This window comes from Melospiza georgiana, chromosome 4, assembly GCF_028018845.1.
Source record: "Melospiza georgiana isolate bMelGeo1 chromosome 4, bMelGeo1.pri, whole genome shotgun sequence".
Taxonomy (NCBI): Eukaryota; Metazoa; Chordata; class Aves; order Passeriformes; family Passerellidae; genus Melospiza; species Melospiza georgiana.
In genome coordinates, this window is record NC_080433.1 from 28,124,527 (window position 1) to 28,381,935 (window position 257,409).

Here is a 257,409-nt window from a genome sequence, read left to right on the forward strand (position 1 = left end):
CCAACTGCACACCGATAATTGATGGTTACAGATATTTATAGGGGTACTCATCAGTTTCTATCAGTTTCTATTTCAGCAGTTTCTATTTCCAATCTTTTACTCATCAGCAATTTTTATTCCAAATTATTACATCACAATTCTATACACTATTGTGATTTTAATTTCTCAGGATGTATCTCAAAGGAGTATCCCCAGATAATGACGGTCCAGTTTCCGAAAGAAGAAAGACGAATCCCATCTGGTGGGGTCCAGCTCCCCAGATGTGTGTCCACCTTTTAATTGCAGAGACTATAAATCTCATAACAGTGACGTCCAGCTTCCCTTTGGTCAAAACCATAAACCCTTGAGGTGATGTTCATCTTCCTTTCTCAAGCTGTTTTTCTCTGCTTCAATAAGGCATGAGATAAGCATATTTACTTTATATATATTCCAAAGCTATAGTTTCAAGGATGCAAGTAATATTCTAAAATTTTACTTCAAAAGGTTGTTATTGCAGAGCTTTTTATGGATTAAATGCAAGCAAAAAGCAATATCTTTAACACCTTAATTCCAATGCTCCTAAATCAACCAGGGTTAATTGCAAACAAAAGATAAGTTCAAAGGCCTTTTTTCACACTTTATTTTCCTCAGTTATTATTAGAATTCACAGCTCTCCCATTGTCAGTGTCCACACATTTCTCATTCACAACTACACTTGGCCTGTTTGTACCTGACACGAAACACAGCTTTGCATCTCACAGTGGCTTCTGTGAGAAGCTATTCCAAGCTTCCCCCTGTGCCTGACAGAGGCCTTGCACGGATTAAACATGGATTGCCACGTATTAAACAAATTCTCCGTTGACTGTGGGCGTTAGGCAGGAAACCAAATGGAGGAGTCTGAAATGTTACTCCTCTTTAGGGTAGCAACCTTAGTGTCGAGGATGGGTGGAGCCCAGACCCAACCTCGTGAATGTTACTCATGTGGAACCTGTGCCAGAGCAGACGTCTGCATGTGCTGTTTTGACACTCTTTTAGAACTTACTTACCAATTATTATATTTACATATATATATATCTCAAAATTTCACTGCTATAGGAAGCTACAGAGATCACTAGTGCTTCTCGTTTAATCTTGAACTGGGGCAGATGAGTAGCTCCCTATCTGCCAACGATTTTGGTGTCTGTACCGCTGACCTTTGTAAAGGAGAACAAGTACATTTCTAGGTGATTCAGCTACAGCATTCAATAATAACAACAGTAATAATAATAACGCTAAAAGCTGGTTCCCCGCGTTGCTTTAAATACTAAAAACTGCAGGAAACCCGTTTGAAGCTCAACTGCTCCGTGTCCCTGCCGCCTCCCGACCCCCGGCTGCGCCGGCGGGGGGCGGTGACCGGCTCGGGGATTCAGGGGGGACCCTGGGTGCTGCCAGCTCCCCAGTACCTCGGCAGGGCGGGCCGCAGGGCAGAGGCAAGGGCGGCAGCCGGGGCCTGGTTGCGCTCGGCGGCGCCCGGGCTGCGCGGCGCCGGAACCTTCGGGCGCCGCGCTGGAGCGCGGGGGGAAGCGCTGTGCCGCAGCGCCGCAGTACGCTGGTGGCCATGGAGGCGCTGGGGCTCGGCGCGCTCACCCCGGAGCAGGCGGCGGCCCCGGTCAACACGGTGGAGGTCAGAGGGACAAGGGGCAAGCGGCCGGGCGTGCCTCGGGCTCTCCCGGAGCGTGGCCGGGCTGAGCTGAGCTGGGGTGGGGTGGAAGGAGTCTTCTGCAGGCTCACACGTGGAGTACCCCCTGCCCGTGCTGCGCCGCTCGGTGTGTGTTTGTGAGTGTGTGTGTGTGGGGGGGTGTCTGGTCCGAGCTGCCCCTGGGCAGCCCCTCATGAAGCCGGGCTCGGCCTCCTGAGGTGCCGTCCCGTCCCCAGCGTCTGCCCCGCCTGTGTCCCCCGCGCAGAGCGATCCGGGCTGGAAGGGACCTCACAGCTCGTGTCCTTCCGTCCCCCGCCATGGCACGGCCGCCTCCCGCTGCACCAGGCTGCCCCGTGCCCCTTCCAGCCTGCCCTTGCAGTATTTACTTCAGATTAAAAGCATCAGTCTCATCCATAGGTCATCAGTTTAATTGCATGACTATTTAACAGATGAAACCCCTTTTTTAAATACGTAACATTTACATCATGAAAACCTGAAATCGACCGCGCTTCAGCTTTGCAGACTGCAAACGCTACTGCACATGAACCACGAAGGACCAATATTAAAAGCCGCACCATACTGCGTGTTTCTTTTTACTTCATTAGCTTTGCCATTATTAGATGTTAAATTGGGATCACAAGCAAGATTAGTAGATTAACAAACAGCAGCAGTGGAGGCTGAAAGCCAAGAGCACCATTAGTATTTCTGTGGATAGAAGAAGGCTAACAACTTTCTACAGTTTTTTTTTTTATCATTTAATTTTGTAGTATTTTTAAATGGTAGTAGAAAGAGAAGCATATGAGGGCTGGAATCACTTCTCTTGAATAAAAGGATTTTGTCTCCAACCAAAGATATTTGCAAGTTTTTGCACTGCCGTGGTGGGAGAAAGTGGGGCTGACATAAGGAGATGTTCCCTGTGCTTATCGGAGATTAGAAATCCGGGAAAGCGTAGGAATCTTGATATACTTAGCACTTGTCAGTATTTTTGCTAAATCTTTGTAGGATTTAGAGTCCTGGTAAGTGCTACAGAGAACAAGTGCTGCTCCCAGCTTCTTGCATGTATTTTTTAAAGACAAAGTTGTAGGAAATCTTCCCTTTCTAGGAATATAATTTACAGTGTTAACAGAACAAAGCCAAAAAAATGTTAGTTGATCTTAAATGAGGACATGGTGTTAAAGAATTTTCTCAGAAAAATATATTTTCACATAAGCTGCTCTTAGGAAAGAGGCAGTGCCATTGCATCCTGAGAAAATGCTGCACATGTGGTTTACTGAGATGATCCAGGTAGTTTTTATCCATTCTCTATGGGCTTTAGACAGTTGGGTTTTTTTTTTTCTAAATGGATCTGATTTAAAATAATGTTACTGTTCAAAAAACAACAATAACAAGAAAACATGCAGAGAAAAAGGCTCCGCATGTTAGACATTTGGCTACTCCTTGGAAAGATGTTTCAAACTGTTTTATGTTTTCAGGAAAAATGGAGACTTCTTCCAGCATTTCTAAAGGTTAGTGCTACACACTCATTTCATGGTGTGAATATTTCATCTCCTTTCTAACTTTACATTACCTTCTTCTGGCTTTGACTGTTTCCCAGGATACTTGTCCTCACTTTCCTGTGGATTTTGCCTTTTGTTTTAGTTCCTTGCAGTTATCAATAGTCTTGTTCCATAGATTGTTTTCTTGATTAATTTACAGATTATTTTGTGGAGACATCCTCGTAGAGGTTTGCATATTGGTGTGGTTATTCTCAATCCATACTGTATATATGTAATGTTTCCAGATTATTTTCCTGTTTTACTGGCTCTCAGAGACCCTATCCATGCTCTTTATATGACAGCTGCAGTGTAAGCTTTGAAATGTAGTGTAGAACCAGAGTGAGCAACCAGCCCCTTCCCAGAAGTTTGTCAGCTGAAAGAATTTAGCAGAGTTATCTAATATCTGAAACCAGTTATAAATGCTTGTATCTTAATTTCTGGCTTCTGTGATTAACGTTCCTGAAGCTGATTTTATGTGCTGCTTGCATAATTTTTCAGGTGAAAGGACTGGTGAAGCAGCACATAGACTCATTCAACTATTTCATCAATGTCGAGGTAGGCTTTCCTGGGATGGGGGCAGAGTGGCTCGTAGTACTCAGAAAAGGCCATGGTTCCATTTCTTTTTCTCCTCCAGATAAAGAAAATCATGAAGGCCAATGAAAAAGTGACAAGTGATGCTGACCCAATGTGGTACCTGAAGTAAGCATGAAATGATTTCCGTATCAGTAGCAGCATGAGTACTATCTCATGGGTTTGTTATCAGCTATAAAGAGTTTATAAGCACTTGTGTTGGTATAAATCAAGAGGATCTTTTCCATGACTTGCCTCTTACTTTATGCAGTGAAAGATGGGAAGATTTAAAGGTTTATTGCACATGCAGGCTAAATTTTTATTATTTGACCACAGCTCAAATACAATGAGTTACTTTGGGAAGAACCGTTACTTTGGGAAGAACCATTGCTCATTATTAATCAATTTGTGTTCATCAAGTAATTTAATTTTTCAGTGTATGTAAAATTTTGCTTCCTTTAGGTTGCCTGAAAAATGTTTGACTCGTTGCTTATTTTGAAACTGTATTACAGATACCTCAATATCTATGTGGGTACTCCAGATGTGGAAGAAAGCTTCAATGTGACACGACCTGTATCACCTCATGAGGTATTAATGTTTGCATCTATCTTGTTGAGTTTTTTTATCTTGGGAATGTCTGGGATAATAGCTGCATGTAATTTTGAGTATGTGCGTGTTACATTTGGTAGTGCATTGCATTCCACCATCACTATAAAAAGAAGCTCCAGAGACTTAAACATCATTGGATAAAGCTTTTTAATTTTATTTTAAATTGTTGAGGTTTTTTTGCTGTATTCAGTGTTTTGTGTTAGCTGAATTTGAGCGGCTTTCCATGAAAGTAGTGAAAAGTAGTTCTCTTGCTTCAACTTGTGGCTCTCCTCATGACAGAGCTGAAGTCCTCATGCCATAATGTAGGGTTGTTTGATATTCTTATTTACATCTTTTTAATATTAGCCTTGCTACTGTCTGCACCATAGGTCACTTCAGTCTCTGTTTCCCTTCCAGTCTTTGGGAACTTGTATCTGATTTATTTTTAAAGTCTGATTCAGAAAGCAAATGTAGACCTTTTAAGCAGAAACAGATGGAAATTGTTGAAATTACAAGAAGCTGCAGAAGAACATTATCCTTCTGGGGAGTATATTTAATTTCGTTGCTGTAGGCATGTAGGTTAACAAATGGATTGTGTACTTCTGGAATAAAGATGTGTGTTGGAGGACATGCTGCTGTGACTGAAATCAGAACACTCTTGGTTTTGACCAGCAGGATATAAGATAGCTTCTGAAAAAGCCATAAGCTAACATAAGCTTTGAACTTCTTAGGATTGTTTTCTTGTATCTAGAGCCATCCTGTTCCCTTCAAAGTGCTCAGGAACACACTATTTCTCTCCTGTTACTGTGCTTTGAGATTTATACCACTGCCGCAGAGGTAGTGACCACTTCTTTTTGGCCTCTGGAGGGGGAACTGAGCTTGGAACTTGCACTTATTTACCTGCATGCAGCCTATTGTCAACCTCATAACTGAGTTCATGTATCAGATGCTTTTTTCCTTGCTGTATCCACTTAATACTTGAAATGTCTTTTTTGTCATCCAATCTAGACTATAATGAAATACATTCTGTGCTTAGGAGAAATTCTGTAAGAATCAGCTGTGCCCCTTAGGCATAGCCCCTTTCTGTTTCCAGTGACCTGACTCAAATCTCATTTGGTTTGATGGAAAGCTTTGGAATAAGGCCAATAACTCAGCCAGGTGTAATACATGATAGCTGATGTATCTCACAAATGTGTAGCTAATGTTCAGTCAGTAGATGTGAACATGTGAGAAATGCAATAGGGAAACCTTTCTTCCATATGAATGAAATTGCATGCAAAAAACTGTTTGTGGCAAACAACTCATATTCAAGAATTCAGGTTTTAATAATGCTTGCTTACTGTATAGCTAAAGTGACTGTACATACACATGAAGGCAAAATAAATGCTTATAGAGCATACTGATGTTGAGTTCAGAACAAGATACTCTTGTATCTCATGTGTTCTGATTGATGCTTAATGCTAGTGCATAATTTCTCTTTATTTTCAGTGTGCTGTACACAAACGGAGGCCACAGTTTCTTTCTTAAATAGGGTGCTTCTCAGGTCAGCCCTGGGTGCCTAAAAAAAATATTAGACAGTCAGGAGTTTGCTGTTGCATTTCTCTGTTGAAAGCTCATAAAATTCCTTCCCCAAACCACCTAAAATCATTAGATTTTCATGAGGGTCTGAGTGTATATCAAGTCACGCTTGTCTTTTACTTTCAGGTGTCTGGAGTAAGACATTACTTTAAGGAAGGTGATACAAAAATACACATGCTGGAATATTACACTGTGATTTGTATTTTATATGTGTCCTGTGTTAAAAAAGCACACATAGAGAATCCCAAGGCATTTTTCCCCCAAGCAGTACTAAAGAGGCTGTCTAACTTTCTTTTTCCCCCAGTCCTTATGGGAGTTTCATGAACTATTCATATAGACAAATTTAAAGTAATTAGAATATGGAAATATTCTCAGTTACTTTTTAATTGGATGTAGTTGCTGGGAGCAGAATGACACCTAGTTTCCTGCAAGGCATGGCTTGAAAGCTGCTGGGATATATTACTATTTTATTACTGGAGAAGAGGTTTACTGTGTAGTGCAGAGAGGAGAAGCATCCAGTTTGTGATGATTTTTGAGGCGTATTTTTCCATTGAGCTGCATTTTCAATAAACAGCATGATCTTAATTGCCTTTTATTAGTACATAATCAATACACTGAAAGACTGCAGAAGTATAAATGTGCAAGTCTGCTAAACCTGTAATCCTGGAGCTGAAAGGTAAAGCGTACTCAATGAGGTCACAAATGTCCTGCTGTGAGTTGCTCTGTTGTGTTCAGCAGATGCAGTAAGGCGTGTCTTGCATGAAGAGACACAATGCCTTAAGGTCTGGCAACATCTTAGAGTGAGGCTGGGGAGAGCAGACCAGAAAGGTTGAATTAGAGATGATTGAGCCTTGAGGTATCTAATGCCCTAGATATGTTTCTTCTGCTTCTCTTGGTCTCCAGGGAATTTGCAGATTCCCGCAAATTCTGGGAATCTTTGCAGGAAGTGATTCTGTAGTGAACCTTCTGTAAGTCATCATTAGAAAGGGTACCATATGGTGAGGTTTGCTCATTCTGGTAGTAAGGTAATGGTGTCTCTCTCAATCTTGTGCCTTTCCATTTTGTCAGACTTTAATATGGCAGCACAAGTCTTCAGCTGTTGGAGTCTGCATGCAGAAATATCCCTGAGCTGAGCACTGCTCAGACACACTGTGATCTTTGTGCCAGCTCTGCTGATTAGATCTGTTTGTTTAATTAGACCTGTTGGTTTAATTAGAGAGTTTAGAAGTTAAGCTGTGCAGTGCTGTTTTTTGAAGGCACAGAGCTGCTTTTGAAAATCAGAGCAATTGTATTTGGATTTTCTTGGGTTTTGTTTTAAACAAAAACAAAACGAAGAGTTTGTCAAGTATTCTTCAGGTATGATGAAGATCTTGCTGAAGCTTTGTTTTGCTTGATTTCTTTGTGAGGATTTTCAGGACAGAGCAAATACAGGCTGTTTTAAGAGATTCTTGAGCTTGAAGTCAGCACCTGAGCTGTTGCTTGGCTTTTGTCCTTTCAGTGCCGCCTGAGGGACATGACCTATTCCGCACCAATTACCGTGGATATTGAATACACCCGAGGCAGCCAGAGGATCATCCGCAATGCCTTACCCATTGGCAGGTGAGACACCATGTACTGAGCTGCTGCTATTTGCTGCCATGCTGGGAAGTGTTTTTACTGCAAAACAGATGTAGGCCACCCTTGCTTCCTTGTTAAAAGAAACAGTGAGCAGGCAAATCTCCATAAACAGCTGTACAGGATTTTTTGGGTCTAAGATAATGTTTTGCAAAAGCTTCTGATAATGTCTCCTTCCAGAGAAGGATGGATACAAGCATGAATGTTGTCTCTAATTCTGTTGATATAAAACCACAGAGGAAAATGCATGCCTGGAGCTGCAAGCTGCATTATTGTAAAATGAAATGAAACATGTTTGCTTTGTAGCCGAATTACTCAGTCTTTCATACATAGTATGTAGACTAGCATCTGTGGAAGGTGGATGATAAAACCAGTAAAGCAAGCGTTAGTTCTGCTGCACAAGTTAAGCTTTCATTTAAAATTGCTTAAGTTACATTACTAGACTGGCTTTAAGGGCATACATGCAAAGAAGTTTTTTGCTGTTAAAAACTGTTTATATCTAGTCATTATTTCCATGGGAGATAATTTTACTCATCTGTCCCTAGGATTATGCTTGTTTCCTCTGGCCAATGCTCTTGTTTGACATGCAGTTTGGACTGGGACAGATGTTTCACTGGAGTTTTCAGTAATGGCATTTAAGTATTCCATTTTACCTTATGCCAACTGCTTCCTGTTTCTGATATAAACAGCCAATGCATTAAGCTTTAATTGTGTGTGGTAGATTTTGCTTGTCATATGAAGCTTCTTATCTCTAGGAAGCACTTTCTCAGTGAAATATAGTGACAAGATTGCCTTTTCTTCCTCTGCAGAAGTACAGAATTTGAGTTCATCAGTTTACTTTTAAGTTTTAAGAATATGAAAACAGCAAAGATTTAAAATAATTTATGAGATTTGAATACAAGAAGCATAGCCGAATCTTGCTTTTCATTGAAGTAAATTTGAATGAAAAATTTCAGAGGTTGAAAATATTTGTGTGGTAGAACTCACAACTAATTTTTGTCATTACTTCATCCTGTCAGATCCTGAAGACCTCCATGAATGCAGACTGCCCAACTTCCCTGTGCAGCTTTTGCACTGTTTGGCTGCCCTCATGGTGAAGAGGTTTTGCCTTATATGCAGTCTGTGAATCTTTAGTTTCTCTTTTATTTACTTCCCTAAGCATTGAATTTCTTAAAATTTCTTGGAATCTCTCTTCACCACATGTTGCTTCATAAAATGCTTACTTGCAGGCTTCACTGCCAGGACACCAGGGAAATCAGAGTTACTACTGGGGAAACTTCATGCTTATGAATTAGAGGCACTATCTCTCTGCAGCCAGAAGGTGTCATTCCTGTGTGGGAAATTAGATATGAACTAACTTTCTTATAAAAACTGGTAACAGTGGATCTGCAGTGGTGTGTTCTCTGCAGACTGTTTTGGGAACCAGGAGTCTTTCCACTAATTTTCATTGGCTTTGGTGACCCTGCTTGTCACAATGCCTGAGTAGCTGCAGAACAATTAAATAGGAAGTCTGTGTTTTCTGCTTGCAGATACCCAGTTTCAGGTTTCCTATCAATTACATGTTCAATGAAATAAGGTGGGCTTAAATGAAAACCTGTTGGTTACAGCATGGATGAGTTCTGATCACCTTAAATGTGTATCTCCAGTTTGTTCAGCCTGGTTTTTGTTTTGAATTTGACTATTCATATTTTTCTGTCTGAGTCTGAAGTAAAATTGTAACTGGTTTTCTTGCAGAATGCCTATAATGCTGCGTAGCTCCAATTGTGTACTTACTGGGAAAACTCCAGCAGAATTTGCCAAACTAAATGAGTGTCCGTTAGATCCAGGTACATTTTCACTCATGTTCTTTTTTTCCCCCATCTATGCTTGGAGTTTTAAATCTTTTTCAGCAAAGAAATACCCCTTTGGTATGTTTCCTGCCATCATGAAGTCTTTGGGGAAACTTCTCAAGTGTCTGCTTGCGACTAAAAGAAATTGTTGGAGTTTTGGTTGAGAACATGAATAGTTGATATTTGCAGACAAAGTTTTCAACCCCAAAAAGCAACACACCAAAATGTTGAGTATTTTATTTTGAATTTTGTGTATAGTGTTCTGCAGTGTTGTGCTATGGGAGGAAAAAGATGGAATTCATTCATTGAAATGAAACAGATTAGGAAAGAGAGGAGTATGATGTCCTCCAGAGTGGAAATTCACCTTTGTCATTGCCTTTTTTTAAAGCAAGAATAAAGTGTTACATAGTATTATTTGATATCTAGAGTCTGGGTTTGGTTAAAAACCAAACAACTTCTTTGGTTTTTATTTATCAAGTTTGTTCATTACTCATTCTTTTAAGGGAGAATTTACTCTCCCATTGTGTACTTATGGTTTACTTTCTAATAATTTATGTTTAAAAGCATATTGCAGGAGGCAAGTAAGGTGCAAGGGTACTGACATGCAAAATATTTTTTCTGTTAACTAGGTGGCTATTTCATTGTTAAAGGTGTAGAGAAAGTCATTCTTATTCAAGAGCAGTTATCTAAAAACAGAATCATTGTTGAAGCTGATAGAAAAGGCACAGTTGGCGCTTCTGTTACCAGGTATGGTAAATTCCTACCATTACATAAAGGAGATTAACCCAAAGATTTGGAACTTCATTGTTGAAATAGCTGTGGAGGTTTCTTCCTATTATAGTTGAACCAGAAAAAAGCTGTAGATATTCATTGCTCCTGTCTTGCTACTGTCATTTTGTATGCTACAACTTTAGCCCCTAAACAGTACAGTATTCCTACAAAAATCAATGGGAGTTGTTCATGTTTTTCAGGATTCATCTCAGATTAGGAAAAGCAAGTTCTAATTTTTACTGTAACAAAACGCACTTTATAATTGATGGTGTTTGGTCTCAGTTTGCAGCAAGTAACATGAAGTTACTGCAGTGGAAATTGGATGTAACCTTTTGTCTGCCTCTCTACATAAAATTGGCATAAAAACTTCTAAGGCGAGGGCAGCTGAGGAGGAAACAAATGTTTTTGTACAACACAAATTACTGAAAATGGCAAAGCAATCTAAATTTGGCCTTTCCTCCTTGATCAAGTTTTGTTTCTATTTTATTCAGCCTTTGGTTCATTGTTTTTTCTTTCTTAAGCTGCATTCTGGTCTATTCTATTGTGCTTGTCACTAATCAGTTGTGAGAGCTGTTTTTTCTACTCCAGAGGCGTCCCACCTCTCCCAGATACTCTGTTGTCTCTCAGTAAGTCTGGTTGAGGTTAATGGAGCACCAAGTGCTGTTACATCATGACCACTGTTGCTGCAATACTTGTTCAGTTTGACCTTGCTGGTTACATCAAAACTGATTAGCAAAGCATGTAAAGATCATTTTGAAAAGTACAGACTTCTACTTGCTTAAGTCAAACATTCCAAATTGCCCCCAGCACAGGTGATAATACCCTTGTAGTTACAGGCTGATTCCTGACTGGTTTGATTGAATTTTTAAAAGAGGAAAAAGTGGGATTAATTCAGCTGAAAGATTGTTCAAGCTTGCTAAGTTTTATACAAAAGATTTTAGGAGTCAGTGCAAGCACTCTGTTAGACATAGTATTATTTTTATTTTAACTTCAGTTCCACTCATGAGAAGAAGAGCAGAACAAATATGGTTGTGAAACAAGGAAGATTTTACCTGAGGCACAACACTTTGTCAGAAGATATTCCCATTGCTATCATATTTAAGGTAACACAGTTGTTTGTTTGGAAAAAAAAAAAAAAAGAAAAGGGGAAAGATGCTATGCTGTAGCTCAAGAATGAAGATTGACAGCAGCTCTCAGGTTAATATGTACAGAAGGACTTGGCAGAGCTTAGAAACTGCATGTTTTTTTCCCCTGGGAAGTAATCTTTATTGTACAGCAAAAAGGAGAATAAGTGCTGTATTTTTTGCAAGGAGAACATTGCTGAGCCAAGACAAATACCTGCCAGCCCCTTACTCTGCCTTGTGAGGTGCCTCTGTTGCTACAGGTAAGAAGCATTCTGGTTTGTTATGAGCTGTGTTGCAAGTTGTGCTAAGGGTCGTTGTTTCTGGTTTTTGTCTGTGGAATCCAATGCATGGACTAGGGCCAGGAGAAGTGGTGGGTGGACACAGTGTGTCCAGCTGCTGGAGAAGGCAGTAGGGCATGGGCAGGCCTTAGGCTGAGAGCTGTCCTGCCAACAGCTGGAGCTCCTTCCTGTCCTGTCCTACTTTGCTGCTGCCTGTGGGCTTACAGCCTGGTGCGTTGCGTGTGCAGGAGGAAATTGGGCTGCGTCCTTGAAAGCACAAAAAAGTCTGTGGCTGGAGGGATCTAGGCAAAACTCTCTTTTTGTGTTCTCTGTAGTGGGTTACAGCCCAGAAGGTTCGGAGAGGTGGTCACAGGAAATGATGTGCCAGGAGGGGGCAGCATGAGGTTGCAGCATCCGAGCTGGTCGTGCCTGCAGTGCAGTTATTATTTACGGGTTTTTCTGAGTTACCACAGCGCTTGGTGTGCCTTGGTAGTAGCAAATAGTTTAATCGTTGGATTTAGACTTGAGAAGTAAATGGCTGTTGCCTCTGCTTAAGCAAATCTCTTCAAATAAGAGAGGAGATCATCTGTTTTTAGTGACGTGGATTAAAGGAGTTTGAGAAAGTATTTATGGACAGAAATGTACATAAAAGTACCAGAATTAAGTTCACAATTCTTGTGTTGAAGGAAAGTGTTAATGTGGCTCTTAATCCCTCTACTCCAATACAAAACTGCTGATTCCACCTTACCTTATAGACTTCTATTACATTTTGTCACCCTGTGCTGGTACAGATAAATACCTGCTCACATAGAGTAACTGCTCTGGGTTGTTGTCTGAGGAGATTGTTGTTGGCTTGTTTATCTAAACAGAATTGTACTGACTATTTTATTGCCTTCTGACAATGCTTGCTGTAGTTATCCCCCTCTTCATAAGTATCTTTTATATTTTAGATAATATACCCTTATTTTTAATTTATTAATTGAATAAGGGGTTACAGTTGTTATAAGCTCTTGGCTGTACTGCTTTTCAGTTATTTATATTGATTTAATACAGTATCCAATTAGCTAAACCCACTTTAACTATTCTGAATGTTCCATTCCAGCAGTTCTCATGAGTGGTCATCTTTTTTACCCTTCCTTTAATGACATGAAATTCAGGGATCTTCTGTCTACTTCTGGTGAGTCTCCAGCTGGAAATGAAAGCGGTCACCAGTCTCCAGTTCTCCTTTCTTGGGCATTGCTGTAATGTGCTATTGCTTCATTCTATTTAACTATTGTAAGCAAGATTACAAACGCAATAGCCCTCAGCCTAGAGAATCCCAAACCTAGAGATGCCCGTCTAACTTCTGCTCTCTCACATGGCAGTATTATACACTGGATATTTGTTGGAAAAGCAAGGAGAATAATTCCTTTATGCCAACACCCAAACCTTGGGCATGAAGCATGTGTCTTCCTTGTTACTGGTAGCTGTTCTGCTTGTGATGTAGAGATCCACAACTGCAAGGGACAAAATAAAGCTATATAGACAATATAAGATCTGAAGTTATGACTGCCTTTGGATCCTTAACTTGTACTGAAACAGCTACATGTTTAATTTCTAATTAAAAACTGAAATGAGATAGCAGTGGCAAAAATCTATTGCTCTGCATTTCCTCCCAAACCAGCTAAATTCCACAGACCTCTGTGTTTTGACTAAGAAAACAAATAGTAATTGGTTGCCATGCAGTGCATTGGCCAGCTAGAGGGGACAGTTTGTCAGGGACTATCTGAGAGACAGTGAGCAATTTTTGATTGTGTTTCTAGTCCCTATAGCTTTAATTGACATTCTGTATGTGACTTTAGAAGTAGATCAGGTGCAGAAAATCAGAAGAGAAAGCAAGTATTCTGGATCTATAATCCAATGTGTATTTAAAGCTACTGCAAGGTGGAGGTGTACTAGTATATCCTCTAGACATCTTTGTCAAAAGCAAGGACTGGGAAATAGAAAACATTACAAACACTACCAGCTGACAGAACTGAGGCCTAAAATTCTTAGAGCTCCCTAGACTAGAATCTAAGGTCATCCCTGTGTTTCAGGTATAAAGTCATGGACAGAGCTTCATGCCAGGGGAAGACCTGAACGCAGTGTTCTCAACCTTGCTTTTAGTGAGGAATGAGGGGCTTTTAGTGAGGAATGAGGCACTTGGGCTGTGGGGAGCCATGGAAATGGAGTAGATGTAAAGGTCTGTTGATCTGGACAGATAGGGACTGGATTGTGTGGGGTCACCCTAAAGGAGGCATCTGCATTCAATTCATCCTCCTCCATAACTGCAAGCCAGAATGACCTTGTCCTCTTGCTTTTTTTTTCCTTGCCATCCAGACCTGTAGGGATCTTGGGGATGGGTGTGTTCAGACGTTTTACAGCCAGTTGTGCCAAGCACATGTAAGTTGTGATTTTGTGAAATTTAGCACATTGACCACAACTAACTGAAATTTCATAGGCTGCAGAAGGCATGTGCCTGGCACTATTCTAGGACAGACTTGGGGTATCTGCTCTTTAGATGTGTGGGAGTTAGAGCTTTGTAGCTGTGCTAGCTTAAACAGTTCTCCCTAACCTTTCTTCTTATTGGTGACAGAAGCATTTGTGCAGTCCCTGTATGTGGAAAGGCAACTTTACTTTTGAAGTAGTGGCATAAAGCAGACAATTTTGCCCTTTAAGTATGTGTCTGTTGCAGTTTTTAAAGTTCTGTTAGCTGCCTTGTAATGGGAAATAAACACAGCTAATTTGCTTCCTGCTTACTTTGTGACACTTCTTCATTAGTTAATATACATATGTGACCACAGGGGTATTTGGGGTATTTCGAGCTACTTTGCAACCCCAAGAGACCTTTGTTTTGCCTTTGTCAGTTGTCCACATCTCCTAGGGCTGTGTGAACTGTGCACAGTGCTCTTTTGAATATGTCGGGCTAGGAGGTACACATGCTTTACCTGGGGAGCTTGGACAGTTTCACATAGCCGTGAGCATTGGAGGAGATGTGGAATATTTGTGTAGTATGTAAGGGTGTTTCTATCCTGAAAATCATTCGAGTTGAAGGTAAGATGGTGCTGCTGCTTTTGCAGGAAGCTCCCTACACTGAAAGGAGTTAGAGCTGCTCAAAGGTAAGGGCTATTTTTCTTTTGAGTTTGTGATTTTGATTTGGTAGGTTTGAGTGAACCCTGGCAGCTGAAGTAAGTGAAGGTTGCATGCTGTATCCAAACTGGTTAGGGAAGGAAGAGGATTATAAATAACCTACAGGGACTTAAAACTTGAATTTTATGACCTGAATCACTAGATGAAGTATCTTTTGTTTATGTGGGAGCTGTAAGAAACCGCTCTAGGACCTGTGGCAAAAGATTTGAACAGCAAGTTGAGTTTCATTTTTTCAAACCTGCTTTAGCCTTGGAGCTGTTATAAGGTGCAGCTGTAGAGGAACAACTGGGTGGTGGTCTGACTGAATCTGCAAGATTATGGGTTCCCATGGCTGTTGTTTCATAGCTCGTATCTTTTGAATTATGAAAGCTCCAGACCAATTCTGTCTGTGATGTCAACCTTGAACTTCCCTGACATCTTTTTAATCCAGTCATCTGCCTGTCTCTGTGCTGTAATTTAGCCTGATGGAGTGCAGAACTCCATTCTAGGGAAGTGCCATGGAAACGCCTAGACATCGTCATTAAGACATGAGCTGGGGGAGGAAGAGCTTGGCTCACACTCTCATATGTACCTGTGTGTGTGCACACACTGAGGTGGACACACACATTTGGGCAGAGGGAAGGTCGCCAGTCCTAGGAGGGAGTTGAGCCCACTTGGATCACTTTCTCGCACTTGAATTCAGAATGATCTGAATATTCTGAATGCTTGCTTTGCCTTGTCTGTTTTATGTACTTTGACTGCTAGCCTTCAGCTGTGGTCGTCAGCAGCTGCTCCTGTCTCCTTCCTCATCCTTTCAAAGCCACTGTTAAATTATGGTTTTACAACGTCTCCATCCCTCCTCCCCTGTAAAATTATCCCTTTGTGACATTGCCTTCCAATCAAAAAGAAACAAGACATCTTGCCTACTGCTTTGCTTCTATGTTAATTCCCTTTCCCTCAGCTTTGTCCCAGGACTGCGAGTGTTTTAAGCATAGGGCCTATTCTTATATTGCATGTCCTCTGTGTTTCTGTAACACAAGCAACAACCAAGGAGTATTTCCTTACTGACCTCATGATGTTACAGGCTAATTCTGGAGTACTTCTCTTGTATTGGGAAAACCAAAGTGTTAAGATTACAAATCTGTCTGATGGCAGCATGGGCCTGCTGCTTGTCCTTTCAGTGTTGCATGTAGGTGGTTTTGTGTATACAACTACGCTGAGGATGGTTGAAAGTATAAAGGAGAATAAACAGGTTTATTTTTAGGCTGTTGTATTAGCATATCTTTTTCAGTCATTTGCCTGAGTTTTATTCATTACTCATAAATTTGTTTCGTTCAATTTGCGCATATTTAACAACGCGACATATGTTGTTTGCTGACAGATCCTAGCCTTTCCCCTCAGAAATTTAGAATTCTCAGATAATTTTGCTGCTACAAACTCCAGCTAGAAAGTCTATGCAGGCATGAAGATCTGTCTTACTCTCATCGTTTTGCTGTAACACTTGATCAGAGAATTCATCAAGCAGAAGAAATTATCAACCCTCTTTAATTTACTGTGGCTCTCAGTTTTTAATGGTTGAAAAAACGTAATAACAATTCTGATTGACTTTTTCCCCCCGCAGATTTTATATGACACTTAAGATTTTGTTGCTGTCCAAAAATTAACCTGATGGACAGAAATAAGGTGATACCAGCTTGCAGTTGGTGTGCTTTAGATAAGTGTATTTGTATTATATGTCCCTAGAATGGCACAAAAATTTTGTTCTTCTAAAAACTTCTAGATTGAGTGCAATAATTGTATTAATCTAGTTGTTGTCCCTGAACTAGTTCACTGCTTACCTGTTAAATTCTAGACACATGGAACCTTACTGTTGTGAAGCTTTCATGCTTTTGTAGACTTGTCTTTTGAGTCTGGTGAGAAGGGAATTTTGTTAACTTCTCTGCTGAGATTTTTTAACTACTGTGTGACCTTATTTAAAAGGGTGAGAAAGTGTAATAATATTTGAAAAACAGAGATCTCAACCACAATAATATCACACAGCCAACTTCTGGTTCTGAAAAGAGCCTTGAGATCAGAGGGGTAACTATTTAATGGGATCAAACTAAGATGAAACACTGATACCTGGTGAAGTAACTGTATCTTGAGTTGGCATTCAAGTCTGTCTGAGATCCTGGAATTGTGATCTGGGCTTTGCATTAAAAGAGGAGAGTCCTCACACTGTTCTGGGTGTGTGATACTTCTGCAGCACTTTTAATTTCTAATAAACCACAAGGCGAAAAGACAATGTTTGAATTTAAAGGAACTTCGACCACTTCTTTGTTCAAAAAGAAGGAAATTAAAGAAAAAAATGCTGAATACTTCACAATTAGTGCAACAGTTTTGCAAGGGAACAGTTTTAGCTAGGTGTTAAGCAAAGTGACTCTCCAGGAAGGCAATAAGAAGGAAAGGTATTTCTGCATTTTTGAGGAAAATGTGAGGTTTTGGGGTACTGCCAGTTTTTAATGAGAACCAGAATACTAGAGTCTACATAGGCCGTTATTTACAATGGTCTTTGTGGCAGGCACTTTGGAGAATAATGTGAATGCAAACGTAACTTCCTCACAGAGTTCTGAGAAACATATTATAACTCAGCCAGAAGAGGTTTAGTGAGATTATTCCATTTCTTGATATGGCTGAGCTCCAGGCAAATGTGTGAAGAGGGGGGAGCTTTAGCACCATCTGGAATCCACAAAATCCTTCACTGCTGGCTGCCACCTTGAAACACTTACTAATAGAGAGATTTTTCTAAACCTGTTAAGCGCTTTCTTAGTTTATTAAGTTTTTTCTGCGGTATAAAGTCTAACAAGGTGTCCATGAACCAGTGAAATAATAGAACGTCTTTCAAGTGGAATTGTGTAGTGAAGTCATCTTCTAAATCCAAAGAGCTGCAAAGGGGGTAAAGTGTAACCATTTCTCAAATGTGATGAGCTACATCACAGCGGAGTTTGCAAAATTGCTTGTGGTAAGAGACTGTGAGTACTCCTTTAAGAAATTTTGCCTTCCTTTCTTTATTGTAGATTCTGACTTGGCTTTCATTGTTAAACACTTTGGTTTGTTTTTGCTCAGTATTTTTTTTCCTTAAGAAAAAAGCAACAGAATTTAACTCCTGTCAGTGAAGAAAAGAAAGAAAACCCCATATAGGCTCTCCAAAAAGTGTGTGTGTTCCTGCTGCTTATCAAGATTTCCATTTAACGTTCTTCCATAGCTGGAATATGTGCTGCCAGTGCCAGATGGCACAGATTCTTAGAGAAGAACTAGCTCTTGCTTAGTAGTAATACAGACAAACAATACCAAATTAGCATAAGCAAATGTCAGTGAGTTAACATAAAGCCTGTGTTATTTCTGCCTTTTCTTCTTTTCCTAGGCCATGGGTGTTGAGAGTGACCAGGAGATTGTACAGATGATTGGCACAGAGGAACATGTGATGGCTGCATTTGCTCCTAGTTTGGAAGAATGCCAAAAAGCTCAGATTTTTACACAGATGCAGGTGTGCCTTTTCACAGAGACCATAAAAATCAAGACAGTGGATATTGACCACGTTGCTGTGTCAGCAATGGACATAGACTTTCTGTTTTAAAATTTGTTTTGGGGGTTTCTTTCAAGCTGAGGCTTTTTAAAGGGTCAGGACTTGCCAAACGTGAGACTTGACTCTCATGACCTAACTGGAGAAGAAAAAAATTGAAGTCAAGCAGTGCTTTGTTTTCAGAAGCCCAAGGTTGTGTTTTAATAGCATAACCCTGTATATAAAAAAATAGCAATGTCCATAAAATTAGGGGGGTTTGTTGAAGATATTTTTAAAAGAGAATTACAAGCCCCATTTTGCTGAAGCCCTGTTGATGTGGCTGTGACCATTTAATCATGAGTAGATGGTCTTCTGTTTTAGTCTCCTAAAGTATGAAGCCTGTGTAGCAGCTACCCTCTGTCCTGCTAAAGACTCAGCAGAATTCTCTTAGCTCATGCACCTTTTTTAGTTAGCCAGAACATGGGCCATTTTCCTGGGAGCAAATGGGTATATATATTAATCTGCTAGAAGAAGCTTTTGAAGATTAATCTTATTTCTGCTATTTCATTGTAAATTTGTCAAACCATTCCATGTGTGATGTTTAATGTTTTAAAGTGAACATCTTTCCGGTTTTCATATTTGGGGGCTTTTGAGGGTTCCAGTTAGCTTGAAGAGCTCCTAATTCAGAGTCAGATGAGTAAGTGAGCTGGAGCAACACAGAGGAATGTGAAGTATTCAGAAAGTTAGAAAAGCAGACAGAAATACAGAAGTTATTCTGTGCAAGAAATGTCAAATGAAGTTAATAGAGAGATGGCTCTTTGTGGAAGAGTGTAACAGATGGAAAAAATAATCTGTCATTTAGTGGAGAGGGTGCCTCTTTCACATAGCTTCATGACTTCCAGGCAGAAACTTCCTGTGTGGGCTTGGATAGCTTCTTGACTCATCTAACTAGGAATTCTGCAGATTGATTGACAGCTGGTAGGAGAGATAGAATTCACTGCAAGGCACTCCTGGAGACAGACACAGATGCAATACAGTAGCTTTTGGGGATATTAAAGAGAGAGGTTTAATGGTTTAATATCTGGATGAAATTTAGCAAGTAAACAAAAGAACTGAAGGTGAAAAGTCTAATTAAATAAACTGGATATTTTTGGAACTTATAGAATCTTTTTTTCTACATCTCTGCCATATCCTTTCTTTTAGTATCATAGTAATCATGAATTTCCACTTTCCATTCCAAATGTTAACCAACCTGTGACAAACACATTGCATGCATAGTCAATTGTGTCAATTTTCAGGAATTTTTTTGTTAGTTAAGTTTTGGTTGTAAATTAGTATCACTTACATCTTCGTTATTTTGCAGTTTGTTTGATGTTGAGGTTTGTATCATCCATTGGTGGTGAGATTGCACTGGTTGAGGAATGCACACTTAACTTGACGTGTGTTTGTGTTTATATAGGTTGCAGTTCTGATATTGACTCAGGTTAATTCCTCACTTCACAGGCCTTGAAGTACATTGGAAACAAAGTACGAAGGCAAAGGATGTGGGGAGGCCCAAAGAAAACAAAGATGGAAGAAGCCCGAGAGCTGCTGGCATCAACCATTCTGACCCATGTGCTCGTATGTAACATTCTGGGAGTTTTTTAAACAGGAGTAAGCTTGTATGGTTATTTATGGTGCGAGCTTTGTTGGCAGGGAAAAATGTCTTTGATGGCTTTGTAGCTGAGATAAAGTAAATCATGCTCAAAATAAAGGGGAAGACTTGGATTGAGTCAAAAGAAATCTTTGTGAAATGCTGTACCATTGAACTAATCAAACTATGCAATTTTTCTACATAGCCAGACAGTATCAGGTGTGAATTCAGGACTTTCATCTTTCATAACCTATATGTTTATTCTGATTTACTTTCATTTGCTATCTGTTTCAAAATCACTAGCATTTATTTTTTGCATTTTAAAAGAAAGTAAAGCACTGAATCCCTTTTGTAACTCAGTCAGCCCAGATTACCAGTGATTTAAATGGATGTATTTGTCTGAATAAGAACTAAGGAGCTGATCCTGAAGCGTTGATGTGTGTTTGTTTTGTTTAGTTTTTTAAATTTTTTTTTCAGGTGAAGGAATTCAATTTTCGTGCCAAGTGCATATATACAGCAGTGATGGTACGGAGAGTAATTTTGGCTCAAGGAGAAAATAAAGTAGATGACAGAGACTATTATGGAAATAAACGTTTGGAGCTGGCAGGGCAGGTGAGTTTTTACTTCAGAGCCAAGTGTTTCAGGGTTTTGTTACTGTCTCCTCTTAAAAGATGCAGAATAAGGAATAAAGAGTGTCCCTGTCTTCTCAACTGAAGCATTTCCCCTCTCATTTTATTTTTGTTGGCTTTTCTGTGTTGACTCATAGATCTGCTTTCATGATTGAGACTAATACATTGTATCTTCACTTTTGTATTGCCTGTTTATACCAGATGAAAGGACAGAGCAGTGCAAATAGAGCATCAGTCCTAGTTTTGGCATAGCCCTGCTAGTGTTGAGAAGGCAGCAGTAAGAGCCATTCCCCAGTCCTCCCGTCTAAGCAGCTGGGTAAGGGAATAAACTGGACAAAGGAGGTGCCTGCATGTCATGTCCAGGCTGTCCCATTGTGGAGAACCCAGCTTGTGTACCAGCTCAGAGAACAGCCACTCAAGCCTCCTGTAATTTGGTGCCCATAAGATTGCTCATTTGTTGTCAGCTGCCTCTCTGGCCTGTAGCGTGGCATGAGTTAACAAAATATTCAGAGTTAACTTGTGCAGCTCATGGAAGTGGATTTGTGGAGTTCTCTGCTTGAAGAATTTTGGCACTGGAGGCAGAAGCAGTATCCAAGGGCTGTAAAGGAGGGAATGGTTTGAGGTGTCTGGCATCATCTTTTTGCAGAGAGGGTGGCAGTTCACCACTCAAACTGCATTTTCCTAATGCTGGAGGAATTTGTCTGTCAGGAAAAGGTACTGCTTAGCTAATGTGTCATGTATTTTTCCTTGCCATGTGTGCTTATTTGGTTAAACAGTTTATATTAGGATTAGACTTCTTTGCTGTGCTAAGTACTAATGCAAGTTGGCATTTTAGTAGTTGGTATCACCTGTGGTTATTGATCATGCATCAGAAATTCAGATAAGTACACAAAATGCACTTATTTCTGGATTGCAGAAACTGCATCTCTGCTGCTCATGACGTTTGTATTGGGATTTCTCTTTCTGCACACATAACAATATTTTTTCATTTTTGTTCCTATCCAGTGGAAATTCTCATTTTATTACGCTTTTTACGATTTATGCTTGCATATTGTCTCCTACTCCTCCTTTCCACCCTGCCCTGCCGTCTGTGCCCATATGCAAGCACACACCGTGCAGTTATTTTAGAGTAAAAACCACATGCTTTGCTTCCTAGTTTTTGGAAGAAACTAAGATGGCACTCTTGAACACATTCAAAGCACAAATGCAATGAAAAAATGCAACTTCTTAGGATAAGAAAATTCTTTCTTGAAATTAATGTCTTTACTGTTCATCAAATTTTTGCACCAGTGCTGAGGCAGAAAATGTTTCTAAAGTGTAAGGAGTAGTTAATTACCATTAGTGCACCATTTCAGTGGAATAAATATTTTAAGCTGTGATGTGTTTCTTGGGTTTCTGCTGTAACCACTGTAGTTCAATATGATTGTAATCAGTAAATTAGTTGTTGCTTTGGCATCAGATTGTTCTTATTTAACTGGATCAAAGGAGTAGTTTGTTTTTTCCTAATACTTTTAGAAGCAGAAAGTAGAGCAGGTAAAGAATTTTCTACAAGCTGTAAGAAAAAGCCCTCTGCTCACTCAGATGTTAACAACCAAAGTTGTTTTAAATTATGTGGGAAAAGGTTTTAAATGTAGAGGATCATCACAACAAAGCCAATGCATATTTTTCTCTATATCAAGAAGACCTATTGGGGAGTGGGGAGGGTATTAACACTTGATTAAGGATAGTTCTTTCTCTCTTGTGGTAAATGCTCATTTCAAGCTGAGTGGTTTAATTTCCCTCTGCTGTTTTTTTGGTGAAATACTAATTTTGTTAGATTGCAGACTAAATAGCATCAAGTTTTGACAGTTTCTAGATGTTTGTGTTTCGCTAAAGTTTGTGTGGATAAAATGGCTGTTGGTGGTTTGTTTTGGTTTTGTTTTTTTTTTTTTTTTTATGCCAGCATGTTCCTGGAATAAAAATCCTGTTGATTTAAAATCTGAATAAATTATAAAAAAAGAAAAGATTCCCATGCGAGGAGAGAAACACAGCGGTCTAAACAGTGTAAAGACATAAATGGCATTGTGTTTATAAAAATGTGTGAAAACAATAGCTGCTAATTTCACACCCCATGGGACAAGAGAGTACGAAATGTGCTTTAGCTTTAGATAACAGAGTTGTATCCACTAGCCAAGCTGGTTTACAGAGCTTTCTCTTAGTCTGTCTGCCACTAGAGGCTCGGTAGGCCAGGTGCCAGCTGAGGTGTTAGCAAAGCCTACCGATTTCAGGCTTAATCTTTTCACCTACCTTTTCTCTTCCCTTAATGTGTTCATTATTTGCTAAGCATTACTCTGTTCTTTGTCCTCTTTTTTTTTTTTTTTTGTTTCTAATGCAGCTTGCTTTGTATGTGTGAGATATGGAACAGCACCAAAATCCGGCACCCTGGAAAGCAAGGGATTTCTACCCTGTGACAAAAGAATCCTGCCTTGACTTCAGAGATTGCCTAATCCCAGCTGTTCTGATAATATAATTAAGGCTGCCTAATGTCTTTAATTTTGCAACCAGTTTGTGTGAAAGGGAGAATTTGGCACTCCAAAGGCTTAAACGCTAAATAGCAATCTCAAGACGCCTAATTAGAATTCTCTGACATTAAGCTAATTGCTGAAACTGTATTTCAGCAGCTTAACTTCTTTATTAATTTTTCTTAGGATTTTCAATGAAAATCAATTGGTGAGCTGTCGGTATTTTTTTTCCTTACATATAATTTGCTCTTTAGTGCTCCTCTCTGAAGAAAGCTGAAAGGCCCTGGACTAACTATGAAATCCATTGAATATTATCAGTGGCATTCCATCCTTCTTCTTTAATCTCTTGCTCTTGACCTAAATAATGTGGTTATTGTGAAATTCTTCTTTGCCAGATAGTCAGAGCTCTTAGAGAGTGTGTGAGTGAAATTAGCAAAGTATGAGGCTTTCCAGACTGGCAAGTAGTAAGAATTTGGTGTACTTGGGGTGTAACTGACTTTATTAGTTATAGGAGAGGAAGGGTGATGTGGCTTTGTAATCCCCATGACATACGGAATGACAAGATTCTTGCAGTTTTTTGATCAAGAAATCAAATATGAAAACATATTCTGAGTAATTTTTTCAAGTGTTTAGTTAAATGTTTCAGTCCTGCTGGAACCTGTTTAGATCAAATGTTTACTGTAGTTAATTTCAAGAGTTTAGTTCTTATTTAACAAGAGTATCAGCCATCTTAAAATGACACCTTTCCTCCTCTTACTTTTTCTCTACTTCTGAAGCTCTTCCCTCATAATCTTATTTTTGGTAACTCCAGTGTATTATCCTTCCTAATACAATGCTTCATAAAAGCTTTTATTTCCGGTAGAAATCTAATTTAAATTAACTGTTACATCACAGGTGAGTTGCAGGTGACTGGATTTCTTGTGACAGGGGTGAGAGAGTAACATTTTGCAACTGTTAATGGTATTACAAACTTCAGGAAGGAAAAGAGGCTCTACAGCACCTTCCTCTCATTCCAAGGTCAGATCTAAACAACCTGTCTGTCCAGAGTGGCAATAGGATTCCCTTTTTTCACGGGGTTAAACACGCTGTGTGTGTTGTCACCAGCTTTACAGTGTCATTGGCCAAATGCTTTGGTCAGCCTAGCTGGAGCATGTAGGTAGAGGAAAGGAAATAAAAACTAGTGGCCCATCCTAGGGAGAGAAGAGTGAGCGTGGTTTACTTTCTTGTTTCCGGAAAGTAAGGAGAGGTGGGGACTATGTCTCATGGAGACAGGTAAAATACAGTTTCATTCTGCATACACAATAATTACTCCAGAATGTCCTAGCTTGTGATGGATGAACACAGCTTGTTCTAACTGGGTGCTTTGTACACTGCGAGCTACCATTCCTGGCACTGAGAGCAGTTGCATTTTTGGTTCTTCTGACACTTGGAGCTGTTGTGGACTCAGGTCCCAGGACAGGAATGCCATGCTTTTGAGTTTACACTGCTTGCTTGCAAAGCTAATTGTTGTGAGTACTCAAAATGTATCATGAGGTGCAGATTTAAGTGTTTTGGAAAACTGCTGCTGTTGCAAGGAGAGGCTGAGCAAACTGCAGAAGCAAAGCAGATTGGAGAGCAAAAAATGTCAGATCACAACTTTGGCAGCCTTTTCCTTTTATGGCTAGTTTAAGAAGTAATTAATATACAGGAAATAATTGTGTTAAAATGCCACACTTTTGAAAGATTCTGTTGCTGGGTTCATTTTAGGTTGATTGTTTAGGTTTTTTTTCCTATTCATCTGAGATATGTAGCTTTACTGCCTAAACTGTAGACTTTTTGGGTTGTTGATTTGTCTTTTTTAAGAGGGACATATGAAGAGTATTGCACTTTCCAGATAGTAGCAGTTCTATAAAACAGTGACAGATGTTGAACATCCACAGGTGAACTCTCTGTGGGGTGTAATTAGTTTTCCACAGATTGTGATTGGCAGAAGGTAGCAGGATAAAAGTCTGTATGAGTAAGGAAGCTGCCTGTGAAACCTGAGATATGTATTAGAGTAAAAACCAGTCTTGCCTCCAAATTTTGTGTGTAATTCAGGGTATTAAATCCTTAAAAGTGTTTCTAACTTTAGGGAGGAAGTAAATTAGCTGGATTGTATTTGTCCTGGTTCAGGGCAAATTTTGGAGACACTCCCCCAAAGGGGCTTCTCTAGGTAAGCAGATTCAATCGGCCCCTCCTCCCAACCAGTCCGGGAGAAAATACCTCCTTAGAGAAAAGTGGAGAAAAATCTGTTTATTAAACAATAAAACCTAAACAATGTTAAACAAAAAAACACCTTGCTGCTCCAAAAGAGATGACAAACTCAGAAAGTCCCTCCCCGGGTTGAAGCTCAGCTCACTTAGGAGGCTCTTATCGGTCCCTCCAGTGCTGGAAATAGCACAGGCCAGGCCCAACCCAGTGGGCCACAGGTGTGAGCTGCCGTGCTCTTCTGGGTGTTCAGTCCAAAGCAGGTTTAAACAGGTCCAAAGAAAAGGGAAAAAGGGAAAAACCACAGTCCAGGGAACGTCTTTGCCTCAGCTACCTAAACTAACTAAAAGCAAAGGAGAGCTCTGTCCTGCTGTCTGTCCATCCACAGACAACACAGTCCAGGAGCACGAATGTGAAGGAGTGAGTGCAGTGTCTGAAAACAGACTGCACACTTCTTCTCTCCCCCTTCACTCTCTGGAACAAGTCCTAAAGTGCAATACTTATTATTCAGCATAAACAGAACAAGACAATTGGGGATAAAAGCATCATATAGTCAACCTAGGACAGTAATGTAGCAGGATAGCGTAGAGAAGTATGGCTGTGCTAAAATATTGTGAAGGAAAGATTAAAGCAAAGCAAAAGGGGATAAGTGCATGAACTTAGACCATTCTAGTTAATTTCTATTAAAAGTTCTCTAATACTGTAAAAAGGCAAAAACTTGTGGTAAAACTATCATTTGTGAAACAGAAAAGTTACATTTTAACTGACAAGTAGTCTCTTTCCTCATTTCCTAGACTTGAAGAAGTATAATTTTTCCCTTAACCATTTTGTATTTCCAGCTTCTTTCTCTTCTGTTTGAAGATTTGTTCAAAAAATTTAATTCTGAGCTGAAAAAGATTGCTGACCAGGTGATCCCCAAGCAGCGTGCTGCTCAGTTTGATGTCGTGAAGCACATGCGGCAGGACCAGATCTCCAATGGCATGGTTAATGCCATATCCACAGTAAGTACTTCTGTTCTGATTCTAGGATGCAGAGCTTTTCCACCGTAATTAATGATGGAAATGTGTACATTTATTTTTGATGAATCTGAAAAGCAGATTTATTTAATGATTTTTATAGGTTAAAATTGGAAAACTCTGTCAGGGGAAGGGCATTTGGAATTCACTGAAGAATCAGTAATCATCAAGCATTTTTTATTGCAAATGGATGTTTTACTTTTTGAGAAGGAATAGTAGAAGCAGGCAAATCTATAATAGTGATCATGGTTGTATTTATCCAGCTGTCTTCTAGATTCTACTTTACTATGTAGTTTTTTATTATCTGGATTTAGCTGGGGTCAGGTTACATCATTTGTACAAAAGATTTTTGAAAAACAGCAGGAAAACATCATGAGCATGAGGAAAAAAAATCCCCTCAACCTCAATTTTGAGGTCTTTGAGGGCAGTGCCTTTTTATTTTGAAGTTGATGAAATGAACAAATTTGCAGCATAGAAGTTTGTACTTCTCTGCTAGTGGTACTGATCTATTTAACAGGGAAATCTGCTGCATGCCATAATATTAAAAAACCCTGATAATTACCCTTTAAATATTTGCCTTGGATTTTAGCCTGTTTCTGTCTTCTGCTGGAACAGATCCTTTCCTTCATGCCAGTGGACAAGAACAATAATAGCTACTAACTTTGTCTTTCACCTCAGATATCTACAAGAGCAATTTGTGAAATTGCTCCTGAAATCCAGCTAGTAGCTTGTAAAAGACTTTGAAATGCATGATTTTTAAAAGAAATTAGATTAGACTTAAGTATTTTAGGAGCTGGTAAAAATTGTGGAACCTGATTTTTATTCTTTGGTACTCTTGAGAGGGCTTTTCTGCCTAGTATGAAACTGAGGTTTTTCTTTGGTTCCTGTAGACAAATTAATTCCACATATTACATTCAAAACCACCAACAGTCTGTAACTTACAAATCCAAGTGTTAAAGCTTATCACTGTTTAATTTTATGAGTGCCCCAAATGTAGTTAAATCTCCACAGTGCACATAACCAAAACAATTGTCAGATTTGTTTTTCTAAATGCTAGTGTTTTCTTCTAGCTTGTGCCAGTTTTTCCATTTGGACTGACAGAGATAAATCTGCAAGTATTCAGTCCATATTCAGTAAAGTCTTGTTCTTCCTGTGTCTTTGGACTTTTTTTTACTGCCACATAAGCAGTTAAACACCATCTGCTCTTAAGCATTGAAAAATAATTTCTCAGGAACAATGCCCAGTGCACACCATTCAAGAGATTAAGCAAATACCATAAAAATGATTCTTGGAAATTACAATCTCCAATCTCACCAGAATGCTTCAATAATAGTCTCAAAGAGCATGAAATAACGGAGCAGATTCAAAATTACACCAGTAGCATGCAAAAGAATTCATAGCCCTACTGCATCAGCTGTACAGTGGTGCTCAGTGATGTTTGCTACAGGTCCTCTCCTTACCCTGAAAAACCCCAGAAGAGAAGGTAGGGCAGGCAGTAGTGCCACAAGCCTGATGGGCAGTTCAGCATCTGAAGAATCACCTGATGCCACTGAGGGGGCAACTTCCCATTCATAAGAGTTCTCAACAGGATGTTCTCAATGGGAGTGGTCTCACAACTGCCCTGGCCTCTTTTGATTTTCTTTTTTGTGGACAACTTTTGAAGGATCCACTCTGTCCCTTCTAAAGCCCAAAGAATATTTTAGATAATGTCTTCAGGCAGCATTTTTACTTCCCTTTTTCCCAGTCTTTCTGATTTTAGACTCTTCTGGGTAGCAAAGGAGAAACCTCATATTCATTTAGCCTACAGATGCAATACTTTCTAGTGTGAAGAAAAACTACTGGCTTATTGTATTCTTCCACTTACACTTCCATAACTCTCAGTCTTTACAGAACGAAATGGTCAGTGAGTCAACCATTCCCAAAAATGCTGAACAAATGAACAGGTTTCATTTGACTGACTTGCCATTGGGCATGATGTCTTCCCACTTGCTTTTACAAATTTGAGACTATTTGATAGTCTCTGGTAGAAGACTGGAGACTATCAAAATAACAAAACCATTCTTATGAATGGTGTTTTCTTCTGTTGATCACTGAAGGGGATTGTGCTGTTAAAAGTGGAAATAAAAAACCCAAGCAAATCACCCTATAAAAGGGTTTTGGTGTAGTACAGCAAGGAAGCTTCAAGTTATTTGTTAATATTGGTGAGCTGAGTTTGCCAAAAAGGGTTCAAGAATTAGCAGAAGGCAGTCCTTGGGAAAATGTTGTCTTTGGACTGAACAGTAACATGGTGCCTGTGGTAAATAGTATTTCAGACAGAAACTTGCTGTATCTACTGACTCTGGTGCTGAGAACTGGATATGGAGTAAATGTCACAAAGGCAAAACTTTTAACACCAAATCTCAAGATTGCAGTAGAGTTTATTACATCTTGCATGGAAGCATATTTGTGTCTTAGAACATGCTCTGAACTCCTTTGTTGTGATTAAAACCACAAGTGAGAGTGCCTGTGACAGTACTGAAACACAAAACCTCTGAGATGTTCATGTACCTTAAATTTCATATGTGGTGTAATCCAAACAGAAGTTGGGAGGACCTGCTCCACACACACTCACACACTTTCTCTGGGAAGACATATGAATGAGTCTTTTTCCTCTGGATTCCAAAAACAAAAGGCTTCAAAGAAGTACAGAGGGCTTTGATGTCGGACTTCTCCAGCATAAATGTCTGTGTTTCCTACAAAACAAATCATGAAAAAGACAAAACTGAAAGCTTGTGGGATCTATTGTAAAAGTGTTATATCACTCCAAAGACCTTTTTTCCTTTCTTAAATAGTAAAAAGAACAAATCTATAAATCAAAACCAAAATAATTTAATTTAGCTAAATTTGAGTATTAATTTACCTGTGATGGACAGGTGAAAAAGACTTCATGTGATGGAATAAGTAATAGCAAAAGTACCCTCGCATCTGAAAGAGCAGTCCTTTTGTTTCAACTTCTCTTTAATGCCTAATACAGATATGCTATAACTAGGAGGTTATAGACAGATAGGTAGTTAGAAATTTGATTAATATAAACGGGCAACATTTGTTTTACAAAGCTCCTCAGATGTCATTCTGTTTAGACTCTGGAAAAAGTCAAGGACAAACTGCACAATTATTTTTAACATTAATTTTATTCTACAGGGAAATTGGTCTCTAAAGAGATTCAAGATGGACCGCCAAGGCGTGACACAGGTCTTGTCCCGCTTGTCTTACATATCTGCTCTGGGAATGATGACCAGGATCTCTTCTCAGTTTGAAAAGACAAGGAAAGTGAGTGGTCCTCGATCGCTACAGCCATCTCAGTGGGGGATGCTCTGCCCTTCTGACACTCCTGAAGGAGAGGTGAGGAATTTCTATTTTGCTTTCTGGGTTTCTTGTCCTGACAAATGGAGACACTGTTTAATTTGAAGTAGGTAGTCCTCCATCAGAGGAATAATTCTGATGAAGTATCTGCAGAGATAAATTATCCTCAGCCGGATAACACAACTTGTGTGACATCTTACATCCTACCTGTTGACATCCTGGTCCTCCTTACTATATTGTCTTTTATTCTCCTGCATAGACTGTCTGGAAACAGTTCTGAAATCATTTGGCTACATGAGAATGACATGAACAAGTCCCATTTTTGCAGTGGAACTACTTGTTCTCTTTTGGTGAGAGCAGAAAGAGAAGAGTCCTAAACCCCTCTCCCTTTGTTCTGTAATAAACATTCTGTTTTCAAGTTGCAGCATCAACCTGCAGTGTTTCTGGAAACATGTACCAGTATTTCTTTAGCGGTCAGCTTGAGGAAAAAAACCATCTTTGTACATATTTCAGTCAAGGAATTGATTCTGACAGTCTTGTTTTATTTGGCTTTCCATTTCTTTCTTTTTTTATTTTTCTGAATAGAAGATACTCTGAGGGGAGGAACTCTGAACTTTCTGAATAAGTCAATATAAGCTAGTCTTACTAGGCAGCTGAAATAAAGTTACACTGTATAAGATACTTTTTCATTTGAAGATGCTAAAGTTTGTGCTAGAACATACAGGATACATGAAAAATTGATCAATGGACTGATCTTGTATTTCCATTATGCTGCTGAGTAGCTGAGGAGTGAAACATAGGGTGGTTAACTTAAAATCTGTTTCAGTGCCTGTATTTTTTACTGGCTTGCAAATGCTAAAGCATTACATTTCAGTGTGATACAGAAAATTCTACTTATTTTTTCCTCCATAACTTCAGAGTAATTAATTTAATTTCTTTCACTTTGTCATCTTTCTGTTTTTGTCAAGCATAAGTACAGTTTGGAGAGAAAAATGCAAGTATGGTATTAACACAGAGAAAGAGAAGAGATAAAATTAGTGGGTTTTGATTTTGTTTTTTCCTAGGCCTGTGGTTTGGTCAAAAACCTTGCCCTCATGACTCACATTACTACGGATATGGAAGATGGCCCAATTATTAAATTAGCCAGTAATCTTGGAGTAGAAGATGTCAACTTGCTCTGTGGTGAAGAACTTTCATACCCAAATGTGTTCCTGGTTTTCCTTAATGGTATGTTACTTTTCACCAGTCTTGACTTTGATTTGTTACTGATGGAGAGTTAGGCTTCAGAAACCCTCCAGTAGTTCTTGGATCACAGTCAACAGCAGATGCTGCTTTCCACGTGCAAATAATTTCCTCTGTAAATATTTTGATAGTGTTGGGCAAAGTAGATGGGCCAGATGATGGCACTTAGTTTTGTCAAGTTGTGTCATCAGAACTCTACAGATGTGTGTAGCTGGGAAATAGAAGCTTTCTCAAATTTCAGCCCTGTTTTTAAGCCCACTTGAATAAATAGGCACAAAAATATGTACATTTAATCTAGGGGTTTGTTTATTTGTTTTTTAGATATTGGCCAAAGGAGGTTCCATTCATAAAGTACTTTTAGAATTAGTTCACAAATTCAGATCTTCCTTTACAGAAAGCATTTTGTTTTCTGTAATCTTTATATGTTTTATATATATTCGTGCATTTTAAAGAGCCTTTAAAAACAGAAAGGAAACATCTGAATATTATTTTTGAAGTTTAGCAATGCTGTTCTCTTTAAAAATACTTTTGAAGGGGCATCTTGCTTTGTGTGTGATGAGAAAAACTAGACCATGGAAAACAGGCCTGTCTTGTTAAAGAGATGTTTTGGTACATGTGCTTTGCATCTGCACATTCATATTTCTTTTAGAACTGATCTTCTAGCATTTCTAAACCAACAGGTACTATGGTATCAGATTTCAAAATACTTACATTTAAAAACTGTAGCTGAGATTTCAAATTAGCCTTTTGTCAGTAGCATCCACTTCCAGGGACAAGTGTGTAATGTTTGTCACCATGAGTAAGTTCTCCATTTACCCTTGAATTAAACAGTGGTTGTTCTTCAACCCTGCCTTTTCCTGGTAACATAAAAGCAATACTTGACCAAACTATGTTCTTTTGCTCTGCTTTTCTCTAGCAGTGTGTTAAAGATAAGGTTCAGTGAAACCACATGCACTCTCTTCTGTCTTGTGGTCCAAAGGGGAGTGCAGAGTCAAAATATTAGACTCTTCCTTGACAAGCACAGTTTGGAGTACAGAACAAGATAGTCTGTTCCCAGATGTAGATAAACTAGTACTAAGTGGGACAAGCCAAGTTACTGTTCAATCCACTGATTTGGGGTTCCATAAAAAATTCAAACTTGTGGATAGCTGACTTGATCCTGATTTAAACTTATGACTTAAGAAGGTAGATACTGTGTTAAGTACAAATTCTTAAAGCTGTAAAGACCCTTCTGTTGTGTTATAAACTCCCTAAACTGTCATCCTTTGTCTTCTCCTTTAAAGTTTTTAAAATGTAAGCATAGATGTTTATTTTATATGATAAGATTGCTTTGGTCAGGTGACTCTTTAAATGAATTTTACTCTTTTGTTTGCTCCTCATGCATCAGAATATTTAAGTATGAGCCCTGCTAAGATAGCTGAGTTGAGCTAAGTACCTAAAAGAGAAATTCTAGTGCTGTTGTGAGTGATCAAATACATCAGAATATCAGGACTTCAAAATTTCTGACAAGGCAGCAGGGCTGTTCCTTAGTCTGTTTTTGGAAACCGTGAATCCATTTCAGTATAGGTAAAGTTGCAGGCTTGAGAATTGTTATGTTGTGTACCAACTGCTTAATGGGCACCTGAGCAAAAACATACTAGAAGAAAGCTGGAAGAACCACACCATTTGGTTTCTTGGGCTGTTTGGAAGCATACAGGTAGATGACTTGTGAAATTCTGACAATTTTGAATTGAGAGGTAAAAAGAGCTGGTTCCTATTCATGTTAGAGAAGGCGTATTTTACAACAACTTATTATTGACAAGAAGCAGAAGTAATTCTGTGCATGCCGCACATGATCAGAATTTGTAAATATTTTTGGATGTGCAAAGGATGCATCAGGTATTTATTCTCTCTCTGACCAGGTAACATCCTAGGTGTCATCCGTGATCACCAGAAATTAGTCAACACCTTTCGGATCTTGCGTCGAGCAGGTTATATCAATGAATTTGTTTCCATCTCCACAAATCTGTCTGACAGATGTGTCTACATTTCCTCTGATGGAGGGAGATTGTGCAGGTAAACTTCTCATCAGAATCACCTCACTACTGAACTGGCTATAAATTTTTATGGACTGGGCTAAGACTTTCACAGGAACAGTTTTAAGCAAATTCAGTAAGACTTGAGGATCTCTTTTCTCCTTAAATAAGCCCTCATTCAAAATAGGCAGAGGTTGGAAGAGACAGAATGGGTTAATGAATATATACATATTTTAGCATTGACTGGCTGTGTGCATATTCTGTGCTCACTTCAGCAAAGCAGCAGTCACAACTACTGGTGGCATTCTACTTGGTTCACTAATTGCATCTCAGAGCATGTTGAATGCAGTTTGAGGCTTGTCAGAGGCTCCAAAATAGTAAATGCACAAACCGTCAATTAATCATACCTGGTCAAGAGGTCCTGAGTGGGGCCATATTCAGTGGCAGAGAAATCAGTTTTCCAGTCAGGGCTAATATGTGTCATTTGGGAAATGGCAGTAAAGCTGACCATTTTTAAAATAAAAGCAAGGGATGTGCATGTGGATTTGCAGGGCTTTACCAAGTTTGCTTTGTGGCACCCCTCACCCTGTAATTGTTCAGATATCCCTATTAACCATTTAAAAGTGCTTATTAGTCTTCTAACAGTTATTTAGACTTCAGAGGTGACTCCACAAGTATCTTGTAGCTATTTGCTGCTCTTTATAAAAGCACTTGTCCACATAGCAACAGCCCTCGACATTGCCTTCTTGCATGCCATCCTTTGTGTCAGTGTTTTTGTGTGGTAGGGAAGCCTTCAGAGATCCATGTGCTACTGAAATTTATGGATTCATCAGAGATTACCCACAGTAAATGCCTGTACTTTACAGCGTGTAGGCAATTGCAAAATGCAGCATTACATGTGGACACTTGAGCACAAACTGTGAACTTAGTGTTCCGTAAAACCCACAGTACTAAATGCTGTTCTTAGCTTTGTAGTTTGGGAAATCTCAAATCTTTTAAAGCCATCATCAAAATCTGTAGGTAAAACTTACAAAATTTTAGTTGAATGATTTAAAGGGGAAAAAAATGGCTTTCACCTCAAAATTTAAGTCTTGATTTCTCTATTACACATTTTAAGTTATATCAAACTAATGTCTGAATAGTTATGGATTTTATTTATGTGGTTTTATCAGTTAAAGGCCGATAAATTTAAAGAACAGTTTATAGAATAGGTTGTGCATAGGCAGGATTCTTACTGTTAGAATAAATTAAGTTACCTGCCTAAGTATTTGCTATAACCATCTTCTTTCTTTTTATTTTTTTTTTTTAATTTCAGGCCTTACATAATTGTCAAGAAGCAAAAACCTGCAGTTACAAACAAGCATATGGAAGAACTGGCTCAGGGCTACAGGTACACAATTCAAGTAGGCCATATTGATCTTCACCAAGTAAATACTGTGTGGAGATACTTCAGTCAGTCGGTATTTCACAGTCTTAGGGTTAGCTAATTAGAGAAGTCTGCTCTCCTGTATAAATTCATAATCTTTGTGCTGGAGGTTTTCTGTTTAAAGTCAAATTAGGGCTGGTGTTCTTACTTTGTTACTGCTGTGAGATTTGGTGAGTATACAGAATAAATACATCTTAGCCTCATCTTTCTGCAAGTGGAAGGTTTGAGGCAGTCAAACCTTTCCATCATCCTCCTGATTGAAAAATCACACACCTCACAGGAGTATCCAACATAACCACCCTAAACTGGGCACATTCAGAGTTTTTGAAAGTCCTTGCAAATTCTTACTTAATGTATTTTTTTTTTTTAAACACTAATACAAAGGCACTTAAATTTAGGTCTAATTAAATTCCACAAATCACAAAAATGTACGTGATTATCCTTATATTTGCCTGGATATACAGTGATGATGAGTACATACAGGACGATTCTATGTAGTTGTTCAAGTAAGTAACATTCATCTGTCAGACTGTGATGCAGTGAATAGGCAACAGGATTAATTAAAAAAACCACATTTTTCTTCAATGTGTAATACGCACAGAACTCTACATGTAGAAGTATTTATCTCGTTTAGCTTTACATATTACATTCCTTTAATATATGTACTAAATATTTTAAATTTATAGAAATATAAGATCAGTACTTCCAGTGTAATTTTTAATTTATCTGTAGGAATTTTGAAGACTTCTTGCATGAAGGCCTCGTCGAATATTTGGATGTGAATGAAGAAAATGACTGTAACATTGCCCTGTATGAAAATACAATCAATAAGTATGTATCCATTCAGTAACTGGTACGGGAAAAACTTTTATAGGGTAACTCTCTGAAATGCAGATATATAAATAATGTTGCTGTTTTCACATGTACACACTGCTCCCTTGATAATGGTTGAAACTACTCCAGGTGAAAGGTAAAGAGAGAAATCTGTCTGCACGCATCCTAAATTATCCATTGGAAGTTACAAAAAGTGGTTCAGATTTTGAGAGAGCTGTTTCTGCTACTAATTCTCAAAAATATTAAATACTTGAAGGTATATCCTTTCTTTCTCTGGATGTGGCTCTTTGTTCTGCTCATTGGGCTGCTCATCATAAATAATCTTATCCAATAGGTATCCAGAAGGCAAATGGTTCCACATGTTATTTGATTATCTTAGCATATCATGATTGTTTGGAAATTTCTTTTCTGGCCGTAAAGGGACCCTAGACACCCACCTTACATTAAGTGAAATGCTGGAATGAGACCTTCCCTTTGACTTTTGGATGTACAATAGGCCCCAATAAAAATGTCAGCATCATTCTGTGTATTCTTTACCACACATCTTAAAACCAGTTTTGATATGTGATTTTAATTCAGAGAGATTTCCAGATCTGTTATGTTTTCCACATATTTGAAGCACCTCCTGCAATTTTTTTTACTGTTGTCTTCTGGCTGTGATTTAAGAGCCCACATTAAAGGAAGGATTCTTTTAAATTTTTAAGTCCTCCTATCTTTTTAATGGTTTTAACAGGTTTTTAATGTTTCTCTGACAATATCCTGTAAACTGAAGCCTGAATATGAAATGCTAGACGTTATCTCTGTGAATGTTTGATGAGTAGATTTATGCAGAAAATTCTTTTTCTAAATGATCTGTCCTGGTCAAGTACTCCTGCAAGCTAATAGAAATACATCATTGATTTCAGTGGAGCTGGGTGAGCTCTTCAATTATCTTTAACCTTTGCTAAATGTAATGCATTAACTCTGCTAATTTACTTGCCTTGCTCCTACCCAGGCTTTTGAAGACTTTATCACTTTAAGAGATTACTCTTGCATGTTCTTGACTGAGTTCTATATACATGAGCAAAGAAGACTGCACACAGTTGCTGTCATTTGTGCTGAAATTAAATAACTTCCACAAAGCACCAGAGCTGAAAATTTAAGTTACAGGACAACTGACTCAGAAAGGTTAATGGGAATGTATCACATGAAATCGTTGTTTAGTCTAAAAGTGGAGGAGAAAGTGGACTTCCAGTGGACCAGTGTGAGGAAAGGACTCCTCAGCAACTCCCAGGAAGCTCAGAAGATTCTTGTATTGTCCATCAATTGTTTTGAGTTTGACTTCAATGCTAACAGTGGCTAACTGTGCCATAAGTATCTGAGCTTGCATCGTATGAGCACTTTGCTCCTTGTGTTAGGTGATGATACTCCCTACATCCTGAATAGCTGAATTGAGTACCCCCTTTCCCCAGATGACCATCCTGCATTTTAAATGGTGTGACCATGTTGGTACGGTTTGTTCTGGTAATGCCATTGATACAACCCACTATCTGAAGTATCCTAGTAGCATTCCTGCTTTTGTAACATAGGCTTCTTTTAGCTACAGTATCCTCTCTTTATCTTTCCAATCCAATTAGAGGGGTTTTCGTTGGAGTATTTGACTCTAATGCATTCCATTTCTTCCTTACACATTTGTAACTCTGCTTTTTGAACTCATGAGGTTGCCTTTCCTTTCTTGGGCCTGATTCTGGCAGTGGCATTTTTGACCTGCAGAAATTGGACTGCCCTGTAAAGTCTGAATGTCTCCCTTAGCTCTCTGGAATACTTCATCAAGTAGTAGGATCATCTTTGGTTGAAATAGGATTGACCTCACTGGAAGAAGACATCTGTTGAATACCCTATATGCAAATGTGTATCTATTTCCATGCACTTGTATCCTGTGGAGAAATTTGCAAACTTCACTATCAATAAGTGTCAAGCTTCTGGTTTTATTGTTTGAAAAGCGTTTGAAAAAGTTCTGTGAAGTTCTGCAGAATGGGGAAACAGTCTCTGCTTCCAGTTTGCTTCTGGCTCTTGAAACCATTTCGCAATTACTTGACTGCAGTTGGAATTCTCCCATTAGTATTTTCTTATGATAGGCTTTAGATAACATAGCTACTTTTTATCAAGTGGAGAAAAAACAGTGGCTGTTCTCTGGCCAGCAGGTGATTTTTAGGTTATTCAGTTGTATTTGTGATTTATAAAGATTTCTAGGACTGATAAGTAGTTTCATTGGCTTAATCCTCAGGATTTCCAGGTCTATTTTTTTCAGCTTTCAGATTTCATTATTCTTCCAGTAGTACATATATTGTTTATCTATAAAGTTACTGCTGCACTTGTCTTCAGTTTCTATGTGCTTGTGCGTAATTCCTTAGCCTTTTTTAGCTTACAATGCTTGGCTGTCTTTTGAGTGTTGCTATAATAGACTTCTCTGTCACTTCCTTGGCAAGATCCTGAAGTCAAGTAATCAAATTAATTTATTTAAATAATTACAAAGTCTTCCAAAAGACTTCCAAGAGAAGTCAAACATTAAAGATGAGATTTTGAGAATGCATTGGGTTTAGATGTCTGGGAGAAGCAATGTGTGCATAAACCCAAGGCCTATAATAGATCCAGGACATGAAAGATAGGCTTTGACTAGGTTTAGTTATAATCATCTGTATTTTGTAATTCCTCACATCCTAATTACATATCTTGATTTAAATTCATGTCTGCTCCAGCCAAGCTTTATTGTACACTTCATTCTTAGTTATTAGTCTCTCCACTTGCATCCCAATGCATGCTATGATTTGTCTTTGCTGAGCATAGACTTTCTCTTCTGAAGCTCATGCCAGATAAAAGAAATTGTCTCTCTGTCTTTACTCCTTTTCTCTATCTTTTTACTTCTCATCAGTACTGCCTTTTTACAACATAATCATTTCCAAAATATTTGCAGATCTTTTCAAATAGTGTTGTATTATATCATGTACCTATGGCAGTGAATCTGGTTTGGAGACAGATGTTTTCTCCTTAACTGATATAGCTGACCTTGGAAAACTAAAACAGTTTTTTTAATACCTGAATCTGTTGTGCTCTTCCTTCTTCCATCTCCCCAGTGGATTTCTGGATCTCTGAGATTAGTAATTTGATGCGAAGGGCTCACTCTCATTATATGAGAAGACATTCCTTAAGGCATTTTGGGTCTTACTGTATAAACTGATGGTTTATTGTTTTACTGAGCTCCCTCAGGTTGTCATTATCTGGAGGCTTTTCCTCCGTTATGGAATTTCATAAACCCTGATTTATTTCTCCTTCATTTCTTTTCATGTGGAAACACTTATAACCAAAAGAAAGTTGTTGGGTTTTTGTAATAAAAATAAAAATAAAAATCCTGTAGTGAATCTGTGTTTTGAGGTTTACATTTGGCTTACATTCTCCTGAACAGAATTGAATATGAAGTGTTATGAGATAATGCTAAATTAAATGAATTCCACTGAAGTTGTTTGTTCACAAGCCTGCCATAATTGGTACTCTTTCTTTTAAGAGATACAACCCATTTGGAGATTGAGCCTTTCACGCTTCTGGGTGTCTGTGCTGGGCTGATTCCATATCCTCACCACAACCAGTCCCCAAGAAACACTTACCAGTGCGCCATGGGGAAACAAGCAATGGGTAAGACTTCACTTTTTATTCGTCTTTGAAGTGTTACGTATTTTTGAAGTTATGTAGCAAAAGTGACAAACAAAAATTCTTTTTTTCCTGATTCACATAAAGGCTTTGCTGGGAAAAGTAAAAGAGCACCTCTTTAGCTTTGAGGACAAAAAAGAGTTTACCTCTGAAACTTGGAAAGATTAATGTGAGAAAAGTATCAGTTTGTTTTACTTAATGAAGACTATATTTGCAATTCTTAACACTTAAAAGAAAATTTTAATGAACTGGGACACTTCTGTGTTTTCTATTGTGTTTTATTGGAAATTATCATGACCTTCAAGTTTTCAGCATATCTGCAGGATTGGCAGAGTGGGGTTTTCTTCTCTTTATGCTGCAATGTGCTGTGGGTTTCCAGACAAAAAAGAGTTAAAAATTGTTCTCACAAAGAGAGACAGAGCACAGATTGAGGAGCATTTCTTTGACTGGTTGAGTAAATGGCCGAAAAATAAATATATCAATAGTTAACATTGACATCAGAGAATAAGAAGACTCAAGTGTGAAAGAGTTCTTAATAATTTGAACACTTTTCCACAGCCATAGTTTAGATATTTTTGCTGTTTTGGATGAAGAGGGTGAGCACTGAAACAAAATTAATTTTCTGATTATTTATTATTTAATTTGACAGTGTCATATCTGGTCATTAAAACCCAAATGTTTTGTAAATTTGCTGGTGGAGGTAATTAACAGCAGTTAAGTTCTCATCCTTTCTTTAATACTCAGTGAAATCAGCATTACAGTGTCCAAGTCTATGGCCTGTGATCAAGGCAGAGGAGCCTGAGCAGTCATGCATCAATTCAGGCAGCTGCATTCAGACTGGTGCTCTACAGGCTGGTTTCGTGGCTTGTATTGATGGCTTGATTGCAAGCTGGGAGCTACAGTAGCACAGCACTGTTTCATGAAGGAACTGCCACTTCAGTTAGGTTTACTAAACCATGTATTTTGTGCTGTGTGTTCAAAGCTTAAACACTACGTCTTTTGTGAGACTTCTCCAGCAGAATTAATAGCAAAGTAACTGCCTTATGCTGAAACATTATGTCGAGCACATGAAAACTGAAAATAGCAAGATGCATGTTCTCTATTTAAATTTAAAAAAAAGAAGGTGGGTGGGTGGAAAGAGGAGCAATGCAATCTTTTTTCCTTACAGTTCTCCCCCATCCCATTATCTTTTCCCCACCCCTGAGTCTCTATTTTATGACTATTAGTCTCAGAAGGTTTGGTAAGTTACCACACACAGTTAAGCAGGATCAGTGTGTACAGAAAGCCAATTCAGTATCTGTGGAGTTCTTTTGTAGTTTTCTGTGTGAAGGTTTTTTTCCCCGTTTTGTTTTGAGTGTCATTTGCAATTCATTGTCTGTGTTTTCTGAGGTTGGTGTATTCAGCTGCTTTGACCCTAGGTCTTGCACATTTAGCTCCTTGGATACAATCCTCTGACGTTCCTGCTGACGCTAGGAACACAAAAGCCATTGAATATCTTGAGCAATAAAAAAAGCCTTTGTTTCAGTTTATTATGACAAAACACCTGACTCAAAGAATAAGCAGCTAGATAAAAGTAAATTTTACAAGTTGGCAGATTACTTGAGCTTTATTTTGCTCTGTCTGAAGTACCTGCAAACAGCAGAAGCTTTTTGTAATAACTGCTTTAAAAAGCCACCATAAGTGACAAGATGTAGGGGCAGAGATGATTTTTCTCTACCCTTACTGATCAGATGAGACCTAGAGGGTATTCCTGAAACATTGCACATACTTTTTTCTGTTTATTTTTGTGAAGAGATGTGATGTAGTGTAGCTCCAAATTCCAACCTTTAAGTTACCATCCACCTTTATTGCTTTCTTTCTCCATAATGAAATTGCAGAGCAGCTCCTCATCCAACACTGCTATGGGGAAAGTCTCATGTCCAAGTCCTCCGTGTCACTCCTTGACTGTCAAAACCTGGAGCAGTGAAGGGAGCCCAGGGTTCAGACTGGGAAGGGAGAGCCTTGTACTTGTCAACACTGATCCACCCCCTCTGATCACATCACAGGGCTGTGCCAGCAGCTTTGGACAGTCTTTTCTTTTTGAAGTCTCTTTTTTAAGCAACATCAAGCTAAGGAAAGGTGTGAAAGCACAAGTAAGTGGAGAGTGGACATCAGATATTGGAATGAGGTCTGTAATAGAGAGTCCCTGACAAGTATTAGGTCCTGAAATAGTAATGTTTATTCTGGAGAGCATTACATGTCCTGAAATCTCCCTTTCACGGGTAGATGAGTTATCTTGGTAGAGGACTGCACTTAGTGACCAAACTGGATTTCAGTAAAATTAAATTGAAACAAAACCCCTCACTTTTGGTATAGATTATTTACCATATGTTGCAGGTTAAACTGTAAGACTGAGAGAAAGTTAGGTAGTAAATACAACAGCAGCTGCAAAGACCTCAGTTGAATGTTGACATTTCGGTGCAAGGTTAACGGTTGTAGCTTCAAATCTCAGAAGTACTTAAGATGAAAATACAAGAGTCTGTACTGTTTGCATTTAATCTGTGGGTAAAATAATACTTCAGAGGATCAAAGGCTTCTACAGTTAAGAAATAGTTCTAAACTGGACTTTTTAATTCCATTAAGACATGAAAACCTAATCAGTTTTACACATTGTACATCTGTGACTGTCTAAAAGCCTAATTTGAAGCATGAAAAAATACAGTTTTCCTGCCAGTAATCCTAAGTGATGGTGTGGGTACACAAAGCAAGCTGTACACTCACAGCACAACTGCGCCCTGCAGCTTCAACCCATATGACATAACAAGTCTTGACTAAGGAGAGGAGGATTTGGGTGTTGGTTATTACTGTGACCTCTGAAAGAAAAGGAAGTATTTGAGGGACAGACATAGGTGGGTGAGAGCTTTGTTGTAGAAGCTTATAATGAAGAAAAAACTTTAATATTGCAAAAAAAGCCTGCTACTGTATCATGGACTTTCTGCTTTGCTTCTGTGAAGTAGCAAAGCCCTTTATATACTGTTCTGCCTTGTACTGTAGCCAGCTGAATGTGTTAAAATTGAGTTGAGAAGATAAATATGCTTCAAGGAACTCAGTGCTGGGGAGTTTTGACAGTTATGAAAGTTCTTTGGTGGACTGAGAGCCAGAGTCCTCCCAAATTTTGTACAGCTAGCATAGGAGCACAGAATCTAAACAAACCTCAAAGCAAAACCAGCTGTTACTGGTCATCACAGCTGGATCTAGGAGCACTGTGGCCGCAGTTCTGTTCTGACACTGCTCTTTGAGGATTGTTTGTGCTCTATGACACGACCTCATTTTGACACCTCTCCTCTCCTTCGTAGTAGGCACAGAAGTGCTGATGCAGAAATGAGCTCCCCCCAACACATATTTTACCCATAATCTTTTTAACCCACTCCTTAATCTTTCTACTGTGAAAAGAGTATTTCTAACACTTAACATCCAGATCACCTAATGCATGTACTGTGACAATCTGTCTGAGCAGAGTCGGAGTCCCCTCCGCAAGGTTTATTGCAGCATTTAAAAACTTCCTCTCTTGCTTTGTGCTCATATAAAAGGACAGAAACATAGAAAATCCGTGGTGAAAACAGGGGAAATACAGAATTACAGCAGTTCTTTTCTTGACATGGGCAATAATAACCCTTTTGGCTCAAGTGGATTGATTTCTGTATCCTTGTTAATTTTGATTGTACAGTTTAATGTTGTTGGAAGTGATACACCAGAGAATTGGATTAATGCTTATTTTAGCTGGCTGTTTGTTCTGGTGAGTTCTCAAAACTTTCAGCATCAGAATAGCAATGCCTCATTTATGCTAAATATCAGTAGAAAGTGTTTTTGTAGTTATTATTTCACACTAAAGGATACGCAAATGACACTTAAAAAGAAAAAAAAAACTATCAGGAAATTGAAAAAAGAAGGGAAGAATGCACACGTGCATTCACAATATATCAAGTACTGAGAAAAGCAAGAAAATAATCTTTGTCATCTCCAGGTCAACCTTGTGTATTTTGCTTTAACCAGGGCTAATTACCAATGAAAAAAATTGGTTCTTGCTGGTGAGATAATTATAAATGTGAGTCATTGTGAGCAAGGTTTGTTATGGTGAACCTTAATTATACTTCACTTTTGCTTGGTTGTTTGGCTGGAGCAAACAAGGGCTCTGTTCTTTCAGAGGGAGAGCAGAAATAAAGCTAGTGACTTCCTTCATTTCAGCACCCACACAGAGGGCTCATCCCAGCACCCCAGTCTCTGAAGAGAGATGCTGCTTTATTTTAAATAAGCAGATTGTGGTTTCAGGCTGTGGTTTGTTAGCCCAGTTTAGAGAAAGGATTATTTGTATAACCATTAAATCCCAGGAATTAGGAATAATATTGCTGATACATGCCGTGGTTTTTGGCTAATTTATTTCATTTGTACTCTGGAGTAATTACTCTAACCAGTTTCTTTCCTGCTAGGATATCTGTCATTGACATGTATGTATATGTTTTCGATTTGATACAGCATTCATCTCCTGAAGAGTAGCCTGAATATAGTTTATTATTGAGGCTCAGAATCTCAGTAATATCAGTTGCTTCTGGCTCCCAGACAGTAGCAGTTCTGTTATCTGAACCGCTGATAAAAATGCCAGTTTTGAAATACATGAAACACCTGAAGAGAAATAATTTGTGCTACCTGAAATATGTTAAAGTGTCATCTGAAATCTTTGATATATAGGGACTTCCACAGATTGTTACTGGGATGTAAAGGACACCCTTAAGTGTAAAAGATAGGATGAAGTCTGAACCACCAGTTTTATCTTAGCGCCTTTAACCAGTGAACCAGTAGCGTGTAAGCATATCAGAGGAGAAAAAAAATGCAAGCAGTTTGAAAGATAAGTTTGGCATGACTTTCTCTTGGAAAGATTTCTCTCAGCATCAGGAAAATGTCCCTATCTGTGCAACATTTAAGCTGAGCTTCCCTACAACCTACCTTGAAAGCATACAAATTCTAGATGCAGAGGGGAATAATGGTCTAAACCTCTTATTTGGAAGTATATTTTCTGATCTGTATACTGGGAAAATCAGGGGAGTTGAGTCAAAAGTACAATGGGAACAAAGTCCAAGTGAAATCTCAGGGTATTTCAGTAATACTGGGGCCTTGCAGGGTGGGACTGCAAAGGTCTTCAGTCTTGAGGAATCCAGGCTTTACCAGCTTATGTCTTACTGGAGACAAAAAATACTGTTCGAAGATGATTTGTTGCGTTATACAAGAAAAGACAGAAAAACAACTGCTTTAAAGCAAGAGACAAGCCTGTCAACTCTGCCAGATTTTTCTTGTAATTTGAAAATTCTGTGCCTGTGTCATTGAATCTGCTTTCTAGAACCTGAGGAAGTCCAGGCCAGCTGTAACAGTTAATTTTCAGATGGTAGCTGTTGAGTTGTCTCTCTCTTCTTGTCCTTGAGAAGAGTAGACCTCTTGGGGTTTAGGAAGGTAAGTCTAGTGCCAAGCACAGGATAGGTCTTTGGAAATGCCTCGTTTTAGAGTTTGGTTTTCTAGACACTTCATGTAAATGGGAGTTGCAAGTAGATGCATGTAAAATGTGATGCTGACCTCCCCAGTGAGCAGGTTTGTGTTCACATGTGCTTCTTGGCCATGTGAAATCTTCCTTGTACACGGACTGCTTTGACCTTTCCAAGAATGCAGCTGGGCTCTGAAACTGCAGGACAAAATGGAAAGCTTTTGAAAGACTTACATCCTAAGGACAAAGTAGTGCAGAGTGTTTAGCACTTAAAACTTTAAAATTTTAACTTTTCAGACTGTAATTTCTTAATTGCTTAGAGACATAGCATAGTCCTGGTACAGCAAACTCCAATAATATATGATTGCCTTAACTTTTGTTCTGCTACACAACGGTTTATGTTTCCCTGCTGGGTCTTAATTATTTTTTCCTCAGATTTCAGAAGACACTTTGGCATTCTGATGGGACAGGGCCAAAAATTTCAGTCTCAAGCTGGGAGGTCTTTACAAAGGGTTAAATTCTGAACTGTAAATTTAAAATTAATTTCATGTAGAAAGACAAATACAGAAGTGGACTTCTACTGTAGTCTATCTATCAGTGGTGCTTCTAATTCTAGAAAGTAAATCACTTTTGGCTGCTGCTAGTGGTATGCTTTGTTTATACTTTGTCCCATTCTAACACAGGCTGCTGTTGAACTAATTATTGCCCAAAAAAGGAAGGAAATATGTTGTTGAAGATGAAGAGCTTGATCCACAGTTTCTCTTGAACTCACTGATAGTCTTTCTGTTGGTTTTCATGAAATTTTGGATCAGGTCTCTGAAACACCAGTTGAACTCCACAAAAAAACCCAAACCCAGTGGCTATAAGAAAAATAAAAGCAAACACTTCATACTTGCATGATTCAGTGTCATAATTAGAAAAAATTATCTTATCTGTATTTATTCAAGTGGCTTTTATTTCTTTTGTTGTTTTTCTATTGATGCTTAGGTTTTTTCTGCTCAAGAGAAAATAAATCTTTCTGGGAGCTTAAATTAAGAAACTACTTATATATTAATGATATTAAATTCTTTTGGTTTGAGTAATTATTTTTCCCCTTCTTTTCTTGAAGAATTTCTGTGTGATTTTAGTTAATTGGCATTTTGGTAACTTTTTATCCAAAACATTCCTGGAAAACTCACTAATGTTCACTGCTTTGTTTTTTCTTTTACATGCAGGTACTATTGGATACAATCAAAGAAACAGGATAGATACTCTGATGTATCTCCTCGCCTATCCACAAAAGCCAATGGTAAAAACAAAAACAATAGAACTGATAGATTTTGAGAAGCTCCCTGCTGGACAGAATGCCACAGTTGCTGTGATGAGCTACAGTGGCTATGATATTGAAGATGCTCTTGTCTTAAATAAAGCCTCTTTGGACAGAGGTAAGATCCATCAACTCTTTCCCACTTCTCCAGTGTGTGTTCCAATATATATTCTAATAAACTTGTTTTCTCGTAGTGTTATCCTGTAGTAAATTTTATTGCAGTTATGAGCATTAGATCTTCAGTTAAGAAACTGAATTCCCAAACTGCTTTGAATGCTTTTGTTGGTTTTCTGTATGATTAGTGATCGTAACTCCATGCATACAATAGTGTGGTGAAGATGCCAGCATGCATATAAAATTCTGAGTTTGGATATTATAAGAAAAAATGGCTAACTTCTGATCTCAAATGAAAAAGGTGTAAACACTTAACTTAGAGAAAACATAAGACATGAGTTAATCTGTTCTGTTGGGCTTGCTTTTTAGATGTTTACCTGACCATTTGTTTGTTACTAACAAAGAGATCTCATTGTTTCCACCAGTAACAAAAGCAGTAGATTCAATTAGATTTATGAATGTATTTAGGAAAGGAATAGAACTCGAGGCAGTTTGTGTCTTTGTGAGCTTGGTGTTTTGAGGGAGCAGTAGCAGTATTGCCTACTTTCTGAGAGAAAATAATAGTGTTGTCTAAAGCAAAATAATTTAGTGTTTATCCAGAGCTAAATTAATTACCTGCTTCCTTAAAAAATATATCAGCTCTGTGGTGCAGTGTATTTTAAGTAAAAGTACATAAGTACCAAAGGGAAGGTGAACTAACAGAGACCCATGTTTGTGTAGATCTAGCTTGTCTCACTCTCTCCACATTTCTTCAGCACTTCTTGTCAATGCTGCTGAGTGCTGGAAGGGAGTTGCCTGAAAACTTAGCCTCTCTTCTCTCACTTTTCTCCATAAATTCCTTGAAGAGTAGGCATAATGCAGTGTTCAAGCTGGTTTTAGTTTTGGGTGGCCAAAGTCAGATTCTTCCATCACTTTATTCCCCCCCCGCCCCCAAACACCCTTCCTCCTAGTTGCTAGGCAGCACTAATAGTATTCCTAGGCATGTATCTTTGGCATTAATGTCTGCTGCATTTAATTTATGCCTCCTTTTCTAAAACAGCAACAGGCATGATTTAAAAGTGAATGTTTTCTTTTCTGGTAGACTGGTAACATTTACAGGGAGAGCTGTGGTGCATGTCAGGAATTACTTGACATAATCTGAAGATATAGATGTACTGTATGTGGCCACAACCATCTTTCAAATGAGCTAAAACAACCCAGGATTATTAGCAAGCCTTGTTCTTGGCTCTCTGTAATTCTAAATGTGATTAGAGTCTTTAGTGTCATGGTTAGTTGCTGTACTTAGAGAGAAATTCCACAGGTGCTACTTTTCTCATCTAAAACCCACTAATTTTATAACAGTACATGTAATTTGAGGTGAGGAAAAAAAGAATAATGGGCTGATTATACTAATCACTCAGTACTTTCCTGGGAGACCAACTTATGCCAGCCACAAACATGAGTAGAAGTTCAGGTTTCTTAGAAATCATGAAAGGAAGAAGTGCTCCTCTCACGTTATTACAGTCCTATGTTACATCTTCTTGGAGACCACCAAAATTATTCAAGAGATTTAGTGATTCCAAGAGAAATGATGTGTGCAGAGATACAGAAGCAGATTAGCACAGTTCAGAATTGGACTGTAGTCCAGCATCTAAAAAAAAGTGTACATGATACGATGTTCAAGTTGTGCACCACTAGGTATATGTGTACAACATTATGCATATTCAAGCCATTCAAGCCAATGAATAATCTAACTAATAAAGAATATTTTATATTCCATAGCTCAGATTTTATCCTGGTCATGTGTTATAAAGGATCTTTGAATCCCTAGGCAGATGAGTTTGCATTCCATTGTAGGCTTTGGAAGGTGCCTTGTGTACAAGAATGCCAAGTGCACGCTGAAGCGATACACAAATCAGACGTTTGATAAAGTGATGGGGCCGATGCTGGATGCAGCTACCCGTAAACCCATCTGGCGCCATGAGATTTTAGATGCTGATGGTATCTGCTCTCCAGGTAGGTCAAATTGCATGTTCACTCAGGGCATGTTCATAGTCAAAGTGGAAATTAATATTCTGTCAGTATTTCTTGTGCACCTTGTGTTATACTTAGCCTCTTGGGAGTATTTTTGTCTTGAAGACAACAGTATTGTGATGGAAAATTTAAAAAAAATTATTTCCTGAAAGCAGCATGTTACCAATCATTGGGGGGACTTTTGTACATGAAAAAAGTAGCTTTATATTTAAGTAGAAGAGTAAGATTTTAATAATGTGAATCTACTGAAGATTAGAATTTGTATTCTTATGTTCCCAAGCTGGCAAGCTTTTAATACTGAGGTTTTTCTCTGTTTCTCTGTCATATGCTGTTGTTTTCTTAAGGATAGAGATAGGCCCCTTATTATTTTGATTGCATGTGTCAAAATCTCCTAACAAGATGTCAGTTAGTGCAGTTATTTGAGGAAGTAAAACCTTATGGTTTTAACACTTTAGAAATATGTTTGAAGAGAGATAAGAAAAATAAATAGGAATGTAAAGAGAGGTGTATAACTTTCCAATGATAATAGATTTGAGGAAGAATCCTCCCATACTGTCATCCTTTAGTTAGAAAATGACTTAATAGACCTACCAAGATCTAGTAAGAAAGGTGTTTTAAAGGGCATTAAACTTAATTCCATTATAGTACACAATTGGGTCAATTTTGCTCCTTAACACATTACAATGGAGCTTTCAAAGTTAATTAAGGAAAAAAAGGCAAGAATCTTCTGAAGTATTAGGATAGATAGGACTGGGCTGGACTCCAGACTGAGACTGTTCTCAGCATGTAGGTAAAAACCTATTTGAGATAGTTCATGTGGACAGAAGAGACACAGGATGAAGATCAGTGTAATTTAGTGGAGGAAGTGGGAGGTAGATACTTGGTGTGCAGTTGTATCATTGGACATCCTCCTGATCTGGTTTTCAATGGAAAGAGGAGGATAAGGGAATGGACCAGGGAGAAGCTATATATGACATCAGTATCAATAGAAATACGAGAATACAAGGAGACTGACAGTAGTTTTGCACAGCTCATTGTGAAATGATGGGCTGCCCCAAATTCAGGTGTGAATTTCTAAAATTTGTCAGTTCAGTCATGGCAAAGTATTCCCTGTTAATTTTTTCCATACTTAGAGCATATGACTTCAGATGCTTTTGTGCAGACTTTTGACCCAGGGTATGTTGAATAACTGTTCTCATAGTGCACCCAGCATGCAAGCAGTTCTGCTTTGTTTTACCAAAGAAAACTGGTTTAGTAATTCCCTTACCATTCAATATTTAGTAAAACAGCAGAGCATACTTGTTGGGCATGTTCCTTCCAGTTTGTCTTCCACCTTTTTTTTAAAGCTTAAAATGTATTTCTGACACAGTCAGATACATTTTCATAGTGCTTTTTTTTCTTGTTCTCTGTAGGTGAAAAAGTAGAAAATAAGCAAGTTCTTGTGAACAAATCTATGCCCACTGTGACCCAGACCCCTCTGGAAGGAAGCAGTGTGCCTCAGCAGCCACAGTACAAAGATGTGCCAGTAACGTATGTTGCAATATAATTTCAGAGCTGGGAAAATTACGTGAAGGAAAGTTGTCTGAAAAAATATACTCGGTTCTAGAAAACTCTCTTCTTCAAATATAACTATATTTGGCTGTTGTTTCTTTAATTGAAGATCAACGGATTGGTAATATGTGAGGAAACTTTTGCTGTCAAGAAGAGCCCATGTGAATAAAACCCCATACCTTGTCCTTTACAAGTTCAGGTTAATTCTCTATTAGTTTCTATTGCAAATCTTAAAACACTTCTTTTCCAGAAACATGCTGTATTCTGGAACTTGTATGTAAATATATATGTATATAAGTATAAAATCCTTTCTCCTCATATGTAAGTTCCATAAAGATTACAGTTTGGTCAGGAGCTTGCCATGACACAGATAGTTGTCTGTAACTTGTGTTTTGTTCATAGAAGTAAAACCAATGTTTTGGCTTCTTTTACTAGGTACAAAGGCGCCACTGATTCTTACATTGAAAAAGTAATGATTTCATCAAATGCAGAGGATGCTTTCTTGATCAAAATGTTGCTGAGGCAAACCAGACGTCCAGAAATTGGAGATAAATTTAGCAGTCGTCATGGGCAGAAAGGTAAAGGACCCATTTAATAAAAATAAATTATTGTTGTATATGCCTACTATACATACATAATGTATGTTTCCATTGATTGGTTCAGATCTTTTATGAATACAGTGGTAGAAGGCCATATGCCTTTTTTTTTGTTAAGTCCAACTAATTTAGCAGTTATGTTTCTGAAACAAAAACATGTTAGCAAAAACTACTCTTTGTTGATCTATGAATCTGAAAAATACAGTAGTTTCCCTCAATTCAAACAAGTACAGGGCTTTTGAGGTTTGGTTGGGTTTTTTGTTTAAGTCACAATTTGTATTTAGGTGATAGATTTGTCAGTGGGTTGTCATAAACTGGGAAGGTTCTGAACAGACAGAAAAGAAGAGAGATGAAATGGGAAATTTGCAGGTCTGTGCAGGCATTCTGCTCTGAAGAAAAGACTGCAGGTAGATAACTCAGAGCCATGGTGTAAAAGGGAAGCAAATCAGGAACACAACTAGGGGTGCACCAGCCAAGAGCAGAAAGAAAGGAAATGTTTTTAAAAATACACCCGGGACATGATCTGGGGCAGCTCTGGATCTTCAGACCAAAACTTGAAAATGAGTGCCCACTTGGAACCTGCTTGGTGTCATGTAGTTCTCAAGTTTTAATGTTACTTGGAAAATGAAAATCAGGGACCTACTTTTATATCTGCTGAAAAGCAGCAGTGAACTCCCTTGACCTGAATATAAAAAAATATGAATATCAGATCATCCTCCGAATCTCAAAGAGCTGGAAGGTATGCAAAGGGTGTTAAGAAAGAAGTAACTGAAAACAGCCTGACTGCAACCAACTTAAAAGCATGCTTTGTTCCCATTGGTGTCAGTATGGGACAGGTTTTGATATGTTCTCATCATTCTGTACACTTGGAAAATCAAGATTTGTAGTATTTGAAGCATGACCTTCTGTGTTAGTGTATGTGCAGTGCAATTACCTGAGTTTTGTAATCTTGTTACATTTTTAGGTCTTATTTTGGCTTGAGAACATCTCTTGTCAGATGTGATGGAAAGGTAAAGATGTTGATGTTACCAAATCCTTTCCATTGCAGCCCATACACCCCTTACAGTCCTGTCCTAATAACTCCAGGCCAGTTATAACTGAAGTGAAATACTGCATCCCTGTCGTGAGATGCAGAGCTAACCACTGTAATCCACATTTCTGTGGAGTCCAGGTTAGGGGATCAGGATATCTACCTACAGCAGACCTGTCAATCAGAAGAGGTAAAATGGGTGCACAAGGCAGTAGTTGATCACAGTGACAGCTATTACCAGATACTGCCTCAAGTTTGTGTTATCGATAAGAATAGTCAGCCAGCCTTTCTCAGTACATCCAGCTCTCTGAAAGATCCCCTGTAATTCCACTGTCTTTCCACACACCCACAAAACTGTTTTTTAATTTTATTTATTATTTATTTATTTATTATTATTATAATTACTCTGTATTCTCAGGAAATACTTCCATTGTTTCTGTTGTTATTAAGGAAGAGAAACTCTTCTGCTAAGCGTTGAAATGTTTTTCCTGATTGTATTTTCAAGATGGTTTTTGATCTAAAAATAGAAAGCTATCCCCACTGAGTTCCCAAGTGATTTGGAAATCAATACTGTTGAAGGTTTCAAAAAAGTAAAGAAGCAGCATTACATACTTGACTTTCCTTATAAAACTGAGTCTATTTCTTGCACTGCAGCCTTATAGGAGAGTTAAGATAAGTGAGGGGAGGAAGAGCTTCAGAGGCAACCAGGAGGAGTTGAGCAATTGGAATGTTCAACTGCACCATTCTTCCTTTTCTGAGGGAAGATCCTCCTTCAGAAAGATTTTGTGTAGGTTCTCTTTCTAATGCTTTTTCAATTTTATACACAATGTAGTTGTACAGTCCTTAAAAACTTAGGAGCACTGTTGAAGCAATGGCTATTTCTTGATACAGTTTCAGCTTTGTCTAATTAAACCCTTCTCCTAAGTGGTATGCAGTATTTTAGCAGCAAGTTATTTTATAATAATGCAATCAGTACTGTGCAGGACAAATTTTCTTATTAGAATTTTTTTTAAAAGCCTCCAAATTATATTAAAGAAGCTGCTTGATTAATCATGATAAATATTTATGGGGATTTACTTCAAAAAATTAAGTAGGTTAGTTTTTTCTCCTAGTTTGGGCTATTAATGTGCACCAATTGGAATAGTTGAATAGAATGTAAATGAACTTCTTTTCATATCTCTCAAAAAAATAATAAAAAGAGTGCTCCACAAATGTAGAACCATGGGTGCAAAAGGAAGAATGACAGAAGGAAACAGAATTCTGTCAGGCAGGCTGCAGTATGGCTTCAGGGTGCTGAAGACCTTCCATATGACAAAATGCACGTAGGACATCTCACAATACAGAGCAAGCAACTACCTGTGCAAATCCCATGGTAATGAAAAGCATTATCCTTAAATGCTGTAGTAAACTTTTAGGGCACCCATAATTACGCCTGGCACTGCATCAGGTTAACAATGGCTGATCACCCTCTATCTGTGCTTGGGACTATAATAATAATAATACTAATAAAAATCCAAACCCATCAATTATTTAGAATGTCACTTTCAGCTTGGTTTTGGAGATATGAGTGTGGGAACATTGTAACAGTTGTGTTACAGAGTTTGTAGGCATGTGTCTGTAGCTGTCCCATACATCAATCTCTACTAATAATCCCTTGTGATCAAGGGGGTGATCATATTCCAAATTACTGCATTTTAGTAAGACTCGTAGCCTTCCTGGCAGTAAACCTCTCAGTTCACTGCCCTGTAGTGCATTATAGAAAAAGATGTTACAGTAAACAGGAGAAAGGAGGAATATGGAGAGGATACATTTGATAGATACTAAGAAAAATAACTGACAAGAACAGTACAGTTCACTGTTTTGCAGTTTAACAGTACAATGAAGAAACCAATACTGACAATAGCAGAACTGGAGAAAAGGCATGAAAAGGAAAGGGAAAACCTCCTTTGATAGCTTCTTAACATAACTTCTAGTATCATCCTCTGATATCAAACTGGGGAAGGATCAGTCTTATCAGAAAAATATAGACAATCATGAAACAGAAATCATAATACTAACAGTTCAACTTTTTCTATTGAGACAGAATTTTTAATTCTCTCATCTTGGTCTGAATATACGCAATTACAACTTCAAGTGTAATTTGTGACTGCTAGCTTTAAGCCTGCCATAGAGCCATTCAAACAGATAATGATCTTAAACGAGCAAGTACCTTGGTTCAGTAAGAAGAAAAAACATGTATCTGTCTGTATTGTCAGTCTTTTTTTGTGGAATATATTTATTTTCTAGAAGGCATGGATGGAGATGACATCTGATTTCATGGAATCGTAGTAGTAGTGGGTTTTAAATAATTAAATATGTGCAAAATAAGAGATTGCACAAGCCATGTCTCAAACTTTTTGATGGTCTTTTTCCTATATTCCAAATTGATTTGTATTTCAAAGCTCTGCTTTGTCACTGGAACAGAAGGAAGCAGAGTAAAGGAATTAGAAAGGGTCTGGGATGCAACAGATTAAATCTCACAAACCAGCTTTAGCCTTTTGTTACAGAAAAGCCTTCCATTAAATATGCAGGTAGATTTTGTAGGCCTCTATAATAACACAGATCTATGTCACTGCCTCTGTATTTGCTGCCTTGTTTGTGTCCTCTCACATGTCAACATGGTGTTGGCAAAGGTCACCGCTTCTGGCCGGTCCACCACACGCTCTTTTCACGTGAGTCTGTGTTTTAAGTACACTCCTTCCAAGCTGCCTGTAAAAGGTTGCCTGTCCTTCAAGGCTTCTCAGAAAGGAGTATATAGGGAGAAGGAAAAAAAACCCAAACAAATGAGGCCGCCAAGTTGTGTTCTGAAAGGCAAATATTTTGCTTTTTTTTCATATTCATCTTCAAACTGGATGTTGCAGTAAAATCTTTGGGACTGGAACTGTCTCTATAGTCTGTAAAGTTATTAAGCTTCTAGTGTCTCACAAATAAATCCTCTCTGGTAGTTCTATGTTTATCCTGAACTGCAGGACTTCGTTCTCACTATGTTGCATCATATATTTTCCAGAAGGATAAAAAAAACTTCTTTTGGTTAATTATTTTGTTGTTTTAATCTTGTATTCTTCAAGAAAAGTCACTTTTCAAAGCACAGAAGGCAAAAGGATTGTTAAGCTAAAGAAGCTTCATCTGAGTTCCATACAAAGTAAATTATTATATTTCCAGATTTCCTCTTGCTTTGCTACAAGTCACAATGAGGAAAAAGTTGGGCTCCTTTGATGTGAAAAAAAGCAATATAACACTTCTCTGAAAGAACATTTCTCAGTCTCTCATGTGAAAAAGGATTAACACCTCTAACAAAGGTCCTGTAGATCACAGAACTAAGCAGCAATACTGAACAGTATTCCTGAGGAGTGGAAAAACTGTATTTAAGCAAGAGATTGTTTGAACTTGCAAACAGAAGCTTTTTAATAGCTGAAGATCTAAGATAAAGGATTAAACCTTTCTGAAGTATCTGCACTTAAACAACTCTAAAGACAAGGAAGCAAGTTTAAATTCATGAAAGATGGTCTTTGTTTTCCTAAATGAACTATGTTCTTTAGTGTCACAACAAAATCCATTCACTGCATTATAAACTACATAAACTTCATGACAATCCCTCTCATCTAGCTTGCTTACTTTTTGAAATTTTTAATAGTTTGAACATCTGCTTTCTTAACTTCATAGTGGAGATCAACCTATCTTTTTCCTTTTAATAGGTACTTGTACAGTACAGATAAGCAGAACATTTAAAATAAAATGTTAGTTTTAAATGGCTACTTGTGTAATTTCCCCCCATGTTATAAGTCAGAATGAGTACTTTATCTCTAATAGAATGTCAGTGGGTTTATAGTAATTAAATGGTTCAAGTGGCATTAAAAAGAATTTGCTCTTAATCGACTGCAGGAATGTGGGATGATTAGTAGTTATTAGGCATCAGGGAAGGTAGGGATTTCTTACCGTGTTTTTATCTTCAGGGGTTGTATTTGAGAAAATGTCAGAAGGCCATTAAAACTTCCCAGACTGTTTTTTTTCTGTGTATTTTTAACAAAACCACTGTTTAGCTTGCAATCTTAAGAAGAAAATTAGAGCATTTTTTATCTCAAGCAGCAAACAGGTAACCTTCTGACCTTTTCAGTAAATCCTCAACTGACCTTCTGAAAGTAGCGTGATTTAGCATTTTATGGCACAGAGTAAAAATCTCTAATTCTGTTTCCAAATAGTGTATCCTGAACACACATTTTATTAAGCTCTTGACTCATTCAGCCATGTGTATTTTGTAAAGTTCCTATGGTTATTGTTTTACAATAGCTGCTTCCAGAAACATTGTAAGGGTTTCAATTAATCAGCTCTTTGTGTGCTTCAGACTATGCAAATTTATCACATCAGACCATTCAGCAGCTCATGGGAAAGCAGTGTACAAACTGTATTGTCTTCTAGCACCTCCTCTCATTTAGAGTGATGTTTTTAATAAGAAAACTAATCAAGTTTACTTATGCATTATTTATCTGTTAATTTTAATTCTGTTCTTTACCTCTTATGTCAAATGGGATGTAGCAAGTGATATGATAGATCAGTGAATGATTCAGTATTGAACAAAGGTTATGTGATACAGCACTTTTTTCTTCTAGACTTCTTTTATGCTTAGTTAGCCAATGCAGTATGTAATTAGAGAGTTTTGAAGCAGCCGTGAATTCGTTGTTCAGCCTTACTAATTTTTTCAAATCTGTCACTTGTCCGTAACGTACAGCGCTGTGTTACTGCTGCAACTTTGCTTAATTATGTGATGTTGTCTTATTTCTCAAGAGTATTTCCAAATTCTGGCAAATCTGGCAAAGCTAAAATAGACGCCTTTCAAGTCAGTTTTAGCACTTTTACCGCCGTATCATTAGAGCGAGTAAACAAGCACATTTAGTAACACTCTTCTTTTTATCTTGCTGATAGAAACTGGTATTGCTGCTGCTTCTATTCACGTCATCTTCTTTGCTCTCTAATGTCCCTCCTGCTGGTAGTAATTAGTTTTCTATATTAGGTTGTTTTGACTTATTTGATGATTTTTTTTCATTTGGCATGTGTGTGTATAGAAGGCACCTTATCGTAGCCTGGTGAAAAACTTTCCCATAGTGTTGCATTCTGTCCCTGTGCCCTCCCAGCGGCCCCCCTTCCCCCTCTGCGCCGAACCGCGCTCTTAGTCTGGCTGGGCTCGTGTTTGTCAGCAAACTGGAAAAGCAGCCACACGAAAGGTGCCAGCTCTGGAAACCTGAGTTTCTCCTGATTAGGAAAAGAAACTCAGACAAAAGTACAGGGATGAGGGGCTCTTTATGCTGTCAGTGCCTTGTGGAGGTACATGGGTTTGAGATGCTGTCAGCATCGATGCTGATAGCGTGTGTGGGGCTGGGGGCCATTGTGCATAGTCAGGGGACTGACATTTATTGGCTGCCATACAATAGCATTGAAAAACACTGCCCATGGCTGTTTTATACTTGCATATAAACCACTGTTAAACCACTGTAGATGTCTGATTTAAGGTTACTGTAATTTAAACTGTTACCCTTGCATTAAGCTGCCATGCTTATTAATCCAGGTTTTTTTTTTTTTCCTTTTTGATATTGTAAAAGAATTTCTTAGCATTTTCACTGATTTTCTTTCTAAGGTGACATTCTAAAATAGATACACAGAAGTTTCTTTTCTAGAATTTAATTTGTTTTTCAAATGAAAAGAAATTAGATGTAGCAAGTTGCTAGGTGCTTTCTTGTTCAAGCACGTAACCGTCTTGTTAATCCACATTAAATAACGGATTTTGGTTTTTGTTTTGTCTGCAGCTTTTTCTGGCTGTTAGTACTTGATTCTGGTCCCAGATGAGACACCAGAATGTATAGGTGAGAGCTATTCAGTCCCACTGCAATATAGAATTTAGTCTCAAGTTGTATTACTCAATTCCAGATGCAGCATATAAAAATTGTGAGAGAAAGGGAAGTGAATGAAACCAAATTATTCCATGTGTCCTCTATGAATGCTGCGGATCAATTTTCATGTGATGTCTAAATCAGTGACAGTTAAGAAATACTCACCCCTAGTAAGAGCCACAGAGCAAAACAGCCTCCTAGTTTGAGTGTGCCTTATTTATGAATATTGTATGGGGTGTAGTTGAGCAGCTCATTTGAGAAATGCAGTTCATACTTGAACAGAATTTGGAACTTGAGGCTGTTTTAAATTCCTCTCCTTTACTGTTTTATTGGCCAGTTGCACATGGTAGTTCCACTTACATGGATTAATTCACTTGGTCACTTTTTTGCAGCTGTTTGCTTGTCTGCTACTGCTCTGCTGCAAAAAAAAAAAAAAAAAAGAGAGAGAGTAGTAAATTGAGGAGCTTAAAGTGCAGACCTGCGAGCATTATTCTCCTAAAGAGCTTCTGAAAGCAAGCAATTGCAGAATAAAATCAAGTTTACATTTTGAATTAATTGCAGTTACTTACTTTTAGAAGTAGGATTGTATATAGGAAAGGTATCTTTCAGCTTTTTCAACAGTTGAATGAACTTTCTTAAAACACAGGGTAGGAAGAAGCTTCTCTGTCCTCTAAATACACACAGACATGCTATAGATCTGCTACAGGCTCAGCAACTTATTAAAATACAGAAGCTTAGAACTAAGGCTTTATAGCTTTCCCTTTTTTCTTTTTTCCCTTTTTTTTTCCCTCTGTAACATAGAAACTTTATAAATGGCCTAGTAAGCTTCACATTTCTGGATTCTGTCTAAATATTTTGTTTTTAACTTCTAAGCTCATTATGCTGTCTTTGTGTTAACTTGTATTAAAATCTGTCAGCTATGACTGGTCTCATAACCACAGTCAGCGGACCAGAATAAGTTAATTATTTACTTGTGTCACTAGTGCTCTTCATCTAATGAAATGCACAGCTGTGTTAGATCTGCAGTTGGGTGTGTAGGTCCTATTGTTACACAAGTCAGCGGAGGGTAGAAGCCGCTATGATGGAGAGCCCTCAGTTCTTTCTGCTGTTCTGCCTTTCTGTGTCGATTTCATGGATCTTTTATCATTCACTTTCACACAAAACAAACAACACAGTGGCTGTCTGCTATGGGAACCAGCTTGGCATATAAAAGGTTTTCAGAGCCTAAAGTAATTTTAAGTTAGCTGAGATTTAATTCTTGGCTTACAGGTGCCGTGAAGTCCAGATGCAACCTAATGCTTTCTTAGATGTTAATGCAAATAAGGCAGAATATATGCACGATAATACACATATAACAGAGTATTTATGTGTAAAATTTAAGGCAAAAAAAAAAGAAGAGATAGTGCAAGGAAGAGATAGTGGGTTGGTTTGAGGGTTTGTTTTGTTTTGTTGTTGATTTTTTTTTATTTTCAGCAAAAGATTGCTCCTTGGCAGAGAAGAGCTGGAAGGATGTTATTGATTTATCACAGTAGAACAATGAAAATTAGTTTCAATAGGTTTAAAAACGAAATACAGCAGCACACACACCCTTGCCGCAGATGGTTTTTTTCTCCTCCCTTCCCCCATACTTACCATTCTCATTCTATTAACTACTGTCCCATACACCTATCCCTGTCTTGCTTGGACAGTGGAAGAGGAGCTCCCTCCTGAGCAGACGCCGATATCCCCCTGTGAGCTGGCTGGTCGGGGGATGCCTTTTTAGGGATGTAACCAGTACTCTCGGTCTTCCAGGAGCCCCCTCCACTCCAGGACTCTTCCCAAAGCCTGCTCTGCCACAGTTGCAGCAGGCTGGTCTCAAATAGCTTGCAGACTTTTTCAGCTCTAAGGGCTTCTGGAAGAAATTGTCCAGCTGAAACAGTAGCTTTGGTTCAAAGGAGTATGGGCTTAAGCAGCTGCATTTTAACACCTGAATTTGAATGTTAGAGCTCTTAATGGTTTATAGCTGCAGTATGTTGAACTGCAAAATTCACTATAGAAAGTTATAAGGCTTGGAAGGAAAATGTTGAGATGCATGATGCATATTTAAAATGGATTTTCATGTTTCTGCTAATTCTTTCTGCAATATTTTTAGAGTTTGGAGGGTTTTCTTTGTTTTATATCCAATACTGATAGAGACTGAAAAAATCTTCCAAAGCTTTTCAAGGGACAGGTTGTGTTCATGGACTGACAAAATAAAAGCAGCCTGTGGAGTGGATTGCACTTTGTAATTCATTGATAGCAGTCTTTACTCTGCAAACAGATGTTACCTGAAAAAAATCTTTGTTATTTTTTATTTATTTTCCCCTACTTATCCCTGTCAAAGTCCCAATTGATGTGTTTTTATTGACAGTATTTTGCAAAGATACATATGATAAATAAAATTAAAATCAATAATAATTCTGTATGTCCAAAGGCATAACCTAAGAGGCCAAATTACTGATTTTTTTGTCTTTCATGAAATTATAGCATCAGCTTTAAAAACTGTGTCTCTCTTGGGATATTCCAGTCTGATTGGACAGAAGCTTTTAGTTGCTTCTGAAAATAGGATCCAAAGCTTTCTTCCCAAATTTGCTAACTCACAATTGACTGTGAGCATTATATAAAGGTATGCTAATTTTTCCAGTCCTGTCACTAGGGCTCTCTTCTACTCTGCAGGTTGGGAGTACTGGTCATGGTAATGAGTCTGGGAGAAAAGTGATCCATAAGAAAGAGAGGAGGAGGAAAACACTAAAGAAAATCTGGTGATGAGCATCAGCCCTGCTGGTGGTTTGCTGTTTTGTGAATTGAAATGTTTTCTCTTCTGCAGGGGTGTGTGGACTGATTGTTCCTCAGGAAGACATGCCATTTTGTGATACAGGGATCTGCCCAGATATCATAATGAACCCACATGGCTTCCCATCGCGTATGACGGTGAGTGGGGCTGCTCCATTCACACGACGCTGTCCCCCAAGAGGGAAAGAGAAGGGAATCAGCCACTAAAGACAAAAAAGCTTTAAGTGTGATTTCACTGAGAATATTCTCCAGTCATCATGCCAGTACTTGCTCTGCTCTTAGTAGTCAGCCCTCTGTTTCACTGTTTTGAAACATCCTACTGTAAAAGGAGCAGGGTTGCAGGCTCTTTGTGCATCATACCCATTTTGTTCTGTGTCGAGCTAAGAGGGATGCTACTGAATACTTCACTTGCGCCTTTTGTGTTTGAAAATTTCTTGTTCTTCCTTCCGTATTGCCTGTGCCTACTAATCTGGCTGGGGCAGACTGTGAGGTGAAGGTTGGAGAGGAGCTTCAATTAGAGATCCAGACCTGTAACACTTCTTAAATTATACACACCTCCCTGGAACTTAAGCGAGTCTTGCACCTGTGCTGCAGAGTCACTGCCTGCTAAACACCTCACTGCCTGGCCTTTTTGTGGGACCTCAGTGCTTCCTTCATACAGCCTCTGATCTTCCTTCCTTTGTTAGCATCTTCCCTTCTATTCCCCCTGCTGCACTGCAGCAAATCAAGTCTCCATGGCTGTTTCCTACAGCAGAAGGCCACACAGATCTTGCCCATTTTTCAGATAACTGGAAGAAGTGACTGCCTGACTTGGTACCTTAAGGGTGTTCCCAGACCCTCTGATGAGTCCAGTTTTCCCCTTCACACAGGAGTTCTCCTGGCTCTTGGGCTGCTTCCACTCTTCCTGTTGCATGCAGTAGCCCAGGCTGCCATCTGGGACACTTTTGCTGACTAACTTGTGCTGTGAGCAATCCAGCAATTTGCTTGTCCCAGTGACCAGGCTGCTAACTCTGCTTTTCTTTGACAGGTAGGAAAGTTGATTGAACTCCTGGCTGGAAAGGCTGGGGTGCTCGATGGCAGATTTCACTATGGAACGGCTTTTGGCGGCAGTAAAGTTAAGGATGTGTGTGAAGATCTTATTCGCCATGGTTATAACTACCTAGGGAAGGACTATGTAACATCTGGGATCACTGGGTAAGAATCTGCTCTTTAGATTTAGGTGTTTCAGGAGAGTGGAGAAATCCTGTTGAGGCACATCTGAAAAATCTTCTCATGTCTCAGAGCTCAGGAACTTTCTCTTGTTTGAAAACTGCTCTGTGAGGTTGAGAAAAGAGGCTGAAAAGTAGTGTGCATTTTGGGTTTTTTTTCTTAGAAACATTTTGTGGTTCCACATTTTAAAAATTGCAAGTGTATGTGTGGCTGTAATGGGAATGGCCCTCGTGGTACATATGCAAATTTCGCAAGTTTTACTGCCTGGCAAAAAAAAAAAGCTAAAAACAAGGCTTTCTTTTTTAGAGATAGAAAAAATTTCAGATTTCTGTCAACAGAAAGTCTTGCATATGCTTGGAATCAGATAAGCATTTTCATGTTGACTTTAATAGTACTGCAAATATGGATTTGGAGGCAAGCATCTGTTCTTGGGAATATTTTGTGTATGCTCCTTTCTTCCTTTTTCCTTTTTTTTTTTTCTTTCGATTACACAATGTTTCGGTCTGGCATAATACTCTAATCTGCAAACTTCCTGCTGTGTTGATCAGACTGGCTTCTGAGACACAGAGTTCAAAGAACATAAGATAGTTTAGGAACAGGAAAAGGCCATATGGCTTCACATGTCTGCCCTTCCAAAATGTATCTTAATCCTACCTTCCTGCTATTTTTATTATCCTTCCAGTCCCCTTCTTCTCAAGAAGCAAGTTTAGGTCTCTCTTGCAAGTTTTTTTAATATACTTTTTATTTTAATTGCCTTTCCTCCCAATTTATTCCATATGTTGCTTCTCTTTTTGTTTCAGAGATACAATTTTATTTTCCTTATTCACTCCATATTCCATAAATTGTAGATCAAGTATCCTGGTGCTTGAAACACTTCCTCTTTGTATATCATGGTAGCTTGTAAAAAAAAATCTGACTAATCATGTTTCCTAGGGAGAATAAAATCATCTAGCTGTAAAAATCCCCTGTCCCCAAACTTCAGCTTTGAAGGGCCCTTTTTAGAGACTTTATTTAAGGATACTAATACTTTTTTCCAAGCAAATTACGGAGGCTTAATCTGTTTGTTATGAAACGTGAAGGCAGATTTCATAAGAATGTGAAAGTTTGCGGATTTCAAATGTCTAATGAAGTTTTATTATTTTCTTCAATAGCAACTTTTGGAATAACACTGCATAATATCAGTAATGACTCTGAAAGGGTATAATACTGTTGTCTCCTGCTTGTTTTTACATTGCATTTTACCTTTTTTTTTCTTTTCCCTCAAACAAATTGTGGCCATGTTGAGTCTGTCAGTGTTAACTCTGGTCATTCTTAGTGCTGTAGGTGGTAGCTGGGTGAAGGTGGTAGGTGGGAAATAACTGAGTGCTTTTCACTGGTTGCTTTCTGATCCTTAGGTGCTTACATTCCTCTTACAGTTAGGGGTGTTTTAAACACAAAAATCTTTAGCCATACTCCAGCTCACAGAATGGAGTAACACCCTCTGTACTGCTCGCAGACGTTCTCAAGCTGATGAAAGTGCCTAAATACAGTTCTCAAGAGCCCTTCACCCAGCTCATCTGAGCCCCAGGGCCAGCCAGGGCAGCAGTCTTTGTCCCTTGGATGCAGCTGCTGGGCAGTGCTGCCAGGGCAGCTGTGCTGATGCACAGCCAGGAGGGCTTTCACCCATCTGGGCCTTGGGTTGTGCCTCAGGGTGTTGTGCAGGGAGAATTAGGGGATGAGGACACTGTCAGGCTCACAGTGTGCCAGTGCTAAGCGATTCATGCAAATGCAAATTCTTAAAATGCTCCTACAAAAAGGATACTTTGAGCATTTATTATTGGAAAAAATGCTCACAACAATTTATGCTGGATATATTTGCTTACATATATGCTTACCTTTATGAAGGAATGTAAACAGAAATACCCTAAGTCACTCTTCAGAATCTGAGACATTTACCATCCTTCCTGGCTATTGATGACACTGTTGAAACACTCCTGTACAGATACAGAGGAGGGGCTTACCGTGTTACAGCTGACACAGGTACCTGCAGCTGTAGCAGCGTGTCTGCACAACATATGACCAGAGTTCAGGAGCTTGTTTCTTGCTGCACTGGGGACAGCAGCATGTGGTGTTGGCAGTGTACTGCCTCTGTGTTCAGAAGATTTCCCTGAAAGAGGTTTCAGACTGATTGCCCAGAAAGCCCAAACACATTTTTCTAGGATTCATTATCACATTTCTCCTGTACATGGCACCCTTGCCTCTCTTAAGGTAGATGTGTGCTATCTGAGGTTGTCAGTTTTGCTTTGCTTTTTATTCTTTCAGGGAGCCTTTGGAAGCATATATCTATTTTGGTCCCGTGTATTACCAGAAACTGAAGCACATGGTGTTGGATAAAATGCATGCAAGAGCTCGAGGACCCAGAGCAGTGCTCACCAGGTATTATTACAAGCTGAGTACAAAATTCTTATGTATGTGCAGAAGTATGCCCAGCTGACTGATTGCTATAAAACTGAGCCTTTTTACCTTGTGGTACTTTGCATGAAATGCTCTGAACTGTTGCAGACTATATTGTTGCAGACTAAAAACTCTTGACAGTGGACTGTGGCAAGAGGTTGTTCTGAAGGGTCAGGTGTGCTCTATGTGGTTGAAAACTTGAGTTTGCTTCTCAAACTACTGCTAGCTGCTGGTAAAAACATCATCTCTGATTGACCATACACACTGTGGGCCCCTTCCTGTCGAATTGCTCATGTCATAGGTATTTTAAGAGGTTTGTTAGGTATTTTAGCTCGTATTGTAAGTATTTTTCTTTAACAAAATCAGTTATGAGTAGAAGGAAGACATTTTAAAGTATGATCTAATATTTCAACATACTTTGAGAAAACCTTTGGGGAAATTGAAGCCTCCTGGTTTTACTGGTGCTACTTACTTTTTCTCCTTAAAGCCAAGGTCTGTGTCTCCTTGCACTCATGTTCAAAGTTTCTGATATTCTTTGCTCACGAAAAAGAGTTTAGTGGCACAAGCTTTGCTTTGGGTATGTTTCTAAGGTATCATTTAGTTCACCTCTCTCCATCACAACAGGGTTATTTACTGAAACTTGCCAGAAAATTAAATTCCAGCTAATCTTAGAAGATTATTCCAAATGTCTTTTGCCAGTCTCTCTAGGCTATTAAGTAGACCCTTATACCTCACCTCCTGCATGGTGGCACCTTTTTTTTGACCTGTCAAAACTTCTGATTCTTACTGTAGCAATCTTTGTACTGTTTGTAAGATGTAAGCACAGACGTGTTTATCCCTTACTCTTCCCTATAACAAGTATGATTTGTATTCTTTAATTCTTCATTTATTTTTATGCCTCTGATCATGTGAGGATCCACCACTCTTGCTTTGCCTGGCTGCACAACAGCTCTTAGTAAAGTGCAGCGTCTACCTATTGATGTGCTGTTAGAGAAAGGAGGGGCAGGTCTCTGCTGTACTGGATACAGAGGTCTCTTCCTCTTTGGCTTTTCATTGCTTATTTTCTCTGCCTTTTTGCTTTCCAACCTCACGCTGTCTATAGGACAAACTTGTGCTTTCTGTGAAAATAAATGCCAGTGGTTGAACTGGGAAAGAAATCGTGAAAAGATTTTGTAACTCTTTTCTGAACTTTTTCATCAACCACATTGAGAAAAGGAGGTGTTGCACAACCACAGCTGCTTCCCTATATGAACATCAATGATATTCCCAAATAATAGGCTGTCTGTCCTACTTTCTGTTCTTCAGTGTGTTAAGCATTATATTGGTCTTTCACATGAAAGTGAAAACTCTATCTTAGCTAACAGTACACAGGATTTACTGAAACTCCTGGCTTACCCAAATCCCTTCATCTGCCTTTGTATTGCCTCCCCAACTTCTCAGCTGTTCAGAGACACTGAATTTAAATGAAACCTTAGTACCAAGTCAATGTAATGTTTATATGTAAAGATGAAGTTTGTGTGATTTCCCCCATCATTTCCTTTCTGCAAATTTGTTGTTCAGTCAGTAGCATCATACTATTTAACTAGGGCTCCTTATTTGACTTTCAGGAAAGCTAGTGGATGTTCAATTTATGCTGCCTCTTGACTAGTCTTTCAGGAATTTTCTTTTTTCTCCTGAAATAATAAAACATTTGTTACTGCCATTGTCTCTGCTGAGAGAGTTGGCATTGCCAGCTTTCATATTCGCTATTGTTTTATCATCCATTGCACTTCCTGGAGAGTAGATTGCATCTAACATTCTTTTTTGATTTTAAAAGTAATCCTGTAACAGCTTCCAACGTGGAGTTTGGCTGTCATTGTCTTAAGTGCATTTTATTATATATCAAATGTACCTTAAGTGACGGAGCAAAGCTGTATTTCCATCTGGAATAAGGCAGAATACTTTAGCTTCTTGATCATCACTGATTCTAGCTATTGTTCTGATTAAAACAAGACTGCAAAATTGCTAAGCAGCACTCTTTGTCAACCATGGTCAAACCCACCAGGATGTTGCCCTCTGGACTAGTACTGGAAGTGAAATGCAATCCTTAATTTCAATGCCATGGGTAGTTGACAATGTATAAAACAGTTCTATATGTGGTGTTGCTCAGATACCCAGTCCTGCTCAATCTTTTTAATAGAAAACCTGCTTTTAATTTTTCTTACAAGAGAGCAATGTAAGCTTTCTGCATGCAGAGTTGTTTTGATGGACATGGTCAGAGCTGCCACCTCTGTGTCTTTGGACATGTCAGATGTGCCAGGTCCTGTTGTGCTGCAGGGGAGCAATGGGACCAACAGCGCTCAGGGCTCCCCTCTGTGCTCTGGGGCTCTGCAAGCATGGGATGCCCTCCTCCTTCACGCAGGGTTTTTAGGTAATGTTCCACTTCTTGGAGATCAGTGTTTCAGCAAACAACTCCATTCAAACTAGTCACTTGTTCTCCCTAGCAGACACAAAGGAGATCTGCTGAGACCATGGAGGCAGACTTATTTCCCCCACTGGCCAGTGAAACAAAGTACAAGACCGTTCAGCTGAACCCACTGTTCTTGCAGAAAATGCAGAATTAATGTCAATAAATTCTTAATGTGCTTAAAAACACTGAAGTTAATTGTTTTATGCTTTTTTGTTCTAAAAGCAACAGTTGTATTGAATGAAGATCACTTCTTTTTTTTTTATTTGAAGTATCACTGCATTTTATTTAGCATTTGAGGATTTTAGGAACTTACATATTTCCTTAATACTAAAAATATCTCTTCTTCTTGATTTTCCAAATCTTGTTTTCAAGAGTCTGATTTGTTTTCTGATGTTATATTTAGAATAAAGAAGTTTTCGCCCAGAAGTTAGTCGCCCAGGGCAACAGCTGCAGTGTACATGTGTATAGTGGGAAAGGGGAAGCACAGATGCTTTATAAGTACTGTTTTAACATTTTAAACAACTTTTTATATGAAGAATTTTATAACTTGTGTGAACTGGAAGAATAATCTGATAATCTTAGGAAGCAGAAGATAGACTCATTTCAAGGTTTAATATTCAATCTCAATATTGAAATTTTTGGTACTTTAGAGAAGACTACTTTTTAGGTAGGTGGAATTTTGTTTTCTTTCAATGAGGTCAGAGCCAGTGGGAGTGAAATTTGACAGCTAAAGGTTCAGGTTGGACTTTTTTTATTTGGGGAACTTTTTGTAATTTTTTAAATGGAATTTCATCTGCCTTGAAAATGTTCACCCTGGATCTGTTGGAAGACCTATGGCATATCTAGGCATGCTGTTGAGGCCCCATACTACTTCCAGAGGTTTTATCTTGCCATAATTGGGATGAAACTTTATTTGGGCTTACATTTGTAAAACTATTTTATCCTGAACAGCAGCACCAGGTGAAACCTCTGAAAGCAGACTAGTGTATTAAATAATATTATAGAAATCAGTTCATAAAAACAGCTTGGGCCCTTCTAGCACCATAGCAAATACATGATTCCTTGGAGGTCCAAACTGCTTTTAAAATCTGCCTCTTGGCACTTCACAAGAGAAACTGCATTCACCACAGGGTTAGCCTTTAAAACTGCATCTGAACAGTGATGGTGCTGTCATCTGGGGAGGGGGCCCTGGGGAGTTTAATCAGGATGTAAACAACTTCTATCCATTCTCCCAACAGTGGGAAAAACAGAAGGTTATATGAATGAAAAGGACAATTTGAATTACAAGGAGATTTGTTTTAAGGTTCCACTGTGGTCAGAGTAAGAGAAACTACTTGCCCCTAAAAACAAATACAACTTGTATCTTTACAAGGTGTTTTGATCTGGTAATTTGGCTTAGTTTTTACGTGTTACAAAAGATTATTAGATGTTGAAGGCTTTTATAAATTCTTTCCTGTGATTTGCAGCAAGTTGGCAAAATCTTATTTTTATTGTCTTTAGTAAGCTTAAAAAATTCAGTTGTTAGAAATAATAGAAACAAAATAAACTCCAAAAGTAATGGGCCAGATCTGTCATTGAATATTTTAGGTGGATTACACTGCTACAAGTGTCAGAAACAGCACATAAACATAAGGTTTCAGGGAGCAGTGAAGCTCAGTAACTTCTTTTAAATTCCTTCTCTTTGCTGTCATGTTTCAGGGAATATACTAAGATGGAAATATTCATTAAAATACATGCAGTATATTAGTGCTGTAGGAATTCAGGATTGTTTTTGTTTCATAGTTTGCTCTGATATTTGCATCCTACGTACTACATCATGGTACTGGTATATGAGAGTAGAACTGATACTATGAACTTGCAGAATGACAAACAAGAGGTTAAAAGTTTTGATTGTGTCCAACAAAAAGATTGTCTTATGCAGTCCTAATGTTAGATTATATATAGTACCTTATTTTTTTACTTCAAAATCTTTAATGTATACTTGATTGCTTTATTAAAATTTTCCTCTAGCACCATAAGGACAGGAAGTCTCTTCAGACAATAAATAAAAGTTTGACTTGTGTAAAGCAACCTATAGAACACAAAAATCGGTCTATTAACCATCATACATTAAAAAAATAAACTGGATAAATGTTACTTTAAAAAATAGCGTTTCAATAATGAGTTAGCAATATATATACTACTCATTTGCTGACTTATTTGGGTGTTCCCTCACAGATCAGATCCATCTTTATTTTAGAAATTAGTCTTAGCTGTAGTTCAGCTGAAGCATTAGGTTGATGATTGATTCATTAACTGCTGAATATCATTTCATTTTGTTAGCTACAAACAATAATGTCTCATCAAGAAAAATGCCAAATCTGTGTCCAGATTGTCTTGGATACTCTTAGACATCTTTTTGTTTTCACTTATTCAGCTGCATTCTGAGAGGTAAAGAGCTGTGGCCTGGTGCTGCAGTTGCCACTTACAGAACTGCATCATATTGCAGGTACAGGAGCAACACATTTGTGGGATCAGCAGCTCTGGTTTGTAATGTCCATCAACCCTGTGTTGTTCCTACAGTTTGAAGATAGCCTGGAGTCATAGAATGCATGTTTTGGGGTACTTACTGCATTTCTCAAATATTTATTTCAAAGGCAACCCACTGAAGGTCGATCCCGTGATGGTGGTTTACGTCTTGGAGAGATGGAACGGGATTGTTTGATAGGTTATGGAGCCAGCATGCTTTTGTTGGAGAGGCTGATGATTTCAAGTGATGCCTTCGAAGTGGATGTTTGTGGCCAGTGTGGCTTGCTAGGCTACTCTGGATGGTAAGTTGTCAAGTGCCTCTGTGTAACAGAACCTTGCCCTTGGTTGCAGTGCTTCTCAGTTTTCAAGAGCTCACAGGCACCAATTAACAATCTCATGCACTTTAATCAAAAAGTTCAAAATTGGCTGAATTGAGTGTGTGGTCAGTGGGCCAGGGATCTCTCCTGTTGTGGGGGCACAGGTGTTGTCTTCCACAGCTTGGCTGTTCCCTTCAGTCTGTCTGCTGACCTTCCATTCCAGTGCTGACCTTCTATCCCACGCTTGCAATGGACTGCTGAGCACCCAATCCCATATATCATCTGTATTTTGAAATGGGGAGAACAGCAGTGTCCGTGTACTGGATGGTTCTGCCAGCAGAAATGAGGATACTGGCTGGGCTACTCACACATCTTCCTGCCACTATGCCATGTTGAACCTCACAAGGCTGAAGAGTGAGAGTGGGCACAGAAGAATAGGAGAAGAAAGCAGTATCTACTGCTTTCTTGTTCTCTAGCTACAGTGTTCATAATCCCATGCATTTGGGTTTCTTTGGCTGTTCCCCTCCTAAATGCCTTTTGCTTTGTAATCTTGTGAAACAAGGAGTTCCTTCTCAAAGCATCAGGCAAGTGCACTGATCCCATGTTGGAGCTTGAGAGACAACCAGCTGCCTTGTGGAAAGCCTGTTTGGAAATCCAGTTGGCTTCTGCCTGAATGCCTTGTCTCTAGGAAACTTCTCTCTAGACTGGCTGGTTTACTCTGAGGCCAGTACTAACACAGTACTGAGCTGGTCTCCTGAAAACAAACTGGTTTTTAATGTAGGGGAAGCATAAAACTAAATGAAAAACTGTGTGTAACTCACCACCTGTAGCTGGGTTTTGCTTAACTGTCTCTTCTCTCCAGCAATTTTGAGATGTTAGATTTAAAATTGTCCTGTAGCATGCTGAAAATACCCACTCTTATTGGAAGATAAACAAACTTCTCTTTATAGTCTTAGAGGTCTCTGAGCGAGACCTGGTTTTGTTTTAGGCAAGCAGAAAACAGACTTGCGAAACCAATAGGAGTTAGAGATACAATGTTCTTGCAAGCTTTGCAAAAACAGGTGACCTGAAATCCCATGACTAAGGGAAGAAAAAATACATGGTGCACATTCAAGATAAAAGGTACTCTAATATTTATGTTGGGAAAAGATAGAGAATTAAAAGGAGGAGGAGAAAGATTCATTTCTAAACCTCAAAAAGCCATAGTTGGAAACTTAAGACATCTTGGATATCAGCATTAATTTAATGGGAGGGACAGGAAATTGGACTTTATTCACTTCACTGTCTCAAGTGTGATTTTTCTATGATGTAATGAAGTAGGAAAGTAAGGTGTATTCTCAGTTTGTAGATGTGTAAAGGTGACAGCTACTGTTTCTGCCCTTGGTCAGACCTTTTTTCTGAAGCATGTGGTTTCTGGCCAGAAACCAAGCACCGCCTTTGTCTGCTCACAGCAGCAGCAGCTCTGCTCCTGGGGAAGCAGATGTTCGGACAGAGGTGGGTAAACGCATGTAATCCAGAGGAGAGATGAGCCCTTCTCTGGGCATCCTGAAATTGGTGATTTTCAGCTAGGCATGGTCCTGCTGGCTCTTGTGCCATAACCCTTTTTGAAAGTCCTGTTTTTCTTGAGGGTGTGTTCAATGTACGTAAGAGGGGAGGCTTTTTTCTGACCCAGCTCTCTCAAAACTACTGCAGTGCAAATAACAATTGTACGAAGTAATGTGAAAGGAAGAACATGCCATAAATCAAAAAAACAACCACTTCTAACTGTGTAAAGCATTGTCCTTAAAAAATCTCACATGCAAATGTAGCTCAATTATTTTTTCAATAAGACCTTGACTTTCAGAGCAGTCCTTGAAGATTTTCAGAGTCCACAGAAAGTGAAAGTACCTTGAAGAAAATCAGGCATTTGAACTTTATTTTCAAGGTGTTGCTAATACAATTAATTTTTTGAAGTTCATAGCAAAGTTAACTAACTCCTTAAATAATTGTGAAAGAAGCTACTGTCTCAGACAGAGCCAGACATTCTTGCAATCTGATTCTGTGAAAAGCTGTCTGATGTGTGAGAGTAATCAATAAGAGAGCTTCTGCTGAATTTTATACTGTGTCTACCAATATCTGAGGTAAGTGGCCCTATAATGAGCATCACAGTAGAGACGAAGTCATTAAGAGAAACTTCCAAATGGGCCTTTTCAGTGACTCAGGCATTAATAAGACATTGCTGCAAGAAACCTTTTAGAAACATTGTTTGTATAGCTGACATTAAGGGCACTTGTCTTATGGGAGATGAGCCCTTCCTCTCAGATAAGGACTAGCCCCTGGGTATGTTTTTCTGCAAGACAGTAACAGCAGATCAGTGTTGGGGCCTGAACTGGTATTTTCACAGGGGAGGGGGACTCTTGTGGCAGTGATAGAATTTGTCCCTGTTAAAAATGTGGTTGAAACTTACTATGATTTACATGGGTTTATGCAGATTTTCCAGCTGAGCTGTTGGAAAGGTGTTTAGGAGCAGAACTGCACTGAATGCCTTGAGCAAGATTTGGTCCTTTTTTGATGATAATTTATTCTGATCTCTCAAGTATTTGTATTTTAAACTATACATGAAGAAAAATTTTATTTCTGGTCCAGATCCAGCCTTGAATGGTACAGTTGCCTTTTTCTGACCAGTTTAGTGTCAATTCTAATACTAAATGGTCTTAATGTACTTGTTTCTGTGATCTCTGTTTGACGGAGTTTTGTGCTTACTGCACCTTTCTGGGTGGTCCCCATCAAGTACAAAGCAGGCCCAGAATGGTGTAGTTTTGAGCCTGGGTGCAGTTAGTTATCTCTGCTCCTCAGTCCCTAGGAGGTGTAATCAGATGCCAGACGTGTGCTTATAGCAGAGAAGTTGTGTCTCATCAGGCTTCCAGAGCCTGCAAGGAATTCTGTCTCTCCTATAGAAAGCAATTGCTTGCTTGCCATTGCTGGAGAACGGCTCCCACTGAGGTCACTTCCTCCCACCAAAGAATGTACCTGTCCCTATAAATAGGGACTAGGGGAGTAGTTATAAACCTGCATTGACTGTGAGCCTTATTCTGTACCATAGAAGCTTGCAGGAGTTTTGCTAATTCCTCCTTAATTGGATCTTTAGACTGTTATGACTTTATGGCAGAAATACAAATTTGAAACACAGGAACCAAAAAAAGGAGCTTTGTTAGACCATTAGGAAGTGCTTAGTCACTCTTTGTTCCCAAAGGAGTGGCTTTCTCAACTGTCCAAAACCAGAAAATTTAATATATAGGAGAATGAAGAAATAGGATGGTTGGAAATGGGTTTTTATAAGAAATATTTTCTACCACCACTGAATTTGAGTCCAAATACTGTAAAGATGGCTGACTAGCCTATTTATTCCTTATATAGTCACGGTTATATCTGTTTGGCTTAAAAACCCTTTCTCTCTGAATTTTAAGATCATTAGAGCAAAGAGCACCAAGATATTGTGTTAAAGCAATTTTACTGAGTTTCTGTCCTGACTAAAGTTTGAAGATCTAAGATGAGAAGGGCCTCTTTTCTGGAAAATGTAATGATTTGAGACATTATAGGGTGAAATTGCATATTAGAAACCTTCTTTCTTCCTGACTCTTCTTTTTGTGACATACATGTAGCATGGAAATTGGACTATTAACCATTTTTTCAGAAGCACTTGGCTTTGTTCACCTCCTTTCTGTCACTGTGCAGTGCTGAATTTGTTGACATTTATGCGAGTGCTAAAGAAGCAGAAGTCACTCCTGTTAGGTCTGGAGCACTGAGTAATTGCCTCCCTAGAAAAGTGCAGGTTTAGCATTAAGCTCCTATTGATTATTTAAGGTCTTTAAAGCTATGACTTAAGCACTAAAATGTGTCTCAAGCATTTGGTGTTTCTAGGACTGTGGTGAGTGTTTAAATGTAGATGGATAAAACAACAGTGGCTAGTGGCTATAAATTGGGTTTTTTCAGCAGAAGTTATTGACCAACTCTTAACTTTTTGTTTGTTTCCCTAGGTGCCACTACTGCAAATCTTCATGTCATGTGTCTTCACTGCGCATACCTTATGCCTGTAAACTCTTATTCCAAGAGCTGCAGTCCATGAACATCATACCTAGGCTAAAACTTGCTAAGTACAATGAATGAACAAGATGAAAAATACCCCAAAAAAGTACCTTAAGGAATTATATGAAAATCCAGCATATCTCACTGGGAGTTTTTTTGGTGAACAGGAATAAACTCTAAAATCTGAATGAAGGGAGGTGCAAGACAGTAGGAAATCTTTCTTACATATCCTCCTTGTGTTTAAGCTGACATGGATGAGTCTGTCAGTGAAATACACCAGGAGCAGTTCAGAAGCCTTGATTAGTCATGAACAGGACATATGGGAATTGAGGAATAAGGCCATGGTCCAGCAAAGCACTTGGATCACTTCAAAAAATCCCATGCTTGTGTTTGAAAAGGTCTTTGCTGGGCTAGTCATAAGCAGAGCTAAATACACATCTTATTCATAGAGGGTTAAAAATGTTTTCCAAACCATTGTAATAAATGTTTTAAATAATACTGGCTGAATATGTTAACAGTTGTGTAAGGATGGTAAGGTGTTAAAATGTCTAAACCATTTTCTGTTCCTAAAGCATGTTCATTAAAGTGTTAAAATTTTCTAAAATAGTGTCAGTGTTAGAGAAATGGAACTACTTTCTCAAGGGCTTGAGATCAGACATTTTGAGTGAGATTTCAGCATGCAGGTGCATTTGTGTGCCAGCAGTGGTGTGCTTGTACTGGTAGTGTGTTGCCAACTAAATGTAGGCAGTTTCCGTGAAGTTCAGGGGAGGAGGTAACTGCATATGTAGCAAGTGCATGATACAGCACACAGATACCCATTCCATTCCTACTGATGGTAGCAGATCTGATAATACACTGGCTCAAAGTCCTGAAAAGACAGGCTGCAAACACCAGGTAATGATCATTACCTAGTGTGCTGTCGTAGGACTCTAGAACTTTTTTAAAAATATGAACATAGCTAAAACATTTTAAGAACAAAACAAAACCAAACCTAGGAAGAACAACAAATCCTTCTCTGACATTGAAGCAGGTTTGAATGACCTGAAAGGATTTAGAAGGGGAACAGCTGGATTGTTTTCATGAGGTCTAAGCCTAGAACTAAAGCAGTGGATGAACTAAGAATCATTTAGTACTCTAAACTGATGAGCCCTTACTCAGTTAACTTTTTAAGCAAAGGACATCAACATGCAGACTTCCTTCAGTGAAAAGCAGCACTCTGGGTCAGCGAGGATACTGAACACTGCCTATGATGTACAAGTCCTGAGATGCTCTTTGGCTCCTCATGTGTCTGAACTTTGTGTGCTGATCTTTACGATCCTGCTGATCCTGACACTGCTCATGCAATAATGTTGCTTCTGTTCTCTTAGCTCTGAGCTTAGATGAGTATTTGCCTGAGCAGATTTCTCTTTAGCCTTCCACTAAATGCCTAAATTTGAACTTTTGTGTTTGGGCTTAAACACCAAGCCTGAAGAAATACAATCTATTTTCCTTCTCTCCCCCCTGCCCCCATTTTTCTTGCAATTGGACTGGTGACAACACAGATGTCAACACAGCACAAACTGGATTGGAAGAGCACTTGAAGCACCTCTTCCAGCATCCAAACAGCTCAGGGTTATTTACAAAAGAGTTTTAAGAGAATGAGAGAGTGACATCCTCCACACTGGAGGAAGAGGTTAACCAAAAGCCTCAACTGAATGAGCAACTTCTGCTTTGGTGCCTGAGATGCCCAGCTGCGGCTCGGGAGCACCAGCAGAGGGAGTGAGCCTCTAAGGCTACGGCTGCTGGGGACACCACAGAAACACGCTGAGGATAAGGGTCCTTGCTCCCTAGTCCTCTCCCTAGGTTGGGTGGTCAGAGCTGCAGGACATGAAAGACTAAGCAATGTGTACATTGCATGTGTGGAAATCGAAGCAGTTACAGCAGAGATGGAGGAGGAACAAAAAATGTGCTCATGAGTAACCTCATTGAGAGAAAAGGTCTGTGTGCAGCCCTGAGGAGGAGCCTTGCAGCTCATTCACCTCAAGCTGATGGAAGCCTGGGGATGAAGGATATCCTGTAATATCTGGGGTTTAGGAAGAAAGGACCAGCCATAAGAATGATTGATAGATCCAGTAAAGTATAGAAACTGGACATGTCAGGCAGTAAGTAAGGGTAACCGACTGTCAGCTACTCTGGTGATACCTACATCAGCTGTGTTCATACATCACTGCTGCCTGACCTAAGCCTGTGCCCACGCTGGAGGCTTATTTGAGTGCAGATCTGGGTTGAAACTGATGTTTACTTCTTATGTCTCTCTAGGAGGCACCCTATGTTCCATCATAATTGACACCTACAAGTAATCTCTTGGCAATGGAATAAGCATTACAAAACCAGCAGCAGAAACAGAACAAATGGCTATGGATTCCTGAAATATGGTTGGTCAAAGTGGCAATTCATGGAAGGAATCCTACTATAGTCAGGAAAAAATTATAATGCATGGACTGATGAGGTAAAATACAGAACCCCAGAGCTGTCACATTACTTTCATCTGGTGAGCCTCATCCTTGCAGCGGTTTGAATTATCTTCCCAGACACCCTCCCCTCCCCCCCCCTTTTTATACTGTGGATGCCTTCAGCGAGTAGGTCTTATGTCAGCTCATAGCTGCATTGCTCGAGCTGGTATTACCCAGATCAACCCTGCCATCACTGTCTAACTACAGGATTAGATACCGTATTCTGAACAGCACCTGACAAAATCTGAAGGCTTTAGCTCTAAGAGCTGTGGCTAGAAAAGTACCACAAGGTTTCCATTCCATTGCAACTTCTTTATTCCCTGTATATAGTGCCCAGGTCTTGAGCATCAGTCCCAGCATCAGTCCCATACCAGATGCAATCCATTTTCTGATGTGAGCTAGAGCTGTGTGCTGCTGTTGGAAAAGATACCTAGCTCCATGTAGTATAAGTTACCACTTGCTTTGAAGATAAAGGGTTAGATGCTATGTATCCTAATGAATACTGTACATGTCCAGCCCTATTGTTTGGTTGTGAGAAACAGAATGAAGCCAGGGCTGAGCTGAGCTACAGAATGCTGTGGGGTAGAGAGCAAAGCACAGGGCTTCTGACCAGTTCTGGAGCTGAGAGCAACACAGGGCACTAGTTCAGAGTTGGGAGAAACAGCTTCACTTCAGATCATTTATGTAACTCTTACAGGTATTTAATGTTTATTTTTTTCTTAAGATAAATGTATCCAAACATTGAAATAAGAAAAACAAACTGTAAAGGAAAATAAAACCAGACTGACCAATTTTCAAACCATTCAAAGAGGATATATTATGAAATAAAGGCATACTGAGATGTAATAATTTTAAGATGAAAGTAAAGGAAGGGCTCCCACTATGCACAATTGGTTTTGTTTGTAATGCCCATATCTCGTTAAGAGTTTTTCTTACAAAGAAGCTTCAATGTGCAGCAAAGTGAGCTTTTTAATTCTTTGGACTCCTTATTTCTTGCCTAAACAGGGAGGAAAACCAATGAAAAACATAGACTCATGATGATGAGAAATTACTATGTCTCTTCTCATGCTTTCTAATGGTAAATAAAGAAAATATCTGTGGTTTATAGCGAAATGGGAGTACATAATAATTAAAATCCTATAAAGACTGAAGAATATTTCACTGGTTTGTGGTAACAAATGGCAAACTAATGAAAAGTGCTGTGCACCTGACAATGAATTTGCAAGCCCTGCTCAGACCACCTGTAAGGCCTGACAGTAACTGGTGTCACACAGCTGCAAAACAAAACTAGAAGGGCTAAAAATACTACTGTACTTTGCCCCAAGGCTGTTGAGGATGAGGATGGCCCTAGTGAGTGGAAGCATAGGCCTTGAAACAAGGTCACTGGCTTGCAGCCCTCCCACAGGAGCCCTCCTCAGCCGTGTCTCAGCACAAGCACCTCTGGAGCTGTGGCAGGGAGTGCCTCCGGCCGGCCTCTCCTCCCATTGGGGCTGAGGATTGTTTTACAGCCCTTTGCCATTTCAGCAGGGCCATGGGGCACTTGATGAATCCCCTCCTCTGAAGAGGACGTGACTTGCCCAGGGCCACAGAAAAACTGTGCCAGAACTGGGATCAGGGCTCCACAGTCCCCAGGTGCCAGACACGTGCTTGCCTTAAAACTGAGCACTTCATCAAACCGTAAAATCCAGCCAGATGGTGACTCGTTACTATTATCTGAACCAGTGCTGGGAGGCTTAACGTGTGCAAGGCACGATGAGGATCTGGATTCCAGTTTCTGTGTCTAAGGCTCAGAAGCCCAGAAATGGACCCATGTTTTGGACCTGAATGCTGCTAGGAACTTGAATGTGTTTGAACCGAATTCTGACTTCAGTCCATCTTTCTCATGAAATTTTTCTATCTCAGCATGGGCTCACCAATTTCAGTGGAGGAAAGGGGTTCCTTTCTTTGGGAAGGGGTAGAAAGGTGCAAGAGTAAGAACATCTACTTTTGTCAATCTTACTCTGCCCTGGATATGTGGCCCCAGTCAGACTCTGTGCTTTCAGGTAGTGAAGACTGCATGACTCAGTTTTGCCTCTCTGCAATCATTTAAGAACTCACCATATGAACGTGGGAGGCAAATGCAGCCCCTCTGCCTTCCTTACGTATGAACATACATACATCCCAAAACACCAGAACTCTCAGTTAAACTCTCCAAACCTAGGTCAGAGCTAATAAAGAGAAATTTTGAAGTTGTTTTTATTTAAAAAAAAAACAGTCTATATGGCTTTATTCTTTCTGTCTCAAAATCAACAGCAAAATTTTTGTTGTCTACCCAGCAAATGGACTTATGCCTTTGTTTCACCTTCCAAAAAATTCTTCCAAGCTCATGAGCTGCCCATTGCTCCTTTCATCTCACTGCTGGGGAAAAAAAACTGCTGTCTGTTCTCCTACCTGCAGTTACCTGTTTATTTTTGTGTTTCCTGAGGCAGGTAACTCTGAGGTGGTTCCGGTGACCACATATTTTTTCCAATAACTTTGTTGTGCATGTCCTTATCCCCACCTCCCAGTCAGTATAAAAACAGCATGTTAGATCAAAATCAAAAGTAATTCCCTGCTGCTAACTGCAGCAGAGCCTTTGTCTTTCACTAGCCTGAGTTTTGGGGAGCTCCTTGACCTGTGCATATGCTTTACCATTGCAGATGGTGCCCCGTTGTCATTGTCTACTTGACAATAAAACTTTATAAACTAAGAAATATCTCAAGAACTAAGAAAGAAATGGGCATGCTTAACAGCAAATAGCTCAAGAACTAAGAAAGAAATTGGCATGCTTAGCAGCAAAGTTCTAATTTCTTGCTAAAATTATGTTCTAATAATGGAAACAGTTTTCCCCTGAACTCCTGGTGAATTGGAAACTTAAACTCTTCAAGCCTCCCCCTGCAAGTCAGAGGCAGGCACTGAAGGTAATTCTCTGTGCTCCGGGCAGATCAAAAGAAGCTCATTATCAGTCGATCATCTAAAAGGATATGACAGCTTCACATCCAGTTGTTCGGCAGCTGAGATGCAGTCTGGAATGGATCTTTTCTGTGTCTGTTGTCTGTAATAGCTTTTAGGGCTGGCTCTTCTTCCAACACACAGTACAAATCCTCTGGTAACTAGTACCAGCCACACACAACAAAAGCCAGCTAAATCTGGTGTAAGCTCGGAAATCGATGACTGCTTGCACTTTTCTCAAACTCAAGTCATCAAGTGTGTCCCAGGCTGAGCATTCTGGTCAGCAGTCCTGGGAGCAGTGGTTCTTCTCAACTACACATGCTGATACTACCCAGGAGAGTGAATTCCCTTTCTCCCTGCAGACTGACCAGTGACCAGTGTGAACCAGTGGTCTCTTCTGGCAACACTGTCACTGCACTACTTTATAAACAAGAAAAGAGCTTGGGCTGAGCAAAATTCCTTTCACAGACCTTAATAAGAGAAGATCATCTAAGGCCGACTGTGCTCATCTTCAACAAAACTTGGCTTCAGAAACATCTACAGTTACAGCATACCAGCTGCAATTCATGTTACTGTTCTTTCCAACTAAAAGGAAGGTGCCCCCTGCCCTGTGCATGTGCAATCCATCATTTGCATACCTCTGCTCTTCTGATAGTTTTCTCCCAGATACCTGCATATGTGTCTGCCCTAGCCACTTTCTCGTGGTGCTTGTGTCAGTTAAAGGCTTTTGAAGGAATTGGTGCACTTGTTTACCTAGGCAGCCTTTTGATGTTCCACTCCCGGTTCCTGCATCTGTCAGCATCATGTTCCCCAAGCACAGACACAGAGTTGATTCCAGAAGTCATCTGTCAGCTTACTCCATATCCTGTCCTTCACCTATACATATAGCTTCCTCAGGGGTGTTAATATATGTAAAATAAAGTTAACATTTCCTGTTCTGGTAATAAAGATGAGGAAGTGGGAAAGAGAAGCCAGTACAGAAACAAGATCCTTCTCTGTTTCTTCCATGGGATTTGCCCAGAAGATGAAGATAGCAGAAACAGGAACGGAGCTGGAAAGGAAGGTTGACAGAAGCATGGGTTCATACTGAGAGGAGGAGGCTGCTGGCTCAGGCAGGGAAATATGGAACCACTCACTGCAGGCCACTGATAAAATAATGAAGTGTCACTGTGTGTTTGGCTGTTGCCAGCAACCTTACAGTCTTCACAGAGATACTTCAGATCCAGAAGGATCCCCTGAGTCACTGAACTCAGATCCCTGGTATTGCAAAGAGCCATCTTATGTAACTCCTTTTACGAGCAATTCCCATCCATTCCTAAAACTAATGCAGGCTGCCTGGGAATCTATGGGAAAACTTCAGTACAACTTCAGCCTTAAGTTGCATTTAGTAGAATTAGCTAAATTAATATATAACAGTTTGGGGGTTTTTTTGTTTTGTTTTGTTTTTTGTTCCTGTGCCAGTAGTTTTGCTGAAAATGCTTTTCTTGGGGTTTTTCCCCAAAATATTTGTTAAGAGTTCAGTACAGATGCTCAGAGTTTAGTACCAGCATAAGGAGCTTTTTATGTCAAAAAAAGTGTGGTCACAGCCTACTGGCACAGACAGCTGTAGAGTAAAAGACAGTCCTATAAATGTGTTTTTCTGCAAGATCTCAAAATACCTGGATGGTAAGTTGATACAAACTGTCATACTTCCATTCTGCCTCTGTTTAGCTGAACCATCAAAAGAAACTCATTATCTGTTGGTCACCTAAATTGGTATGTCAGCTTTGCATGCAGCTGTTCAGCAGCCTGGAATGTGTCTTCTCCTCTCTTGATGATCTCGCTCTCCCTTCCTGCACCAACAAAAGTTTGTATTCTTGAATAAAGATGATATTCTTTTCACAATAGCAGCTGAATCCCGATCCACTCAAAATGCATAATCTGATGCAGCGTAGGGTTAATCTCCATATATTTTATGGCTTGTGGATGATCTGCATAGGCAAGAACTTGGAATGAAAATTCCCATTTGTATACTTTTTCCATCCTTGCTGAGGCCTGCCCATTGTATTAAATAAAAAACTGTAGCTAGTGACTTGTAGTGCTTCCATCTGAAAACTGCCAGCCTGCAGCACAGGAGATGCTCTGTGCTTTCAGAAGAATAAAGCACTTTAATGTGTCCTATGTGATATCCAGAAGCATGAGATTCTATTTAAATAGATAAGCAAAACCCAAACAAGAAATATTAATGGAGCTATGAAGTAGACTGGGATGACCTGAGACACTGGAGGGGGGATTAGGTAAGCGGGAAGGCAACAGCATTGACATATTCCACAAGAATGTTGGGACAGGAACTAACCTGGAGAGGCAGGGAGTAAACACATTGCAGCAGGTATCTCTGGTCTAACAAAAGTGCTGCTGCTGATCCTACCCATGCATCATCCTCCACAGAGAACACGCACCTTTGCATCCTATCAAAGAACAGCCCAAGCCTCCAGACTTCCAGGCTGTGCTAAATCCCATCCTTTTCATCGCCTCCAGAAAGAGCATATCCCTATCTTCACAAATCCTGTATTTTCGTTCTGCTCATCTCTGAAATACCAGCAACACAAAAGCATCTCTGAAACTTTACACCGGTGAAGGTGAAATTTCTACAGGCGCAGGGTGCCCGTGAGGGATCCCCTGCGGCTGCCGCAGCATGTGTTCCACATTTCCAGCAGCTGGGCTCCTGCCTGCGGGCACCTCCCCGCGCCACGGGGCGATGGATGGCGAGTGCCCGCGGGCTTGTGCCGGCCCAGGGCTGCCGAGGGCTGTGACCACCCGCTGGAAGCCGTGGTGACACCAGGTAACTCCCCGCGAACAGGCGGCGCCGCTGGCATCCTCCTGGGTTTTAAAGATAACGAGGGTTTCAAAACCCCTTGAAGAACGAGCCCTGCTCTGAGACAAAAATGTCCCTGAGGTTTTTGGGGGTCTTCTGCCCCCGCACGGAGCCCTGGGCTCTCCTGAAAAGAGCAGGCTGGTCCCGAGGGGCCCTCACCCACGGCCTTCCCTCGGGCCCCCTTAGGGCTTGCATCATTCACGATAAAGCCCTGGGAGAAAAAAACCGGGGGGAAATCCATTAAAAGGCGGAGAAATGTCACCGTTTTGGCTGTGACAATCAAAATCCACCCGCATAGTCCGCAGGGGCGTTTTGCCGCGGGGCTAAGCCTGTCTGCTCGCTGCGGGAGCGGGAGGCTCCCCGGTACGTGCGGTGGGGGCGAGGCGGCCGGGCCAGAGCCCCGCGGGGGCGGCAGCCGGGGCCGGGCAGCCCCGAGGAGGGCGGGCCGGGGCCGATGGGTCCTCTGGGCAAGGCCGGGGCGGCAGCAGGAGCCGCAGGCCGCGCCGTCGCGGGGAGGCAGCGTGGCAGAGCCGGCCGTGCCCGCCCTGTCGGGGCCCCGGTGCGGCGCCGCCTGGAGCAGAGCCAGCCCGGCGGCACCGGGGGCTGCGGGGAACGGAGCGATGGAAGCTCCCCGTCGGCATTGCTATGGCCATCGGGAAGGAGTACAGCCCCTGCGTTGGGTTCGAGTTGTTTTTTGTGGTGTAGAGGGCAGAGGGAGGAGAAGCATCAGGCACGAAGACCTTGCTCCCGCCTCGCAGGACGCATCCCCGCGGCGGCCAGAGCCGGCCGGCGTCCTTGCCGCCGCTGCGAGGGCTTCTCCGCCCGCTGCGTACTCGATTTTGCGCCGTCTCTCTCCGATATTATTTTTACTTAGTGCACATTGGGGGGGTCCCCACGCCAAAATTCGGCCTGTGGGGGTGCGCAGCGCCCCCCCCGGTGCCCGCCCGGCCCAGCCCGAGGGGCCGAGGTGCTCCGCCGGCTCCCCCGCCGCCGGCCCGCCTAGGGATGCGAAGGCACCGCGGAGCTTCCTCTTTAGCAACCTCGCCGCTTGTTTTGCTGTGTGGAGTTGGTGGTTTTGTTTTTTTTTGTTTTTTTTCCCGACGGGGAGAGGGAAGGGGGGTAGTCTGGGTGTGGGGAGGGGAGAGGGGGAGAAGAGTGGAAAACGTTGGCTCTGTCCATGGTCAAAGTAATTCAGCTATAATCCCCCTTTCTCTTCCTCTCCTGGAGCTCTATTCATATTCTAATCACAGCTTTTCCTTCCCTAAACCAGCCACTTTTATCAGAGCCCTAGCTTTGCACTTTTACTTCCACTTCCAGCACATACAACGGCACGCAGAATAAGCAACTTTTTCCAGCCTCTGTCCTGCCCCACTCTCCCCCCGCAGTCCACTAACCCGAAAAGGGATCCTCGCATCCTCGGACTAAAGCTGGGAGGCAACATCAGTTCGAAAATGCACCCGTTTAGTTCTTCAATTCTCTTGGCAATCGGGATCTCCCACCCCCCTGCTTTCCGCCCGGTCCCATGGAAAGCTCTCCGGGTCAGCCGTTCTCCGCTGCCAGACCAGCCGGGGACGAGCGGCCCCCACCCCGCCTTGCTCTCTCTCCCTGAGGCCCGGGGAAACGCACGAGAGTCCCTGCTGCAGGTCTGCAGTGCCAGCATCGCTTGCAGAGACACTGGCAACTTCTCTCTATCCTCACACCCCTCTTTCCCACACACATCGCCTTTTTTTTTTTTTCTTTTCTTTTCTTTTTTTTTTTTTTTCTCTCCAGTAAACTAAGCTTACAAGATATTTGGGAAGCTGTGCAGCTTCCAATGCCATGTGCCCGCGAAGGATCCTAACCCAGCGCCTACCGGGAGGAGGAGAAAGAGGAGGAGGAGGAGGAGGAGGGGAGCTCGGCCGCGCTGCACGCACACCCGGCAGCCCCAAAGAGCACAACCCCAAACCTACTGCCCGTTTGAAGATCTAAGCCAATTTTGATCTCGGTCTGTAATGAGCCAAGGACCTTGGGTGGGGGTTGGTGGAAGGAAAGGAGGAGTGGAAAGACCGCTGGAACTTTAAATAAGAAAAACGTTTCTAATGCTCTAATAGAAGAGGGAAGTCGAAGTGTTGGGATTGCGTAGATCTAAGGCCCCCCCTTTTTGGAGGAAAGCTTTTCTTATTCAAAACAGCATCACAATGGGCTTCACATTGAGCCTTGCCACATCCCCATCTGAGTAGCAGCCATTCATCAGGCTGGCTGGCCTATCAATGACATTTCTCCCATCAGGGCTTCTATAAAATGATGCTTTTTCCCATGAAACATCCGCAAACATTTTGACGGGTCTGGCTTTGCCCCGCTGGATTACGGAGTGTCCCTCTCTCCCGCTCTACACCCCCCCCCCCCCAACTATCTGCCTGTGTCCTGTCTCCCCACCCCCTCGCCGCTACCCTGCTCCCTCTCCCCTGCGTATCTCTGAGATAGGGGCTCTGCACACCCCGGGACCTTGGGGCTCCCGTCCGTCCATGGGAAGAGCATGCATTGCGGGTTGCTGGAGGAACCCGATATGGACTCCACAGGTAAGTCCCCCCCGCAGGCAGCGGGCTCCTTTCGCCCCTCAGGGAGGACTTTTCAACTTGACCGTGGCGACGGGGGCAGCGGGGGGAGCGGCCCGCAGCACCGGCCTCGCAGGCAAATGAGCCCGGGCGTGTGCGGGGCAGCGGGGAGCGGGGACGCGGAGGGGGAGCTCTCGCTCCGGGGCTGGAAGACCCCGATGGTTCCACTTGCAGATACGATGGAGCAGAGGGTGTTTTCTGGGTTTTATTGGTTTTGTTTTTGTTTTGTTTTTGTTTTTAATTTTTTTTTCGCCCTTCATCATAGGCTGTCGGCCAGCAAACTAGTTCCCCGCTTCTAGTTTTAGGCGCTCACTTAGGCTAGTGCAGCAACGAGGCGGGAAAACAGTTTGGGCAGGAAAACTGGGTTTGCTAGGGAAGATGGTTGGTGGGTTAGGGCAAGCCCAGCACCGAGGTCATCCTGTCCCGCGGGCAAAGTCGGGGCTGGGCCGATTCGGAAGGAAGGAAGTTTGGGGAAGGGCAGGGCTGGGTCTCTCTCCCCGCACCTCCAAAAGATGCTCCGGCCGGTCCTGTAACCTGGCGGGAGAACCGTGGCCGAAGTACCACCAGCGGGCGCCGCCAGCGGGGAGAAGCCCCGGCGGGAGGGGACAGGGACCGCCGCAGAGGCGAGGCCGCCCTCCCCGAGGGCCGCGGCCCGCGCTCCGCCACCCGACGGCCGCCTCTGCTGCCCGGCCCGGCCCGGGGGCGGCGGGGGACGGGAGCCAGGCCCCAGGCCTAGGTGTTCCCGCTGTCAGCCGGCAGCCTCCCGAAACGATGGCCCCTGCTCTCCCGCTCCCTCCCGCCCCCCTGCCCGCGCTCCCGCGGTTTCCACCGCAGCCTCTGCTCTACCCCGGGCTTCCGCCTGCCGAGGAGGGCGGGCGGCCGCCACAGTCACCTCTGAAATTTTCATTTATTTTATTAGCGGAGGAGAACACCCCCTCCCTCTCCCGTCCCTCCCTGCCTGCCCGCCCAGACGGACAGCCCGCAGGTTAGGTAGGGCTTAGCCCGGGAATGGCCCTCCCGCCTCCCGTTCCTGATCTATCCCGTCCCCTCCGGCAGCCGCTGCGCCGGCTGTGACCGCCGTGCGAGGCGGCCGCGGAGCTGAGCTGCCCCGACCCCGCAAAGGGATCGGGTCCCCTCCGCGCCTCCCCGACGGCCTCGGCAGGCCGCGTTCCGCCGCTCTGTCGGGGCCTCGCCGCTCCTTCCCGGCTCCTCCGGTGTTGCCGGCACTGTGCCGGGCAATCTGGGGCAGGTGGAGACGGGGCAAGGGGCGACAGAGAGAGGCAGGGAGAGGTTCCCGCTTCGGAACCGCTTCGCTCCGTGCCGCCACAAACCTGCGGCACGGAGCTTTGTAAAATTTAAATATTGATTAAAAACAAGGCGGAAAAGAGAGAAGGGAGGGGTGTTGCCCGACGCGGCTCGGCTGTTCCTGGAGCGGTCCGAGCGTGGAGCGCTCGATGCACCGGGCAGGCTTGGCGCCTCAGCGGCCACCGGCGACACCAGCCGGGTTTGGGCCACACGTGCTGCGGAGTCCCCGGGACAAAACCCAAGCGAGCTGTTCTGGGGAGAAAGTGTTCGGCGGGGAAGGAATCGTTGAGTTCGGGTCAGAGCGTATGCAGGAGCTAAGAGGGTGTTAGATAAAGTTCTCCTGCCGTCCGGCGGCACTGCTAGGCGGGGTTAAGAGGACTGCCGGCAACATCTCGTTGTCGAGAGGAACGGGCCTTTAGAGAAAGAAAAAAAACCAAACGTAACAAAAAAAAGCCCGGCATTTTCTGTCCCTCGTTTAAGAATTATCGGTTCTCGTGCTTAGCCGACAGAAGGAACTTCGTTTCCTAATTTCAGTAAGGTTGTAATAAGAGGCAGCATGATTGATTAAGATAATATTAATCAGAAAACACTTTAGTCTTGCTAAGCAGATGGCAAGAAAAGTGGAGCTTTGCAGTTGTCTCATTCAGACACCTTAACCTCCCTTTCACAGGACTTAATCCAATTAGCTTTTCTCCTGAGTTTCAGTTGTTATGTAAAGATCCTTTTGCATTGTGGAGAAATATGGCTTCATTGAAAAAAATCAGTCATGTTTTAATTCATCTTCAACAGATTTTCCCTAAACCACCGGGATTAAAAAAAACAAACAAAAAAAAACCCCAAAACAAACAACCCGCGATTCTAATTTTAAGGCAGGGAGCGGTTTGATTCCTTCACCTATCCCAACAGTGCCGTGTGCTTCCAAAGAGTTTCGTTCCCGTTCCTCTAATCTGTGGAGTGGCCCGTGGGGGCTGTCACCAAGGCCAAAGGGCTTTCTGGCCGCCTGGGCTCCCGCAGAGCCCCCAGCCCCAGGTGTCCGGGGGGACAGCGGCAGCGCCCCCGCAGCAGCGCCCGGCCCCGACGGCCCAGCCCAGGCGCGGCGAGGAGCTGCTCTCGGGGCTCTGCCGCTGCCCTCGGGGCTCTGCCGCTGCCCTCGGGGCTCTCCCGCTGCCCTCGGGGCTCTGCCGCGGCTCACACAGTAGGGCCACACGCCCTTGTCGATGGGTCTGTTATATGTTTCATCGCACGGTTTTTCCGCCGCCTTTAACCCCGTCAGTCGGCGGCTCATCCCCGGGTGTAGCTTCTCAAGCTCGTCAGTCCCCCGAGCCGGGCCAGGAGCCGTCGAGCCGCCGCCGGACTCCCCTTCGCTGTGGAGCACTAGGGGGTCGTTCCGTGGGGATGTATCCGGCTTTTGGGGCTTGCCCTGTGCTCGGCCCTGCCCTCACCTCGCAGCCCCGCCGGAACCCGACAGCTCCGTGCCCGCCAGCTGCCTTGGGACAGCGGCACCGCGCCCGTCTCAGCCCGGAGGAGCCGGGGCTGGCAAGAGGGCTGTGGCGGGCTGGGCGCTCCGGGCCGGCGCCCGGGGCTCCCCGAGGGGCGGCCGGAGCGGGCGGGGGAAGCTTTGCGGCGATCCCGGGCGCTCACAGCGGCTCTGCTCAGCCGCAGCCCCCCCTAGTGACATGGGCAAGGTGAGTGCGCCCCGGCCCCGCCGCAGGAGCCGGCCCGGCAGGGGATGCCGCCCGCTCGGAGCGTGCGGGACGCGGGGCGCCCTGTGTCTCCCGGGGATGCCGAACCCCTGCCCCGGCACCCCCGGGAAGGTCCCGCCGCGCCGCTCAGGGAGCCCGAGCCCGAGGAGGCGCGTTCTCGAAGCGTAACTTTGCTGCGCAGCTCAGTAAATAGGCCTGCTTATTCCTGTGTCGGAGCCAGGCAAAACCTCCGCTGGTTTTCAGGCACTAGATGGATGAGATCCTTGGGACTTGAAGCTGGGACTTAGGAACTGATCCAAAGCCCATTAAAATGAGCAGAAAGCCTTTCAGCGCTGTCAAGGACGTCGGGATTAGGCCCTTAAAGCAGTTTGTTTGAACCACGAAAAGCTGCTTGCACTGCCTGCGTTGAAAACTTTGTGGCAGTGCCCAGATTTCAGTGTATCTTCTTATCAACATAGAGAGTTGTTGCAGCAGCGGTGGGTGACCTTTGCTACGAGCTTGCCATTTAAAATGGATCTAGCATATTAAGCATTGATTGAAGAGGATTAATGGCTTTCATATCCTGGTTCAATCAATGAAATCACCAGTATTGATACTTAATACTTGAATGCTAGTTGGGAATGGAGCTGTGACGTTTCAGAATGCATGTATGATGCTAAAGTGCGTGATCCTCGGTCCTGATTTGTTTAATCCAAACAAATGGTTGATTTTGCTTCTGAAAAATGTTTGCTTTGCTTATTGCAACACAGTAAATCGGAAGCTTGCTATTGGCTTTTTTCCTTTACTTTCCTTTTTTTCATACTTTTTTCATACTTTTTTATTCCAATAAGGAAAAAATCCATTCTTTATGTTTTAGATTTTGTGTTTATAAAGGTTCTAACATGCTGAGCAGTTAGGATGATCCAATGATTCTTTTGAATCCTAAATTTGATACCATATGGAGATGCAGAAGAAATACCACTGGTCTGTTATATAGTTGAACCTGAGTATTTGTCGTATGTGATTTTGTATCTTACAAGATTTTGCACACTAAAGAAATGGAGCAGGGAAACAAAAACCAATGTTTTTTGTTTTAAAAAGTGTTTTCTTTTCTGTGAGCTGCAGAGTTTGTGTGGGCAATGTTTGCACAGCAGGGCCCAATTCCCGTCATCTCCCTCTGCCTTCAGCAGCGGCAGCAGAACAAGGATCTAAACCCAGGTCCTGTCACTGGATCAGGTCTTCATTTCTGAGGGGGTTTTAATAACTTTGTAAAATCTGTTGGGATTTTTTAGAGATTTTGAAATGTGATGACAATTACCTTGACCAAGAAGTTCATCTTTTAAGTCTGACTCAGAGAAAAGAATGATTTTATGATTTACTTGTCTGCTAATGAATTAATTCTAAAATTCTGAGGGAGAGGCAATTGTGATATTTTTCACTGCTCTGTAATATTTACCTGCAGTAAAGACCTTTGAAAGGATGGAAATAAAAAAGAACTAAAACAAGGTTTTGCGTAAGAATAGCTATAGAACTCTAGGAAACTTTCATTTATTTAAGTTGGCGTTTATGGTTTACAGTCCTCAAGATTTTGAGTGTAATACTCATTACAAAAGAGACTCCGGATTCTGACAGTGTACTATAAAGAAAGCTGCAGCCTCAACCAGTCTGTTTCAGGTGCACCCTTACTATAGTGAACATATATTGAGTAAAGACCTTCTCAAATGTAGAAGAGACCATTTTGTGCTAAGACACTTGTGATGCTGTTACAGCTGTCCCACGGAAAGTCATCAGAAGAGTATCCTGCTTCCATCAGGGTTGTTGGCTTGCTTGCCTTTAGAAAAGAAGGCTGATTTTCAGCTGGCAATGCATTGAGTGTGCAGGCAAGGAAGAAGGTTAGGGTAGTTGTAAAATCTGCAGTGTCTCTGAATGTAAACAACTTTGTATTTTGCTAGCCTAATTTTCAGCTGGTTTGCAAGTTAGGATGGTCATAAAGAGGTGCGTCCTCTGGAATACTATTTCCAAACATAGGATTTCGGTATAGCAAACTAAAGATCAAACCGCGGGATCACTGAAATCTGCTTGGTGATGAAATTTTAGTACCTCTTCAGATCAAGACTTTTGAAGAGGTGGCCTATATGCAGCTAGGGTTTGATTGATAATAACAATGCCTTGAGAGCAGTGGTGGGCTGTCATGTAACTAATACAAATATAAGGTCAGTCCTTTGGGGATACTTGATGACATTGGAGTACAAATAATTAGCTCAAAATTCTGTGAGTGCTGAGGTTTGTGAATTTCCTGAGTTCACGCTCTTGTCTGTTTCCCTGCATCTGTGCTGGATTTTCTGTTTGTTTCATTGTGTCTGAAAATGAATACCCGGTATGATCCCACCCTGCTGGAGCCCAGCATCCTGGCAGCTGAGGGGATTTGGTTGCTGACATTCTGGTGAGGAAGATGGATAGTGTAAAGGCGATTCCATGGCTGAGCGATCCTATGGATAACAAGTGTAGGAAGGAAGAGTATGTGGTGATGATTAATCCAGTGGAGGCCTGTGTAGGTTTTTTTAGGATATCTGGACCACTGGCATGTTTACTCACCTCTTTAGGATCCTGTAGAATTGTATATATGTGCCAGGGACTTTCTGGAAACTTTTAAAGTTAATACAATTTGCTGTTAGACATGGGTCCTGATGCTGCAGTGGCTCTGCAAGGGAAACACCTGTTGAAGTCCATGTGTGCGCCTGAGGGAGGGCAGATGCCCAGGGTTAGCATGTAATGATCCCTCCCCACAGCTGGAAATGTCTAATAACTTAATTGTAGCTATTTTACATGCATAATTAGTGGTACTGGCCTGTCTTAATTTAGATTTATTTTTCTCTCAGGAGATTTGCAGCAAGAGTAGTTTATTAGCTATGAAATACTAGCCAGTGTTAGAGATGGTGCGTAAAGTCAGCATCAGAGTCTTTCTTGCTTACTGCAAGAGCTGTCTGCTTATAAACACATGTTGAATTAAATGCTTTTGACCATTCTTCCCTTTATGATAAATTTGAAATCAGGAAAAAGTGGTGAGGGTTAAACAGGGCCTTGGTTCTCACTGCACCCAGTAAGAGAAAGCTCATTTGCAGCTTAATTTGCCTCAAGTCTGAAATGTGAAATGCGAGGCTCAGTGCTGTCTTGTTTCCTTCACTTCAGCTACAGTTAAGCACTTTGTTTTCTTTTATTGGTAGTTGAACTTAATTTCTCTGAGATGGAAATTCTTACAGGAACCAAGGAGCTGATTCAAAGCTGTGAATGATATGTTCACAACTAATTAGCAGCTTATGCTGAGCATTTTTGTGCAGGATACCAAAATATTATCGTAAGAGCAAACAGTATATTTCAGATAGCCAGAATATTTTCTGAATGACTGATTCCCTGAAACTTACAGCCCTGGGAATTAGAGGCATTCATTTCAGAGTAGTAGGCTGAGGACAAATGCTGGGATTTCATCTGTTCTCTAGACTGGCTGTAGTCACAGTCTGATGCTGCCATCATCACTGACAGACTTTGGGCTGGAGCTTTGGGTGCTCATGAACCCCATGGCAGAGACTGAAACAATTAAAACCACAAAATCCTCTTCTCTAGGGTCTTTCATTTCCTTGCTGAGATCATATCTAGAAAAAAACTGATGTTTGCCTGGAAGAAAGGACTCCAAGTTTCAATTGTTAGAAATTACCGCCTTTTTTTTAAAAATTAAAGAATACTGTATGTAGAAATACTTGTTGTCATTCACCTTCTCTTTCCTCTCTTTTTAAACTTCCACTCCTTAGAATTATACTATCAGAGTCCTGTTTCTTCAGCTGGTTTGGCTACTTGGGGCAAGACTTAGAAATGTTCATATTAAGGCAAGTAAAATTCATTAAATGAAAAGTGTCTTATAAAAAATATAAGTTTGCAAATGAGATCTACAGGTCAACAAAGGAAAAAAAAAGACAGGAGCTTTCTGTTCTTGTAGAGGTCTGTATGTTGAGATCTAGCTTGTGCTATACTTGTAAAGCAATAAAATACCAGAAATGCAGTGACAAAGGAAATTTAAAAATAGTGAAAAAAGCAAAAAGTAGAAGTACCACTAAATACAATGTTAAAACCATTAATACATTCTCTTTTTTTTCTCCTTTCTAGAACCCTTTTAACTGCTAAACTATTTCAGGAGTGTTTGAACTACCTCAGCTACAGCTGAGGAAGGGAAATATGGAGGGAGAGCCCAGTTGGTTAGTGGGGTCTCATGACTGGTCATCTGGTGTTGGGTGGAATCACCTGTGTTTCAGAGCAGCTCCCCCATGGTGACAGCAATGCACACCTGATTCAAAAGACCTCACAGAATGTCCATTTTACTTCTAAGGACACTTCAGCACTGTATGACCTCGCAGAACGTCCATTTTACTACTAAGGACACTTCAGCGCCGTATGAATCTACTGCAAAAAACCAGGAGCTGTTTTAGAGCCCAAGCAGGAAAGGCTGTATGTTTTCCTAATATTTTAGGATCTCGCTGAAACAGACCATTTGTTGAATAAAATTCATGGATAGTTGTAGAAAGTAGTCAAAACCTTACCCTTCAAAGGGGAAAAAATCCTCAACAACCTGACTTGCGTGGTTCCCACCCTCATCTGACATTCACTTTAAACACGAGCCTATGGCAAAATGTCCTAATTAAGCAAATGAGTGCTTAGTGCTTTTAGGTACCCTACTCCTGGCTGTTGCTATCTCTGATGCTCAGAGGAAGTAAAATCCTTCCTGCTCCTTTACTCCTTAAAAAGCTTAAGCAAAAGGGGAAACAGAAATTCTTGGCTGGTCCTTAAGGTGACAGTGGCCTGATAGACACCATAAAAAAAAATACAGAGCAGAGCAATATAAAAGTGGAGTCCTGGTGCCCTGGTGCTGTGTGTCAGGGCATGGCAGACCTGTGCTGCTCTGTGATGAGAGACACCTGCTCCTGCAGTGGGTGTTCCTGCATCCACAGGCTGGTGTGGTGGTGCAGGGAATCACCTACCCCTCAGCACAGCCCTTCAGCTCCAGCTTTCTGTCTGCCAGACCAGGCTCAGCAGCAGGATAGAGATTTGCTGGCTAACAAGCTTGGCACCCCAGGGCCACCAGGAAAGGAGCTGTGCCCAGTCCTGCACGTGAGACAGAGGTCCCACTGGGGACAACGTGATGAAAGAGCTGGAGCAGGAATTCTTGGCAGGACAGGTCTGAAACATGCATTTTGTCTAAGTAAAAGGCTGCTTCTTTTGGACCTCTTGGGGTTAAGGGTAGAATCAACTATGTTTTTGTTATCAAGGGAAATTTGGCCCTATGAGAGGCATAGTGCAAATGACACATTTGCTAAATGGTGTGTCATGTTTGCGCACCAGCCTCTGTCACAGCTTGGCCTCCTGGGTGTTCACTGTATGACAGCAAAATGTCTTAACTCAGAGGAGGAGAACTGAAGAGACTTCCAAGGTCCATGGCAGAACAAGGCAGCTGCCCAGTGGTGTTCACCCCACGCCCTGTGCAGGCTGAAAGCAGGGACTGTTCCCTGCTCTGCTCCTCTGTGAACTATGCCAGTGCTTCTTTTTCCCAAGCAGTGGCAGTAGCACATCCTGCTGGTTGGACTGCCTGGCTAGTGCAGGTTTTCCCGAGCTGGGACTCACATTCCTATCCTAAATGTAGAGTCATGGGGACAATACTGGTGCAGGGGCCCCTCTAATGCAAACGTTTTTTTAAAAATGAGTTGTGGTAGGGGCAGCAAATGGCCTCCATTGTAATGAGGTGGGTAGAAGTGGGGAGGACTGCGTTTACAGAGCAGTTTAATCACATGGATGGAGCAGGGTGTTCACCTCTCCTCCTTGCTGGGTCATTTCCACTTTGAGCTCTGCAAACAGACCATCTATTGAGCAGTTAGTATTCAGTGCTGAATATTCAATACTAGACTCTTGTTTTGGTGAGTCTTGGGCAAAAAAAGAAGGAGGAAAGAAGACTTCTCTTTTTTCTCATGTTCCCTCCCTGAGTTTGCTTTGCATATTGTTCAGAGGAGACTACAGTCTTCTCAGAAGAGCCAGGCTCCTAGTTTTAAAAGCTCTGGTCTACATTCATAGTACTTTGTAAAGGAAGGGAAGATAGTTTGGAAGGGATTAAATTCATACAAGGCTTACAAATCTGTAAGTCTAGGCACATCAGGACTTAGCAAAGACTGTCAACTGTATTTAGACTGTAAAGCTAGCAGCATTAAATTAGTTCTGAGGGGTACCAATCTTTGTGGGGGGATGTTTTGATGATTAATTAATGTCCTCTCTGCTAGTTTTGGTAGGCACATACTCTGTGTTCATTCTGAGAGCAACAGCATTCATTTGTTTCTGTCTGGTGTGTCATATTTACCCACCAAATGGTTGTGAATGATGTTGTCGCAGCATCCTTTGACAACAATGAGCAACAGATAGATATGGAGTAGATATTCATAAAGGAAGGAAAAGGGGTCACCATTTGAGTCAATGTAGCCTCTCTATATTTTAGTTCACACTCTTTTTCAGTCAAAGGATTGTCTCTTTCCTACTGCTGTGATTATGTGCTAAAACCTGAGTCATGTATTTTGTGCACACTTGGATATGTCTTCTCATGTTCCTTCAGTCCTTCAGTCTGTTCAACTGGATGCTGTTTCTAATGAGAAATATTTACTGTAGCCTCATTCCTTTAGAAGCTGAACTCTTTTCTCCTGATTAACAAAAAAAAAAAAAAAAACAAAACAAAAAACAAAAACCAAAAAAAATTTAAAGTCTCTGTAGTTATTTTCTTTTCTCCTATCCTTTATTTCTGGCTGTGCCTCTTTCTTTCTCATTCCTTCTTTTGTTTCCTTTCCATTTTCTTCTCATCTCCTTTCCAACAACCCACCTTGCCACTCCTCTCTCCCCTGAGCCCCACAACTAGTGTTTTGTGTATCCCCCACCCATATCTCACATATTTTCATTTTGTTATCTTTGTGGGGCTATTTTACTGATGTACTACCATCTCTGTGCCAAATTGGCCTGCCTGCTGGATTCATCAGCTCCTGAGGCAGAGGGAAGCATTTCATGGGTACTTGATGCAAATTCTGTTTCTTGACCCATAGCTCTCCTGCTCAGCCAAGTGATTCCAGCCCTGTGTAATAATAAAGCTGAGCTGAATTAAGGATTTGAGAACTTCATGTCTTCTCATGCACACTAGTAAGCTGAGAGACCATGGCAGCAGCTGGGAATGTCTAACCTAGAAGCCTGGGAGAAGAGACTGCTGCAGGGTGGAAGAGATGGGAGAGGTACCTAGAATTTAAGGCCCTATGAGCTCACTTGTGTGTCTCATGTTAATAGCATAGAAATTAATGGAATCTGGAGCAAAGAGGGGCATCAATTGGCTCTGAGCTTTTTTTCTGGAGAAGAATAGGTCTGGCAACGATCAAGAGAAATGTATGCATTTCCTTGAAAGGATGCATTGCAGTTAAAATTGGAGACACTGATAGCCTTTCCACTGAGCTATGCAGCAGACCCTGATGGACCAAGGAGCCATAACACATTGTGCTGGGGAAGCATCAGGGCACATTTGGCTGTCTGCAGCGTTGGTGCTTGGAAGGCACATGATGTGTGTGATGATCTTACTGATGAAAAGATTGGCTGCATGTTGCACAACCATGTAAGTTAAAGTTCAGCACTGGGAGAGCTGAATTGGTCAGTTACTGGTGTCACTAAGGGAATGTGAGGAAATGTCGCCGCATTGAAATCGGACCAAGTGAGGTTTGCTTTTCTGCTGAATGAGGAATGGCTTTGATGAAGCAAGAACCAAGCAGCCATTAGTGGTCTGGTGAAACTTACTCTTCAAAATGAAACGATAGATAGCATCTCTGTGTGACTGGGAGAGGGAAAGGGCTACTTCTGATTAACATGCATATTGAGTTGGAAATGCAATAGCAAAATGCGCTGTGTGATTCCAGAGAAGGGCAGATAGGAGTTCCTTATTTGATCCAGGGTAGAGGCCGCCCTGAACACCAGAATCATTATTCAGAAACATCTTGTATTATAGGGCTTCTGGGGGTGTTTTATCTGCATTTAGGATGCACCTTCATAAAAATGAATATTGTTGACAGAATACTTAAATGAAAGAAACATTCAGACGAACTTCTGCACAGTGCACAGCATAAGAATATCACATCTCATAAATTCCAGCTTTTCTGCCCAAGTATTCTGGAGGAGTTAAAAAATTATTAGCTGTGGTGCTTTTTGTTATTAGTTTAAGTATGTAAGGCCAATTTTAAATATATTTTATCAAATAGTTTAGCAGAAAATCAATACTGGGAGTGAAGATCTGACTAAACAAAACAAAAGAGCTCTCTCACACGCAAGAGAGTTATTCTTTGCATTCTTATGATATCATGGAGAATGTTCACAATGCTTTTTCAGAATCATAAGTCAAAGAAAGAGAACAAAAACATTCCTGCCAACATCTACAAAGTGCCCTGGACCAATGTCCATTAACCCTGAAATAGATCCAATAGAATTGTATGCCAAGAAATGAGAACAAAAGGACTGCAACAAGAGTGCCTGACATTTTCCCCTGTTGGAAATGAAGTAAAAAGTTAGATTAGCAAACAAAACACTGAAGTATCTGGCAGCTTGTCAGGGTAGCAGCTCTGCCATCTGCACCAAGGCCATGTGTCACTGTCATCCCTGAGGAGCAGGTCTCTTGGAAGAACAGAAGATGGCTGTGCAGGACCAAGGAGGACACTGGCATGATTTCCTGTGGAGCTGGAAGATGTTACTGATAGCTAGCATGCTCTGACTGAAGGGTGTGTGCCTTGGCAGCTGATGGCACCAAATGAGGCAGCAAGGAGCAGGACCAGGCTCTCTGTGGCAGGTCCCCCTTGATGGTTAGAGAGGAGCTGGTTTGGACTAGGAGTATCTTTGTGCTGAGGCAGTTACAGGGAACAGCAGCTGGATAGTGACCCTTGTATGGTCTCAGAAACCTTCCATTTAGCAGTGGAGAGGAGGAACATTTTGATTACATCATCTATGAAAACCTAAATCTTAGAAAACTACTGTGTGATTGGCTGTCCCTAGTAGCTTGTTCTGCTTGATTTCAGTAGATTTTGGTAAGTTCAATGCCCTCAATGGGAGCCAGTGGCTGCCAAGACCTGTCATGTCACAGACACACTTATTCATAACAATGTGCTGAGGCTAAGCAAGATCTTGTTTAGGTCTTGCTTTTGCAGTACACTGAGGCTTTGTAGATAAAGTGATTTTTGTTTGCTTTCTTTCAGGCAGTGTGTTGCTTGAACTGCGCTGCTGTAACCAACCTGCACAGCACTGCAGCAGCACTTCTCAGGTGGCAGATGTGCCTCTGACCAGCGGGGCTGTGCTGCAAGGTGTGAGAGAGATACAGAACATGAATCCTGCTTCTATTTAGGCCAGATGTTGTATACAGCAGGTACTAGAATAGGTGTTTAGTAGTTTGAGGGTCAGACTTCAGGTTTATCTCCTGATCATTACTCCTAAGAGAAAGGGATCATCTCTTTTACCTCCAAGGGACTGTTTTAAACTAGTGATTTGTCTTATAAGCTATGGCCAATTGCTCCAAAAGATTGAAGTGTTACAAGGTGAAGTCTTCACTTGCATTTGTCAAAATATTACATGCACTGGCTCGTTTTTCCTTGCTTTCATTCAGATAGCATTTAGAAATTAGATTTTCAGCACACTAAGGGATGGCCGAAGCAGGCAAGCTACTCAGACTTTATGAATTTTACAGCTCTAGAGGTTAGAAGTTCTCTGTCCACAGCAATGATGCAACATGGAGAGCATGAACAGAGTTTTTGAGGTGCTGGCATGTCTCAGGCCATGTTCAGCAAGATCAGCTCTGCAGAGAAAAGCTCAATGAATCTTGCAAACCACAGCACTTACTCTGGAACAGACAACAGAAGACGCTGTCAGGGCAGTGATGGTTTCATTAATAAGAAAAGATATAGAATATCATCCCATCAACTCTCCTGTTGGTACCATGGGCTATCAAAACGGAAATGGGACCTTCAGTCAGCCTCTTGAGCTTTTGAGTCACTGTGTTTGCCTGCTAAATCTCCTGTTAGCAACCACTTTCTCTTGTGGTTACAGTTCAGATGAGCAGCTAGACGACAGTGTTGCTGGCCAGCTTGGTACTGAGACACTTGGCAAAGAGATACTGCAGGAAGAGATGAGTAACTCTTCCCTCTGAGAACATCAAACAAATAACTCAGAGGGGTGCTAAGACTCCTCCGTATGCATGAAAGGAGTTCCTCTTCTGTCACTGGAACTGTAAAATTGAGACTGTCCTCACTGCTAAATAGTAATTTTTCCATCAGGTCCTCTTATAAATGCACTACAATTTGCTAGTTCCTTTATATTTGCATTATCTACTTTTAGATACCTTTTCTCACAGTTAGTTACAACTTTTTTTTTTTTTTTTTTTTTTTTTTTTTTTAATTTAGCTTGAGAAATGGGCAAAAAATTACAAAAGCAATCATGAATAAAGATAAGGATCTGGACTGTTGCAGCTGTGCCATCCAAGTTAGTATATAGCTCAAGAAGTGGTTTGGGTCCTATCAAATCTTATGTTCTTATTCCAGTGATAACTCTATTTCAGTGACAAGAAAACTCATGGAAGAGGAGCTGGTCTGTGTTCAGCTCCCTAAGTAAATTGTCATGCTTTTTGGTGACTTAAAAATTTGGAATATGAGAGCCAGTCTAGAGCTGAAAGCACACGAGAGAGCTTTTCATGCAATTGCTATGGCTTTGGTGAAATAAATGCTTGCGCAAATTTTGTCATTATCAAAGCCTTGGCTATGTCTCTAGGACATGGGGATTGTCATCTCATACACTTTCAAAAAACGAGTTATTCCCAATTATGCCAGTGCTGTGACCACACGTGGATCAGAGGATATGGCATAACTGGAAAATTAGTACTGTAAATACCGTGGAGGGAATGAGGTGAGCAAAATGCAGCTCAGATTAGGTGGCCACAGAGCTTTGTTCTGCCCATAAACCCTCCTTATGTCCCTTCAGGGCATACCCACATGCCCACAGGCTGCAGCCAGCAGCTCTGAGTACCCTCAGCTCCAAGCTGTGTGGAATAGCCCCCAGTGCCTGTGGCACAGCGCTCCCAAAGGCCAGGAGAGGCTGTGATTACAGCTGGTGCTGTCACTGCAGCTGCTCCTGGCCCTCCTGGCAGGACAGCAGGAGCACAGGCCACTGTGGCTGTGATCAGATCCATCTCCTCTTCTCTGCAGAGAGGAGCCTGAGTGGCTCTTGCCCTGCTCTTGCTACTGCGTGCCCATGTGGGAGCAATGAGTGCTGCAAATACAGGTAGCTAATAACTATTACACAAACAGGGAGTAATTATCTCATTAAATGGACTGGCAGTACACAGGCTCCTCTGCTGCATCACCTCAACTCAGGCTCTGAAGGAGAAGCTTTTCAAAGATGTGTTCCAGAAGCAAGCTTTGGCTTCTGAAGGAGATAAAATGTCAAAATAATTTGTCAAAGATAAATTTCAAGAACATTTCTGCTTCATATTTCTGATCCTTCATGAAAGTTCCTGCCCCTAAACACCTCTTGCATATTTCTGTCTCAGAGCTCCCAAGCCTACCTCCCCAGCTCAATCTTTGAAACACCATACAATTGAAAATAGGCTGTTTGTTGAAAAGAAGTGGCTTGGTAGGGATAGGGTGAAGCTACACACCTTCTGCTCTGCCTGCTTTTGAAAACAAGTTCAGTTAAAACTTCCTCTTGGTAAAAGTGTGGCACATGGAATGGAAGTGAAATACTCTGATGCTTGAGTCTCAGTGGATGTGTCATCTTTAGAAATATTGGGATCAAAAAGAAAAGAGGCAAAATTAGGGGCCGAAATAGTTCCATAGTTATTTTAAATTCATCTTTCAGCATTTAATTTTGAACAATTTCTGATTTTTTTGTTGGTGCAATAGTAACTTATTCTGTCACAATATTTACACTGGGAAAATTATTGTAATTTGAATAATGATATCCTTTCCCTCGTGTAGGAATCCCACAGCAGATACAGTGTGTTTGCATTTAGTGGTATGTAAAATTGTATAACAAAAATTTTAAGGCTGAGGAACACAGCTGTGTGGTTCACTACAGTTCACTCGACCTGTGCAAAATTAAACAGTTGCTATGATATTTGAAGATGGATCCTCAAAATGCCATTAAAAACATTATTTTCTTTCTTTGCTAGTAAGATTATGATAGTTTCCATACTGTGACACAGTTATGAGTAAGTGACTATACTACATTTTACTGCTAGCTATTCCTAATCTGTTATTTTGCTTTTTCACTAGTGCTGATCCTTGTTTCAGTACAATTGAGGGTACAGTGTGCTGGGACTCCTGATGGGAAGGAGTCCTAGAGGGGGAGAGGAAATGCCTTAAGGCTTGATGCACTAAAAACACAGTGAGTAAAAATATGGCCTGTATTAAGATGTAGTTTCTTTTGTTCTCACAAACACTTCCCACAGGTAATTTTGGGTTTCTCATCTTGTGCTAACGACTCATCATTGTTATCAGGTCTGATATGCACGTTTGCTTAGTTGCTGCCTGAACTCTCCATCATTCTGTGAGTTTTCCTGCTGTGAAATCCTGCCTGTGAAAACTAAGGTTCAAGTGCAATAATTAAGCTTTAATCGCAAAAAAATTCCATCCCACATGACTCAATGCATATTTAGAACAGTAGTGTGATGCAGCTGGTGCCAGCCTTGGGATGGAACCACAGCCTGGAAACACCAGAGGTTCCCCATGGGCCTTTTCTTGCTGGGACAGGCACACCCTCGTGTCATGAGGACAAGCACATTCAACATGTAGAGGGAACCCAGTGTGTTCCTTAGGCCTGGAACAAGATCTAATGTTATTAACTCTGAAAGACCTTATAAAAGTCAAGCTTAATTTTGAGTTTTGATTTTGTTTGCTCTGCCTCTTTTTCCTTTTGTTTTATTTTGGGCAGGTGTTACTGTGTCTGGGCTCTGTGGGCTGATGGGACTATTTAAAATTTTATCAAAATTGTAGTTGTGTTTTCTTTTAATACCTGAAGACACTGTTATTAATATTGGAAGTTAAAAGCCTTGTAAAAATGTTTTTCTTTATACAAACAGTAGAAAAATAGCTAGTTATTAAATGAAGTTACATATTAGAATCTTTATTTATTTATACTTGCATAATTTGGTTTATGAGATAATATAGCTTTTAAATAGTTGGTTTTGTCACATTTTGTCATCTGCCAAATAATTTGACAAATTTGCCATAAACTCCCTGACATTTTTGCTCAAAAGAGTTAATTTTCTTCATTCTTTGCTGCCAGACAGGTCGTGTATCTTTTCAGGCCTGAAGAATTTCTATCAGCTATTTAAATGCAAAGCCACAAAGGGAAAGCCAGACTCAGGCTGCAGCAGGCTGAACTGGGGTGATTCAGGACCAAAGGAGCTGCAGCACACAATTAAACTGTAACTGCACCACGCTCCAGGCTTTATACACGGCAGTGTAAATTGGCTGGTTTTCCTGTCAAAAAGGGGAATGTGCGCAGCTATCACCAACACTGCGTGAACAAGGATGATGAAAATGATTATGGAGTGACACTTAAAAAGTTGGGGGTTTTTTCCTACTACTTAGGCAGGGAATTTGACTAAAGATGGCTGCTGGCAGTTCCCTGCTGCCGAGGGAAGAGGATGCATCCCCGCTTCCCAGCTCTCAGTGCCGGCAGAAAAGAAAGGGCAGAGCTGGGCATTGGTCTCCCCTTGGCGCTAATGGCAGCCGCCTTTGCTTTTACTCCCTGCAGCTGGGCTCTGAGCCAAGGGAATTATATACAGCCATGGCTGTGCTGAAAGGAGGAGGAGGAGGTAGGGTAATCTTTCCCAAGGCTTCTTGCACCTCTCTCTGATGTTGCTCTCAGCAGCAAGTTTCTCTTCACCTGTGAGACAGCTCACAGTACTAAAATAGGACTGGAAAGATGCTGTGAGCTCATTTTTAGGGCAGCAAAAGAAATCTGGCAGAAAGCAGCCATATCCTTGTGTTGGCCCTCAGACAAGGAGGTGATACATCCCCACCCCATGCAGCTGAGCAGCCCAAGCAGGGAAAGCCTCCAAGTTGGAGCTGCCGCCGGCTTGTGGGTTTGTAACTGAGCAGGGGCTGATTTCACAGCACGGGCCCTGCTGGCAGGTTTTATATCATGGTGTCAGCAGTCTTACAGTGATTTTTAAGCAAGGCTGTGTTGAATTTGATGAGAGAAGAAATATCCTTTACAAATCTATTGCCAACAAGTGGGTTTTTTGATGGTTTTCAGAGAAGCACCTTAAGAGGGAGCAGGCTGAGGCTTCCTAGGCACAAGTGTGATGGTGAATGAGGAAGATGCACTCAGGGACGTGCTTGTATTGGTCAAGGCAGCACTGCAGCATGTTCCTACTGTGAATAACTGGGGAGGAGAATAGCCTGGAGCTGCCATAACACTGCCTGAAAACCACAAGCACACAAAGCAACAGTACCTGGATTCCCGTGGCAAGGCCTGCAAATTAGCTCTGAAGGGTTCTCAGCACACCCTTTCTGAGATTCTGCACAGGTGCCATTGCCCTTTTGTTTGCATGGCAATAGAGGAGATGTGTACAGAGGAATATGCACAGGTTTATACAACTGCCTGGGTTTAAAAAGCATTTTTTCCTGCAGGATGTATTTGGCCATGACCATTTATTTGTTTACTGGCATCTAGTGCTGAGATTAGGTCATACCAACTTTTATCTTCTATAAACCAGATGGGCAGCTTTCCCAAGATGCTGGGTTCCTGCTTTCCCTTCAAGCCTGCTGCTGTGATGGGCTTTTGCTGGCTGGCAGACTGGTGCCTATGCTGTGCAGGTAGCTTGGTGGCAGGTGGGGGGGCTTATGGAAAGGAATCTGGAGCCATTTCCATGTCTTTGAAGGTGTTTCTGGCAGCGAGCTGTTTCCCCTTGTTTCTTGTGTATCTCTTCACTCAGTGGAGTTGTTTTCTGTCATAACTTGCAGGCTTGCCTTGCAGACTTCCATCTATCCCTTCTTTTTCTTGCTTTGACCACAGGGAGATCTCTGAGCATAAACTCATTTCTGCCCACGTTCACACCCTTGAAAAAGAATCTTTTGAGGGAGGTCAGTTTATTGTAGCAATACCTAGGGATTTAGACAAACTCAAAAACTCATATTTCATACTTTGTCCAAGGAAACACATAAGAAGGTGTAACTTTTGTCCTGAAGACCTGTAACAGTATATTCTGCTGAGCCCAGTGCATCCTCTAAAGTCATCAGGGGACATAAGTTATAGCTTCCAGGAAGAACAGTGGATTCAAATCAATGTAATGCTGAAGGTACCTCATTTGACTGCTGGGAATGTATTGAAAAACAGGGAGGAGCAGGAGTGGCTTCATTTGCACTGTGGGGTGACAAAGGTTTGAGCAGCTCAGTAGCTGCTGACTTGCTACATTGGACTTGTACCAGTGAGGAAAAGATCATGCCTGGGACTCCATCAGTGTGAATGAGGTTGTAGGACTGGGCTTCACAGAGCACCGTTTGATCCTCAATTTAACCAAAATTCACATGAATTATTGATTTTACATCCAGTAAGATTTCTTCCAAAACCAGCAGGAATACTCGAGGACATAAGCCTTTGCCAGACTAAGACTTGAAAACCAGTGTGATTTCCATGTTTAATTTGATTTTTATTTTTTAACGTATCATGTGATGGGGGACAGAATATCCCGAGGACCTTTGTTTTGTACACAGAAGTGTTTCAGCCTCTACAGTTTAAAAGCAAAAAAAAAAAACAAAAACAAAAAAACCCCCCGAAAAATGAAGCTAGAAAGCAACAGCTAAGTTTAAAAGCAAGAAAGATTTTTCTTGCTAAATATCCTCAGACCAAGCATATTTTAATACAAATGTTCAAGACCATAATCTCTTGAATGCTGACATTTTATTGAGATTTATCTGTTGCAAGTTTATATTTTATGCAAAGACGAACAAACAAAAGAGCATATTTTATTATTTTTGCAGAGAGTTGGATTGAACGATGTCTCAATGAAAGTGAAAACAAACGTTATTCCAGTCACACCTCTCTGGGGAATGTTTCTAATGATGAAAGTAAGTAACTTCTCATTCATTTAAAGTGAGTGTGAACATGTCCGAGTGCTCATTTCCTGCTATATAAGTTGCTACAGCTTGATTAAATTTTTAGTTCTGTGTATTTTAAGGAGTCTACTCACTTGACATACTCAATAGTTTTATTAATTTTTTTTCTGGGATATTTACATTTCTGGAAAGGAAATAGTACTGTTTATTGGTTAAAACAATCAGAAGAATTTGTGTGTCACTGAATAAAGGTTGAATGACTACTAAAATGTGCTGTTAGGATCAGCTTAGAAGAAAAACCACTTGTTTTGCTTTTCACCGGTGAACACCTTGTGGTCAAAATATGTGGGAAAAATGTGCTGTTTTCCAATACTGCTATATCAAACCATAAATTAAAAAAAATATTTTCATTAAGAATTAAACAATTGTGAGATTAAAAAATCACTTACTAAAACATGATATTGTTTTCTTTTTAGTCAGAGAGGGAAAAATTTATCAATCTATCTGATTTTAAATCAAGTATTTCTTTTCTTTTCTAGTGATAGTAATTTTAGATCTTGATTTTTAACAATAGCAGGTAATCAAAATAATTTCAAAGTAGTTTAAAACAACCAATTTTTTTGTTTTTAAAATTGCAAAACAATTTCTAGCCTACTGTTTAGTTTATGCAATTTCTATTCTGCTTAATTTGCCTAAAGCAAAATACTCTCCATGTTACTTTTCATTTCCAGAATTCATATATTCACATTACAAGATATTAATGCAGATGGAATTCTTTAATCCAGTAACTAGTAATTACTTTTTTTTTTATTTTAAGAGAATTATTTATTTTGATATCGTGGTAAAACTACATGCCTTGTAAGCACAATATTGTAATTGATAATGAAATTTGCTGTATTGGGGCCTTACTCCCATTTGTCTAGGGATATATTTGAGGGAATATTTCTGAAGGAGAAGGAAGATGTTAGTAGAAAAATGGTATTTATTCATGACTCGCAAGCTAAGAACCATGCACAAGAATCTTTAAAAATTGACAATGAAGCTGGGAGAGGTTTGGAGTTTTCTGTTTTTAAAAATTAAGGAGTAGAAATTAATTTATCTTTTAAAATTATGGTGGATCATAGTGAAAATAAAAACAGCAGCTTGTAATTTTGAATCTTATGAGAATCTGTGAGATACACAAAGTTCATTTCACTCTGATGCTACTGAGAAAGTGATGGAAGGAATCTGTAATGAATAAGATGTATCTTCAGACTCGTCATAGGATCAGAATTCAGGATGGTTACATGTGCTTTAAATATGAGCATGGGAAACTTCCACACAGCTGGGGCCAGTAAAATGAGGACCTGTGTGATTAACAAGAGCAGGTGTTTCAGACAGTGGCATTAAGAAGATGGCATGGTGGCTCATTCTGTTTTCTAGTTCTTGAAATAAAGAGCAAGCAATGATAATGAAAGGCAGTGAATTTAGAACTGATAAAACAAATACATAAATGAATTTGTTCCTCTATTTGTGTGCAGAGGACATTGTCACAGCATATAATGGAAACCCAAATGAGAGGCAGAGTTGATTTTATCTAGCTTCCTTCTTAATAGCCAGTTCTTCCAGATGCTTCCTTTGCACTGATTACCAGCATTTCTGCAGTGCAGATAAGAGAATTAATCCACCTGAAAAGTCATCCTTGTTTTGAGGGGGAGGTGAGGGAGGGGAGAAGGTGAAGAAGAAGTAGGAAAGCAAAATAAGCCACAGCAATAATCTGTGAAATCCAGAACAAACTAGAAGTTTCACTGTAGAAATCATTGTCCAATGTGCTCCTTTCTAGCCCTTGAGTTCTTTCTAACATTTTTCTAACACCATCCAAAATCCAACCAGAAATTTCCAAACCATCATGTCAATCTTTGTCCAGCCTCTGTCATATATTTACAAACAAAGCAGGAGGCAAAATGCTTTGAGAAAACCCACATAACCCTATTTGAATTCTTCAGAATGGTGGTCAAATTGCTGTTGTCAGAGTAGGTCCAGTTTTCATCTGCAACCAAAAGAAAGCCTAAACCACCTTTCTCTTGACTAGTTTTTTGTCTCTGCATACATGAGGCAGCTGTTGGCTGGACTACCAAAGAAAATGTGGGTTTGGTTTTCAGTTGGGGTGGGTTGCCTTTATTTTTTTTTGGCCTTGCCTCCGCTGAAGATTGAGAACTTGTGCTGTGAACCAACAATGTTTTTACTGGGCATAATGCTTGCTCTCATGGTTCTTTTTTTCCTGGATGATTTTAGAGTTCATAAGGTTTTAAACAGGAATAATAGCTTTGCTGGTCTCCTTTTCTACAGCTAAAGTGTGTTACAGAACCATACTTCAGGCCACAGGGGTCCTTTGCAATCTTCCAATGTTATCCAGATACCCCCAGGCCTCTTGAACCTGCATTACACTGGGAAAGGAAGTGATGACTCATAGCCATGGATTCACATCACCTCTGTGCTTTCTCGAGTGCTTCTTACCCTTTTGGAACATTTTATGACATCTTCCAAACCACAGTCTTTACATTCTAATATAAAAATTATCACTAAATTTTATTTCACTTTCCAGCTTTTAAAACATTTTTCCAGCTGCCACTTCCATGTTCCACATTAGTCAAAAGATTCACAGGAAAGGGAATGGTAGAATCTTGTAGCCAATAATTGAAAAAAAACCAACTCCATAACATTTTCTGTGTACTGTGCATTAAACCAGATTATCTAAATTGAGGTAGAGGTCTGGAAGAATACAAATAAAGGCTTACAAAAGTTTCAACTTCAGTTCTGTGGGGAAGGAATTATGATGTTTCTTGATGAAGTGGAAGGGTTGCTTGTCCAAATTTTCTTGCTTATTTGGAAATGTGAATGTGTAAACTTCCTATGAGATAAAAGAAAATATTCAGACTACTTTTTGTGCTTCAAAAGTGGTGTTCAAATCCATGTTCATACTGGCTGTGATGACTTGCCCAGCAGCTTTGTTTTTTGTTTGAAGTAAACTATTAAAAAAAAAAAGTTTAAAAAATAGTTACTTGCTTTTACTGAAATTTTCCTTGGAGAAAATTCCTTCTTTTTCAGTTAAACCTACTCAGTGAAAATTATGCTCCCATATTTCTCAGAGGTTTTTAAAATCTCCCACTATTCTAAAAGCATGGAATGCATGCTAATGAGCCTGAATCTCATTTATGGCTACACGTAAATAGGAGACAAGATAGCTTAGTACTATAATTTAATTTTGGCTAAGGCCAAATCACTTCTGAGAACAGTCAGAATCTGGCCTGCAGGTGGTACAGAGGAAGAGGATATTCCTCTGAAAAATGTGCAGCTACCTGAACTAAGGGAAGGATTTTATCTATATAAAGATAGTAACAGCATGTTAGTTTCTTTCTTGGTTTTGAGACACATGCAGGCAGCACTGGAAAGTACAAGGCTCTCCAATTACCTCCAGAGTGGAAAGAAGAACTTAGCTCCATTTTAGTTATGATAAACAGACTAACACCAACACAATTACAAAAAAGGTATGTCTTCGCTTCACGTTGTTCCACTCCCTGTGTTTAAGGCAGCAGGCTCAAAGCTGCTGAGCACAGCTTCTGTTGTCTCCATGTCTTGCACCAAGAAGTAAGAAATCCTTTGAGCTGTACCTAGAATCAGCAAAAGTTAGAGGATCCCACTGAGAGCTCTAGGAAAGCCACAAAGATACAAACATGCACAAGATACAAACAGGACTCCACTTGAGGGGCTTTGAAACAGAATTTTTGAAGTAAGATGGAGCAGTTGGCAAAAGAACTTCCGTAGAGTTTGGGACAAAAGGATCCTCTGATATCTCTGTGAGCCAACAAATACTGTTTTTCTAGAACACCATTGATTCCTAGTGTTATTATGTTTGAAGGCCCCTTCTATGCTGAGACTTTTACTTGCAGCTGTCTAAGCTGTTATCTGCATTCAGTTTGAGATGAGTACAGGTTTTCCACCTAATCAGGTACCTTGAAGACACTTTTTCCTTGGGATGCTGGTAGCCCTCCTATTGGCAGTGGCGTGCGCACACTACATGGGTTTCTCCCTGGGGTGCTTTGTGTGAATCCCTGCGACTGTGAATTGAACAAGGTTTTTCCTTGTGACTTCAAGATCTTTTGAATTTGTCACAAAATTGTCATGTCTCTTCTGTGACAGTGCCTTGAAGCAGGACTTCTTTTCAGTGACTTTATTTCCTTTTCCTACAAAATAGGTTGGATTTTAAAAGTATTGCATTTTAAAAGGTATGCCTTTATTTTAATCTACAGTGTTGTTTTGATGTGAATTGATAAAATGACAAGCCAAAAAGTAAGAAATGCTGTTTTCCTTCCCTCTTTCATGCTAGACAAAGTGACCTGGTATCGGACCTGAGTCAAGAGTTAAACATTCTCTGCTTGCTATGGACACCATTAGGTGCCTTGCTGACAGCTAAAATATAAAGTATAAAGCTATTTATTATTTTCTGCTAGTCAATTATCTGATGAGATTATATTGTTAAACTAGACAAGGTAGAATTAAGAGCTTTTATATGTAATACTGAAAGTTTGTATTTCTAGGTCCCATCTATTCCCATACCTTCTGCATCCCTTTCCATCTTTTTAATAAAAAAGTGAAAGTTTGGCTGGCAGCTGGTTCGTTGGCAGAAAACAAAGTTGCACTATTTTCTTGTACAGAGAATTGACTTTGGGGTGACAAGCACTAACTCTGCAAAAAATTTATCTTTGTTGAAAATCCAGTTGTTCAATGGAAATTAATGCTTAAAAGACATTTTCTGAGTTACAGTTGAAGTCCATCTTTTCCTTCTTGGTTTTAAGGCACAGTTAGGGGGGGATGCTGAGGGGTCTTTCAGAAGGATCCCCAGGAGGCAAACATACCTGAGGATGGAGATGTAAATTGCAGTTTATGACCTAATTGTTAGTTTGTGTCGTTAAAACAAGTTCTTAGGGAGGATTTGAGTGGGAGGAGCTGAGCATGGCGGGCGTGAAGCATGTCTGAGGGCAGGTTAAGTAAAGCACCTGCTCACAGCAGCTCACTCTTAGTGCAAGTGAAAAAAAGCTGGGCGGATGGGGGATGGAAAGTGTGTAGTGATATTGTGTAACTTGGATATTGACTTGAAGTTTGATGTCTGCCACGTATCCGAGGGGAATTCAGCCCCCTCAGCACAGGAGGAAACCATCCCAGGCCTGGTCCTTGGGCCTGCGGGGCGGCAGCCACGGCCCCTCGGCATTCAGGCCCCGTGCGCCCGCGTTTGCTGCACGCCGACCGCCTGAACAGGAAAAACAAACGAAACCCACAATTTAAAAGTGATTTGAGATGTGTATGTTGGTGCTGTGCGCTGAATAAAAGCGGGCCCTGAAAGGCAGGGAGGGAGTGTGCGGCCCAACAATGAGGGGCCCGTTGTGATGCAGATGTGGGGGGGCCGCGCTGAGGCTCCGCGGGGAGCTGCGGAACGGGATCTGCTGGCGCTCAGGGATAAAGGATGTTCGGCTGGCACAGCTTCCGTGGGTAAGGCAACAAGTCCCGGGGGACGAGGGCTGCCCGCAGAGCCTTCCAGCCGGGGTGTTATTTGTGTCCGCGGGCTCCCCGCGCAGCTCAAAAGGCCTCCCGAGAGGGTCCGATGTGCAGAGGAGGATAGTGCTGCTCCCGTAAGATCCCGCATCCTAAAGGCTCACTTAAATTACTTCTAAAAGTTCATTTCATGAAGAAATGCGACTTGCAGCGTGGTGTACAGGTTTACCCTATTGTTTAGGTATCAAAGCCATCTATGCTGAATGCTTTCATCGGGGACAAAGCTGTTAAAATATCAAAATGTGTTTGATACAACACTTTCCCAAAGAGTAACATTCTGGAGCTCTTGATTGTGCTCCACTCAGCTTTCACCTAGGAATGTTTCATATGTTTAATAAAACACATTTTAGTCAGAATTATTCTATACATATTTCTAAACTTTTTCAAAAGAACAAATGCCTCCCAGGAAGAATCCAATATTTGAAGTTTTATTTTAATTACCTTTTTCTTTATTCATCTTTTATCTGAATTTTTGGAAAATCAGCAAACCAGAGTTGCCTTGGAAACAGTTAATGGGGAAAATTATCAGAGAAATCACCTGAAAAGGAATAAAGTATATAACAGAATATACACTTATTCTCATTCAGAATTAATCCCTGTAAATTTATAAACATCCAATAATTACCTTATGTTAAGATCAAACAATGGGTGTACCCCATTAGTTTAAATGCCTTATCTAACATAAAACTTGTGCAAGGCAACAGTTCCATTATAGTGAGTGAAACTGTTTACATGTTCTCACATGCTGGTAGAGATCTAAGAGTTGCTTTTTTTCCATATAAAGTTATCCTTTCCAATGTCAATATTCCTAGGCACCACTCTGCTCCTGCTATCAGTGATATTTGCAGAGTTTACTGCCTTAAGCAGTATCTACAGATGGTAGTTTAGGGAACATCATTATTTACATTTCTGAATTTTAGCCAGAATTTTGAGAAAGCTTTGGCACTTGAGCACATTTTAATTGTTTTAAAATTTATTTTAATTAGTTAAAAAAAATCTTACCATTCAAACAATATTTCTTTTTAAAAAAACAGTTCATGAATTCCTAGGAAATTCCTGATGAAATCACACAGCTTTTTTTGTTTCTTAACAGATGAGGAAAAAGAAAATAATAGAGCATCAAAACCGCATTCAACTCCAGCTACACTGCAATGGTAAGATGCCTTTTAAAAAGATCAAGAAAATCTATTAGTATTTTTTTTCTAATGCATTTTCTAGATGATGGAATAGAGCTCTTGGCCATCTTAGAGTTCTAAAGATCCTTTTACTGTAAGTGTTTCATGTGCCCGCTTGTAATCTGTACAGCATTTCTCAACAAATGTCTTACAGGACTTGTTTGAACAGAGGAAACTTCTGATACAGTTTAGAACATCAACTTAACGTATTTATTTGCCACCCTACCAGCTGGTTATTTGTGATTTGTCATCATTGTTACATTTATTGCAAAAAGAAAACTAGTACTGAGCTTTTATTTTCGAGACTCATTTTGTTTCAGTGTCTGATGAAGCCCACCCATACCAACTGTTTTACTGACATGAGATCTCTGTAATTTAACACAGAAGACAACAAAAGGAAAGAGTTTGAGGTTTGATTGCAAAATTAGTGAGGAGAAAAAAGGAAGGGTAATTAGGAAGAGAGAAAGGATAGTTTGAGAGTTAGTCTGCAGTGCTATAAAAATAAGTGCTGTTCCCTGTGATTTGCAGAAGTATTGTAGTCTGCATGTTCTGGAATATGTACCTCTAATTCTGACATCCCTTGCTATAGGGCTATCTCTTAGACTTTTGTTGACTTTTGCCTTGATTTAGATATTTAAAAAGATAAGATTATTGGTAAAAAATGTGAGTTTTTTAAAAGCAAACTTCTTTCTCTGCTTTTGTCAGTCTCTTGGGAGATTTCACTGAAAAAACAGAAAAGAATAATTAATTCAGTGTATTTTACTCCATTTTTTCTGCCTGTGAAATTACATGACTCTGTGAAACATGCAAAAATGATTTAGATTATTTCTTAAATAATTAAGGTTATTTGCTTTTTAAAGTTGATTGGTGAGATTTTAGACTAAAAAACCAGAAGACTTATGGGTTGATTTTGAATAGGTTGCTGCCAATATTCAGAAACTTATAGACACTTTCAAAGCAAATAATGGGATGGACAAATATAAATAAAAGCATTTAGTTTGGAGCTATTGTTTCTTTGTACCTATTTGTATCACAAAAGTCCTGTTTTTCAGAAGTTCAAGAAAAGTGAAGGACTTTTCTTTAACAGACACTCAAGAAAATAGTAACTACATACAGGGAGAAAATTAAAATAATAATGAAACGTCATAGTGGTAATTTATTATTTTTCATTATTAACTCTCACAGCTTCAACACAGTTCAAACAGGATAATAAAGAACTATCTAGCTAAAATAAAATAGTAAGCAGGTCTTACCAGTCCCAGATTCAGAGCAGTGTTTATTTTGCAGTGAAGTCAGTTAAGAGCGTTTTCCACAGGAGCAAATAATGTCGTAGCCAAGAAGCCAGCATTAATTAGAACATCAAGTAATACTGTTCCCAACAGAAAACATGCAAATACTGTAAGCAGTCTTTTGCCAAATGTTTTCAAGCTCCGTCAGTCATAAAGGTTAGTAAATCCCTAAACTCCAGGGATATTGAGCCCTGCTGGAATGTAGGGTGCACACTAATGCTCATTCAGCTGTGTTTGCACTAGAATTCCAGAATTCTGGCTGCTTGCAACTTCTTCCCTACTCTCTTGCTAGTGTACTGGCTTACTACCTGTCTGTTGTATTATGTTTCTTACATGTTGAAATAGGTCAAATTTTCTTCCCTTTGAGTCTTCTGGAGCATCTGCAACTTCCTCCATTCATCTTCCACCCAAAATTCCATGAGTTAACAGAAAGCAAAGTTTCATGTTTAAAATCTTCAGCTGCTGTAAAACTGAATTATACAATTGGCTGAATTTATTAACAGGCATGTAGGTTAAAAGTTTCCCAGCTTTTGAGCCATACCTACAGAACAATTTTCTCGTAGTTTCCATATGCTTTTCAGCATATGTACTGCAGCTTTGAATTGGTATTTCCTGGAGAAATTGATACACTAAATAAAATGAGAAACTCAAAAGTTGGGGTCAGAGTGCTAAAGTAGCAAGCTTATTTTGGATGAAGATGTGCAGCTTCCACTGTTCTGGGAAGTCAGACACATTAGCACTGCGTTATTTGTACTGCAGTAGAACCCAGCACCCAGTTTACCCAGGCTGGTAAACTGTTGTAATCAGCACTGTAAAATTTCTTCACAGAGCACTTCCTGGAAGTGTAGCTTTACATGCTGGACAGTTTTGCTCAGCTGTAGTAGTTAAACCTCAGCCAACAAGTAACACACACCTGCTCACTCACTCCTTCCCCTTCCCTGCTCTCACTAGGATGGGGAGGAGAAAAAGTAAAGGTAAAACCCATAGGCTGAGGTAAGGACAGATGAATAATTAAAGTAAAATAAAATATAATAATAATAGCAATGATAATAATAGTGTCAATGAAAAGGAAAAGGAGTACTAAAATCCAAGAAAAAATGTGATGTGCGATGTAGTTGCTCACCACCTGCTGACCAAGGCCCAGCTCGTCCTTGAGCAGTGATCAGCACCTCACAGCCAACTCCCCCCAGATTATTTACTGGGTGTGATGTTCTGTGGCATGGAATATTCCTTTGGCCTGTTCAGGTTAGCTGCTCTGGTTGTGGGCACACCCAACTTTTTATGCTGCTGGTCTCTGGCTCAATGTGGGAGACTAGAGAGTTCTTGACTTGGGGTAAGCACAACTTAGCAACACCTGAAATTGTTACCAGCATGATTCTTCTACTAAACCCAAATCACAGCACAGTATCAGGCACTAGGAAAAAGTTTCCCAGCCAAAAGCAGAATATCAGGCCTCACAACAAGTATTTGCACATTCAGGGAAGACTAAAAAAATGTATCTGTGTATTCCTTGGGCAAGCATGTGTCCTGTCTTCTAAACAGGATCTCTGGGCTGGATTCAAGAGGTGGAATTGGTGGGGTAAATTATTGTTTTCAGGATACAGTGCCAAACTGCCCTTGTTCTGGCAAACAGAGACCTCATAATTGTCTGCAGCATCTGGTGTCCGCCAAGTAGAAGCTGGTCATGTTTTTACTGTTAGATGCTACTACCAGTTAGAGCTAGTGAAGGTGATGGAGTGTTGAAAAACAGAAATTGAGGAAATGTCAGGTGGAAAAAAAAAGAGGAAAAAAGGAGTAGGGAAAGCATAGCAAAACCAAGCAAAATAAGTACATTTTCTCGCTGGTTCATATTGCCATCATCTTTATTAGTTATTCCTTGTCTGGAATCTTGCTGTAAAGAACAAATTGCATCAATCCCATGGGGAGATATCCTTAATATCTGTGCCTCTCTAAAGGTGAAATATGTTGAACATTTTAAATGTGGAGGATGAAGAATAGCTGAAGAAGCCAAGAATCATGTCTGGATGACTGTGAGCCTGGCTAAATAGCCTTTTCCTGGAAACAGGAATGATGCTTTTATTTGTTTTGTTGATGACACAAAATGAAGTGAAAGGCCTGGTAAATGTAACATTACTGCCAAATACATAATAATTGAGGAAACTGCCAAATCCATCATAATTTGGGAAACTACACAAGCTTGAATTTAACTGTTAACGCATGAATATAGCAATACCTGGTATTCTGTGCTTATTCCGTGTTCCTGTGCTCATTATCATCTGTAAAGCTATAGCTTGGCTCTAAAATGTTAATGTTTATTTCAGTGGTGAACTGGTTGACCAAGGTGTAAGTGTGAAACTTTATTTTACTTCATTTTGGGGTGTGTATGTGTTTACTTCCCCAAACACAGAATTATTCAAAGTACAAACAACCTAATCCCCCCAGTTTGTTGGCTTACAGTGTAGGTACTCTGAATAATAACAGTATTTTGAAGCTAAAGTCAACAAAACTATTCTGTTTTCTGCAACATTTATAAAAATAATTTAAAAAGAGCAAGGTAAAGTACCGTGAGAGAATGGATTCTCCCCAGATTCATATTTCCTTATATGTTGTTATACTCCATAAAAATTGATCTGTTCTAGAATCTATGTGATTAACAGTGGTTAACATCACAGCCTTCGGATATAAAAATAAATCTGTAACAACAACACAGATGTGACTCTGATATAGAATAATCTCATTTAATCTAGAACTATGTAAGGGTATATGGAGGAAAGCAGTAATAGGGACAGATAAAATTGTCATTCCTGTGGAAAGATTAGGGGCTTTATTCCTATATTGTAGTGGTACAAAAGGTCTCATTGTGAGCTACTGGATTTCACATGGCTTTATTACAACACTGTATAAAATGTGTATATATATGTAAGTATATATTTATAGCTGGTAATGATTTGTTAGGTAGGAGATTGCATTCATTTTTTTTCTACAATACTGTAGAATGAAGCTGGATTCAAAATATGATAAAGTTGTTAAATAAAAGACAGGAAAATAAAAGAAGTGGAGCAAGATGGGTTTTTGATCATTAAAAAAAAGTTCAGGTATAATGGGGTATTTCATTTTTCAGTGTCAGACTAATGACTCTCTGTGAAAGAGGGGAAAAAGAGAAAAATTCATCAGATATGAAGAGAAATAATTAACTGCTTTTCTTTCTGTCCTGTCTTGGTCACGGAAGCTGACATTCCAATTAGCAGCTATAGTATACAAACGAACTCTCCAGGTTTTGAAAGGAGGTTTTGTTAGAGCACTATGAAATTGAGGAAAGATGCCATGATGATATTTCTGTAGAAACCAGGAAAGAATAGATGTTGCCCATACAAACTGATTCCATTCATCTAGCTGGATGTCTTATTAAAATAGTTTGCAGTCACAAATTATAACGATAACTGAAATGGAAGGTAGGTAGGTCCTGAAAAAGGCAGTGAAGGAGAGAAAGAAGATATTTGGAAGGTGTTCTGCAGCTAACAAATGGGAGGGCATTATTTTATGTAAAACTGGATTTTTTTTGAGAATACATATTTATTTTTTAATACAGTTTAGAGGAAGTTACACCTAACTTCTTCCCTAACCCAGCAAGGCAGACAAGCACACTTGTGACGGTAGATGCCTATGACTGACACCATCAATGACAAGATTAATTATGGTTTAATGTTAAGCGTGTATGTAAATATCTCTTGAAGATTTTTTGGGTCAGCAACCATAAAAATGGCATTTCAAAAGAATGTTTCTGCTAATCTATAGATTTGTGATGAGACCAGTTTGAAGCTTTAAAGATGAAGCGTATTCCTGCTCATATATTTGACACATAATTTAAAATTTTATAGTTATATTTTTTATAGATTTTTTTAATGAAAAAAATAAGGATAGTTTCTAAAAGGTAGAAAAGAATGTTAATCCCCTGGGGTTTTTCCAGCATTGTATCCAGATTGTGGTTTCTTTTTTTTTTTCACTTTTCCCATATACAATACCAATAAAATATTGCACAATAAGATTTTGTGGATGCTCTTGAGTAGTAGCAAATTATTTGCTTTAGCTATACCTGCTTCCTCAAGGTAAGCAATTTTGCAGCGGACAAGAGTGAAAAGAGTGTCATGAAGCAAAGGTGATGTGTTCTGTAAAGGAGAGAATGCTTCCCCTCAGTGAGTATTTACTGTTTCATGGTTTTACTTATATTTATTTACTGCAGGATGCTTTTAGGGTATAACAGATTGCTGGGAACTCACAGCCTATGGTTTTGATAACAAGTGTGAACCAAATGAAGCAAGTAAGTACTATGGGAATGAATTGAAAGGACACTTAAGAACAAAGCCAACAAAATTTAGTAGGCAAGAGGAAGTCAGAACATTTGGTCTTAAAAGTTGAAGCTTTGTATGCTATTTACCATACAGGACATCCAACATACTTGCAGTTGTCTCTGTTTTATATTTGCTTTTTAAGGCTGGAGGAGAATTATGAGATTGCAGAAGGTGTTTGCATTCCTCGAAGTGCTCTCTACATGCATTACTTGGACTTCTGTGAGAAAAACGACACACAACCTGTTAATGCTGCCAGTTTTGGGAAGGTAAGTCTAAATTGCTGTATGACACCTTAAAATCTCACCTGGTTCAGGTGAATTTGCACTACTGAAAAGATCTAAATCTTTTACTGTTAGAGACAGAAGTGTATGAATGAAATCTCTTTGTGTATTTAAGTTATTGGACAAAGGCTAAGATTGTAAGTATTTTGATGGTTGGAATAACTTATAGCCATGGCTAGGCTTCAGAGTACATCAGTCCCCAGCCTAGCTGATGGTGATATGGTACAAAAAATTGGCAGTTAAAATTGAATTGGAATTTCAGTACAAGCCAGTGTAAATGCATCTGCATTATGACCTGCACTGCTTAAACAAATGTATAATTTTTAAAAACAGAAGGGTAAAATTGAATTCTGGAGCATGTCTGTGCTGTTCTTGTAAGCATAATATGGAGATCCTTGAATTAATGATCTCAAATGATGTGGCAAATTCACATGGTAGAGTACAATGCCTCCAGATATGAAAGTGCAGAAAACATCTAGCTGCTTTTTGTGTGCACTGCAGGTACAGGCTGCCAAGCTAAGTTATCTTCTCACTGTGATTCCTCGTGCTTCCCTTTCCAATCCTGCTCTAGAAAGAGCCACTCTGGTTAGCTCCAGATTCACAGTGGAGATGCACTCCTAGTACAGACATAGCTGTGCATCATCTGGGTGTGAGCAGCAAAACTCTACACTGGTAGCAGATGTTAATAGCTGGCTAAAAGGTTACATAAAGTTTGTATTTTGGATTTGCTGGTCAGGTGATATTTTCCTCTCAGTGAAAAACAGGATAATATTTAAAACTGAAATTCTACCATAAAATGTGTCACAAGACTTTAAAACCTGTAGACTGAAAAAAACAGTGTAGAGTTTGCCACTGTTTTTGAAATGCTTGCAAAGCATGAATCTGAAGCCCATTGTCCTGCAAGCTGTTCTCTTTTAGTGTTTGCAACATTTGTTCTATAGAATTTCTGGGTATTCAAAGAAAGAAAAATGTTTCTAGGGTAAGTGCCTGTGTAAAGAGTGGGTGAAGGATGTATTTAATGAGGTGACATTTTCTATAGTGCATCTTTAGGTCAGGCAGTTTGGAAAGGAAAATAAAGTGTACTGTGTTGTAACATTACCATATTTGTTGTGTCATGAAGACCTGCATAACTCAGTAGATTTTGTGTCAGGTTTCTGTTTAAATACTGCAGAACTGTGAATGAAGTTGTTCATTGTACACACTATTGCTACCAAGTGATAAGTATAGTGACAGCATGTAATTTAGGAACAGTGAAAATAAGAAACAGATTTCATGCAGGCTCACACATTTGGAACATGGCTCAAGTTTATACAATGCTACTTCTGCTGCTGCTGCTAAAAACTTCTGTAAATTGTAAAATGTAAATATTCTAGAATTTTTCCACCAGAACATAAATTTATCAGGATTTTCACCATTTATCAGTATGTGGCAGTTCTGTTATCCTGTTTAATACTTCATACCCCTTCTCTCCTGCCTCTCATACATAGACCTGTTCATTGGTAGGAGTCTCTTGACCTAGCAGGACAGGTACTATGATTTCCATAAAAAAAATCACAGCATTCCAATGTGGTTTTCATGTGCTGTGGTCCAAGTGTTTTCCTCTCTGTTGCAAAAGAGTTCTGTAGCAGTGTTGCATGAAACTTTTTACCTTTTTTGTGGAGAAGGAAGCCCTACACAATCATCATGGTACTGTTTCACACTAGTACTTTGGGTGGCCATAACTTCTACATCTGGGAACTGGCAATTCTCCACTGGTATGTCCAGGAGCTTCAGACAGCTGGGGGAAAATACTGAAGTGAAACCAGCTTCTCCATCTGCAGAACCTGAGCAGACCCCACTGATACTTTCCAGCCTGTTCCTGCTAACAAAATGTACTGCATAGTACATTCTGCATTCTCTCAGTATCTTGCAGTCAGCTTCTCCTTTGGAGCATGTACATGTATGAAGTTTTAGCCCACACTGGTTATCGTGTGACTTAAATACCATATTGGCGAGGTGAGTTGCATAAATGCCTTGGAGGCAGTTGGAGCAGTGCAGTGAAATAGGTGCTATTTAGGGCATTCTGCACTTAGCTGCTGCAACAGAGACCCTGCACACGTTTGTCCTCCTTGGGAAACATCGGGAGCCCTGCAGCTGTCATTTCCTCCAGAGAAAGGAGCTAGTTGTTCTGTGAAATTCTAGACAGTCCGCCTTTCAGTAGACCACATTGAATTTATGATTCATCTCCAAACTTTAGCTCTGTGGGCAATGTTAAATATTAAGGCTTTTTCCTTAACAAATTGGTAGTTTTTAGAAAGAGGTGTCGAGTTCAGCACATTAAAACAAAGTGTAATAAGTAACAGTGTTTTCTGTTAAACCTCTAGGACATGGGCTGGACCTCAGACACTTGGTAATATTGCACTAATGAAACCAAAATTTGTCTGGGGAGTAGAGAGATTAACAGAGAGTAATACAGACTGTTTTCTGAAGAAACCAAGCTAATACCAATTAAAGGAACAAGAAGAACAAAGAACAGAAATACTGTATAAATAAATACAGTTTAAAAAGCAACCTGAGCCACACAAAGAATATATAAAGTCATGAATACTCTATTATGGCTATTAATGGGATATTAATGTCATGTTTCTCATATGAAAAGGGGGGCTGTAACTTTGTGAGTCAAGATTTTAGTGTTTTACTCACTCATTTAACATGCAAAAATTTCAGGCAGTTTTTTCTATACCAGCATTTGCCAATCTGCTATGCTGCCTAGTCTGTCATTACAGGACTTTTTATTGTGTGCTAATGATAGGACCTAGCACAATTAGACATATATCTACCCTTTGACCCATAAGAAAGGGCCCAGTAATTTAGTAGGTACAAGCTCAGCATCAGGTACGGAGTCCAGTGTTAAACTCCTGCTCTTACTGTAAACAGCCAAGCATATTATATTTTGATTCCGTGCAAAAGTGAGGCAGAAAAAGTAAAAATGTTCCATGGAACCAGTGAGAAGACAGGGAGGTACAGTGAGGCAGGGCAGGTGTGTCACTGAGTTATTAACAATTTAATGTTGCATATGAGAACAAGCTCTCTCACAGGGAACATGTTCAGACTGAGAATTAGTCTGCAGGCAGGAGGAGTGAAAGCCCTGTTGCTGAGGTCACTTCAAAAGGATGACAGCCTTGTGCCCCTCAGCCCTGTGCTGCCAATGCCTCGGGCTCTGCTCCGGGACCCTGGGGCTCTGGACAGCAGTTTGAGGTGTTTCCAGCTGAAAGTTCTGCCCCTGCCTGCTGCAGGGAATGTTCTGTAGATGATGTTTGTTTGGGGTTTTATCTGAGCAACATGTTAATATAAAATGCTGGTGATTATTAACACACTATGCAAAGAGTTCTTAATGGGTTTAATTGCAAAAACTAAATCATTCTTAATAAGGGCCTTCACTGAATCAAAAAAATCAGGAATGTTTTGAGCATTTTCAAAGCCCTCAGCAGCTACTGTGTAGGGGTGGGTGCTATAAGGCTTCTCCTGGCTCTACCATTTCTCCGAGCTGCTAGCTGCATTGGCAATTCTTTCAGCTTCTCTTTCACTTTTATTTCCAACACTGATTTTTGTTCTTGTTTCTTCTGTGACCCTGTATGTACACTGGTTTTTAGTCAGGACCCTCGAAAATGTAATCTTCCTCAACTGCAGCGATCTGTCCCATCCTCCGTGTCCTCAGTTCATTGCTTTAAATTTACTGGGCAGTGCTAATTCCCCTGCCGTGCCCTGCCACATCTCTCCCCCAGAGCACTGAGAAGCTTGTGGTGGAATCGCTTCGCAACCTCATGAAGCTGAGTTCTTCCCGACTCCCATGTGCCCCCTGGAGGATAAATACTTTCCTCTTCTGATTTCCTTTTTTTCTTTTCTTTTCTTTTGGGGCTTTCCTGCCGTGTCTTTTGACAAGCAGTAACAAACTAATATTTGAAAAGGGAAACGAAGGTTGGTGACACTTCTCAGGGTGATTTCCCCCAATCTGAGGTCCCTTTACATCATTTTGGCATCTTTAACATGGATGCATGCTCTCACAAATTTTATTGCTCCGACTGGCTTTGCTGTAATTGAAAATTACATTCCAGTGAATGCATTTCACTAGATAATAGGCAAAGTCCACAACAGACTTGTAATATTGGTTAGGAAAGAACTTTTTTTTCCCAGTAGTTTACTCTGCTCCAGTGAGGTACAAGCTGTACCAGCCAGACTCCTTTTTCATGATGATGCACTGTGTCTATGCCCAGAAGTTTTGCTTTCAGAATTGTTCCTCCAAGCATGACTAGGATAAATAAGTTTTACAGTTTCTTGCTGTTATACTATATTGTTTTAAAGTTTGAAAAGGGCAGAAAAGACCTTTATTGAATCCTCTCTGGTAATGACATTGTGATGTGATTGCATTCTGATTTGTCTTTGCATTGAAATGCACATATCAGGAAATTGCCTGCTGTTGTTCATAAGGAGATACTTCTTCTGGAGATGTGTTTATTTCTTTACTCTCAATTTGCTCTTAAGTAGCCTCAATAGTAACTGGTACAGCAAAGCCAAATTTACTCTTAGTGCTCTCTTCTGATGGATTAAAACAACACTTGCTCTATTATAAGCAATTTCTGCAACATTGAATACAAAAATAGAACTGGGGGAAAATATCAATGTAAATGTGAGGATGTAGTTTCTCTTATTGCACTGAATGAGTCTGTCACTGCTATCTGAGCAGTCCCCGGTTTCCCTTCATCCCTTTTGAACAGCTAGGATTCCTGACTGAAGAACAGTTACCACCAGTATGAGTTTTCTTCCCAACTCTGAATCTTCTAGGCCAAGATCCTCTGATGAGACCATTATAACACAAGTCCTGCAGAAGCAAGCAGTCATGCTGATGTGGGCCATGGTGATCTTGCAGAATAGCTGTAAAAGTCTTTGCTCCCTTGGCTCTGCTTAGCTGATTCTTGTACTGTTGCAGGTTACTGACCACTGCCTTTTTCTTCTTGAGCTTGGGGAGTAAGAAAACCAGTGAGGACACCTCAGTTTCTCTGGAGTGACTGTTGCTTTCTCAATATCCTACAGAAATGGGACTTTTAGTGTTTTTGCCACTCCAAGCATCTGGCTTCCAGTTAGGCCTTAAGCATGGATTGGCCCCAGGGCTGCTTTACCTCATGCCTTGTCAAGACGCCCCAGAGGCTGTGCTTACAGCTCAGGGTCTGCCAGAGTGCAGGGATCCTGGCACTCAGCCTTTTCCCACAGATAGGCTGGGTGATGGCAGGCACTGTGCTGGCACCAGTACAGAGCAGGGTGAGTTGTGCAGGGCTTTAGATCTGCTTGGCTTCAGCAAGTCAGCACCAAAAGTGGCTGCAGCTCAGCTAAGGATCTGAGGCAGAGCACTCAGTGTTTGCAGTTTTGTTGGGGTGCAGTATATCTGTTTGATCATGCCTTAGGCTGGATTCTGTCTGGGAGAGGAACTGCTGAAGGAGGATATTGTTTTACATAGATGAATTTGAGAAGCGGTCTTGCAAGCTTCATTGCAGTGGCCAGTTCAGTCAGAGTTCCTCACAGAATCTAATCTCCATAGCAAGCAGAGTTGGGCACAGACATTAGACAAAAGGCCAGCAGATTTTTCTGCCTTGCTTTGCAGTGTCAGTTGAGCCATATCAATGCAAGAAACAAGTTCTTATCCTAGAGTTAGACCATGCCCTATTCCAAAACTTAGAAAGGTAAGTGGAGAGAAATGGGAAGATTATTGAATCTTGACAGACAACAGATCTGCGGCCAAGATACTGAGCCTGTACACTGCAGCCTTCCCTCCTGGCCATGCAAGTAAACAAGCAAGGGGTAGAGAAGGTACAGACACAGTCATGCCTGTTCTCCTTTTGTTTACACAGTTTGGTGGATTTGAGAGACAGAAATGGTGTTTCAGGCTACTTTGATTATGCTCTTTCCTATCAATGGATATTTCTTGGTGCAAATTTTCTTGACCATTTCCTCAAGAAAATATGATGCTGAATCAGCCCCAAGCCATTTTGAGCCGAAAGGAACAACATTATTATTATTATTATTATTATTATTATTATTATTATTATTATTATTATTATTATTATTATTACAGGTGTTAATAATAATAACACCTGTCTCAGAGGAGGATTTTGAAAAGCACTAAAACTGATGGGGAAACCCTGGAAAGACTCAGTAGGAACAGTACTGGGTCAAAGGCGAATGAACCAAAGACCCTTTCCCTTAAAAGACTGAGGACATCAGTATTGCTTGTGTTTCATAGCAGTGAGAATAAGGAAAACAAAGCTCTGTGAGAATGCAGCTATGTTTGTTATCACTGACGTTTTGCTGCTGCCATGGCAAAGAATATTAAGACTGAAACACTACAATACATATATTCTATGCCTCACTTCACAAAAGAAAAGCATGCTGTCTAGATATGGGACCTGAAACCTGAATTGAGAGAAGCAGAACTAGGCCCTGTTATGAAGAATTGTTATGGGAGGAAAGAGAATTTATTCCACAGTATGTAGAATCTCTCTAGAATCTCACTGAGCTAGGGAGTGCAGAGCCTGGAATCCACTTCTCATTCTGGCAGTGCGAATTTGCTGGATTGCCAGTTAATTTGATCTTATTTCTCTGCTTTGTGAAGTTCTAGAAGCAAGGCTAGAATTATGTCAAATAGAAAGGAACATGAGTAATGAAGAATAACATCTCTCTAGACCAGGTGCATCATGCCTTTTGAAAAGCAGAAATTTAAAACATTCTAGTGGAAAGACTTTTAAAAGCCATCCTCTACCTGTTGCCCCAGAGTAAAATTTATTATTTTGACAAAGGAGGGAGGAAAAGGGTTATTTCAGAAATTTCCAGACATCTCTTGTTTCTTCCATCCTTGCTTGCATGAAGACAGACACATAAGATGCTTTACAAGATTTCTTTTCCCTGATTTGTTTTGACATATCATAGATGATTTTAGATGCAATAATTTGGAAACATAGAGTTCACCTTTTGGTAGTGAATGCAATGAGGAGTGATGGGTGACAGTGTGGTGGTGAAAGCAGAATGCCCATGGCGGAGTGTTTGGAAAAAGAAGATCTTTAAGGTCCCTCCCAACTCAAGCCATTCTGTGATTCTGTAATTCCTCATTTAAATGCTGAGCCTGGATCTGCTTGTGTTATAATGTTACAGAACTGGAGATGTGGGGAGAGAGGCAGTGGCAGAAATGACAGCCGGCAGTAATGAGGTTGAAAGAATGCACCCTTGCAGCCATTTGTGGGTAACAGAACAGCTCCTGCAGCTAGCAGTACCTAAAATTAATAAATTGTGCAGACTCTAATACAGACCCTTACAGGATCTTTTTTAGTCATTGCTCATAAAGTTTTCCGTGTTTTACATGGATGCTCAAGAAACCCATTTAATTATATTGCCTTAAGAATAACCAAAAATACAAGTAACTAGATTTTTAATTCAAGTTTATTCAGACACTTCTGCTAGGTTTAAAAAGCTGAAGTGGGATAAAAATCATGTTATCTCCCCATGTGGTCGACCTGCACAGATATTCCAAAAACCATTTGTCAGGATTGTCTGAAGCAATGTTCAACAAATGCTGACCTGGATATACTAGTCCTCTGAAAAAAATTGTAAACTATATATATGTTGTTTTGTAATGTAATGACTTTATTTTATGTATGCAGTAAGCACTCAGCAGAAGATAAAGTGATGCCTTTTGAAGGTTGACCTAGAACAGAGACTAGACAGAGCAAAAGAATAAAGTAGGTATTTATTAAGAGGCCTCAGATAGATACACCTTGAGCAGCACAACCCAAAATGGCCACAAAATGGGCGACAGGTCACAGGTTCTCACACTTTTGTAAGTTTGGGTCCATTAGCATATTGGAGCTAATTTTCCAATTACAGTTTTAGCCCATGAAGTCCCATCCTCATTGTTTTCTCTCTTCGGTCCACTGTTGTTTATGCTCTTGGGCCTGAGATCTGGATAGGCTGTCCTTGGGTCCCCAGAGAAGGAATCGTTTTGTCTACCTATTCTGTGGAGAGAGCTTACTGTCCCCTAATCTGAAGCCTAGACTTACACACTAAAGCAGAATAGAATCTGGAAAATGTAAAATCTGAAACCTGAGGCATCAAACAGTTCTTCGTGTTATTGCTTTTAATTGAGAAAGGCATAGAAGATCTTTGGTAGGCAGAAGGCAAGATCATGTCTTAAGCAGGGTACAGAGAAAAGAGAGGGAGAACACATTGAAGTTCAGTAACCGAGAAAGGAATTGCAGGAACTCTTTTTTTTCTGAGGCTAACATAGTAGGGACAGAAGCTATTTCCATGTGAAATTCCTGGTCTACATGTGTTTCAAAACTAAAAATCAGGTAGCCTAAAATAATGCCCAAAAGTCAAAATTGCCATGTGACTTAGGTGAAATTTAATTTGGAAAATGTAAAACCTGTACCTTTTTACTCAGCAGTTTTTACTGGGCAGCTGGAATTATGGTCACTTTGGAGAAGTGTGAGACGAAATTTTAGCTCCACTGAAGGACAATGTTAGATTTTACCGCTGTTACTGTTGAGAAGCCAGAACTACTGTGAGAATGGGGACTTCCCATTCAGAAAATAGCTCAGACTGCGTGGTCTGGTCTTGATTCATTTGCTTGTGCAAACCTCACTGCAGTGATGGGAGGAAAATGATCCAACTTAGTTTTCAAATCCAAAGCTAGATTTTCACATCTGGCAATTAGAACCCACTTCCCTCCCCAAATGACTGTAAAGTTAACACATTTTGTCTCTAGATCTTTAAAATCTAATAGACATTAAACCAAAAACGAGATACTTCTGCAGTGATTTTTCAGGTTGACAATGATAAAATTTTTTTTAAAACTACACATTTGGTTCTCAGCTTTTTCCACTGATTTCAGCACACAGTGAACTCCACTTTGTCCTGCCTGATTTCCTCTCCCCTTTCAGGGTAATCTTCGTGCCTTTACCAGTATCATTGCACAGAGATTTGCATAAGCATAGCTGAATATAAACATTTATATGAACAGAGACTTCTTTTAGTACCTGACTTGTTTCATTTCAAACACAGACATTAATAACCATGCATATATGTACAAGCACCTAGATGTAAGCATACCATTTTATATTTTATATATGCAGCATTAGATAAAATAGTCCTGGCTCTTTTTCCAAAGCTTTGCTTGATTATTCTCTTTTTGGGTTTTTTTTGTAAATTACTGGGAAATTGTGTTTTAAGTGATGCATACTTTTAAGATACATTCTGAGAGGTGTATTTATTTCAAATGTGCTGGATTTGAAAAGAAAACAAAGAAAAGAAAAAGAGATCATCTGATCAGCTGCTTCATTATTATTCTGTTTTCCTGATCACCTCTGCCGTAGTATGTAGAAATTGGCTGATTTATTTAAATCCCAGTAACTCCCACAGCATATGGTTCATAAAGTAGCATTTAACATTGTAACACTTCACTGCTGCTAGAAAGACTTGAAAGTAGTAAGTTTTGATGCTGTTCCTTGAGGAATAATAGAGTAAAACTATCTCTAATATTAAATCAACTGCTGTAAGAGCTGCTTTTGGACAGAGAGATGGTATTTTCTGAATGACAACTGACACAAAAAAACTCCCCCCCAAAACCAATCAAAAAACTAACACAACCAGTCTTTAAAAAATCCCCTTGCCCAAAAGAAACCATCCTCAGAAAGTAGTTCCTCAACACTACCTTTTTTTCCCACAGCCTTGTGGAGCCCCCAACCCTGTCTGCAGAAAATGAAAGGGAGAGGGGTGGGATTAATGTGTAATTAAAGGGAATTTGGAAGGCTGAGATGTTGCGGAATGTTAGATCAGTAGCTGGAACAGCATGTGGTGTTCTTTAGGCAGGCTTCATTGAATCCATACAAAAAAAGAAAGAAGGGCTGCTTGCCTGTCTGCTCATTTATCAAACAGCTAGGCTGAACTTTCACAGCTCCACAAAAGTGTTTTACTGTTTGCTGAAGTTTTGTCCCAGAAATTAAAACTGAACAACCTAGCGGCTCTGAGTCTTTGCTGCATTTTTGACATCAGCCACCTTGTGCAAAGCTCTTGGAAACCAACTTAGGTCAATTTTTATGTAATACTAAGGGAAGATGGTTGTACCTTTACTAAAACCCCCCAAAAAGTACTGAAGAAATTGTCAAACATGTGACATTGTAATGTCTATATTTATATAGCACCTTTTGATCTAAATACGTGTTCCAAAGTTTTGTCATCTGTCAGGATTAAATATTTATCAGGGAGGCAAAATGGGTAATGGAGAAAAAAAAATCTATATTATTTAATCAATTTTAATTGACTTTATTGCTAGTTGAACAGTTATATTCCATCTTGCAGGCTTGTTTTCCTTTAATATTGGTTGGTGTTACCCCCAAAGAGGAAGCATTTAGTGATTTATATAACAAAAACACAATTAAAATGGATACAGATTTTAAAAGGAAGGAACTCCTTTGCAAGTAAATCTTCAAGGCTTACTGCACTTTTTGTTGCATGACTGTTCTGGCAGAAGACTTTTCCTACTACAGCAGACCCCAGTGAGAATCTGGTTCAATCCTTGAAGGTTCTGAGCATCTCCTTTCCAGCAACAACAGCAAAGCTTTTTCATCAGGATTAGCCTGGTTGATAGAGTCTCTGGTGACTTAAGGCACAATCTACATTCATTGATTTATTTCCTTAAATGCAACTGGCCCTGAAGAAGTTTTGGTTGCAGTAGCAACGTTCTTTTAATGTCTGCTGACACACTAGAGCTTGGATTCTTAATGACATCCTGCTGTTTCTGAGATCCACTTGTTTTCCATAGAGGATGAATTGATTATGAGGTATCTTTACAAATGCCATTATGAGTTTTCTTTGGTAGAGGTGATGCCCCTGTCAAAAAACGAAACCTTTTCAGAGAATCATATTTTAGGACAAGAAGTGTTTAGTGGCTGGTTTGTGAAGGTCTGTAGAGAATTTTGTTGATCCTGCAAAGTGACATAAGTAGTAGGCCAATTCTAATTACAGTTCTCCTTAGTTAAGAGGCAGAACTAATCTCAGATTTTAAAGGTAATATGTTCTATTCCAGTAACTTCTGAAAGTATTTAAATTAATGGTAGTTAATGAAATCATAGTGAAGTTTAAAATATTTCCCCCCCTTCAGAAGTGGAATAAATCAAGAGCTTTATTTCTGATTTCTCCAACCACATATTTCGTAGACATCACAGTACAGTTTTTCTACATTTTTGTCTTAAAAGTCCATATTAATTTAAGCATTAGTAAGTGTGTGTTTCCATTTGTCTTAATATCAGCTCTATCTATTTGCAGATAATAAGACAACAGTTTCCACAACTAACGACAAGAAGACTCGGAACAAGAGGCCAATCAAAGTAAGCAGTGTATGGTATTATTATCATCTCTCACAGGGCCCCATCTGGCTCTGGCTTACTGAACGGGGAATGAGAACAGGCAGTTCTCATTTGTGCAGTTGGGAACTTAACTTTGGAGGTTCTATTGTAGTCTTTACATTATCTTATAGATTCAGCAGTGATCCTGCAAAGGTGGTCATTTTACTGATTTGATTAGCAGTATTTTTCATATTGCTTTTTATCTCAACTCACTTTACACAATATAAAGGACATTCACACTCAGGAGTAATGGAGCCACTGTTGGAGGCTGGGAAGTAACAACAGGTTAGCATCATGTTTTAGGCTAGAGAACAAGTGTCAGAACACTCTTTAAAACTTAGGAAGAACATGCATTGATCTAAACTGAAACTGCTCACAAACCTATATTTAACCACCATTTTTCCCATGTAATGAAATCCAACATACCTTTAGGTGACTAAAGAATTAACTTATTGCCTTGCCCAAAAGATAGGTTTTTCTGAAAACAGTTCATCCTAATTCCAGATTGAGAAATTGATTCAGAATTTAGAATGTGGTTTCTGGGATATTTGACTTCTTCCAATTGTTGATAAGTTGTGATTCTACCAATTCATGTGGAGGATACAACAATGTTTTTACACTTTTTTCTGCTTGTGGACTGCAAGAAATTTTTCCAGGGGAGCTTTGAATCTTTTTGTAGCAAGCATAAGGCCCCTCACATAATAAAATCTGCTTTTCTCATTAGCTTTCATAGAATCCTACAGAGTAGCAAAAGTGTAGTGCCTATAGATCACAAGTGAAAAACTATGGAAGGGGAAATGAAAATCTGAAGTGGTGTGTTTGAAAAATGTTGTGGGTAAAGCTTCTCTTGCAAAATAAAGCCTGTAAAACACAATATGGCTAAATGCTGAGAATTAAATATGCTATTAGGATGGAGCTTACATACTAAAGCTAGAATGAACTGCTCTTTAAAGAAAAAAAGAAACTAAGATGCTAAAAGAAATGCCATTGAAGACAACTTTACTGTGGCTCTACTACTGTGTGTAGCTCTTCTACTAACTGGTCCATGCAAAGCAGTATTTCTTTGATGGGACAAAATGTTCTTCCCCCCAGCTTGATATTTCCTTAGTTTTTATAACTAAGATTTCTTTTTCTAGAGCAGACATATTTAAGTAACTAATTGAAATTTCATTTTAGGAATGGTCCCAAATGGAAATTCAGAGTTGCCATAACACCACTCATCAAAGCCACCAGAAACCTCTCAGGTGGAAATTCTGAGCTAGCCCAACAGCATACTAGGAAAGCATGATAGGACCATAATAAGAGAGTCAGGATTTTGTACTGAATATAAGTTTTGTGAAGACAGAGTGAAAGTGTGAACAAGATGCATTGTGGACATATTCATATGAGTACCCCCTATTGCCCATCAAATCATCCTGGCATCAGCTGCAACTTTTGTTACTTGTCCTTACATTAAATGAAAGGAGTGAGGACTGCTATCTATTTCCAAACCAGAACTCCTCCACTCCAGGAGTCTCTCAGAGGGCAAGACACTCTTCATCTGCTAACTAGGGGTGTCTTGCAACTCCAAAAGCTGTCTCTTTACTCTCACTGGGATTTAATATTTCTTACACAATTTCCCTGTAACCTGCCCGCCTGTCAGAGCAGCTTTCAGGTCACATTCTCCTTTCATGCCCCTTGTGCAATGGTTCTGCCCCCTGTCTAGCAAATAGGGTTTCTGTCATGCACGCAGAGACTACCTGTGTGCCATATTTTAAGATAAATACTCTCCTTGGTGGACGCAGCACAGCTGTAACTGAGCTCTGGTTTTGTTTTCAGAAACATCTGACTGCATTCCAGTTAATTGTTACATAAAGAAATTTAAGCATTAACACTTCAGTCCCTTTATCACCAACTGTGCTGACCAATTGCTGCCAGTATTATTTTTGTTCCACTTCCCAGCTACTGCCAAAGGGAATTCAGTCATAGAAGTGGTTAAAATTATCTGACTTCACACTGTTCTGCCTTCAGTCTTTTTATAGCACAGCTGCCTTGGAACATTACTAAGTTCAGAGCTGCATTGGTGGTGCTCATCAGTGGAGAGCTTTCTGTTTTGCAGCTGGTTTACTGATGTGAGCATCCAGATGCAGCTGTTCTCTGTCACACTGAGCTTAGAAACAGTTCCACCACAGGTGAGCTGTGAGAAGGCTGCTGAACATAAAAGCCAGTTTCTTCCTGTATTGTAGTCTGAAACTCTTCAATTTGTAGTCTGAAACTCTTCTCTTTCAACTCAAACCTTCAAACAAGGTGTGAGTGGAAGCTACACGGTGTGAAGGGAATTTTGCTCCTTTCTTTAAAGGAATGCTGTATATAAGAGATCAATGAGGGTAAAAAGTATTTCTCTTAAACACAAAACCAATTTTGTTGTCTGCTTATTATTCTTCTACATATCAAACTTTCAAGCCCTGTTTATTGAACTAAGTTGAAGGGGTTTTTTCTGATAGGAATACAAAAAATAATTGGAGAATAATCTGTGTAAACTACTTCAGTGAATTTTTGCACTTTGGGATAGTAAAATTAATGAAAAAAGAAGCTATGTAAAAAAATTTTGGAGTTAATTTTGCTGCTGCTGTCTGTGTGATTTTAAACTCCATGGAAACCTCTTCTATGCAGTTTACTACTAAGTGAAATATACCATGAATTAAACACTGCACAGTGAAATTCTACTACATTTTCCAGGCTTGCTTGCTTTTTTTTTTCCTTCACTGATTTAGGGCAAAACTTGATACAGGACTGACCCCTGTTTAAAGTTTAAATTATGTTTAAATTAATTGAAATTTAAATTATACAAGCCTTTCAGTCCTACATGCTCTTTTTCCCTCTTCCTGCCCTTCCCTGAGCAATTTGTGCTGCTGGCTCCCCAGAGCATTTCCTTTTGGGTTCCCCTACCCCAGATGTAGCACATAGGCCGTGTGTGAGTTTTATGGCCTTCATGTTCAGTGCACATCTGGCAGCTGCCAGGGACCAAACTGGGCACGTAAACCAAGAGCTAGAGGTGTTACCCTTCAAGCTAAAAAAAGCAAAACAAAACAAAACAAAACTTCTACAGCTGGTGTTGTAACCCTTTGCCATTAGTTACCTGTAAGAGATTTACCTGTAAGAGGTTAGGAACATTCTGGAGCCTGGTTTCTTGTACGCAATGCATGTTTTGACCTAAGATCTGATGGGAAAATTTGGAGCCAATACTATTACTTTCTCAGGTATTGAAGCTAGGAAATTCCATTCATACCATGTCAGTGGAATGTTTTAAGAAATGTCACTTGGATTATTCAATGTTGAGTTCAATATAGTTTTTATTTTTAATGGAAAGTAGGGAATGCCCTCAGTAAGTATGGCTAGGAACCATGTACTAGAAATTTCCTACATAACCCCAGGCCTCCTCTCAGCCCATGTCTGCTGATAGAAGAGTTTGAGCTTCCAGGTCTTTGCCACTATTTTCTGCTGGGGATTATGATATGCACAGATCTGTAGGTGAATGACTGTGAGCAGAAAAGGAAGAGTCACCAGTTAGTTTAAACTACTATCACTTACATGCTACTCTTTAATTAATTTCATTGATGACCTTTGTAGAACTGCCTCAAGTGAATTTGTGTCCGAATGAAAAGATTTGGTGTCAGCACTCTGAAGCAGTAACTGACTGAAGAGTCAAAGAAGCATCCAGAGATGGAAATTTCTTGTGCCATCATAGTGGGATCCAGAAGACAGTCTCATGATGATCTGATAGGCTATAAGGAGAGAAGTGGAGGATCACTGAAAAATCTGTGTAGGATTTGGCTGAAGCAAAAGTATACTAGCAAAGCAATCTTGTGATGCATTTTGTAGTCACAACTAATTTAGTTGATGGGTTGGGCCCCTGCAGCTGAGAAACTGAAATGAAAGTTAGGAAATTACAGGAGGACTAAGGTGAAATCTCTGCTGCTTTGATGCAAGAATTTTGCTTGATAACCAGTGCTTCCACCAGCACCTGTAATAAAGCTGAGTGGTAGCACAAACTTGTCCCACAAGGCCACCAATCTGTTTCCATAGCACAGCCACACTGTAATTCCCAGAGCAGCCTCACAGACAGAGTTAGTGCTGTGTCCTGTCTCTCACCGATCAAAGCCCAGTGCTTGATGCTAGAGTATGAAGCAAATAATTGGAACAAGCCTTTCCCCCCCTCTTTTATTTGAAAATTGAAGTGTTTTCAATTATTGAAACATTTCTGATCAACTCGTTTGCAATAAAGACTTGTGCTTTTCAGGGTCAAAACCAACCCTCAACAGCCTGAGAATCAGGGAGCTGACATAACAACAGAAGGGCTGGTTCAAAGGATCTGTAGCTCTGCTTATTGCTGAACTAAAGGAGCAGCTGCACAGCAGAGCTCTGCCAACAAGTAGCATTAGGATCCTTTTCTTTTTTACTAAGAAGTTAAAAAAGTGGAAGTACATAATTTTCCTGCCCTATAACAGAGTCATCTTACTTTTACCATAAAGATTGAAAGTTGGAAGCTCAATATATTACCACAGTGTTCTGCTGCTGAATAAATGCTTGTTAATAATGTATAAACTATTGCTCAGTCTTTTTTGGTGTAGAAATCATTTGCATTATCAGTTTCCCTTGCCTCTATGTATTTTTCTTTAATTTTCAAACAATCTGCTTTATAAAATACACATCTCTATGTATCAGGTACCATTATTATGGGATTGCAGTGAAAGAAAACTCCCAGTATTATGATGTGATGTATTCTAAAAAAGGAGCAGCCTGGGTCAACGAGACGGGAAAAAAAGAAGTAACCAAACAGACAGTGGCGTATTCACCACGATCCAAACTGGGAACATTGCTGCCAGAGTTTCCAAATGTCAAAGATCTAAATCTGCCAGCCAGTCTGCCGGAGGAGAAGGTAACACTTTGGAAATCTTTTCTCAGGTTGTCTTGGTTTCTTTTTTCCCCCTGCTCTGGATGAAAGCTTTGTCTAATATATAAAGACTTAAAACAGGAGTAAGTTTAATAATGCCTTGATTTGATTTATGGGGGGCTGAAGTACTTAATTTAATGGGAAGAAATATCTTCTCTTAAAAAGGGGAGCTGACACTATCAGCTGTACAATATTTCTAACACCCATGTACGTTTTTTAAAAAGTTACATTACAGACAGCAGGGCAACTTTTAAAATTATGTGACGTTTGAGAGCAACTTTTAAAATATTTAGGGCAGCCCTCTAATCTGTGAACACAGTTGATGGCAAACTGACAAACAGTTCAAATGCTTTCTTGACTAGAGAGGGACTTAGTGAATTTCTTCTTCTAGAGTAGAAATTCAGAGAATCCTATTTGCACATATGACAAAAATGTTCTGGCTCCTCTTGGCTGAGCTTGCTAGGTTTCTGGTTCTATTCACATGTGTAGTATCAATGTGAAGTAGACAAAAGAATAGGGTTTTTTAGTTCTTTATGTCCTAATTAGGGCCACATTCTCGTCTTTGATCTCACTGAGGCTTTTTGCTCCTCTTACATTTGAAGAATCCTATTGACAGAAAAATCCATGAATTCAAAGGGAGAATTTACTTTTGAGAAGAAAACTCATCTTACAGCTAATCTAAGTACAATTTAACTTATTTCATTATTTTTGCAGTTGCAAAGGAAAAAACTTGCTTTTTCTGTGCTCTGTGTTCTGGTATTTTAAAAGAGAATTTCTTAAAGCCAAATGATCTTTTGTGTGTCTCCTTCATTCTTTTTCAGGTTTCTACCTTTATTATGATGTATAGGACGCACTGTCAGAGGATACTAGACACTGTAATAAGAGCAAACTTTGATGAGGTATGGTTAGAAACTGCAGTTGCCGTTTAATGATCCATAAGGTATCAATGGATTTGAGACCTCATTTCGTATGTTGTATTACAGCCTTAGGGGTTTGTGGTGCTCAGTGCTTTTCAGGAGCAAGGAAAAATGGCTGTACTTGAGTATCTAATATGTGACTGATAGCACTAAATCTCACTTATAATGCTGGGTGAGTTGGAGGAACAAAAGCAATGAGGATGTTTTTGCCCTCTGTTCTCCAGCAGGATTAAGGTAGCAATATCCCCTTACAAGATGCTGGACAATCCAGTTCTTACAACTCGAGAAGTGTGTCCACCACAACTTTTCGAAGCTTTTGTTGGGACTGAGCTGTCTGAAGGAATTCCTCTCTGTGCTCAGCAGAGCCAGGGCAGGTGTCACAGCAACAACAGTGGGCTCTGCTGGTCTGTTAACAGCAATGCAGAGTGGTGGGGAGATTACAGCCTCCCGATATCCCAGAGAGCCGGAGCTGAACTCTGCAGTTGCTCTGTTGTACTGCAGTGCAGCTAGGAGCACACACACTGCTCACCAGTGAACACCATCTCCCAGAGATGTTTAAGGCTTGTACCTGTTCATACCTCACTGAATTTGAGGGATTGCTAGAAGTGCACGCAGACAGCTCTATCATTACAGCTGAAAAATAAAATGTTACTGGAATGCAAGCAGGTTTATATTACATGAGAAGATGGCTTCTTATCTAGGATAACAAATCTGGCCATAGAGATACTGAGGACCTGATTAAAATATGATATTCAGATCCTGGAGAAAAAAAAAATGGGTCTTTCAACTCTCTCTTCTGAACAATGGGAGAAAATTCCTTGCTTTTCTTCTTTAATTCTCACAATCTTTTGGTTTAAATCTAGTTTTGCACGACTGTACTAAGTCTAGAATTTTCCATGTGAGAAAAATACTTGACACATTCAGGACATTTAGGTGGACGAGTCTCAGAATAGTTTCTTAAGAGCAAGATGCTGTATTTTATTAATTTTATCAGGATCTCTGGTAGGGAAGGGGCTGAGCATCAACAATATATAAATGGGAAATACTCTGCTACACATGGTGTGATTTGCTTACTTCACTACAGCGTGTGTGCAGAAAGTTATAATTTGTGAATGCTGGTGTTCTGACCCCTGTGGAACTGATCATATCATTCTCTGAATAACACCTTTATAGCCTACATTGAATTTTTTAGAGGTGTATTTTGCTGTGTCTGAAATCTCTCCTGTATTTTTGGGGCTTTTTTGCTTTTTGCCACTTTTTCTCCACTTTCCTTCATAGTGGAGGAAAGATAAAATCCAGAAGTGTAGTGTTTCTTTCCAAAGCAAAGACAGAAAATGATATATTGATCCTTGTAAGCCATTTGTTATCCTCTTCTCCCTCCCTCCCTCCCTCCCTCCCTCCCTCCCTCCACCAAGGCCTAGATTGCATTCCTTTGTACACAGGGACAGACTGCAAAGAGAGAGAAAAAGGCTTGACATGTGGAAACCAAAGAGCTAAACTCATCAGCCACTGATGAAAGATAAAAATCCAGTGATTTCCATGGGTGTCTCTACTGCAGTGACACAAAGACTCCCTGTCACCAGTCTCCACACCTTTTGATTGATTATCCCATTTTGTGCTGCGTTACAGTACGAGCCTGTGCAGTTAAGGAACATGCCTTGTCTGTGTTGCACCCCATTAGCCCACCTCTAAAACAAAAGCTGTCTAAGCACGATCATTTAAAGAGAATGGTATTTGTGGCCTTTGATTATTTTAATTTTAACATTCCTGCTTCTTCTTGTGATTGCAGGTTCAAAGTTTTCTTCTGCACTTTTGGCAAGGGATGCCTCCTCATATGCTGCCTGTACTGGGTTCTTCAACTGTAGTGAATATAGTGGGAGTTTGTGACTCAATTCTGTACAAGGCAATTTCTGGAGTTTTGATGCCAACAGTCCTACAAGCCTTACCTGACAGGTAACTGACCCCTTCTCGCTCAGCTGTCTTTGTTATATTCCTTTTCTTCAAGAAGGACACCAGTTCTCAGAGAGCTGCTTGCTGCCACCCGTTTTCTGACTTTAAATCACAGTGTCATTTGAAAGGAGTTGAAGAGCTTACATGCTCCTCAAAAGATGTTCAGATTTTAACAAGACTTGTAGTATGAAATACTTGGAGGGTTGGGGTTTTTTATGCAATGAAGGATACCACCTACTTTTTGGTTTCTTAATGTTCTGCTAAACCCAAACTGAATTCACTATTCCAATCCATATAGTAGATTTCAGCTGGTCTCCTCCTACCTGGCGTTCATGTGAGTCCAAGAATTCTTGTTCATAGAGGTAAAGCAGGAAAGAGCAATCCACAGCACAAAAGTGTAATTACTGAGTGTAGTCAACATGTTTTCCCCTCTGGTTTTACTTGTGTGCTCATCAGGAAGCTATCTTTTTCTAAATAGTCTTGTACACCTTTACTATTATTTGACTGATGTGTACTTGACATGGAGTACACATCAGTCAAATAATAGTAAAGGTGTACAAGACATTTGTTAAGAATATTGCTCAAGGAGTTTTTTTATTCATACTGTGTGTTTAGACCTTAAGATTTTAAGGTTTCTCTAAGCAAGGAAAATGTTTTCACAATGTTGTTCTGCTCTTCTATGTGCATTTCATGACTGCTAAAGTGAAAGTATTTTACACAAGACATCTGCTATAAGCATAGGCTGTTCTTGATAAGACATGTACATTTTTACAGGCTTTGCCCCTCACCCCCCCAAAATCTATTTCATTGGAAGGATTAAACAGAACAGCAGTCCTTTTCTCAAGCTGCTTAGTTCTTTCATAGCAAATAAGGAGAGACTTGAGTGTGAATATAGACTTTTGTAATGCATATAAAGGGCCAGATTGTGGCTATTAAGCCATAGCCTGCACTGGAGGGGGTGAAGAAGGGTCTCATTGCAATGGAAGCTCCTGAAGGAAATCTTGCTGACTCAGCCAGAATCCTCTGAGATACTTCCTGGGAACACATTCTGGCTATCCAGAAAAGCCACTTTTTAGTGAGCCTAGCAGTTGTCAACCATCCCCTGTTCTCTTTGGGTGTTTCTGTGGAGCAGAGCAGGCTGATGTTTATTTTACTGCCTTGTTTTCCATGCAGTGTACTAGGAGTACAAACAGAAAAAGCTTCTTGGTTGAAAGGGTGAAGTTCCTTGTATCTTTTCTCTCTCATTTTTGCATTTCTAACATTGCTACAGGCAGTGCAGCTTTGTCTGTCAGAACCAACTCTTAGGATCCTCTGCACAACACTCTGCAACTGTTCCTGGGAACTGTCATTTTTTACTGAGGGTTCCAATGAGAAGGGCAGAATGAGCTGCCTACCAAGTTTAATAGGAAATGATGGAACCATCAGGAAACAGTAGCAAGATAGAAGAGAGAAATTTCACTTATCTGGGAAAGTTCCAGTCCTGTGAAGGGCTAAGCAGGCAGGTTCTGCTGTACCTCCAGTTCCCAGCCTTGTGTGGGCTTGGCCTGAAAATTCCTCCCCACCACCATCATCTCTCACTAACTGGCTCTGGCCTGCAGCAGAATTGCTGGTTGCTCCACTTGAATATCCCCTTGTACATGTGTATAAATGTGGGCATAACTGAGCTGAAATCCAAGCTTTGGTTTACTGTCTTCTTTAAACAGTTGTGAATTCATATTTGTGGAGAGTGGGAATGATTTTATTTAAAATAAGAATACTGTTTGTAAGTATCAAAGCAGTTGCTGAACAGAGATGGGAAGTTTTGACCATGGTAATAAATTTTGCCTTTCTTGCAAAAGTTGTCTGAAGTTTCAGAAATTTTTCTTCATGCCTACAAACCAAAATATATTAGCAACACTGCATAATAATGAGTTGTAAATAAATGACTCATGGTCTTCACACATTCACAGCTTTTATAGTGCAATGCACAGAGTAAACATGGTGTGATGTTGTGATTTCTTTTTTCAGTTTGACGCAGGTGATCCGAAAGTTTGCAAAGCAACTGGATGAGTGGCTGAAAGTAGCTCTCCATGATTTACCAGAAAACCTACGAAATATCAAATTTGAGTGTATGTATTACTCAATCTCTCTCCTGTTAAACTGGGAAGGATAATGTTTATTGATCACAAATTAATTGGAAATGAGACTAGTGTTCTTTTAGGAATTAAAACCTGTCATCATTATAAATCTTGCATTCACTTAGAATCTCCACTTGTTAATGAGAACCGATCTCATTTAGTGAAATGAGGCACCACTCAAAATGAGAATTTCTTTTCCTTTCTTGTGGATTCTGATAAGAAATTAATTTTGTTGATAGTAAGCAAACATTAAGGATGATATTAGGCAAGGAAAATTATTAAACAAACCCTTAGGCTAGCAGAATTTGAATACAGCTTGAGGCCCTTGCTCAAAAAAGTGCCAGAGTTAGAAATGAAGGAGATCAAATTACCCTGTCACCACAGGAAAGGGCACTAGTCCTTTTCAAATGTGCTTTGTAGATGCCTGCAGTGCACATCACCTATTGATAAAGCCTGCTTTATTTCACAGCTCTCAATTCTTTGCCTTTCATGAGCACTAAATTCCACACCACAAAGTTAAAGGGAAAAAAAAAACTAATTTAGGAGAAGGATTAACTATTTTGATCAGCGTGGAAAATTAGGTGAATATGTTACTGAGAACAGTCAGGATGGAAGTTGGAACAACTAATTTCAGGGTGTTTTGAACTGTTTACTAATTTGTTTTAAAAATTAAACAAAGTCTGAACTGCAGATATGCTTTACCACATCTTTTTTCAGTTCAAAAATATCAAGAATCTTCAACAGCAAAATCTTTGCCAGTCTTACAGGCAGACAGAAAGAGATGGACAGTGCACTCTCTAGTCCTTCTCAATCCATATTTTTTAACTGCCTTTATGCATAGAATGGAGGGAAAGCTTACTCTGTGACCACATATAACATCTCTTTGGATAGATCTGCAAATAGAGTCCTTTCATATAAGAAAAATACTGTGTGCACCCTGACTTTTACATGAGACTTTGTTGCTTCTGCAGCTGTTTCCTCATCATCGGAATTTGTGCCAGTGGAGGTACTGACAGAAGGAACTGCAAGCTTTGGTCATTTTTGCACTTCCCAAGACACTGATTTCAGACAAAGAAATGCACAATATAACATTTTAAAAGCTCATTTTTCAAGAATAGGAAATATCTTAATACAAGGCCCATATCACTTGCAAACAAAGAGCTAAACTGGGAAAGAGGACTGGCAAGTACCTCCTGGACCATTTCAGCCCATAGTGTATTAGTATGTCATGCAAATTGTTTTCAGAAACTTTGATCAAATTCTACCTGAAACTGGATCAGAGTTTAGCCCCTACTAGTCCAGTCAAAAGGCTCCTCCAAAACTTAATTGCATGAAGATTTAGTAGCCTTTTCTCATTTCCACATACAGCATAGCTATTGTTATTTTATGCGCAATTTTTCTTGCACCAACAATTTTCTTTCTGTTAAATAGTTCTTTCTGTTCTCTAGCTCCTTTGTGTAGCAAGAGAAAATTTGCTATGCTGAACAAGCAAAACTTTTCCATGATCCTCTGTTTCTCTTGTCATGTCATTATTCACAGCATCTATAAATAATTGCTTGTAATATGCCCCAGTAAAATTGATTGAGATTTAAGGGTTTAGGTCAAGGTTTAAATTAAGTTAAAGCTGGGCTAGCTGAGTGCATTTCATGTAGCCAGAATTTTGTATGGAAAACTGGATGTATAGTTTGTTTTGCTGTTGTTCTTGTATAATTTAATACTTTCTGAAGTAATTATCCTTATTTAGCACAGTATGTAAATATGTATCTCTTCTTTCCTGCAGTGTCCAGAAGATTCTCACAAATACTACGGCGACAGACGTCACTAAATCATCTCTGCCAAGTAAGTATTTCAATTACCCAGATTTGATGAATGCCCTTTTTACTGACTTTTCAAATAATTTTATGAGTTGACAGGTTGGACTTTATTCAGAGGAGGAGATCACATTAGCAGTTTGTCTCCAGCTTTTCTAGATAACTGGCAATCCCTGATCACTAAATTCAGCAGGGTACTTTCATGAAACAAAATTATTATTTGATTTGAAGAGATGGTTCATTTCCAGGAAATAAATGAGAGACATTCCATTGATTTCAGAGCTGCTTGTATTAGGCCAGTTGCAAAGCAAGAAAAATTTATACATGCCCAACAATACATTCCAAGTCTAATTGTGTGTTATAAATGAAATGCAAATTAGTAAAAGGGGAAACAGCTTAACTGGGTTTTAAATAGACTTGTTCTTGTAACCACAGCAAGTGAATATAGAAGCTGCTCCGAAGTGTTTGGTTCTCCCCAGTTTACATCAGAATTACCTGTAAAAAGTCATGAAGCCAAATTCTATATAGTATAAAATGGGAGAGACTGCATTGAATTAATTAATATTTCATGCATTTATTGGAGGGGATAGGTTTTTTCCCCTGTCACCTAAAAGCTCCACTTTTGGAAGGTGTATCCAAAACCCCATGTTAACCCTGTGAGGGGTGAAGCCCACAAAAAGAAGCTCTAGGGAAATAAAAAAAGACTCCTGCGAGGAGTTTTTCTAGGTTTCTTCTGCCATTATTTTAGTGGTGGTGATAGAGATACTTGAGCTGCCTTTCCCCAAATACCATAGATCATCACTGCACCCTGGAGGTCCATAGCCATTCAGAGGAAATCAAGATAAAGAAACCACAACCTTCTGCATCAAACCTGGGATTAAATCTCTTAAGTGGAGAACTCTTCAAGTGCATCACTCCCTTGGGGAAGCTGATAACCTTGCATCTCTGCTTAACTTACAGAGATCTGTGTATATGACCATGGCCTTGTGTCACTTCCTTTACTCTGTCCATCCTCCTCATTACCAGCAGCAGATCCCTGTCTCAACCAGCCAAGACACGGACCTGATGAGGAGGTCTCATAACCTTTTCATGTGGCTGAGGGAAGAATGAGAGTCTTCACAGAGTGGGAGAGGGGAGGGTGCGAATCTGAATGGGGTTTGTTTGGTATTGGTTTGATTTTTTTTGTTCTGAAGCTTGAAATGAAAACCAGCAGAGCTGTTAGAGATTGAGGGGTCTAGCAATGGCAGCATCAGATTAGTGTTGCTCATTAGAGTTTGTGGTGGATGCAGTCAAAATACTTGCAGTTGATTAAAGCAGGCAGAATGACTGAAGAGTTCTCTTGTTACAGGGCCCTGTAATATCCATAAGACATCAATTTGGAGGGTGGGGGTCCATGAGGAGAATCAACTTAGTGAGCCCAGCTAAGGAAGCGTAAAAGGGGATAAAGCCTATTTTTTAACCTAATAAAGCATGAACTAATGAATAGATTGGATTGGATTACAGGCATCAAGAACAGTGATCCACAGTGCAGACATCACATTTCAAATGCTGGAGGACTGGAGGAATGTGGATCTGAATAGCATTACCAAACAAACCCTCTATACTATGGAGGACTCACGGGACGAACACAGAAAGCTCATCATACAATGTAAGAGCAGAATCTTCAAATAAAGCCAGGTGAACTTGGCTTCCTGCTGCAAAGCTCAGAGAAAGTAGTGCTGGTTTTTCAGCCATTGGTTTGCTTGGAGGCTTAAGATAAATATAGAGACATTTACCAAAATGTGAGGCAAATCCCTGTCAAGGTCTTATGTTTTGGGGCGCAGATTGGGCACCATTCCTTGATGCATTCCTTTCTAGTACCCAGAACAGACAATGGCACAAAACTAGCACCCAAATTCAGGAGGATTTTTTCCATGAAGCTGAGCAAATTAAATCTATGAATTAACCATTGAAGGTGTGAGTCCAATCTTTCACGCTGTAGAATTGCAGGAGAATTGTCTTTTGAATGACTTTAACACTTAAGTGGCCGTGTATTTGAGTCCCTTGTAAACTTGTTTATAAAAAGCTCCTTTTTACACAACGTTTTCATAATCAAGAGCATTTGGTGGGATAAGCTTTTACCCTGAACTGTTATGACTAAATAGAAGTCCCATGTCAATCAGACAAGCTCATTGGATAATTTAGCTTCTGTCTAGTATAGTGAAGGGTATGGACTTGAAAATTACTTTGGAGAAATTGGAAAATTGGTTGTGCAATTAAAGGCCTTTTGCAAGTACAAGATATTCCTTTCATCCTGCAGCAAGTGTTACATAGTTATAAGATCAGGTGTAACCTGAAGCACACTGAGTTTTGTTATTTTGAGGCAACAGAGCTTTGTCTTTAACATCCTCCACATAACCTCACTTCCGGTGAACCCACCTGCTGTATTGCCATCTCTCTCCTGAGGAGGACCAGTCATCTTTTACCCAGAATCTGCCTGAACAGGGCACAACCCAGGCAACCACGTGCGGGAGCCCAGCAAGTGAGGTAACTCTTTCAGGGAGTGGCTAGGAAGACAAGGGGTGACACCTTCACCTGTACCCTGGACCCTACGAGGTTGACTTTGGCAGTCATCCCAGTGTGTTAACACTTGAATTCTTCTCCTTTGTTCAGGGATGGGCCTTGCGTTCTCTGCTAGCTCTGTTTTCCAGGGAGAGGTTCTTGGTATTCTTTCCTCTCTTTCTTAACCCTTGATTCATTTCATAGCCCTCTTCCCTTTTGAGGAGATAGGAACTCGACATGGCAGCAAAGGAGGTAGCATGAAGTGAGACTGAAGTCCAGAAGCTGAGTAAATCCTTCTGTCATCTGTTAAGTTTTCAAGATCTATCCAGCATCCTACCACTGGCAAAAAAAAAGTTTTCAAAATCATACTCCCTAGTAGCAGCAACATTTTTGGCTGCCATTCAGAACATCCTTAATGTTTAAGGAATCTTCTTGCGTATGTGCTATTAGCGTAATAAAACCAAACAGAATTTTCCTCAGTGTTGTTGGATTTGTGCAAGTTTTTCTAGGCCTATGTAGTCCAATAAGATGTTATTCAGAAATGGTAAACTAATATCTCATAAGATGGGATGCCAATGAGGTGTTCAGATACATATCTGAGAATATTCCAGAACTTAGATTTTTTTCCCCACGTGTTTGTTTTTTATTCTACTTGACCAAAGATTTTTTCACTATGCCTTGTATGACTTATGTGGCATCGATTTAAGGCCTATTTTCATACTCTTGTTACTAATAATCAAGGAAGTACAATTTCATCTACTATAACTAGAGAACAAAACCCCAGGTTTATAAGCCTATAAACAAACTGATGGAGAAACAGAAAAATCACTGGATATAAGAGAACCTCTTCCCTGTTCTGCTGGACTACCTACCTCTGACACGATTTCTGCTTTATTCCCTCATTCTTAGATCCTGTTGAGGTATTTTTAACAATCACTAAAGGCTAAACATCTAATTTTCTCAAATAGATTGTTGTACACAGTTGCAGTGCTTCAGCAGCAAAGCAGGCAACTGATTTGTTTTTCTGCTCTTGCTCCCCTCTTTGCACAGCATATGAATTACTTCATCTGTTGTATCAGGCAGTTTTTGTCCAGCCAAATACTCAGGTAAGGAGACAACATTTAGATTTCTCTGTGATCCTGTTCTGAATAAAGGGAGGTTGCCCATTCAATAGAAGAATGAAAGAAGAAAAGGGTGGCACAAACATCATTTCCCTTCTTCCTCAACTAATGTTTCTGGTAACTCAGCTTTTCCAAGTCTCAGTTAAACAAAGTTGTAGTCAGGTGTTTAGCAAATGCATTCCTGCTCATCCTCCTGATCCAACAGAATCAGGGAGGTGTTTTTTGCATTATTTTTAGATAGCCTCTCTGGCTCATCTCCTTAGCTATCATCTCTATGCTTTGCCTCCTCCACCGCCTTCACTATCTTTCCTATGGAGAGAAATTCCTTCCTCCTGTTATTTATAATTAGTTGTAAATGGAATTGCTTAGCACACTGAAGTCATCCTGTAACACAGCAGGTAGAAAGTATCTTTCATCTTGACCTACTGGGCCTTTTATCATAGCTGAGTTGAAGAATTAGTTTGTTAAGATATCAAAGCACATAATTCTTTGTCTTCCAGCCATTGGTTCTCCTATGTAAATGAGACTTGAAGTTTTAAGGACTGCAGTTGAATGACTTTTTAACTTTTTGTATTGAAATATTAATATGTGTACCTCGAAAAGATCAAAAAGTATACAGGTTGCCTTTTGCAACTCTTCATAATAAGTAGAGTATTTCTGCACTGATAGCAATTTGTTTTGAAGAAGAAGTTTATGGACATTGTGTGTGTGTGTCTGGCATTGCAAATAGATGATTTGCAGCAGTTAAATCATGTTTTTGCAACTAAAGCATTATACAGATGAGGACCCTATCAACAATACTCATTCACTTGGTTTCTTTATGCATTTCTAAATCAATTTCATGCATGACATTTTTTCATCACTGGGGCCAAGGCCTAGTTTCTCACTCTTCATAGAGAACACCATAAACATTTCACTTCTGAGCACACCAGACAACTTAAATAAAAACCACTAATTAAAAAAAATAGGTTCTGATTGGCTTGCATTAAAAAAAAAATTCAATGACTGCATCACTTTCAGTAGAAACAAAGTAAGAGACCCAGCAAACTTTTTGAATCAGTACCAGGAAAGATGCATTTGCTTCAGTTAAGTAATGTATTATAAAAAAACCACAGTAAACTTGTGATTCTTTGGGCAGCCTTTTGTGATTTGTTTTTCTTTTGTTTGAAACAGAATCCGCGTTCTAAGGTGGGCTTTTTTGTTTGTTTTGTTTTGTGTGCCAGTGTATCAGGAGTTTGATCACCTTTTGGAGGAGCAGTCCCCCATTGAGTCATACATCGAGTGGCTGGATTCCATGGTGGATAGATGTGTTGTAAAGGTTGGTAAGGAGGAGTGAGTCACTGATGTGCATTATGATCTCTATTCAGGTAATAAATTTTTAGAAATAGTAAAATTAATGATAAAAAAGAAAAAAAGGAGTTGGTAATGAGCAGGACTAAAGCAGCAGTGGGCAAAATCTCACCGGTTTTCATGGAGAATTGCTCACATTCAGGATTTTGCTATATTCTGCTCTTGTTTATTTTATTCCAAAAGATAGTATTAAAAAATGAACAGGGTTGAGGTTTCCAAACAAATCAATATTTCCAGAGATATGGAGAGATTAATTCAGAGTCAGAGTCATCCTAGTGGTATAGTGCAAAGAAAAACATAACCTGGCCTTTTAAGATTTTAATGAACAGGATCTTTAAGCTAGCTAATTCATCTATATAGAATCAAATGTGAGAATGAACGTCTACGTTACCATTCAGTCAAGGACACATTTATGTTCCTTTTGAGCTGATATGGAATACCAAAGAGTTGTATTTTATTTTCATTAAAGTACGTGCAGAACAAAGCTTTAAAGCTGCTAACAAAGCTTTAAAACATAATTTCAAAAATTATCCAGCATCACCATAATTTTACATAGAGTATGAAAATGTATAACTGACTATTTTACCTTCCGTTACTTCTGTATATTAGGATGTTCTGTTAGAATTTCAACTCTTCATTCCAGTTGTTAGGGCTCTGAAGTAAAACCAGAACAAATCAAAATATGCTGCCTCTCTCTCTGCTACAAAATAGCCATATAGGAGACAAATAATTATCCAGATTACTTGAAATACTTTGATTGTTTAGGGGAACCTCTCTTCTAGCCAGTGGAATGCAATTTGTAATTCAGGCCAGAGCTGTTAATTTTAAAAAAGAACTTGACATGAATTGTAATAAATGAAATTTAGTAGCTGATTGGGTGAATCTAATATTTTAACTCACATATGGCTATAATAAATATATTTTTGAAAAGTTAATTCCTAAAGTGTGCTTTCTGGAAAATATTTCTCCTAGTAAAATGACTAAGCAAATTCACAAATATAAAAATGAGAAGGAACAAAAAACTTTATATTCAATATTAAACCTCATTTGAGATAATAATATAAATTTGTAGTGTAGATCAAAGATTGATTATAAATTGCTTCCTTCACTAGGAAGCGAGAAGGAACATGTTATTAATAGGTTAAGATGAAGATCAGAGGAATTTTTTTGCAGTCATTTTGTCATGTATAAAGGAGATCCAGTCTTGAATAATACTTTATATTGTTTCCTCTTTCTGAAGGTTGTCCATGGTTATAAAGTGGTTTTCTGTTTAAGACCATTTTGAGTTCGGCTTTTCTAATTTGTAGTGTGTATTTTAATGTGAAAATGATGGTAAGTAGTTTTTCAGTATATAAAGAGAAGGTGGATATATGCATCATTCAGCTGTTTTGCTGGTAGAAATAAAAGTTTCTCCATGTCAGACACATCTCTCTTCTTGCAGGTAGCTGCCAAGAGACAAGGCTCTTTGAAGAAAGTAGCTCAGCAGTTTCTTCTGATGTGGTCCTGTTTTGGCACTCGAGTGATCCGGGACATGACTTTGCACAGTGCACCCAGCTTTGGTACTTGGATTTTGTTGCAATAATTGCATGCCACAGTCAAAAAAATTTCTATACTAGCTTGTAATGTACATTTTAAGTGAAAACATAATCAGTTTTCAAATGTCCAGTGCTCAACTAAAAAATAGGTTGGGGCTATTGACATTTGGAAATAACGCTTAGACAGATGTTTGTCTGCAGGCTGCAGCCAGGGGAGATGAAAATGTTAATGTTGCTCTTCCTCCCATTTGCTGTTAGGAGCTGCAGGGATCAGTCACACGGCAGCTGGGGGAGTCCATTACAGGAGCATTCCCTAATGCACTTCAGTGCAAAGTAAGCCTGCTTACCCAAACCACTCTGGCCACGTGTTGAGCCGAGAGAGATGACTTTGTGCTGAAGTGGACGGAAAGCTCTCCACTGAAACACTTTGCCAGCTCTCCTCTTAAAGGACTTTGCATTTGAAACTGGTCTTTGCAATGTGAGTGTGCTTCTATAACCTGGAGAGGGTCTCTTCCATTTCTTAAGAAGTCAGTTAGGATGAAAAAATAGATTTTTACTTTTTAAATGAAAAATCTTGTTGCTTTTCCACTTGAAACGGGGCTTTGTCCTTGATTACAAAAAATTCAAATTAAAATCAGTTAAAAGCAAGAATGATTCAACTGGTGTGCCATGAGTGTGAACATTTAGTCACTTGGGACCACACTTTGTATGAGGGATGCTTTTTACAAAGGCACATTTGTCTGAATATGTTTCTAGAAAGATCAGTAAAGAATAGTGTTATATGGGTACTGCATTGAACAAATGCAAGGTTTTCTGTTGGCTGAGCTTTGGTTTCCTTTGTGCTTTTAGAACCATCTAATAGTATAAATTTGGATAGTGTCAGTGAGATACAATATGCTATTTTTAATATGTTTTATATATTTATAATACATGTAATATATATTTTTATTACATGACTATATTTTAACCTGAAGCTGCTTTCATTTCCATTGTAAAAGAGTTTTCCAAACAGGTGTTAAGGACATCAGGATAGTGAGCGTCCCCAAGGTGATTCTACTTTTCAGCAAAAACCACAAACCTGTTCAGGTGCAATGCTAGTGGAGGCAGGAGGAGCCCTGAAGTTTTGAATATCAAAACCCTATCCTTATCCTATCAGGCAGCAGCCTGGGTTATCCCTACATAAGTGCCATAAATTTTATCTAGCTATGGACACAAATTTATAATAGTCTACATTAATGATGCTATTCTTTCACTGCAAAGCCATTTGACATATTGTTTGAGAATTAGAGTTGAGCAAGTTCCAAAAGAATAACCCCTGAATGTAAAAAGCTCAGAGCTAGATGGCAGAAACTTTCCTGCATCTAATTTATACAGGTCTTTCTAGATTTTCAGAATTATTGATATATTAAGTGAGTTTATGGAGAGAAACAAAGACTGATTTGCTGTTCTAAATATTTACATATAATATACCTTTGCTCTTAACTTAGATAAAATGTTTTGCGTTTTTACTGCATTGGGAACTGTTTCAGTGGACTTATTTTAATTTTTTTTTTCTACCTTAAACAATATGTAGACTCAGATGCTCACAGTGTAATTTTTTTTAAAGTGAAATAATGTCTTAGATGATTGGATCTTTACTATGTACAGGACGTGTTTGAATCTTTACTATGTGCAGTATATTGTTACCTTTGAAACAGATGATTCCAAAATCTGATTGAAGGAAGTGGTAATACCTGGCACTGGCGTGACTGGCACAAAGATTTGATCTGCAAAGCTTTTAAGTATGGTGACATGGGCAGGCTGAAACAATCTCTGGCAGAAAAGAAAAGCTGCTCTCTCTTTTTCCTCTTTCTGCCTGCCTCCCTCCCTCCCTGCCTCCCTCTTTTCTGCATATGCATATCAAAGGCACAGTTGGTGGCGATGTTTGTGTAATACACCCAGTGTATAAAGTAACTAATTAGTAATAGAAACTCCATTATTTTCTCCAGATCTGTAAAGTTCACTGTTGTTTTGCTACTTACACATAATTGGTGTATCTCTTAACAGAAGCTGATACTTACTGTGCCTTGGTTGGGCATTTCCAAGATTTCTGTTAACCCTTGAAAATTAGAGCCAAATGCTATTTATTGTTGTAACTACAGTCTCTTGAACGACTTCTTACCTTTTCCTAAACAGGCTATTGATTTGCTTACAACTGGATCCCTTTCTGTACTTAAATATAGACTTGAAAGAACCCAACAGTTTCATGTGAGAAACAGTAGCTTGCAAACACAGAATAAATTATGGTCCACTGTGCTGAATAGCCATTCACTGTGAGGCTGAAATGCATGCCCTGATATCAGTTTCACTCTATAGCTTTTACATTTCATTCGACTTACTCAAAAATATAAAAATATTGCATTCATTGCACTCAGTACCAAAACTTTGTTTGTCTGGTGTCTTTCACACAAATTCTGGGCTCAAAACCTCTATGCAGAGCTTAAAAATACACAGTGGGAGAAATAATAGGAGAGGAAGAGAGAAATTCAAAAGAGTGACAAGGGCACTGGAGTGTTTTTAAATGCTGCATTCACTATTGCCAACCCCAAGTCTTCAAAACAAAGTGTTAGACCCCCCCAAAAGACATTTCTTAAAATAGCAGATCTTGGGTTCTTGTTGTTTGCTTGCTAGCAGTACAGTGTTTAGAGTTTGCACTTCCAAATATTTTATGAAAATACAAACAACTTTCCTTTTTTTAAAATAAAGGGTGAGAAAGGAGTTTGGTGGAAAATAGTAAACACCCTGAGCTTTATACCACCACATGAAGTTTGCCAGCATTTTAGCCTGTTTTTCTTACCTTGAAGTTACTTCTCAGTAGTAATTGCACTAGAGTCAATAGAAACTTTCCACTGAAAAACTGTAAAGTCAAGAGAAGAGCGAGCATTTTGTGGAGATTCTTGAAAATCTAGGTTTCAACTGGGGAAATCCTAGGTCAGTAACATCAGCCATGTCTGCTGTCTTTATTGCATCACTAAATCAAATAGGACTTCATTCAACAAGACTTGGAGCCCAAAGGATTTTTAAAAACAAGTTCTCTGCAGTAGTTTAGTCAAGATCCCCACTTTTTAGCCTCGAAGGTCTAGGGAAACCTGTTACCATTTTGATCTGCTTAGTCACATGAAACAAAGAACTGGATGCTTCCGGCTCACCAACAGCCAGAGATTTCCTCCCCATGGCAGAAGTGCTGCAGTCAGATGTGTCCTGTTTCTGTGCTGCCTTTCCCAAGAGCACAGGGGCACATGTTCATGTCCCAGGGTGTGTGTCCAGCTCATATCAGTGACAACAAAACCATGCAGGCATGGAGGGAGAGAATGAAACACAAAGACCATCAGAGTCACAAAGAAAAAGAGTGTGCTCAGAGTTACTCTGAAAGCTGAACTGCCAGCTAGAATTGAATAATGATATTGGTCTTTCAAATCACTTTTGCCCTACAGCAGCATGTTTGAATACATTAGCTGGAGTAGAGTTAGTTGTGCTTCATTGTGATAAAAGCTAATATCTCAAGATAAACCTAACTTTCCTGTGAAGAAACCAGTCATTATGAAATTCAATTTAATTTGAAACTTTTTTGATCTTTTCCCCATGGAAGTATTCTTCCTCAAATGCAATAATGGAATTTCCAAAGAAATACCTCCATGTGAGGTATTCTGGGGGGATTATTGTCTGGCAGTAGTTGATCCTTGTTTCTGCCTCAGATGATGACTTTTCTGTGATTTAAGCTAGCCGCTGGATGAGCTATTATTTTTACCTCACTGTACTTTACTTCTCAGAGTTACTTAGTGACCTCAATGAACATGTGTTAAATACTCAGTGCAAGTGTAAATGAACAAAAGAGCTTTAAAAAACCAAACCCATTTTATGATAAAGTGCTGTCTGGAACTACTACAGGTATTAACGTCATGGAGTCTATTGCATAAATTGAACAAACTCCACCTTGATACTTGTCAATGTCCCCCTGCTGATGGGTGTTAGTCCTTTCAGGAGGGCACAGCACAATATCTCAGCTCTGATGTTTTGCTTCTCTTATGTATTCCTCCAAAATGTATCCGTGATCTCTTCTTACACATCTTTTTTTTTTTCTTGTGATTTGTGATCTAGGGCAAACATTTCTTCACCATCTCTGATACATATGCTTTATAAATTATGGGAAGCAACTCACTTCCTTTCTGTGCAGGTAGTTCAGAAAATTATTACCGGGATGTGTCAGTAAGGCAGCCAGTTTGAGATTCTTCTTCAGACAGAAAATGGTACATCCTTTAGACAGTAGGGAACAATTCTACTGTAGTGCAATTGGCAAAAAAAAAATCAGTGCTAATGTAGGAGAAGAATCCTTTGAGTGGCAGCTCTCAGCTAGGTAGTCTTCTTGCACCCTAAACCACAGCTGGTTGTAGAAGCCAGTATAAATCTATTTGCTACTCCCTGGTTTTACTTTGACCTCTCTTACCTTGAGTAAGAGAGGTATTTCAGTACATGGAGGCAGTCTTATTCAGGGCTGTTTGTGTGGAGTACTGTAACTATTGGTTTAATGAGTGTATTTTTTGTTTGTTCACTTTATTACCAGGGTCTTTTCACCTTATTCACTTGATGTTTGATGACTATGTATTGTACCTGCTAGAATCACTCCATTGTCAGGAGAAAGCGAATGAGCTAATGAGGGCAATGAAGGGAGAAGGAAGCACAGGTGAGTCTGTTCTTTTATTCATTATTTGTTGTTTTATTTCACTGTTTTTTCTACTTTTTATGTTAGGACATATTTTGTCCTTATCTAACCTGCTGAGCCTTATCCAGGAGCAAAGCACTTCTGTCATGATGTGAAATAAATTATTTGGGAGGCATCCCTGGTTAATTCTGAAAGAGAACTGCCTGCTTCACAATGTCATCTGGATATCTGAAAACCCATTCCTAAGCACTTACTTGGTGTTTCAGTAAGAAATTTTTGTACTGAACCTTTTATCTTAGTTAATCTTTCTAAAGATTCACCATTGAATTTCAATGGACTCAATGTTAATAAGTTCACTGACATCAGTGGATTTGTACCAGTCTAAATAAGAGGAAGAGATAGCAGGAGTGAGAAAAGACAAATGGCAAAGCTGTTGTTTCTGGTACACTTACATTTTAAGTGCCTGTATACAGAAGGGGATTTTGAGTCCTGCTCCACTCCTCAATGCCTTGACAGAACAGAAACAAGCAGGGATTGCTTTTAGTTTTTTCTGCTCTGGGAGCCCCCTTGTATGAGAGGTCCTCCGTGATCTTCCTACTTCCATCTCCCATTAATTTTGGCACATTAACCCTCTCCATCATCTTTGAAAGTTTCATTCTCCATTTTAGCTGTGGCTTAATTTATCACCCTGTAGATTTATGGGAAGAAAAACATTTCAGTGATTAGGGTACTATCTTCTGTATGGTGCAAGACTTGAATTTAATTCGTTGCCCTGCCATAACCTCTTGGAGCTTTGACAAACAAGCTGCTTATTCTTGCATATTTTCCACATACCTTTAGCAGCTAAAACTATCCAAAATATCCTCCTTTTTTAGTCAACAAAGAAAGAAGTTCATGGCCCAAAGCCACATGAATGCTCTGGAGACTCCTGTTTCTTTTAGAAATGTAATAGTACATTATAGGAGTACAACACTTAAACTGTCCATGCACCAGTTTCCTGCCTATGCAACAGGAAAAATTGCTCTTTCCTTTGAGAGGCCTTCTGGAGGTACAATGAAGGTTGTAATGGTGAATATTATAGAAGTACTTCTTTCAAAGATTTGTGGTTCCTGCTCAGTATTTCTTGAAATACACACTACAGTACCTAACTGCTTGCATTTTTTTTAAGTTTCTCAGTGTTCCTTGATGCTACCTTTAGCTATGTTTGATGGGTTTTCTCTCATTCTGCAGCAGAAATACGAGAAGAAATTATTCTCAGTGAACCAGCTGCTCCAACTCCCTCCCCAGCACCATTCTCCCCAGCTAAATCTGCCACATCTGTGGAAGTGCCCTCTGCCCCATCACCCATCAACAACCAGTCCCCAGAGTATGGTGGCATAATAGCCACTACAGGTAGGTTGGTTGGCTTCTGGCAGATAAATCTGCTTGAGGGTGGCTTTTGCACTTGGTCTCCTCAAATTGAGCCTCAGAACATGGTGTATTGGCTTGCAAGATATGACAAGCCTTCCCAAGCCAGAAATCTATTCTCACTGTATCCAAACATGATGTGCAGTCTACCAGGAAAAAGATCTAATGTTTTATATGCCTGAAGGAAGCAGGCCAAATATTTCAAGTTTAGTGAGGTTTGCAAAATCCAAAATCACTAGTGGTTTAGGAATTCCTAGCTGGTAAAGTGACAGATGGGTATCTTTCAACATATTTAACATCCAAATATGTTTAAATAGCTGTGCACATTTCTCTCAGGGATCTTTTACACATTGCTGACAACTTTCATCAATCGATGTTAGAGACTAGAAATTACATGTTTGAAGCCTATTTTCAGTGTTATACTCTATTATGGCAGCTGATAAGGTTGTTGTATTCTAATTTAAAAAAATCTGCACTTAAGGGACAGCTTAAACTTGTGGGTAGGATTGACAATAAGCATAAAACAATAAGCATAAAACTAGCTCCTTGTTTGGGCTGCATAAATGGCTAACATCCGTTGTACTCCAGAGCAAAACTCATTACCTTTTGGATGTGGGTAGGACAGTCTGTCTGTATGATCAAAAGACAGTGTTCTCTGAATTCATGAAAAGACAGGCAGAAATGTGAGTGATTTTCAGAAGGCATTTCAGGCAGTGAAGTTTCAGCTTTGCTGCTCCTCATTGAATAGGATGTACAATCAGAATGTGGAAACTATCGCTTTTGTGATGTACTAGAAAAGTTACAAAATCTTCTTGAAAGAATGTCATAAAGTAATGATTTACCACACTAGAAAATTTGGCAGTAGCTAAAGAACTAATAAATCTTTCTGAAAAATGTTTTTCATGTTTTCAGAGGCGCCACAGGGAAACACAATGCATGTTGTGCTGGAAAGAGATTTAAAAGTATTTGTCCCTGCATCACAACTTAAGATTTTTCACTGTTGGAGGCAATACAATAGTTAGGAGGAAAACAGGAAGTTATTATCCCTCAGGACAGTTAGACAAGAGACAGATGATTCCTAGACAGGGTAGGTGACCACATGGCTTCAGTCCGGGTGACAGTGGAGGTGGCAAAGCTATTTGACTCTTGCTGAAACGTTGATGCTGTGTGGAACTTGACTTGTAGGCATTGTGGGATGGTTGTGATGCCAGAACCAGAACTTAGTATGATGCAGCGCTGTGTGCAAAAAGAAAGGACTGAAAAGAAGGGAACTGTGTGTTCTCCAGGGCCATTGACTGGAATGGAGGTCTGAGGGACTTGTATTTGGGCTGCAGATACCATAACTCCATGTGACTGTCATATAACAGTTAACCAAAAGCCATTTGCCCTTGTCCTGTCACTACAGGTCCTTGTAAGAAGTTCCTTTCCATCTTTCCCTTCAGGTATTGAAAGACCACAGTTGTTCCCATACTAGAACTTTTTAGGCAAGAAAGCTATTTCTGATTATTTTAGTTCTTTTTTCCCTCTGCTTTTCATTTTAGGTGGTTTTAAAGGCTTTCATTTGGTTGAATTGCATTTTACTCTTATGGTGTGGTGCAGTCTCACTTTTGAGAGTGTGAAAATAATTTTTGTCTTGCACAAGCAAAATTAGTCAATGCACGCAATGCTCTGGTTAACATTAAATATGAATATGTGACTATTTGTTTTTTCTTAATTAGTAATACCTCTATTTCCCATGTTTGTCATGTAGATGGACTCATTTTCATTTGCTTTTTAGTTTGCTAAACTGTGGAATGCAGTGTTTATTCATATAAAGCAACACAAAATAACATCTGTGTCTCAACTAAAGGAAACTTTAAAATAGGAGTGCTGAGAATGTATTACACACACTCAAACTACTTTACATACAGATCTGTGTCATTATATAGAATATTTTGAGACAGGAACATCTGTTCTGGAAATATCACACTATTTATTTTCTTATGTGTCTTTTATGAGGTAAATGTAAAATTCTACAAATGCTTTGCAGATCTTAAGAACTAGTTCCACTGGTCACCATTAGCTCTCAGATCCCGAATTTAGGGCATCATTAAATCTTTCTTGCTTGTGACATTAGCAATAAAAGTTAACTATTAAACTTGTATTTTAACCTTTTTTGCCTTCAGTCAGTGGTCAGTACAAAACCAGCAAATTAAACTGTTGCAATGACATGATGCTGAGCAAAAGAAAGGTAAATCCTATGTATCACTCTGTGGCATCTATCATGGCACCAGTAACATTTTACTTGAAACTTTTGTTAGGTTACTAGAAAGTTAAAAGGCTAATTAGCCTCCATTCTATCTAAACTACAAAGGCCAGATTAATGATTGTTGAAACTGCAACAATATTGTAGTAAAAGTGATAGCTATATGGCTGACTATGCTGCTCTTTCCTAAAGCCCCTCTTAAAGCTCTGATTACTCATTTGCCAATGCAATCGTTTTTAGACAACCCAAAATGAGCTCTAAATTGTTAGTTCCTAATATCTTAGTAAAATATGGAGTTTGCTGTTCAGTTTTAAGAAATCTATGCATGAAATAAGTCATCAGGTCAGCAATGGCCATTAAAAGTCACTGTTCTTCCAAGTCTGGGCGTATTAAAATTCTGGGAATACTGGCACAGATCTAGCCCCTCTCATATTTGTGTGTATGAGTAGAACAATTTTTTGGTTCTTTTCCTAAAGCTTCAGCTCCTGTACTTATATAAGTATTTGAGAACATCAGCTCTTGCTCGACAATCAGAATTCAATTCTCATAGCTGCAGAGTGAAAAACTCTAAGGTTTCATTTTCAAAAGGCAATTCTTCCCTTCAAATGGAAGGGTTGGTGTTTTTCTAAAACTTTACAGGTGAAGTGATCTGTTTGTTGCATAGGAACAGAATTGGGTTCTGACTCTGGATTTGAAGTTGACAGTACTGCTGACCATCAGACATAATGCACAGTGCTGGGAGTGTCTCACTGTGTCTTGGTGGTCATTTGCTCCAGCCTAAAGCAGATATAAAATGCAGCATTGTGAAGCATCTTCTGGGTTTTCTCTGCACTGGTGTACGTGATGGCATCAATGACAACAGGGCTGTTGTAGGACTAATAGCAGTTCCATTTATATTTGGCTCCTGTACAGATCAGATGGCCTCTTGGTTAGTATCCTCAAAATAACTTTTTTTTTTTTAAGAGAAAAGAAAAAAGAGTGATAATAAATGAATTTTCCTATTTTAATCAAACCCTGCATGTTCAGAACACAAAGCAGAGCAAATTGTTTCTCAATCACTATTGTTTTTGCTTCTTTCAAAAAAGCATTTCAGTTGGGTTCTGTCATATCTAAAAGAGACTTCATTTCTTGGAGTTCAATTCTGCAAACAGCTGAGGAAATTAGTCATAAAGGACTGAGACCTAGACAGATATTAGAAAGCTAACTATGGAAACCTTTCACACTTAACTCATTCCTCCTTTTCCACCCACCACAACATTGGCAGTATCCTGGTTGACCTCATATGTACTTACACACAGTCTGCAAATCTGTAGCCATCTTCCATCTTTCCTCCCTGTATTCATAGTTAGGTCACTGAAGATAATAGCATCCCTTCCACAAAGGCAAAGAGAGGTGAGGCAACTGTAGGTTCACCAGAACATTCTGAGAAAAATATTTCTACTTTCTGTCATTCTGTAAATCCAAAGTAAAACTCAATATACTTTTGTTTCTAAACCATAACCTGCAAAAGATAGGGAGTATTCCCTCAAGCAGCTGTGTGAGGTACAACCCTCTAGTACCTCACACAATTCTTGGTTTGGAGAATTAAAGAGCTCTCCCAGTGCAAGATCTACTCTCTACATTTGTTTCTGTGACATGTGGACAAGCACAAAGCTTGTTACTCTCCAACCATTTATTTTAAAGTTGAACTGAGGTGGCTGACAGTTAGATTTGAATACCTGGAGTGGCATCTCTCATCCAAGGAATTTGACTTCCCACGGGGAGCACATGAAACAACTTGCTGTCCTGGACTCACTCATTTTCCTCAGACTATGATAAGATCCCCGCTATTTTTCGAAAAAAGCAAAGAAGATTGTCACAATGTCTGAGGCCAGTCAAATCACTATATTTGATAAAATGCAAAGGGTCTTTTGGCTCTGTTATTACTGTTTCTTATTAGAAGTAGGAAGATCATGAGATTTTTTGATCAATAGCCAATTTTTTTGTTGGAAAAAATAAAATCAGGTCAAAGTAAAACTTTAGTTTTATAGTGAAGCGAAAAAGTAGGAAAAAAAGCCCAAATAATAATGTTACCTAAAAATAAGCATTTGGGGTTTTTTACCCTCTTTGTTGCCCTTTCCTTTCTCTTTGTTTTTGCCTTTTGCATTTAGGCCTGTTTTGAAAGAGAGTTGCAAATTTTGTTTTGGAAGATAACACTGGGAAAATATGTTGACCTTTTGAAATTGAAATGCTTCATTAAGATATTCTGTAGACAAGCTGTTGATATTTTCAAAACTCTTTTGTTTTCAAATGAAGCTCTTTGGTAACTACATAAGTACATCTGGTCCCTTGCACCTAAACTGTATTTTTTAGCAAAGGCAGGCTTCCTTAAACATTTTCCCAACTCAAGGAACCATGAATGTTTACTAGTCCATGGCAACAGGAGCTAGCTTTTCTTCTTGGGGTCTTGGAGATCTCAGTGGTCCCCTGCATTGGGAGGAGATGAAGACAGAAAGTTTGAGATTCAGTGGCAGAAAATGCAGGCATGTGACAACAGACATCACAAATACTCTTGGCCATAACACATCCAAGGTTTTGTATTGTAAGAGCACCAAATCACACCCTGTTGAAGTATTTCACGTGGGCTTACATTGCAAAGCTCAGAATGCCTTCAAGTCAGTTGCAGAATTATGCATTGCCTACAAAAAAAAAGTTTATTTGCCTGATTTTGCCAAATAAAATCACACACGGCCGAAGAAAATAATGCAAATTTGAAATAGGCTTTTCATTTCCCAAAGCCATGGAGTAGACACAGACCTGGGAGTACAATCACTTCCCCCTCTGAATTAAGCCCTTTCATGATACAGGATGTCCTAGAATCCATACTGAAAAAAAACTGAGTCACCTCCTGGAATTCCTTTTAGCTAAAGAAAAAGAGTCAAGAGTGCGCAGAGACCCCCAAACCAGTGTTCTTATTGGGTTAAATTCAGTGTTCTGGTCCTCATTTGCAGGGTAATCTCAGCCAGTATGGTCATGACCTCCAGCAACAGCTATGTTATACTAGAACAATGGATCTGTCAGCCTCCTGAGTGAAAGGGGTGTGTGCAAAGGACAAAGGTTTCTCAGCAGCTGGCTCATGAAACTGGAGTTCCTGCCTGGAAGGGATCAGGATGATTAAAAAACTCAGCACCTTCTAAGCAAAATGGAAAACCCACTTCTTTGCTTTGCTCTTCCCACAAACGCTCTACATGACAAAAACAAATTAAGTCCAGCCTCTGCTGCCACTGAAAACAAAGAAAGAAATGTTATTTGCAGGAAGGAAATGACTAGGCTATTTCTGTCTATCTACTTGCCATAGTTTGGGGATCTTTGTAATGTTGCCACTACAAGGACTGGTACCTAGTTGGGTGGAACAGGTACAAACTGCAAAAGGATTAAAGATATTTATTTGCATAACACTATTTTTTTCTAACCCTTCATTGTTCTGATTGTACTTCCTGCCTCAGTCCAGGCCTCAGAGCTGAGCAGGCCAGCAGCCCTCTCCACATGAGAGAGACCCCAGGGTTTGGTGCATCATGCCTGAGAAATCTTAGCATTGGTGTTCTTCCATTTCTAAGTCCTGTTTCGGGGTTTTGGTTTTTTCTGCAAAATTATTTCAACACCACACTGGAAATCTACAGTGTGAGCCATTCCAGATGCGTTTCATTCTTCTGGATCCTTGCATGCTCCAAATGATCTACATGTGTTGATATTTATGCCTCAGATACGACTGGTCTGTTCGCTTCGGTCAGTGCACTTTCTGTGATCATTGCCTGTTTGCTTGTTTTCCTATAACTGTCTCAAGGCATGGCACCTCTGCGGATGACAGCCCATGTTTAATGTGTTCCTCTGGCTCCTCTCCGTCTGCAGGGGCTATGCAATCCTACACATGGTCGCTCACCTACACTGTGACAACAGCTGCTGGGTCACCTGCTGACAATTCCCAACAGCTGCCCTGCATGAGGAGCCCACATGTACCTTCATCATCTGTCACACACCGGATACCTGTTTATCCCCACAGAGAAGAACACGGGTAAGGCACTTCTCACTGCCTTGGGTTTTCTGATGTGTTTTTTGCTGGGATTTGGATGAAATTCTGCTTTAGTGTTTTTTTTTTTTTAAATACAGTGAAAGCTGTTTCTTGATGTAGTTAAGTCTGTATTCCGAAGATGCTGGTATCATAATTCTTTGGCTGTTGTTGCTATTCTATAATTATATTATGTCTTAATTTTATAATCTCATTTAATTCTATTCAAAACTGCAGTAGGCCTGGAGGATATTTTCTAAAAAGAAGGCTTAAGTAGATTTCTTCTCTGATTCCTGTTTTCCTGTGCCATGTTTGAAAAAGCTAGATGTGCCTAGAGAACAACCCTACTGTACCATGTGTCAGGAGAGGTGATTCTTCTCTTTTGCTCAGCACTGCTGAGACCACATCTGGATCCAATTCTGTGCTTCCCAGTACCAGACAGACACAGGCATACTGGAGTAAGTCCAGAAAAGGGCCACTTTAATGGTGATGGTGGGACTGGACCATCTGTCATACAAAGAGAGACTGAGAAAGCTGAGGTTATTTAGCATCAGGCAGAGAGGGCTCAGGGAGGGTCTTATCAGTGCATATAAATACCTGCTGGGGGGATGTAAAGAAGACAGAGACAGGTGCCTTCCAGCAGTATTTAATGACAAGACAAGCACAAATAGAAGTATGAGAAAATTTTTTAAAAAATAAAACAAAAAAGTTGCTTTAATGTAAGTGTGATCAAACCCTGGGGCAGGCTGCCCAGAAAAGCTATGGAGTTTTCATCCTTGCTGATGTAGAAACTCCAGCTGGACACAATTCTGGGCAGGCTCCTCTCATGGACCCTGCTTTGAGCAGGAGGTTTAGACTAGATAGACTCCACAGGTCCCTTCCAACCTCAGTGATTCAATAACTACTGTTAACCTGCAGATGAAAAAATTTCCACGGTTTGGTCATACAGACACATTATCACCATAATATTCTAATATTCTCCGTCACCAAAATTTGCTCAAGGCTCTCAATTAAAACAATTACAGGAAAAAATTTATGTAACATTATTTCTTCTGGAAAGGTTTTGGACAGTTGCTAAAGCTCTCAGTGCTGTTTTCATTAAGCAGCATTTCTTCTGTGCCATCCTCATTTGATTTCTTCTGTGCCATCCTCCTTGATGGAGAAGGAATAAACAATATAGCAAGATCAGCAAATGCCCAAGTGGTGCTATGATGCAATAGGTTCAAAAGGTTTTACTGTGTTCCTCAGTCTTGTTGCAAACTCATTAACTTTGCCCCAAGTGTTTTCCCTGTGTGAAAGACTCTAAACTGTTTGGAAGGGTATCAGTAGATTAATTTGAACCCTGCATCTTATTCCATCTTGGATGTGATTAGGTTTAGATATCTGTTTGAATGTCACTATTAAGGTCTTACTGGGAAAACCTGGATAAGGAGAAAGGGAACATCTTTCTTATCCAGAAATATGACTGTTAGGTGGAGGCAGAAATCAGCACAGAGGTTCCGGAGCTGAGAGTATTCAAGACGTGGAACAGACCACAGTAAGATAGTGTCTATGTTATGTGTGTATATATGTGAGAATTTGCTGTTTCTGCAGGTATTTCTTGCCTCTGGTGTTGGATTATGGTGATTTGAGGAAACATTTTAATCTAGGTGAATCAGCTTTTCTGAGAGACAACAAAGATTAGATGTTCACATGTTCACAAAAGTGGGGAGATTGCAGAAAGTGTTCATGCATCTTCTGCTGGCGAATGGTTCAAACAATGCTGGCTAACACTGACTCAGTAGCTAAGGAAACTGCTCCCTCCTTTGCTTCTGGATGCCCCCAGGCAGGAGTTTGGAATTCAACAAAGAGAGTAGACAGGTTCTCCAACCTCACATCCCACTCCCTTATGGATTTGGCTGTGCTAAAGCTGAACATTGTATGCTTCAGATTCAAACTCACTCACTCCTCTCCCTCCCAAAAAAGGAACATCTGACTGAAGTACATGGAGGTGGCTGAACTCATTGTAGTTCTTCAAGTCAGGGCTTACCATACTTCCTCAGCCTGGACAGCAATTTCCTGGGAACATGGCATTAGGTAACTATAAAAGGGAAAGACACTTTCTCCTCAGAAAGTGCAGAGCTGAGTCTGCAGTTTAAAATTAGTCACAGAAACATGCTGAGTCTCTCTCTTTGATGTTGTGCTGGACACACACTTTCACTAGTGGCATCTGCTTCCCATCTGAGCTGGAAAATATCTTTTTGAAAAAGATTTAAAATATGATCCTCCTATTAAAAAATGAAAAGGTATGTTTCATAAAAGTTGTGGAATGATTAGTGCGAATAAATTATTGTGCATACTAAAAGTGGCTTTTGATGTATTTTAGATACACAGGAAGTTACAACTATGGTAGCTATAGCAACCAGCATCCCCATCCAATGCAGAGTCAGTATCCATCCTTACCACATGATGCTGCTATTTCTGGACCACTTCACTACTCAGCTTACCACAGAAGCTCTTCACAGGTAATCTCCATTTATTACTTGATGATAGTTGTTATAACATTTAAAACAATTCCTTTTTAAAATTTATCAGCACATTAGATGTCTGAATCCATAAGCTGTCTAGTTATCAATGGCTCCTCTTATTTTTTATTTTCGAATATTACCTAGGTATCTTTTCATTTCAGGGGAGATCAGAAGTAGCTTTTGATTGTTGGTATAAAGTATTAACTCTAAAATCCAGCAGTCTGGATCTGTTTCTGTTTTAAGGAGTAGCTAAAGGAAAACAATTACAACTATTTGTATGATTCTTAGGAGTTGCGAGCAGGAAGAAATCTCTAAGAAGAAATAAAAGTGTTTTCATTTAGCTGAAGATGCAGAGGCCATAGTGAGTTCTTTTGGGGTCTCTGCTTTTGAGGATACCCATGTTTAGGAATTTGCCAAAACAGTGAGTTCTGCATATAGTTTGAATAACTTCAGGACACCACTGCAGAAGTTGTTCAACCTGTATCCTGTGGTCTCCTACTAAAATGTTCAGAAATTATACCAATAACTCTTCCACCTCACAAAGCTGAGCCAGTAGGAGCCAGCACTGAGGAGGTGTGAAGATCAGATCTGGCAAGAGTTCCAAAGTAGTGCCACTGTTGGAGGGCTCATGCAGTTGGTGCTTACTCAGTGTAGGCAGCTCCTCTCTGGGCTCTCTGCTGGAAGACTGGCAAAGGGCAGACACAGGCAGAAGGTGATGGCATCGGGGTATTCCACTTCCATTCACATAGCACCACTTACCCTCTACCAGAAATTTATAACAGTGTGTGAGGGACTGCCATGCTTAACTATCATCACTCGACTGCAACAGTTTCATAGCAGATGCAAATGAATCTGGTAGTGCTTTGAAACTGAGCACAAAAAAGCTGCATCTTATTCTGGTCTTCAGAATCAATCTGCCACATGACCTTAAGGAGTTATTTCTCCTTTTTATGCTTAATTTTCCCTAGCTGTAAGATAAGAATCATGGTATTGATCTCCTTAAAGATTTTTGAGACCTGTACAAACCCAAGATGTTCATTTGGAGCAGCTCAACAATGACTTAGGGAAAGGACAAGCTACAACTTCTCATCCATTTGTAGCACCTGGTCTATCAGACTACATGAGGTGTCTGGCTTTGTCTGAGGGTTTTTGCAGCTGCTCCATCTTCAGCAGGAAAGTGAATGAACATTGAAGTGCAGCGTCCTGGGACAGTTTTGTTTTCTTCCATTTGTCAGTATAGGTCTTACCCTGTTATCTCAAGAAACAAGTAAAGCAAATCAAGATCAACACATTTTTAGTTTACTCATATCCTGGTTAACATGCTGTATGCAAGCAGTAGCAAACGCTGAACTCAGGCAAACCATCTTTCACACTGTAGTAGGCTGTCTCTACAAGTGCAGATGTCAGATCATTTTTTCTCTCGTGCTAGTCTTTGAAACACTATCCTGAAGACATATGAAGAACAGCTATGCTTTAATGATCACACTTTAAAGGAAAATTATTTCAATGTCTATGTGGCATGTTCTTTCTCATTCTGCTTATAAACTGAGATGGAATTGCACAGCAGAACACAGCCAAAAAAACCATATCAATGTGCTTATTCGGTATTGAGAGGAGTTACAAACTGGAACCTTACTTTTGAAAAATTATTTCAAATTACTTAACAGTTTGATATAAAATTTGCTGACAGTGTTTTTAAAGCTAAGTTAGCTAAGTTAGCTTTGATAATAAGTCCTTTCTTAGCTACTTTTAACAAAAAAAAGTTCATAAGATGTCCCTAATAAGATGTTAGGGAAGTGCTCTTTTTCTAATGGTCTTTGTGAGGGGAACATGTTGAAAGGAGTTGCAGTAGGACTCGTGATGTTGCAAAATCAAAATACAGGAAGCCAAATTTACAATGAATATATCAACAGCTGCCACTATACTTGAAACCAAAGGGGCTGCAATGTGCAGAGCTGTGGGAGTATAATCAGCTGGGAAGAGGAGGCTTTGACCATAACTTTCAAAAGAACTCTTTGTTATAATCTACATTCTGGCCAAATATAGAACTTTGGCTCAACTTTAGCAACTATTCTACCATGCTCTTTAGAACAGTGTCTAGGGATTAACTCCTTTGGGGAAAAAAAACCCAAACAATCTGTGTGTGTGATAAATTCTCTACAAACATGGATTCAGGGAGAGCCCTTGTCCCAAACAAGGATCTGAGCCAAAGCAGGTGGCATGTAGTTGTGGTGGGGTTTAAGCTGCAGCTATTAATAACTATTTTGGTCTTGAAGAACATCATATCCAACCTCTTTCTATGGAAGAGAGTGACACACTCCAGGTTTTATCAGCTACTTTGAGAATTTTGATTTTGTCATTGGAATCTTGAGAGTGAGGCTGTGCTGGGGAAGAAGTCACACAGATGTAGATATTTTACTACTTACTATTTTAATATTTATTATTCAGTATTACTTTACAGATCTCAAAAAGTGCAGGTGGGGGTCTGGCAGTATGGGCTGACTAATTTCCACTGATGGCTAAGACTCTTTTTGATGACAGGAACAGTCTGTTCAAACCTTGGTCTTAATCCCAATTTTTTCTTCTTCCTTCACCATCTGTGAGTAATTCTCAGAACAGTTCCTTACTTGTAATTCCAGGCCTGATTGCTCATTTCTTGACTTGGCTTACTGGCCAAGGGCCTGGCAGACAAATGAAAAATGATCTACAGATTGATCTGTTACTACCTAATTCTCTAAGCCATAGTGCAGGATTGCATACGATATTCTGGTGCTACTCCACCATCATATAGAAGGGGATTATTTTGTGTGTGTGTGTGTGTGTGTACATAAACACATCTATACAGAGAGTTTATTTCATCAGTTCTTTATTTCTTCTGCTTCTGTAGTTTAGGTACCAGGTGCCAGGGTCAAAGATACGCAACAACTCTTGCCTAAAGCCTCTGAGAGGTCTCATCAACCTATGCTGAGTTTAGCAGAGAGTTACAACATCTTCACAAAGTCACAGTGTAGGCTTGACTGGCTTCTGAGCACAGCTTTTATCTGCAACATCCACCCTCGCTGGACAGGTCTTAATCCTCTTTCAGGTTATCCAAAGTATTTCAATTCACATAGTTCTACCTTTTGCTTAAATACAAACTAATCCATGCTGCAGTAATCTTTCTTTGTCAATTTCAATGCTAACACTTTTAGTAGGAAGAATAAACCTACTAATAATTAGAATAATCTGCAGTAGTACACATTTTAACATATCTGGTAACATATAAAGATGCACATCTTTAACTGTAAGTATCCTAATGTGTAGCTGTAGTGAATCACACTGTAGGTTCAGTTATACAGGTCCTACCTCTAGCAATGACCAGAAACAGGTGTGTGGAGGAAAAGTCTTAGAAGCAGGGTAAGTAGAAGGTAGTCCTTTCTCCAGCATAGCTATGATGCCTTCGGCAAGAGCTAACCTAGGGATATCCTGAGTAGGAAGCAGCAGTTGGAATGATGTTTTTCTAGCAAACCACTCTCCATTACCCTGTCTTTGAGCTTTTTTGTACATATGCACTTTGTCAGGCATTGCATGAAACACTCATTCTCTTCTTAATGCATTGGGTGCCCTAGGGTTTTTTGGGTGATGAGGAATAGTGAATATTCATTCCCTGTTTATCTTCTCTCACCATTCAAGACATTATAGATCTGCATCACTCCTTCCTCACCTCCTCCCTGTCATCTCTTGCAGAATTTAGCATTATCATCTCTTTAGTTTCTGTTGTGACAGGTGCTCTGTGCACTGGAGTTATCCAAGGACTGCGGGGCTGTGAATGTCCTGTTCTCTCAGTTGTGCTAAAGAGGGAACCTGATGGAGCTGGAGCTCCCCTCCAGCCTTTCTGTGCAAACTTGACTCTCAGAGTAGGTAGGAGGGCTCAGCCAAGAAGCTGCCACATTAGCCACCTAGATCTGAGAATCCCTCCTTGATGCCACACTAAACACAGCCTCATTTTACCTTTTCTCCTTTGCTGCTTCCAAAATGGAACAGCCATCTCCAAACAGTCAATCTCAGGTGACAGAGAGCCATAGAAGCAGCACAGCAACATTGCTCCTTTTGTACCATGCTGCTCCTATCTTAAAGACAAGAATGAATCTATTTGTTTGTTTGTTTTTGCTGCCTTTAAGCTGCATTTATGAAGATCATAATTTACTTCCATGGCGTGGGCAGCAGAACAAATCCCTCTGGAAAATGCGCAGCAGTACAGTCTGCTGTTCAGCAGTAGGTCAGGTCTGCACCTCTCAGAGGCCCAGAGCACAGTGTTTGGGCCATAGTTAAAGGAAATGTAAGCAGTGTTATTACTCTGACTCTCCTGAACTGCTCTGTGGAGTGCAATGGTCTCATAAAACTTCCCAGGGTGCAGCATGCAGCACGACTCAGTTTTTCTATAAAATACTGCATGCCACAATTCCACTAAACCATGTCTTCACTTCATATATCTCTGCAGCAGGATTTTCTAGAAGCAGTACTGGAAAACAGTAGTAACTTTTTTGTGACAATGGGGGAGCCAAAGAAATCCTCTCTCAGACAGAGCCCATGCTTCAGTGTCCATTCATGTTGTTCTGGCTCATCTACTTTGGGAAAAAAAAAAGGGGGAAAAGTTCTCAATCTTCCAGCTTATACACATTATAAACTCATGACTATACCAGTGCAGTAAGAATAACACCCTCCCCAATAACCACTCTGTCATCAAACAGCTGGTAATGACAGAAAGACAGAAATACTGCCCAAATCCCACCCATGCAGCAAGAGTCATTGTTCCCCAACTGTATGCCTTTATAAGGGCCTTGAGACTGTTAGCATGTAATTGAAGTAATTATGTATTGAATGCAACAGGAAACAGATGTCTTCATTTGAGATAATTACAAATAGCATTTTCCTAAGGCTCCAAATGCCACTCCCAAAAGTACCAAAATCCCTTAGATGGACTTCAAAGTTTCATTCAGCTTAATTTACAGATTCAATAAGGTTCAATTTGTGGAAAAAAGGGTAAATTTAGGGTGATAAAGATGCCTTTAATAAATAGTATCAATTATGTAATTTTATAAGATTTAAACATATTTTTATGAAGTTAATTTATAGCCAGCTCTCCACAGTTCAGTAGTTTCTGCTATGTGTTACTTGCAAGTCCTAAAGTAGTGGCTAGCATGCAATGTTAATTTACAGCATCCAGCAAAGTGGGAGCTAATACAATGTAAAGTCAGAGCCACATTCATAAGGAAAATATTTTGCTGTTTGGACACTGAAACCTTTCACTTCCATTTATAATTGGTTGGTGAGTTGAAAATAAGGATAAAGAGATTATTCTCCATCCTTTCACTGTAGAACCTCAGCCTTCACTTCATGGGAAGACATATTTAATGGTGTATTTTCTAAAATAATACTAAAATAAATGGAATTAATTTTACTTTTTTGGGCAAGGCCTTAACAATAATCTGCTCAAAGTCTCACAGGCTTAAAGGGCTTCTTGTCTAGGTCTAATGGCAGCAGTAGTAACAAGTGTGAGTCAACCCAGAAAATGGTGATTTCCTGTCAAGAGTCCTCCAACAAATGTCGCTTTTATATCTGGCAAAGATCACTAGGCCCCAGTGTTTTGAGTTCAGCTTAAGCACTCTTCATTAACCGGATGTAGAGTGTGAAAGGTGATTCAGGCAGCATGGGCAGGCATCCGCCCAGATGGCTCTGCTTTGGACACTCCAACAAGGCTGAATAGATGCTTCATTGGGTGAGTTAATAGTCAGGCAGGGGCCAACGAGTACTTTAAAAATATTGTCTTTCAATAGTCTCTTCACTGTAGGGAAAAAGAAGCCACTGAGTCATTTGCGATTAGCTGACCTACCATTACAAAACTTTCCATCTTGCATTCAGTCATAACAGAATTTATTGTAAAATACTGGATATTTAGAGTCTATGTTATTTTCAAGCAATTATTCTTTTTACATTCATGACACATTCATAAACACAGCTGCATCGGGTGCACTCGATGAAAAGGAAAAGCAGCACACTGTATCCTGTCCCCTTATGCAGAGCCATTCCCCTGCCTTCTCAGTAAGCCTAGGCATGGCCTCTGGACTGCATATTGGAGGAGGAAAATCTTTCTTTTTTGGTGCATCCTGAAGTTCATTCTGGGAGCCAAGATTTCATTCACTCACTGGCGCAAGTTTTGTGGTTCCAAACGACCAAAAAGACATCATGTGGCTTCCCCACATATTGCTGTCTACAACAAGGGGACCCACCACAATATTCCCAGAGTTCATTCTCTTCTTCTTGATGACAGGTGAATGTTTTTGCAGCCTACAAATTTTCAAATAGCAAATTATCCTGGCTGAAGACGGATTTCTCTTGGCATTAGTAAGGGATATGAAAGCACGTAATTCCCCTGTTAGAAGTCACAACCTTTGTTTCAAAACCTCAAGGGAAAATTGCACTGAGACAGGATGGCAAAGGCTTCTGTTATGGTTAACAACAGAATAGCTCAATTATCTCATTGTGAAGGAGACAAGAGAGAATCACTGGTGTATTACAGCAGAAGTCTAGGGTAATCCTCTTATAGGTACGCTCTTTTAGTACAAGAATCTACAGTGATTAATGTATAGATCAATGGGTAATAAAGGCAAAGTCCACCACAACTGGTATCAAGTAAAACCCTTCTGAAGACAAGGAAGAAAGTTTTTAGCTTGTGACACATATTGCTTCAAAGCTTGAGTTTCATTGTTAATGGTCATTGGAAGTTCTCATCTTCAATGAAAGCTTTTGAAAAGCCAACAAGTCTGAAGACTTGGTTCTCCTTCAAAGGAATATAAGGCTTTTTCTGCTCAGTATGTAAGCTCTGCTGAACTTTCCAACTTCCACAGGAAGTACTTCCCTTTTTCCACAGGAAAAAACTTCCTGTGGAGTGAATTTGGAAATTTAGATGATGTTGTAGAAACCTGTTGTCAGTGTTGCCAGGATGTCAGGACCCAGGACATCCCTCTGGCTGTCCTGAGCAGCCAAGATTCCTGCCAGGCACAGAGCCCAAAATGCCTGTTGTTTTGATTATGACCCATGGAGCAAATTACCAACCTTGTATGAAGATCAGCAAACTACAACAGTTTAAGTAGAATATTAATGAAGTTATCACAGGGTGGAAAAGTAGATTTTAGGGGTTTTGGTATGAGGGTTCAGGAGGCAAGATGGAGGGAACTGGGTGTGTCCAGCCTTTCTCCTTCTTCTTCTTGGCCTCCATCTTCTGCTGTGATGTTGGCACTTACAGGTTGGTTTCGAGTAGAAGCTCACTGTCTAACATAGGTGATAGGTATTGGAAAGTAATTGTAAACATTGTATACGTAGTTTTTAGACCTAACACTGTATGTGGGCAGGCAGAGTGCCTCAGACTGTCGTGCTGAGCTGACCTCATCAGGGCAGGAGAAAATTTTTTATAGATAAGATAAAATAAACAACCTTGAAACCGAGAAATGAAGAGCCCTGACTCCTTCTTCAAGCGCCGGGCTGGGAAAAGAGACTTTCGAACTTTTCTCGGGGTCACTCTGGATCCCGACATCAGGACAGCTTCTTCCGGAGCTGGATTAGCAGAACAGTGTTGAAATGTCAATGTTCCAGGGTGGTGCTGCAGTTTAATGCCCCATTTCAGCAGTGTGATGGCACAGGTAGATCCAGCCTGTGTGGTGATGGGAAGTACAGGCTAGATAACACCTTTGATGTCTTCCCTCTCATCTGCCTACTGGCCTGTGTCCCCGGGACACACAGGGGTGTGCTAAATCGCTAACTACTGTATGTTGGTCAAAAAGTCTTTTTCTCCTCTCTAGTTAGGAGTAGCAAATGTGTGGCTCTGAGCTGCCTGAGGCTTGTGAACTGTTCAAATACGTTTGTCAAGGCATATTTGGCCTGCCTTCCTGGCTGTGCTCTGAAGGGAGACAGCACAAACTCCTCATGGAGACGCTGCTGCAATTGCCTTGGGGTTATGTAACAGTTGCTTATGCAACTGATTAACCCCGGGCCCATCCACAGTGGTGTAATGTAATGAGACCCCTTGGGAATCTCTGCTACCTCCCCTCCTAGGAGCACCTACTCCAGCTGTTCTCTCCATAAGCCTCCAAAACATGAGGAGTTTTGCAGCAGTAGAAAGCTTTGGCATGTCACTTGCAAGGTTTGTAAGTATCAGAAGTGATAGTCCTGCTTTGGTGACAGCTTTCAAGTTAGGGAAATACCTAACAGTGTCAAACAACCCAAGATATGAAAATGTTAACTGTGACACTTTTTTGCAGAAAAGGTATAAAGATGTAAAATGTATAAGCTCTGAAAATATATGGCTGGCCAAGAGTAACAGGGATCCTCACCATCTCTGTCATGCGCATGGACAACAGGGACAAAACAGGGAGAGCTGTTCCTCAGACAGCACACAGATTATCTGCTCCTGCAGGACAGGCAATAAGATAAATACATGCTAAGCAAGCCCTCATAAGCACAATTTACTTTCTGTTGCAGTCTGTAGCTAGAGGGCAAAAGCTGTTCTCTTTTCCTTCCTATCTTGTCCTTCCTTAGTGGAAGCTATTTGTCAAACTTTGATTTCTAGTTTCCAAGTGTCACTGTGAACAGCTGGGAACTAGAAAGATTCTCCTCCTGCCTGCCTCTTTCCATAAGTTCTCCAATTAGCTGCTGGTTTTGGGGCCAGACCATACTGTTTTCCTGAAGAAACTGTCAGGATGTCTTGTGAACACTTTAAAGAGAAGGCACTTTACCAGAAATAAAGATTCTTTTGCTCCTCTCCCTCAAAACTCACTTGAGTGAGGAAGAGGACATTTTATTTTCTGATTCTTAGTAAATAGCAAGTTTTTGAGTAAAAGTGGGAGAAAAGAAGATTAATTCAATCTATTTTTCTCCTGTTTTCCAGATATATCCAGCACTTCAATAAATTAATTCAGTATTTAAAATAAGTGACTATTTTGCAAGACTTTCCCTGAAACTTTGGTTTACAGCAGACAATGGTTATCTGATATTTCACCTTCAGTATGCTACCTTGTTGGATAGCTGTTAATTCATACGATTTTGGCTTTTCTAAACGCAGAATTGCGACACCACCAGCCCTTATTTTAAAATGAAGTATGCGGCAGATGATTCTTTGATTTTTTTTTTTTTTTTAATTCTAGTACCCCTTCAATGGCCCAACATCAAGAATGGAGCCCTGTTTGATGAGCAGTACTCCCAGGCTGCATCCCACACCAGTGACTCCGCGCTGGCCAGAGGTCCCAGCTGCCAACTCCTGCTACACCAGCTCCTCCATGCACTCCACAAGATATGGCAATTCCAGTGACATGTACGCGCCCTTGACAGCACGCAGGAATTCTGAGTACGAGCACATGCAACACTTTCCCGGCTTTGCATACATCAATGGGGAAGCCACTACAGGCTGGGCTAAATGAAGATGACTGCTATAAGCTGAGCCCACACACTCCCACTGTACAGGAGTTACAAAAGCTTCATGCCATGTGGGACTTTTTGTGGACGTTCTTCAAGGAAGGTGAAAATGGAAAAGATCCTGGGCAGATAAATATTTTTCCTGATATGGGCAGATTGCAGACCAGTATAACCGAATGTTCCTGTAGCTGAAAAACACTTTTGTGCTGTTCTAGACCACTTTTTGGGCCGATCGGTGCCTCTTTTAATTCTGGGACAACCCTGTGTGCTCTAAGTTTGAATGAGCCAGTTTTACCCCCTCTCTTATTGACAAACATTAATGAGTCTTACAAAAAAAAAGTACTGAAACAGGACCCATTTATAATTTGAATTAAAGACAGGAAATTGGCCCTCAGCAAAACTCCATCATCTGTTCTTTTAAGCTCTTAACACATTCCTTAAAAACCATTCTGCCAAGTCATCACTTACTCATATCAATTCCTCTATCTGGTTCCTTAGAAGGACATGTGTTGCTGTAGGTTTCAGTTTACACCTAACTTTGTATATTGATGCACCTTTCTGTTGATCTAGTAAGTTTGATCTTTACAAAAGAGAAGAAAAGACATGTAGCATTGAATTATACACTGCCTTAAGTTGACTGTTGTTCTTATTATATATGTATTTGTGTTGAGTTTGCACAATCTGGAAAAATCTAACTTCTCTGGTTAGTAATGACAAGGAAAGAAGGAACTTGGGACTGGGAAGATTTTGAATTCAGAGCCACGTATGTTAAATATGATGATATGAAGCAATTATATAAAGAAAATGACAATGCAAACATGATTATTTGCTTAATTATCTATTGTCAGGTATGAAACTGTTCTCTCAATTTCTTCCCGTGGTGATAATTCTCTATATGTCTATAAAAGCAAAATTCAAAGCTGTGCCTTTGAAGTTATTCTGTACTGTGTATGTGTGGAAAAATGTATTGTATTTTGGGGAGAATTTTTCTTAGACATTTTCCTTCAGATTTGTAGCTATTTGTGAGTTTTTGTTAGTTTTTATTAACATAGCTTTTTCTTCTGTATTATAAAATGCACCAAGCAATTATGGTGGACCTATTACCCTATGGGTAAGAAATAAATAAATGGAAATATGACAACAGGCATTTTAGTAGTTGTTTTGTAAATAAAATCTTTGATAGCACCCAGTGTGACAATAACCATGTTTATGTCTAAAATGGACATAAGTGTTATTTGTACAGTTGTGCAAGGTATATGAGGGATTTTCACACCCAAATAAAGTTCTTGAAAGTAAATAGATGCCAGTTAAATTTACTTAAAATACAAAAATTTCTACAAGCTCCAGACCTTCAAAAAATGTTAGACGTCATCATGCTTTTATTCAAGGAAGGACTTGAGAGCACATACAATTCATGGCAAATGGGTGATGCACCTCCACTTGCCCGATGGACTGGTGATCATGACCTGCCAAGGTCCCTCCAAGGACCAGATGCCCTGCTGAGATATCTGTGGGTAGAACTGACCAGTAACTCAAGGCTGGATCTTTGGAAGGATCAATATGGTGGCGAGCCTATGCACCACTCAACCGAAGCCAGAAGCACTTCTGCTCTTTTTTATAGTAAATTTTTAAACCAAAAGAAGCCTAATCCCCATTGACTGAAAAAGAGGAGAAAATGAGACTATTTTAGCATACAAATATTCCATATCCTTCAACACTTATGGGGTCAGCTTTGTTACCCCGAAGAGCTCAGGCAGATTGTTCAGGAGGGATATTGGACACAGTGTGAGATCCAGAAATAATAAAACATTTCTGAATGGAGAACTGCAACATCCTGGGTGTCTTGGGAGAGGAAATTCTGACCAACAGCAGCACCACAAAGCTGCTCATAAAAAAGAGCCAAGAACATCATCTGTGAAACAGGGCTTGGAAAGTCTTTTGCAAAAAAAGCCTCCATATTATTTCTTTTTTTTTTCTTTTTTTAAAAATGAATGGAAAAACTTGTGTTGATGCCTCAGGAGTGTGCACTTCCAACTGCGATTGAACTGTTTCCTGATGAGGGCTTTGAAATTCAAAGTAGACATTCTTGGGGGGCAGTGTATAGAATGGTGGAACAGAGGCCACCTCCTGCATGAGAAGAGCTGCAAAGTAAAGCAGGACTGATCCTGGGCCACTGCAGCACAAACCATGTCAGCTTTCAGGTCACAGGCTGTGCAGCAGCCTGGGGAGAGCACCATTACCTCTGGGTAGAATGTCTGGTGAGGGGCAAGAACGTCTTAAGTCATCCCAGTACAAACTGTCAAACCTCCTGATTCAGCGTCTGCGGGTTGTTATTTAATTATTTTCCATGAACATGGAAACTAAAAGTTAGGTTTTCTTGCCTAGCCATGCATTTATGTGCATATGAACTAAATATGTGACTATGCAAACGTTGCTGATGAAACTTTAACGCCACATTGTGAAATATTCTGTCTCAATTGAAGTTTTTCTGTTATTTTTCCTATTTTCTTCTTTCTTTCCTATCTCTCCTCCTTTTTCTTTTTTTTTTCTCTTTTCCTTTTCCCTTTTTCTTTTCTCTTTTTTTAAAATTTATTGCTTACATTCTCTTTTTTCCTAACAACAAATACACATTTTTATAAAGATATGATCTTTTTCACAGGCTAAGACATATAATAAATGATAGATATATAATATATACAGTAGAACAGAAAGTAATATTATACATTACAGCATAACTGACATAACACTTTTAATATTTTTGAACAGATCTACACACACACACAAATGTATATATGTATGTATGCCTATAAAAATCCACTACAATTCTTCAAGATTTTTCATTACCAGGTAGAAAAAAGACTCAGCGGGGGAAGAGCAGTGAGAACTCCATTCAGTAGCATGAATCCTGTTTTTGTCAGGCTACCTCTTGCTGCAAAGGTCGCTACCCTTTGACAAAAATGGCCTCTGACCTCCCCAGCCCCACAATTCTGTTGTGACTGACCCTGAAACCCATGAAATTCAGGGGCAGACGTTGCTTTGGAAGGTTTACATAAAGCTGACTAACATGGGAAGGGCTCGTGGTATGCACCCATCTGAAAAGGTCTGCCAGTTCTTTGGTAGAGGATGCAATTTATTCTGTCCTTCTCTTTCATTGAAATCCTAATCCTTCATATACTACATAAAGTGGAAAATAAAACACGCTGATGATGAATAACAATGTGCCTTTAAAGGGCAGTAACAGTTTCCTAATGTTCATTTTTCAGGTTTTGGAATTAAAAAAAAAAAAAAAAAAAAAAACCAAAAAAACAAAAACAAAAAACTATGAGCAAGTAAAATGAGTGTTTTGCTATGCTGTGAAGTAAATCTAAGCCAGCTTATACTTTTTTATAGAGTTGTAAATCTAACAAGCAAAAGACTCTTTTTATTGGGTTTCTCTCCAAAGCTCTATTAGTTTACAGATGGATCAGACTCAGAATTAATGGCTGCACACTGGATGACTGGATTTTGTTACTCCTTGCAGTCCAGTGACTGTGCTGTTCTGGATTTATATTTCAGTTCTTGTGGCAAGAAACCCCTAAGGAGGAAATTCAGGTTCTGGTTTGGGTCTGCATCTTAAACACTGCAGACAGGTACCGTCACATCTGACTACCTCTGGGCTCTGTCCATCTGCAGATGCAACCTCCCTGGTGTTTTCCGCTCTGGAACCAGTCATTTGTGAGATTAAAGGTTTCTCTTTCTCACGAGTTCCTGAACTGAAGGAATAAAGATTTTGAGGAGAGACCAGCCACAGCTCTGTATGAACATATTTGGGGAGTGGGTTTTGTTAACTTCAATATATAATTTTCTGCTATCTGGACAATGAATTTCAATTACAGGGCACCTTGAGTTTGGAAATGCTGTGGATGTGCTCAGAGCGGTTTAAACACGCAGTCTTGCAAAACCTTTATAGAGGCACTGTTCACCATTGCCTGGCTCTGCCAATGCACCTTCCCCTCCTGCCACCTCCTGAACAAAACGCAAAATTTGCGTGTACCACACAGCTCTGGTGGGTTAGACTTGAGATGGGTTTTGCTGCCAGACGCTGTGGCGAAGTCCCGCTTCAGGGAACACTCACAGACTTCGCCCGCGATACTTAAACCTAAAAGCTTAAGAAAAAGCAGCCAGCCCTAGCTGTAGCAGCCCTTCGCCTTGCGACCGACACGGCGTGCCCAGGGCAGGTCGCAATCGGCCAAGCCTAAGAAAGAGGGAGGGAAGCGCTGGGCAGCGCCCTGTGCTGCCGTGCGTCCCGAGAGCGGGCTACCGCCGCTCTTCCCAGCGGGAGCCCTGGGCGCTGTGGGCACGGACTGCAGCACCCATCGTGCCCCGCGGCAAGAAAGCACGGCACACCCCGCCGGCCGCCGCGCCGTCGGGCATGCTGGGAGATGGAGTCCTCTCTCGGCAATAGCCGGCCGACGGGACGGCAGCCAATAGGAGGGCTCGGGAGTGCGCGCCGTCGGCCCCTCCAGCCAATGGCGCGCGGACGCTGCCTGGCAGTCCGGGCGGCTTCCGCGGAGTGTCGGGCGCGTCAGGGGCCGCGGGTTGTGGTGCGCGGGCGGGGCGCGGCCTCTGCCGGCGGCGCCGGACCAGACGGGACGGGACGGTCGGGCATGGAGCGGGGCGCCGAGCCGGGCCCGGAGCTGGGCGCGGTGCTGGAGGCCGTGGAGGGGCGCGGCGGCGGTGGCGCCGAGGCGGTGGAGCGCGTCCTGGCGTGGTACAACGAGGAGGTAACGGGTTCCATCCCCCTCCCCTCTGCGCCGCTCCCCCGGCGCTGTCGCCGCCCCGCCCCGCCCGCCATCGGCAGAGCCGCCAGCATCGTCCTGGACCCCCCCGGGCTGGGCTCTGCAGCGGGTCCCCTGCGCTCACCGCTCTACCGCCATGGCCCCCGCCCCTCAGAGCCCCTGCCCGGCGCAGCGTCCCGCCCCTCCCGTGCTCTCCCCGCTCGCAGGCCGTGCCGGGCCCCGCGGCGCTGCTGGGTTTGGAGGGCCGGGGCAGTGGCTGGAGGAAAGCAGGCAGGGGAGCACAAAGCCCATTGCCGGGCTCGGGCCCCGGCACGTTCGGTCTTGCGTTCTGCGCGCCCAGTGGGTAGTGGGGGTTATCGTGATCGGCTGTAAAAGGAGCTGTTCGATAGCGTTCATTTGCGTCACAAGTCTTTTAACCTGCGTACACCGCTTGGCAGGGGCCGGACAGAAGAACACTGAGGTCTCTCGGTACCTGCCCACCTGCCTGAGGTGCTGCCCTTTGTGGGCAGCCCTTTGTCACCGGGAACGGAGAGCGCTTTCCATCGCCCGGACAGCGGCCGTGTCAGTGTGCGGGGGATGTGGGTGAAATGGGCTGACAGACCCCCCTTCATTTTTCCGTGCTTCTGGCCAAGCACAGCGAAAGGGGGAGACAGCTTAGAGCAGGTTGAGCTTTTAATGCTGGCAGGTATGAACAAGTAGTAAGGGTCTGCTGCTTTTGTAGTCTGGTATGGGTATGTTCAGACAAGAAGTGAAGGTGTTTCCTGTTGATATAGGGAGGTGAAAATCAGAGTGAAAATACATGTTGGGTTAATCTTTTATTAACCCCTCCTCCCCCTCCTTCTGATAGGGGCATTTTGACACTTAGATTGTAGTAGAGCAGCACAGTCCATTCTGAAAGATTATGTCTCAACCCATCAGGTGGCTGTCCTTTGTATATGTGCTTGTGTGAGTGGTACACAAGTCTCTAAAGCTGGTGCTGACTCAGGGTTTGGCTTTGGCTGTAATTTATATGCAGTCATGTTGAACTACTTATTGACTGAAATTTAGGAATCTGTTTCAGGAACGAACATTCAGATCTTTAGCTAAAGTTTCATTAAATTGCTTTGTGATTAGGGGAGAAGCCAAATGAGCATGGATGTGATGTGGGTATTCATCCTCTAAGAGGTATCTTGAAATTTGCTATCTTAAGTGCAACATATTTTACACCTAACAATGGCAGTAACTGATTTCTTCACTCAAACTTGGGCTTGTAGAAGAACCTTGAGTCTGGACATAGGCTGCCTTTGTCTAGGTGAAATTCAAAGGTAGAGATTGATGCAGCTGGAGGGCACTGTCTGAAGGATTGGTAGATCAGGAGTTCATGGACACATCTGTTTTAACTTACTGACCTCTGAGGTACAGAGGAAGGATTCTGATTGAAGGAACCTTTTGTTTCTGTCCTTACTCCTCAAAGTGACCCCGTGTTAAATGTGTTCTGTCAGAAAGGATGCACAAGCATAGTTTCTTAATTTTACTGCACTGGATTTTACACCTTCTCAGCAGCTTTCCCAGGTGAATTATTTAGGCTTGAGTTGAATCGTCAAGGACACAGTTGAGAGCTCATGCACCTTGTGTTCTGACATTTCAAGTATTTGCATGAAGTCTTGGAGTTAAGTGTGTAGCTAAATACTTCGTTTGGAGTAGGTGAGAAACTTTAATGCTGTCTCAGTATGACATTGCCCTTACTGCATTTCTTGCTCAAACTTTTTAATCGTATTTCCTTCATCTCTTTTTTTTTTTGTACACTTTGTTACTGACACTTTGTCTATGGGCCAGCAAAGACTGGGCAGAGTACTCCAGGTTCCAGGTTTCCCTAGTTTGTTTTTTTTTCAAATAACAAATGAAATATGCTTTAATTGAAAAGAAAGGATGGATCAAGTGTGGTTTCAAAGTGCAAGTGCCTATAGAATAACCATGATGAGAGAAATTAATATGTCTGTTGGTGCTTCCCTGTGCTGTCCTATTTGCAGTGATTATTCCAAATCTCGTTGCTTTTCTGCTTAGGCTTGTTCTCACTACATTGCTTTTGTAAATTTGCTGAAATGTTCATGTGCAAACATAAAGGTTGCATTCTCTTGGTTGATTGCTCATCATTCAGTGCTCACCTGTCTTTGAGTTCAGCATGTTGCTGAACTCCTGTTGTCTGGTTGGGAGCTCTGTAAAAGAGAGGAAGGGGATTATTTGCCTATTATTGAGAGAAGAGGAGAATGATTTTCCTGACATCCTCAAGGCTCTAATTGATGTTGGTGACCTTTCTGTGTAATTGTGAGCTTGGGTCATGAAAGGTAAGAAGGCCCATGAATGTGCTATGGAAAGTCACTTTTGTTTTCAGTCACTTGCATGGTGTAGCAAGTTGCATGTTAGATGTAGAAACTGATATTTTAATTTTTTGGAAGCTGTTAATCATGCTTGATCATTTATATTGGAAGTTTTAAAACCTTAAGAGAAATGTCTGGTATTAGTGCTGTTTTCTTTGTCTGATGAGTAATATTTCCCTAATAGCATTCTTCGGGGTGCTAACATGGAACTAGGCCCGATTGCTATTTGAAGTGTTTAATAAAAAATAAGGACTTGTAGTTAGACTATGTCTACCTTTTGTTTAACTGTACCAGAGAAACAAATACCTTGGTAAGGTGTTTCGGAAGCTGCCAGAACACAGAAACTCGTAGTTTTTGTAGCAAGGCTTACTTGATTTGTAGTACTTGTTTTCTGGGCAAGATGATGCCATGGTGGTTCTGGTTTGGAACACTCAGAGCAGTCAAAAGCTTGTAAGCAAGATCTGTTTGGGGAAGAATCTGGGTAATGAGGTATGTGTGAAACACAAGGCAATCTCTCTCATTTTTCACCCTGTTAAGTGCCATGTGTGAGGTAGTTGACTCACATCCCACGGATAAAAGCTTGCTCTGCACCAGTAGTAATTGTGAAACTCTTCATTGGAGGCACTTAGTGATGCTTTTGCTGTTGGGGAGGATGGGAAGAGGAGGGCATGGTTGTAGCCTCGTTATCTGAGGCTTAGTTTAACCAGAGCCCCGGAGTTTTGAATAGTTTTGCAGGTATTACATCCTCTGCAGCTGCTGTGCATGTAACAATCACAAACTCTTGTCTTTGCTTACAGAATCGGGCCACTTTCAGGTTTGACCCTGCAGATGAAGACAAAAGAAAGGTGAGTAAAATAGGCTGTAGAGCTGCATACCTCAATGAAGAAGTTAAGAGTAAAGGCAGTCTCTCAGCTTAGATGCCATTGTGAAATGGGGCAAGCAGTGAGTATAAAGGTATAATTTAATTGTTGCTTCTTCAGTCCAAGAGACATGACAACTACACATGCCCTTTTTTCTCTGAAATTCCCCTAGCAAGGCTCCCAGTGTTGAATGAAAGTAGTTACAGAAAAGCCTATAAATGATTTTGCTGGGTACAGATTTGAGATGAGGTGGAAGAATAAATGTAAAGATACTCTTCTATATCTACTGAGGTAAAATTTTACCATAGATTTTTCAATTTTCTCTCTTCTCAGAAGGTAACAATATGACAGATGTATTTCTTGTCTATGTGAGATGCTTAAAGAACACTAGGGATTAAGATGAAGGGATAATTAAAGAAGAAAACTATTAAGCTATAAAGAAGACAGGGTTGCAGAAGCCTGTTGTTCCAAAGGTACTGTAATCAGTGAGATGTGGTACATGCATCAGGTGTCAAAGCTGGGAAATGTGAATTGAGCTGTCCAGGTGTGGGAGGGCTTAGCACATCCCTTGGGATCCATTCACAGCCTCACATTTAAAGCTTGGACATGGAATTTTTTTTTCCTGTTGTTATTTTTAGGGTGTAAGATGTAGTACAAAGCCCTTTCTTTCTGTTGTGTAATTAGCTTTGAGGCTGATTTGCATATTTATTCAGAAAACGTTCATTAGTGAATGAGGCTGTATCTTTCTGCTATTTCTGGAATAAACTCAAAGCTTGAAATCAGAATTGCAAGATTCCTACAGGGATAGCTTGTCTGAAATTGAGCACACATTGTTTCCTTCCATGATCTTATGCTAAATCTAAATATTTTAAGTTTGTTTTTTTTTTTTTTCCTGGTAGAAATGGATGGGATGATAAGTCTGTCAGTCTTTTGCATTTGCAAACCCATCAGTTGTTTGTACTGTAATCTTCAGTTGCAATTCCTTGTTACACAGAGAATGAAAGACCTCTTAGCTTTGCTTTATCTATGGCTTTGCTGGAAGCTGACACTCAGTGATGTGGTGATGCACTCTGTGTGTCCCTTCTGATCTGTAGAAGAACTCACCTGGGATCTGGACTTGATGCTTACCTCTGTTCCCTCACCATCCCTCCCATCCCTTTTTACACTGTGCTTGAGTGAATGTCTAGTCTGAAAAATTGATTGCCAGCTGCAGAACACAGGAAAGGAATAGAGAGCAGAGGCCAAATAGGCAAAAGCCAAATAAAGACAATGAGTTTGGAGAGGTGAATGTAAGTTACATAGTATGAGGATTTTTTTTTTAAGCAACCCATACACACCAGTGACATGCTGAAAATACAAAAGATAGAAAGGCCAAAACTATGGCTTGACTAGAAGCTGGTTAATTGGACTGAGTAAATTGTTCTGCAGTGATATATGACTACCAAAGCATGATGGTTTTAGGCTGTAACCTAACTAAATCAGCAGTGAGTTTGTGATAATTCCAGGAGAAAAGTAGGTTGTGTCCTCCAGAAGACAGGAAGGGAGGTAATCAAGTTTGGGATCAAGAAGGGATGCTATCAAGTTTGTCTATGTGAACATAGCCACAGGACTGTAATACATCTCAGGGTGATAAAACCTCAAGATTGTAATGTGAGCAGTCCTTGTATTTGTCCTGGTTGTTTAATGATGTATGTGTCTGCCTTGGCCTATCTGTGGTGAGTGTTCTGGTTATAAATCAGATGGCAATCTATGTTGTACTCTAAGATACACTCAGATACCAGGCACATCAAGTCAGTGCCAATCCTTCTTAACTTGTTATATACTAATAAAAAATAAGAATTTATGGAAGCCTGTTTTCAGTTTCTTTGTGTAAACAGTATAGAAATTGCAAACCAGAAGTAAATGTGTTCTGGAATAGCAGCTGAAATAAAGGCAGTGGTGTTGTTTCTGAGGAGTTTAATAAGCGCTTAGAAATCTGAAATATTTGTCTCAAGCAGTCAAGAAGTTTTTGACAGTGTTCTGCTGGAAAAAGTTGAGTGTCCAGAACTGCAACACTTCACAGCACCGTGGCATGGTTGAGACAAACAGTTGGTCTGTTCTGGAATCCACCCCAGAAAAGGGATATCTATTAACTTGACCAGGCAGTCACCTTGGAGAGAGTTGTCAGGTGTAGTGGCTCCCTCTCTCTGGCAGAGCAGCTGCTTCAGCTCAAGCTCACATGCTAATACAAAAAGGAAAGGGTTTTTTGAACCACTTGATCTTTATTGAATAGCTTTGCTCTCCATTATTTATACTTTGTTGGAGCCAAATACTGCTTCTGAAGTAGCAACACATTTGTGCTGTTTACAGACTTTAGATGGTAAGAAAATTACAGTACTGTTTGTGCCCTGGAAATGTCTCAGCACTGATTGCCTGGCTGGTCATAGCATTCCACAGCTGGAAGTTGTCATGGCACCATTTGCTGTGATATAACAGATGAAGTAAATCTGTCCAAGATGGCAAGTAGGGCCTTTTAATTTGGATGAAGGCACGGAGTTTGCAAGAGGAAGGGGAAAAAAGGGAAGGAGTAGCCAAATATAAGAATATGACTTAAAAGCCATATTCTTACCTGATATGACTGAACTATTTCCTCTTCAGCCCATACCTTTCTGTCTGCTTCACCTCTTAGTGTGCTTGCAGCATCAGGTTTCTGCTCTGTTAGGTCCAGCTTACTGTGTTGGGTCTCTTAAAAGAAATCTTCAGAATTTGAGACCAGTGTTCTTGAGTTATTGTCTGGGTTTCATTTGAACATGATGGATCTAAAATTCAGTGGGAAGAAAATCACCCAAAACATTGTTTTCCCCTTGCATCGCTGAGTGTTTTCAAGGTGTTAAAATAGCTGGTGGTAAATCATACCAAATGTATGTGGGGATTTCTCTACCAGTTAAATTAATGATGTGGGAAATTCTCTTAGTCTCTGTACAGTACCATGTTTTAACTCTGGAAGGAGTGAAGTATGTTGATGGATCAAGATGCTGTCGCACTCTAAATCTTAGAAGAAACTCATTCTTAAGTTAGTGCTCTTGATGCTATGATGTTTCAAGGAGGTCTGAAGGTTCCTGCAGCCACCAAGGCAGAGTTTTTCTCTTCCCAGTAAATATGGGGTAAGCTTTTAAAGTCTGTTACTGAGTGTCCTGTAACAACATTAAGCTCAAGTTCTCCTGTGGGCACACTGTGTGGTATTTTAGTTGCTGTTGTTACTGTTCTGACTTCTCCGAAACCCCTTAAGGGAGTACCAGTCTGTAAGAGGAAAAAGTACTAAGTATCCTGCATTAATACTGAGCATTTGTTCTAATTCCCTCTGGTTCTGCCCATTCCCATCCAGCATTTTTTAGCTTTTACTGAAACCTCTTAAGGTTCATGAAACCCATCTCTCCTTTTAACATCCTTTCACCATGGGATTACAGAAGATAAAAGGCTTCTCCCTCTCCCTGTCCAGTGAGGTGAGCAGGGGCTGCTGTGAGTGCAGCTACACAGGATTGAACCTTTCTGTGACTCTGAAGCAAATGTTTAATCCACCAGTTCTGACAACAGGGATTGCTCATTGTGCTCCTCACCTCACCTGCAGAATGTCCTGCTCTCATGTGTTCAAACCTTCAGTTTGGCTCTGTGCCATGTCAGAGCTGGCAGGCTCCTGCCAAACAGCCAACTGCCCACTGTCAGTGCAGGCTCAACAATGAAGTGCTCAAAATAAAGCAGGCTGAATCCTCAAGGAATGCAAGTATACACCTTCCCACCCACGTCTGTCCACAAAGACTAGGCAAAAATTTGACACAGTCTTCTCAGGGGAGGTTATCTAATTGTCCTGTTATTCAGCACAGTTGATGATATATGTTGTATAAATGTTGTCTTGACTTGCAGAGAAATGAAAGTTGTAAGTAATATTTCAAATATTCTTGGGCTTACTTTCTCATTGTCATGGATGCTTTGCTCGGAATCGTTAATAGACATTAAAACACAGAAACTGAAGAGTTGTGCTCTCCTTTCCATCCCCTCCCCTCACCCCAGCGTAATCAGCCTGTGAACAAAGATAGTGGAAGATAATGGAAGTATTTGGCCCAAAGTCACAAAGCAGGCCTGTGGCTGAGCAAGGGAGAAAACACTCATCTCGTGTCTCAGGAGAGATCTTTTGCTACTGGGCTGTTTTGCTTCTTAGCATTGTGGCTTTACACTGTCAAGATAAAGGACCAAAATAGGTTAATAGTTTATTTGTCAAAACAAGATGACAAATGGGTTTTTCTGGCCTTCCTGTTTTGATACAAGATTTAATACTACAGCCTAGACAAAAGGAATGGTGTGCATTGTTCTGTGTTAATATTAGCACAAAAGCTGAGAAATCTTGAATTTCAGAGAAATGAATGGATTTTACAATAAAAAAATGTTAAAACTAAAGCTTTTGAAAAAATATATGAAAAACATTGCTTGCTGTAGCATGATTGATGAAAGTCAAAATATTATCTGGATGTTGAAAGGATAGAACACCAAACAAAGAAATGTGAAAATCTTGCAATGACCTAAAGGGTAACAAACAAAGGCCCTGAAACTGGAACAGTCATCATATGTGTTGTGAGAGGGGGAGGTTGCTTCCTGTCTGAATGTTCACTTGCTTTCATTTCCAACCACATAAATGAAATCTGTGCCCCTTAGCTTGTGCCATGCTAATGGTCTACAGGGTGGTAGAAAGAGCACCACCTAGAGAAAATGAAAAGCATGATAATGTTGTTGTGGTCACATTCACATCTCTTCCTATTTCTCTTATCTCTGTGCATCATTTCCCTTGTACCATCAAGGCCAAAACAGAAAATGTGCTGTATGGCATTTGGTTTTAATTGTCTCTGAGGCAATTTCCTAATAGGGTGAATCTTTCCGTGGATAGCTCTGCAATTATAATCAGATACTCTAGCTTTTCCTGAGCTGCTGATGGCTCTTGGGATCAGCCAACAGTGGTTCACTGTCACAGATGCCCTGATTGCTGCTTCCTCTAAAATCACTCTTGATGGCTCACTGGATCTTAACTCCAGAGAACTTTGTCAGCAGTTAAGTTGTAATCAGGTTGCTAAATCTCTTTAAAAAAAAAGAGATCTATTTTATATCTATCTTTAGTACAACTATTCAGAGTTAAGACTCTTCTGGTGCTGCATTTCACTATGATTTGAAGCCAAAGAGATGAGATGATTTTATATTTTTAATTAAATTGCATGTCATTTACTGTATGGAGGGAAGGTTAGGCTTCCACCTCTCAAGCAAGTCAGCAGGACGTTATTGCCCTTTGGCATCCCTCCTGCAGTGCTTTTGACATTTTCCAGTGACACTTTCATAACAGCAGGTGGGTAAAACTTATGGGGAAAAAAATTAAATCAGAATTTGAGCAGTCTGGTCTCTATGTAATCAAATAAGTTTCAGAATTTGGATAAATTGTTATAGACCACCTTGTAGCAGCTGTTACCAACAAGGTAGACAATAACTGCTAAGTCTAGTTGAAAAGTGCTTAAACACAGAATAAACTAGGATTTTTCTGGAGTTCTGTGAACTGTCTGTTCAGTTGTGTGTTATTCCTCAAAACCAAACAGACTCCACACTTCAGCTTGCAAAGCAGACTTCACTGTATGCAAAACTCTCAGCAATAGAAAGTGAACTCTTGTAAGAAGTTGAGCTGTAACTAGGTAATTTGACTGTGGATCTAGACTGGGCATTTTTTGTTTTGGGCATTTTAAAAAACACTTCAAAGCTGCCACCTTCAGAAACATTTGGTGCAGGTCTAGCATACCATGCTTAAATTGGGGAGTTGTGTGGTTCTGTGTGAGCAGCTCTAGGTTAATGGTGAAGAACTCTGTCCTTATGTGCCTTTTTCCAGCCACAGTAAGTACCTGTATGCCTGTACAGTTGGTCACATGTGGGCTTTTTAGTACTGTAGTGTCTCTAATATTCTGATAAAAGATTTCGCATGTTGCATATGTGATGAGAGGTGGGACTCATTCCTTGTTTTCAGGCTCTTACTGGATTGTCTAGTCAGGGCTGTGGAAGCACAGTCAGGATCTTGGTTGTCTGGGTGGTGCTTTTGGATGGGCTTAACCCCAGGACAAGCATTGTAGAAATCATATTGTGAGTTCCTACTCTTTGTCTTTGTTTGCACATTTTCTTTGAATGTTGTTTGAAGTTAAAAGAAAACAAGTTTAAGTCTTGGGTTATTTGCTCCCATATTCTTCTGGAGTGTCTGTTCTAGATGTGCTTTAGATTTAATGTTTGTTCTTGATTTTTTTCATTTTTTTATTTTGACTTTAATTGTAAATCATCACAGTAGTAATACTGGCTTACATGCCCCAAGTGGAATCTTTGTTTTGAACTTTGTATCAGGGTCATGGGCTTCAGTGCTCCTCACCTTTTCATTGTGGTGGTGATAGTGAAAGTGGAATTCAGAGACCATTCACCAAGCACCATTTTATACTTTACTAGTATTCCTATGCTTTTTGTAATGATTTTTTTGACACAGACTGCCTGAGGTCACAATATGAATTTTGGGTCCTAAGTAGACTTATGCTTTAGGGCTCTTCCACTCAGTGGCTGCTCTGGCTTCTTCAGTAATTTATTCATGTTGATGGTCAAGACACCACGCTGAGGAGGAGAGGTGCATGGAGAAACTGTGTCCTAGGAGGTACAGTGCAGTTTCTGTTGTATTGGGAATTTCTTTGTGACTGTACTTCTGACGCTAGTACCCATGAGTAGTTGTGTTGTCTTGAGCGTAAGGCATAAAATCCCACTGGAGTCCTCTCACAACAAGCAATCTCTTCTGGCCTCTCTTCTCTCCCCTTTGATTGATTGATTGTCCATTTCTGTCTTATAAAAGGTAATGCTTCTGTAACTGAGATGTTACAGTTCTGACCTGCAGATTATTGGAATGTTGTATTTTCCCATGCTGCATTTATGTGATTATTTACCCCTGCAGTCCTGTTGCTATAAGGAATCTGTGAACTATTTTGATATCAAGAACAATCTGTGTTGATAAAGCTGCTTTGGTAGAACTGCTCCAGTCTGCCTTCAAGGAAAACTGCATTGTGTTTCTTTGTCAGAGGTGTTATTTCTTAGAGTCATACTTAAAATGGGAGAAGTCTGTGGATTAGGTTGAAGATGTCACATAAATTACAGCTGTTACCAAACATGGGAGTACTAATCTTTGTATGTTAAGTAGCAGTTATTTTGGTTTCTTTTACTCCCAGCCTCCTGACTGAAACAACCTTGACTTAAAAATTCTGCAGGTGCTGTAGGTGTGACTGTTGTACTTTGACATATTTTTGCTTTCACTTCTCTTTAACTTTGTTATTCTTCTGGAGTTTTTAGTCCTGATACTGTAACTGGCAGTGGTGGGTAATAGCTGCCATTTTGGCTTAATGCTTCTGCAAATGTTGATGTATTTGGATTGTGTCCATGAGGAAAACTGCTTTTGGTGCTTTCTGGAGGCCTTTGGTAACAGTACATATTTTGAAGTGCTGATATGGAATACCTAGTTTCTCAAGTGAGATAAAACGTCAAAAGTTATATGGAAGCTTAGCAAAGTAGTTTCTTATTGCCACCAGTATTTTGACACTAAAACTGTCCCCTTTTTCTTTGTTGTGTTTGCCTAGAAACTGTGTGAAGGAATTCTAAACATCCTTGAAAAAGACACAAAGACTTCATGTCAAGTTGCCTGCCTGGAGGCCCTCCGGATTCTCTCCCGGGACAAGAAGGTTTTAGTGCCTGTAACCACAAAGAGGAACATGCAGATCCTTATGAAGCTAGCAAAGCTGGACACTGTGGAAGATCCACTGGAGAGAGTATCTGAATTTCCTGTGATAGTAGAAGCCTTAAAATGCCTCTGTAACATAATTTTTAATAGTTCAGTTGCACAGAAGCTCAGTTTGGAACTGAATCTTGCAGCAATGCTCTGCAATCTTCTGCAGAAATGTAAGGACCGGCAGCTTGTTGATGACATTAAATGCTTTGATTTGCGTCTCCTCTTCCTCTTGTCGCTTCTGCACACAGATATTAGAGCACAGCTGCGTCAGGAGCTACAAGGGGTGCAGGTTTTGACTCAGGCTTTGGAGAGTTCCCTGAGTGTAAGATGGACAGAAGAATATAAGGCAGCAGAAGATCGTGACAGGCTTCCTCTATCTTTGCGAGAGACAGATTGTGCCATTGAGGCACTAAAGGCTCTATTTAATGTAACACTTGACAGCTGGAATGTCCACAGCAAGGTAAGGCTTAGCTGAAGTGCTTTTTTCAGTTGATTTTGTTTAGCCTGCAAGAACCAACAGGTAGATACACAGGCGGCAATTGTTGTTCCTGCTACAACTTGGGCAGAAAATCTTATTCATGTATTTTCTGTGTATTAGGAGAACTGCTTGGCTTGCCTAATGCAAGTTTAAACTGTATGTTTTCAGATACAAAAATGCAAAAAATACTATTTCATAAAAGTCTTAGATTTCCAAAAGAAAATAAATGTAGTTCACTAATAATTAGCTGGCCAGGAAAAACTTCTTTATCTAAGTGTACCAGATGGCTGCATCTTTGGAGCTTGTGGACTATGGCAAAAGGGCAATAGATAGAGCTGAGGGAACTTCTCTGTTGCATGATAAGTACATCAACTCTCATTTTTAACAAATAACTGTGATGAAAGAGTGCTACTGTTGTTAATATCTTTGTCCCATCCTCCCAACACCAGCTTTGGACTTCATCATTATCTCTTAAAGGTGGGATCAAGTACAAGAACAAAATACACTTTGATTGTTATGTCTTATGAATAAGGTTTATCTTGGTTTGTTTTAGTTGTTATGTCAGATCTTTTTTTTTTCCTTAGATAAATATGCTTCCTATGTGTTACAAACAGAAATTACAAGGGTAACTTTTCTGAATAACCTGAGTCTGTGCTAAAGCAGGAGAATTATATAGGGAACCTTTCTTTTTAGTCTACATCATAGTCTCTAGAACAGTGTGATTTACTTTCCATTGGACATGGTAAATATGTAGCATATTAAGCTGATCAAAATTCTACATTAGTTAAAACTTGCAAATAATTGTTCTTTTTAGTACATTGGACTAAACAGCAAACCAGATATTAATTATAACTTTAAGGAATGTAAAACTTGAGCAAAGTTGGAAGTTTATTCTTTGCTTTAATATCTCAAGGATATGCTGAATAAGAAATCCTGAAATTTAAGATTAAGTTATGGAGTGATCAGAGAAGCAACTATTTGAGTTTCAAGGAAATATAAAGAAAGTGAGGTTTCTTTCTTCTGTTTATATTCCTGACTTAGACCCTTATTAAAAGTATCTTTAACTTTGTCAAAGTTCTTCGTATAGACAGGTGATTGTTCAGGAGGTAAAAAAGCATGTAACACAGTTATATGAAAAGTTGGAAAAAGAAACTGTTCACCTCTTGAGAGATAAACTCATGATCCCTGGAAGTTGGTTTACTCTTAAAACATACTGAATCTGGAGAGATGTAAAGGCCAGTTCACTGTCTTTTCCTCCTTAATATCCCAAGAATGCATGTAGCTTTTTTTTTTTTTTAATGAGAAGCTTATTTGCATTTTGAGATAAAGCTTAGATAACAACTCTTTCCTAGAAATTCCTAAAAGCAGAGAACTTTTAAATTAAAGAACTTTTTAGTGGCTGTTAGCTGTTAGCCAGGTATGTTAGGTGACATTCTGCTTAGTGAATATTCCAGTGGTAGTGTTAATGATCTGGGAGAGGAGTGAAAGGCATGCTAATGAAGTGGGCTGAAGATGCAGAATTTGAAGCAATTCCAAACAGCAGAACACATGGAAAATAAAAGGAGAGCAGAGAGGTTGGGCATGTGGGTGAAAGCTAAACAAGATCTATCCTAATGTGGAGAGGACCATTTGAAACACCAGTATTTAATGACTGGAGATGGTTTCAAAGTAGCAAGGCCAGACAAGATATGCAGATGGCAGATTTTGATGCTGATCCTTCAAAAGATGCATTGGGTGCTTTATGCCCGGTCAAACACTCCAGAACATACACAGATGGCCAGAAGAGCTGTTGAAAAAGGGTGAGGACAATGATACAGAGTTAAATGGTTGCAGTAACTGGTGTACTATTGCATGGCTGCTGTCTGGTGGGAGATTGGAAGGGGGGGATTGCTTGGAGAGAGGAAAAGGTAGGGCAAGTAAGGCTGCTGAGAAGTTATTAACAGGATGGAGGAAAGGAATCAAGGGAATTAGAAGAAAGAGACAGACTAGGTGGAGGGAATGAAACTTGGCAAAAGGCCTAAATTAAGTGAAGAACATGCATAATCTAAATGGATGAAGAGGTGGCCTGGTGTAAATACAGGAAGTAAAGAGAGTGGTGTGTTAGGAATAGTGGTATGGAATTGAGCAAACACTTGTAACTGGGTTTTCTACTAATGAAGGCTGGTTTAACTGGAAAAACCTCAGTGAGTTTTACAAGGCTTGACTTTTGAAAAAGTCAGCTTATGAGAGTTATGTAGCATTAAGCATTCAGTGAAACAAAGGTACAGTCCTTTTATTGATAGGGATGGATGCTATGATCTAATAGGTATTTTCCATCTTTAACTTTTATTATTCTAGTGACCTGAAAGCCTTACTTGCAATCTTCAAAATGAAAAAATATCTTCATAATTTATATTTATATAGAATGAATCTCATCAATTTCGTTACATGGCTGCCATCCTTCGACACTGCTTATTAACCACGGGCCCTACTGAAGAAAAAACTGAAGAGTTGCACAGGTTGGTAGAATTGCAGAACTAATCTATGTTAAAAGGTTTTATTTGGTTGGTTTTTCTAAATAGAAATTACTTTGCCTAAAATCTAAAGTAGAAATCTGAGAAACAATGAAAACTTCATTTATTTTGAGGTAATACCGTTAATCTTTTTTTGATGAAAGCTGTTTTCCTCAAGCATTGTTTAAGTATATCCAGTTTTCCAGAGAGAAGGTGGCTGGCAGGATTGTTATTTTCTGTCACTGATAATGAAGCTCACCTTTTTTAAATTTTGGTTTTATGTTCACATGTGTGTATCTGAGGATGAAAATACATATGAAAGTTGTAAGTGTAGTTAAAATTGAAGTGGAATGCAACTTCTGTTGTTTTGCACAGAAACTAATGGAAACACTACATTTTGAGATTTCTATATGTAAGTTTTGCAATTCTGATGGATTGGGGTGGAAGTAACAAGTTGATATTTTATCCCAATAGTTCTATGCTACTTTATTGGAGGTACCAATAATTTTCCTTGGTAATAATATTTTTTTTTTTTCCAAAGATGAGTGAATCACACAGTTTTTGGTGTGTGGTTTGTTTTTTTTTTTTTTTCCTCAGTCCTGCACCCAACTGTTATGTATTGGCAGCCAATAATTCAATCAAAATTCAGATTATTTGTGGTGAGGTGGTGGGTCTTGTTTAGTGTTACTGTTCTTTCTCTATGACACCCTTACTTTTACCAAGTAGGTCAGCTGTTCACTGGGCCTGACAGTACAGTAGCTTCCCTCAGCACTGAAATGTTGCCATTTTCTTCTTCAGAAATGTCTGCTTATCTGACTGTAGGGTCTTTAGAAGGTCTACTGAGCCAGTCTCTAGGGAGAAGGATACAGCTTTTCATACCCAGCAATCTTGAAAGTGTTAAATGACCTTGATTAAAGTCTTGGAAAGCTCTTAGAGATCAACAGTCTTAGGAGGTCAACACTAAAATCCTACTAGAGAGCCCTTCTCAGTTGGTGCAGACTAGTTTGGAATAATTTAGGATACTGCTGCAGTAGTTGCTATGATTGAAGTTGGTGCTGTGTCCTGAAGGGCAGTTAGTGTTTTCTCTTTGCTGCTGCTTATGGTGGGTGCTTTGTGCTCTCAGCCTCCTTTAAGGGAGGGACTGGCAGGAATAAAATCACTGCTGCTGGAAGAATTTAAAAGTTTTGGATAAAATCAACAATTGTGAGGGAGTTACAAGAACTGTTATACAGCTGATGCTCTTCCCAAGATCTGTTCCCTTGTCCAGAAATCTGACTAGTCTGATCACACTGTTAAATATATTGCCCTGTAAAATTTAATTGTCTTGTGCTATTGCAAAAGGATGCAAGTTATGTAGGTCCTTTTGGTTTTAGATTTTGCACACACTTGCAGCTGAGATCCAGAAAGGGCTTTACATAAAGAAGCAGGCAGCTGTGAAGATGATGTTGGTGTGATTTCTGTCCTTGTTTTTTCAGTGTCAAGGGAGACTTTTTGCAGCAATGCTGCCCACATGGGCCTTATGGAGACACCAAGTCAAAGCAAAGGTTCTCCATAATTTTGAAGGAGGGAAGCATGAAATAAATGAGGACACACATCACTGCCTTATATCTGGCAGCTGTTCCCCTTCTCCAGCAGAGACTCAGTGTAGCACTGCGTTAGTCTTTCTGCTATGCTGAGAAAACAGCTTTGTCCCTCAGTTAGCAAACTGTAGCTGGTTAAGTTAGCTGAAGAGTAAAGAATGCAAGTATAGCATCATTGCTTGTGGTGTTTGATCTTGATTTGTGTGCTGCAAGAGCACCGTGCAGGATTTGACTGCTGCAATTCAAATATTTCAGCCTTTTTGCTGAACCTGAGATGTGTCTTTGAATGCTGCAAGGATGCAATAAAAGAATAATTGAATACACCCTTCCACCAAGACTGTTCATCAGAGCACTGGAATAGAAAAGCTATACTCAGAAGTAACACCCTTGCAAATCCTCAAATGGATTGGGGCCTGCATCAAAGGGCCCAACTTCAGTCCGCTTATCTATTCAGACAAACTCAATTCTTGCTAGGAGCCACACTAAGCAATGAGTAAGCTGTTATTAGCAGTATGTAGCTAAAAGAGAGAGGTCTGTGCCATCATTTGGGCCATTCAGCATGCTGGACTCTGACCGTGCAATCTTTATTGCTAGAGATGAGGTGTGAGTCACAGAGCAGAGCACAACTTGCAGCTCTGCTTTCCTCATGGAGCCTATCACTAAGGCAATTATGAAAACTGTTAAAAATAAAATGAAATACAAACAGTTGTGAATGCTGTATAAACTGTATGAAGCATTGGGGAGATAAAAAAATATTTCTTAAGGTTGCTGATTACTTACACTTCCCCAAGTTTGTAAATCTGCAGAACCTAAGATGCTTCAGTGAAACGTTTTGGCAGCCTGTTATAGCACATAGTTTGAATGACTGTGCTTTGAATGTGTAAGTTGAGGATTTATTTTAGGTGAACAGTGAGTGTTGGACACATGCCCTGAGCCACGATGTACTGATTGTCAGTGTGACTATTTCTAATAAAAAAGCAGAAGTTAGCCATAAAATATCTTAACTACTTTAGTACCCAGCATTGTCCTTGTGGTTCTGTTGCGGCATTGCTTAATGTTTGAATATGAACAACTTAAAGTACCACATGTTAGAGTGAGTGTCATTTTTGCTCACTAACAAGGTTTTAATCAAGGCATTCACTGGCTCTAAATAGGCCTTTGCTTCTGAATTTGCATATCAGGAGGGGGCTGGGAGCATGAGTGGGTGGATGTCATGTCCCAGTGATTAATGATCTGTAGGAAGCCAAAAAGGGGAGAGTAATATACGCAGTATTTCTACCCCCTGGAGTAGGAATGCAAACACTATTGTGCATATCTGTGCAGAGTCACTGACTTCCTGGTAGCTGGAGAATTTCATACACTCCTCTGCCACAAATAAAACTGTCAGTGGAGGGACAAAGATCAGAAAGCTGGGCTTCATTTATTGAAAAGAATAGCTCAGGCACAGTGATCCAGAAAATTAATTTTGTAGGTGTTTGGGAACTTGGTTGTTTAATAAAAAACTGGTAAAAAGAGAACTTTTGATGAAAGGCCCGAAGCCATCAAATATTTGTTGAATTTCTTCTGTTTTATTTCTGACTATTCCTGAATTATTGGAGAGGAATAACTTCTGTGATATAAAAGGCATATCTTGAGCAGGATTTAGAAACAAAACAAAGAGAACAGGTGTTCCCAAAAGTAATAGTGGTCTGAATTTCAATTACTAAAAGAGCAAAAAGGAGATGGCGCTGTGTGGAACAGCCACCCAGTCTGATCAAACCAGAACTAGCAATTTTGTTAGAAATCCTGTTATAGTCAGATGGCCATGGTTTACTTTCTCTTTTGCTAATTCTTTGTTAGGATTGTATTAATAACTTAGAAACAGAGGGCAGCTTCTAAGTAGATATTATTAAAAGTCTTAAATGAAGTTGTTTGAAAAGATTTCTCCATTCTTGGAGCACTTCACCAGTCCTTGAAACATGAGTGCTCATTGGTTCATTGATAGCTTTGAGGTCTGCATGGGTAAACTTGAATAGTTTTGTGCTATTTTTAAATACATCCATTTTTAGTTGGACATCAGCAAGTAAATAATGACGGAATTCTAATTTTTGCAGCATCTGCGTAATTTCTCCCAGTGTTCAGGAACAGTACAAGCCCAAGTCTGTACAGTGAGAGCAGGGTAGATAGCAAACTCAAGGCATGTGTACCCTGCAAGAGATCCTTGCAAAGTAAGTCCCACCTTACTCCATTGAAGAGGAGGGAGGGACCCTGTGACCTAATTGAAATAATTTAATGGCTCTTTGGAAATGCTCCTCTTTGTGTCCTAGGTTGAGAACACTGCCAGTTACTGAAGGGTAGTGCTTGATACATAAACCTGAGTCTTTTTTTAATGTGTTAAAAGCCTTCTGTGTTTCATAAATACTGCAAGCTAAATAAAAATGAAAATATTTCAGGGGACCTTAGAAAAGGCCGCTTTGCCCCCCTGTTTACAGCAGGAGGAAATGTTGTCCATATTGTATTTTGCCATACTAATGTTGGTAATATGGATGTATGGTAAAATGTTTGAAGTTTCAAGGAGGAAAAAAACTCTGACTACTGCAGATCAATGTGAGAGTTCCCCCTGCTGTCCTGCAAGATCAGCTGCTGTAGCTTGCTGCTGGAAGCTGTGCCTTATCCATGGGATGAGACACTGTGGGGGCTGGAAGTAATCCTGCACTGCTGCTTTTGGAACTTTTCGTCTTTCTTTTTCCTTGTTTGTTCCAAGAGCCAGAACCCAGGCGATAATGCAGGCCACCTTCTTTAAAACCCAGGGAGGAGAAAATAAAGCATTGTTTGAATTGTAGGGCCTCTTTTTGATTGCAGTTGTACAAGCAGTTTATGGTGAGTTGTACTCTGTTTTTAATTGTTTCTTCCAAATGAATAATGAATTTTTAAAATCTGTTTCAGCAATGCAATCAACCTCTTAAGCAATGTTCCTGTTTCTTGCTTGGATGTTCTTATTAATCCATCGTCCCAAGAGGAAACAGATATAAAATACAATGGTATGAATATGGGAGCTATTCAGATTTTACTGGATTTCATGGAGAGGAGAATAGACAAGGTATGGACTGCAGAGATTTTTCACAAAAGGAACCTCTTTCACTGAGGCAAAATGTGCACATATATCAAGTTCTGTATAAACCTTTCAGCCAGTACTTAGCACAGATATGGATGTCCAACTAAGCTGTGAAACACCTCCAAATTCCTGTGGATATCTGAAGCTCTTTGCTGTGTATCTGAGGGTGAACATTTGGTTCTTTATGTAAAGTTCATATTTTGGTTCTCATATAAAACTTTATTGAAGTGCTCACAGAATTTGAAAAGGAAAGTTTGCTCTTAAAATTTTTTATTTGTGTTTGGCCTTATTTTAGGGAAGCAGCTACAGAGAAGGTCTGACTCCAGTTCTTAGTTTATTAACTGAATGCTGCCGAACTCACAGGAATATCAGGAAGTTTATCAAAGCTCAGGTGAGTAAAATTTGTCAAAATTTGCATTTGAAGCTGGTGATGAACTTTGAGGTTTGTACATCAGTGCAGGACAGTGCTGTAGAAATAATTTTTCAGTCATGTACATCAACAGATATTATGGCCTGAGTTCCATGATACATTTTGTAGAGCTGTTAAATAATAACATCAGGGATATTGTAAAGCTGTGTCAATGTGAGTCACTGTGGATCCTATGAGATGGGTAAAAAATTCAGTAAGGTCTGTTCCCTTACATTCAGCAAATAAGAAGCATTTCAGTGCAGTTAATTAGACTTTGCAGAGCTGTGTGGTGGCAACTGAAAATACAGGTGTTTTGATGGGTTCTGCTTGAGGTTTAGTTTTACTTCAGCAGGAAGGAGTTGTTTGGACTAAGACTTGTGTACCAGTGTGTATCAGCTGTCCTGTCAGACTAAACGTGCCCCTGGACAGAGGCACACTTCATCTCTTTGTCTCTTATAAGGGCTCTTTATTACAGTATGGACTGTGGCTTTTAACAGGGAAGATGATTTCTGTGTCATGGTTAAAGACCTGAAGGATCTGTGTAGCTTGGTGGTTGAGTATGGTGTTTTCTGTTTGTTTTGCTGCTTTTCCTGAGGTCAAGTGGAAAGAAGCTAAAAGATGAGCACAAGAAAGAAATTGCTCCTCTGGTTTCTGCTCTCTTCCTAAGCTGCAGTGGCTTTTGAGTTGCATCCCAGATGCTGCTCCCAGATCAAAGCTGTGCCTGAATTCATAAATGGAATTTAAAATGAAGAAGAGCATATATTTTCTGCCTCTTTCATCTATACCAGAAAAGTGTTTTTGAGGAATTTAAGAAAATTGTTCTTGTTACTTGTTTTTCTTCACAACAGTTAGTTTTTATGATACTTTGCTGATCTGTTAACTTCTAAAATAAAAAAAAGTTGCAGAGCCAAGTGTACAGAAGCTAGAAAATGAAGTTGTCTGCATGTCTTTACGACATCTGAGCATCTCAATGTCAGGATATAATTGCATGCTGACTCCTGCCACAGGACCACTGCCTCATATAGTGCAGAGAATGGATGGATGTTGCTAACTGCATGACTGGATGTTTGATATTTTGAATTACCCTCATTGTTAAGTTCTGGCCTTGGGCTTTATTTATTGTGTGCTATTCAAATTGTGATCTGAAGACAGGATGATTGATTTCCTCATGGACTGTCCTATGGCACTCATCACCATATTAGTATTAGAGTACTCTAAAAACATTAATTCGTTCTTACAACACACTGGGAAATGGCAGTCATGGTACTATCCCCATTGGGGGGAATAAGCAGGGACAAAGTAAAATGTTTTTGCTAATTGTTTGAATACTTGGTGTGAAAAAGAAGGATCTGTTTTATCCAAAGCAGTCAGTACTGTAGAATTAATGTAAGGATCAGTTCCCAGTGAGTCCAATTTCAGTAGTAATTGTGCTGTAATTTTGCACAGGACATGACACTTTACATTAGACACCTAGAAAACAAAGAACTTGCAATTTCTTATTATAGTGACACACTTTTTTTATTCCTTAATAAAATATTGAAAATCTGTAATTCTTATTCGAGTCTTCAGATCATGAAATATTTCATATTATGGCCCGGATTTGTTTGCAGATATATAATGTATCCTTTGAATGTGAAAAAATGCACATAGATATTAGTCTGAAGGAATCCACACAAGGAGGCACAAGATAGTTTGTATCATTCATGCACTACCTGCCTTTCTTGAGGGTTGAAGTTAACAATATTAATGATTTCTAATGAGAAAATAGTATATTTGAGAAAATGTTAAATTGTGATTTCTCCAAAATATTTGTGAAATTTAGCTTGAGCTTTTAAAAGTGTTTTGTGGTTGAAGTATGTGTTTCCTTTCTATGTAGAGCCCATTTTTGAAATCTAGTAGTATAACTTGCAATGTACTTATTTTTGTGCTTTTTCATTAAGCACGTCATTGTTCTGTATAAACTACAGAGCACTTTTAAAGAGTGTAAGCTTCCTTAAACTGCTAAAGTATTTCTAATACTTTTACAAGATACATGAGGAAAACAGAAGAAACAGAGAACATGAGGTTATGGCTGCCTGTTGACAACTCTCTTGGGACACCCATTTGTGCTCATAAACTCCTAGTAATTGTATTTTTAAAGTCTGCATTTGAGACAGTATTTTTCTGCCCAAAATGACAGACCAGAAAACTTAAATATAATAAGAAGCAAGAGTCACTATTAATGCATGTGGGCATAGTTGTCTGATTTTATTGCCTTTTTTCTTTTTGAAGGACAGAGTAATTTTTTTTGTTCCGTTGACTACATTTGTTTTTGCAAATATTGTTTTGCATGATATTTCCATGCATTTTATGCTCTTCTTCCCTTTCTTGTGTGCTGCCAGGTACTGCCCCCATTAAGAGATGTCTCAAACCGTCCTGAAGTTGGCACAACAGTGAGGAACAAACTCGTCCGCCTTATGACACATGTTGACCTTGGAGTAAAGCAAATTGCGGCAGAATTTCTTTTTGTTCTTTGTAAAGAGAGAGGTAAAAATTACTTTTTCTTCTCTCTTTTGTATAAGGTCTTGCTGTAATTGGTATATTTACCTCTTGCTGTAACTCCCAGTTCTTGTAGCATTCTGTGAGGTTTGTTTTGTAGCTGAGTACAGGTGAATAATTTTCTGTATCCTCTTTGCAGTCGATAGCTTGTTGAAATACACAGGCTATGGTAACGCAGCAGGATTGCTGGCAGCCAGGGGCCTGCTAGCAGGAGGAAGAGGAGATCATTGGTACTCAGATGATGAGGATACAGACACAGAAGAATACAAATCTGCAAAGCCAAAGTATGGTATTGTTTTCAATATCAAATATCCTGTTGCATTTTAGATTCTTTTGACGGGATTTTGGGGGTTTTTTACCTTTTTCAGAGAGGCCAGTTTTGGAATGATATTAACTTAACTTGCTTATATTAACTCCTGTCTTCTGCTGATTTCAAGGTCTAATTAATGAGAAACCAGCCTCTAATAGTGACCATCATGTAGTCAGATATGGTTGCAGGGGGGAAAAAAAGTTACTACAAGAATGATTTAACATCTGAATGACTACTTAAATTTCAAGTGTGAAAAGAGAATTTTAAGGAAGTGATAGGGAAGAAATTTAGTAGCAAACTTAGCAAGGATGGGTTTTGTACCAGATTTTTGAGGAACTCACATGAAATTTGCCAAGCTGCTAACTACAGTTTGTGGGGTATATCTCTGTAATGGAGAAGGTAATGGTGTCAGATATGACTAAAGGTTTTAGTCAGAACTTTGTTAAAAAGGAGAAAAGCAGTAAATTCACTTTTGGTTTTGACTGAATTTCAGATTGCCCGGTACTAAAATTTCCTGAAAAACCAAGTAGGCCACATATGTAAATATAGGAGAAGCAAAATAACTTGTATAGAAGTCATGCAGCAGGAATGCAATATATTTGATTGACGAATTCACTAACCATGTAGAAGCTCAGTTGATTTTTATTAGTTGTAATTGATTGGGTGCTAGAGGTTTTAGTTTGTCTCGTTACGTCTAGGATTTTATGCCGTTTTAAAGATATTCAGAAATTGTTGATAGTGGACATCTGAAGTGTTAACATTATTCTTCTGTTTTACTCTGTTTTCCTTGAATTACACAGACATGATTAGGTGCGTGGTGGGTGCTTGTGGTTTATTGAAAGATTCCTGTCAAGGTACATGAACAAAGGACAGGATTAAATGTATGAGATTTAGGAGTTACGTTGCTTCTATGCTAAGAAATTAACTCTAAACTAGGAGGTTTCTTTTTATTTCTGCACTTCAGGATTTTTTTCCTTGCTGTTTCCTCTATACTCTTCTTTCAAAAGCCTGACATTCACTTATATGCATATAAGTAAAACTATAACATCCATTTAGTTAAAAGCTAACGCTTACACGAAGCATTCAAGATAATTGTCAGTTGATTTATGCATCTGATTTTCTGTTTTGCTGTTAAATATCTGTGATTAAAATGTTTGAAAGGATAATGTGCCATGAAAGTTTGCTTTAGAGCTACTTCTCTGCTTTTGTTACCATTTCCGTATCACTGTTCATGTGTATTAACAGTGAAAATAAAGCTGGCTTTGTAAATGCTCAAAGTGAAATAACTTAATCTGGTTTGAGCAAAAAATCATCATCATGGAAGGGCAACACTTAACTAATTTAATGCAAAATTACCTGGAACCTGTCTATATTTTTAAAATTAAGCCTGTACAGAATTAATTTCAGACATGTATCTGTCATCCAGTTCCCTATTTTATGTCATTAAAACTAATGACGTTGTTGTTACCATCATCATTCCCCTGGTTTCAAACTGTTCCTCTGTGTTCCAGCAACAAGGACTACCAGCCTATGAATTTTTGAGCATTGACAAGACATTAATACACTGAATCCACACAAAGATTCAGTCACGATTCATGAGAAAATAGGGTATAAATATTAACCTTGTCTATTTATAACAAAACCTTTTGTGTGCAGTTCAGACAGTTTTAGTCTTGGTTTCTGTGAGTTCTTCCTGTTTCCTGCTGTTAAGAAGATAGAAAACATACCTATTCCTGCAGAAATGTAAACTGTGTTGTTTTCTTCACCTCCAGCATTAATCTTATCACTGGTCACTTAGAAGAGCCAATGCCCAATCCCATGGATGAAATGACAGAAGAACAAAAAGAATATGAAGCTATGAAGCTTGTCAATATGTTTGATAAACTTTCCAGGTACTGTATTATGCTTTTGAGAGGCAACTTGTATCCTGGCTCTTTACTAAGGTTGAGTGCTTCAAAATAATGCTAGAATCGACTTCTTTGTAGGATTAGGACCACTTTAAATGCAGAGAAAATGTTTAGCACTTGAAAGAAAAGAGTGATATGTTGCAGGACTTCAGAGGAAACCTCTTTTGGAGAGGATTGGACAGAATTGGGAAGACCCTGGTGGTCAGGGGACCTGAATAGGTAGGCTGATGGTAATGAAGAGAATTTCTTCTTTTAAAGTATGGGACACAATTTAGGCGCAAGGCAAGCATGGGTATTTTCCCCAAGTTAATGAGCAGCATCTCATTGTAACTACTTATGCCTGCTGCTTACATGAAGGGCAAATACAGTGTGAAAATAATTGTTTTCAGAAACAATAAATTGTATAATGGAGCAATTAAAAGGGGAATTTCAGTGAAGACTTACTGTGGATTGATTAGGTTAAGTGTGGACTGGATTACAAATCAGCCTTTGTAATTTGTTTTATGTGACAAAGGTAATGCCATGAAAGAAATGGGTACTTAGTGTGACATAATGGTGTTACAGTATTGATATAGAGGGTTGATCTTCAGTTCATAACTTTCTGTGTACAAAAGAACATAGACCTGTGCTCTTATTTGTAGCTTTTTTTCTCTTTGGCTCAATATGCCTAGAATTTGTTGGGGATTTTTTCCCCATACTTCAAGCCATACTGGAGTTATTGCCTGTATTTTTTTAATTCATAAGTAAAGTTACATTCTTGAGAAACATTTATGTGATACTAATTTGCCATTGCACTGAGCTGTAGGAGGTAAATATTTAAGGGCATCCATTCTTCAAATGTGGAAAAAACTCATCAGCTAGAAATGTGCTTATTTTATAAGAGTCTATAGATAGTCAATTAACAAGATCTATTGAGAGAAATTCAGCAAAACAAGTTTTTACATCTCTTTTAAGGATTAGGAATATAGCAAAAGATACAGGAGAATCTGGATTTTACATTAGTTGTCAAAAACTGAATTACAGGCAGGATTGAAAGCAGGGAAGGAACTTAAAACAACGGATCTGAGACTATCAATTAAGTAATTGGATATTTTTTTCACGTTATTTGCAGGGGAGGCAACCGTACCATGTCATAGTCTTCTTAGGAAAGAGAAGTAAATGCAATGCACATGTAATCTTAATTGAATCATTGCCGTGTTAAGCTAGAGAATTAAGATGCTGAGCATCAAGGGTACCACAATAAAATGACTAAATGGTCTAAAACATTCTTTGAAAGAAAGATTGAGGCTGCAGACAAGCTGAGACTGAAGGCAGTTGCTGTCACTGCAGCAGTTAGACAAAAACTCCCAATGGTTACTGTGGCACAAGAGCCCTTTCAGTCTGGAGGGTTGGAGGCACCTGCTGCAGTGCCTGCCACAGGCTGACAATGACTGAGCAGCTGCTGCCCTGTGTCACCACTTGTCCTCTTGGCCAGCAGCATTGCTGTCACCTTGAGCCTTCTGTGCCCCCTACATTCACCTGCAATTTCTTTTATAGTACTTACACTTCTTCAGGGCTGGCACTCTGTGGTAGGGTTTTTGTTTGTTTGTTTGTTTTATATTGTGGTTACTGTGGGCCAGTGTTGTTGATGTGATCCCTTTAGGTGCTGTGATGACATGAATAAAATCATTTCACTGTTCTTCCCACACTTCTTGTTTTACTAAAAATAGGGGAGGAGGAATTGCTGGCAGGAGGGAAAAAGAAAGTAAGACTTGGAATGGGGAGGTTGTGGGATGTTTTTCATGAATGTAATTGAGTGCAATTGTGGGCCCTGCAGATGTTAAATGACGTGGGAAGTTGCCAGTCTTGCATACAAGAAGGCGTTAGTACCATGCTGATAGTAGTGGGAGTCCCTCCATGGTTTTGGAACAGGAAACTTGTGCTGCCTCCAGCTTGAGGAGTGCTGGGAGTTTGCTGACTTAAATCTACATGGAATGCACTTCTTACCCTTGGTTTGCACCCTACAGATTCAGTTTTTGGTTGATTCTGGGGTTTGAGTCTTCCTTTGAGGCAGAGAGCTTGTGGCAGGTTTCCTGCTTCTGCTTTTCTCTCTTGTCATCATAGGAGGGGAAATGTGCCATGAATGGGTTCAGTTTGGTGCAGTGCTTTGCTTATAAAGGGGAGGAAGTTGGAAAAGGAATGAACAACTTCTCCTCTTAAGCAAGTTTATATAATTTAATGTAACCTGAACAGGAGCTTAGAGTAAGCTTGTGTGATGTACAGCAAAACAGGTTTACTTAGTTTACTGGTGTTGTCCCAGCAGTGGAAGCTAAGCTTTAAAGAACTGCCACACTTTTATTGAAGAAAAGTATGAAAAAATGTTGAAGGACTGACAAACTTGTCAACTTCCTTCCCTGACTGATTATAATAATTAGGCCAGTTTGTCACTGGGGTGCTTCAGATTTTACTTTGACTGGCTGAATATGAGAACTCACAAAACAAATTTTCCAAGCACTACTTCACTGGGAAATTATATCCTTGATTAACAGCTTCTGAATGTTTGCACTGTGCCCTTTCTTTGGTTTCTAAATGGTTTATTGAAGCTATAAGTACCAAGGGACATCTTTTTCCTAGTTCTGTAGTATGCTTTTCAGGTTTGTTTTTATCTTCAGCATTGGCACTGAAAAATAGAAACTTTTTGAGATCATGTAAAACTGATTGATGCTTTTGGTCATTTCAGGTCATACTTCCCAAGCTTTTCTACTCTTTTAGGTTATTGGTGTTTGGGCCTGTTTATGAGGTAATTGATCATCAACAAGGCTAAATTAAAATTAATCACCCAGTTTTGATTTCTCAAAATACTTGTAGGATAAGCTGAGTATCATTATGAACCCATTTCCCCTGTGCCAGTATTTTAACATAGAGTCAGATTCTGCAAAGGCTTTTATAGAAATTAGTATTTTGATCAAATTTGGCTGAGTGAGATTACTTTTTTAAAATAATCAAATATATACAAATTATAAGTATAAATGAACATGAGAAATCTCAATTACTGCATTTCTTGGGAGATGTATATACTACTTAGGCTAAATCTGGATGCCTGAACTTGGCCCTGATGTAACTCTTTGGGTTTTGTCTTCAGTAGTGTCTTGTTGGTTCTTTGGGAACTGTTTGATGACTGTAAATTGGTGTCCTCTGCACATGATGCACATCTTTCAGCTTTGAAAAACTCCACAGATCTGCAAGGATTTAATTCAGCCTTACATTTTTTTTTACAGAACATCTAGTTAGCCACCTTAAGTCAGTGTCATGTGATATTCTGCCATATAATAGATTATTGGAGATACTCCATGTTAATTAAAATGTCTGGAAAAAATGCTAACATTTTTTCTATTATAAATGGTAGGTAGAATTGTATATTAATTGACTAATTTGGAATGTCAGGATGCTTTTCCCAAGCCAACCTTGTATTAATAGCAAGAATCCTTTTGCTGATAAAATGGTCTCCAATTATCACAGCTTGGGTTTTGTTGTACACTGAACAGAAGTCAACAAAACAAGTAAGAGAACCTGTCTAAATAAGGTACCGTACTCATTAAAAACACAAAATTAATCATAGGATCAATGAAGAAGGCAATGCTACATGGAGTTTGTTTTTTTCTTCCCCTTTTTAATCATAGAGCCAAATAATGTTCCCTGAAAGGATCGGAACTATTATGTGGCACTCAATTATAAGGAGGTGAATAGGTCCCCAAGACACTGTTTTATCAAAGGGGCAGGCTGGTGTTTACATGATGGCTGTTTGATTACAGCCACCATCATTAATGCTGTGTGGCAGTGCAGCCCTGCAGCACAGACAGCGGGCAGGAGTCACCCTTCAAAACAAGGCAATGATGTTTTAGTTGTTATCAAGCTAAATGGCAAGCAGGAAGGCTGAATGTATATGAATATTTTTGAAGGGACTCTAGGAGATCTGCAAGTGGAAGAAGAGAATGCATTTTACCAACTGTTTAATTATGGTGTGTTCCTAAGTACACTTGAATAGAATGCTTTATTTGCATTAGAAAAAATGAATGTTACAAGATGCATTTGAGTATGTGGAAGGTCACCTAAGGATGTTCAAACATGTATAAATACACACATTGTGTGCTTGTATGGAACTTCATAGATATGGAAGAATTCCCACTGCCATCTACTGGGCTGAGGCCAGCAATATTCTGCCCTATGGATGTGCTATAAACGTCCAGTTTCTGGACAGTGACCTGTTTTCTGAGGCTCTGCCTGTCAGTTCCTGGCACTTCCTTTCCCACCTTGTCTTTCTCTCCTTGTGGACAGTGAGCACATCCTCAGGTAGCCCAGGGTGTCAGAGCACAGTTGAGGTCTAGATTGTGGTTAGAAACAAAATAGGCTGATCTTTGTTTCTCCTCCTTTTTCCTTTGGTGGCTTGGCATATTTTGGTCTTCACACAGTTCAGTTTTACTGGGTAGCACTTGGCCAAGGAAGGATGTGTGGAATTCAGCCTCCTAATGCAGAGGACAGCAAACCCCTACTAGCCCTCTCCCATCCTGCAAAGCAGGAAGCTCAGGCAGGAACAGAAAGGTACTTGATGAGCATCCTTGTTACTCCATGCAGTGTGAGCTCAGCCTGGCTCCCATGGTTAAAGCCTAAAGCTAAAGTGGGATGTGAAAGTGAGGCTGGAAGAGGGAAGCCCCAGAGAAAGAGATTTGCTTTTATAATTGACAAATAATGAGATAGGACTTCTTGACAATATTTAGAGTCCTAAGAATTGTTGGGAGGAGCGGGAGGTCCCCACATAAAGGGACCATGGGACGTTGTTTTCTTGTGTTTCTCCTCCCTTTTTCATGAACAAATTGTTATCCTTTATTAGCCATTATAATTCATTTATTACCAAAAATAAATGGTAAATGACTAGAAAATTAGGTGATTTCTTGACTTCTGGCTGCAGTATTAAATGTTGGAACTTAAAAATACGCTTTGGGATTTTTAAAACAAAAATCTAGGATCCTTTCAGCTTTATTAAAGGGCAAGCAATGTTGATTCTGTTCTTCATGGCTACAGTTTTGCATTTTAGATGTTACTTGTTTTGCATGATGTTTCAAGTTTGAAAACCAAAAAGACCTTAGATTTATAGGATTCTTTCTCAGGGGGAAAAAAGTCTTTGCTATTATACACAACTCCAAAGCATTCCTCTGTTTTGCCTTTGGGGTACCCCTAGAGCAGGCAGGGTTCTGGTCCTCTTTGGACACCAGATTTACAGTCTTCATGTTTTGAGCCCATTTGAATCTGATTTCAAGAGCTCAGAGGTGTCTTTTCCATACATCTTTAAGAGACTCTCTGACTGCTGTCACTTGGGCAGAATCTGCACACTATGGATTGCATTGCCAGAAGGGCGGGGACTCACTGGCAATCTTGAAGTAATGGCAAACTCTCTCCAGTCTGTTTAAAGATGGATCCTGCTCTTCCACACACACTGAGGGAGAGCCTGCCCAGTACTCTTTTGATCTGGTCTTGCAAACCTCCTTCCCTGGACTCAGGCTTCCCACCAGACTTGGTCAGCCAAGCCACAGCAAATGTTTCTCATGTGGGATTTATGAGTTTATCACTGTAGGATCTGATTGTAACATCTGCACAAACAGCTGAATTTATCTTGCTGTTTAATCACATCTTTTTGAGATGTGATTTAACTGCATCTTGACTGTACAGTGTCTGGGATATGCATGCCATGTAACACAGATGTTGCCTTTCTTGCTGTTCCTGTGGGTGCATCGATGTTGGATTGACTGCCAGCTGCGTTCAAGGAATTGTTGTCCCTTTTTTCAGCCAAGGTAGTAGTGCAGACCAGGCAGAGAGCTGGTGAGATGGCTTTGCTTCCCCACCAAGTGATGCTGTTTTGTTGTCTGTGGCTTGGGAGGATGGTAGATGTATGTTAAAAAATTTTTAAATAACATAAACATAAATAAATAACATAACAATTTTTTTAAATAACAATTTTTTAAATAACATAGTTTTACTGGGCTGCCTTTCAAACAAGGGGTAAATTAACATCAGACCTCTGCTCCTTTATTTAAGGCGATTCCTGAATATTTAGAGGTATTTTCCCTTTTTTTTTTTCAGCATAAAATCAAAATGTTATCTTTGCCCTTACAGCTTTTGCTATAATCCACATATAAACGAGGTGATAAAAAGTAAGGATAAAATAAATCTTTGCTAATACTTTTTGATTAGCTTAATCAATAATTAATCATCTCTTAGATGAGGCTGTAGCTTTTGGAGTAGATATAATTGGATTAACCGCTGAGCAGCCTTTGGAGCTTTGAAGAGATTAAAATGGCTGTAAATCCTGTAATTAAACTGCCATAAACAAAAGCAATAGTTTTAGAATCAGTCAGTTATTTTTAAATGAATCAGCAAGTCCTTAACACACCCCTAGTAGTGGTGTAGGCAGACTCTGTTCTCTTAACTGATTTATTTCCTTCAACAAGATGAATATGTATCAAATCATTGCTTTAATTGCTTGGGTATATGTTGGCCAGAATGGCAGGTGGAATTTTAGGAAGAACTGTCTGTTAGAGAACTCTCAGAAGAAAAGCTAGTTTGTGTATCCAAAACAGTGAACCTGCTCCTTGTCTTGAGCCTATTAGGCACTGACTTTTCATGGTGTCTTTAATTGGCTAAGTAGGTTTGGCCTACATGAATGAAGTCTTTATCTGTCCTGCTCTTCCCCTCCCACCTATTTGGGAAGGTTTTTTGTGCCTTTTTCTTCAAAACAGACGGCTTTAGCAGGAATAACTTCCTTTTAGAGGCTCATTATGTACCAAAGCAGATACTGTATGTGACTGTATTATACACATGGGAATTGATATGTGTGCACATGCTAATATGGATTTTTTCTTTCAATCCCTCACAGAGATGAGCTCATAAAGCCAATGGGAGTGCGGCCGGATGGGACAATGGCTCCTTTGGAGGAAGCAGTCAGCCAGTACCATACCAGCAAGCAAGAGAGCTCAGATTCAGACTAAGGCATCACCTGCTGTACTCTCAATTCTCCTCTAATCCACACTTCTCCTTAGAGCCACATCTTTTATCCTCACATTAGCCAGCATCACTTTAACTGTTCTATTATTGGCATATTTAAATGATGGGTCCTGTGCTGTAATGTCTGAATTTTTATTATGTCTGTTTAGAGAACATATAAATTTATTAGTTTATGATCTTTATTAATTTAAAATGAAATGTATTTCAAAAGGATAAAAAGTGAAAGCCTACAGTGTAAAATAAAGTCCACTTTCATTTTCCAGAATCTTGTTTTCTGAACTCTGTAGGTTTTCCCATTCTTGGTAACTTTTTGTATTGTCTTGCCAGTCTTCCTCTTTATATAATTGTATTAATGAAGTGTGTTTACTTAATGGCATTAGGAGCAGAGGGTGTTCACACTTAAAAGTCTGATTGACCTTGTGAGGCTGCTTTAGCTGGCATTGAGCAGCGATTTCAAAGCTCCCGTTTTTGAAGTGCCCTGGGGTTTCTTACTGCTACAAACTTTTCGAGTTAAGCTGCTGCTTAAGATTTTAACAATGTGTCAGTGACAGACTGCTTCTAAAACTGCCTTTAAATTGGGAAACAAGACGATGGATTTTGTATGTCTTCCTTCCCTCCCTGGTTAAGACCACACGAATATACCTCCTCCTCCCCTCTTTGGTTAAGTAAAAACATCCCTATTGAAAATGGTGTTCAGGAATTGCACTTAAATGATGCCATGAATAGGAGGGGACTGGAGTGCATGTGCCAGTGTTTCACTGCTTTGGGGCCTACTTTTGGAGATTAACTTCTATGCCTCTCTTGAAGGGAAGTCAAACTAATCAACAAAGAAATATTTCCTCTTAGAGAGAACTTGGGAAGCAATGGAATAGAGAATGGGAGGGTGGAAAGGAGAAGAAAGTTTCACTTTCAATTCTGTACTCTTTAAAAACAAAGATTAAAGTTTTAGGCGTGCTGCACTGCTGTTGTTGCCTCTTTGCCTGCTTGGTTTTTTCTGTTTCTCCCAGCATGAATTACGTGAAGAATAATCCATGCCTTGGTTTTGAATTCCTTATTTTGTGCAGCTTAAACATGCCATTCACTAGGAATGTTTCAGAAGTTGGTGTTGGTTCTCCAGTTTTTGTTTCTTATGACTTGACACTGGTTCTCTGAACTAAGGAAGTTGGTGTTCAAAGACCCTGTGAAGGGGAATTTGGTATGAAACTGTGCTATGGTTGCTTATGTGAGGAGCTTCTACAGATAGTCTTAGTCTTCCAAAAGAACTGAAAAGAAAAAAATAAAGCACTGCTGTCCTCTCAGTGGTTCAGTTTGTGCTTCCAAAGGCCTCTGCCCAGCTACAGCAATGTTTTTCTTGGTACGTATGTAGTATGTTATGTCATACCTCTTCTTTATGAGTCCAAAAGTGGAAGGGACTAATTGTCCAAGAGCAAGAAATGTGCTTGGCTGCATCCAAGCCGGGTCTCAAAAATGTAATTCTGGGTTTAGCATCATGCACTGACTGCTCTGAGCCCAGCACAGATAAGTATTGTGTGCCCTACAGGTGCAAAGAATTTGTGATCCCTCCCCCAAGGAACTTCCCTGGCCCTGTTAATAAGGAACTGTCTTGTGTCAGTTTGGGAGGGAGTTGTTTCAGTCATGGGCTTCTTGCTGTTGAGCACTAAGTACAGAGCATGAAAAAGAGCAAAATCTTAATTGCTGCTTTGCAAGCTGTAGAATGTGCTCCTACGATTAGCTGGCTAAAGAAATTAATGAAACAATAATGGCTCCAGAGACCTTGTTACAAGCAGGATAGCATGAGGCTCTTGTGCTCTGCCTCCTGTCATTTGCCACAGGGCAGCAACATTTGCAAGAAATAGTTCTGTTTAGTTTATCTTGGAAAACAGATGCTCGTAGAAGGTTCTACAGACATGGATGCTGCTTCGATTAAAAAGGAAAAAGTGAAGACCAAGCATAGGCCTGAATCCTCCAGCTCGAGAGTGGCTGTCATAGCTGGGTTGCCTGTAGTGCAGGTAAATGTAGATAAATGAGCAACTTGCACTAGTGCAAGAGTAGCTCTTGTTCCAAGGGGATAGTTTGTGAAAAGGCTGCTGCAGACTTTTTGGCTTATCTTTGCAATGTAACGTAGGTCCAATCTTCTGCACTGGCTGGAGATCTGGGAATATCTTGGGACCAAGGTCCTTCAAATCACCAATGCCTCTGCTTCCTTTTGTGCTTGCTGGTGTTTTCAGAGTAACATGGTAGAATTTCTCTTGGATGGGAGTCTGGAGAAAAGTGAGGTTAAAAAAAGGAACTATCTGGAATTTTTTATGTACTGTGAAATATTGCTCCTGAATTTATTTTCAAAGTTGAACCTCCAAAACTGGAGGCTTGGGCAGCTGAGTCTTGCTTAAACCGGCAAACTGGGCAGTGTCAGGAAGGATCCCTAAGTGAAATGTCTCATTTTACTCCCTTCTGAGTAAAATGTCAGTAGGATTTCTAGTGGTGACCATAAAGGTGTTACCCAGTGGGTTTTGAGGACATGTACCTTTCACTCCCAAAAAGTCTTCCACAGTCAGTCCTAAACACAAAATCTTGTGTTTCAGTCTTTACTTTGGCATTAATAGTCCAAAGCAACACAGTTCTCATTAAAGTTCATCAATGATTTGGAAGCTTTGCTTCTCTTTGTTTCCCATTAGAGTTATGAAACAAAAGATGATGGGAAATTGCTGAAATTTGTCAAAATACTTTGTTCTTTTGTAAAATAATACAGACATATTTGTTAAGATGTTTGTGAAAACTTCCTGGCAGGTATTCCCAAATGCTAATTGAAATTTCATGTGCCCCAAAAGTGGTTTTCAGGAAAAAGGGTTGTTTACAATCTGTTAAAAGTGCTGTGATACAATTACCACAGAACTTGAAATAAATTTGTCAAAAAGGAAAACCACATTAGCTTTGATGTTTTGAGTGTCCAACATTGCTCTATGTGTGTGTGATTTTTTTACTCTATATCTTGAGTTTTTCCAAGTACCTGAAAATCTGGAAAGGTTTTAAAAAACCCAACCAAAAAAAAATTTTAAAAAACAACCAAACAAATAGAACAATAGGGCAATAACATATTTTTCTTATAGTTCTTTAAATTGTAAATTTCCGCAACCTGGGTGAAAAATCAGTTGTCAAAGGTGGCTTTAAGGAAGAGAACCTTACAATGAAGCTGTAGCATTAGTGGGTTGCTAGGTGCCCTAGTCAGAACGAGGAAAGTAAACCCCAAAGTACACAAGATCCCAAATCTCCTGAAGGAGCATTCCACAACGTTGTACTTCAACTTATTACCACAAAACAGCTAATAAAATCCTGTGCTTTAATAAGGCTGGCTGTAAAAGGACTCTTCCACTGTTCAAACAGTTGAGAGCCAGACTTTGCTGGTCTTTGAGCAGCAAGTTAAACAGCTGCCAAGGTCAGATCCTTTTCTGGTCAAGCATGGACAAGCAGTGATTTAGAAGTACTGCAAAGATGTGGCTCACTTTTACACAGAAAAAAATTGTACCTATTTAATCCTACAAATGAAAATTCTTCTTGCATTAACATCTTAGTTACTTGCATGGATCTGGCCCTTTTGGAAAGTGTCTGGGAACATTTGTTCTCCACACAAAAGCTTTTGCTCGTCCTGAAGTTGTTTCTCTCCAAAATACATGTCATTCTGGTGATGCAATATTTAGACCGGGAATTTTGAGGCAAGTCAATGTCCTTTTGGCTTTTCCATGCATCCTCCAGCTGTGCCTGGAAAGCAGCTCCCTCAGCACTGGAGGAAGCGCTTGGCAGGGAGGGCTGGAAGTCCTTCCCGAGCGGTGCCAGCCCTGGAGTGAGCCGGGCCTGGGAGCCCAGCCCGCCTTCCCCCGCTGCCGGAGGGAAGCAGGGCGGGCAGGAGGCTGCCGGGACGCCCAGGTGGGTATGAGGTGAAGGAAAATGTGGTGACTGTAGTAAAGCTGAGTGTTTTTCAGGGCTCCTCCTCTCACCACAGCAAAGCAGGTGAGTCCTGTTAATCCTCTGCTTTTCCCTGTTGCTGTGGAAGGCCGTGCCTGCCGGAGGTTATTGCCCTCGGTTCGGGCCTCGGCGGCGCTGTGGGTGTTGCAGTCATTCCCTCACTGGGAGGTACCCGTGCTGCTGTGCCTTGCTGCCCTCCCTGAGAGCAAGCCTCTCTTCCTGGCTCTGTGTGAGTGAGTGAGGAGGAGGGGGGCCCGCAGGAACGGACCAAACTAATTTCTTGGGAAGAAGGCAGGAGCAGCCCTGTCTTCTCTGTGCAGCATTGGAGCCACTTTCAATTCTGCTGTGAGACAGCTCTGAGGGCCAGGCTGACCTGCAGCTGCTGCCACGCCAGTGGTCTCTGAGGCTTGAGGACAGTCTGTCAGGTAGGGAAAAAACCCCAAATCTGACCATTGCCACAAGCAGTCCTACAGCACCACGCTGACAGCACGAGGGTCAGCTCAGCTCTCTGTCCTGGCTGGGAGCGACAGGGTCCAACAGGACCAGGTAAGTTCCTCGAGTGTCCCATTTCTCCAGAGCAGGCGAGAGCACAGATCGCTGAGCTGCTGACGTGCCTGGGAATCGATCCCTCTGTCAGCATGCCAATCTCTGTGGGGTACCTAGGCAGGCTTTTAGAGGTTGGTGGGGAAGGAATTATTCAGACCACCCATCTTAGCTGGCTAAATTACCCGGGTAGTCTCTTCTAACTCCTTTTCCAGTCACGGATGAGAGAAAGGACAATTCAGAGTAAGGCTCATTTGGGTGCACTGAATGACCCTCTGCAGGAGCTTTGCTTTCCCTCCCTTGACTACAGAGGGAGCCTGGGGAGACCAGCTGGTTACATTTAACTGCTAAATTGGTTGCCAAAAGATGGGTGGTGAGAATTCTTTCCAGTTTCCCCTTTGCCATGGACCACACTCTTCCCACAGCAGGATGCTCGCTTGCGCTCTCCTGCAAATTTGGAGATTGCTCAGTGCAGTGGGATACAGGCCCCCAGGGGCCACCACAAGACAAAGGGTGTATCACATCTCTTGGCAGGTACTGTATAAGGCTGTGTGCAGGATTTCATGAGCTTCCTGCTTAAACAGGTTCTTTAAAGCAGCTTTGCTTTTGGGAGCCTGTTTAACAACTTGCCTTGGTATAAGCCAAGTTTTACATACGTTCTGAAATTTGAAAATCAAAGTGAAACCTCTGGCAAAAAGTGTAACTAGAGAGGGAAAGATAACAGAAAAGACTTCTAAGTTCACTACAGATGTAACAAATGGAGAGGAAGGTGCAGTCATTCAAAATAAACCCTGCTGAGATTGCCCCTTCCTCTTTGCCTGATAAACCCATTACAAATTGAAAGAAAAGCAGCCAAGATCGTCAGGCTTCGGAACATCCATTAACTTTCTTTTACGTTTTAGAGCTTGTAGCAGATTCTGACTGTGGGTGTTAGTCCTTGTCTAATCAAAAAGCCTGATTCTTCATTCTAGAAACTTAAAATATAAGTTTCCGCCAACAAGAATTCAAACCTGAACCTAAACTTCCAGAATTCTAAGGCTTCATCATTATTTTATGCTCAAGAAGGGAGCTTGCCTGGTAAATCCCAGTGCTGTGGCACATCACACTTCCAAAGGCATTAAAAAACCCAGTAGTTTATTAGTGGGGGTTTTTCCCCTTTTTGGGAAGAGACTAGTGACTGTCTGGATTCCCTCCTGTTTTCTCAGTCCCCAAATGTTCACAACACCCTGTTGGGGAGGAATAATTCCCATCCAAGTTGTAAAACACACTTATAAGTAGATGGGAAAAGCATGAACAGTGCTGTAAAGGAAACAAAACCGCCAGGAACAAGATCTTATTTTGCATGCTTCTCACAGTTGTATTTTTGTCTCAATTAGCATATTTTAAAGAGAAGCCTTTTAAAAAAATTCTGCTATCTGCCTGAACTGTTCTCAAGCTTTGAACTTTTCCATCCTTTCTATTGATTATGGCCAAGTGACCCATATTTAAAAAGCATTTACAATAAAATTATAGCACTTTCTTTTGTGCTGCCGGCTTTCCCAGTGAAAAGCTAAAATGTTTTAAAATTGTCACTTTTTGACAGAGGTAATGGCTGTAATATATTTAGTCTCTTCCCCCTTGTTGTGCTTAAAATGGGTATGCTAATAAAGGGCACAGCTGTCGATACTTTATGGCCTGCTGGGGGGAAGAGGGGGAACGAAGGCAAAAAACAGATTGACTGTGTGTCAACAAATGCAGCTGGGAAAGAAAAAAAGAAGCCCCTTGAAGGCCCCTGCAACTTAAAGTCCAAGATAAATGATGTCCCTATGCTTTAAAAAAAAAAAAATGGAGATTGGAATTCAATAAAGGGGAACTGAAAAGGAAACTGCTTAAAACTGAAAGCCTTTTCTCTGCCTCTAGACAGCTTACAAGAGAAATGAGCAAAACTGACCACAGAAAGAGGGTGAGTAGCCAAGAAAGAAAACAAAAGCCTATCCTGGAAAATATATTGCATCAAAGAATTATCTGAAGTGCACTGTGGCTGGCGGGCGGAGCACGTACAGTTTAATGGAGATGCAACAACTTTTACACGCCGCCGCCTTTGGGGGAGCGGGCAGCTTTGTGCCAGGGAGGGAAAAGGGGAGCTGGAATCATTCACACCAAAGCAGTAGGACTGAGACACAAGGGCAGCGGGATGATGGTGGATGCCCTTCCCTGGGGGGCCGGGCTGGGCTGTCCCGGTGCCTTGTGCTCGGCCAGCGAGACTCACAGCTTGGGGCCGCTCCTGAGGCAAGGAGAGAGCAACAGCAGGGCTGGAAGGGGTGCAGGGATGGGCAGCTGGAATTAATGCAGTGAGGAAATGGCAATACTGGGTGCAAACCTGCAAGAATCAGGTGGTTTTCATTCCCCAGGTCATGAGGCAGCTGGTTTGCATGGAGGCAAACTCCTAACAAAGTCACAAGCGGTGGGCAGCCATTTGTTCATTGTCATTTCTTGGACAATTATGGAAGATGAGGACAGTTTTTCCCGGCCTGAGGCAAAACGTCTCTGTAAGTGTGGCTTGTGTTTCCCAGAGGTGTCCTGAGAGCATGGCCTGGCTGCACCAGTGCCACCAGAGCTGCTGTATCTACCTGCTGAGAACCAGGGTTCAGGCATTCCCACTGCCTGTTCTGGCAAAAGACTTCCTGGAAAATAAACCCTTGGCAGCAGGCGAGGCCGGGAGGGCTGGTGAGCCTGCAAATAACCTCTGCTTCTGCACAGGGAGGAGATGCAGTCTGGGCTGGGATATCCTGCTTTGAGGAACTGTCTACTCTTCTCTTTCACGTTCCCACTTCTGTCATCCTTTACTCCCACCACTTTTTAAAATTTATTTTTCATTCAAGGCCTTCTTTTCCTGGTGTGTTGTTCCCATTCAAGAACATCTGGAAAAGGTAGTCAAATGGGAAAAAAGAGTTATCTGTTTTCTCAGTTCTTCAGTTTTTGCATGTGTGTATGTATTCCCTTTAATCTCTGCAAATTCTGTAAAAATAAGTAACTGAAGACAAGGCAAAATCAGGAAATTGGAAAAAATAATGAAATTAAATGGAGCAGTCAGGTCAAATTTTTACTAAAGCAGCAGGACATTAAAATGGCATAGAAAGTTCTTGTTTCCTTCTGTAATTGTTTGAAAGAGTTTTAAAAGGCCATAATTTTTACTATTCTTGCTAGATTTCACATGGTAAAACTCTTGTACCATTAGAGATCAATACCTCCCGGTGATGCTGTGTTTCTGGGATGACTGGTTTGGCTTTGGTTTTCTCCAGAGAAGAGTGAAATATGCTATGGGTGATGTGCTATATCCACAGTTTTTCATTTTTTTCAGGAAAAACTGAAAGGTTGCTGTGCCCAAGGACAGAAGAGTTAAGAGATTCCCCCACCCACAACTGGGACTGGCTTTGGGAAGCAAACCTTGTCTGTGACACTGACTCATTGTGAGAGTCTCACTGCTTCTTTGTAGTTGACAGCTGGGAAAAATGGAGAAAAGGAAGAGAGAAATACCTGAACTCTGAGTGTGGGGTACAACAGGTGTGTTCACCGGTGTGGTTTGGGGTGATTCCACAGGCAAAGGTTCCCCTGCAGCTGGGCTGAAGGTGGGAACACATGAGCTCTGCTGGACTAAGAGGTCATGTTATGAGAAATAACGCTCAAGTTGGTGTGGCACATGTGGCACAACTGTAAAGTAACTCAGCAGCATCTGAGCTGGAGCTGCTGTTGGAGAACATTCTCCAAAGGAAAATGTCCAACATGGTTCTGTAAGACCTGTACCTATGAATTGGGAAACAACCAATTGGGAAACAACCCTGAAGGGGCTGGAGATATCACAGAGCTGTGTGTGATGGTCAAAGGCAACAAGCCCCTGCACAGGGAGTGTGTGAAAGTGCCTATGGCAATGGGGAGATCGATCCCTCCGTACAGAGAGAGACGATGGCCGTGACCAGCTCCCCGTCCATAATCCACGCATCTATAGAGGCCTGGAAAACCCAAGGAGATGATTTACGATCGTGGTGCTCAGCACACTCAGGGGAAGGCGGAGAGGAGGCTGTGTGGGAGCCAGAGCAGATGGGTTTTGTAACTTTTTCTTTGCAGACCAGCACAATTGTCCAGGGGAAATGCAAGCCCGGGATAGTGGCTGTTGAGCTCACAGACTTGCTTTGTTTAATTATATTTTGCAGACTGTTTAATAGGGACCTGGAGACCCAAAGAACCACCAAGAGCCAGAGGGTGACAACCACCAAATATCTCTGTAGGAAGAAGATATGTAAAACTTCAGTTTATTTAATGGAGATGAAAAATGCTCAAAATAGTATTTCATGTGCATAATTGGGCATTGAAGTGACAGACTGTGAGCTCTGGTAAACTTTGCTGTCATCTGAAGCTCTTTGGTTGGTCAACTCACTTTTGAACCTGGGCAGGTCTTCCTGCTGCTGCCATTGGTGTTCCATATGCTGTGAAGGGTCCGGAGACCTTCAAAATGTCTGTGCTTTTGACCAGAGACTTCTAATGCAGGTTTTCATGTTGAAGCCTTTCACATATGGTGTCTCCCACAGTCCTTCTAAATAAAAAATCTCAGCAAGCAGCAGGTGAAACCTTACCTCTTGTTTTTAATATTTATTTATAATTTTGGGCACCTTTGGATGTTGTCCTCATTTCTCGGTCTGTCAGTTTTAGTGGTCAATGTATTGTCAGTATATCCCAGAGCCTGACCTTTGGGACTGGTGTTAGTTCCCTTATTTTCAACCCACACGGTATGTGGGTGCCTCTGCCTCCCTCCAGGCTCTGCTGCTCTCTGCTGGTCTCCTTCCAATGCATGTGGGCTTCTCAGAGGTGTCAAGTCACCTAAAATTTAATTAAGGAGCCAGGGACAAGGGATGGAAGGGTTCAAGCATGCCCTTTGCCTATATAAAATGGGGAAAGGGTTTGGGATCAAGCTGGTACTTTATGTGCTATCAGGACCTGGGCACAGATTTGTAGGAAATGGGTTTTGCTTATTCTTGTGTGCAGGGGCAGAGGGTCTTTTTCAACAGTTCCTTTGGTAATTGTTTCATCCTTCTAATAACATCAGCACTGAGTGGAGGCACATGGGTGTTCCCATCCTTTCCCTGTGTACCTTCTGGTGGTTTTAAACCTGGCCAATTTAAAATGCATCTGTCAGCATTTTGTTGTCAGCATTTGACATCCCCAGTGAGGATGTCAGAGATAATCAACCCCACATTTAATAAAAATCTGTGCCCTAGAAGAAAAGAGAGGTGCAAAACAGGTCGCCTCCAAAGGAAAGGCTCCAGTAAATGCTTGCAGTTTGCTGGAGAATTTCCCATGCAAATACCCCAGCTCAGCCAGCCCCCAGGTCCCCATAAGACAAACATCTGCAGGAGGCTGAATGTTAACCCTTCCAACACGCCACAGAAGGTTTTCTCTACTTCTTCCCTGCTCCTTTTCATCTCCTTTCTCTCCCACAAAGACAGTCGCTGGCTTTACCTTGCCCGAGGATGTTTACAGATGAGTTTAGAGATGCTGAGAGGACATCTGGGGGATGTGCTAGAGCTCAGGGCCACACCTAAGGCAGGCATCGCCTGGCTTCTTTGCTCTAGAAAGCAGCTCAGCCCACTCGGGAGACCTGTCTTGGGAGGAGCTACTCATGCTCCAGGGCTTACTATTTCTACACTGACTCCAGAGCAGCCTGCAGCAGATCACAGACCCGTTTGACAATCAAACCCTTGAGTTTAATTTTAATACTGCCTCTAACTGTGGTAGTTAGATCCCGAGGCCTGCTCACAGCAGATGTTTTTCCAGGTGAACAAGGAGGGCTGTTCTGCCCTGCTTCAAACCCTGAGCTGCCTGGTGAGGTGTGAGGTGCTGCAGTCAAGGAGCCCAGAGTGACTGTGCCACCCTTGCTGTGGTCACCCCGTGTTTCCAGCTGGGAAGGGAGCTCCCATACTCAGGAACCTGAGAAAGATACACACATGCATGCACATGTGGGTGCCCAGGTGTATTTTTAGCTCTGCTGCCAGCCCCTTAGAGCAAGATATGAGATGGCTGACAGGGATTTGGTCCAGACTTGTGTCTCTGCCACAAAGCCAGGCTGTGAATCAATGCTGGGCAGGCTCTTCCACCCTCAGCTTGCTTGCCCTTAGATGGGGACACAGCAGCTGCAGGAGCTGCAGCATACAGTTCTGAAAATACCTTCTTTTGCAGACCCTTATATCGCCCCAAAGGAATCTGAGGAGATTGTCAAGGGAGGACGTTACAGTGCAGGATCCTAGAACTGTGAAAGGATTTAATCCAAACATTTGAAGGAGTCAGCCAGTTGGATCCTGACAGGAGGGACATTGGTGCAAAGCCCTTGCTGGGTCTCTGATGCTCAGAAATCTTCCTAACAGTCCCCATGTCACGAGTGTTTTGGTGAGGAACTATATAAAAATACAAAAAGTGTGTTATGCAATAAGGTGTTTGGGGTCACAGGGGAGATCTTGCAAATCTAGCCTTGAGGCATTTGTATGTAAAAAACCCCAAAATTAAAAAAAAAAAAAAAGTAGCTTCTTTCAGCTGCAACCTAAACTTTGTGCTAAGTTGAATCTCCCCAGCCCTGGGCTGATCCCTGTAGCCCCTCCAGGGTTTTCAATGTATCCAACAATGAAAGTGAAATCCAATCCCTTCCAATTAGAGGAAAATGAATGGCTCATCTACAATAAATGGGCTCTGAATAACAATAAGCCAACAAGAGAGCAATGAACTGGAGACAGAGTACAATCTTCCTGAATGTTAATCGACAACTAACTCCACAAGCTTCTTAGAGGTGGAAAGAATTGGAGGAAAATAGATTAGGGAGGCTTTAGACCACATTGCCTTTTAACTGCTTAGGCCTCACATTTTTACCTAAATACAAGAATGTTTCTAATGCTGCCTTTTGCAGGGTGAAGGGGGTGCATGTGATGGGGTGTTTGTTCTCAAAGTTAAATGTTTTCAATTAATTTATAATTTGACATGGTAGGTCCTACTGTATTATTTAATTGTTTCAGAAGGCAATTTTTAAAATGGCAAAGTAAAATGGCAGAAGCCTTGGAAAATGCTTTCTGTAGATCTGAGGAATGGGGCTGAATGAATCCAGGAGTTAGCCTGAGACTGAAAAGAGGCTGGAGAGGTGAAAGGATAAGGAAAACCTTATCAGTTCAGTGGTTGAAGTGCTTTCTGTACCCACAACTCCCCCAGTGCTGCTTGTTCGTCTCCCATAGACACCTTTTCACCCTGTCAAGGCCTGAAACACCTGCAGAGCAGCTCAGCTGCTGCTTTCCACCGCCCTCAGCCCCACAAGTACTTTTTGTAAAGACAGGGAAAATGCCAGGTGTCCTGCCCCATCACTAAGAAGCTCCCACAACCATGCAGGCTCCATATCCAAGTCAACAAGGTCTCACCCAGCTGAGCTGTGTTGCCCATCCTCTCTATGCAGCTGATTAAATCCCCAATAACCTCTGGGGTTCTATCCCCTCCAGACAGGCAGAGAGCTTATTTAGATTGCCCAGCAGTACCATCCCCTCCTGCTTGCCCTTATCCACAGGAGCCAGCTCAAAGGCCACGGAGACCAGGTGGGAGAAGACTCACCTCACTGCAGGCTGGGCACCCAGCTCAGCTATGGGGGTAGAATGTTGATCCTCTGGAAAGCAAAGTTCCTCAGCACTAGTGCTGCCACAAAAGATGGTGTGGAGAGTTCCATGCAGAAAACAGAACGGAGTAACTTTTAAGGTGAAGGATCTTTTAAGTTGTAGCTTTATAATTTATTTGATTGGCAGTGTTTCATGTGTTGCATTCTTTATCACAAAGGTCTTCCCAGAAGCAGCTCCTAATTTGCTGTCTTGTGGTCTAAAATGTTGGCAAACAGGTCCATAGGAAACCAAACTCTGTCCTTCCTCTGCAAGATGGGAACAAAGAGAGGAGCCATATCCCCCTTCCCTCTCCTGATCTTCTGTACAAGCAAAGGGTCACTTACATGCTTTCAGAGCAGTAAGAATTTGATAGTCATATGATAAGCTATTAAGTAATGTGCATGCAGAGCTAAAGGGGATTTGGAAGGGAGAATTATTAATTTGTAAATTAAATTACAATTTTGTCTCAGTGGCATTAAAATAAATTTCCAAAGACCATTGTCTGCTTGAACAAAGAAAGAAAAGGAGCTGTTAGAAGCAGTTTACACAGTGCAGATATGAGGGGTTGTGTGTGTAAATAAGACCAATGTTGGTACTCAGCATGAGAACACATTTGCTGCAGTGTGCCAGGCATGCTCTGGCCAGCACTTAGGAATAGCAACACACCCTGCTAAAACTTAGCATAGAGAGCAAGAGATGCCAAGGGGAATTTCAAATTTCACAAATGCATTTTTTCTAAAAACTGACTTTAACTGTGGGACAGGACAAGGCAGTGGCTGACAGAAACACCTGGATTTGGCCATTTTGGGCCAAAATACTGTACTTTTCCCTTTCAGCATCCTCAAAGCACCATCATTCTTCCCCTATCTTACCTCATTCCTTCAGCAGTAAACACAGAGCTTTTGCTGGAGTCTTCCACCTTGTTTTGTTTCTTGGCTTTGGCTGACACTAACTGCAAAAGTGATTCTTTGGTTAGTTGGGGATTTTCAATGCAAGAGGGTTCTTCTGCAAGTCCTGGGAAAAGTTAGAAGTGCTTTGCTCCCCAGATAAGGTGCAATATAACATTTAGACCAAGCCCAGGCACCTTAGGAAGCACTAAAAACCTTAGCACTTCAGCCTTATTGTGCAAAACTGCACGGCTTTATGCTCATTGTGTGACAAAAAGGGAATGGCACCAACAGGTTAAATTGTTATTCTATAAAACTAGATTAGGGTAACTCAGTGTACACCAAAAAGCAGCATCTGTTCCTCATGGTTGTGCCTGTTGGGACAGGGGTACTGCTTGTGTAACAACTGCTGCTTATTGTGGGATGTCACACTGAAGCTACAAGTTAAGGACAACTCTGATGAAAAAAAACCAATAATCTGTGCGAGTTTCAGATTAGTCATTATCATTTAGAAGAGCAATATCCTGTGAAAACAAATTCCCTTTTCATAGGTGCTCATCACATTTTCATTTTTTGGCAGAACCAGCTCCACTTGCTCTTGTGACTGTAATACCTCCAAAGCACTGTGGCCCAAGGGCTGATGTCCATTTTCTTTTGGCACTGCACTACCTCTCCCATGAGGATCTGCGCCAGGAGCTCAGAGGAGGCTCCTGCCCCTGCTTCACAAGTGGGCAGCTGAGATGCCCAATGGATGGACAACCTTCTCCCAGCCTGGAGTGCTTCCCCACTGATGATTTCAATATCAGCCTTGGGGAAGGTTGGCTGTGGTTTGGAGGCATCTCCCTGTGACCTCTGAGTGGCAGTCTGGCCTGCAGCAAGCTGGCTGTGACATTGGCAGAAAAGCACTTAGCACTCGCTTACAGCACAAAGCTTAGCCTTGCTGGGATCCAGAGAGAGCTCTCTGCTGAGATCTGTGCTTGTGGGACCGAGGTTCCCTGTCCTATTTGTATTCCCAACCTGCTGAAGAGGCTGATGCCCAGAGCAGAGAGTAAGGCCAGCACTGCCCTGGCACTCACACAGGGCTGCTCCCCCTGGAACAAAGCGCTGTTTGAGACCAGCTTGGGCGGCCCATGGCTCCCTATGGGGATCTTGTCCATTGCAGAGAAAAATCTGGCAAATCTTTGCCTTTTCTGTCTTGACATTTGTGACTGTTTGCATGTCAGGAGGGGTTAGTCGGGGACAGAGTGAGTCAGGTCCTGCAGCTCCCAGCACAGTGCTAAGGCCAGACACCTTTCTCTTGATAAAATTTATGGATGTTGCAAAATTTGTAGATTAATAATTAACAACTAACTCCTCCTATGTGAACCTCCTTTTGCTTTCCTCTGTTGTTGACTGGGAAATCAAGCTGGGTGAAAAAGAATTATAAATAAGGTAAAAATTGTGCTTGGGTAGCTCTTGGAAGAGTTGGATGCTCAGATGATTTTTCTCATACTGACATGAACACTTTTACTGACACCAGGAATATCAGTAGTCTGAAAGGGAGTGCTTACTGAGAAGCATATTGCTTGCTAAGTAAAACTTAGAAAGAAAAGGATCTGTTTTAGAACAACACTGGTCTGGATAGAGGCTTTCTGTGCTGAACTGTGTTGTACATGAGAACAAAAGTGGCCTCATGAGGATGAGATACATTGCTCTACCATGAGAGCAGTTGTACCTGTCATGGCATCTATGCCCAGGAAAGGGTAAGGTTTCTCACTTGAGTTATCCCTCTGAAAAAATGGAAGCAAATTCCTCTCTCTGTTTCCCAGAGGGCAAATTTCTCTCTCTGATTCCCAAAGGGAGCCAAGGCTCAGCCCAGAGATGTTACTTTGGGCTGAGGTGTAAAACAGTCCTTGCAGTTCCCAGCTCCTTTTTTAACTTCAGGCTCTCACCATCTCCCACATTTGTCCTATAAACCCATATTGTTTAGATTCAGATTTATTGCTGATACTGTCTTTCAAAGATTCTTGATAAACCTAACTGCAATCAGCTCACTTTTATTTGTGTGACTGACTCTATCAACAGTGGCAGACACTTGTTCCCTTGGATCTCACAGGGGAGTTCAGCATCTATATCCAGTGTATCCATCCTCCTCCCAAAATTCAGGAACTACCATAATGCTGTAACACTCCTACAGCACCACCATAAGCAGGAAGTGCAAACTCAGCTTTTCTAACATGTAGCTCTCTGCTGCATCTTTATTAGCTGTAGCACTGAAGGAAGGAACATCTCAGATCTTCATGTGCACCTTTTCTCTGCTCAGCTTGCCTGAAAAGAGAGATTTTTAGAATATCTTTGTTCTGAGGCAGCCAGGATTTAGTCTGCAAGCTGCTGCTGCCCCCTTCACTTTCTGAGGTGTTGCAGGCCTGCTTAGAGGCTGTCAGAGCATAGCACAGTTCATTTGAATTTGAATGAAGTACTGAACTTTATTTTGAGGCCTAAAATTCAAATCAGAATGAGATGAGTGCACGCCTGGAGGATGTGCATTTTAAAAAGAGCCTCTGAGCTCTTTTTTAGAGCTGTCCATGTTTCCCATCTCTCTGGTTTTATCAGGTGGAGAGCAAATACCCCAGAGAGAAAAAAACCCCAAACCTCTGCATTAAAACGTTTTCCAAAACATGGACCTCACTGAGAGATTTTCACTGGCATTTTTCTCTGACAGGGACAAAGTGACTCCTTAGACAATATATCCTCGTTTCTTTTTCATCAGAATAAATTTTTGGTTAACTCAGAAAGGCTACCCTAAATATCTTAGTTTTAATAAAAAAAAAAAAAAGCCAGTCTGTCCCTGGAGTTATCCAGGGCTCCAAATTGGCAAGACTCACCAGGTAATTCTTTTTCAGCAGAGGTATGCAGGGAAACTATCAAGGCAATCCAAGAATAATAAAAACATTGATTATAGACTTTGTCTCCCTACAGAACACATGGACTTTAATGCCTCTTGCAGGGATTTATCACACATGAGAATGTAGTATATTTTTACTGCTCCTACTTGCTCTTTTACTCATCAAATACTGGAGTTTTCCATTTTGATGCTGTCAAAGACTAAATCCTTAGCTGAAAGAAAATGGGTTCATGCAGCTTATTCCCTCTGCAGCTATACTGATTTGCACTGGCTGCAGATCAGTCCTGTTGTATTACTTAGGCATAGAGTTGCTTTAATTCTTTATTTTTGTTTGATTTCAATTTCAAAAACAAAACTGTGTTACAAAGTACATGTTTACAAGTGAGTCAAAACCCATTACATGGAAGCTACTTAACTGTAAGCAGGTTAGATCAGCTTTCTTATAACAACATTTTCTGATATTGGTGTCTCTTTCTTGTTCAGGCTTAAAACTTCACTTGCAAAATCTCCTTGTATTCCTTTGAACTCTCCTGGGAGATTAAAAAAAAAAAACCCTCAAGTTAACACTCCCTCATTTCATTTTTAAAGGTCATGCTTAGAGCTGGCAGTTGTTATAGGAGCTATCCTCTGTAAAGAAAAGTCTTAACTAGCCAGGCACAGACTTAACCTCAACATGGAAAAACTAACATTGTCACTAGGATATGGAGAAACCATGGTGAAGAGCTAGCAACAGCCAGACCACGGCAGAATGAGCAGTCGGCATCTGCTCGGTGGGCCTTTATCATGCAGTGTTGTATGTACGATTCAAAATGCACGGGACGATTGTTGAAATGATGTAGACAAATTGACTCAAATTAGTTTAGCATGGGCCATGCAAAGTTTAAGCTTGTTGAGCCCAGACACATAGCAACAGCTCGGCGAGGCCTCGCGCTCGCGGCGCAGGCACACAACGGGCACCGCGGCCCACGTTCGCGGCGTTTGTTTTGTGCCTGCCTGCCTCTTTTCTTTCCCTTTTGCCTGGCTTTAGACCGTCTTGGCAGAAGCAAACCCTGCTGAAGACTACACTAGCACTGATAATTTTATAGAAGTACTTGTGAGCTTTAATGTCATTTTATACTTCCTTAATCTTTTGACTGTTACTTAATGACAAACAAATCCCCAAAGAAGTGGGGAGGTGGGGGGAAGATTAAAAGGATTTTGAGATTGTATTCTCTGCTTTCAGTCAAATTGTCCCAAATCCTGCCAACACAATTCTCCAGTGCCCTATGACACTCCTCCCCAGACCACCAGGAGTGAGTTTCTTATTGTATTTACAGTAATCTAATTACAACAGTTCTTCAATTCAAAGCCAGCTTTGGTATACAGACTTTAGCAAGAACTCTCCTCTAGTGCAGATTGCAAACTTTAATCTTTTAAACTAACATAGAACACCCCCTTCCTCCCCAAAAAATTTCTGAAATGCCTGTGTAAGCTACTAAGATGTATTCCCCTTCCCACACCCGCCAACACTTTGCTCATCTTTTTGTTAAGTTTCTTTTGTGCCAATTTACTGCCTAAGGTAATAATTGAGTTCTTGAGAGATAATATTCTGCAAGGTTATAAAATTATGATAAAAGCAGGTTGCCTGCCAGAAAATTCTTTTTAAAAAAGATATTTCTCTAAATATGTGTAGTTGCCTTAATTTTTTTAAACGTCTCTCTGTTCTTTGTAGTTAAAGAAGCAGCTATGCAGAAAAAATATAGACTGAACATTTTACTTTAAAATTAAATAGTTTCGGCTTCAAATTGTCAATACTCAAAGCCACTTGATGCAAATCTTAAAGCTGACTAACTTTATTTAGAAGAAACAGAGGACAAAAGTAGATGGAATTTGTACATAATAAAAACGTCAAGAAATGAAGACAGAAAAGACTGTTTTACATGAAGCAAAATACAAAAGTACATCCACAATGAATTAGCAAATGTGGACATTCTTAGTGTGCCACTGCAGCCATCTAGCTCTATACATTAGTATTGCACTGTTCACTTTCAGTTCCATCACAGGTTTTCCACTTATTGCTTTTACAGTAACACTGGGTTTACCAAGACAAATATTTGGCGAGTTCGAGGCAGCTTTTCTCTTTTTCCTGTCTTTGTGAGTTGTTGTTGTACAGTCTAACCTGGAGCTCGCTAAGGTTAATGAAATCTTCAGTCCCCAAAAGATTAGAAATAATTTTGGTCTCCCTCATTACTGTGTTATTTTGAAGATATACAGAGGGCAAAAATAACATATTCTCATATTACATTTATGAGTGTTTCAAATACTCAGTTTGTCCTTTGGAATCTGTCTGGTTTCTGTGAGATCCATCAATCATTTTGCTTTCTAGTATATTATCAGCAGGCCTTGTCATATCAAAATTGTTTTAATATTTAATTCCTTTTGTTGCGATTCATTGCTCTGCAAGTGGAAATCAGCTGGCCAGTCAAACTTCAGCTATTTCCTACTGTTTTCTGTGAATGTTGAAAAACTAGAAACACAACAGTATCTTCTCTGGTCTCACATTCACTCTTGAAAAACTACTTCTAAAGCATCCTTGTGCTGTTTTCCTCCAAGCAAACTGTTCATGGCAATGCTCGATAAATTATGCACTTGTAAAATCTTTGGATTTCTATATACTCTGCTTAATCCAAAGAACTCAGAATAATGAAGTGCCTTAGAAAAGTTCTTATGAAAGAGCAACTGCATGAAAATCTCCCAGCTTCCATCAAAGTGTCTTGCAAATGACAGATTGTAGGTAGTAGTAGTTAATTTCTATGAGATCTAACTTCAATTTCAGTCTCCGAGATAATAGATCTAATCCTCACAGTCCACTAAATTATCAGGTTAGACAATGTACAGGAAATATTCTGACCCTTATAAAAGCAAAGTTCCTTACCAATTTGGGAGATATTCTCGTGTGAGACTCAGGCTCCTCCAATGAAAGAAAAATGTTGTATTGCTGCAATGGGAAGTGTGAACAGGGATCCCAAAGTGTATGGATGCCATCTGCTGGCACTAAAGAATATCACCCTCCGTTCACCTGAAAGACGGATGTGGAGGGTCAGATTTCATTTTTCATATTGGCCTGAGCCCCTCACGTTATTCCATATCTAAACTCACATCAATAGAAGAAGAATTAATTTGAGATTATATAAGCTCACCTTTAATAGGTATCTCTGTGATTCAGCATTACATTTTTCTAATGTTTTGCATCATCAGGGCTTGGTGATTTAGGAATAAAAGGCATTTCTGCTTGCAGTTTTGCTGAATATCATGTTTAGATGTACTAATCCTTATGGAAGTTTATTAGACTATTGTTTCACATGTAGTGCTGCACGGAAAGGGTTTTGCCAGCAAAGCCAGGTTTAGCCCAGGGAGTTCATCTCTCTGGGTTTGTGACCTTTATTGCAGCAGTGCAAGGCACAATCTTTCCAAATTTGACAGAGACCTCCAAACTCATAGGACCTGAAAAATACCAAATACCAAATGAGTTTAGCTTGCCCTTGCATGCCTTCTGCCTCTAAGCTGTTAAGATTTACAGGCAACTCATTCTCTCTTTCCATAGCAATACTCCAAACACTATAAGATGTCAGTGAGGACGGAACAGTTGACATGGGAACTTTCCCAAAGAGAAAGGTGTGTGAATTAATCTGTAAGAAATGGGAGTGATTTAGGCGGTTTTGCCTAGAAATGCTAGGATGAATTCAGAGGGTGTGGCTGTAGTTTATAATCGGGATTATCATATTGCCATTTCATAATCAACAAGTAGTCAGAGCATTCCTTTCTATATGCTTGATTAATTTTTTTGGATCTATGCATGAAGAAGGGGCATCAGCTCCATCACAGTCCCCATAATGCACAGTGGATATAATACACTATATTTTTCCCAAGGATTATCCGTTTTTGTGAGCCTTTCCTCATTCCACAGTTTTTCTTAAAAAGATGTTTCTCTTTCTTTCTTTTTTAGTCTAGGCGCTTAATGTTGTTAGAGAGGACCTGGAGCCAAGCAAGCTGAGACTGCTGTTGTTATTTAGTGCCCAAACTCTAAAACAGGGTCAGAGCTAACAGTGTAGCTAATGATGGGAAGTGGTTAATGAGGGGTCAGCAAGGGGATATGACTAATGAAGGGAAAAGGATTGCAGAACTGCAAAGTCACTGAGTGCAGTGCATGGCAGATAAAAACTTTCTAAGTCCTTGTAAACCCAAGCCCACAACCATGTGTTTTCCCTCACACTCCTCATCCTCCTAGCACAGCAAGAATTACCAAATCACCCATGGCAGGACCTGGCAAAGCTGCAGCTCCCACTGCTGGAGTTCAGGCTGACTGCACACACATATCTCTGACACCCAGCCTCTCCCTGCTCCACAGGGAGCTCAACAGAGAGTTGTACTGGAAAGTCCCCTAAGCAAGGACCACAATCTCATAAATTCTTTCCCCTCAAAAAAGGTGTTCTGTGTCTTCTACAGACTGTTAGCTGCATTATAGGAGTGAGTACAGTACAGTGCTTTAAAATGAAAGTAATCCTACTGCCATCACCATTATTGGTATTATTTTTATTGTTTCCTTAATAGGAAAAATAATTAAAGGAAGTATAGGGTTTGATTTGGAAAATCAGGAGAAAGAAGAAAACTACACTCCACATAGAGAAAGGTACAAAACCATTGTGCAGAATTTAATCTAATTGTGTATGGGATTGTATTTGATGAAGTTCAGAGGCTTGAGTCTGGGGTTTGTGAAATCACATGGTTTCCTTTACTTTTGAATGTTCCTTTCATCCACTCAATACACCAGCTGTCATTGTGGTTGGGCAGAGATCAGGGACAGCATTAGAAAGCTGTGTCATCAAGTATTCACTCCTTAACAGTATCAATAGGATCTTACTTTGTTATTTGAAGTAGATGACTTGTAGTTCAAAATAGACTTGAAGGTACTTTTTATGAGCGTTCCCACACCTGTTTTACAATTCTCTGTTTCATATTTGTGTTTTCATTTGTAGGAACAAACACAGTAACAGCAAAAAGAATCTCTGGTATGCCACTACTGTGATATTCCCAACTTGAGAGCCTGTGGCAAGCTGTTGGCTCTCCTGATTAGGAGCTGGCAGTGATCAGACCATTTACTGGACCTTAAGACATCATGGATTGGCTTATTCTTATGCTGCCATCTCTGAAAGGTGCTGAGAATACCTGAAAGCTGTTGCTCATCTCTAACCCAATAATTAAATAGCTGTAACAAAGTCTGGAGGTCCCTCCTGATTTTCCAAATACTTGTGTGTTTCATCAGCCCACTGCAAAGAACAAGGAAGCAGAGCAGGGAGTTGAATGTCTAATTAAATGGGTGGAAGGCATCCACTCAGCTCTGCAGAGACCTCCTGGGAGAGAAAAGCAAGGAAAGAGGTGCTCAGTGCCTTCACATGCCTGGGTTTTATCTTTGCTTTGTTTGTAACCTCAAAAACATGGAAGGACTTCTTGCTGTGTAGATCTGTAAATCTGATAATGTTTTATTTCATAACAAAAATGGAGACATGGTAGAGATAAACCTGAGGAGTGACTTCATGCTAAGCACAAAGTGTTACTTTAAATGTCAGCCTCTTGGGGAAGGTTCCCATGCCAACTATTTTCTTTGGAGGTTATGCTATGAAAGTGGGTGAACACACACCCAACTCGTAACTCACTCAAACTTCCACCTGCATAAAACAGAGCAAAAAGCTTATGAAAACACAATAGCAAGAAGAGCACACAGCTGGGAAACAGCAAGAAGGACATTTTATTTAAAATTTAGTAAAAACCCAAAATGTCACAAGAGTTGCTGCTCTTCTATGCAGCACACCACACCTAGGAGATTAAACAGCAATACTGTAATTTGTACCTATTTATTCAAGGCAGGGATCTGACCTTTCCAGGCTCATTTGTTTCAGCAAACTTTGCTCATGCTACTCATGACTGCTCATATTCATAAGGCTTGCAAGATTAGAACATCAAATAATTGCTGATAATATGAAGACAGTGTGACAGAAGGAACAATAGTGTTTCTTATTATGTGATTATCTTTCTTTTTTTTTCTTTAAAGCTCTGAGAAACCACTTCAATTACTTTGATCATTTTTCCATCAAAGGTAAATTTTTTTTAATTGGCCGCTGCACTTCTACAGATATTAAGCTTTTTTGTGATTTCTGCAAATCTCAACAAATACATCAAACCAGGTACTGTAGTTCTACTAAATAATATTATTGTAATTGTTTTGTTCAGGGTTTGTCAATGTCCACCCAATCATTTTCTCAGTCCTATGGAAAAAATGCCACCCTGCAGGTTGAACAACAGATCTAGACTGCTTCAGGGGGTGGGTGGCTTCAGTCTTGTCCCTTGACCACAAAATGACACCGTGACCTGACCTATAAAATGAGGATAATTAAATCTATTCATTTTTATAAACACTAGTGCAAGACATGGTTGAATAGCACAATGTAAATTTAAAATCTTAGTTAAACTGAGGCAGAGTGCCAAGTAATCACAATGCACACACACTAGTTGAAACCAACTCATTAATAGTCCTGCTGCTGGAACCAGTTTCCTAATGGCTCAGTAATGAGCTGACTACAATCACAAAACCATACTTCTTGATAATTTTTTAAAAATATGTAATTATAATGTGATAATGTCTTGAACTTGTGTGTGCACAGGTAACAAAAAAGATACCTCCAAACACTTAACGGCCCAGGACTTCAAATGTCTTATTTTTTATTCAAAATTTGTATTAGTAAAACTCTGTTACAAAAAGGAAGGAGGATACTCTAGATTTTTTGTTGGTAGCTGGCAGTGTTGGGGTACTTTAGTATGTTTGATCTCTGTTACTGCCTGATCCCTCAGCCAGAAATAGTGTGCAACCAACTCACTTCTCTGGGTTCCTTACCTTGCATGCTATGGTCAACCAGAACTAGCAGACAGTTTCCTTTCCTATGAGACAAGATGCATCTGCAGATGAGGCATCACGCTTAACCAAGCACATCTCTTCATATGCAATGAAGACATTTTATATGTTTGAGTGGGGTATGCTGCTCTTTCATCCCTGACTGGTTTTGTCGGTAGAAAATCAGCCAACAGCCTCACTACCAACAAATGCTGGATATTGAACTCCCTCCTTCCTTCCAGCACACTATTAACCTAGGTTATCTACTCAGGGAACATTTTTAAGCCCCATGGTAGATTTATATTTGAAATTTGCAAAAGTACAGTCCTTGCCTAATCCCTCTCCATTACACCATGGGCATGGATCTGCAATGGAGAGGTGTTGGCATCCATGGCATACAAGTTAGGAGATGGCATCCAGTAAGGTCTATCTCTGGCCTTGGCTGCTCCACTTCAGAATCTTTAGGATCAAATATAACAGCACACCTCACAAGCTTTCCTGTTGCGTTCCCCATTCAGGCCTGAGCAACCAGTTCAGCTGGAGTTTGTTGCCAGCCATATGCCTATAGACTTCACCAGACACATACCAGACACAGACCCCACAGCTCTGCCTTCCTGTTCCTCTGTTGCCTACCAACAACAGGAAAATGGAACTTCAAGGCAGAGGAATTCAGGAGACACTAATAACATTTTAAATTAAGTTCTGTACTGAGAGAGGACTTTTTTTAGGGCTCTTTCCTAGGTCTACATCGAATCCAACACAGTAAAACTCCAACTCTGGCTGTAGTTCCCCACAGCTACTGCAGCAGAAGCAACCACAATCCTCACAAAAGAATACCAAATGTATGTATTTTGACCTTCCTTAATTATTTTCTGCATCTATAATCATAGTGCATTCACAGACAAATGTAAAAACCTATAATCTAAATGAAGGAACCACTCCTCCACAGGGAAAGACAGAATGTTATAATTTTTCCATTTTAAAATTGTTAAGAAGGTAATTACATGCTATTTCCAGTGAAAGCATGTTATTTATTTCTCAGAATGATTCAATTAATACTTAAGAAGTCTTTTCTGAATATACCAACAGATCATTTTTGAGCCTGTTTATAAATGAAATATTAAATGAGAACAAAAATAGTCACGATGCCAACACCTCTGCAAGCAAAACTTTTCCCTCAGCTTCAACGTTGGTTAGCAAAGTAACAGGCATGCTGCTCATTTGTTTTCTGTTGTCTGCAGAGATGTCAGCCTGATGTTATTTCAGTTACTACACCTGCCAGTGAGGCTCTTCTCCCTGTAGCTGTGGCTTGACAAGGAAGGTGGCTCTTTCTGTTGGCTCAGCAAAACATTTGACTGACCCAAGTCCTGTGCTATCCTAAGTCTTCCAGTGTTTGAAAAGAAGAGTTGTTAATCCCTGGGATGCCTTTTGTTTTCAGCTACTAGGAGGCAAAATATTCTTTGGTGCCTCGTGCTGTGAAGTTTATGGGTGATTACCTCTATTGCAAAAAAAAAATACTCAAGCAGCAGCTCTTTCTGCTGCCAAGAGAAGCTCCAGGCCTTGCATTTGGAGCAGAGCATCACATGTATAGGAAGCACCGTGTACAGCTGGGCCTTAGGGCAAGGGATGAATAGTAGCTATAAGAAAATATCCTTATCTCAAAGACCAAAAGGATGTCAACAGTTGCAGGTGTCATCTGCTAGAACCAGGCAGATAAACACTAAATAGTAAACACTCTTTGCAAACACTGAGCTCAGAGAGTTGCAGCCTCCCAGATGGAAATCAAGATCCCAGAGTAGAGCTCCTGTGTCTGTGTAGTATTATTTCCAAAGAACATGATTGATCCATGCATTCTGTGTTTCCCATATCCTGACAGAACCCATGGTATGCTCCCTACCATGGGTAGCAGACACCACCCTCAGGTTTTCACTGGGATTCTCCCACATTGATACTTTCACCCATTCAGATCCAAAACAGAGAAAATGGATGTTACTTGTTAAGCAGGTCAGGAATGCCAAGTCCCTGTGATCAGCAAACCCCTCTGAGCCCATGCAGCATTGCTCTGATAGATCACATTGATGCACAAATGAAGGAGGAAGCAGAGGTAGTATTTTGTCTATGGAACTTTTCTAAACTCGCAAAGTATTCAATAAGGTATTTAGTATTCCTGTGCTGCTGAAAGCAGTTCTGTTTCTAAACCCAAAGTACCTGTGACTTTCCTCTCTCCCTTGGCCATCTGGCATTTCCTTGTCTAACAAACTTGAAAGTGACTGTTCCTCCCCAGGGATCCTTACAGATGTACATGGAGACGTCTCAAAGAAGGGGGTGAACATCAGAAAACCCATCTTTCCCCAGCTATCCTCATTGGTGCAGTTACCTATAAAGCCGTGATTACCACACATTTATTCTCTACAGGTGCCATGTGAGAAGTTCAGCTCACTCAAATTAGTAGCTGGGATGAAGGGTGCAATACAAATATTGCTTAACATAAACCCGGATCCTTAGGATTAGTGTCGTGGCTCCCCAAGATGCCGCTGGCACAGGACTGGGTGCAGCTCTGTGTCGGACTTCTGCAGCCTCCCCGTCGTGCTAACGGGCAGGGTGCCCCAAGGGGTCATCTCTTCACCAGGACCCCTCTGCCGAGACGCTCCCCAGCCCAACGAAGCGCCACAAGCCAATCAATCTCCTGCACACCGAAGCATCTCGGTCAGCTGCAGCAACGCCGGCTCCCCGTCCCTCCTCTCCTCAGCCCTGCCCCTACCCCGTATCTTCCTCCACCCCGGTGCCCGGCCCCGGGGCAAGAAGGCGCCCCCGAGCCCGCGGCGTCCACGGGGTCGGGCCGGGCCTGCGCAGGCCCTCGGGGGGCGCGGCACCTCTGAGGGAGGGCACGGGCGGCGGCGCAGAAGGAGGCGGGGGCCGGCGGGTCCCGGCACCCCTGGGGCGGGCAGGGGGCGGGAGCGGCGGCGCCCCCCGGCCGCCGAGGGGCCGCGCCGGGCGCTGGGGCGGGGTCTGCGGGCGCCGGCAGGGCGGGCGGCGGCGGGCGCCACGTCGGCAGCGAGGACGGGCGGAGGAGTAAAGTCTGAGCCGACCCGGGCGGGCCGAGCGAGCTGTGAGTGCCGTGCGGTGAGTGAGAGAGGGAGGGATGAATGGATGGATGGGTAGGTGGATGAGCGGCCGCTACCCCCGGCCCCGCCGCCAGCCGGGCAACCCCGGAGCGCCCTCCCTGCCTCTCCGTGGATGAAGGGGAACTTCAGGGGAGGAGGCGGGAGAGCACCCGGCGCGCCCCGGCGGAGCCGCTGGCGGGAGAGGCGGGTCAGGGATGCGGAGCCGCCGCCACCTGCCCCCGGCGCGGGCACAGCCCGGCCGCCTTTGTGCTGCCTGCCGCGGCTCCGCGGGGCGGGAGGGCCGGGCCGGGCGTAGCGGCTCCGCCGCGGCCTTGGCTGCCACGTCAGTGCCGCCGCCCTGCGCCGAGATGCCGGCAGTGCCCGCGCCGCCCCGGCCGGGGTTATGGGCGGGGGACGTTGCCGGGCCGACTCCGCAGCTCCGCCGGGCACGCAGGTAGCTGCGAGGGGAGGAAGCGGCGGGGCCTCGGCCGCCAGAGGGTAAGGGGGGGGCGGCTCCTGGCTGCGGGACCGAGGGCAGGGGGGCTGCTCTGCCCTGCCGCTGCCACCCTCTCTGGGCCGGGCGCCTATGGAGGAGCGGTCCCCCCACCTGGGAGGGAGGGCAGTGGAAGGAGCTGTACTCGCCTCGGCCTGGCTCCTGGATGGTCTTGTTCTCCCTCGAGAATTTTTCCGACCCAGTAGAAGCTTTCTTTTGGGTTTTCTTCTTTTTAAACTTTGCAGTGTTCAGATGTTTGCTGTAGTAACGTGCTCTTTGTTTCATCCATGTCTCTCGAGTCCAGCTTGATGGAGTAGCATATGAAGAGGCTTTTTGTGAACTGTTTGGGACTGGCTTAGCTTTCCACATTAACCTAGCCTAGGCGTTTATGTGGTGTGGCCTGAAGATCAAGGCAAGTTGATTTAGCCGTATGCCTGGTTCTGGGCATTGTATGAACTGCAGATACTGCCTCTGGATGCAATTAAATGTTTCCTTCTGCTCATTGAATTCAGGTGAAAATGAGAACTCTGAATCTGGATGTCCCTCCGTAAGGAATGTAAATATCTAGTACATGTAGCATGTTTCAGTGTTTCCACTGCATTGCTTCAGGCAGGATGCCTCTATATAACTGGAGGGGTACATACAAGATTGCTTAATTTAATATGTAGGTACTGGTTTGTATGCACATCAGTTTTAAGACTGCTCAGTAAATATTATCCAGCACATCATGTAAAGCTTTCTGTTAAACTGTGGCTAAATATTCAGAGAAGTTAGTATTGCTTCCTCAGTGTAGAAATGGGCAGCGCTGCACAAGTGCAAACCGAAAAGTGGGTCTTGTCCAGCAAGTGACCAGGTCTAAGTGTCAGGTAGGAGCCAACAGAGAGGTGGTGGATGCTAGGGAAAAGACTATTTTATTGGCAGAGTTAGCAAGGAAGTTCAGAAGCTGCTTTATCACTGGCTGTTAGGCACAGTCCAGTTTTGTCTTTGAGGGTCTTCTGGAAAAGGAGATCCAAGACTGATCTGGAGCTCAGGCTTTAGGAAAGTGTTAAAAGAAATGGGGAAGGCTCTTCTGAAAACTGAGCTAGGAGGAGGCAGAGGATGACAGAACTGGCAAAATGGAGTTTTCATGGTCTTTCTGAAGCTGTGCCTTGCACCTTACTGGAATTTACCATGTACTTCTTAGGAACCAGTTTTGGAGAACTAGAAAAGGGCAATTCTGGTTCATGCCACCTTTGATTTTGTATCTTGTAAATCATTGCATCAGAGAAAACTTGATTGCCAACATCAGGTGTTCTGTAGGACCTCTTCTGGACCGTGATCTATGTTTTGGTTGACAGTGATGGAGAAATGGTGCATTCTCCATCTAGGGTAGATATACTATAGTAATGTCTTGGGCAGAGTTAAGGGTTTTTTTCCAGGAGATATTATACCGCTCTCTTGCTTTTAATCGTGGTGTGTGTGGTTTTTAATACCCATATGTTGCATTACCTTCCCAGCTGTGTTCAGTTCCCTGCATACTGTGAGCCTGTTATGTACATTACTTACAGCAACTTCTTTTGAAGGAAGCTGTAGCCCATCCTGCTGTAGGCTTGGAAGTAAGTTGTGGCTCATACCTGGAAGCTTCTGATCAACTTCTTGTGGTCTCTACTTGAAAATGCAGTCTCTTTTCCATAGCACGCTTGCTTTCAAGCTCGTCTTGCTTTATATATAAATCTGAATTTTGAAACTTGAGTTTTAAACTGAAGGCTTCTTGAAATACTAGCTGTGCTCTTGCTTTTTACCTACATGCTTTCTACATGCCTGGATTTGTTTTTGTACTTTAGTGCTGTTAGCACTGACGATTCTTGCTAAGCTCAGTCAACTCTTTCCCTTGCAGTAACAGACTGAAACAGACATTTCCATCCTAGGAGTAAGGCAGTGAAGCTGATAGTGAGAGGTTGCTTGTGCAGCTTGGAGCTGTACCCTGAAGAGCAGCCATAGGTGGGATTACCTTTTTTGGCTTCATGATTATTTCCTTGTTTAATTTGGAGAGTAGAAACTGTTGCTCTTCCAAAAATTTAATTCTTAAATTATCATACCTAAAAATATATTTTTTTCCGTGTACGTGAAGTACATCAGGTTCATTCAGAAACCTGCTACAGCTGTGACAGAGGTAGAGAAGAGTTGTTCATGTGGCAAGGGTTGTTTGTTTTCCATCAGCTCTGTAGCCAGGCTTTCTACCTGCCCAGCTGGTAGCCAGAAGGAAGAGAACTTCTTTTGTAGTGGAACAAGACAGGGCAATGGGTTTGTTTGCAGCTCTGTCAGGTGGAAGTTCCAGCACTGGCTGCTGCTGCAGCAGCCGTCTGGAGCAGCATTAAGCTGCCAGCTGAAATTGGTCCCATCCTTGTTTCATTGCTACCCACAAATATCTAAGTAGTGGCATTGAAACAAGCCAGTTTTCACTGGCTGCTGCTTGGGCCAGGTTTGCTGTGCTGAGACAGAAGGGCTTTTTGTCTCTAAAGTCAGACACCAAGAGCATCAGCTGAAACTTTGGAAGTTACACACATCTGTAATGATTAGAGCCCACTTCTCAATGGAAGGCTAAAACTTCACACAAATTACTGTCCAAGAACTGCAGGCTTATTAAGGAGCATTTGTGTCTTAACATGGATTATTGTGCCTCATAGCAATCCTCATGGCAGCACATGGAGCAAGTAAAATTATCTTCATTGCCCAGGAAGAATTGGTGTCTTGGTGACAAATGTCTAAAAATGTGGCATCTTAAGGCTGTACCAAGTGTGCTTCTTCCATACTGTGGGGATTTGTATTCCTGATTCCTACTGTACACTCTTGTCAGGTATGTGACAGTCACTGGTCCATAAGATGTCGTTAATATTCTTCCTTTCTTATAGGTGTATGCAGAATACTTTTGTGGAAACAATTGACTAGTAATCTTCACAAAGAAATATATTTGGTGAGTAAGTTTTACTTCAATCAGCTTTGATGTGAATGTACTTGTGGCTATGCCATTACTTCTAGAGCTTCTTGGTGCTTTCATTCAGGATCTTAAACACTGTTAATGTTACAAATAGCTCTTGAATTGAAAACCTTCTTTTAAACAATTTTTTTTTTTTTTAGCCACAGTGTAAAACATTTAAGCTTTCTATGTATTTCATATCCTGACAGTATGGAAGTGTGTTTCCTTTCAAATCAGTTGAGTGACTTTGATCTTTATTTTTTAAATGTTTTTGTATGAAGGCTACAATTTATTTTAATATATTGTTAAGAGAGATGAGAAGTTATCCCATATCTCTTGAATGAATAGACAATAGATAAATCTTCATAAGCACACAAAGAAAAAAACCCAAAAAGTAGTTGAAGTAGTTTACATTTATCCCTGTTCTAAGATCTGGGTTTGCTTCCACTTCTTGGCATGACAAAACACAGATGAAGAAGGAAACTGGAGTGTGCCAATGATAGGATAAATTTTGGCTTCATGAATGTCCATATGAGTTTTTCTGGGCCTCATGGAGACCCTGCCTCATTCCATGTCATCATTCAATGAACATGTTAAATGAAGCTGGAGGCTTTTCTGCAGTGGCACAAGTGAATTTAGCATCACAGGATGAAAATGCAGAAGAAAGATCTCTTTGCTTGCTTTCTTCTTCCCTTTTTCTTTGGCCAGTCTTAGTGTACTTTGAAGAAGATTCTGAAAACTTCTGAGAAGAGTTCCAAAGTTCAGGTCTCTGATAAATCTTTGCCTTGTTGCGTACATCTGTGGTACTGGTAATCGTTGTAACTAATGATTCAGTGCATAGTGGGGACTTTGAATGGGCAGCTTCCAAGTTTCCAAAGTTCCTTAAGCTATAGCATGTCTGAATGACTGACCTCTGCACGAAAGTCTTACACTTGCATCTCTAGGTCGCTGTCTTTGGTTTCAGCTGAGCTGTAATCTCTGTTGAGTCTCATGAACTTTGCTTTCTCTTCGTGGGGACACATCTTCAGGGGAAACCTTGGACAGGACCTTCCCTTAGGATACACTGCAGTCTGGTCACCGGGGGACTTTTTGATGCAAAGCAGGACATACAAGCCTAGATCTTAATAGACAAAGGAGGCATTGAGTGCTTTTACCTCCACAGTATTATGTAAAATCTATCTTCAGTTTTTGAGGAAAAAAGTTGTTTTCCTGCCCTTTTGCTCTGAAGACTGGATGAAGTAATCTGCCACCAAGTGGTTATTCCAGGCCTTTGACCTCCAGTCAATAGAAATACTCATCTTAAGTCTCTGGAAGGGAGCCAGGTTTAAAACATGCTTCTGTGCATATCCTGTTCACCAGATATGCTGCACTGTGTTTAGTACACAGGATTTTTTGCATCACTTTTCAGAGCCTTTCAAGTCTCCTGAGGTATTAAATTGGATACAAAGATGCATAATGCAAACTGTAACATAGATATTTGAAAATTTTCTGTAGAAGTTCTTTGTTGGATCTTGGTTTTGATTCTCTAGGATTCCCTGGAGAGCTTCTACAGAAAAACAAAAGGACATGAATTGTGCTTTGCGAGATCTTGTGTGCCAAGTGATGTTTTGGGTCAGGCTGTGACACTTTTCTGACAGCGATGTGATTCTGTTTTCACTTGCCCTGATATCATAGAACTGTGAATAAAACCTAGTACAGGCTGGTTGGGCACATCTCTTGCAGCATCAAAGAGTCATCAAGGTTGGAAGAGATTTTCAAGATCATCCTGTCCAGCCACTCACCTAGCATCCCTGGAATGCTTCCAGGCACCTGTAAAACCACCCATCAAACAGTAGTTTTCAGCTTTCTGATCTGAAAATCCCTGAAGGCTCTCTTCTGTGTAGAACAAATTCAGTCCTACCAGCAATGACTTCCTTGCCTTAGCTGCTGTTCTCAGGTGTGTGTAGTTCTCCGTTGACTTCTGGGGCCTGATAGCAGCAGGTTGCCAGTGCCTGAAGAGAGACCACTGGGGTCTGTCTAGATGCGAGTGAAGCATGTCTATTTAACTTTTAAGGAAAAGCTTGGGATCAACAATTATGTGACCTTGAGGTTCTAGGAAAGGTAATGGGAAGGAATGCCTAATCTTAACCGCTTTTTGTATGTAGTGCTGTGATTTTATATGTGCTGCTATTTTTTTTTTCCTACTGTACCTTTAAACTACATTAGAAACTCTTCTGTGAAATCCCCCTGCCAATACATTGCTTTGCTCGTTTAGCTTTGCAGGAGCTGAAACCAAATCTGACAGTCTAAACCAGATGGTGGAGAATTTTGAAAGCATCCCTTACCTGTCTTGTCTGCCAGTCTTACTCTAACTCTTCCTGTTGGACAAATCTTATTTTAATTAAATACTGGTATTATGTCATGTAAAACAGATTCTAGGGATTTCATCTGGGCTGTATCTGCTGTTAGTGTTGCTGTGTTCAGTACATTCTTAATAGCAGAAAATGCTAAACCTTGTGTGAAGTCTTGTGATGGTTTCTAGTGTTCTACCTATGTCTGAAACTGGTACCTTACTCCAACTCCCCTCGAAACTTTTTGATAATCCCTGACAGTGTTTTCTTTGTCCTCTTAAGATTAAATAACTTTTCTGAATCTCTTATGTGGGATTGTTGGCAGAAACATTTTGAAGCTCAAACAAGTAATTTCATTTGGTGTTCTTTTAGGAGTTACATGCTGTCTAGATACAAATAAGTTAATGAAGGCAGTTCTTCATAAAAAATAATTTACCTCTGGCTTTACTAATTTGTCTCGGGTCTGCTTTAAAACTGTTTTGATCACTTTTTCATTCCTTTGTTTGAATTAAGACTTGCTAGGTTCTGGCTTTTATTTTACTCTTTTTAGGACTTTGCCTAAGGCAGTGTTTAAACTCTTTGCACATTGGTGGTAATCATCTTCATGACTGAAATGGCCAGACGTTAATTAGGAATGTAGTTGCTTCATCTTGATAGAGATATCTTGATTGAATAATGTCAGGTCTGTCAGTTTCTTCTGTCTGCCCTTTCTTACAGTGCTTTATATTATTTCAAGTTGGAAAAAAGCAACAAACCTACATGGAACTTCACATAGTGAGGATGAATATTGTATTTCTTTCAGCTTGCATCTTTTCTCAGAACCTGATTGTCCTCAGTTGCTCCCTGTGATTGGTCAGGTTATTTTTTTTTTAATTTTCTTCCTCTTATTTGTAATTAAATAAAATAACAAGAATAACAAGGAGTGCTATAATTTATACTTTTTTAAATTGTCTTTTAGCCCTCATGTGTTTTCCATCCTGGTGTGTTGTTACTCTACAACTTCCTCATGAGTGGAAGCAGGGGGGCAGGCACTGATCTCTTCCCTCTGGTGACCAGTGACAGGACCCAAGGGAATGGCATAAAGCTGTTTAAGGGAATTTTAGGGTGGATATTAGGAAAAGGCTCCCCCAGAGTGTGGTTGGATACTGGAACAGCTGTCCAGGGAAGTGGTCACAGCACGAGCCTGACAGAGCTCAAGAAGTGTTTGGACAATGCTCTCAGGTACATGGTGTGATTCTAGGGGCTGTCCTGTGCAGGGCCAGGAGCTGGACTTCAGTGGTCCTTGTGGTTTCCTCTCAGCTTGGGATATCATATGATCCTTTCCTATTTCTTAGCTGACATGTTTGCATTTCTGGCTTTTGAGTGGCATTTGTTCAGCATTTCCATCGAACTGGCCATCCCGGTAGTAGGTATTTTTGCTTGCTTTCCTGTTCAGCTTCTTGTGTGTTCTGAGCCCTGAACTGATACCCTTAGGCTGATTGGGAGGACTCTTTAATATTCAATTTAGGCTTGCTTCTCATCCAAAGGTCTATGATTTAGTACGTGGGTGCTAGCTTTTAGTGTGATGTTTTAACTTCATAATAATACTGTGAGGATTTTAGCTCTTATTTTCCAGATGAGTCTTCTCATCTGCTTCTGCCTCCACATTCCTTCTTCAGATCCCAGCCTCTGCTTTCTCACCCAGGGCATGTACAAAGAGATCTGGGCACAGCAAGAGAAGCGGGAATTATTTTTGTGGTGCTTGTTGACTCCTGGAAGAAATTAAATGATTTAAAGACTTATGCAGAGGGAAAGGAACTAAGAAGTCACTGGCAAAAAGAGAGAAGCATGCTGACTGGTGTCATGTGACTTGTTTTTCCTTTTTCTGACCTTGGTGCTTGCTGAGGAGGGAAAGCAAGATTAGCAGGACGACTCGGGAGGAGGCAGGACTTAATATCAAGGCCTGCTTTGGTGGGGGAGGAAGGCAGGAAGGAAACCTGGACTGGTTAGTACTTTCTTCCCTTCCAGAGAAAAAATTCTATAATCATAGCTGCTGATTGAGCTTTCTCTTATGCTTCCTCTGTCAGGGACTGCTGCTCTAGAACTCCCCTAGGAAACAGCTTCTAATGTAAAGAAATCTTCCCTGAAATGTTTCCAGTGGAGAGTTTGCCTAGAGTTAAAGCAGTTTAGGTCTGCTTCTTCCACCACACCATTTATGCAGTTCTGTGTCAAGATAAATCGTGTGTTTCTGTTGCTGTGCTTCATCTTGTTTTCATGACATTTGTTCAAATTATGCTGCAAGGACTTGGTGTTTTTAAACAGCTTTCCAAGTACTAGCAGATCTCACAGGCATGCTGCTCTTGTTTCTCTAGTGGCCATCTCCTCTATGGTCACTAGGCTTTTTTTTCAGTACTTAAACATAAGCTCTTGTATGGCAGTAGCTGTTTTGTTTTCCTACTTGCTGTCTTCCTGATTGCTTTTTGAGATGCACTTGGTGTGGTGTGGCAGCTCTCACCAAGTGTAAAGTTTAAGTATTGAGCCTAGTTGAAGAATGCAAAAGCACAGTCTGATAATAAAAATAGGAGCAATTTGACAGGACCTGCTAGCTTGTCTAATAATGAAGAAGAAGTTATCTTTGTGGAACTTAATCTACTTGATTTTTGGATTAATGGATTTTGGATTAATTTTACATTTATGCTTTGCCAGAAAAGATGAATAGCACATGTGAATTTCTTTTTTCAGGCAATAATGAATCAAATGGACAAAAATCAACAGGAAGTCCCATCCAACATTCATGATGAACCACCAGAAGGTATGCATTAGTTTTCATGAAATGAAGTAAATCAATCAGTTCTCTCTAAAAATGGATCTGCAAGCTGAACACTTCAACTTTCTTTTACATAACAGTAAACAAACCAACCCTGGGATGACATGGGCCTGGATTATTGTTCACTTCTGCATTATCCTGATTACAAAAAGGCCACTGAATATAACTGAGTAAACAACTGTACCTATAAATTATAGAGAAGATGGACAGTTACTGAAGGACTTAATTTGCAGATTAGTTTGCAGAGATATGACTTGATCTAATGGGCATTTATTTCTGCTATTCATTATGTGAGACATAAAGAGCCCAGCTTCATTTTTGGACGTGTTGCTCTGTTCATAGTGCATGTGACTTTTATGCAAGATGCATTAAAAAAAAATAAAAGTTCATTACTGCTTCTGGAGACTGTTGTCCATCATACAATTAACAGTGGTTCCAACTGTTCACAATCTCATGGTTTCATAAAATCAAGCACGCACTTGACTTCGTTAATGCAGTGACATTGTGGTCTCCTGAACCAGCTGAATATTAAATTGGTTATTAGATCTGCAGAGGAAATGCAGTTGCAAATGAGCAGAGTTTCTTCTAAGCTGTGGACTGGCAGGATTGAGCAGAGTCCTGTTTGCATAATGTGACTGCAGGTATACTAGATCAAAAGCCATTCTTGACGTGTAAAAAACCATGTTCTTATGTGTGTTCTGTCTGCTCTTGCTTTAAAACCAAATGTGTTGGATGTAGAGGTCGGTGAGTCATGATTCCTCTCGATTCATTGCTTTTCAGTTTATAATGGCCTTTTAAAGTTCTGTTTGTTGGTTGGGTTTTTTTTCACCTCAGCTTTTATATGTTGTATAACCAATTTGCTTCATTTGAACAACAGTATTATCCACTAACTGTAGCAGAAAGGATTGAAGTCGAGTAGCTCACTCTATTCTTAACAACTATTAGGCAAGAAACACGAGTAGAAGAAGATGAGAGGAAAGGGAAAAATAGGTTTTCATAGCACAGAAATTCTTCAGCTCTGTTATACTCGTTATAGTGGCATGGTGTGAGGACAAAAAGTCTTGCGCTTTTGGTGTTAAGATCACAGAAGCATTTCTGATAGCAAATGCCTGATTGGAAACTACACCTTAATGTGTTATCTTCAAGTCTGATTTTTAAGGCTGGGTTTTGTTTGCTTAGTTGTTAGGGGCTTTTTTGCCTTAAAGGTTTAATTGTGTTTGATACATGTTAAACGTCATATATAGAAAGTGAACAGTAGTCTGAAAAATAGAACCAATTCTTTATTGAATAGGGCAGTGGGCATTTTTTATCTTCCTAGAATATTCATTAGGTTTTCCAGATTCAGAGTATAACAGCAGAATTTGATGATCACTGGTTATTCCAAAATTTTATTTAAAACCTGTTAGCAGCTAAGACTTATTTTCTTCTGCACATTTTTCCTTTTAGTATGACAATAAGTAGTTTGAATATGAAGTCTAAATAGATGGAGAAAGTTGGTGTAGTTAGAGGGAGTAGAATGAAGCACAGCTCATCTTAACATAAACTCCATCCTTGAAGAGGCTTTTTCCTTTTGCTTCTGATTCACCTGCACTCTTCAAGCCTTATGAGTTTAGTTAAAATACTGGAATACCCTTGGAAAGCAACCCCATTTTGAATGTTGTGCAAGGCCTTATACATGACACACTTACACCAATCATAGAAAGATGGCCAAATGTGGATGGAAGGATACCAGTTCAATGCTGGCAAAATCATCTTCCTGAACAGGCTGCCAGAATACTCCTTAGAGGAAAGGCTCAATTCCAAAACTAATTTGCAGTTTTTCTTAAAGATAGAAATAGTTCTGGTTTGTTCAAATCATGCTCAACAAGCTTGGTGCCCAAAGGCTTTAAAGAATGTGTAGAAGAAGCTTTTGTGCTCCTGCTTTTTATGAGTAGTGCTATTCTAAGGCAATATTTTCTGCCTTGAGAGCGGTGCCAACCTTTGCAACCAACGTTCATTCAAACTCTTGTTCATTCTTGGATTCCTTTCAGTGGGAAGCTGGCTGCAAGATGGCCTGGTAGAGCCAACTCCTGGATAGGGAACTTGTGTCATTTTCTCAGTACTCCATAAATCACAGAATATTCTGAGTTGGAAAGCACCCACAAGCATCATCGAGCCCAACTCTTAATGGAGGGCCTATGTGATCAACCCACAACCTTAGTGTTATCAGCACCATGTCTACATGACTGAGCCAATCTCCTTAGATTTAGGCATGATCTGGTATTCTTTGGAAACGTACTCTTTAGAAAAAAGGAGACCAGGCATGTGTGTCCTAAAACAGAAATCAACTAGCAATAAAACTCTGTAGTGCTGGATGTTTGCTAGAGCTCATGGATGGTGCAAATAGAATGGAAATGGAATGTGCCAGCCATTACCAGAAGTTACTTATACACCATCACATTCTGTATTTACACCTGTGAAATAGAGTAGATGTCAATGGACTGGCTACCTGAAGTAAGGTAAAGACAAATACATAAAGGTTACATTTGTTTGTTTCTCTTATTATTTTTAAAGTTAGTTATGATGGATCATTTTTTGCCTACATCAGTTCAGATTTAGTGAAATCAGCTCTTAAAATTCAGAGGGATGAAACTTTATGCCTATTTCACCCTGATGATAGTGAACCAGTTAAGTGGAAGTGAAACAGTTTCTGACCAAATTTGTTATAAGTTCTATTAGTCTGGTCACAAGAATCCTCTACTGAATAAACCCTAGACATTGGATTTTATGGCAGACTCTGCATACTTCCTCCTGAGTGTGATGCTTTAAAGACTTTCTATGTAAATAGAAATTCTGATCTCTGTGTGTTTGTGTTGGCAATGCATTTTTGCTAGAGATGTCCATGTTGAAAGCTGCTGGCCTAGAATAAACCAGCAAGAGTATTACATGGCTGTCATTTATGTTTTCAGTTTTCATTACCCTTTCTATAACCTATATCACTTTCTTAATTAAGAGACTAATGAGCTGGAAGGACTTTCAGTATTTTCAACTCCTTTGGGTTTCACTATTCTATATCCTTGTTTTCCTTTTTTGTCAACTTTGTAGAAAATTCTCTCATTTAGGTGGCACCTTTTGCTCGAGTTATTCCAGACATGCACATAGGAACTCTGACCTCTACAGTTTTTTAATGAATTCTGAGTCCTAGGTCAGTCCTGGCACCATCACAAACGTATTGGCAGCGCATGGGAAGTTGCTCACCCAAGTTTTCATCTTGTAGTAGATGAGTGCTGGGACATGACTCTTGGAATCTGTGCTCTGGATGCAAGTTGTGGGCAGTGAGGGCACTGGGGACAGATCTGTTCAGCTGGTTCTCCTAAGGCATGTTGCGGTGGAAAGTGTGTTGGCAGGGCTGGACAGAGGTCTCCTGTGCCTCTAGAGCTATTTTTTTCTTTCTTGCTACCTCCTAGAGTAGTTGTCCTCCTCCAAGCCTGTTATTTCTGCTCCTGACTCCCTCACCTTTTTATTTCATGTCTGTTTATTCCCTAGCTCTGCCCACTGTGGTTCCACTTGCTCTTTTCTTGGTTTCCCTGTTGTTTGTTATTTGGAACTGGGTGTATGAGCATCCAAAAAAAGCAGCCTGCAAGGTAAGTATACACTGTATGCAATGGCTGTTAGGCTAGAAAAGGAAATACTTTTGAGTAACACTTTTTTGAAAATGCTTAAATCCTGGTGCTGAGATTGATTTGCTTGTTGTTCCTTCTCTCAGGGTCACTCAAAGATCACCCGCAGCAGCAGGCTGGCATACTTTCTCGTGTGACTGGTGGCCTCTTCAGTGTCACAAAGGGAGCTGTTGGTGCCACAATTGGAGGTGTTGCTTGGATTGGAGGGAAGAGCTTGGAAATTACCAAAACAGCGGTCACATCTGTGCCTTCCGTGGGAGTGGGTCTAGTCAAAGGAAGTGTTTCTGCTGTAGCTGGAGGCGTTACAGCTGTAGGATCTGCTGTTGCAAGTAAAGTGCCTTTAACAGGAAAGAAAAAGGACAAGTCTGACTAAAACCAAAACTGAGACATACTCAGTTCTCCAGAATATTGCATCGGTGGCATTAAAATCTGCTAAGATTGGGACCATGAGAAGCCATGTGTCTTAGACACTTCATCTTCTAATGAGTTGTGCAAGTAACTCAGTTTCATCTGAAAAGGACAGAAGCATGGCTAGCACAGCTTATGAGGATTTATTAGAGCCTAGATTGAAGCTTTGTATCTGGTGAAATGTTACACTTGATAACTATAGAAGTGAGTGTATCTGAAGGAATAATACATATTTGAATAGTCATTTACTGTACATCTTCTGCAGTTTTGGACTAAAATGTGAATGTAGAAATTCAGTAGTCTCTGTGATGCCATTGATACAACAAGATGACAATTATTGTTCTCAGTGGTTTCCACATCTTCCTGCTAAGTATCCTTCAGCTGTGTGAAAGCACTGTTGGACATACCCAGTCTTGGTTCTGAACCTGTACTTGCAGGCAGCCTGTAAACTATCCCTGACTGCATTCTGACAGTGAAGACTGGAGCAAAGAGACTGGAGGTGTGCAGAATTTGGAAATGAGAATGGGAGATAGACAGAAGTGAAAAAGTTTAACAAATGTGGTAGAAAGGATCATAAAGACTAAACTAACTTAATGCCTTATTAGAAGAAAATCTCTTTTTACTAGGTGAAGCTGTGTAAAGAACTGTCCTGTTGTTACAGTGCAGTTTACAGAATGAGCTTTAGGCTCTTCATAAATCCTGATCTCTGAAACTTTCTCAGTTTTTACTGAAAACGTGATTGCTTCATCTCAGGTGTATTTAATAATATGCATCTATCTCCTGCAAGTGAGAACTTGCTTCTAATAAAGTTCTTATAAACACTAGAAAAAAATTACAGCCTGTGGAAAATGGGCTGATGTTTGTGGTCATCTAACACAGCTGTCTAACTTGCTAGGAATTCTTGAGTAGCTGGAAACCACTGAAGAACTAGCAAAGCTGTTCTCTCAACTCTGTGATACACCAGGTTAGCTTTTTGCTCTGTTTAAGCAAATGCAAGGAAATTTTCACTACATTTCTTGTACTTTTCACCTTGATTTTTGAGTAAAATGCAATACTTTTATTTAAAACAAACCAAAAACAGTAGATGAGGCCTTAAAAAAAAGGCAACATGATTCAAGTAATACGTATACTGATAGATTCCAAATGTTTACACTTCTGCAGCGTGTGAGGCAAAATGCACTTGTAATGACACAGCATGAGGTTGCCTTAAAATAGAAACCATTTGTGATCTTTTATTTGTGTAATGATTTTAAAAATAAGTAATGTCTTTGGAAGCCCATGGGAGGCATCTGTTCATGGTGTGTATGCAGTATTTTCGAAAAACTTTTGTTTCTATGGAGAACTTGTACACTTTTTCAGTAGCTGTGGTTGCACTAGGTGGTTATATGGGGGGGACTTTTTAAAAATGAAAAAACCCCAAACATATCACTTGTCAAACTTATTCCTCTGTTCATGGGTGTTGAAAGTACACCTTGTCTCAATTATGGTATTGTAGTCACCCAATCTCTCTGAGCCATTGGTACATCAACTGCACTCTGCAACAACTTTATTTTATATCAGAAATCATATATGTTGGAAGCATGATACTTGTAAGCATGGAACTTGGGGCAGTGTGGAGAGCAAAAACCCAAGAAATGACATCTGCTCCTCTGTTAGATACACCAGCTGCTTGGTTCTGACCTGCTGCAAGGGGGAAATGAGGTAAGTTGATGCAACAAATGGAAGACACTAACTGATTTTTTATAGTCAAAAGCAAATTGTATAGAATATAGTATTGTCTAGAAGTACCAGGTAGGTCTAGAAATTAGCTAGTCTGGATATCAGAGATAATTTTGCTGCAGCATATAATTTAGTATGGTCTGCTCCCCTGCAATTTCCAGTGTAGCAATATCCCCCCAAGTGCTGCCACTAAACTCTTTAGGAGTCGCCTGTTTGGAGCGCAGTGATAATTTGTGACACTCAACCAAACTCTTCCTAATAGTTTTTCTGTAAATGGGAATGTTGAACTGGTCCTACCCATTTTTTTATTAAATTCTTTAATTGTAAACTATGAAACTTGCAGCAAAGCAAGCGTGGTCAGAGATAAGCAATGTTAGGTATGTAAGGAGTTGCCAGCACTCCATTATATTTTGTTCTTAACATATCCTGTAGCTATTATTTTGAGTCTTGTAAACCGAAACTTTTACATGGCATATGGGTTTAGTTTTCAAAGAGCTTTGTCCTGTATCCTGTGTGTTTTCCATTCACTTATGAAACTTGCTTCATCTTAAAAACTTGTTCCCATTCTGTCCTGGCACCTGTGAAACATTAAATTGTTGCTGTTTCAGACATTTGAAAGCTTCCTTAGTTTTGTGGAGAAAGGCATACTTAGGTATAAATCTTCCCATATTACCATGCTCCAGTGTCTTCTATTTGTGTCCACTTAGCACTAACCAGTTCTTAACAAAATCTTTAGCTTCAGTGTGTAAGCTAGGCACAGACACAGCACAAAATCCTTTGCACTAATTTTCTTTTCCCCTGGTCAATGATGCTTGGGAATATCCAGTTTTAAGATCATAGTGAGCTGAATGGAATATGGAACTGAAGTCTTCTGGGGGAGTGAGGCTTTTCTTTTGTCTTGGGATTGTTTCTGTGGTAGCTGTATTTCACTTTGCTTCTCCCAGTCCCTGTTCCAAAAGGGGAAATGTTTATGAAGGCAGCTTGTACGCCTGACTGCTCCCTCTAGGTAGTGAAAGGCTTACTCACAGGCTGGTCCACAGTCACTGTGAGTAACAAAAGATGAGGATTTCAGCAATACAGTGTTTTGGTGCCTGGGAATTTTCCTGAGGTTTTCTTGTAAATGAATCCTGTGAAGAAGAGAGAAACAGGTCCCAGGATAGAGTTAGGAATGAAGGATTGACTGAATTTTCATCTGGTAGAAGAGGAGCATTTCTGTGAATGCTTTTATTTTCAAAGGGAAAAAGAAGTTGGAACATTGAGAACACAAAATGAGTTTGTGGTAACTCTGGCTGTGACTTGGTTAAGGAAATACATCCTTTTCCTGTTCTGTTGTCACGGCAAATAATTTAAGTGATGGGAATAAGCCGTTTCAAGAACTTTGTGAAAAACAGGTACCTGTAGAAATGCTAGAACTAAATATTCAGGGAAAACACTGTTGTATGTCTTGGTTTCCTTTTCCTCTTAAGCTACCAGTTGGGTCTCTGGCTCAGTTACAGGTTGTGTTAGAAGAGCTTTGGAGAGCTGAAATGCCCCTTTGTGTCTGAGGGGAAGGAGGCTTTTAAATTTAGATAAAATTGTGGTCTGCTTAATGGCTGAGCAGGGAAAGACAGTCTGAATGTGACAAAGGCAAGTTCCTGTGAATTTTTAATATAGCTGTCTTCCCTCTTAAAAAACGATAATGAGTTTTGAAAGAGCCAGCATAGACATAGCCTGGTACCACAGCCTGGCTTTTTTCATGCTGTGATACGTCCCCTTTTGAATTGCTGCCAGTGTGGCACACGCTCCTGCAGGAGTGCCACTGACCCCCAGAAACGCCTGTCACGCCTGCATGTGCCTGCAGAGTGCTCACTGTAACACCTGCAGCTGTTGGGATCTTTGCACTGCTCCTACCAGGTGTTCCCAGCCCCTCCCCAGTGCACAGCAGATAACGTGGCAGACTATAAAAACTCATCAACTTGCAGCCCACCCTCTGGACCAGTAATTCAATACCAGCTTTCTTCAGCAATTACAAACCACATTTTAAGAAATGGAGGCCTGGACTTGCTGCCAAGATGTGTGTTAAAAATGACCTTGAAGAATGCCTGGAATGAGGGTGGTGTGTAGCTGGCTTTTATTCTGCTGTCAAGAGGGAATGTGTGTGGAATAGCTACTTAGGAAAGTCTGTGAAATAAAATCACTGATCCTAATCCTATTGAGGTGATTGTCAGTGGTGCTACTGTTTTATATTATCATTCACAGCCCATAAATGAGAAGAAATCAAATCCCCTGAGAACTTAAACGCTGTCTGATAGTTACTATTTTGAAAGCCAGCACTTGTCGCCAATTGTCATATGGTGTTATCTTAGAAGCAGTGTCACCCATATATTTAGAAACTGTTGCAGCTGTTTGCAAATCTGGTAGTCATGTTTAATCACCAGTGGTTTACAGACTAGAATTTTGTTGCACCTAATAGAAAAGCATAACTTTCTCTTTTCTCCTGCCATCATTTGAGACTTGAGTCTCTCCTTAATCTGTCTTGTTGCCAAACCTTGCTAGAAGAGATTAAGAACTATACAATAGCAATAAATGTATTTCTTTCTCTCCCACACCATTTGAAAAAATAAGTAAATTTTGAAGTCTCAGAAATATAAATGTTATCATCTTGTAGTTTCTTTTGCATTATGGTTTGTACACAAAGATACTAGGGTCTCAGTTAATAAAAAAATATTATGTCCAGCCCCTGTTCTCAGGACAGGGCTTTGCTGTCCAAGAAATCCAGTCTGTTGCAGGTCAGGATCCAGGAGCTAGAGCTACTTCAGCAATAAGGAAAAGAACTCCAAGGGTGTTTCCTGAAGACAGCAAACCAGCCGACTGATGAACACCACTGGAAAAATCATCTTCCTTTTGTCTTCCTTAGATAAAAATTGTGCTAATCACTACCACAGGCTGGACTGTGCAGTGACAGAGCTGAAAATCTAAGGCAGTTAATGCCCTGTCAGGTAAGAAAATGTCACATCTGAGGTACTCTTAAAAAAAGGCAACCTTTATCATAACTGTAACTTCTATGATGATATTTTAAAGTATTACAACACTGTGATTGTATAACGAAGTTGTATCTAAGACCCCCTCCTGAACAAAGTACAGTGTAAGACTACAGTCTTGATTAAGATTGCTTTTGCTCCATCTCTTCTCAAATAATCAACTTGCCTTTTAATTTGCTTTTGCATAACTTGAAGAACAGCGTTCACATTAATCTTCAATGTGTAGAGGAGCAACAGGATTAAAAATTGGTCTCTCCTTCTTTGATTGTATCTTACCGTAAGTGACTTCAAAATCTTTTTTAGTACCGTTCAAGCTTTCTAGATTTCCACTCTTTATATCATATCCTAACGCAGAGAGCTTTTTAATTCGATACTGAACAATTTGTGTTGTCAATTCCAGCACCATTGGTGTCTCTCTTATCTGTGCTATAGAAATTCCTTCCTTCAGTAGTCCTTCAAGTCTTTCTTCCAAAACTGTGACAGGATAGTAGAGAAGGGCTGGGCATTTCAGTACTAGTTGTTTTAGTTCTTGATCACTGCACTTGAAGATGTTTTTGGAGAAAAGCATACTCTTCTGCATAGTGGTAGAATTAAGTTGAAAAATGAAGCCTTTGAGTTTGGACAGCAGCTGTAGAACTTCCTGGTCAGTGAAATAATTCTTTTGGAGAAATTCCAAGTTCTCCTGGATTGCAGTGGAAGTATTTAATAAAATAAATGGATTTTGGCTCAATAGCTTTAGAATCCAGATCTTCATATTTGCTTCAGAGCCCCCTAAATTTAAATAATTTCTTTGTAATGTCTCTATCACATTTTTGTTTTTCTCAACAGGGTTGTAGAAAATATTGGGTGCACTTGTCAAGAACCTGGTGATTATATTATTCTTAAGTCCCAGCTCTTGAAAAAACAGTATGTTTGCCTTCTGGTTCTGCTGATACTCAGTAGTAAAAAAGGACTCTGGAAATTGCTCTATTAATTTAATCAGCTGTTTTTCATTCTGGCATACTAACTGCCATAAAGCTCTTTGAGCGTTTATCTCTGCTGGGGTGTGGAGAATTGCCTCGGGGCAGCGTTCTATAATGCTGGCTACAGTGGTCCCATCTGCTCCCATTTCCTGTAAGATACCAGCAATTTCTTTAACATAGGCCACGTCCTGGAGAAGGACCCATTCCTTCAGTCTGCGTATCTTCGTGATGTCAACTGACAAACTGTAGAGATTCTCAAGGGTTTTTTTATTTTCCTCTCTTGACTTGGTATCAGTTGTGTAATTGGAATGTGTTAGGAAGCTTCTGTTTGCTACATCAGGCCATGCTGATGAAAACTTTAGTCCCGTGTTAGAGCTCGGAGATCTTGTCAACAGAAGAGTGAATGTTTCTTTTGCACCGTGAGCAACTCCTCTCAGCATCATGGAAGTCAGTCCTGTGGAGACACAACAATTGTAAGAAAACACATTAAGGAATGAGTTAATGGTCAGAATCATTGATGCTTAGACATAACTGGTGTAAGAAATTGCTCTCCAGAGTGTTTTTTGTTATTAGTGCAAAATCCAGCTTTCACACAAAAGCAGGGGGAAAGACCATTTTTGAAAGGTCAATGTTCTGATGGATATGTCACAGAAAGGTTAACGTTCTGACGGATACAACAGATCTGATGTAGGGCAGTGCTCTGCCCGTATCAATGTTTGCAGTCATACAAGCTCCAAACTGTGGGCCATTTCTTGCAGCTAACATTGTGACTGCATTACAGATCACTCACACTGTATGAGGGAAATTATTCATGCAATTTCATTTGACAGCAATCCCACTAAATGGACAAAAATGGCAACTTAAATCTCTTAGTTCTTATGAATGTATTTGCTTTAACTTCCCAAGCATTATTTGGAGTGTGAGTTGTTCTTTCATGTGTCAGAGACCTACCACGCAGGGCTGCTTCAGCAGCAGTTTGCAGTATAATTTCATTTTGAAATTGTTCTTTGTATAATTAAGGGAGGAAAAAAATCATAGGAACCTTTATGTAAGTGTTTTTCTGCAGCTGAGTGTGTTAATTGCATTTGAATAACCACCCTGGTATTTTAGAGGAGGAGGCAAGTACACAGTAACATTTCCAGGCCTTCACCTACCTCTTCCGACACCTACTTTGCTACAGCTGCTGCTTGCACCAATGCCTTACTTCTGCCTCCAGGTCTCTTCTGCAGGCAGAGTCCTTGTGGAATAGGTGTGTGGCTGTGCTGGAGTCCACAGGGCCAACCCCACACCTCACCTTTGCTCAAACTGGCTGCCCAGTTATCACCAATACCACATGCACTGTCACCCGCTCTGCAGGGGCAAAGGAGCCACAGCAGTCTAACAAAGATATCATTAAGTGTATCTTTAACTTCCTGGGGGGTGTTTTCATAACAACCCTTTAGAAGTACCGACTGTGGAAGGGAGAACTGCTGATCTCTGCAATACTCCTGCAAATAGCTGCTGCTGGTAATATGCTTAAAACTGCTCAAACTGAAAATGAGAACATTTGGACAGCTGCTTTCACCTCTTCCTAAGTATAGCATACTTTAAAAAGTATCAACCTGAGCATTGTTAAATTACTTTTGGTTGGGCTTTTTTGTTGGTTTTTTAGGAGGAGGAGGGTTTTTTTTTTTGTGTGGGTTTTGTTTGGCTGGTTTTTTTGGTTTTTTTTTTTTAGTTGGTTGGGTTGGTTTTGTTTTTTAATGAGAGAAAATACTGTTATGACCATGCAGTCCAATGTTCTACATAACAGACTAACATACCTATTGTACAGCTGAAAAAAGCCCTAGAATCTTCCTTACAGCCCACTTTTAAGAAAATAGGTGGTTTGTTTAGAGAACTGTAGTGGTAGATTCTCTTTCTAGCTGCCAGGTAAGGTTAAATGTTTTCCAGAGGTAAATCCTTTGTCTCAAGAGAGTGTACCTTTGCTTTTACATTGTTTTTTTCCTGCTTCTGAGATGGACTATTGTTATGTTATTACATCATAAACTAATAGAATATGATGTCATTTCCTATATGCACACTTATTTTATTAACAGAAGCTGTTTACTGGTAACTTGTTCTTTAATGTTATTTCACACGTCTAAGGCATAACCAATTGCCTAATGCACTGCTTGTGTCAGAACCCCAAGGCTGATGATTTTGTCTTCATACACCTTGTGACTTCAGAAATGCTGTCCCAAGCCCCACAACAGAACAAGTGATTTTTCCCAGTAACCTTAAAAGCACTGGAAGCACTGGAAGTGTAGGTAAGCCACAGATGTTTTGTGTGCTGACCTTTCCATGTCCTGAAAAAGTGACTGCAAACTAAACCTCTCCTCCACAGGAGTGACACAACTGCCTGTGTCTGAGCACTCTGAGTAGTTTTACTGAGTTTAGTGGGTCCAGTCAGAATAAGCAAATCTCTGAAGAATCAGGGTTTTCTTCATTAATGCTTCAGCTTAGCTAGAAGCAGCCAGCAGAGTGAAGTGTTGTTAAAATAGTTTGTTGTTAAAATAATATTTCCAAAGTACAAATTGGAAAAATAAACATGACTTACTTTTATTTAAATGCGTAATCGTGCTGTTAAACAAAATTGCCTTGTGAGTAATGCAATCCCTTAAAATACTGTTATTTTTACTATTACAGAACTTCAAAAATATTCTGAGATAGTAAATTGTGCTCTTCTAAAATCTGACATGGGAATGGTTGTTACATAAAAGAAACTTTACATTTTCTAAAAATGCCTGGGATCATAGTCAGTTTTTCCCTGTTGTTAGCGAGGATCATCAGAAACACAGAATAGTGTAAAAGAAAGGAAAAGTTTATTTACCAAAACTCATTTGACAGGAATATTTAGGAGCCCTTGTAAAAAAGCCCTATGCAAAATACAACATGTGAAATAACATGAATGAATTTGAATGTCATGGTGTTCTATAGAAACCAAGATGTGAGTTATGACTTGATGGATTTCCAAGTCCATAGTATTCACATTTCAGGTATGTAACTGTTTTCAGGAATTCAGAGTACTCTCAAAGCTCTTGTTGGATCTAATACATGTTCTAATGTGCAAGACCCCACTGTAACTTTTCACTTAACTAGATTGCTGTGGGGATTGTAAAGCAATTGAGAGATTAAGGAAAAAACCCAGCCAGCTCAGATAAGATGCTTGCTCTCACTGCCAGCAGCACCCTCTCACCACCAAGTGTTAGAGCAGCAATAAGGAAGTGACCGAATGTCAGTTACCTGTGATCCTGCTTGCTAGCACACTTGCAGAGACCTGAATATACAGAGTAAAGGGGTGCTGGAAGTTTCATTATTTAATGAGACTTCTATGTAAATCATCTATAGGAAGTAGATACAATGATCAACTGGTTGATTTACCCCTCATGTGAATTTCTGAATGTGTGTTTTGAGACTCAAATATCACTTTTTGAAAATTAGCAAACCCAAACTTTTACTCCTGCTGGACTGTTCACAAAAGCTTTCAGTAAAGAGGGCAACAGTATAACTGCTGACCACTACCATTCTCATAACAGGAAACTTAGTAGGCTATAAAGAATTAAATAAAACTACTGAATGCCTAGATTGAACTTTGAGTGAACCAAGAAGAGTATGTATCTACCTAGAAGACAGCAGTGTAGACAAGGTTTGAATGGTTTGGGAAGGAATCTGTAATGGTGAGAGGCTGCAGTTTTGTAGATTAATGCACAGTAAACGTTCACACTTATGCACTTACAAAAAAATGAATCCCTGCTTTGCATTAGTGGTGGAAATTAGGTAAATTATTATAAAATACATGCTGGGCCAACATAAAACTTTCTAGAAAAAAATATAGAGGACACTAGAGTATTCCAGGTTTGAAGGGACCTCAAGAGCTCAAAGCAGGGTCTGCAAGATCCAGGCTGCTTTGTCCAGTCAGGTCTTTAAAACCTCCATGGATGGAGCCCAGCGGCCTCTGTGAGTTACCTGTTCCACTGCTCACCTTCCTCATGGGAACAAAGCTTTTTCTTATATTTAGGAAAGGAGACATTTACAAAGTGCTTAAGGACGCGCCGCACTATTTAAACCACTGGTCATGAAGTGGTGGTGCTTCCAGCACAGACAAAGCCCGGGTCTCCAGCACAGCCCGCTGCCACGGCCCGGCCACCTGGGCCGTCCCTCTCCCCCCTTTGGAGCCCGCTCGGGGCGGAGAGGAAGGAGGCGGGCGTTCTCCTGCAGCCGGCACGGGAGCAGCGGCCGCAGGCCCATCAGCGGCCGCAGGCCCATCCCCGCCCTGCAGCCGCCTCGCGCCGCTCCTGCCGCAGCCACCGGCGGCCGACGCGGGCTCCCCGTGCCCGGGGGTCCCTCCCGCGCCTCCTTCCCTCGGAACCGCGGGCTTCTCCCCCCGCACGCCGCCCCCCCCCCACCCTCAGCGCCGCGCCGGCGCTCGGAGCGGGACGAGCGGAACGCCGGCTGGCCCCTCCACCCCCCGTGCCCCGCGGCCGGGCCCGCCGGAGAGCGGCCCGAGCCCGCAGCCCCCGGCCGCGCTCACCGGCCTCGCCGCCGCGCCGCACCGCACCGCACCGCCGCGCGGGGAGCGCTGCACGTACCGCTGCCGGCAGGGGAGGGGCGCGGGCTGAGCGCAGGGCAGAGGACGTGGCCGGCCCGGCCGAGCCTCCGCCGCTTGCCAAGGCAGGCTTGGCCGGCACTAAGAAAGTGAAAGGCCGTTGGAGTAAAACAGCTTGCAGAGAGAAGTAGTGGGGTGAATAGGAAAAAAATATTTTAATAATTTCTAAGTCATGTAATAGCAAAGGACGGAACATACTTGAGTGCCTTTGCTCTGACGGAAGCAGATAATCCTTTTGATTCGGTAACACCGACATCATGATGGGAGGCTTGCCTTACACCAGTGTATTTTCTTTATATGGCCACTGCCTTATTACATAATTAAAGTCACATCTAGTCATTGGTCTTCTGTTGTTTTGCTGGTGGCTTTTCAGAAGTTCATTGAGTTGTGATGGTGAGGACCATCTTCCTCTATCTTATTTTTTTAGTCATATCTACTTATCTTTTTCAGCTAGAGTAACAAATTAGCAGTCACATAAATGATTTCTAGACTAGAAATATTATACTAGAGGTGTTAGTTAAAAAATCCCAACTCCAAGTCACATCTTTCAGAGAGTGAAAATCACTACTGTTGTCTCTGCGAACCCTTCTTTTATCAGCTACATGTTCAATAGTAGTCTCTATTGGGTCTGTGAAAAAGAGCTAATGAAGAAGAGAAATGCTATAGAAATAAACTTTGGTCTAGGAACAGGGTTCAGGCTTGGTCTTCTAAAGGACAGCTCTTCCTAGAACAGTTAACAAAGTCTGTGAATATAATGCACACACTGATGTTAAAAACGTGCATCTAAATTAGCTTCCAATTTGTAACACAAAATGTACTGTACACTTGCTTCTTTATGTTTTTTTCACTTCATGCCTTAATGTTATCTTTTTTCCCTTCTATCTTCTCCCCACTGTCTTCATTTTTGTAATCACAGTCTGGGCTAAATTAGCAATATTGTTTAAAAAAGTTATTCACATCAGAACACTGTAGAGAGGTTTACTTGTGTGAGTTTCTTGATTAACTGTCATTCTATTTTCTGTTTCAACTAAGCTGGAGTGCTCTTCCCTTGAGATCTGACATTTTAATTAATATAGTCTGCATCTATTATATATTAATATCTCCTAATACAATATTAATTATACATTAATATGTTCTTTCTTTCACTTCTGAGTCAAGAACAAACTGTCTCACATAGAAGGCAAGGCATGGCCAGACAGAGACCCAAAGAGTGTTTTGACATAATGATATGCTAATGATATACTGCAATTGTTATTTAGCCTGTAGCAACAAACAGCTTAGAGACTGATGGTTTTCATGACTGCAATTTGTTTATGAAACCATAAGGTCCGGTGAGGAAGGGCTGTTTCCACCTCAGTATTCCCAAGCAAGCAGATTGGTTGATGCTGGAACTTTATTCAGAGCTACCTTCAGTGTGACAGCCTTGTGGGGAGCTAGCAGGACACATAATGAGAATGAAAAAGCAATTTAAATGTTTGAAATGAAAACTATGTTGTGAAGTGACTTTCCTTGAAAATAAGGAATCTACTTATTCACTGTGGTCAAAAATTATAGAATTCAAATGAGTTTGATAGACAGTGGTCATTAACTACTGAATTCCTTTTTGGTTTTCATTTATTTCAAAATTAATTACCAAATATTTGGCATATAATGATAAAAAAAACGTAAATAAGAATGTAATTTGTATTAATTGAGAAAGCAATGTTTGACTTTACAATGACCACACTACTCCAGCTCTGAGTTGCAGCAAGGATCCCATATGTTCTTCTTGGATCAGAATGATGAGCTGTGGAATATGATTTTCTACATACTGTGATATTGAGAAGTGATATTGAGAAACTCATCATAATTTATGCTGTTGTTAAAGTCAGTGCTCAAAAGCTGTTGTCTCCAGCTGCTACACCTTTTAAAAAGAAATTTTGTGTAAGACCAAGCAGAAAGGGATTCTAATCGTGGCTGGACCCTTCGCATACCTTGATGGTCAATGACAGGTGGGGCCTCATCTGCCAGGCAAGCTGTGACAGGACAAGAGGACAGAGCCTCAAGCTGGACAAGGGGAGGTTCAGGTTGGACATCAGGAGGAATTTTTTCACCACCAGGGTTGTTAAACGTTGGAATGAGCTGCCTAGGGAGGTGATGGGGTCACCATCCCTGGAGGTGTTCAAGAAACAACTGGACGTGGCACCCAGTGCCATGGCCTAGCTGAGATGGTGGTGGTCAGTCAAAAGTTGGCCTTGGAGGTCTTTTCCAACCTAAATGATTCTGTGCTTCTATTACTGTGTTTATTAGGTCATTCAAGGTGAAGAAAGACAAGCACAAAGGGAAACATGATGCACACATCTCTTCTTGTTGACTTTTACTTTCTGTAGATCTAAGCAGAAAAAATATTTTAGGAGAAAGAAAAATGACAGCTCTTTAAGTACTGTCTGGAATTCTTGAATTTTAAGAAAGAGCTGTACTGCTGATTTGGGTCCTCTGCCTTTTACTTGAGAAGTTATTTCTAATTGAGACCATTCTTGCTATGCACTTGTCCGTGAAGCTGTAGATTTGAGCTGCAATCCACAGGTGGAGGTGTATTTTCAGATCTGCATCTAGAGCTGTCCTGCTGCGGCTCCAAAGGGTTGTACCGAGTCCGGTCAGTGCGATGCCTCGGTCGGCTGCTGGCCGTGCGCAGTGTAACCAAGGTGCAGGTCCAGGGAAACCCGCCGTGTTTGCTGCACACAGACCGCGCTTTCAACTCTGTAATTAACAGGCGTGAGAAATTCACCACCTAGTAATGACTTTACTAACGGTGCTCCAAGAGGGACCATATTAACTCGTTCTGCTGCTTGAAAGTCTGTTTGGGTGCGGCGGCGCCGCACGGCCGAGTCATTCTCTCTTGTCCCGACGGCCCCGGGCAGCAACGAGCCCTCGGCCCGCGTCACAGACCCGTCAGGGCCGGAAGGGGCCTGCGGGGCTCGGCTGGCGCAGCGGGCGCGCCCTACGCACACGCTTATATAAGCGCCCCGCCCCTTTCCCGCCGACGGGGCTGCGCGCGCTCGGACCGGGGGGCGCGGCGCGAGCGCGCGCGCGGGCCGCGATACATAACAGGCTCGGGGGCGCGCGCGCGCCTGCGCCTCCCGGCGGAAGCGGCGCCGCCAAGAGCCGCCTTGCGGCCCCGTGCTCATCCGGGTCCTGCCGCGCCGAGCCGAGCCGCGGAGGGGGGTGGCGAAGAGCCGGGCCCCGCCCCCCGCCGGCCCGCCCCCGCCGCGGCCCGCCGGCCCCGCGCTGCCCCTGCGGGTGGGATTCCCGCCGGGGTCGCGGGTGCCCCGGCGCTTCCCTCTCGGCCGCGGGCACGCGAGCGCCAGGCCGGGACGCCCTTCCCCCGCGCGCCGCCGGTAGCGAACACACCTCAGAAACGTGAGGGCCCGCGGTCACGTGGGAGCGGCGCCGGCC

The 257,409-nt window shown here is 40.6% G+C and overlaps 5 protein-coding genes across 8 annotated transcripts; 4 read left to right on the top strand and 1 right to left on the bottom strand.

Annotated features, from left to right (window-relative positions):
* The first annotated feature begins 1,576 nt into the window (after positions 1-1,576).
* POLR3B (RNA polymerase III subunit B) lies at positions 1,577-73,216 on the top strand. Its single transcript, XM_058022122.1, has 28 exons — positions 1,577-1,642; positions 3,130-3,162; positions 3,691-3,747; positions 3,827-3,891; positions 4,275-4,350; positions 7,427-7,527; positions 9,277-9,368; positions 10,001-10,118; positions 11,137-11,245; positions 18,095-18,217; positions 19,736-19,852; positions 20,343-20,477; positions 26,061-26,222; positions 29,418-29,618; positions 30,644-30,806; positions 32,723-32,876; positions 34,152-34,226; positions 34,995-35,093; positions 38,638-38,765; positions 45,504-45,713; positions 47,546-47,704; positions 49,135-49,252; positions 49,709-49,851; positions 59,666-59,769; positions 60,659-60,825; positions 63,142-63,255; positions 68,359-68,532; positions 72,564-73,216. The coding sequence occupies exons 1-28, from the start codon at positions 1,577-1,579 to the stop codon at positions 72,691-72,693; spliced, it is 3,393 nt and encodes a 1,130-aa protein (XP_057878105.1). The 3' UTR covers positions 72,694-73,216.
* A 10,059-nt stretch (positions 73,217-83,275) lies between these two features.
* Positions 83,276-170,654, top strand: RFX4 (regulatory factor X4). 2 transcript variants are annotated; one of them, XM_058022510.1, is made up of 18 exons: positions 83,276-83,486; positions 102,583-102,669; positions 109,340-109,400; positions 115,202-115,325; positions 126,687-126,748; positions 131,471-131,684; positions 132,521-132,598; positions 134,406-134,569; positions 136,574-136,674; positions 138,464-138,522; positions 139,998-140,142; positions 143,380-143,474; positions 144,948-145,065; positions 149,642-149,761; positions 150,974-151,132; positions 157,281-157,443; positions 159,803-159,941; positions 169,124-170,654. In XM_058022510.1, the coding sequence occupies exons 1-18, from the start codon at positions 83,444-83,446 to the stop codon at positions 169,394-169,396; spliced, it is 2,205 nt and encodes a 734-aa protein (XP_057878493.1). In that variant the 5' UTR covers positions 83,276-83,443; the 3' UTR covers positions 169,397-170,654. The 2 variants fall into 2 exon arrangements, with proteins under 2 accessions (XP_057878493.1, XP_057878492.1); XM_058022509.1 differs by having other exon boundaries at positions 83,277-83,486; positions 150,971-151,132.
* A 3,398-nt stretch (positions 170,655-174,052) lies between these two features.
* On the top strand, positions 174,053-205,995 carry RIC8B (RIC8 guanine nucleotide exchange factor B). Its single transcript, XM_058022761.1, has 10 exons — positions 174,053-174,154; positions 177,324-177,371; positions 185,045-185,653; positions 188,075-188,169; positions 192,669-192,822; positions 193,133-193,228; positions 195,628-195,772; positions 195,924-196,068; positions 197,867-197,986; positions 204,909-205,995. Exons 3-10 carry the CDS (start codon positions 185,177-185,179, stop codon positions 205,018-205,020), a joined length of 1,344 nt encoding a protein of 447 aa, XP_057878744.1. The 5' UTR covers positions 174,053-174,154; positions 177,324-177,371; positions 185,045-185,176; the 3' UTR covers positions 205,021-205,995.
* Positions 205,996-230,928: 24,933 nt separating this feature from the next.
* TMEM263 (transmembrane protein 263) lies at positions 230,929-245,976 on the top strand. Of its 3 annotated transcripts, none has more exons than XM_058022865.1 (4): positions 230,929-231,013; positions 234,379-234,440; positions 239,495-239,564; positions 243,325-245,976. In XM_058022865.1, the coding sequence occupies exons 3-4, from the start codon at positions 239,501-239,503 to the stop codon at positions 243,609-243,611; spliced, it is 351 nt and encodes a 116-aa protein (XP_057878848.1). In that variant the 5' UTR covers positions 230,929-231,013; positions 234,379-234,440; positions 239,495-239,500; the 3' UTR covers positions 243,612-245,976. The 3 variants fall into 3 exon arrangements, with proteins under 3 accessions (XP_057878848.1, XP_057878849.1, XP_057878851.1); XM_058022866.1 differs by having other exon boundaries at positions 230,935-230,999; XM_058022868.1 differs by lacking the exon at positions 230,929-231,013 and adding an exon at positions 231,478-231,492.
* Positions 245,977-247,747: 1,771 nt separating this feature from the next.
* MTERF2 (mitochondrial transcription termination factor 2) lies at positions 247,748-253,933 on the bottom strand. Its single transcript, XM_058022864.1, has 2 exons — positions 253,900-253,933; positions 247,748-249,801 (listed from the first exon to the last, which is right to left on the bottom strand). Exon 2 carries the CDS (start codon positions 249,788-249,790, stop codon positions 248,594-248,596), a length of 1,197 nt encoding a protein of 398 aa, XP_057878847.1. The 5' UTR covers positions 249,791-249,801; positions 253,900-253,933; the 3' UTR covers positions 247,748-248,593.
* Between the last annotated feature and the right edge of the window lie 3,476 nt (positions 253,934-257,409).

What these genes read in the sequence shown, in the direction of transcription:
- POLR3B (XM_058022122.1), top strand. Translation starts at nt 1,577, where the DNA reads ATGGAGGCGCTGGGGCTCGGCGCGCTCACCCCGGAGCAGGCGGCGGCC. An exon ending in CCATTGCTATCATATTTAAG is followed by an intron (nt 11,246 to 18,094) that starts GTAACACAGTTG and finishes TTCTTTTCCTAG; the next exon opens with GCCATGGGTGTTGAGAGTGA. An exon ending in AGATTTTTACACAGATGCAG is followed by an intron (nt 18,218 to 19,735) that starts GTGTGCCTTTTC and finishes CTCACTTCACAG; the next exon opens with GCCTTGAAGTACATTGGAAA.
- RFX4 (XM_058022509.1), top strand. Translation starts at nt 83,444, where the DNA reads ATGCATTGCGGGTTGCTGGAGGAACCCGATATGGACTCCACAG. An exon ending in CACTAAATCATCTCTGCCAA is followed by an intron (nt 138,523 to 139,997) that starts GTAAGTATTTCA and finishes ATTGGATTACAG; the next exon opens with GCATCAAGAACAGTGATCCA. An exon ending in CCCCACAGAGAAGAACACGG is followed by an intron (nt 157,444 to 159,802) that starts GTAAGGCACTTC and finishes GATGTATTTTAG; the next exon opens with ATACACAGGAAGTTACAACT.
- RIC8B (XM_058022761.1), top strand. Translation starts at nt 185,177, where the DNA reads ATGCAGATCCTTATGAAGCTAGCAAAGCTGGACACTGTGGAAGATCCA. An exon ending in AAAACTGAAGAGTTGCACAG is followed by an intron (nt 188,170 to 192,668) that starts GTTGGTAGAATT and finishes AATCTGTTTCAG; the next exon opens with CAATGCAATCAACCTCTTAA. An exon ending in GGAAGTTTATCAAAGCTCAG is followed by an intron (nt 193,229 to 195,627) that starts GTGAGTAAAATT and finishes GTGTGCTGCCAG; the next exon opens with GTACTGCCCCCATTAAGAGA.
- TMEM263 (XM_058022865.1), top strand. Translation starts at nt 239,501, where the DNA reads ATGAATCAAATGGACAAAAATCAACAGGAAGTCCCATCCAACATTCAT. An exon ending in TCATGATGAACCACCAGAAG is followed by an intron (nt 239,565 to 243,324) that starts GTATGCATTAGT and finishes TCCTTCTCTCAG; the next exon opens with GGTCACTCAAAGATCACCCG.
- MTERF2 (XM_058022864.1), bottom strand. Translation starts at nt 249,790, where the DNA reads ATGATGCTGAGAGGAGTTGCTCACGGTGCAAAAGAAACATTCACTCTT.